We start from the raw sequence: 237,203 nt of genomic DNA on the forward strand, positions 1-237,203 counted from the left end.
AAAAGAAATAAATCCATTACTGAAGATGCTGCAAAAGACATTTCAGTGTTTTCTTTTGGTTAGGTTAAGAAAAGAAGGTGAGAAAGAAGCTTCAGGGATAATGTTCACACAAAGAAGTTTGACTTAAACTATTGAGTTGACTCAAATGTTGACTTTGCCAGGGGTGGCAAGAATTAACTTTTTCAACACTTGAGCATGCAGTCACAGAGTCTGCTGCAGTTTAAGCAGCAGTTTTAAGCAGCCTGTTTAAGCAGCCATTTCAGCAGGTAGTCATCAGGCAATGGGATGGGAAGGATATAAGGAACAACACAAACTGCACATACAGCACATATACACATCCCTGACAGCTCCGAAAAATGGGCCGTGTGTTTGTTCTCTGCTTTTCTTCCTGAACCACTATGTACACAATCCATCACAAAAGCAAAACACTAGCTTGAATTGTCCCAAAGTCAAGCCACAGAAACTAACAGATAGTTTTCCAGGATATTTGCAAATAAGTGTATCAACCCAGCTCCACACACTGAGACATTTAATTAAATTACTTGATTTTTTTTTTTTTTATTTTTCATACCACAGGAAAAAAAATCTCCCTTTGGCAGAGAGTCCTTCCTCCTTAGATCTCAATCGCTGCCTAACAGGACTTTCATGCACACAAACCTTGAATTGTCTTGGCGCACACAAATCATGACAGATTTGGCTGCCTGATGATAGGACCTGCAGTAGCTTATTCCCATAAACCAGACATTTCAATGTGTGCAGAGCAACCCTGCGACTGTGATTGGCATGTGGTTACTTCAACCAGCTTGTTTCTCCCATGGCTGGCACAATGCCAAGAGAAGCATTTTAATATTAAGGTGGTTGTGGAAAAGCAGCAGATGCAGTAGCTGAGAAACAAAAAAAATATTGCTTTATGAAGTGTTTTGGCTCATTTACCTGCAGTAATTAATTATTGATGACTAAGTGCCTGAGTCCGGAAAACAAAGGTTTTTTGTCTTGTACAGTTTCATTTGTCCGGTTTGGTATGGATAGGATCCACTAAACCAACCAACACCCACACGTAAGGTAGGAAACTCACAGAGGTCGTTTTCTTCATATCAGCTAAATCAGGACCAGTATGCTTTAACTCTTTTGCCCTACTACACTTGCGGTTTATTTCTTAAGCCACACTATGTAAGAGGATGAGGAACATCAGCTTCACTCAGGTTGATCAGAGCCCTCCTACTTTCCCCAGATGTTGGTACAGCCAGAGCCAGTATTGTGCACGGCCTCACGATACAGTTTTGGGGTTTCTACCATGGGTGGGGCATTAGTGCTGTGGTTCCCCAGAACTTGCTCATCTATTGCAACAAAAATGCACAAACAATTACTACGGATTATCCACTTTAGCATTTTGTCAGGATCCGTTCAGGTACACAGTGATAGCTTTTAAGTTGGAGTAGTTACATGGCATATATTTTCACTGCAGACGTAGCAGAAGCTTAAAGCCACGGGTGGATGCTTCACCACATATATTCTTCTTGGCTGGCCTCTCATATCCACAAAGTTGGACTTTTCTCAAGCACTCAGACTGCCCTTTCCATAAATCTTGGGTCTTAGACTTAGGATGAAGTTATTGTCATTTAAGAAGTTTGCCCTATCCTCCTGAGTCATTAGGGCTGGCAAGGTGAAGGTTCTTCATCTACCTCTTTTTCTCCACAATGTTTCACCTTTCACTTGTGACAAGTTAAGAATTGAGCTCCCTGCTGCCAGCCCTCACTCAGCTGATGCACTCTGAATTGCTGTAGCAGAGCATTGTACTCAGGATCTCAATGCACTGATTTATCAATTGTGACATGCTACTGATGGCTTCCTCTTGTGCCTGTGAATCTGGGTGTACTTGTGGTATAAAAAACAATAAAGGATTGCTTGTCTTTGTGATGATTTTGGTCATAAGAATAAATTATTACATAGATGAATGAGGAAAGAGTATTTGCTATTTGCACCCTTTATAGCTAAATTAGCTCTGAATTTAAATTAAATAATCATTTTTAAAAGGCATAACATCAACTTACAAGACCATTGGATAATATATATGTAGTGTTTAAAAATATCTGAATATTTTGTAGGAGAAAAAAAAGAAAGAATTCCTTTATCATATGGGATTTATCATACTTTTATCTACAGATGGAATGCTGCTTCCAGGTTTATGACAGTGGAGTTTAAGATGAAAGTCCTGAGTAAAGAAAAGGGAATTGCATCTGATCAGTTACAGCATAAGAGAGAATGAACAGCACATCTTGCACTTCTCTTTCTGAGAGATATTGAAACATCTGCAAGTACGCTTACTGAAATCAACCATCTCCACTTGTCCTGATTAATGCATCAGTTGCAAGAAACTGTCAGATACCTTAAACCAATAGCAAAATTTATAGTAAGGACTCAGGTATTAGCCAAAACTGAAAAATCAAGGCAAAGAGCAGCCTTAAGTTACATCATTTATCTCTTGAAAACATGAAACTCTGATGTAAAAGCCATCTCAAATCTGATCCCAAAGGCTGTCCCAGGAGGGGGGCAGGTGACTCCTGTGACATTGCACCAGGCAGACTCACTTATTAGCATCTCACTAATCAGACTTACAGTGAGATGTCCAGGCCTGGAGCATGATCTTGCTGGGACAATTTGTATTGGTGAGGGGCTTGGCACATGGCCTGGCCTCTGAGGAAGGGACCTGCCAGTGCACTGCTCTGAGCCACCTTTCTCCTGAAAAATGGGAAGTGAGGGAGAAGAGAGTTATTTCATGTGTAGCCAGATTTGTGGATACTGTGTAAATCCTTACTGGAGATTTGGGAGACTTGCTGCACTCTGTGCTGGGACCAAATGGGGCCTGACAAAGGACAGGTGCCACGGCATTACCAGGGCAATAGAGCACTGATAAATTCTGAGTCCCGTGAGCCCAGCTCAACCTGCTCAGTGGGAGCCTTCCTAGAGCAGCACAGGATTTCCCCACCAGGAAACTGCATTACAGAGCAGGACACCATCTCCCCTTTCCCTCTCATTCCTGACCCTTTTCATCTCGTGGTTGCTATGCCACTGAAACAAAATGTTCCTCCTGACAGCCACGCTAAGCAGAGCTCAGTTTCTGCAAGATCATTATTCCAACTCTCATCTTGTCCTCAAACTTCCCGTGGATCTCCCCGTGAGCACACCAGTGCTTGGAGGCAGACAGAAAGCAGAAAGGACGCACTGCTCTCCAAGCGTCCCGCTGGCACCCTCAGATCCTCCTGCTCTTTATCCCGGCCCCAGGCTCCATCCCTGACCCTCAGCACATCCCTCACTCCCCATGCTCCTCAGAGCTGACTTGGGAGCAGGGCTCTATTCTTAGCCGGCCCCGGCGGCAGCTGCGGCCGTGGGCACAAAGCTGCCCGTGGGAAGGAGGCCGAGCGTGGCCATCGCGTCCCACCGAGCAGGCCCAGGCCTGAGGGGAGCTGGGCATGCTCAGGCATGGGCGGATAATTAAAAATAAGCTACCTCAGGCCCGGGGGACTGAAACAGTTAGGAAAAATCCTATCTAGAAGCGTAGAGGAATAGTCAGTGATAAGCAGCCGCAGAGTAAATAGTGAAAGTCATGTGGGAAGCCTTTGCCACCAGAAGCCATGCTGCTGGTTGTAGCTGTAGCTCTGGCTGTGCTCATTTTCCTTCTGTAGCCACAGAAGTGTCAGAAATGAAAAAGTGGAAATTTTATCTTTCTTTGCTTTGTTTCATCTCTGTGAAAAGGGCTGCCACATGCTTGGCTCAATAAATCTAGTTCAACTTCTGCATGCAGCAGTTCATGAAAACACACAATAGAGGGAAAGCGAGGCAAAAGTCACTAAGATTCACCCATGACCCTAAAGAGATCCCAACTCATGACCAAAGCTTTTCCTAGGAAATCTGTCACACAACAAATGAGAAAGACCTCTGGTATAATTGGCTTCAAATCCGGGTAAAATTGGTGCATAAGCTATAGGGCAAAAAAGACACTAAAAAAAGCCAGAGAAAATGCTGAAAAGGTCTCATTTTTTTTTACTGGAATATGTTAACAAATTCTATATTTTTAATTCTTCAGCATCTCTTTTCAATTTCAAACAAAACCTATATATACAAAAACCCACAGACACTGACAGATGTTTTACTTTTACATATTTATGCTTCTGAAAAAAAATTAGTATGGTAAATAGTGATCAAAACAACAATTTTTTGTCAGAAATCACTATTTATTCCACATTGATTTCAAGCCTGTGCTCTCCTGAGTTCAGAGAAGCCCTTCTGTGCCTGAGCAGTGCCACTGGACAGCAAACAGTGCTGGGGATAACACATTTTTCCTGTTCTGGAAATTTTTCCTGCTTAATAGAGGGAAAATCTATTTAAATGAGAATTTCCACCAGAGGATCTAATAACTTAAGGCACTAGCAGAAGTTTTTTTCTGAACTCAGTGCAGAGATCCAACAACTGAGGGCATTGCAGGCTGGAGTCTATGGCTGAATACAAAATAATAATTTTACTGTCCTTTGAGTGGACAAGTAAGGCTGCAGTAGTCAGTCTCAGAGCTACTTCTGCCTCCTGCCATCCCCTCAGGCAGCTTTCTGAGCAGTCTTGTCTATTGTATAGGGTTTCATATGGCTCTTTGCTTGCATGAATTTTGTCTCACCTAGTATCTGCAGAGTCACTGGGTTTACGTGTTGTACATGCAAAACTCAATTCCCAACACATCTGTAAAACCACTGCCTGCATCTAATTCCCACGTAGCACTAGGACTGCAGGGATGCCACCTAGCTCCTGTAGCAGTGTGACCTGCAAGTTACTCTTCAAACTTGTCACCCCAAAACACCTTTTTCTTGTAGGCCATTCCTTGGGGCACTACTGTTTGGTGTTGGGGGGAAGGGGTGGGAGTCAACCCTCTAGCTGCTACCTCCTGTTGGATAACTGTTGGGCTCAGAAAAATTGGAACATCCTCAAGAAAAAGCAGGGGAAAAAGAAATCCATATGGAGCAACTGAATAATAAATAGCTGCACCAGAAATGCCTGATTAGTTGCAACTGCAAGGTCCCCCAGTTCTTGAGCACCTGGCTGTGATTTGAAGGGTCCTAACTACCTCAGAGTCAGTTTTAGCCTTTTTCTTTTTCTTTTTTTTCTTTAATTCTCTAAGAATATTAGGCAAATAAATTTTAGATGTCTTTTTGATGTTATTGCTCATCTGTGACAATTTTTGCCACTTCACTGACTGTTCTTCTGTATTTGCATAGTGTCTGGGGGTTTTAGCATACCAGGTAGACTGCTCTGTGCAGAAGATAGGCTTCCCATGACAGCATGATGCACAGAGGTGCAGAGCAAAGCTGCTGTGCCCCCCATCTCACATCCAAGCTCTTCATTGAGTTCACCCTCTTTAGGTTTACATTCTTTGAGCAGGATGAGAAAATAATTGCTTCTCTTCCTTAATAGTGTTTATCAACACCATTCTCATTCCAAACTCAAAACACAGCTTTTGTAACAGCTACTGAGAAGAAATTAACTCTACCCTAGCTGAAACCAGGACAGGAGCCCAGAAAAAACATCCATAGGAAACAGATATTTGTGATAGCCTGACTCAGCAGCAAAAGCAATAACTCACTGAACATTGGCAGAATACCACTTAAGACAAGCCATAAAAGCAAGAAAAGGTTTGGTTGACTGTACATGCTTCTTTTTGCCGTGTATATGGCTGGTGAATGGAGAATTCAGTCTCTAGTATGGCCGAACCAGCACATTCTACAACTTTAAATTGCTTGGATAAACTTCCTCCTGAAAAGAATTAAAAGTTTGCAATAAATTTCAATGTGGTCATGCATTTCAGTTCTTTTCCTTCTGGTCATTAGGTCAAAAGAGGTTTCAAATATTTTGGTGTGAAATTCTGAGAAATATATTTGCAAATTCTAGGGTCAAAAATTCCTAGGAACTTGCACAGGATGCAACCAATCAATTCCACCAGATAAGCAGAGCATAATTTGTTTACTATATTCACTCGATCTGATTCTGTCAAACTTGCCTAATTTTTAAGCTAAAGATTGCTTACCTTAAGTAATGCTTACTGCTTTTTGACACTGAGAGACTCACAAAAAAATGAGGGGAAATTGCCATTATAAAAAACTCCAATCAAATTCTCAAAATAGTCTGATCAAAAATAGGAATAATTTTCTCTAAGTACCACAAGATTAAATAGTACCACTAGGTTGTCTTCTAATTGCATTATACTTCTTTGAACAATTAGATGCACTTACATTTTCAAGCACTTCTCTGCAAACATGAGGATTAGAAATGAATGCTTTACTTTTTAAATGCAATTAAGACAAGCAAACAAACAATGTCAGCTTCAGTTGGCATAAATCAGCATAGTCATACTGGGAGAATTAGTCTATGCTGAACTGTTTCAGTTAATAATCACAGGTTCTTCCCATACATCTCTTTCCCACTTCATTAATCTCACATGCTGCTTCCCAGTCCTGTAATAAATTCTAAAGAATTAAGGTATGAATTGTTGCAAAGAACAACAGTTACATTTTTCCTCAGCCTGAACCCTTTGCCTTGAACAATAACTGATGCAGCTGCAGGCTAAAGTATTTGTCCCTGCAAGTAGTCCTCTTCTAGTGTCTATAACTACTTGTACCAAATATTCTCAAAACCTTAAGCCCTTAAGAAGTTAACTTAGGGTCTCACTGTGGTCTTGCAACACACCAAACTGATTGCAGTGTAACAGCAGTGCCAAAAGATCTCAGGTTAGGTCAAAATTAGCCCCACAGGCTCCAGTGACCTGATAGGCACCTACATGGGGCAACCAACACAGCTGTAGGAGTCCAAACATACCCATTTCTATCTCTCTGCTAATTCTGCCTTGATTTTGGTTGTCTCGCTCTACTTGCTACTTTTATTTTATGGGTCACTTGGGAGGCCAAGGTTGGGGGGACACTGCTGGATCCCAGCCTGGGAAAGCTGTGACTCCTTTCATGTTTCCCTGTTTGGACCCAACCATTCTCAATAGATTTTGAGGACTCTGTGTGCTCTTTTCTTGCTGGAGTCCAGACCTGTTCCTTCTTCTCTCATCAAACAAACCAGCTTAGACCCAAGAATGGAAGAACTGAAGATAATTTGTGGTCTTGGCACTGTTTTTCCCCCATTTTAGGGAGTTTGTTCTTGTTTTCATTTCTCTATCACATTTATTGGGGCAGGAGCAAGTCTAAGTGATATAAGCAAACTCCTCACAAGGTTTGATTTCTCAGCTTGATAGTCCTATAACATGACTTTATTGCTCATAGCATTTTATAGCCACAAATAATGTAACTGTCTCTTGCTGCCTGGTTGCCAGAATAGCAAAGAAGTGCTAAGTGAAAGGCCTATTTTGCATTAGCCATAATACCTTTTAAACTGAGTGCTTCAATTTGTAATTTCCTGCCCTAAACTACTGGTGTTTCTTTTTGTTTAACTTCTATGTTGAAAATACCTCATTTCAGATATTTTAACACAGTAATGCTCCTACATAAGTTTAAAAATTCCAATTTTAATATAATTTTAGAGTCCAAAACTGCTTTATGGGCTGGCTCATTACATCTTTTCTTCTTCTTTTATTCTTTTATAAAAACCAAATTCCAGTTGTGAGTTCATGAGCTGTAATAGAAAGAACATGAATATCTGGGCTCAATAGAGTACAACTAAAATTTACAGTTTATGAAGGGGAATTCTTTCCATAGATTTTTTTCTTCTAGTTCACCAGACAGAAGCAATTTTCTGGTTTATTCTTCATCCCTTTCCAGAGGTTCTGTTTCAGCAATAGACCAGGTTCCCCTCACTGCCACCCAAGGATCGCAAAATGCTGGCAGCACTTCAGCTCCTGATAATGCTTTTCAAACATGTGCAGCACATTCCAGTATAGAACTGATGTTATTTAGGAGAAGAGCATGGAGGAGAAATAAAAATCTCCTCTAAAAATAAAAGAAATGGGAGAGAAGGTGACTGTCACTTCATGGTACTACCAGCCAGAGTAAACAGTATCTCTTCTACTGTGGCTTTTCATGTGCGGAGCGTGGTCTAGGGAGAAGCTAGAAATTCTCTGTCTCTGAGGGTAGATACAACTCCTTGATGTCACCTTTCCACACAACACTGTGCAGGGGCTACAACAGAGGGGAAGGGAAAGCTAGGACTTTTCTAGAAGACAGCCCTGAGGGAGGACTGAGGTCCTGGAGTGGCCAGTCCCTCCCACACTCCTTCTCCTTTCACCGTCAGTGCTGGTGCATAAAGACCACAACCAGATGGGGTTTGGTGTATGACAAATTGCCAGCACGACACTGAAAGGCCCTGAACAAGACACTGATGATTATGTTTTTCACTCTTTCCCTCCAGAGAACCTCGATCTTTCTCAAATAGCACAGAAAGGAACTTCTTAAAGCAGCAAGGGAATATAATAAATATAACTGTAATACAGCATCTGTAAAGAAATACAAAAGAGTACTGTGAGGAAAAAAAAAAAGACTAAGAGAAAAGGTTAAAGCTTTATGTTTGCACAAATAAAATATAATAATTTATGCTAGATTTAGCCATGACAGTATTAAAATTCATTTCTTTTCCAAAACATAATATTTTGCCTGTGTTTCACAAGTTCAGAAGTGAATTCTCAAGAAATTTGAGAAACATGATTTTTTGTCTTATGTAAAACAGAAGCATTAAAGTACTTATATATGCTTCTATTCCAAATCTTATTACCTTTACAACATATCTGAGTTTCCTCTGCTTTTTTGATTACGTGATGAGAAAGATACAATTTATATGTATTGGCCTGTATTTATATGTATTGCCATTATTATAGTAGCCAGGATTCAAACATTTTAAGATTAAATTCACCAGTGCAGAGGGATTAAGGAAGCAGAAAACATTTGAAGTGGCTTCATGAATTCTGCATCTCTTCCCAATTTTTCCATTAAAATTTCTAATCACAACAAAATGCCAGACTGACTATTCATCCATCTGTTGTCTGGCCAACAGAAGACATGTACAGGTACTTTGGGAAAAAGAATATAAAACAAGCCATATCGGAAGTGAGTGCTGGTATCCCCCTCCTCCCCATACTCTCTGTGCAGTACTCTACATTATATTTAATCTATAATTTTATTCCTCTGTTGTCCCATACTGTGATATCACACTCCAGTTTCTTACTGTCATCTTTCCCCTGAGCATCCCAAATCACCTTCAGGCTTCACCATCTCTGTTGTGCTCACAAATCTTGTATGGATATATTTAACAGTAGAGCCTGCAGTAATGTGTCTGTCATGGGGCTGCATTAGTAACCTCATTCCATTGCTAAAAGTTTTCATTCTCTATCTTTTAGCAGTTATCTCCCCCAAAGGGGCTTCTTTCCTAGTTGCAGGGAGTTTTAAGAGTTTTTAGGGTTTTTAACTTGGCTAATGGTCTTGCTAAAAGCTTGTAGAAAGTCCATATATTCTACATGGATCCACATATATTGCTTATTAAGGACTCTAACTGCTCTGTGAGGCATAACTGCCTTGATAATATGCATACTGCCTGTTCCTGTTTGTAATGTATTATCAAAATCATGTATTTATTATCAAATATCTGTTTGAAGCTTATTTACTAATTTTCCAGAATGAAAAATTAGACCCACTTGTCTACACATTCCAAGACCACTCTTCAGTGACTGAAGTTATCTTTGTCAGCTTTCCTTTCTTTGGTATTGTGGAAGATTTAAACTACACATTATTCCCATGTGCAATAGTTTAGTAATGTTATGTTTGAGATCCTTCAGAATTCATGGCACCATCAGTATCCAGTCCTGGTGATCTGTAAATTCTGTCCTTCTTCACTCAAAAGCCTGAAATGGAAATAACTCCAAGAAATTCTGTTATGTTTTGCATAGTAGCCTGAACTGAAAAAAATGTGGGGTTTTCTGCTTTTACAGTCTGTCTTATTGTTTATGTCTAAGGCATTCTCCAGCCTATGAAAGGAAAAGGCATTATGTCTTTTTCTGGGATCCTCCCTTCCTTCAGGCTGTGCCTCAACGCACAGACAGCATCACCCAGCACGCAGCTGGCTCCAATGGATGCACAGCAGCAGTCCATCCCTGGGCCCTTCACCGTGTCTGGCCAGCCTTCTCTCCATGGCTGTTACCTCATGGCATCAGGAGAAAAATGGTTTAATGACCTTCTCAATTCTAATCTAATTGCTTTTTGTTTGTGGCTACAAGACACCCCAGGCAGAGCCAGCCATTTATCATCACACCCCTAAAAATCTATATATAATCGATACATGCTGCCACTCCAGCCTCAGCATTATCTGTAATGCCCATGAAGTCTGTGCTTATCAAGGTCAGCTACTGGTGCTGGCCCATAGGTGTCCCACACCTGACTGGGTACTGAAGGAGTCATGCAACAGCCTATCCGAAAAAACCATGATCTAGGCATGTTTTATAGAGTATTGGAAAATGAAGACATTTGAGGATCAGGAGGAAAAAAAATTTCATTTTTTAATTACAAAGGAAAAGGGAGTGTTTTGCTGGAGCTGAACTATGCACTCTGTTGCAATAAATTTCCATTTCTTAGCAATTAAGCCTGGATTCCCACTTTCCATGATTATGATTCCTAAATAGCAAGAGGAAGTAATAGCCTCATAGATATGAATTTAAGCATGGCTAGATGAGTCACTAGAAATCTCATCAGAGAGCCGTCCTGGAGTGAAAAGTCTGAATTAGATTGATTAACAGGATCTTTCTAGCTCCAGCTTCCATGCTTTAACTAAGATTTTCTAGGAGTGCTAATTCACAACTTTCCCCCACATGCACATTCTTCTTTAGAAAATCTAATATTGGCTATGTTGGGAGAATGGATTCATGTTTTCCTGAGTCTTTGTCCTCATTCAGGTTCACCCACTCTTTCTTCCTCAGAGGTGTGTGTAGAGTAGTCTGTAGCTTTACTATAAATGACAAAAATGCATAATTTTGAACAACACAGGGGAGCTCCTTCTGGACTTTCCTCAGCTCTTTTCAGTATTTTCCTCAACTTCCTTATCATCCCCAGTGCACAGCAATTTGGCTTTATTTTTTACTGCCTTGAAACCCCCCTTACTTGGGGAGAATAAATAATTCACAGCTGCTATGTTCCTTAGTGCTGTTGCCAATCAAAACATAGAGCTTGCCTTTTACTGGCAACATGGTTATCATGATTCAAGCCACTTGGCTCTCCTGTTAGCTCTCTGGCATGTAAAGGAAAATTCACACCAGTGAAGAAGAGAACCATCGAGTCATTAAATATATTTATTTGAATATTTAAGTCTTTGGCTGCAGAGAAGTGTCTAGGGAGGGCTCTACATTTTACAAGGGAGTTTACTGAAACCGCGCCCACAGACAGGACTTTTGCAAATTTCTGACACCTTTGCTGAATACCCTTCTGTAAAAGAAAGGGGCAATTCTGCATTGCAAGAGATACTAAAGTGTAAAACCAATCTTTTCTAAGGTGGGACTGCAAGGTGTTACTGACAGAACAAGAAATCCAATTCCCAATGATACCACAAGTGGTTATGAGGAAATTATTCTCCTGTTAGTCAAAGAGACTCCAGCTGGAAGTCAAACACAATGATCCAGGGCTTGACTGGAAGTAGTAGAATGTGACCTGTCATGTCTCACACATCAAGTACTTTCAGACTTAGACAATCCATCCACTTTGGGATCTTTAGGCTTGAGCTGATTCTCAAAGAAACTGTTTGGAGCACAGACTCAACAGCTGAAAAACCACTTGCCCAGAGTGTTCTAAGAGTTATAGCACAAACTAGGAGCTCTGCTTGTCACAGGTGCTCCTGTCAGCATGATCCCTCCTCATTCCTTCTCCTTCCTGTAACTGCCATGAGCCAAGGCAGCATCCCTTATGTGCCCCCTTAGGACACTTTCCTGTCATGAAACAGAAGAAACCTTACAGGTCTATAAGTGAGATAAAAATGAGAAAGATGAAAATCAAGATCATTCACTAGACATGCAGAGCAAAGAAAACATTTTTTTTTATTCTTTTTCTTCTTCCCAATGAAATATACTGTACTATAAGAATTATTGCAACATTAAAAAGAGAACATAAACCCAGACAGGAAATACAGTAGAGGAATAATTTTTGATCCTTCCAAAATATTTCCCTTTGAATGAGGTTTTAAACACAAAAGGGTAGGCAAAACCCCAATAATTTTTCAGCTGTAATTTTTTAGCAAATCAAATGGAAAAAAAAATTGTAAAAATAATATTTTCCTAAGGGATGATCAAGTAAATAAGTCAAATACCTGGAAAAGGAGGTAGTTTATTAAGAATTGGGAAAGTCGTCTGAGAAAGATTTCAGAGGATTCTCTAGATGAGAAAGACCAGTATTAGGATGACATAAAATCCTTTCCTTTTTCCTTCTTTACACATGTAAATTCTAAGGGAAAATGTGTTTTTTCTATGACAAGGTCATAAATTCATCTATACAAATCTGAATTGACATGAGTGACAGCTTTCAAGGTTCAAATCCATTTTCTAATGAACCTTACTAATCACAAGGAAACAAGTCTAACAGGAGAGACCTATCCCCTAAAACAATCACTCACAATTGGTTAAAGTGCGGAGTTGTTCCTAGGAAATTATTCCTGATTTTCTAAGAAAATACACAAGACTTTGGTCACTGGCACCACTGAGTTGTGGTGACCACTGGTCTCCAAGCTGACATTGCCCACAGGAACTGTCAATTTTGTGCTAGGCTAACTGGTCAAAAAAACCCTAAAAGCACTATGTTCAAGGACTCGTTACCCACACACTTTTTCATATTTATAAGGCCATCTCTATACTAATGCAAATAATGCCTTTTGAAAACTAAGTTAAAAGTCAAATATCCCTAACTCAACAGAAGAAATATTTTTTTTAATTTGCTTTATCCTCGGCCAAGGTCTAGCCCTTAGCAGTCCAGCAAATAAGTAAGTTTATGTAAGTTAAATAAGCTTTCAGGATCCACCTATTTTCTTCATCATTAAAGGGAAAAACATTAAATTTGGAAATATTCCCCCATGCCCTAAAACATCTCATCAATCACAGACTTGTGTTTGTGTTGACATCTTTTTCTTTTCCCTCCAAAGAAAGGAAGTTGGCTAAGCAGAGCATCTGCCTAGAGCCAGTCTTTTCCCTGAAGGAATTGGTGCTTATTTGAGTGAAATGAAACTACCAGTCTCCAGCAAATATTTTTGAGAGGGGAATAGGAATAAAGGCATTAAAATAATTGCTTGGTCAATTTAAACACTTGCATAAGCAGAGCTTCTCTTTCACCAAAATGGCAATAATAATAATAATAACTTTAGGCCCTTTGATAGTAAATCCTTCTTTTTGATGCCCCGCAGTTCAATCTAGGGCTATTGATACATTTGCTACATGTTCAACATACATAATGAAAAATCCACTCCTGAAAAGAATTTTCAAACACTGAGGGACTCAACTTGAAGAAAATGAGAAAAATAGACTGGAAGGAGATATATTTGTGCTGTTTCTGTTACCCATTGCACATAAAAGAGAAGTAAACTCCATTGGAGAAGGGAAAGGAATGGTTAGGATAGACTGTATAACAGCATTTAGCTGATTTGAAGGACCAAACCCTGCTTTGTGACTTAGAATCCTGAATGTTACTGTATTCTTCTATGGTGTGTTTTTAGAGTTAATAAAAAAATATAAAGTAAAAAATTTAAATAAGAGAAAATCAGGGATACCTCCATTTTTCTGCAGGAAAATGCTAAACAGACCATTAAAAATCTTTTTCAGTTGCCTCTGAGAAAAGAAGGATTTGCAGGTAGCAGTGAGCACAGGTGAGACACATAGAGAAAAAGCAGAGGCTCAGTCTGCCATGTTGCATTTCCTTAGCTTTTGCTAGTTACCACCACAGCCTCTAAATATCTGCCTCTGGGCAATGCAATGCTCCCAAAACCTTGGTCTATTGAGCTTCGCAGCACCCACCCCATCCCCAGGTCTCCTGGGGCCCACAAAATCTAATTCTGTCCATGGGTATCCTGCAGGCAAATTCAGTTTGGCAGTTAAAGCACATGGGAAACATGGGGCCGTGCTTCAAGGTTCTCTTGGGTTAGACAAAGTGAAGACCATTTTTCTTCATCTGAATTCAGCTTCCATGTGAGCTATCTTCCTGTTGGTCAGGGCTGGGAAGTTTGAGGGTCCTGTATCTGATCTTACAGCCACTCCATCCAACCTATCAAAGTGGTTCATGTGTCACTGCCTCTGTCCTTTTTTCTTTTTCTCAGATCTGTTCCCTTGCTCCATTTGCCTTCTCTCAGTCTCTGGCTACTGTCATGAGTTGCAGCTCCACTCATGACCACTGGTTTATTTTCAGCACAGAGAGATGAGGACTGACAGGGAATGAGGAGGGACAGAGGTGTTCTCTGATGCTGCTGTCAGCAGTCTGGTCCATGCTTTCTTCTCACTCTGCCCTACCATTGTCACTTCTATTCCTCTAGGCCTTGTCCTGAAAATCCACTCCAATGGAATGACTGCCAGGGAGCTGAGATAATATTCAGGCTTTCACTTACAAACTGAGGGTCCTGTGAACATCTTTCACACTCTGTGATGGCCACAGAGTCCCAGTGAAGGCTTTACCTCATGCTTGATGTTGGAGCTGAGGTCTCAGCTGCAGTTAGATGCAAGCAAAGGGGCAGGGAGGGAAGGCTGTGTGACAACACTGTAAGGAAAGCATGAAAAGATGTGATGTAATTATTTTGAAGTCTCCAATGCATCAGAATGCAAAGCATATATTGAAGAAGTTTTAAATTTAAAAAACTCAAGGATATTCTGTACTTTAAAAAAATGCTTATTTGTCTTTTCTAGACAAAGTAATGTTTTTCCTACTGCCATCAGTGAAGAACATGTTAATGAAAATAAATTTCCCATGGACCTTTGATGTCATCTGAAAGCAAGATGAGAATTTGCTGTTCCTATTTAGACTTCAGTTTTCGTGATGCAAGACGTCACTAGCAATGATGTCATACCACCACTTCCATGGTCTACATTTATTTAGCACTCATATCCTGACTGGGTTTTAAATTTGATTAATTCCTTCTGCATCCCCCACAAAAATGTAAGCACCACTTGCGTCATGAGAACACAATGACGATTTCTTGCACATTGTTTGTACTTTTAGAAATGAAATAAAATTCCCCACTCACTTCTTAAATTGTCCGCCAAGGCATTGGAGAGTAAATTCATACACTTAGTACAATATTTACAGTATTCCAGAATGTCTTACCTAATGCTTATGTTTCAATGAATTACTTACAATATATACTTAATCACAAGCAGCAATGATCACCATTGCAATGGACAGCAGCAAATGTAATGCCTTATAATGAGGAAAAAAATTGGTAAGCAATGTACTACTGAAGTTAAGTCAGCTTTCAAAATGACATTTTTAAGTAATTCATATAACTTCATGCTCATTGCAGTAGCATGAAAGCTGAGAAAATCTGACAAAATATACTTTGATAAAAAATCACCTTATTTCCCCACATTGCTGCATTTTTTTATTCTTACCTACTATTTTTAATGGCTCTGGAAAAATATTTCCCTTCTATTTATTTGCATCCTTAACCATAAACCAGGATTGCTGATGATATCAGGACAGACTTTGGAACAAAGCTCATTAAATAGTTAGCCTAATTCTGCAGTCCCTAAATGGCTAAAGTTTCTTTTAAAATTAATGTGAGGTTGATCTGTAAGAGAACTTAGCATTATTATTGTACTGCACTATGCTTCATTGTTCCAGACATCATTAAGCATGGTGCACTAACATATGGCAAAAAACTTGCATGAGGAGCAAGTTCCTGGAAAGGAACAAAAATACTTATTGCTAGCAATGCATAACTATGCAACTCTAATAATCATTATAATGATAGGTACTTGTTAGAAATTTTGGGTTATCGTTTTTATTGCTAGGTTTAGCACTCATGTAATGAAGAGTAATTTCTTTCCTTCTTAAAGGAATTACAAAACAAAAATATTGCAAAAACAAAAGTAAGAAATAAATGCTATGATTTTAGCTAAAGAGAGAAACAGTCCTTCACTGCACCATAGCACAAAATGGATAGATGACACTGACACTGCTGTTAGAGGTTGGAAATATGGAAGTATGAAGAGCATGGATATCTCTTGACCTGGAGTGCTCAGAGCCTTCAGCTTGCCTTCTCCAGTGAAGCAGAAACAGAACTTTTGGTAAGTTTACAGAGATAAGATGCAGACATTCACTCAAACAGCCCATGCAATGTCTTAGATAGGATAAGCTTTAAAATCAGATAGTCCTGATGTGCCAAAGTTTAAACTGTTTGGATGCTATTTAGGCCTGTAGAATCTGGACCATTTTAGCCAGCCATAAGTTATATGATAAGTAGTGCATAATAAGAAACCAGAATTATATATGAAAATAACAACTTGAAGTTTGTTTTATTTGCTGATGTTTTATAAAATGGCAGGTTTTCATGATTTAAATAATTAGAAGTATTTCAGGTAAAAAAATTACAAGTCCTACTTATTCAATAAATAGTCCAGGAACATCTGTTCTAAAATGAGGATGGGTTGAAGACATCTCTGATCTAGGGTGGACTTGTCAGTTCCAGGCATTGCACATTGAAAACTAATTCTAAACCAAAGGAATTTGTACCCCCAGTCATAAACTGAATTTCCATTTATGATTGCACAACTCTGGAATTCCTGAATGCCAGACTTTGAGCTATGCAGAAACATTAGTTTCTGAGTCACAATCTTAGTTGACTGTGAAGTGTCACAGCGTCACAAAATGTCATATCATAATTAGACTTGGTTTATCTCAACATAATCTTTTCTATGTAAGAGCCTAAAGAATCAATAGACACAGGAATCCATGCCAGTTTCAATAAGAAAATCATCTATTTTAGAATATTGGCTTTTTAAATTATTAGTTGTCATAAGTACCACCATTAAACAGAGAAATCTTCCAGTGACTTGTGTATTAAATTTTATCTGGCAAACAGTGTTGTTTTGTATGCATTGTCCTTCATAATCTACTGATTAATTAACATTAATTGGATAAAAAAGCAAGGGGCGGGGGTGTTTCTAGAAATTATGTTTGCCACGGAATATGGCTGATTCAATAGATCTAATATGAATCCACACCAAAGTAATCCTTAAAAGTAACCTTCAAACAAGGATAATTTAAAGATAAAATCCTTAAAATTACATAATCCTTAAACTAAAGTCAAGGAAGATGAGTAACTTTCTGGTTAATGCTTTGAGCTTCTGCTTAGTTCAATATAACCATAGGTGCTGCTTTATAGTATAGGCCATGATAGATTTCCAACCCTGTTGGAAAAGTAATAAAGGTTTATTCTGAAATGTCCTACTGACATAAAGGGTCCAAGGTACAAAAGAGAAATTTAGCATTCAATATTTTTCCAAGTAATTTTTTTTGGAAACTGATCCAGAGTTGATGTTCTTCCACTGACTGCATAGGAGATTGGATCAGCTTTAATAGTATCATAGAGGTCCTCAGAGCTAAGACTTCATTCAACTGAAAAATAACAGACTGAGGATTTAAAAGCGTACAATAACTTGGTTCTGCTGGGATTTTTAAAATATTAAAATACGAAAATGCTATTAATAAATATTTGCTTTTGCATCATATTTTCACATCATATTAGATTCCTATGATTCTTTTCACTTGAAAATTTCAAACTACTAGAAATATATTAATCAATATTAAAAGAATAAACAATACAGAATCTCACTGTCTAAACTGGAGTCAAATATCTGATTGCAAAAATTGAGAGAAAGAGTTGTCAGCAATTTTCTACTTCAAGAGCAGATGTCTATCACATTTTGAACATTGACATTACAATTTTGGACAGATTCGGGGTTATGGTTGCATAAGTATGTTAAAAGAAAGGAAAATGCCCACTCTGCTAAAAAGTCTGTAGACAGATAGAAAAATTGGATGTAAAGTTGCCAAATAATAAAATCTTGGACCTTTTCTGGTTTGCAAGATCACTCATAATGTAAATTGATTTTTATCTGTTTGGAATAATTTTAGTTATTATCAGTTTGAATGGTCACTTTACTATGCAGATCAATTTACCAGTACCAAAAGCCACTTGTGTGTTTGTGCACAGAACATTTATTTGACCTCACTTCCAAAGATCTCCTTCTAGGAAGACACTAATGAAAGTCATCATATTATGCAGGTAATGCTCTCCCACAGCTGGACCTGATGGGAAAGCAAAGAGAATTTCCAGGGCCTGTGTCACTAGGATCACCAGCAGTGCCAGGGCCCTCAGGCACTCTGCTATGGAGATAGGTACTTGCAAGGCCACAGAGTTTCCCTAGGTGAAAAAAAAATATACACATTTGGACAAAAAAAAAACCCTCTCCTTTTGGCCAACTACTTAAAATAATAATGAACCACAAGAGAAAGTTTTCTAGAGGAGATTTCATCCTAGAGGAATAAAGTTTTAGCAGAATGAGTGAAAAGGACCAGGCCTAAAGACCCAGAAAAACAAATTTGATCCATCCCCTCAAACTTAGAAAATATGACATTACATGTTTACCTGTCCCTATATTTGGTCTTCTACATCACAATCTGCCATGTGATTCCTGATCTGTGGTTATTTGAGGAAAATTGATTTGATAAATAACTGTGTGATTCAGTGGTTTTGGGGTGGTCTTGGTTTGTTTGGGGTTTTTTGAAGTGATTGCTATCAAGACATCAGAGTCTATTTGGAGGAGATGTTTTGAAAATTCTTTAGTAAATCTAAGACTTCCAAGATGATGGATCCGCATATCTCTCTTTTCTTCTCAGAAATTAGGAGACTGGTAAGGAGTGATATGAAAATTATTTATTAGCCCGCAATAGAACTATCAAATGATGACATAGTCATAGAAGCCACATGGGACACATAAATGTGATAAAATAATATTTAACAACCATGTACCACTGCAATTTCCCTCCAAACAACTTTCTGAGTGAGCTGGCTCAGTGGAAGAGAATGTAAAAAAACTGAGCACAGGTTTCCAAAAAAACACTTGCCACTGCCAATGGAAAACCTGGATGGTGGGAATTTCCGCTGGCTGAACCTCTCTGGGTGTACTCTACCAAAGAGTATCTCCGGATACCAGAGCTTCCTGTCTAACTTCACTGTGTAAAATCCTACTCACTGCAAAGTGCCTCTTCTGATTTCCCTGGAGTTACTGCAGATTTTAAAAAATGTAAATGCTAGGAGAAGCCATCTGAGCCTACTGGCATGGTGCTTCAGAGAGATAATTTTGTGGTTTAAGATGTTTGTTCCAGAAGGGGATTGTGTATGAAAAATTGTTTAGCATTTTAATCTCCTGAGCAATTTCCATGAGATTATTGATTGCTGTGTCTCACTGAGCATTGTAAAAAAAAAAAAAAAAAAACACTAAAGAAAAAACAACACCGAAGGAAGTGGAAATTGCCCTGAGATAACATAATGCAGACCAAGGGATGATTAGAAAATACAGCTGGGTTCTAATATCTGTTAAAAGCAAGTGAAATCTAAGTAACAGGTGATTCTTTGGTCTTCCAGCAGATGTAAATGTGGAGTGTTAAGTCAGAGAAAAGAAAGCAGAAATGCATTTTCTGCTGCCTCATCTGTAATAAGTTAGATGGGCAGCCTAAATCATTAAATTACTCAACATGATGAGAATTTATGCAATGGGCAGTTGATGTGGGTCCTGAGTAACATGTTTTGAGCTGGAACAAATGTGGGTTGGGTGGCACCCAACAAATGTGGGTTGGGTGGCAGTTGATGTGGGTCCTGTGGCACCAAGTAACATGTTTTGAGCTGGAACAAAACAAACTGTTCTCAAGCAATTTCTCATGTTCACCTGCCACACTTTTCTCTTCTCTTTACTCCAGGCAAGCTTCTCAATAAATTCATTGCATAAATGTAGATACTAGTGGTAGAATTCTGTCTATCAAATGCAACCAAAGTTATAACCTTCACTTCAAAGTAATTGTGATTTTTTCCTGGAAGTGATGTTTGGATTACTGCTGAGTTTGCTTTTTTTTGGGTTGATCTGAGTTGGTTGCTCCTTCTTTTTTTATGCTCCTTCTTTTTTTTATGGGAAAATATTTGCATTTAAAAATTCTTTCATTTTTATTGAAAGTGCATCCTACATTATTGCTTGCTAAAGTAGGTTTTTACCATCTTTGCATAGCCAGTTGAAAAAGTGCACTAGCAAACAGAACTGCATAAAACCAAGCTACTAATGCAGAATTTTGACCTGGCCCACAGTAATACACACAGCAGGTCACTGTGCAGATGCTCTGATTTACAGTGCTGAACTGAAAGGGGCCAGAAAATGCCACACATTCACAAGGCAATTATTTGTGCGCAACAGATTCCAGCTGACTGCAAAGTGTCTCTGTAAAGCTCTCTGTCAAGGCTGAGCGCTGATGCTGAAAAATAAAGGACAATATGTGAATAACAACAAGAAGCTTGGTTAAGAATAAACACAGAAAATAAGAGATGAAAACTCCTAATTCCCATTTGGCCTTGGATTTCTGTATCATTTTTGGCAGGTTTCTTCATTCCAGGCCTTGACTTTTCTATTTGCAATGCAGAGGAAACAATTTTCACCTATTCTATACCCCTGCTTGTCCCAAGGAATGCTTGATGTTTGTATCACACTTGGGAGGCATACTTGTTTTCGTCATCCTTTTCTTTTTCTAATAAATCTTGTCCTCAGCCACACTGTGCAGTCTAGAATTTTTGAGCACCTTTTTGCTGTAACACAAAATACATAGAGAAGACCTCAAGTAGACCCCAGAATCTGGCCCAAATTTGGTCCTAACATCAGCTCTCCAGAAGTGACTGCGCTACGCGGGAGGCAGCCTGAAGAGGACTGACCGTGTTGCACTGCAAAGCTGGACAAAGTGAAAGGACCACTTCTACCAGGGTGTCCCAATTTCTGTGGCTAGGAGAATGCCATGGGAACTGCACAAGGAGATTGGTGTCTCTGCCTTGCACAAGCCTTATAAAGACGTGATGATCACAGCACACATCTTACAAATCTTACAAATGCTCTTACCTGGCTGCATGTCTGACTAGGTGTGTGAATGGCAAGAGAGAGGTCCATCAGTCTTTCTGAGACACTGATTTTCTTAGCATGTAGCAGAAATCTACCAGGAAATGTACAGTCTGACATTAAGATTGTGTCTTCATGAGCTTTGCATACACTTTAGCAGAGGGAGAACAATCTTAGGTACTTACTAGGATTCCATTGCAGAGCACATCAATGGGAAAATCCTGTATGAGCTTCTGACAACCTTCTAAAGCAACCATGACATGTCAGATATTGGGGACTTGAACTGAAGCTGAATGGTTCATCTTAGTTCTACCATTTCCTCATTTCCTAAATTTTGCATGCTTGGCATGGAAGTCTTACTGTTCCTAATGAAGTTTTCTCATTTGAAATAAATTATTTTCTTAGATGATTCATAGCAGCAGACCCTTCATCCGAACTAGCACTCAACATGGTGCCACAAGTGCTAGTAACAGGCAACCCTCACTGCCTTAGACACTGAAAGGTCAGAACAGAAGGAAGAGCATTGTAATGGCCTTGCTGGCTGAAGCCAGATTTTATACTTTGCAGCTTCATTAGCTGGAATTACATCACAGGATACAGACAAGCAAAGCCTGAATTGATCCTACTTGACTGAATTCTAAATGAATAGAAAATGACTGCATGGTTTTGCTAAGGAGCAGCAATAATGGCATGAAAAAGTTATGATTTCTACGAAGATTTGTGTCTTTATAGCTCTTCAGTTTATGTGTTTCAGCTGTGGTCATGGGACTTAAAAAATCAAGATGTTTTTTCAAGCAAAGCGAAACAATATATTGATTTTTCAGTGTGTAATTGTAGAGTTCTTTCATTTCACTTAAAGAATCTTGCCTTATCCCCAGCACAGAAACCTCATTATATTTTGGAAGCCTATTTCATTGTACTGATAATTGCCAGTTATCAAAACATCCTCATCCATCTCCCTCCTGAAAGAGATTGGAGCAGAAAAGAAAAAAAAAATGGGCCTATATGTTGTAGGAATGTATCTAGAGATTATGAACCCTTTAATGAGTTGATACTCAGTACAAAGGGTTGGTAATCTGTAATCTTGTTCTGTGGACTTTTCTAATTTTGAGGAATTAATCTCATCTAGCTGATTTTACACTTCCCCAGAAATACTAATAAGAAGGATACACTTATAAAAAAATGTCTGCAGTAAACTAAAAAAACCCAGTTTATTCTAAGGATGTAGAGAAAATATGATATCTCAGTCTCTTCTATTTCCTGCCATTTTTCAGTAGGCAGATTCTGATCACACAAAGTGAAAACAGTGGCCTGAAACCAGTTTTATTAAACACACTAACTGGGATGTTCACTTGCAGAGAGCCATCTAAATACTCAGGTCTGGTCACAGAAGAGCAAAATAACCCCCTTTTTTGACAATACTCATTGTCAGATAAAATCCCACCTTTTTGTCTCAAAGCAAAGAATAATTGGTTTTGGAATTCAGGAAGCAAAACTTCTCAACCACCTGACACAGCAGTGGATGGTTTGGTAAGAACAAAGCATTAAGGAACCCTTCCGTCCACTGCCAAGGTGAATGTGCTGGAATTTGAAATTCTGCATTTTCTTTGCTGGTCTCTCTTAAAATATGTTTTGATTGGAGAGGGTAAAAAGAAGGAACAAAATGGCATTTTGTCATGTCCTGTGGGTGTGTTATGAGTACTGTAGGTTTTGTTAATAGAAAGTTAATGTTATCTTATGTATTAAACTTTCCTCCTTTTTCTATTTGAGGTTTGTCCATCTCAAGAGCATTACTCAATTAGCCAGACAAGTCTAAGTAGATCAAATAAGAATCTGAGTCCACAAATCTGACTCTGACTTACAAAGTTTGTGTCCACGAATATGGAAGAGTAGGAGTAACATACTAGTAGGGGTTCACATGAGGATGAAGGAATAGGCTTTTTGTAGAGTAATTTTGATTAAAAACAGATTACACATTTCAGACTGATTACATTATTTATTTGGCCCTCTTTTTCAGCACTCTTCTGGTATTATAATTCAATTACATGCATTACCAGAGCCTATTTCTGTGGCATTTGGCTGTCTATTTGTCAATATGCATTTGCAGCAAAGAAGTCTTGAAAGGTTTGGGGACTGGATTTCCTTCAAGCAACCATCCAAACAGCTGAAAGATCATCCAATTTTCCTGCATATTTCATTTCTTGAAAAAGGGAAAAAGACATTAGAAATCTTACAAAGACAACCCTATGCTGAGATTTCTACCACTTCTGATTCTACTCTCAAATGAAAAACTGGAGGAAGAAACATTCATGTCAAACACATCAGAAATATATAAAAGTTTGTTTCTTTATTTTTTCTGTAATTAATTTAAGTGAGTGAACTCATTTTCAGTATTGAAGACATGAGCAGATGAAATAGAAAAAATAACTGTAAGAATGAGGTTGGGCTTTTTGCTGTTTCTTCCCCACTGACAGCAAAGAAGCTCTGCCTCACAAAGACAGCTCTGCTAAACCATTTCCTGATAGAGAAGTCTCTGACTAGCCCTTTCCCTCCTTCTCCCTCCATGAGTGATTCTTCTGTGTTCCCTATCTCAACTCAGAATCTCCTTTCTGCTTTCTGAATATATATATTCTGCCTTCTGAATATACCTCAAAACCCTGATTACCTGACATCTCCTTTTACTCCACTGCATAGATACCAGATGGGCCTTTGGACGTCATAATGCTGACATCCAGGTATCCTGCTGCTCATTCTTTCTGTCCAGCCTCTCTATAACCTATCTAGAACAGCCATTTGTTTTTATAAAAAAATCTTTGTGCAATCTTTTTTATGTCTGTGACTGGGATGAAAAAAATCCTTGGCTGTTTATCTATTAGAAACCTTTCTCCTGAGCTGCCCTGTAATGCCCCACAGGGTATTAACCATGTATCCCTCCCGTGAGTTCCTGCAAAGCCCATGGAAACAAAGAATGGGGTGAACAAAGAGTCTGCCCCTCACCCTCTGTCACTCTGCGCTCTGCATCTTCTTATGAAATCATGTGCCCTTTCCTTGTGCAGGATGCACTGCTCTTGTCTCTGAACACAAAGATGCAGGACTACTCAGCACGAGGCAAGAATCCTTATGGAGTACTAAAAATATCTGGCATTACAGTATGAGTCTGTAAGATACTAGTTCTTTAATTATTTCATTTCTGAATCCATGGTGATGTGAAAACTAAGAGTCAGTCTTTCAAGAATTTTCATCTAAAACATCTTTTTTCTTTTGAAGATAGTGTTTCCTTGACAGTGACCAGGATTCCTGCCAGAACAAACATGGACTTTCTTTTTCATTGAACCATCTGTGTATGATTCAGGGAAATGGATGCTGTAGTCCAAAGAGATGTTTAATACTTCAGCTATTGTGCTTTTGATATTTTACTCTTCTTTCAAAAGGACCTAACTGGGACTTAGGAGGCTATGGCCTAATTGCAAATTCTGGACAGCAAATAATGCAGAAATTTCTTGCTAATTGTTGAAAGAATTTTTTAAGCTACAAGTCCTTCAATCTACAGGACATAAGAAATATTAAGTACAATCAAATGTCAGCTTCAAAGACAGATGGCTCAAGGTGCTTCCAGTTCCACCCAAATGAAAAATTTTCTGGTGATTCTGATACACAGAAGATTCACAAAAGATTCGCAGAACTCAGTGTGGTAAAAAACTATCTATATATATAATGTGTAACAACAGCAAAGTCAATATGGTAATAACCAATATTGATTGAGCCAATGATTACTGCATCTTTCCTGTTCAGGAGAGGGAGAAAAAACCATGTATATATATATATATATATATATATATATATATATACATACACTGCAAATTCAAAACCTCTGCTATGTAAGAGAAGTTACCACATTATCTGGTAGGAATATAGGGAATACAGTCAGGGACTATCTCACTGAGCAAAATGCAGTAAATACAGACTGAAAGAATTACAAAGAGAATGCATCTGGAAAATAAAACCAACAGGAGTGCAAGAGGAAGAACTAAGGAAACTGCTTATTGAAACATAACCTGATCTATATAGTTTAAAAAAGTGCTTTACACTTCCCATGCTTTCTGGTGCTTATTGATTTACTGATTCAGGTCAGAAAAGATATTGTTAGCTACAATTTTTCTTCTTCAGTTTGTATCACATTAAAGATCATGTATGTATTTCTTCTAGCTACCATATTTATCTGATTAGAGATTTTTTCTGTGTCACGTTAATTTATGAACAAAGCTCCCATTCAATTTAAAAATAAAGCACTTACATTAATTGGCTTAACTTAACCTTTATGTGACCTTTGAGCTTATAAAATATTTTTTAAAAAATTTACCAGCCTTTCTTTGGATTTGTCAGAGATGATTTATGCATTTTGCACTTTCACACATCTGCTTTTAAAATTTTCCAGACAAATACTGATAATGAAGGTCTCTGTGTGTCCTGGCTTCAGCTGGGTTAGATTTAATTCCTTCTTATAGTAGATAGTACAGTGCCGTGTTTTGCATTTAGAATGAGAATAATGTTGATAACACACTGAAGTTTTGGTTTTGTCTAAGTTGTGTTTTTCCTAAGTCAAGGAATATTTTTTTTATGTCTTATGCTCATGACAGTGAGGAGGTACAAAAAATCAAAAAACTGGGAGAGGCCATAGCCACAACAGGTGACCAAAACTGGCCAAAGGGATATTGCACATCACAGAATGTCATGCCCATTACACAAACCGATGTAATTTGTAAATGTAAAACCCTGAAGAGGGTCTGATCTGGGTTTTGGAATGTGACATGGCATCGGTCAGTGGATGGTGAGCAATTGTATGGTTTTGTCCTTTCCGATACTTTTTGATTTTTTTACTTTGTTTTCAATTGTTAAACTTTTCACATTATTAACTATTAAACTTTTCCTATTGTTAATTGTTATTTCCTATTTAATTATTAAACTTTTCCTAAAAGTAAAACCTACAAGTTTTACTTTTGATTCTACACCCCATTCCACTGGGGGGAAGAGGGGAGCACTGAGGCTGTGTAGCTTTTATTTGACAGCTGGGCTTAAGCCATGACTGTGTGTCTGATATTTCAGTACATCTCATGTAAGATGAGCAAATGAGATTGGGTCCCGTTTATAACGTGCTATAAAAAAGTATGAATATAAACATACACATATAAATGCTAACCTTGCTCAGTTTTAGTTACTAACAATCTGTAAGTCCAGAGAAAGACTTGACAATATATACTTAATGGGTTATGGACTTCAGGGACAATCAATAATGCAATTGAATCGCAAAGGTTAATTTCCTGGGATTTTTCTCATACTAGAAATGACAGCCCATCTTAAAGTGATCATCTGACTGTTGCATACCCAAGTTGTAAGAGGTTGTCCAACTGCTGGACAGAGATGTTTTTCTGAAAATAATTATTTAAAAAACTTTAAAACCTATTTTAAATACTATTATAATAGAAGACGAATTTATCAACTGCCATGCCAAAGCATCCAACGGTTTAATCATCTCCACTGATGGGACACACATCTTATTTCAAGACCAAATACATTTTTGCATGATGATATTTGTATGTCACTAACAGTTTATTGTGACAGTGGTACACAAGGGAAACTCATCCATCTCCCATACTCAAACTTCATTTTCTGTGAATAAAGTTCCAAAACTTCTTTTTCAGTTTCCGTGCAAAGAAGTATGTCACCCGTGGCTCCAACTCCGTGATTAAACTAAACCAAGAACAGGATGGTGACATGCAAACACAGATTCAGAGTCTGAAACTCAGTTACCCTCTTCAGTGTTTCATTTTTCTGCCTGTAAAATAGAGAAAGAATTTTACAATTGATAATGATCTGTAAGGTGAGATCTACTACAGAGCATTAGTTGTTCAGTACCACAGTAGAAGCAGTAATTTAAATTCAGAGAGTAAAAGGAGAAAAGTAGTAGAATAATTATATTTACTGAGGGTGCATTCTTCTGGCACAGAGATATAATCATGCAAACCAAATACTGGACACAAACCAAACATGTTGGGCAGCTCTGCAGTAAGGCAGACCCATATCATCCCTTAGCTAACGCAGCTATGACAGGTTTGCTACTGGATACACAGTGCTAGGTGCTCCCAGGTACATATAGCTCAGAGCTCATTTGAATAGCCATAATTTGTTTGTAGCTTAATATAGTGGAGAGAACAAATGTTTTTTCATTTACCCAAGAAGCTACGTCTACTGAAATAAATCACTTTGTCCTGTTGAACCATTTCACCGTGAATATGCACAAATGGGAGTAGCATCTATTCCAAAGGACTCAGCAGTCAGCCAAAGTGACGTCTCTGGCTGGTGACACATTCCTCCTTGCAGGTTTAGGAAATTTAACACACTGCGTAGAATGTTGTTTGATGGTTATGTAATGCTCACAGGTCCTAAGGGAAAAACTAGAATATCAGACAGAAGGAAAAGTTCTTCTACACATAAAATAAGCCAATATTCAGATTCTGTCAATATAAATGAGTTAATGTCTGTTTCTTATTCTGTTGTAGGAAAGAAACATTATGCACACAGCCTTTTCTCTAGCCCCCTCTTTTCAGCCAGTCGGCACAACAGTACCATACTCAGTGACCTGGACTAATTATTTATTTATGGCAATTGTTCATATATTAAGCAGTCAGAATGTTTAAATGGCAATGTTGCTTCTTTTCACAACATATTTACCATCTGAATTAAATGGGTTGTAAAAGGAAAGGATAAGGAAAAAAAAGAAGTAAGCTTACATAATTTCCCAACAAAGCTCTGATTCTGAAGGGCATTTAAGCATCTAAGTCCCAGTGAACTAACTGTCTCCCACTATCTACAGATATAGACCAAAGTTTTGGTGCCAGAATCCACACACATCTTTTTGTTCCCCCACAATAGCTTGCTTTTTAATGTTTTAGGCAATGGCAAGAGAGTAGAGGAATTCCGAAGAACAGTTTGGATGAATCAAAGAGGGATGTTGGTTAAAATAAGCTCAGCAGTTCCTGCTGGAGAAAAGCAAGTTAAGAATGAATAGATTGAAACATTATGTCCCCAAAAAAATGCTTTCCATATATGATCAAATGTTCTCCTTAAGCTTCAGTTTGGTTCCTATTTCTCACTTCAGCATGGACATTGGATCACTGACTGCTGTCAGGAGGAAGAGATAGAGCTCAGTTTGCTGTTATTGCAGCTAAGGCTACAAGCATATAATCAACATGAATTGGAGTAGAACTGCTCAGAAATGGTGGCTGACCTGCCAAGAATAAGTCACCAAAGTTCAGCTGGCCTCTGATAGCTAGGAAATCAGAGTAGTTACCCTGGAAAGGACAAGAGCCCCTGTCTCCCTTTTCCTAGTTATGTTAGATATTTTCCATATAACCAGGCACCACCACAGATGCTAGATTTCTTAGCATCTCACTGAATGAATCATAGAATCATGAGGGTTGGAAGAGAACCTTAAGATCAAGTCCAAACATCCACCCAGCATTGCCACTGTAGCCCCTAAAACATATCACCCTGTGCCAGATGCAGGCACGTCTTAAACACTTCCAGGGTTGGTGATTCCACCACCTCCCTGGGCAACCTATTCCAGTGCTTGACCATTTCAACAGTGGAAAAAAAATGTCTAATATCTAATCTGAATCCCCCCTGCCTCAGTTTAAGGCCATTTCCTCCTGTCCTCTCACTGTAGGCACAGCAGGAGAGACCAACCCCAATCTGGCTTTCTGGGAGCCTTAGAGAGTGATGAGGTTCCCCTGAGCCTTCTCTTCTAGAGATTAAACAAGCCCACCTCCCTCACACATGTTTTCTAGTCCCTTCACAGAGACCCACAGCCATTCCAGCCCAGCCTGAAGACCACTGACCTGGACAATCGGCCAGTTGGTGGGATCCCAGACCACTGGCCAGTTGGTGGGATCATCCAGGGCTCAAACTGCACAGATTTAAACTGTGACAAATATGCTGAATTTACAAGGAGAGATTCTCCAGGTCAAAATAGTGGGTTCTTAGGCAGAAATAAAGACTGAGATTTTCAGTGATCAAATCAAGTGAATAAATAAGAGAATCGGAGAAAGTGGGTCACTTAGCTCATCCTATTGACAGCCCAGGACATCTGGGGCAAGACTGTTGATGTCAATCTCACAGTACACTGGAATTAGCACAGTACAGGGCAGGCAGATAAGCAGGGAACTAGACTTGGAAGAGTTAAACCTCAGGAACAGCCAGGCACTCAGAAGATTTACTGTAGGTGGAATTTCATTACACAGAGAAGCTCATGGCTAGAATAAGCTGCCAAAGGAAACAATAGAAGCTACTACCTTACTTTAAAGACTTAAGAAAATATTTAAAAGAAATAAATATTTGGTAGTACATCTGCCATCTCAAAGGATACCTAGCTTCCTTTAATCCTTACAGTGTTCTCTGTTCCAGCTGCAGTATATTTTCCTCATTGCACAACTGATTTTCCTTTTTTTTCTTTTGAAGGCTTAAAAGCAGCATCTGCTACATTTTAATCTAGTTCTCTCTGCTCACCCAAGCTACTGCCATCCCTGTCTCAGCAGAATGGACATAAAAGTAGCTTTATTCTGCCTTGTGGCCTCTCTTCATCTTGAGGATGAAAAAATGGCTGTGTCACTCCTCAGGTTATATCCCAGCCAGCTCAAAGCTTCTCTACTGACTGCCTGGAAGCTATGGAATATAGGGCACCCCAGCATCGCTCCAGGCTGGAGTATAACACAGCCATTTCTTTCTGCTTGCAATTTTGACATGTAACACTGGAGTCTGGCTTATTTGTTCTGCTGGCAGGCAGTACATAAGGCAGTTTATGGGACCTTGAAGGAAGACTCTCCAAAACTCTAAACTCAGCTGCAACAGCAAAACAAAAGTTAAAAAAAAAAAGTTCTGAATTTAGAAGTTATGATTAAGTTATGATTAATTCTTAGTGGGGAAGGAGAATTAGATATGTATTAATTTCACCATGTGAGGAACATATTTTTGCCATTACCTAAGTAATGAAGCTCCAAGGACAAGGAAAAGGAACTTGGAAGCCCTATTTTTCCCATTTAAATCCAGCTGCAGCGGGGGTCGGTGCCTCTCATGTCAGTTTGTTATGATGATGAGTTACTAAGACATTTTTCTGCTTGTCAGCTTTCTGACAACTCTTGAATGTGGTAAAGGTGGGCTAAGAGATAGATGATTAGTCACCACCTGCCTCTAACAAACAAGTTCTCTTGAGTAATTCATGTGAAATGTTTAACTATGAATAAACTCACTTAAAGCACCAGCTCCTTCAAAGAGCATCTGATGGCCATCAGGCCCTCTTCGTCTTCCCAGGAGGTGGAGTCAGCACTGCCCCACAATGCAGCTCCACAGCCACATGCTCCAGTCCTGAGTTCCTCTGGGTGCCAATGGGGAGAAAGCTGGGGAAGAGGCACTTAGAGCAGTTTATACTTCATGCATGAAAAGCATTTTGCATTTGGTCCGTGTCTCACTAGGCATATTTAGACAACATAAGAACGTCAGGTGTAAGGTCCCGCACACCATTCCTTGATCCCCAGCTGCTTCCCCTGCAAGGACAGTGTGTGCACCCTGACAGTGATGTGGCAACCACAGCTGGGGCACTGCCTGTGTCTGTCTTTTGGTACATCTTGCTCCTTGAATGGTGCAAGGAGCTTCAAGTGCCCTTTCTGCGTGTTTTTGTTTCACATAGACATACTCTGTGTAGGAACAACAAACACAATAATATATATTGTTCTGTTACTTACTGATTCCATTTTACTCACCCTCACTTGCATCATTTTGAGTTCCCAGCCTTGTGCTTTGAATCCACTATACTTCTTACCTTCTTTCTCTCGTCTCCTTTATTTATGCTTTCCAGCCCCACTGTATGCAGCACATACATTCTTCCCAAACCCTAACATTAAAGACACAGAGCACCTGCTCCTCTACCCTCTCTTTCACTCACACACAAAAACATAATAAAAAGAAATCTTATGTCAGAAGAAGTCAATGCATGTCTTTAGACTTCACACTGTTCTGGCAGAAAATGGTTTCCTAATTTGTTACAATTCTTGTCTAACAGTAGCACACAGTCCAAAAGCCAACCCACACAAAACACCACAGTCTGAGCTGTTGGTACCTGAACTAATCCTTTTGCATTTTGTGCCTTGGGCTGTATACAAAACAAGTTTGGCATAATTCTTTTGTCATTTAATTTGGAGTGTCTCGCTGCTTTTCTCTGCTGGACTTCTAAAACACTTCATAAATACTCTGGACACCAAGGGAAAGTTGGCAACATACACTCAAAAGGGCTGCTTGAAAACAAAGTGGAAGACAATAACTGATACCTATGTAAGACAATGAAGAAAAGGCTTGAAGAAAAAACATGGTGATAAGCAGAGGAGTAAATGGACCTAGGTGAGGATACTGAACAGAAAATTGTCTTTGAGGTGTTTACAGTTCTCAAGGATCGCATGGTTTCATTTAGATAAAAAGGCTAGGTGATTTTAAAAGGACAAGTGAGTACAAAACATGATCATTGCACCAATGCCAATTCCTTTTGAAGCATAAAATCCCACAGCTGCTGTTCTAAGTTTTCACACCTGCTCCAGGCTGGGAGAGTGTTCTCAGATCATAAAGGCAAGTGAAACAGCTAAAGAAGAGCAAGTTACATCCTTTGGCAAAGACTACAGGTGCAGGGTGGGTGGAAGCGGGGGCAAGGAGCAGAAAGTGCCATACAAATTTCACTATCAAGCCTGGGGAGATGCCTTGTTTCTCTGCCAGACCAGTCCCTGGAACACTTGCCCATGAAACAGTTTGTCACCCATTTTTTGAGGAGCAAAATTCTTTGATTCCCATCAAACTATATGTTAAAAACTTGATGATACAATTTTGCCTTTGTGTAAATTGTCATTGCTCCATATACAAAATATTTTCAGTATTTTCTGTATTCTACTATGGAGTGAGGTTCCTGGACTTTGCTGTCCGTGTTTTAATTCTGCAGTATGATTTATTTCAGAATACTCCATGTATCTGTTTTATAACATGTTGGGGCAGTTATTTATTTAAAAGTCTTCAGTTCCAGTTTTTCTCCCAGATAAGCAGATGCAGATGCCATTGAACTGTAAGAGCACATGAAAATCAAATGATCCTGACACCTACTCCTCTGTAATCCATCCCCATCATCAAATACAGGAGAGTCAAATAGGTGTTGAGTCTGCTCTCAGATTATTCCATTCTTGTTCTAATAGGCAGAGTAGCCCAAGTAGCTTTTTCCTGAGACTGGATTTCGTATTTTAAATTTTAAAAAATCCATTCTGTTCATAGGAAGTGGATCAAAGAGACGAAGAAATCTTCTTTACATTGATTAGAAAAGAAAACTTCATTGCAGCAATCAGATCCCTTTAATTTGCTGTTTATCTGCAAGATTCACAGAGATACTGGATAACATCCAGGGTCCTAGTAAGGGAAACACAGAAACATCTCTAAAAAGATTCATTAAACAAAAACATTAGTAAATTTCAGTGCAGGTGAGGGGGAATTATTTTTTGCTATTGAAACCATGAATAGCTTGCAGAGTGCATGAAAAAGGCAGACAGGAAAGAAGAAGCAAATCAAGAAAATCTCAGCTACACTGAATCCAGAAATGCTGTGTAGTTTATGGACATGTGGTGATTGCTGCAGAACTTAAAATTATATTCACTTACCAATGATGCTTTCAACTGCAAAGCTCTCACCTTAGTCCTGGTGTCAGTGAACTCTTTATGACAGAAGGCAAAGAGTTTGTTCAGCACAAATATAAACCGTCACATTTTCCTTTCCTGCCAATAGTTCTAAAGAAAAGAAGATAACCCAACAATCTGCATAATGTCTTCACTCTCCTCTGTCACCAAAAGTGAAAACTTTATGGAAGACATAACAAGTCTCCAGGAAGACTTGAAAAAGAAATAAAATTTAGAATTTGGGAAGAGAAATGCCATCAGTCAAAATTTCCTCCCCTTCTTCCTTCTTCCCCACACTTTGTATACTGAACATGATGTCATATGGTGTGGAATCAGTTGGGGTCAGATGTCCCAGCTGTGTCTGCTTTCAACTTCCCATGCACTTCCAGCCTCCTCACCAGTGTGGCAGTACTAAAAAAAGAAAAGGCCTTGGCACTGTTTAAGCCCTGCTCAGCAGTAACAAAAACAACTCTATATTGTCAACCATGCATTCAGCACAAATCCAAAACACAGCCCCATACCTGCCACTGGGAAGAAAATTAACTCTAACCCAGCCAAAATCAGCACAACATTCCATATATAAATTGAACTACCTGAAGAATAAGAGAAGACTTGGTTTTATTGAAGATGAAGGAAGGAAAATCTCTTGCCCCAAGGTAATTATACTGTATAGATCTGAAGGAATTTTTGGATGACTTTAAGTAATTGTGGTGTTTCTGGCCTAAATTGATATATCTTGTCTGATTAGCTAAAACCAGTACTACCTCAAAGAGACCTAAAATCTATTATTATTGCTGTTGTTAATTGCCAACTGTTTGTTTTAAAAGTATGTAAGGAATTTTCTCTCTTTCTTTACAATTAGACTATCCAAGGGGATTTTTTGTTTCTGGTAGATATTTAATTACCTTCAAATGCTTTTCATGTCTTAAAAAGTATTGCTGGAATGTAGGAGTAGTCACTAGATGAGTCCAGGTGTCACAGCTGATATGTGTGAGCATAACTCAAAGCCACAGTCTTCAGCAATGTTCACATGGGGCCATATAAAAGGATAGATGAGGATACAAGAAATCTGATCTAAACTAAAAGCTGAAGTTCAATGGCATAACTGCACCTACAGGCTTACATGCAGACTTGTGTTGCCATACTGAAAAAAGAAATATAAATACTAGAATTCAAATGTCTCTTTTGTCTTCAGTACACCAAAATTCTGCATGCAGTACACAAAGGTAATGAATCCCTGGTCGTTGATGCTGAATATTTTCCTAGCATATTCTTGTGGTTTAGGAATGGTACTCCCCAGTTTAGTGTTCCCACAGAGTTACTCCAAACCATGTGCTACTCACTTGCAGCCCCCTCTGCCCTCCCTGTACCCCTGAAGCAGGAGAGAAAGGGGAATTGGAGTCACAAAAGGATGTGGAGGATCACAGGTTGAAATAAGAACATTTACTGGAAAGAGCAATGAGATTAAAAAAACACCGAACAGTAACAGCAAAAATACTAATAAAGAGTGTAAAAGAAACAAATTATTCACACATGAATTCTTATCCCTGACAACACCTGACCACTCCCTTCACCATCCTATGTGCCCAGGAAGGGACCCCTTCTCCCAGGAAGAGACTTCCTTTCCCCCATCCCTGAAAAAGGTTGTAAGGAGGTATAGAATACCCTTCACGTGCTAGCCATGACCCTCCTGGCTAGTGCAAAAACTAACCATGTTGAGGATGGGAGACATGACTACATTAAAATGTGCCATTCACCTCAGTACTTCTGAGAACTGCCAGAAAAGTGCCTAAAGTTGGAAATCATGTAAATGAGTTAATTTTGTTTCTTTTCGCAGAAAATCACTGTGAAGATGATTCAAAGTTGATGTTCTCCTCCACAAGGCCAGCTTGGACAATGAGGTGATCCAAATTACATATGGTGCAATTCCTAAAGTAGCCACATTCCAAAAGAAGTTACTTTTGGTCCTTTCCGCTAGTTTGCAGGTATGTTCAGGATGGTGAGGGAAAGATTTCTTTTGCTAGGAGTAAGTAGATCTGAGATACAAGATGATGTGTCTCTCCTATGATAAGACATGTCCATGCTGTTCTTTTCACAGAATAAAAAGGAAGATGGATTATTTTTCATTAAAAATCAAAAGAGTCCAATCCAAGCCAGGTAAGTGGTGATGGACCAAGTGACAAGTTCTTGGTGGATTTAAAATAAGTTCAATTTGTTATTGTGGACACAGCCTATGCAATTGTAGCATGAGGCAGTGTCAGATCAAAAGCCAGTTTAATAACCCACAAGAGAAACTCCTTTTAGAGGTGAGTAGCTGGCTGGAGGGAACTGGGGAAAGGGGATTAGCAGGGACCTCTGTTCTTCCTTCTTCCTTGCTATAACTGTTTTGTGGATCAATGGAAAACCTGTTTCCAGTTTTGTCAGTTTGTAATTTTTCAACCTAAGTAAACAGATCCTTTAAAGAAATGTCATTGCATCGCAGGAGCCCAGGACTCACTCTGTTCTGCTAGCTCTCTCCAATGCCAAGATTAACACCTGCGGTAGGAAAAGTAACATAACCACTAACGCTGCCGGTTGGCATTCTCACCAGACCAGAACAGGCTTTCACTTGGTATAGCCAAGTGCTCTTTCTTTCCCCTCATCTCCTTTCCCCCAGGAAGGAGAGATTTTTGAACATTCAGAGATAGATAAGGACCTTCAGCTAAGTGCAAACTGGTGCAGCTTCTCTGATTCTACATAAAGAGGCTGATGGCAGAAGAAAAGAATAGTTTTATGTAGGGAAGCAGGACAATATAAATGTAATCCTTACACTGTGTTCCACTGAAGCTGGCATGAGCAGCCACTGCTGAGTGACTGCTGTTTATATGTCCCACTTCCAGCTGGTTTTATGAGCATATGTTATACCTACAGGAGATATGTGTACGGAGCGGAAACAAAGACACTATGAAGGAATCTGTCTTCATCAATGGGAGAAATGCTTAAAAAAAAGACTTTTTACTCATGAAATCAGAACTGTGCCAGTGCTGAAGTACGAGTTTTACTGTCAAATTTGAAGACCAAGGGGGCACCACTAGCAGTGAAACTAGAGCAGTTCTGCTCAGGGTGATATAGCAGAGCAGGGATATGCCAGCTCTGGCCTGTCAGGAGCCTAGGTGCCTCCATGGAAATGTCCTCCCCATCACTTCACTGAAGGCAGAAAGGACACTGAAGCATGCAGGAGACCCTGAAAGTGCAGGGTCTGCCAGGGTGGAGACCATTGTGACCCTGCAGGGTGCTGCGGGAGTGTGCTGCCCCCCGCAAGCACCAGAGCTCAGGCAGCGGCTCTAAGCTACCCCCCTGCAGCACTGCAGAGGAGCCTGGAACAAAGAGCAGTTTCACAGTCTCTGGGGTTGTGAGCAGCCAGCAAAGAGGAAGGTATTCTGCCTCTTTCCAAGGTCAAAGCTTGTCTGCAGAAAAATCTTAGTGAGACCAACACTTGCAAATCACAACAATCATTTTTCTTTCCCAAGAATTTTGTTACCCTTGCTAGTAACAAGATCATTTAAGGTTTCAAAATGTTTCATGGAGAAACAAAACCTAAGATTTTTCATCTGGCAATCAGTTACTCCTTACATGAGCATTTGATTTATATTGTGACATCATGAAACACTCGATGGAAAATAAGTGAATCACTCAGGATAGTTAATTTTAGATACAAGGGTTCCAGCATACCTTGATAAACCCGCATCAACAGTTTCCATATTTCTTTGGTTCTCACTCCCATAAATCTGCTTCACAGGGATGCAGAGATAAAGCTTGAAGCAAAAAATTGTATTTATGTTTCATTCAAACAATGGAGGACCACCACTGTGAAGCTTTACTAGAATAAGGGCTAAATCCTGCTATCTGATATCCAGCAGAATTTAGGAAGGAGCTTAACTGAACTAACTGACCCAATGAGCAGCTTTAACATTTTTGAGCAGGCACATAAGCACATTTTCACCTCTTCTTATCCTCCCTGCCCCCACCAGTGCAAATACTTTCAAACTTTTTCTCACACAGAGATAATTCAAGATTTTGGGGAGAGCTAGTGAAATGATTCATTGGACAAAAACCCAAACATAAATGCCTTAGTTCAGGACAGATTTATAAATGTAGCCAGGCAACAGCATCCAAATTCCCAAATCAGTGCAGAAAAAGAGTGCAAGACAAGGAAAAGATGCAGTTTCTTCTTTCTGACCTTGTTTTCCACTTGGAGAAAAAAATCAATGCTTCTAAAAGACACAGAACTCCCACTCTCTAGTCAAACAATTAACATAAGAACAGATCTGACATATGTAGAGAAAACTTGCCAGATTTATCTCCTGTACTTTTCTAGTAACTGCTTCCAGTTATGTAGCATGGCTGCTGTATCTGGTAAATTAAGTCAAAAGTAACTCTCAATTCAACAAAAATCTTCTCTATTTAAAATGGCTTGTTATGTAATCCTCTTGCAGGAAGATTCACATGTCATTTAGTATCAACTCAGATAACTGAAAACCCTGATCCAGGACTTGAAATCCTATAGTCAGACCCTTTCAGTCTGAAATACATTCCCATATTCAGCATATTTTCCTTCTTCATAGGAACAACTCCAATATTTCTGTCTACACCTACAATTAACTGAAATAAAGTTCAACATGGAAAACTCATCTAGAGGGGAAGTATATCTTTAAAATATTTAACTTAGGTCATTTCCAAGTTTATATTCTCTAATATAATTACATAGTCACAAGGGATGAGACTTTTAAGCTACTTTTAGGTATTTACAGATCAAAAGATCTTTTGGAAAACATCATTTGGCATTCAAATGACTCTGAAACTGAATTTTGGAATCTACTTTTCTGTGAGCATGGAGGTGATGGTTTTGCAGGAGGTGGACTAAGCAGTGTCCAAGATCTTGATTTTCTAGTGCACATGACTGACTTTTTCCAATGAAATCCATCTGAGCCAGAGATTTGCAGTGGCAAAAACCAGCTATCAGCCTCTGATACATTAGCATTAGACTGTAGCTCAGAGGAGCTTAACTCTGAAAGACTATACATCTGTTAAACATATTGGCATTTCTGAAAAGCTGGCTGAGATTGCATTCCTTGAATCAGTTTCTAGGGACTTGTCTTGAGGCTCATTTAACCCAATCTGGGCAGTGCTCTGAATATAGCTAATCTTAATATGGTATGCTCAGATATCCAGGAACCTGATGGCAAGATGTGGGCCAAAGGAAAATAACTTAACCTGCATTTCTCAGTAATTTCCAGGAGGGAAAATAAAATACATTGGAACTCTGTAGCATTCATGTACTTCCCTTTTGGTTCTTTTTCACATACAACTTGCATGCAAAAGTGTCAGCTGACATTCTCTAGTGCTTCACAATATGAATCACCTGCTGACTGACTTGGAAAATTTCTCTAACAATTATATGTAAATGATCTCTGTCAGGTTTCTTGTGCTGGGATTCAAATGTTTTTATTAAAAACAGGTGGAGGGAAAACTTCCTGCTGGCAGGACTGGTGCTGGTGCAAGCATAGATAAGGTATTGGCTGGTGATGTATCTTTGCAGACCCCTTATAGATCCACTTATGGTGGTGGTAGGACTCTATTCAATGCATTGTTCATCAAATTTTTAAGCACAAACTTGTGGTTTCTTTTCCTCAAGGGAGAAAATACAAGTTCCCCAGTAGATGGACACACAACTTGTTCAGTTTAACATCCCACGTCTTGCTGCTCAGCTGATAGCCCTCTGGCCCAGCAATGCCCTTCTTTGCACCCCCTTCCACATTATGATGAAAAACTAGTTTTACTCAGTCTTGCAAAGCTATCAATATTGAAACCTTACTCCATTCCAAGTATTTTTCTGGTGCTTAGTTAAAACACATAACTGGGTAAAAACATTCTGGATGAAAAACATGGGAAATTCATTAGGTTATGACCATCAACCCATTCAGTTTTTCAGGTATAAAACACTCTGCTGTTTATTTCTCCAGACCAGAACTTCAGTTGAAAGCTCTTGAACAAGCAACTTGGAGAAAACAGGTGAAATTGTGGTCCTGCAACCTAAGCAGGACCTTCCCTGTCCAGGTAGCCAGAAAATTACCTATTATCTCAGCTTCCATAAAGACATCAGTCAACAAGTCCTTCTTTTTGCTCTGTATTGGAGGTTTTTAGCCTGATTTTCAGTACTGTGCCTTTAAAATTCAGGGCAGAAAATTATATACAGTGAACTAACGAGAAATTTACACCACAATAAAGACTCCACTTCCCAATGTCTCCACTCTCAAACCTGGCTGTGGGAACTCAGCACATCACTCCCGATGTCCAGAGATGCCAGGAGAACCCTTGGGGGTCTCGGAAATCCTGGAATGTTGCCAAGAGTGCTTGGTGGCTTGATTTTGATCCATCCACAGAAGTGACAAGAGTTTGAGGACATGAGAATCACTTTAGAGTGAAGGGTGTAAAAAGGGACACATTTAGAGGGGGAAATATAAACTTTAAGGTTTTTGGTACAGGGGGGTTATGGAGACAAGATGGAAGGATCACGACGTGTCTCGTCCTTCTTCTTTCTTCTTCTTGTCCTCCATCTCCTGTGGTGATGTTGGCACTTGGGGATTGGTTTATGGTGAAGGTGTACTTGCCAACATGGGTGAAAAGTATTGGAAAATAAAGGTAAATATCATGTACGTAGATTTTAGTATAAAAAGACATGACCGCCCCGTGGGTGGTCAGAGTGCCCTTGGCTGCCTTGCAGATCAGACCTCTGTTGGGCAGACAGAAAATTTTGTAGATAAGAAACAATAAACAATCTGAAGACCGAAAAGCTGAAGAGTCCAGACTCGTCCTTTGAAACGCGTGCCACCCAAGAACCACCCTACCCGTGTCGGGGCAGAGACAGACAGCCGAACCCGACACCTGGCCTAGGAATAATTAGATGCCACCTAATCACAAATCTCCAGTCTGTTGAAAAAGCCAAGAACCCCAGAAAGATGTGTCAAAGAAACTGCACAGAGACTACAAAGGGACTTACCTAGGTTCAGTCGGTAGGAAGCACCAGGCAAGCCCGCTGGTGAAATTTAGAATATCTGAACGACATCTAAGCCAGAAGTTGCCCACTTGTCTTTCAAAGAGAGTAAACAAGAGACACCTAGATTCTGATTCACAGATCAGCTTGTTGATTTGAATTTTGTGACAGAAACAGGCCCTCAGTCTTTGAGAGCTGAGATTAGTGAAAGCTCTGTTGCCCACACAGTCACTCTCAACTCCTGTCTGCCACATCTGCTCTGGAACTGATGGTGGGTCCGTCCCCAGTGGGGCTGCTGCTGGTGCACTGCACATGCTTTTCAGAGGCAAACAAAAAGTTCAGATACATTGAGGAGGTGTTAAAGAGACTTTTAAATGCAAATGTATAAATCAAAAATGGAAGAATCATAGTATACTGTTTCAAAGTATCTCAAAACTTTGGAGAAGGCTATCTGCTGAGCATCTCCTGTACACAAAAGGGTAATTTTGGTTGAATCCTTCACACAGAACTAACATCTGAACTCCTGCTGGTTGATTCTGTTGCCACGACCATAGCTCTTTTGCAGACCCAGACACCTGCCTTGCTTCTGCCAGGTTGGAGGGAGAGCACGCTGTGCAGAACCACCTGTACTACCTAGTGACTGCCCTGCCATGCATGGAGATTGGATCAGCAACTGGGGAGCTGAGCTAATAAACTGTAGCTGATGTTCCCCTGTGAGCCCACTAATTTGAGTTAAAAATGCCACTTTGCTTGCATTAAGGGCCTTGTGTGCAGAAGGGATTTACAATGATATCAATGCAGAGGTTATAACAGCAAGAAACTCCCTGACAGGTATTATGACCTTTGAAGTTCTGAGATAAAAATTCTATTAATAAATTATATAAGCCTATAAAATTAGCAAAGGTAAAAGAGATGATGTGTACACTTCTGTGTGTCACTCAGAATCAAGGAGAACAAAGGAGAAAATGTCTTCATGCTCTCGTTAGACCTCTCCAGATAAGATGTCTGGTTGGGAAAGAAAGGGGACTTTATAACCTCTGTCAGTGAAGCAGCAGCCCACCTGTACCAGCCTTTCTGTCCCAAACACTGCAGAGCCATGGTGACAGCCACCACTTCCTTCTCGTATGCCTCGGTCATGAGAAGCCTGAAGATGAGATCCACAGGATTAACCTTCTGGTATTTTCCTGCCCTGGAAATTCCACACTTGTACACAAGCACAAAGAGGCTTTTTCAAAAGCCTGTCTCAATGTCTAAGTATCTTTGTATGCAGAAAAGCCAATTTTTAAAACTGTTCTCTTTAACTGAGGCCAGAAATACTTCTGTCTTCCAGGACCAGAAGTGGATGCCAGAAGACACTAAAAGTTGCACTTCTGGGATACATTCACAATTCAAATTTTGCTTTAAATTAAACCAGCAGACATGGCCCTATAGGACTGTTCAAGTCTACACAGCCCAATAATACACAGTGTATAAAGGCCTGCATTGATGCCAGCTGAGTCCACAACAGAGGCAAGCAGGGTACCACCTGTGGAGACCAGCCCAGCTCCCCTCTGGTAGCACAGTGCTACACTTGCACTGAGGCCTCTAGACCCAACCTGGCAGCAACTCACCACTTTGGGCCAGCATCAGGATGCAAAGATGCAGAAGGTGCAAAGGATGCAGGATCAAACCCACTGTTTAGGCCACTTTTGGATCACTTATACCTGAAATATTCCTAAACATTTCTGAAAAGGTTGATACTATATCTTGCTACACCTGGGATTGATACTGCATCTGTTTGCGATTAGACAATATTGTGCAAAACTACAGTTTTTATAGAATTAGGCCATGGAGGGAAGGTGTTTATGATCTTGAGTGAGGCCTATGCTGTTTCTAGGTTGTGATTAAAGCACAGAACTGTCAAAGAACAGGAAAAAGTCCAGATATCTTGGTAGGTCTATCTTTCTTTTACTGAATTTCTCTTACTCTTTCTTGCTTTTCATCATTTCCCTCACCTCATATTTTGTCCATAAATAAGCCAAGGTCACTCCTAAGATTATTTATGCTTCTTGCTTCAGTTTCCTTTCTTGTCAATTTATTCCAAATGTCAGTTGAAATTTTTGAAGTTTCTTGGATTTTTGGGACAATTTATAAGATTTTGGTGTTGCCACAGTAGTGGAAGTCTCACCTGAAAAGGGAAAGCAGGATTTGACAGAACCCCAAATTATTATTTCCAATTTTACCTGCCTCCTTTTTGTTCTCCAAGATATGAAACTTTTTGCATGAGCTATTGTCTATGATGGGCCAATGGCTTTTTCTGAAGCCACATGACTGGTCAGACAGAAAAATACCAATTTGGTAATGAGAGATGCTATGTGGAGACCAGGCTCACATTTTTCATTGCAGACAGTCTTGGGATACCATTCCTGCTTCCTAGAATAAAGTGTAACACTGCTAACACCTTCTCATGAAAGTATTTATTGTCCAATCAATGTTATTTAGAGGCAGATTCCTCCAAAGGGAACGTAAGATTAGGATTTGAAGGTCTTTTAACTTTCTATTCCTCCGGGTCTGATTTCTTAAAGTTGGCTCTTGGGCTCTCAATACAGCTAATCCAAGTACTTGCAGTGATATTTTTATTTCCAGAACTGACATTCTGACAAACACAGAATGTTTTGTGAATCAGAAAGATTTCCTAGAGGCTATCAGAGAAGAATGCAGAATAGCTGAAAGTGTAATTTATAAGGTCTTCACCTTAACAGGAGATGTACCAGCTGTTGTTTTCCCATATGTCAGATAAATGCCAGATTCATCTTTTTGCTGTTTTCTCTCTCCTGATTCTTCTCTTAGCAATTTGTTATTCCCAAAAAACTCTGAAATTACAATTTTTATTCCACCACTTGTGGACCATAATCAAATTTCAAAACCTCAGAAGTACTTACCAAAAGAAGAAGCTGTTTTCTTGCTGGGGTAATCAACAGTCTTAACTACAAACACTCTTAGCACAATAACCCAGTAGGAAAAAAGGGGAAAGCTCACATGGAGTGTAAACAATCTGATGCTTTCAAAACAGTCCCAAATGTATTTTCAAATATATTCCTTCGTCATTGCTCAGGATGCTGCCTAATGAGTTGACAGCAAGCCAGTGACAGTCTCACACAGCAAAAGTTTAGTGCTTCCTTTTTTGTACATTCGAGTATTCCCTATTGTTTTGAAACTGTTAGTAATGCTGCTACTTTGCCTTTGCCATCAAACAAGCCCTTCTCCAGCAGTGACTCATTCAAGTTCTGGCACTGCGTAGGATAAAGGAGAAGTGTTAATAGGAAACGCTTGGTGACATAGATAGGAGGAGAAGGGGAGGAAATATGCAAAGCAGAGTTCTGGCTCTGTCAGGTTTTCTCTAATTTGCAGAGTTTTCCACTCTTTTTGGAAACTAGATGCTGGGGGTCACCACATTGCATTCCCTGGATATGCAGAATGATGAAATCCCAAGGAGCATAACAGTGAACACCACATGCTTCCATGCTGTTCCTATTAAAAAGATCATTTATTTCAATGCTCTGTGTTACTTTTGTTCTCCACAATGCATGTTGGGTTACTTCACTCTCTCCTGAAGCTTCGCAGCCATGGAACACTATGGCTGCTAAGTAACCTAAGTAACACTGCTCATCCAGGGATCTATCGGTTACCAGACTGTGATGGCTTCACCTGATGGGGATGGGCAAGAACAAGAACGTTGGTCTTCAAATGAAACATGACCATTGCACCCTACAGCATCTACATTTTGCTTAAATCCTCTCACACAAGAAGCAAGAAATAACTCCCACTGCATTCATCCGTGCCAGTGTTTCACTCTAAAAATGTTATTTCTTTAGAGCTTCATAGAGGCATCTGTCCCCTGCAACTTCAGAGCCTTCAGCAAGATAAAGGGGTGTGACTAGGAACACGAACTGACCTCATGAGTTTACCTTCTTTTCTTCTCATATATTCTCCATGTAGTTTCAAAACTCAGCCCATCACCTTCTGTTCCCATTTCTATTTCTGCAGGACTAACATTTCTGTGTTAAAGAGATACATCTAACCTGCACATTGAAGGGGTTCCTAAAATACCAGTAGGGCAGAATTCTTCAGGAAACATGGACATGGTTCTCCTCTTGATGTAGTGCTGACATTTTAATGGAGCTCTGTAGGTAATGGAGTACAATAACCCTGACATTGCCAATCTAAAATTGATGCAAGAGCAGAGTCAGGTTCTGTATTTTTTATTAGCTCTTAAAAGTAAAACAGTAAAAGTAGTTTTGAAAACAGACAGAGAGGTGAAGAGTCAAGCTCCTCCTGAGAGGAAACTAAGTTCAGTTTATGAACTTCAATGTATTTCTTGACTGTATGTCACCTTGAACTCCTATGAAAAGCATGCTTTTCTGTGCCACTGTAGTTTTTCTCATTTCTGCTTTACAGTCTCTTGAGACACCCACTAAAAGCATGCCAAAGGGGTGGTGGGAGGGTGGGGACTTGAATATTTTAAATCTATTAAATAAAATAACACTTTTGAAATACCCAAAAACATATGAAAATATGTTTCCCCTCATGTGGGAATTCAGCTGTTCCCAGGAACAGCCTGGGTGTCAGGAGACCAGAGTAGCATATGAGGAATGTATTAAACAAATGATGGAAGAAGGATTGAATAGCTCGGGGAGCTGGAAAAATAATACATAACTTTTCATCTTGAGTCTACCCTGGACTGACAGAGCAAATGAAAATCATTAGACTCTGAAGACAGTTTGGTGGTCCATGTGGAATCACTTGGTGGTTTCTCTGGAGTTACTAATAGACAGCTTTCTACATCACAGAAACTTCCATGCATTTATCACCCTTTTCAGCAGTCCTAGTGGAAGCCAAGAATAAGGGTTTAAGAGAGAAAAGCATTTAAGCATATGCTTAAAATTAAGCACCTGCTCAAGTACTTTTTCTGGATGAAAACCTTAAAAACTGCACAGTTAATACATGTGGTAAAAATATGAAGAGCAGAAAGGAAAAGGGGCCGCTCATATGGTACCTGTTCTCTAAAGGTTTTATTTTCATTAAATAGCTTTTAGCAACATTGCATTGTATTAAAAAAAAAAAAAAAAAGGAAAAAAATTACGAAGGCCAATGGTCAATCAGAAAGGAGCAAGTGTATCAGTATCCTGTACTCTCTCACCAGAGGCTGAGAATGTTAAGTCCTCTCATATGCTTGCATTTCAGTGTGGAATTAATTAACAGAAGCCATCAGATTTTCCATTTCTCTGCACTAGACAATGTTAGAAATACTGAAGTAGCTTCCAGGTAACTTGCAGTAGAAGTACCCAGCAAAGTACAATATCAAAAATCTTGCTGGAGTCCTGCCAGCACACAGTTGTATTAGTGCAGTGCAGGCACATCTGTGTGGCTTCCAGTTTTGAAGGCAGCTGAAGGATCCGAGATTAGAGTGGCATTGCATGGGACCAACAACCTTCCTTTGCTCCTAGTGCAGACAGTGAAATGTAGGGGATGACAGTGCAAGGCGTCACTGCAACTGATGGAAGCAGAGTCTCATTGTACAGAGATTCCTTTTTTCATTTGTTTATCATATAAATGTAAGGGAGGCTGAATCCATCCTCAGCAGGCTGATCATACTTGCTTCCAGTGCAGAACCTACACTAACACCAAGCTAAGGGAAAAACCTAACAATAAATCAAAATGAAGTTTTGTCCTTATCTCGCCCAAAGACTGCACTTAATTACACTCCTTAAATAAAACTGAAGAAAAATAATTACTTGGCTCTTGATTATTTTTGACTGCACTGAAGCTTCATCAGGAATATTTGAAAAATGTAAAAACTGTTCTGTAGTAAAATGGTTTTCATTTTGAAATTAGATGCAAACTTTTTACTAGCAATGTTAATTGTGGCACCGTATTCCTCTGCCTGAACTCTCTCTGTCTACAAATTAACTAGACACTGAGGAGGTATATTTGCTTCCACAGGACCAAGTTGATGCACTACATTACTTATCACACTTGTGGTAAGACAACTTTAGATCATGCTTATTTTCATTACCTGACAAAAGGATTTAAAAATCACAGGGACTACCACATTTTATCATTGTGGAATGCATGGAAATATTGAAGCATGTCTCAATCGACTGTTTTTATCTGTGCCAGCTCCTAAAAATTTCATTAAGGAAAAAAAATCTGCTACAATTTTTAAATTATTTAAGAATAGTAAAAATTGATAAGATAAAGCAAGACAACACATTTAAGCTTATTTAATAATGTGCTATTTCTATATTATATCTTTCTAAAATTAATCTACTCAAATGTTTGCTGAAATGTATAGACTAATGGATTAATTACATGGCAAATTAAGGAACTGATGACAAATATTTTGGCCATAAAATGGGATTTTTACTTAAAAATGCATCAGCAGGAAAAAAAACCACAAATTCGTTTGAATATATCATGGCTCACCTTCCTGACTTCACTTTTCTCCCTACCTAGCAAAGTTATTTTACACCATTTCAGCCAAATTCTCAAAAAGTTCACAAAAGAAGCTGACAGCATGCTCTTGAATCTTGTCTCAAATAATTGGTCTGAAAGGTATTTGCAGGCAGTGGTGGGATCTGCACACAGTCGTCTTGGGTCCCATTCCAGCTCTGGAAGCTAGAGCACACTTGGGTGGGTGCAGAGTTTTGTCTCTGTTCTGTCCCAGTACAACACCCTTCAGCTTTTTCCTCCTACTCTGTTTCCTGACCCCTTTCCTGACCAGTGACATGATCCATTTGCCAGAATTCTGGATCCTTGTCCTCTTCCCAAACCTGAGACAAGCCCAGCCCCAGAATAAGACTTTCTCTCTGGTCCCCATCTAATCTCAGCCTCTCCACACCCTCTCTTCCTGGCTTCCCCTCCCAGTTTCTTTGCCAAGTCCACATGTCCCCACCCTCCGTCCCCAATGACATTCCTCAGTCCTTAGGTCAGCTTCCCACTTCCCCTGACTCCAGCTACTCATTTCGTTACACGGTGTCCTTATCTGCTCCCTTCCTCTCAACTTAAATCACACGGCTCCCTCCTATCCTGCTGCCCGGGCTGACCGCAGCAGGGGAATACAGGGGCAAAGGGCCAATGCTCAGGGTTACTCTGTGCAGCCTCCTTGGCAGGGAGCCGTGGGAAGCTGCCTTCCAGAGGAAAGCCCAGTTTCTCTGCTCAGCTGCAGGCAAGGCCTTTCCCTGCTGCAGCCAGGATGTGAGTAGCCACAGGCACGGAGACGCTCACACCTGCTTCCTGCAGCTGCGGTTTTCAAAGCGCTTGCTTGGATTGTGGAGGTCTGTAATGATCAGGCGTACAGAACATTTCTTGCCCCAAACCTGTATCTCCATTGGTTTCCACAGGGGTTTTACTTGGCATCAGGAAGGAGCACATGGTGACAGGTTACCCACCACAGACATGAGTCATGTCATCATGCAGGTGATGCTGCTGCTAACCCATGGCTGTTCCAGGCTGGCTGGTTATACTTCCTGCTTGAGAAATATTTCCTGAGTCTAAGGGAATTCTGTCAATCTGTCTCCTGCTACATGGTTTCATGTGTCCCAGCGTTCACACAGGTACACAGCCACCAGTCCTCGTCATTCTGCAGTTTGACAAAGAGATTCCACAAACACTGCAACAGAGGCTTTATAGATTCAATTATAAAGCCTGGAACAAAACAAATAAAGCTAAGCCACTGCAGAACATTGTGGAGGGGCAAGCTGAAAATGGGAAGTTGCAAAGTTAGGGTAGCATGAGAAAAAGTATAAGAAACTAAAAAACACCTTAGAATTATCAACCCTCAGTTCTCTTGCTTCACTGAAATTAGTCCCCATTTACTCATGGCAGGAACGGGAGCACACAACTGTGCTATTGACCTGGCAAGAGACCCAGGAATTTCCAGCACTGCCCTCTGTGCTACAGGTCCTCTATGCATGAGGCTAATACACCTTCCATCTCCAAGGGTTAATAGATACCACTCACCAGCTGATAACATGCTCATTTCTGTTGGAATTTTGTTCAGTACAGGAGGGTATATATCCCAATTCTTGCCTTCTCTATTCTCTATTTAATTTTTTTAATATTAATTATATCCTCTATTTAATATTAATCTTTGCTGACCCGAACCTGCAGTCCTCCCTTAAAGTAGACTACAGTTCTCAGGAGGAAGGTGTTGAAAACAACAGGGAAAGGATTTTTATTTACAGGTAGATGTTTACAGAACTTTAGCTGACAATCATACCAGTTTGCCTACCCTTTCTTTCCTTGCTCCAGGTTTTACCTGAGGGAACAAAGAGCAGGGCAAGCCTCAGGTGCATCAGTTATGAAATACCTTCCAGCAATCCAGCATTTGCCTCAAGGACAGCAGTCCTGGCAGGGATCAGCAGCTTCTGCAGGGAGCTAATGAGGATGCTGAGAACTTGGTCTCCAAGCCCCCTCCCCCTCCCTCACCTCCCCGAGCAAAGCCCTTGTCAACCCCAGAGCTCCAGCAGCAAAAAGACACACTCTGAGAAAGAGAGAAATGCAGCCCTGGCCTCAAACAAATACAGGATGGTAATCACAGGCCATTCAGGAAAGAGTTAAGCACCAAATACACAAGTGCCCCTGGACACTGTGATTTTATTACACTCGTTTCTGAAAGTTGGCAGGCTGCATGTCAAGCACTTTTTGATTTGATTTTATCTTTGTTTTACTTTCTCACACGCAGAAACTGTCCTCAAAACCTCTTACTTTTAAGCTAAGTGCCAAAAAATGCTCAAGTGCCAGCCAATGACTCATCTTTTAAAAGCCTGGCTTTTGGAAGGTGGTTTTCATTTCAGGAACTTAGGATTGCTTCCTGGATACTAAACATTGTGGGATCAATAATTAGACTAGAAAAATGTTGGAAAAGAAAGATTTTAAATATTTAAACATCACTCATGTTTGAGGGTTCTGTTAACTAGAGATATGTGGGAGTTCCAAGCAAAGGAAAAAACAGAAAGGCCAAAAATTTGGCTGATTACTCAAAATGGCCAATATCCACCTCTTTTTTTTTTTTAACCCTAAAACATATTTCAAATCATTTTAATCTTTTTTTAATAATGGAACCAGACACATACATCACATTGTCTTGGAAAGAGTAGAAACACTATCCCTTTTTTTATGCTGGTGCAAATGGAAAGCACATGATGACATTCCATGTCTTCCTCCCCTGTGCTGTGTTTCACCCATTTCTCCACACACAACAGACATGCAGCCCTTATCAATGCTGTGGCTACATGCCATCATTTTGCCGTCATGCAAGCCGAACTTCTGAAGTGCTCTTTTGCTTCTAGGGATTTCCTTGTTTACACACCACATAAAACCTTACTTGCACCACAGTAAAGGCATGTGGGAGCACAGAAGCCTGTACAGAGGTGAGGGCATCTAGCAGGAGTCAGGGTGGAAGAAGGGCACAGATCTCCACCTACACCTGGATTGTTTCTGTTTGGAGGCAGTAGTGTTTATCAACTCCAGCAAGGTAGTGACTGGATGAGTCAAACAGCTATTTTTCTAGAAGGAATAGACAAAGTGATAAAATAAAAACTAGAAATCAGAGAAAAAAAAAATTATATATTTATTAGGTCCAAAACTAAACATGAACTACCTGTTTCTATGTTTGATGCAGGCTCCAGCACAGTTATTCAAGGTAACTGTCTTTTTTTAAATCCTGGTGAGATCATTGATTCTTTATATATCAAGGCTAGCAACTATGTCTCTCAAAACTTGCTTATAAACACACTTCACATCTTACGTGTAGGACAATCTGCCAGCACGCAGGTGCCCTTGTCCATGGGTGTTGGATGAAATATATATATTTATATATAGCTATCTGGTTATTCTGGGATTGGTACCATCCTGGACTGACACTGCAATCTGTTAAGAAGCAGTTTTGAACAAGTCTAATGAGATGGTATAGATTTTCTGGGAGCATCAAAGGCTATCAAAATTTTCTCCCACATAATCTGCTCTTCTGTGTCAAAGAAAAACCGGCACTGAATGTTTCAAAGTAAGGTCAAGAGTCCTTGGTTTAGCCCTTAGTCTTTTAGTTACACCAGTAACTGGCACTAGAAAAATTATTCCTAACCACTCAGCTGAAGCATATCTATGTTTAGAAATTAGACGGCTCACCACAATTTTGGACACTTTTTTATCCATTGGCATGTTTTGGAGCAACTATTAATGTAAACAAAATGGCTTTTCTCCTTACACAAATCAGCCAAAACCCAGAAATTTCTCTATCCTGTTGAAAACAAACAAACATAACAAAACAAATCAAAAAACAAAACCAAACATACAACTTTACCTAATATCCACTTACCCAATGTACAGTTTTAGTCACAGAAATGAAGAATCGAACCAGCTTACTAAGAGTCAGAATGAAAACATCCCATGCTATCTTTTTCTTCTTAGTGTGTCAAGAGCTGCAAGTTGGGCAACCTTACTCTTTTGTGAAAACACAAGCAAAGCCATTCTCTCTAAAACCTTTGAGTGTACCACAACACAAACACAGCCAAGCAACCAGCATCGCTCAGTGCCATGGTACACTGGGAGCAGGTTTTTACCCGTGTTGGTGGCATGGTTTATACAGAGGCAGACTTCTGATCCTCACTTAATTTCCTGCTAATCGCCGTGGCTTGCGGAGCCCAGCCTGGCTGGATGCACAGGTCCTGCCTGGAGCTGCTGCCAAGAGCAGGGAGCTGCTCAGCTTCCTACACTAGGTGGCATGGAAGGACCAAGTTTCTCCACCCCCCGCACTGCCCGATGGCGAATGGCGCTGTAATGCGTCTTGCAACATCTTTTCCTTGGGCTCTGCAGAAATATCTATTTATTTATTTAATCTCCTGGCAGAATTTTATCCGGATAAATGCTGAAATTGTTCCTGGAGGGGTTCGCTTGTGACTTTTCCATTCCAACAGAGGGGGAGCTCTTCAATGTCCTTGGTGACCTTTCCCTCTCAACTTTCCCTTATTGACTTTCAGCACTTTTATAGACCCTAACTTTGTAGCTTACCCAGTTAAGTCTCGGGTTTCCCATTAGTTCTCCTCATTTCCCCATTGCTCTAGATGGAGAAAAAACAGCACTTTGAAATTTTGCAATTCACAGGGCAGGAACTTGGCACCCTTAGTCTGAACACATTTTTAGCTCTGCAGAATCAGATGACTTTTGATGTCTGAAATAATCAAGATTCTTGAAGAGGTCAGTTTGATTCTTACCTTGCTCAACTACTGAGCTGATTACTGCAAATTACTGACCCTATAAAGCAACCAAGCTGGATCCATCAGTGCTGTCACTGGGAAGGGCAGCATTGCTCAACACTGTGATTGCACTAACAGCACAGCATGTGCAGCTTCAGTCCTGCTGCAGCCCTCCTAATCCTTACTCCTATCCCACCACGGATACAGATGTGCAATGAAGAATGTTCCTGTCAGTTCAGGATGCCTACATGGCCCTAAATCATGTGGAGGAGAGCACTTAGAGCACAGTCATTAACCTGTATTGTTGCCTCTCCGCTGTCACTACAAAGTACCTCATTTCTCCCTGGCAGTTTCCAATACCACCTGGACGCAACGCCATTCCCATTACCTCACCATTCTCCCAGCATGTTTCTTCACAGCTTTCCAGCAAATAAACCCTGCCCATGCACCCATCTCCCCACGCCCCAGCCCATACATGTAATTTGCCTTCCATTGCCTGGGGCAACAACAGGGGGTAGATTATCTCTTGAGGTGTTTTCCATCTGTGTTTTCTATCATTCCCTGGGGACAGCTTATCTCTAAAGTAACATCTTGCAGGATTCCAGGGTAACACCGCTGAACATGTTAAGGCCAGAAACGGGGAGGGAGATGCCTGGTATTAATGGCAGAGGCATGGCTTTTCAAAGTGGAAGATTTTCCCATTATGTGAATGAGGCTGAGTAACTCAGGGGTTTTTTTTCAGCTTGGGATTCAGAATTTAGGTCTCAAGACTATTTGCTGTATATTTTTAATCTGATTCTGCAGTCCCAGCTATTTAACTCTGTCCTGCCCTACTTTTTGCTTTCATGTCCATACTGAGGTGATTTTTCTACCCTCTTCCTCCCTGATGTACTGAGCTGACACCCTCCTCCTTCCTCTCTGCCTGTCCTGACCTTCCATGACCCTTGCCAGGACACCAGAGAGGTATTGCCAGGAGAACCAGAGAGGCCACCTGTATCAGGAGTAGAAAAAGAAAATTAAAAAAAAAACAAAAAAACAACCAAACCAAACAAAACAAACAAAAACCCAAAACAAACAAACAAACAAACAAAAACCACACACACACAAAAAAACCCACCACAAACCAACCCTGGAAGCATGTTGAAACCAAGGAAGGTTAGGGTCAGGCACAAAGCTCAAAAGTATGTTTAAACCTAGTTTTGGTTCAAGGAGATGTCCAACAAATACACCCTCTGGCCATTACAAACATCTGTATTTTATCTCTTGTTATACAGTGTTAAGTACCACTGATATATTTCAGTTTCCATGGCATCTACAAAGTATACTTCCTGGAGGATAAGAGTTCCTATGAGGAGCTATAGACTACAGCACTGTCAGTACTTGGCACAGAACAGCTCACTGTGCAGCACAGAAGGAAGAAGGCAATACCACCACACAGTTCCTTCCCAGCTGCATACCTCCCTGTGTTTCAAAATAACACATAAAATCTCCAAGTAGCTTCAAGGAAGACCCATGAACAAACTAAATGAAACCATGCCTTTTGGGTGACTGTACAGCAACATGTACTATCCTCAGTTTCACCAGTGCTGGTGTAAACAAGAGATAAAAATTATACACAGGGCACAGACACATGACAATGTGAAACACTATAAAGTTTTAATTGCCACTTATTTGGTTAAGTCTTTCATAGCTCTCTGCTGGTGAGTCTTGAGCAATGTGGTCATTCCATTCTCAGGCTCATAAAAATTTACAGCACGCCTTCACGTGTTCTCCCTATATAGCTCCACTTTATTTCACTGGCAAAATAAGGCCAGCTGGAGCTGCAGCTCTGATTAGCTGAATGCTTGGGATGCAGAATGCAGTCCCCAGAATACATCATATTCATGGCAATATTCTGACTGTAAAAAAGGCTTGACTTTTTAAGCTTCTCCAGAGATGCAGATAAATGTAATGTGTCAGAAATAGGGACCACCTACACATCAGATCACACTTACAAGGATAATGTATGCAGGCATATAAAATTGCCAAGGAACACGAAGCCACACAGAAAGGGGTACTTCCCCAGGCTACTGACTGGTTTATTCCACATTTCACTGACAGCTGAGTGACCTTTGGTATCATCAGAACCACCTGAAGGGATGAAATTGCACTGGCTTTGGGACACCAGTCAGCACCAGGGACATTATGATTTTAAAATATGCCAGAAGGCAAGTCACAAGCAAACAGCATCGCACATTCATACCTGCTTATTTCCAAATCATAATCAAAACCAGTGAATATAAGTTTCCTAGTAGAGACACTGAAACAGCTCCATTAATTGTTAAGATTCCAGTTATTATTATTGCCAAAGCACTTTTACAGGGAGGGATTTGAAACATTTTACTAAAGGGAAAGAAAAGAAGGAAGAAAATCAGCTCTGTGACTCAGAGGTGCAATTGAAATAAAAATCTAAACATTGTCACAAGTGGCACCACTGAAGCCCAAAGCAAAACACTACATCTTGGAAATTTCCAGAGGATCTTGGAAAAATTCTGTGCTTTTAAACAAAGAGCAACAAAATGAAAAGAATGTCAAAAAAAGAACTTGAGAAAAAATTGAATAGTTAAAGCTAAATCATTACTATTTCCACAGCCCAGAGAGCAGCAAAAAATGATTAATGCGCAGCTTGGTATTGCAACCTTGTATTTCATCCACACTGCAATTATTCTACACTGCTAAAGAGCAGAATAAAGGAAGAGTGTGGGGCTTCCTATCATCAGCGTTCCTGGCAATTTCTCACTTTCCTCAATAAACCTGAACAAGATTCTTGTTTGGGTTCCTAGAGTTCATCTGAAGACCCCTCAAACAAAAGTAGCCATCTTTGCTTAGTGGTGCTATGATCCTGTTTTATAAGCCCTGGGAAGAAAGAGCCTTGGGAGTGGAAAAGGTGTAGTTGCAACCCAGCTCCACCTCAGACACATCTGTCCACAAGCATGGACTGTTCTGTTCAGATGCAAACCTTGGGCAGTGCAAGATGTCAAGCTTCAGCCCTGCATGCTCTGCAGTGTGGCTGCACTTTCCCAGGTGAGTGTTCCAGTCCCCTGGGTATTATTCTCTCTCTTGTCTCAGCACCCGGAGGTGCTCCCAACGTGCTACTTGGGGCACAGCATTTCCTAATGGCTTGGACACTGTGCTGGGGAGCACTCAAAGCTCTGGTGCATCCTTTAGAGGCAGATCAGCCTTGCATATGAATGTCCTACAAATCCCTATCCAGTTGCTGAATCTCCTTAGGTATTCCATTTAAAGCCATTCTGCTTGGAATAAAGTACTTTTAACAGGAGCTGAAGCAGAAAACAAATGTGAAAATGATTCATGCTTCTGGGAAGTGGCTGTCTGGCTTCTAGAGCATGTGGCAGTGAATGTAAAATGCTGCACACACACAGAGCGGCTGTCTCATCAGGAGAGACCAAGGAGCAATGCTTCAAGCCTTGCACATGCACAATCAGCTTGCAGGCTGCTAGTGAAAACACTGTCCTATTGCTCTCAGATTGCTTCAGAGATGGAAACTGCACTAGTTCTCCTAAAGCTTGATGCATGCTGGAGGCTACCATCCTCCCATAGCAGCTTTTGAGAACCTAGCATTTCTTTTTTTTTTTGGTCTGCAAGGACCTCAATCAAAATCTTTTGAACACTTTAGATGTTCTGATATTTTGCTTCACCAAGAAATGAGGTTTTTAGCATTTTTTAAAAGTTTTTTTTGTCTTAGAATGAGGGTGTGAGTTGGCATCTGAGCCAAAAAAATCAGTGAAATGCACAGCTCTTCTGGTGGCAGATTGTTCCCTGTAGGAGGTCTCTGGTTGTTCTTCACATCTCATGGGTGTTACAGAAGTAGTTCTCAGGGAACTATAAAAAAGCAGAAAGGAAGGTTGTTTGGCATATTCAGAATAGCGTGCTAATGTAATCAGAAGAAAATATTGCATAGAGTTCTGTGAATGGTACACAGATACTATGGGCAATTGGAGCTTTATACATTTATGTAACTTGTAATTAATTAATTCAATTATTCAAAGAAAATTACTTCACACCCCCACAAAATACCCTGTATCTTACTAAGGAGACAGATATGCCTGGTTTTACACTCAAGTAATGTCACTTCCAGCAGAAGCTCATTTATTAGAACACCAGAATACTGCTGTATGATGCCTATCGTAACACCCACCTCCCACACAGGCAGGGCAGCATTCGCCTTGTAACAAAGGAGGCATTCACAGCTATTATCTTGAAAGGTACTAGGGGGGATGAATGCATTAAAGGGACCGGAGAAATGCTCACTTCACCAAAGAAAAGCTGAAATAGCTTAGGGGTGCTTGCATTGGAAGTTGTGGTGCCTCCACATTTGCTATCCCAGGACCAAGTTTCCCTCCCGTTGCCAAGAACTTCACTGAGCTTTGAACTTCTTCAGATTTTCAGCTACCAAGAGCTCCAAATCTAAACATTTCACTCTGTGCTTTCAAAAAGTCCAGACCTGAATTTGGATCTCAGCTCTTTGGCTATAGTGTTGTGGCTAAATTTCTTTGCAGCTTCAGCTGGACTGGTTACCCTTGGGGCATCTGCTGTGGATTTGAGCTCTGTTGCAGGCAGGAGCAGGGAGCAGGAGAGGGCTCCTGAGAGCCCCTTTGGTTTGGTTAGATAGGTGTGGTGACTGGATTCATCGCTCCTCTGCAGCAGGGTGCCAGCTGCACTGCATTTTTGTTTTATTATCACTATAGCAGCCCTGAATCTATTAATACGTATTTTGTGCAGAAAAGAGTCTGGCACTTTCAAAAAGGGAAAGGTGGTAATGAAGAGACTCAAGCTTCTAAACACACTCCAAACTATTACAAAAATTACACTAAGAGCTGCAAAGTCTTGAGACAGAATTAAATTTAAAAAAAATGAAAAAGCAAAACACAACCTGAGTCCCCTCAGGTCACTCTAGGCAAAGTGAAATCTCCAATCTTACCCTCCTCTATTGCTGTTGTTGAATACTTAAAAAAGATTTTCAGTGAAGCAGCCTGACAAATGATGCTTTGGTTTGGGGCTCAGCCCTCCACAGTGGCCACCTGAAGTTGGCCACAACCTGTTTGCCCAGCTGGTAGTTGAGGGTGCTCAACAGGTTTAGCTGCCGAGTGGACAGCTCTGCTTTCTTAGCTCTGACAGCGTTACTCGGAGCAGCCAGCCCTGCCGCTGGTGTTGAAACTCACCAAGTCCCCAGGGACCCGGCCTGGGCGCAAGTGGCTTCCAAGCCGGAACAGCCAGACTGGGGGTTTTTCCATTAGTCACAGGACAGAGATCAGCAGTCATGGGGTTTGTGTAGGTTACACCTTCACCTTTCCTTCGGTGAGTTTAACTCCTCAAGCACAGCCGACGCTTGCTTCATCTCATCGCCTTGTCCCGGCCAGCGCCTGCAGGAAGCAGGAAAACTTAACGCAGGCTATATAAAGCAGCAGAAAGACACACATTGTGTAACAGATGTCTGTTGAAAGGAGATAAAGAGACAGCCTGATTTCTTTCCCTTTTTTTTTGTTTGCCTGTGTCCTCATTCCCCTCCGCCTGCCCGCCTCGCTGTCTGGGGGAGGTTTCAGATTGCATTAGCGTTACCTCCCGTGCCTTGGCCGCCCGGCGCTGCCAAGCCAGCGCCTCTGGCCGCCTGGCAGTGCTGCAGGGCCAGCCTCCCACAGGCACGACAGGGACAGACCCTCTCAGGGACAGACCCTCACCCTGAGGGGTGCCACAGGGTTTAGAGGCAGATCTGCTGGGCAGCAGAACAGCTATGCAGCAATGCAGCTCTTCCCATCTCTAGCTGCCACTTCCAGTAGCCATAGGTAGGGTAGCTTTAGTAGCTCCCAAAGCCTAGTGTTTTAACACTGATTACCCCCAGTTAGACCTCAGCTCTCAGCAGGGAAAAGGTATCTTTCTATTTTTTCCCCCTCGGGGAACTTCACAGTACTGCGCAATGCCTCTGGTATCTAACCTCATTAAAGGAGCTCATCTAATTCCACCATACTGAGGAAACTCTCACCTCCCTCAAAGGCAATGACTCAAGATACTAATCAGTGCAACGAGGATGTCTGAGGGTTTTTCTATCCACTGCTTCAGTCTGGGCTATATTTTTCCTTCCCCCTTTACTGTAGCCACAAACACTGTTCTCGCCTTGCTGAGTGAGGCATCCAGTCTCTTCTTGCATACAATGCCTCGGGTATATTTAAATTTAAGCCAAGTGCCAAATAATTAAAAGAGGCCCTGAGCACACCCAGAAGAGACTGTTTTCTGCTTTTCCATACTCTTCCCTCTTTACTGCTCTCTGTTATTGCTTTCTCTGTTTTCTGTCATCATTTTCCTTTGCAGCCTTTTGGGGTCTGAGCAGAGGAAGACACCTCTCCTGAAGAAGAACCTCAAAAGAGATACGTTTGGCCCTGAAACCTAGTTACAGCTGCTGACCATCACATCTTTTCCCCTGGCTGTTAAAGGGATGAGATAGGATCACCATCAGGATTCAGGGTATGCCTTAATAAGGTCTGACCTAACAATACGACACTGGCTAAAGTCGCTCTGTTCACATGTCTGGAGATAAAATTGGGAAGCTCTGACCTTGAAATTATGAGTCATGAAAGGACTGACAGCAACCATGCACAGAATATGGAGATTTTCTGAAAAACTGAGGGCACGCCCACTCCCACTTACTTTCCCCGATGGTACCTGTTCCCATCCTTCAGGCTGGCACAGCAAACCCTTGTCAGGATCAGTGAAAGATCTAGAGAGTCAGTCCTATGAGAAGTGGCTGAGGGAGCTGGGGTTGTTTAGCCTGGGCAAAAGGAAGCTCAGGGCAGACCTTATCAGGTGGGGATTGGTCACTTCTCCCAGGCAACCAGAGACAGGACAAGATGTAATGGCCTCAAGATGCTCTAGAGGAGGCTCAGGTTGGACATCAGGAAGATCCTTCACTGAAAGGGTGGTGAGGTATTGGAATGGGCTGCCCAGGAAGGTCATGGAGTCACCGTCCCTGGAGGTTTCAAGAGGCAATTGGACATGGCACTGAGTGCTATGGTTTAGTTGACATGGTGGTGTTTGGTCAAATGTTAGACTTGATGATCTCGAAGGTCTTTTCCAACCTTAATGACTCTGTGATTCTATGAGTTATTGCTAACAACACTGAACCACCTCCAAAAGGTTATTATTAAAAGTCATTCATTACATTAATTTGCAACCCTCATTTAACGTCAGCAGACCTTTATCTTTCAGCCTAGGGGGTTATGCTAGCTCCTGCAAGACAAAGCCCAATCACAACAAGTGTTTCAGGTTGTAATTACAGGGTGATTTCCAATGATACCAACTGCCTATTTTGCCTCCACACATTTTCAAGTCCAAAGGTTACTTCACTATTTCAATTCCTGTATGTCTGCACAGGGGAAAAAATCTAATAAACAGATAAATTAATGGAAAGAAAATAATACATTTTGAATAATAAATAAACTGGATGGCCTGTATATGTACTCAACACAGAGGAAGAAATGGGGGCTAAGATGGGCCCAGAGAGTGCTCTTGACAGGCAAGGAGATCTCTTGAGCAGTGGGATGCTCTCTCTTTCCTTAGGAGGGAAAGGGAGCAGCGCAATTTCAGACTTCATTCCTCATTTCTTTGGGGCTGATAAGTTGAAATCAGTTCATATTCCTCCCACATTTCTCCTCCTCCACAGTGTGTTAAAATTTCTTGACTCAAAAAATTATGCCTGCTACTCCCCCAGCTCCGTCCAGCACCCTTCAGGGGAGGGGGAAGATAGCTCAGTGAGCCACTTAGGCAGAGGCTTAAAGCTAAATAAGCAGCTAAGTGCTTGGCTTGGGTCAGGAACCTCTTCATTTGGATAAACATGCTTTTGCAGGAGGTGTTTTAAGACATTTAGGATTATGTCCTCACCAAGTTCCTTCACAATTCCTGAGCACAGAGCTAGAATCTCTGAAAATGAAATTACATTCTTTTTTAATTACTATTTCTCAAAACAAATTGAGGTGAAATTATATTTCAAGAAGCAAGCACAGGAACTGAGATATTCTTATTTACACAACGGTTAATGAGAAGAAACATAATGAAATGCTAGGTTAATGGAGAAGGACACCATTATGAATATAAGAACTGCTGAAACATTTTTAATGTATGTTTTCTGATCAGTATGAACAGTTACATTTAACCCAAGCCAAGTTTCAAGAATACAATAATTTCCATTGAAAATAACATAGTGTTTCACATTACTTTTTTTTATGGTTATGATATTTTTTGATAAACACACTGTCAAAGGACTACCAGAAAGAAAATTTTTTACCTAGAGAAGGAGTGTTGACCCTAAGCCACAAAAGAGACAATGAATTATTATGTCAGAGAATAATTACTTTCCTTGGTTGTAAATTAAGAATTATCATTTTTTCTAAAACCTGTCCCATATACACCTGCGCTTACATCAACTACAAGCTAAATAACCTTTTTTTTTAACCCAAGCTCTAAGGAAAAAAATTAAATTGCCTAGAAAGTGGAAATAATTGCAAGAAATTTTTGTTAACTATAGGCATAAGGAATGTGGTCAGATGTAGGAAACACATCTGACAAGACGGTCCCAGCCTATTTAAAGGTTGTGGAATGCATCTCTCCCTTAGAGAAACTGTTGACAAGCAGCCAAAACTCTGAATTGCAAATCCTCCAGCCATGAATAAATCAAAGGAAATTCCAAGAAATAACTTAAGGCAGCTTAAGTGACTTATTTTGCTATAGTAACTGCAAATTCTCTATGAAGATATATGGGATCTGCCACAAGTCAAAGGCATTCAAGCCACCCTCAGCGAGTATTATGGCTCTGCTGGTAAAAACAGGTTATATTGAAACTAAGCATGTCTGCATGGGTCTGATGAGGTACCTGCTGGAGACTGAATTTTGCTGGAAATTCAATCAGCTAATTAGAGTGAAATGGCCAGTAGGCTGCACTGTTGGTTTGGGAACACCAGGTAATTGTGTTTCAGGGGTATTTATGTGGCTGGGGAAAATCTTTTCCTCCTAGGGAAGGGACCTTGGGAGTGCATTCAAGGAAATGCATTCCTTGGAGTAGCACACTTATTAAGCAGGCTTTAGCAAGCCAACCTAACCACTACCACACTGTAGGGTCTCTGCTTTGCCCTGAGCAGTTAGTGCCTGGAGCCATGCAGGGAGCTCCAGCTAGGATGACTGGCTGGCAAAAACCAGGTGTTTCCTGGGCATTGGCTGTTTCCCTCACAAAGAAGGTGCAAAGATCTGTTTCACTGAATGGGGAGGGAACAATCCAGAAAGCCTTGTAACTTATGAGAAGAAGTGGGATGTGCCCAGTCCCAAAACCGCAGTGGTTCACCCTGAAGACAGATAAGCCTCAATGAACTCTTCCCCCATCTGGTGAGATGCTGCAGTGGGTAGGTTGCCAATTCCTTGTAAGCTCATGGAATAACTGTAGGTTCAAAACCATCTCTGCAAATGCCTTTATCAGATCTGGTCAAAAATTTTATTACTCTCAGAGTCTCTTGTCTCCTTCGTGGAAAAACTTCCAACCACTTTGTAAGTAGTTGGCTGCTGACAGCATATATTGATTGCCTACTTCTGCCTCAAGCAAAGGTTTACACACATCAAAACCAAAACAAAACAAAGCAAAACCATGATCCATTGATGATCCTATGAGATACAGCTGCACGAGGGCCACTCTTGTCTTACATGTATCCTTTTCTGTAACACAAACATCACCTCTGCTGTGCCAATGCTCTTTACCCTGCCTGCATTTTACACAGTTCTTTATGTGAAGAAATCATTAAGTGACTGCATCGAGGTCGTGGTCACTGGGGACTTTTTAACCAGAATGCTGGGAGGGAAGCTGCGGGACAGGGTGAAGTTAAGCCACTTCCTATTTTGGCTGTCTTATAAATGGTGATCTATCAAATCTACTGACTCACTTTTTCTTTTGGGTTTGTCATAGTTTTCTTTTATACAGCACATAAAATGTTTGTGTGTATCCAAGATATTGCAGAAAAAAGTAGGAATCCATAACCAGTGAGAACCTCTGATAGTTAAAATTTAAAATTCATCCTAACCTAGACTTCAAAATCAGATTCAGTTGACAACTGCTTTTTTTCTTTTTCCACTCTTTGCTAGAATCCTATTTACAATAAACAATTAATCATATCTTCTGCTTTCTGAGGCAACCCATTTTACCACAGCAGACCATTTGCCTACAAACTATTTGCTTGATGTTTTCACATAGAAGTCCTCTTTTCTGTCATTTAGGACATGAATCAACAGCAAAGGAATGTGCTGTCCAAGTTATTTAGACATTATTTTTCTAACTTAAAAACTTCACTTTCTAAATTTCCCCAGATCTGACCAGCTGCACAACTCCATGTGACATTCTGCACCTAAGACTAATATGAGGCCTATTCTGGGTCTCTTATCTTCCAGTATTGCTCTGCATGACACTTGTCACTGTAGGTATGTCGTAAGTGAGCCAATACTCATATTCCTGTGCAATTCTCAGGTGTTACTACTGCATTTCAGTCCTCAAATTCTCATTCTCAGAGTATCTCACATCTTCCTTCTTTGCCCATTGCATTGCCCATTCCCTCAAGTAGTCTTCACTAAACTTTTGGGATGTTCTGTTGCAAACATCCTCAACCTAATGGAAGTCCTTTTATTTACTTTTTTTCCTCATTGCACCCAATTGATCCACTTGCTTCAAGTTTCTGAAGTATTGCCAGTTTCCATGGGTTTATTGAGCAAATATAGATACAAAAATAAAGTCTTCACAATATGACATCCTAATTTTTGATCCTTCTTTCCCCCATGTTTATTTGATTGAAAGTTGCCCTTGCCAAGTTTGCAATGATGAGCTGCTGTCTGAGCAGGGGCTCCTTCCCCTTCCACTGGGTCACTGCAGGGATCCACTGGTGCATTGCACATATGCATGGCAAGTCCACTCATCCCATTCTCTCTGCCTTTGCTCCGAAAGGCAAAATCTAGCTCCATACCTAATAGCTGTCCAGAGTCTGTTTATCCTGCAAACCCACACTAAAATGGATAATATTCCACCCAGCACTGTTTCATGAGAAGTGAGACCCACAGGAAAACTATGTCTTCCTGGGGTCCAGACAGACCTCACAGAGTTTCACTTTCACAGAGTTTTAGGGGAGAAACAAACATTCTGGTTTATGTATTAACTCTTTATGAACACAGGTATGGTGTGTAACCAAACATGCAAAATTTAGCAGATACATACACATAATTTTCCATGGCTTTTGTTTACCTTTTCTTTTAAGCTTCAATTAAATTCCAAGGACAAACATCTTCACTAAACAGCTTTTGTCTCTAGCCTCTTGTCTCATTCACTCTCTTGGGTGTCCTTGTTAATTCACATGCATTTAACAGTGCTGGGATTTCCCTGTCTTAAGGATTTCCTCCTGCAGGCTGTTCCTCAGCTGTATGAGCTGATTGAGCCTTAACATGATCCAGGAGGGTAAATTCTCCCTCCTTTGTCAGATTGGTTTCTGATTCAGCTTGTTTGATGACAACAGTCCCTTGCCAGGTGACAGCATTGCCAAACTGAGTTATGCAGCCATGAACCAGTCTGACTTGCCATTGCTCAGCATGTGTGCATTGCAAGGCATCACTAATTATCCGTGCCAGCCCTGTGCCAGCTCCTCCTAGGAACTCTGGCTAGTCCGAGTCAGAGGGTGAGAGGTAGAAGCGACACAAGGATCAGCCTCCTGATGCAACAGAGATTCCATATCACACAAATTTGCAAAATCCATAACCTGTAAACTTTTCTTAGACAAAACCCCCAAGTCATCACATCTGCCACGAGACGCCAGCTGCCTCCAGCATAACAAAATATTACAGAACTTAATTTCTTGTATGTCCTGACTAATATACCTGACTTGGTTCATTAGAGTGTACTGCATATTAATGTGCCACAAGTACAATGCAGAGAAGAATCCAACAAAATAAATATTCTGTGGAAGCAACCTATCCTCCCACGATATTAAGAATTCCATGGGAGAGCAAAGATTTACACCTGTTACCCATGACATGGATACTTTAGGATATTCTTTTAAAGTAATTAATCTTCTCACCCAGAATACATAAAACTAAAGGCTGAATTTTCTAGTTTGCTCCTGTTGCACATATTTTATCCTTGAAATTTTAATTCTTCCACTAGTGAGTAAGAGTCTTAAATTAAACATTCTAAACAAAGGCTTGGATATTTTCTTGCTTTTGAGCAGTTGAGTTCCTTCAGGAACATTCAATATGCCCAAAGATTCCAAAAAGCAATTCATTACAAGTTAGAAGTTGCTTTCAAATGTTCTACCTGGCCTCATTCTCAGCAGCAGCCAGGTGCTCACATACAGCTTTTTATTAAAATACCTCATTGAAAGTTTGGCTATTTGAACTTGGTGTCACATAGACCTGCTGTAATTTCATTGTTTCTGGGAGGGACAGATATCTGAATGCGAACATCACAAATTGATCATGTAATGGGAAGTATAACCTGCTATAAGAAAAGATACTTCTGGCCTTTTTAGGGCTGTTTGCTGTTTCCTTTACTATTGTCTCTCCTCTTTTGGTCATTAATTTACAATTTAAAAAAACAAGGACCTACCCCTGAGTCTTGGGAAAATGTGAACTTCATCCTTTTTTCAAGCCTTCCTCTGGCCTGGGAGTTTGTTGCCTGGGGCTTCGTCCCCCCAGGCCACCTGGAACAGCTTCCAGATTTCAGTGCTGATGGGAACAAGCAGGCCAAAGCTGGTGGATTTTCCTTCCATGTTGTTGTCAGCTATCAGTAAGCTGTCACTAGACCTGTGATGAAGGGCAACTGTGAAAAATTGCACCGCTAAGATGATAGGAAACTCTTTAAAAAGCTTAAGCTTGCTGTGGCACTGTGAGTGTGCAGCACTGAGGGTTATGAGAGCAACTCGTCATCATGAGTGTATATTCAGTGAGGTGGAACAAATAGATTTCTAAATACAACTGTCTACAGTTTATTGTAGCCACATACAGTCTAAGGACATATATATTTGGTCTGCAGAAGTACAGTCTGGTTTTGATTGCTGTTAATATATTTTGTACTCACCTGGAAACCTCAGAAAGTCAAAGCAAAACTCAGCTCCAGGCATTTCTTTTTCCATCCAGCTGCTCATGAAAATCATGCAAAATTAAAAGAATTAAATCAGGGTATCTCTGTTATTGGATCCACACCAGCAGAGATGAGGCACTCTAGGGAGCTGCCTGTGTACCAGGGAAAGGCTCAGTCTCCCCAGGGGCCAGAACACATGCTCCATGAGGAAATTTGGACTCCAGTGCATGCTAAAGGGTTATCTAACCCTCGAGCATGGAAAAACTGCTGGGTTTCCTGTGCTTAAGAAATAGGGTTACCCATTACACTGCCACAAGTGTTGTGCTTGGAAGGATGCTCTGTCTGAAACAAAATCTTGGCCAAAGAGGCAGACAAAATCTCTGACTAAAAGAGCTTACAAGTTAAGGCAGAGACCATATGATGATTTAAAATATATTTAATCAATGGGGCCTCTCTGGGTGTGTTAAGCACATATTTCTCTCTTGGTAGGACCAACCCCCTTGAAATATCTCTCTGTGGGAGTTTTCTATAGACACAGACTTTTTTCCATTCCCTTGGTCTTTTCTTCTTATGGAGCATCTGCACACAAAACCTCCCACAGTTCCTCCTGAGGTAGGAAGCCTTTGGAGGGTATGATGGAGAGCTCAGTTTTTCCTTCACAATGAGCAGGACTAATACAATTGATGCACAGAAAGTAAAGCCTTTTCCCCCAGGAGCTGGAAGCTCCTTTGCTGGCACTCCCAGCTCTTCTTAGCAAGCACCAAGAATTAGTCATGAACATGAACTCCCAAACCTCCAACAAACTGGGGTGCATTTAATGCTACATAGCACAGCTCTTGTTCATGTTTAATAAACACCCGTTCACTTAAGTAATCCCATTGAGGTCATCAGCATGATAGAGTTGCAAAATCTATCTGCTTTTAAGTAGTATTGTGTGTCATGAGGTTGGTTTTAGCACGGGTTTAAATTTTTGTCCATTCATCTTACACAGCCTGTTTCATTAGGTCCCCAGCAAAGGTGACAGGTTCTTGTTCTTTCCAGAAGCCAATGTAGTCTTCGGAAATTCCCTCTACCTTCCCAGAGGATTTCTTTGAATACAAAGCAACAGCCTTACAAGTAATTTCCTCCTCAGTTCCACTCCCTGATATCACTTTAAAAATTATTGACACCCAATTTTTCTCTGTCATGATCCCAGACATCAGCAGAAACAAGGTACAAAAGAAGGAAATAATATTTCCAACTCAAATATGCAATCTGAATTCCTAAAGTGCAAAGGGTTGCACATATGCTGCAATGCACACTCTGGGAGGTAATGTTTGCCTGTAGTTTGACTTGTTACTAAGATAAGAGGGAGCCAAGCACACACCTGGTTATGAGTTGAGCCAGTTCCCCCTCTTTAGCTCAGCCAGCCTGCTCATATATGAGATTATGCTGTAGCTGGGCAGTAGCTTGAGCTGCAGTGAGAGAGGCTGGAGCTGGCATGACTGTGACTGACATTTTGGGCAGGCTATAGCCACTGACACCAAACACATTTCCACCCAGAGAAGCAGGTGACTCACCAACCTTGCAGATCAAATAAGGTGAGATGCTGTGGTATCAGATAGCCACTGAGTCAATACAACAGTCTTTTTTCTAAGGACAAAGAATGCCTGCCAAGAAAAGGGCAGTGGTTCAAGCTGTGGTTTAAGCACTGACTTTCCAGGTGGGGGACATGAACAAGGCTCTGGATAGCTCTTGCAAATCCTTCTGGAAGAGGCCACAGCACAAAGCAGGTGCCTAGGGCCTTGTCCACTATTGCACAGGACTACACCTCTGAAGAGATACATCAGGGCTGAGCCACAGGACATCCCTATGTTGCCCTGTTGTTGCAGGAGCTATGCAAACAGGCCCACACTGGAGGAGCATTGGCAGTGGGATGCAGGAAGAGCTGGGGCTGGGAGAACACATGCAACAGGACAACATGTTCCAGTGGGGTGTTCACTGTTTAGTCATCATCTGGTGTCCACCACTTGAGTGAAGGAGATTGATTTACAGCCTACCTTACCCTCTGGTGTTTGCACCTGCACTGCCTGCACCGTGTGAATTGTGCCACTGTTAAAGGGTGCGTGGCCATCTTCTTCTACAGGGCTTGAGCATGTGAGACATTACTTCCTTTTAGACCAGGGCTAGTTAGACTTTGCCCAGCAGAGAGACACGGAGAATCTGTTTCACCTGTAGTATGAGAGGATTTTATGTGGGAAGGAAGGGGATCTTGATGAGTTAAATTTGGACAAAGTTCTTGACATACTTCAAGAGAAATGGGGAGTGAAGGGCTGGAGAAACTAGGAGAAAAACAGCAGGAATACGTGCAACATGAATGGCAAAAAGAAAATGGTATTTAGGGCTCAAGAGTCAAACTCTTAGAAACTTATGGGCCCCTGTGCTAGAGGCACACCTTCACTCCGGGTACTCAACACAGCAATGGGTGTACAGGCAGGGAGTTCTTTTTGAGGTTTCAGAAAGTCCTTGACAGCAGTCCTACAGCAGCAGCCACCAGGCAAAGCTGGGAGGTCAACTAATGGTGCCAAAATGCACCCAGGCTGCTCACCCCCCGTCTCTGCTCTGGTTGTCCCCATGTTTACCTGCTGCCTCGCTGCTGGCAGTCGAAGCTCTTGGCAGAAGGCAGCCCCTGATGGCTCCCCTCCCCTGCTGGTTGTCATTTTCTTGGCACTTGGCTTGGCTGTGTGTGTACAGGCATATGCACACACGCCCTCCCCGCAGATATGCACAGGGTGTGGTTACAAAGCATCCGTAGGGTTTCTTCCTAGGCAAGGACATACTTCTATTAGCCTATATTTACACAGGACTTGGAGAGCAAACTAAAGGCCAACCCTGCATATGTTAAGAAACACCCTGAAACCAGGAGAAGAAACAAACAGTACTGGGAACTGTGTTTTAATAACTCGCAAGAAGAAAACAGCTTGTGTAAGGTATGAAGTAGCTGCATGAGCAGAATGAGTGGACCTGTGCCACTGAAGAGCTTTGAAACAGGCAGCAATGCATAGTGAAAAAAAAAATTGCTCACCAATATACATGTGAACATTTTTCACAGTGAGGTGGAAACATCAGAAATAACAATAGTAGCATCTGTCTGAGGACAGTTCCTACCTTCTTATAACTTTTTTTTTTTTTGCATCTGGTTCCATTTATGAGTCATACTTCCCAAACAAGCCATATGTTGCTGCAGAAGGCCTTTAAATTTGCTTGATTCGTATTGAGCTGTATTCCTGGCTGCCAGCCAAGTAAATGTAACAAAACCACTTTTTCCATCAAAAAACTAAAAATGAAATCCTATTTGCAGTGAGATTTAATTAGCAGCCAGTAAGTCATTTTGGTGTTGAAAGCATGCACACTCATGTTTTGTTATAGCCTGATTTGCACCTTCAAACTCCATGGTAGCATTTTATTTGTTATAATGCAAAAAGATTTCCTCTTCCCCTGCCTCAGCCTTCATTCCAACTGCAGATGCTATAGTATTTGAATTATGGCAAGTTTTTGGAAAATGTGGCACCCTCTGAGCTCTGCCCTTCAGATGTCGCATTGTGCATCATCTATTTAGAACACTGGGACAGGTATTGGATCTGCAAGGCAAGATTTTGGTAGCAGGAGGGGCAGCAGGGCTGCCTTCTCTAAAAGCTGCCAGAAGCTTCCCCTGTGTCTGATGGAGCCAATGCCAGTGGGCTCCAAGACAGAGGTGCTGTTGGTCAGGGCTGAACCCATCAGCAACAGTGGTAGTGCCCCTGGGATAACAGATTTAAGAAGAGGGAAAAAACCTGCCCAGCTGAAGCTGGAGAAGGGCAGAGTTAGAATATGTGAGAGAAAGAGCTCTGCAGACACCAAGGCCAGTGAGGAAGGAGGGGCAGGAGGTGCTCCAGGTGCCTGAGCTCAGATTCCCCTGCAGCCCGTGGTGCAGACCATGGGGAAACAGCTGTGCCTCTGCAGCCCATGGGGTCCATGGTGGAGCAGAGATCCACCTGCAGCCCATGGAGATCCATGGTGGAGCAGAGATCCACCTGCAGCCCCTGGGGTCCATGGTGGAGCAGAGATCCACCTGCAGCCCATGGAGATCCATGGTGGAGCAGAGATCCACCTGCAGCCCCTGGGGTCCATGGTGGAGCAGAGATCCACCTGCAGCCCATGGAGGACCCCATGCCGGAGCAGGGGAATTCCTGAAGGTGGCTGTTGCTCTCTGGGAGGCACACTGTGGAGCAAGCTCCTGGAAGGACCCATGGAGAGAGGAGCCCATCCTGGAGCAGATTCGCTGGCCAGACCTGTGACCCCACAGAGCATGAGCACTGGAGCTGCCTATTCCTGAGGGATGTAACCCTGTGGACCCACACTGGAGATGGGGAAGAGTGTGAGGAGTAGTCCCCATGAGGAGCAAGGAGCTGCAGAGATAGTGTGTGATGAACTGATCACAGCCCCCATTTCCCACCCCCCTGCACCACTGGGGGAGAGTAAATGAGGAGTAGATGGGGAGTAAATTAAGCCTGGTGAAAAGGGAGGGATGGGGAGAGGTGTTTTTAGGATCCAATTTTATTTCTCAGTATCTTACTCTGATTTTATTGGTAATAAAAACTTTTTCCCCGAGTTGAGTCTGTTTTGCTCGTAAATGGTGAGTGATCTCTCTCTGTCCTTATCTCAACCCACAACCTTCCATCATAACTTCTCTTCCCTGCCCAGCTAAGGAGGGGAGTGACAGACTGGCATTGGTGGGCACCTGGTGTCCAGCCAGGGTCAGCCCACCTCAGACACTGATAATTTTAGCACCCTGAGCACCAAGCTGAAAACAGTAATTTCTGCTGAAATAGACAGTATATCACAAAACTTGTGTGTAAAATCAGGAGCTGGCATCCCATTAAACATGCAAAATACAGATGACTAAATTGTCGTCACAGTCGAAGTTTCTGGAGCAAACAGACTAAAGTTAGAGAAGGAAAGAGATTCTATCCTGACTATTTAAACCAGTCAGGGAATTTCTTATTCACTGCTCTTTTTCATTTGATGAAATTCTCAGGTAGTGTGTGGTGTGACAACGTATTTTTGGTTCCTGTCTCATATTCCCCCAGGGAGGAGCAATGTTTGACACCATCAGCATTTTTTTGAATATCTTAAATTTGAAAAAAAAAAAGAAACCAAACCATCAGAGGGTTTAGCTTGTCCCCTTTCCTGGAAAATAAAGACTGCAGGAGCCAGGAAACTTTGCAAGCTCCAGGATACAGAATTTCCATGCGCTTTTTGGGAGCTCCTGGGACACTGACCAGCCAGAGCAGCCTCAGGCAGAGCATTGGCCTCAAAGGCCAGCATCTCTGGAGCCTTCACCAGCTCCCTGACCTGCCCCTCTCAGCTGAAGCCCCCAGCCAGCACTGCCCCAGCAGTGGCTTTCATAGCAGGGGCCAAGGCAGCCCACAGCTGAGCAGCTAGAGAGCAAACCCAGCCAAAGTTTAGGCTGCCCAACCCAGCATTAACTCTCACTTGGATTTCTGCACGGAAATGCAGCAGGTTAGTGCAAGGCAACGCTCTAGACAGTGGCTGATCCTTTGCTCCCGCGGTCTGGCAGGAATCCAGCTCTGCAGAGAGCCAGCAAAAACGTTTCACAGGATCCTGCAGAGCAGGGGCAACACCACAGGGGCGTTATCCCCCTCAGCTTCTTCCTGCTGCCTGTGTTAATTGATGGACTAGGCAGCAGGACTTGGCTTATAATATCACCCAGTTCCCTCCACCCCCTACCCTGACAGATCAGCTGGATCTGAATTCCTTTTGCTCACAGTAGGGCCAGAGGAAATGCAGATGGAAAAAACTATTAGACTATTTAGCTCATCTTCTGCCAGAGAAGGATTGCTCCCTGCAGTACTCCATCCCTTTGACTTTCTGATTTTTACCTTTTTTCCTCAGAGTTAAAAGACCCTCTCTCTTCTGTATGTCCAAGGAAAATTTCTGAAAGATTAAAAATTATTCCAAGATGTTGAGCTGTGCCAGACCCATGTGTTAAAATGTCATCAAGAAATATGAAATGGAGGGGAAAAGCTTTGTCACAAAACTGGTCTGCTTTATCATTTACATTTTTCTTGGCAGTAAAAAGGAACAGGGTATTTCAGCCATGAATATTGGCTCATTGTTTCATTAATTTGGTTTTTTCCTCCTTTTTTTTCTGGCTAAATAAAGATGTTGTGGTGGAAAGAAAGATTGTGGAAAATAACAAATGAAGGTGAAGTGCCAGGCATCATTAAGTTAGTCATTAAGTTTTTAAGGGCCGGATTTTCACGTGTGGCCAGAAACCAGCAGTTTCTGCTGATAACAAATGCTCAGCACTTCTGAAAACTCTGACCACTTCATCTAAGTGCCTCAGTCAAAGTCCAGTTCTTCAGAAAACCTGGCTTTTCTAAGAGTAGCTCTTCCAAAGTAACCCCTTAGAGATTGTAAGTGTATATCTGTTTAGGAAGAATAAGCACACAGGTTCTTCCCAAGCCTTCCTTTGCCTTGCAGACTGCTGCTAATGGGCTAACGTGCTCAGAAGATTCAGGGTGTTTCTACCAGAAACAAAGGCATTCAGGGACCACCTCCTGCCATGGCCCAGAGCTGCCCCCCAAAGCCCTGGCAGAGCACAGCTGAACTAGGCGAAGACCTTCGCTTCTCTAGGAACAGATGGGAATGAAAGAGGTTGGAACGGCAAAATGCCAAGTACTCTGACATTCCTCTGCAACTTTAGCAGCAAGATTTCTCATCACCTCATGGAAACAAGCCTTCAGAGACTACACCTCCTGCTGTTAAAATGAATGTGGAAACTCCATTAGTTTCTATAGCAGGGTGTCAGCCTCTTCTTATATTCTGGCAGGAGATGGGGGAAAAAGAAATGCTGTTCTTCAGTACAGAGCTGGATCTAGCTTTCTCCAGCTCACTGGGTGCTCATGGGGCTGTGTGCTGCCATGCATATTTATCCCGCTGTTTCACTTTGCAGCGCTCCTGTCAGTTCAGAGATGTCACTCATCATGAAGGTATCTGAAAAGGCAGTTTATAAAGTAATATTGTTTGGCTTTTTTTTTTTTATTAAGCCTCCTGCTGACCAAGCTCCCCTCGACATGTCAGCTTCAGAATGAATATTCATACAATGCAGAAAAGCAAGAAAACTCACTAGAGCAGAAAATTTTTCAGGTTTTCAGAAAGCTGCTGTTTTCTTCTATCACTGTTCCCACCAGCCTGCAGTCCAGCCTGCAATCAGATCTTGTAGGCTATTTGCATTCTGGAACAGACCTTGGAGGTGTTAGGCTCCCAGAATCCCTTGGCTGCCCTACAGCAGAGGTGCACTGGTGCTTGATGTGCCATGGGTGAGAGCCTTGCCTGTAGGACGTGATTTTGCAACATATACAGCAATGTGCAGTGCAATAGAAGACCATCCATATTTCTTAAAGCTCAGGGAAAATGACACCAAGGCAGCTTGTGCAGACACTCACCAACATGGACAGACAACAGTCCTGAATGCCAGTTCGTTCTTTATGGGGATTCTTGTGGTTCATGGTCTTTGCTCCCAAGGATGGGTTTCATTCAGTTCTGCCTCCACTTAAGATTATCTTGTATGAAAAGATAGAGATATTTCCTTAACTTCTATCATATGCCTACTAAAGCCCTACACATATGTACAGGCCACCTCTATACCCACAAATTAAAGAAACTCTTAGAAAGAGTTTTTGTCACCAAGCACAATCACTTGGAAAAGACTTATGTACACACAACAAATCAGCTTATTATATCTCATGTAGGCATCATCACAGGGGCAAAAGCCAAACATTTCGCAATGAAAGCTGTCTAGCCATGTTCCTGGTGCTATCAGTGGTTCCAAAGCCAATTAAAAGCAGGCATATTAAAGATAGTTGCAAACACACGTGACAGATGAAGCATATGTAAAGACCCCAAGAATAATTGCAGAACAAGTCAAGCTATCCAACACTTTCATCTTAAATTGACCTTACAGTAAGCATATGTTCTGGGTCTGTGTTTAGTGTGTGTAGTCTGTGTTTGAGAAAAGGGCACAGGAACATTGTCACTGTAATAAACTCAATTAGTAGAGAGACTCCTGATTTTTTCATGCAGGCATCTTAACTGAAAAAAGCCCCACCAAAATAGTGATTAGACTAAAATATATGATGTACTGTGCAGGTTTTGCATTGAATATCCTGGATTTACTTTAAGGACATCCTTTGGAGAATATTGATTGAGATTTTCAGGGGTGGCTGAATGACTTAAAAGGATAACTTCCATTGACTTGTTCCACTGGACAATGAAATAAATCAATAAGGCTTGATCTCCCTGAGCTATTTAGGGGAAAACCCAATAAAGGATTCAGGCACTGTAACACCTAACTTTTGGGATTTGTTCCTCTCTGAAGCCCAGAATTTTAAGTTTTGGCCCACCTCCACTGGACATAGGAGAGTCAGCCACCTCAGACAGGGGCTGGATGCTAAGTAGAAAGCATGTTTGGAAACTGTGCTCTCCAAGCTGTCTAGAAGACTTCAAGCAGGGAGCTGCTTGAACTCAGTCCTTGTCCTTCTAAGTCTCTGTCACACCACTCTAGTCACCAGCTTTCCAGGCAGCTCCCTTCCTACTGAGCAGGGCACATCCAACAGTTCCTCATCTTGGGGAGAGTAGCCTACAGTAATGATGATCCAGTGAATCTTGAATATTTTGTTTCACAGTAGGAGAACTTCAGCAGAAAACAAAAAACTTCTTGTGGGGCATTTTAGGGCACTCTCCTAGGAGACTGGAGGTGTTGATCTAGATGGTTTTAGCACAGATTTGGGATGGTTTGGGCTTTTTTTAGATATCCATAAATGGGGACCAAATCATTAAACTAATCTGTGAGAGGTAATGACAGCACTTGCCAAAAGTATAATTCAAGAGGGAAGCATATTTCATCATATTTTCAAAGACCCACTCAGTAGGGCAGGTCCCTTGGAGGCTCTAGGCAAGAAATACATACCTTCTGGGGTCCAGGTCAAAGTGGGAGGGGAAGAGGCGTGAAGCAGTTCCAAGAAGAGAAGTTCACCTCATGCCCAAAAGCAGGAAACAGCTTTAAACAAGGCAGGGCACCTTGTAAATTGAGGTGCCTCTAGGGTTAAATGGGAGTTGACTGCAGCATTCTTGAATTGAAATTTTTGTACCTAAGTCCCTTGACTCCATTGGGGTCTGCTATAGTTAATGATGCCCTTTATTGGTGCTAATTATTACCGACTGCTGGCAGTGTGTCCTGCAGTGGGGAAGTCCACACAGAAGTATTTAACATGCGATAGAGTTACTGCCCTGAGTCAGAGTCTAAAGCTTTGTGAGAGGATTGTGCAGGCAGTTTTGATACACCCTCTGTCTTGCTGACGCAAGTCCTGAAATGACTCTAGTGACAGTATTCTGAGAGAAGAAAATAAAGAGAGCTTGCCAGAGCATCTGTATTTCCCTTGTGCTTTACAGAAAAGACATATGGATCTTCATAGAAAATTATAACCTCCTTGAACAATATAATAGGTAATTATATTTATGACATGGAATTTTTTTGGCACATTGCATGTAAGGATCCTTGTTGGGCTCTGCAGTTTCTTCTAGAGTGCCCTGTTAAATCTCTTCTTTTTACCCCTTTTAAAAACACAGCGTTTACATCAGAGAGCTCAGGGTTACACTTTTTTTGGTCCAAAGAGCCCTCCCTGCATCCACTGCACCGAGTGTTGTGGAGCAGCCCCCTCCCCATCACCCTCAGAGGGGCTGCCTCTCATAGGAACTCCAATCCTGCCTGGAGACCGGCATTCCCGGCAGGGAGCCATGCAGCTGCATTCTCCCAGCATGGAGGCTGAAGCCGTAGGCTCATCACAGCGGGGCACAAACAGCCCCACACCATCATCTCCGCAGGCAGTGTGAGGGGGCTGCACTGGGAGGTGCAGGCAGAGAGCTTACAGAATTATTTGCCCCCCAGTCCTCACTGCTGTGCTTGCACAGTTGATTCTGAAAATTGCTCATGCCTGGGAAAATTTTGTCAGACATGTTTGCCATTTCTCCTCCACACCCTTTACAAAGCATGAAAAGTCATCATTGATGTCTATGCCTTGCATGAGGATATGGTTTTTTTCAAAGCACTGTATACACATTATCTCATTAAGAAAATACAATTAAGACTGTAAGTACCTGAAACCTCTTCAGCGTTGCTCCATTGTAACCCAAAAATATCACATGTAATTTCAGTGATACTTGCTCACCGATTATAAAAAAAAAATGCCCCAAGGCTGAGAAGGTGGATGGCAAATTGCAGCTGCAAATTAATTAAAATAATCAAACAAGTCAGAGGTAACTCCCACAGTAAGAGGGTTGCTTACAAAGGCAATGTTAATAGAGCATTTACCATCAGGAGTTGCTTGGTTCCCTTTTAATAAAATATCTATGATTACCTGATTAGCTGATCATTGTGCAGAGCATTTTGTTCTCAATACAGCCATGAAGCCCAGGAGGAGAGAGGCTTTTATCAGATGGAGCTTGTTTACTTAAAATGTATAATTGAGTTCTCCTTTTTTTTATGGAAGCATGATCCAACAGGCTGCTCATCTCCAACTACATATACTGTTTCTCCTCTCTCCAATCTGAGATGAGCCAGTTTTCTGGCACATGCTTTTCTTGGCAAGGTTACCACAATGATCTGGAATAAAGGCAGAACATTGCAATGGGTATGAGAAGCTAAGCTTTAATGTTTAGAAATGGTCACTGTCCATTATGGTATTACACTAATCATATGCCATCATGCTAGAATTATGACACATGCCACCTGTGGCTCTGCGCCCACACAGTATTAGCAGAGAAATAAACTGGTTTAGTTTGGTAATATGTGAGAAAGCCAATATATGGTCCACATTTTCCACTGCCACTCACATTTTTAAGGGTGCTTCTTGTGCAGAATGCTGGAACATCAATAAACTTGGAAAATTCAAAGAACACATGAAAACTAGACACCTCATGCATGTAACTGTATATTTATTTCTTTTTAAAGAACACTCCTTAGATGTATTTTCAATATACAAACTTGTTTTCACAGATTTATAATCCACTAAATAGCACAAAATATAATCCAGGTCGTTGGTTTCTTTCATCTGTGCGTGTGCATGCGTGTGTTTGAGTGTGTGTGTGTGTGCGTGCGTGCAGGCACGCATGCTGCTGGTGGTAGTGGTAACCCACCACACGTGTTCAAACACAAGCCCGGGCTCCTCCTCCCTTCCCTCTGTAGCAAACCTTGCCCAGGTGAAGACCCTGCACTGGAAGACTGTGACTTTCTTGCCCATGAAACCCATTTCAGAAGAGGCCGGGGTGGCAGTGCTCTCTGCCTTGCCAGCAGGGCCACACACCTCCATCCACAGGACAGGACGGAACAGGACAGAACGGGAGCCTCCCCCAAAGCTGGCACAGGTATTGCAGTAGGGAGTGGCCAGCTGTGGAGTTCAAGTGCAAGGAAACACCTTTTTCTCCTCTCCAAACCCTTCTCTGACACTCCAGGGCACTTCTCCATGACACCTATGGCCCTTGGTGAGCCCTCAGGAGCAGGGGACTGCCAGGCTCGGCAGGGCGCCGTGTGTCCAGCCAGCAGGCCAGCTCCTCGCCCAGCCCCAAGCGGCCGTAGGGGCCTTGCCACCCTGCTGCTGGAGGCCAGGGAGTGGGTCAGGACGCTGCTGGATTCTGCCCTCTGGCAGTCAGCAGTGCCCCAGCCCGCTCCTGGAAGCACCAGCACAGCAAACCCTGCCGGTCCCGGTGAGCTACACAGATGGCACCAGTGATGCACATATTTACATGGGGTGGAATGTTTTCCCATAGCTTTTTAAGGAGTATATAGATCAACATGTTCACATAAGACCAAATACTTTTAATATATTTATAACTGTTTTATAAAGCTTTGAAAAAACTCACAATAGCACATTGTTTTACTTTAATGCTTTACGGTACTATCAGTTTAAAATCACAATCAGCACTTAAGTTATAGTCAATCCGGCAAACAAGAGACAAAAAAAATTACAAGAGTTAAGAACTGACTGATACATCTTTTATCTTTTTCTTTTTTTAACTAATGCATAAGTGCAGAATAATATAAGATACTCTAGTTTAAATATCTTGTTTTACAATATACATTTTGTTCTAATTACGCAACAGTAAATCCCATGCTTCACATAGAAAAGCAATCCACAACATTAAGAAAAAAATTTACAATTTATGAAACAAAGTAAATAAATATTAGTATTACAGAATCAGAGCTGTACATAAAAGCTGTTCAGTTTTAATCATATAAAAATATGTTTTAGTGCAACCTCACATATATTGATGCTGTTCTGTTTTACATCATTTAGATCCAAGTGTCCAAAAAAGGAAAGAAATTACATTTATTACAAAGCAGATACACAAATTCTAAAATATGTACAAATTACTGCTAAAAAAATGCTTATAAGAATATAAGCAAAGTAAAGAAAAGGCACAAACATCTGTACAATTTAAAAGTACCAGACCCAATAAGAATTTCAAATTTAGTTTTGGTCAGGCTCATGATGACTTGTTACTTTATCTAATTCTTTTGATATAACAAAAGTATATATAATAGCAAACTACTGTAACTTAGAACAGGCATGCTGTAAATTTGAATACTTTTTCTATCTCTAGAAAAAAAAAAAGGTGGGGTAAATGTATGGGGTGAAAGTCTCCATGCATCTCAGATCAATGCAGCTTGCTCTTCTCAGATGACGGATCTTTCCTCTCCTGTGTGCTTGACGGGGGCTCGCTCCTGCTGTGAAAGCCCAGCTGCTGGACATCCACAAAGCTCTTGCTGTAAAAGGTGGGATGGGTTGGCGCAGTCTGTGATGTACCAAAACTGTCCTGTTCACCACCATGCAAGTCAGGATGGGTGGCTGAGGCACAGGGCTGGCCCGGCTCAGATCCACTAAAGTGTTTAATGCTAAAATGTGCACTTTCTAAGGGTTTCTGGTGAGGCTCAGAAGGCCTCTGCAGCTGCTCCGCCCCGTGCAGAACGGCTTCTTCTGTGGCGATTCGCAGAGAGGCTATGGCTTTTGTACAAGTCTGTATGTTCTCCTCCTGCTCCCTCTCGGTAGCCACCACACTGTCCTCGGATGTGCTCTGGGCCAGCAACAGCAGCGGCGAGGAGGGGGCGCTGGGGGGAGCAGCGGGGTGCAAGCTGTGCGGAGAGGTACGCTTCTCGTGGGGCTTCGAAATGCTGAACGGCTCTTTTGCCAGGGCTTCCGCAGTTCCTCTCTGCTTCTCCTCAGAGACCTCCCTCTGCAGGGCCAGAGTGGACGGAGAATGTAAACCTGAAAGGGCCACGGGGACTGAATGGACCATCTGGATCCCCCCGATAGGCATCATGGGGATAGGTGCTCGGATCTGCTGCTGGGAGTGTAGTGGAAGATGACTGAAGACGTAGTCGCTCGGACCTTCAGGGAACAGACTAGACCTGCGGTGCTCCATGCCTCCTTTTTCTCCATATATGTTGAAATAAGGTGCCTGAGACAACCCCCTCCTCTGTAACCAGAAGAAAAAAAAAGGAGATGTCAGCACTGTAACTATCAGAATTCTTGTCTGGCTGCCAAACCACCTATCTGCTTTCCTGTCTAACACAACCTCCCATTCATGAAGCACCTTTCATCCAGACGGATCCCAAAGCATTTGGAAAACTCCGCTAATTGCATATCCAAACAACAGAGGAGGTTTTGCTTAGCTCAGCCCTACAGGGCTCATGACTCTGAGGTGAAAGGCAGTGGCTAGTTAAGAGAGTTCAGCAACACAATGCAGCAATTTAGGTCAGGAAGTGGAGGGTATTATATTCAACTGAAACTTTGAACAGAATTTGGGGTAGATAGATTTTCATTCCCCAGGAGAAATTTGGCCAGGAGATCCATCTTACCCTCTCTTTTGGAAAAATATGCTGGTATTTAAACTTTATTGCAGAGAAGTACACGTCTGAACATCCCCTGCTCAGCACCACTGCTTGGCGCAACAGGGAATATCTGATAGCATGTATGAATTTACTGCCTTCTGAAAAATCTGCTCTTGAGCCCCACAGAAGGCACTTGCTCCCTGGGAGCTTTATCCAGTCCTTGGTGAAAGCAGATGGGTATTTCCATGCAAGTTCAAGTGTCTTTGTGTGATGAAGACACAAATTTTTTTAGTCATTGAGACAATGGAATACCCCTCTGGCTTATCTGCAGTGTAAACAATAAATAATAACAAAAGCACAGGCATCAGCTGTGAGCAGAAGTGATGATTGTGTCCCAGGGAGACTCACCCAATCATAATGGGATTGAGAAGAATGGGGGATTTTGTGATGGCTAATAAAAGCCAATCTCGCAATATTGACATTTTCACTGCCTTCCCATTAGTTCCTGCCTTGAAAGAATAAATAGCTCCATCTCCACGCAGTATTAAATATGCCCTGGGCTTTTGGGTTCCTTTTTATTTTCATTCCTAAGTTTTAAAATTTGTTTGCTATCTCATGATTAAGTATCATTTCTTGCTGACCAGAGGAGTAATGATGACAGAAGTGCAGGATGACATTTTCATAATTATATGTGGGATTTGGCCACACATCTCTCAGGGACTCTCATATGAAATTAAATGAATGAAAATGCTCATCTCTGCTCTGTAAATTGACCAAACATGGATCAATTGCCCCACAGCTGTAATGCTACCACAGCCTTGGTGTGGCAGCCCGAGGACTGTGCTGCTAAATGCCAATGCATTGAAGTGGCAGCACTTCACTGCTGGGAAATCCTAGCTCTCAAGGCATTAAGCAACCTCTTGATCCCATCCTAGGGAGCTGGTTTAGGGGGCAATTAAAGATTCAGTTTCTGTGCTACCCAAGGGCTCAATCTCACTGTGCTCAGATGCTTTGTCCTGTTTAATATAAATCAATGTCAAGACAGGAAAGGGTGACCCATAATCATCAGAGTCAAACTTCAGAGATATTATTCAGAGACTAATCTATGTTGGGAATTTTCCTATTCAGAAAGTGAGACACTTGAGTCTCATAAAAGAGAAACTGCCATAAGAAAGCATGGTGACAGCACATTATATTGCTGAATGGGGAAAACTATACAAAATAAACTGCAACTGCCAAGCCACAAGACAGTTCACCTACTCTGTCGTCTTTCCTATCACTAACTTCACCTCTGCACAGCTGCTTGCCCCTTTTTTTTTTTCCATCTTTGGACTGTCAACCAGTTCCTCAGTCATATTGTCCTTTTGGACATTTCCTACACCATGACATTTATTACTATTACATCTGATGTGAACTTGGGCTAAGGGAAATTGAGCAAAAAAAAAAAGAGTAAAACTCATCAAAGAATAAACCTAGTCACACACAAATCTCTAACTGAGAAAGACATTGGCTTCATGTTTTACCCTGCCAGAGTTTCATAAGGGAATAGAGCAAGAGTCTGTCCTTGCTGGATAGAGGTGGCTAACATGACAGAAACTGCTGTGTGCTTCAAGATCCGCCACATCATCCAATATATGTCTCATATGCCCAACTTTAACACAGACAGTGACAGTGTGTGCATGTCACTGGATACCTTCCAAGCCTGGCTGGGCACATACTGGATTATTTTTCTCTAGCCCAGGCAGGTAAGCTTGGAAACAATTAGAAATCACTAGTAACTGTTCCTACCTCTTTCCCTGCTTTTATTTCTTTTACCAATATCTAGCATTTCATTCCTACAAGCAGGCACACATATTCACAGAGAAAGACTGCCTCTTTTCAACAAGCATCCTGAAAATGTAAAGACTTTCTGCAGTTGACAGGGCAAGTATTAGATCACAGAGCACAGAGCAGGAAGTCCTGGCATCTTTTTGCAGTCAGAATGGGCTGCTGCCAGTGCTGCGAGCTGAGCTCTTCTCTTTGTCAGGTGATGGGAATCCAGTTTGTTTCCTATTAATTCTCATTTGTTACAGTCTAGCATATTTCCCTTCAACTCCAGGTAACATATAATTTCTCAAGCAACAGTATTTGTAGCAGCTCCTCACTAAATGCTCTGACCTGGTCACAAAGCCAGACTGCCACATCAGACCCCTGAGCAAAGCCAAATGCAGATTCACAAGTCCCTCAGAATGCCTCAGGGATGAGATAGGGTTTACCCTGTATCTGGTACATCACCCAAATCAGGCTGTGCAAGATTAAGAGGAAGATCACATTTCAAAGACAAGCACCCTTCACAGACATCTTCTGGGCAGCCTCAGACCACAGCTTGCAAAAACATGTTGGGTGGAAAACAGTCTCTTTGATTAGCATGTCATAATGTACTTGAGGTTTTTAAAGTTAAAAACCAGACAACACTGAACTCTACAGTGAAAATCAGTAACAGAGCACATTACCAATGTGTCTCCTGAAAGACATGATGCCCAATAAAGTGACTACAATTCTGTATGGCCCTCACTTTCAGGATCAGCTCAATTTGCAGCCCTGTCGGGTTCAGCTGTCTGTCTCTGCCCCGACACGGGTAGAGTGGCTCCCGGGTGGCACGCGTTTCAAAGGACGAGTCTGGACTCTTCAGCTTTTTGGTCTTCAGATTGTTTCTTATCTACAAAATTTTCTGTCTGCCCAACAGAGGTCTGATCTGCAAGGCAGCCAAGGGCGCTCTGACCACCCACGGGGCGGTCATGTCTTTTTATACTAAAATCTACGTACATGATATTTACCTTTATTTTCCAATACTTTTCACCCATGTTAGCAAGTACACCTTCACCATAAACCAATCCCCAAGTGCCAACATCACCACAGGAGATGGAGGACAAGAAGAAGAAAGAAGAAGGACGAGACACGCCCTGATCCCTCCATCTTGTCTCCATAACCCCCCTGTACCCAAAAACCTTAAAGTTTATATTTCCCCCTCTAAATGTGTCCCTTTTACACCCTTCACTCTAAAGTGATTCTCATGTCCTCAAACTCTTGTCACTTCTGTGGATGGATCAAAATCAAGCCACCAAACACTCTTGGCAACATTCCAGGATTTCCGAGACCCCCAAGGGTTCTCCTGGCATCTCTGGACATCGGGAACGATGTGCTGAGATCCCACACAGCCCGACACAGAATGCACCACAGTAGCCCAGATGCACCAGTGAACCTATTTACAGTTTACCTGGAATTTTCTGGCTCTCTGTACAAGAATGCACTTCACTCAAGATGATAAAGTAGTGAGTGTTTGGGAAGTGATTTAATATCCATGTTCGGGATGATCAAAGGACCATAAGTCCTATAAATGTTCAAGTGGTCATAGAGGTGCCTAATTCCCTTCAGTCCTTCTGAATATATCAAGACAGGCTTCAGACTTCAAAATGAATGAGATGAGCAACAAGATGGCAGCAGAAGCAAAATCCACTACTGCCTAGAAGCTAAAATAGTTGTGAGAGACCAGTCTGTGCCACTCACAGCAAGGCACCTCTTTGATCTCTTTGTGTCTATCCTGGGACTGGAAGAAAAGGCAAAGGTTCTGGTCTGCACTAGGAAGTAGCAAGGTGTACTAAGGTTTGGGACAAGCTGGAATGGAGTGAAACTGTTTGTGCTGGATCCCATATTGACGATACAAGTGTTATGGATTTGGAAGGAAAGGTTGCTTCAGACTAGCCCTATGTGGCCTCTTTGCAGTCACTTGGATGGCCACTCACAGTTCAAGGGCACCTGCTGCCCTCCTGGTGCACATTTTCAGTTTAATTCCATCTGACAACAATCCAGGTCACTTACTCCTGAAAAATTGAGTCAAAACACAAAAAATGTGACAACAGAGACATATACCTCATCCAAACGAAAATGATAAAAGAGATTCACTCAGGGCGAACAAATGAAGCCTTCCTATTCCTTCTCTTTCTCTCAGGACTGGCAGAAGATGACTTGGAAGAAGAATCTGAGCCCTTTGATAATGGCATTAGCCTCCTCAGTAAGGAAAGAAACCTCTGCCATTGACAGAAGATCCTGAATGTATTTAGAGAACAGAAGATATCTAGCATTAATTTTAAAGACACCAACTTAACTAGTCAAAGTCAAGTGTGACCTTGCATACACTAGAGACTTAGGCTACTTTAGAGAGAGTATTCTGTTGCAAGAGTCTATCCTGCTATTGCCTGCTGAAGGAGAAAATAAGTGTGTATTTTTCTGTATTTTTATACAATCTAAAAAAATATTTACTTTCACCATGCTCTTTTCCACTTCCTAAACAAATAATTTTAATTGCTTTCTATGTGGTGCTTTTCATGCATGAGCACTTTACAAGCCTTTTGCATGAGACCACCAAAGTACATGGACATTCAACAGGAAGCAAGATGAAGAGCAACTAGAGCAGCACTGGCCAAAGAGACTGAGCAAAGACATCAATTTCAGCTGAGAAGAAAGAAAACTGGCCTCTTCTGAGAGCTGCAGGCACCAGAAGCACAAAACTGCCCTTACTCCTGCAAGGGCTGGGAACCCAATGCAGCTCTGAAAGCACTTTAAGGATTGTAAGCCAGCATGAGCATCACCAATGCAGCTGCTAATGATGTTCTGGTTTGCTGGATTTCACTACTCTAAAAAGTGAAAAACAACCTTTATTCCTTTTTCTTCTCTGACAGCTTTCTCTTATAGCTAGCTCAGGTGCTATCTGTCTTCCCACATGCTGAGTATAAAAACTTGTGTTTCACTTAAGCTTGTCTAATGTTTGGCTAAAATACATTTTCCAGAGAGGCATCAAGAGACCAGGAATGCATCTTTCCTTCCTTGCAGTCATTTGTTGCAATAGGCAATCATCCTCACTTGTCCTTTTTTTCATTTACGTTTGCCTGGGCTCCACTTCCAGTGATGCCTCCTGTATTCAGGTTGTAGTGACTCTACTGAGGTCTGGCTTTCTCTCTCAAACACTCAACATGCCATCAAGTTACTGATCCTTTCTGTAAGACAACTGAACTGATTTTTCATTGTGTTTTTCACTACCACATGTCTGACTCTACCTCAAAAACATTAGAAGTCCATCTGGCATGGTGGACTTTTTTAAAAGAAGGAATGAGAAGTGCTAAGAGAGTCCTTACAATGCGCTAAATGCCTTGCTGGAAGGTGTGCATAATGCATAAGAAAAATATTACAGCAAGAACTGTCAGACGGTCAAGGATTACTGGTTTTGCTAGCATAATTAACATCTAAAATCTTTACTACAGGATGCCAGTGTGTATCATATAGGACATGAGGGACTGGGGCACCCTGCACAATGTCAGCTGTAGAATCCCATATGATCCCATTCATTTGATACTAAGACATCATGACTAGTTAAACTGGTGACTCTTCACCCACTTGTGCTTCCTCACATAGTCAGGAATGCAGAACTGCTGGTGGGATTTGTACCCTCTCTCAGCTGTGCAGCAATCGCTCCTGTCAGAGTGCGGCAGGGTTTCAGCATGCCCTTTCTCAAGGACCATTTAATCAATCAGTCACCCTCTCCAGTGCTCTCCTGAACAATTTACTAGGTCATGGGGCAACATCTAAGATGTGGGAGAAGCATCTGTGTTGCTCTCTCCTATAAATACGGCCACTCAAGTTGCAGCTTTCCCTTATACCCCTGAAATACTGGGAAATCACTTTTGGATCTGCCAGGCTGGTAGCATCTCAGCTCTTTTTGGTCCACACCTGCTCCAAACATCCTTGCCCAGGTGCATCCTTCACTCCCTTCCTGGGAGCAGATAACACATCAGCCTGACTCTACAGAGAAAAACACACCAGAGCTGAGAAATGCTGACTGTATGAACTCAGGGTTCAATTCTTCTCCTCCACAGAGGGACACTGCAAAGACTACATGGAGAGCCAAGAAGATTGGGAATGGGGAAGCAGGTAGAAGAGGCCAGCCAGGAGAAGAGCAAGGAGTTCTGAGGTAGCTTGCCCAGGTTGAACCCACATATAGGCAGGCAGTGAGAGGGCAGCCACAACAGCAATATGGCGAGGAAAGCATAGTTAATAAATAAGTAAATTCACACCTAGGAAGGCCATTCCTTACCTCTGAAGATGTAATCTATTTGTGGAGGGAGTGCTTTGTGAATGCTAGAGCTGGTAAAAAGTGTCAATCAGGCACTTTCTGAGAGCTGATTTACCAAAAGGGAAGAGCACAGATAGCAGCTGCGCAAATTTTGCATATTTCCACCCAAACAGTTGTGGCACTTCCTGCGGGGCATACAGCTGCCTGCTCCTCTCACACAATAATATCCTTTAAATTCCAGCCACAGATCATGATTTCAGTGTGCACTCTGCTTTTCTAAGAGGTTTCATTATCTTAGCATTTTTATTCCATTAAGCAATACTCATTGATGGGTACCATACCACAAGAACAGGGCTTTAAGCCTTGATTTTGGCCGGATCTCACCTGAGACTCCAGGAAGCACAAGATTTCTTACAGTGCAGAAGAAAGCCTCACAAACCATGTAAGCTTTCTGAACCATTTAAAAATTATACATACATATATATATATGTAATGAATATGGAGGCAGAAAATGCAAACCAGCCTAATGTTCATGGAGCTACTCAGAGTTCTACCAAGTGAACACTTGCCCCTTAGGCTGACTCTAGTGTATCTAAACGTATTAGCATCCTGACTTGGTCTTTGTCTATTCCAAACTTCTTGCATTTGTTCCAAGACTTCCCACCAAGACTCAAAGTTTATGTCTTCTTCTTCTACAAAGCTGCAAAGATTTTTGAAATGCTCAAATTCAGTAAGAGCACAGTTTTTGACAGGAGGAATGAAAATATTCTTTCATACTTACTGAATGTCCCACTGGAATAGATTCAGACTGTAAATATTGACCCATGGACAATGCTGGGTTGTGGTACAAGCCCCTCCGGGGAGACGCCGCTCTAACGGAGGCCATGTATCGCCTCTCTCGCCTGGGAGACAAATCTCTTCGAACAGACACATCTTTCCCTGGTGACATTGGTCTCCTTGGCGATAGGTGACGTCTTGGGGACACGTCCCGTCTTGGTGATAACTCTCTCCTCAGCACAGCCTCCTTCCGCGGGGAAAGGTGCCTCATGGGTGAAATATCTCGTCGGGGTGACAGATGTCTTCTGGGTGACAAATCCCCTTTTGGCATCAAATACCTCTTTGGTGAGTTATCTCTGTAGGGTGAAGAATCGTAGCCAGGTGACGACTGTTGACTGGAAGGTGAGAGGTCCCTCGGAGAAGAACTGGGATCTAACGAAAGCGTGCAATCCTCGTCCATGCTGCTGGGTATGTCCAATCTGTCTTTATCGGGCTCTGAATCCGTACTCTTGCTCTGGAAAAACCTCTGATATTCTGTCATTTGTGTGTCGTCACAGGAGTCGCTTGGTGTTATAAGCTGAGTAACCTGAATGCTAGGTAAGGTGACCAAGTAACTGATGAGGGAAGAGTGTCCCACGGAAAGGGAGCCCTCTGGGGAAGCCCCCTGCGATGCTCCAGCTGAGTTCACTGACAGGGAGGAGAACCGAGGGGGCTGCGGGCTGGTGCTTCTTGATCTGGTTTTTGGTGTCGAGTCTCCCTGAGTATCATCAAAATCATCCTCATCTTCATCATCATCATCATTGTCATCGCCGTCCTCGCCATCCGATTCCTCTGCGTCAGAAAACTGGTGCTCTGCTGACAGCCCTGCCAGGCTGCTGCTCTTCTCTGCTTCCTGCTGCATGTCCTCCATATTTTCTGTAACAACCACAGCAAGTCCAAATGATTAGCACATATCCCACCCCTCATGCCACAACCATTCCCCACCCAGCACACTCAATGCCATCACTGGATGCTCTTCATCTGGGATGGCTGCATAAAGCCATTCCTCATCGATTAAAACCACATTTTTTTTCAAAATAATGCCTAAAATTCTATACTTGAAGTATGGAAGCAAATTCATCCAATACTACCTTGCAACTTCACTGTTGGGAACCTCATATGAGACAGATGACAACAGGCCATACTTTTATTTCTAGTGCTTTTTCATGTAAAAAAGTATAATCCAGATAACTAGATAGAATTTTTTTTTTTACTTCCTGTTTATTAAAATGTTAACTCTCAATTAAAAAATGCCCCAAATATGCGTAATATATTTTCCCATGCCCATCACTGTGCTAAAGTGCAGTGAGTCATTTACAGACTCCATACTTTCCATACTTTTGTTGGAATGAGGCCATTCCAACTAAATTAAATCATTTTGACATACCTGCTTCTTCAGTTTCAGCATCATCTACAGATGTCATTGATACTCCAAGCTCCAAGCATTTTTTCATGTGTGCTTTAGACTTCATATGTTTTGTCAGATTTCCTGTGGATCAGAGATTAATGTAATTAATGGACAACAACAAAGATCATTCTTCAAGTAAGCTTTTGGTGTATCTTAACTCCATTATGCTGCAGGTAATGGGGTTTAGCTTTAGAAAACACCACAACAGACAGGGCTGACTCATCAAGACCACTGGCCTCAGAGCCTGTTTTAATGAGACTCATTTTTTATATAGAAAATAAAAAAATTAAATACACTCAGGGCCTGAGACGTACGTAGGCATCTCTCCAATTTTCCACATGATATTTAGGCACCCCTACAAAACCCACTTTTAGATGTTATCTGTTCCTGGACTCATTGTTCATACTACGTACAGATTGCCTAGACATTGAAGTAAGTCCACAGCACAGCAGCCATTCAGGGCTCATGCTCCCATTTACACAGTGGCACTTTCCAGGTAAGGGCTCTCCCATTTACTTAGCACATGGTTTCCAAATGCTCCATGTATTTGAAGCATTTGGAGGCAAAAGTACCCGACCAAAAAAAAAAAAAAGACACTTATAGGAGACTTTTCTATGCAAATTTACCATCTAGCTGCAGTCTCTGAACTGAGAGGAGCTGTGCTTACAGCACCCACCTGGGATGGGGGAAATTCAGGTTCAGCCCCCAGATTTAGAGTATGGATCTAAACCAGACACAGCAGAGATTTGAAAGCAAATCTCCCATTCCCCTGAAGGAGCAATCTAACACTAGACTATTGATTTTCTGGAGCACCTGCCTTGGTCTGTTTTTTCATAGATTAAAAAACTGGGTTGAGATTGGCCCCAAGAGACATTTCATGACAAAGAATCTTGAGCACAAAGCACAAGCTGGAGAATATAGCTCTAATCCATTTGCCACTTCAGCCTCATTTGCAACACCCAAAAGGGAAAGCATGGCACAAGCAAAACCAACCCACTACCAAGTCATGGTGTTTCTTAGCTCAAGGAAAGCCCTCTGGAAATACATTTATGCTGCTTCTAGGACCCCAACCAGCATCTCCAGATGGTGTTGTGGTACATGCCATCTGGGGTCAGGAACACTGCACTCCTCTGCTGAATAGCGCAGGTGTGCTTAGAAACTCACAATGCTCTTCTTCTCTGCCTTTCAGCTCCAGCTAGTTTGAATAATATCCTTCTCACTAGGAGTTTCTTGAGTCTGTGCACTGCATGAAAAATTTGACATGGCCATTGATGCTTCTGGATGGCTAAATTCTCGGAAAAACTAAAAACCTAAGTACTTCTGAAAGTTTATCCTCTACTGCTCTCAGCAAAGTAGCAACAGTAGTTATGAGGCTGACAACTGCTTATAATCAGTAATGCACCAGTTAAACACTTCTTGTACTTCAAAGGCTAACCTAGTCTCTTGCTACTCATGCCCCTTCTGTGCAATAGCATGACACCTCTTCTTCCTGGAATGTCCTCTCTGAACACAGCTATAAAACCACAACCCTGTCATGTACTTCAAGTCCCTACTCAAGACCCATTCCTCCAGCAATGTCAAATGTAAGCAATGATATGAGAGCAGCTCACCAGATGGTCTACTGGGACTACAAACAAGCAGCTCCTTGTCTTTGTCTCTACATGCCCATGAATGTGCCCATCTTAAATTAGGCTGATGGGTCTACTACCATCAGTAGTTCCCATCTGCTGTTCCCATCTTTGGCACAGAAAGAACTGCTGGAGTAATGGAAACTATTACAATTCTCAATCCTCAAAACAGCCATGAAACTGCACGGGGATCTTGGGAGAAATTTCCTTCAGCATCCTTTCTCCCCCTTTGAGTTAAGTTTCACTGCACTGGGACTAGAATCCATTCTTTTGTCTGCCAAAGGGAAGCTAAGAAACTGAGAATGTAAGGCTCATTTAGACTGTGCTACAAAGAAATCATACCAAGGAAAGGATTTTTTTTTTTTCAAGGAGATGGTTGCATCACAAATCTGAATTCCAAATAATACCATTATCTGTGGCCACAGGGTGACAAATGGAAGCTTTTTTTCTGTGCTGATAAATACATGTGAACAGAAGCTATCAGATCTCTATTCATAATTAATGCCACAGTGGATGGACTGGCCCATCTAGGAGACATATATTATTTATAAACTTGAAACTGACCCACTGTAAAGCCTGTGAAGGCATGTATTCCTCAGCAGCTGATGCTCTGCTTCTACATTATGTCATAAGAAATATGGTCTCCTGGTAGCATTTAAGTGTTGCTGCAATTAAAATTTGCACCATGCAACAATATTGGCAAAGTATTATTTTTCAGGGTGGTTCTTATGCTACTACATTTTCCCTGAAGACAGAAGGACCATCCAAGAGCCTCTAGGTTCTTAATGAAGCTATCCAAGGAGTCTCAGAGTCTTACAAAATCCCTGGATTAATTGAACAGAAGAGAACAAACTTTCTTATACAGTCCTGTATATATAAACACAACAATTTTATTCTGAAGGAAATATTCTTCTTGATTGCAATGGGTGATTGGATCCCAGAGGGCAAAATAGCTCCAGAAGTGGCAAGAGCTCAACTAAAAAGGTCAAGTACCTTTAGTTTTGAAGGCAAAATTGCACAGCTTGCATACATAAGGCCGGACATCAGTGTGAGTGCGGATATGTTTTTTGAGCATGCTTGGCTTTTTACAGCGAATGCCACATTCTTCACAAATGTACTTTCCTCGGCCACGACCTCTGACATAGACATAATCCTCATTTGATTTATACCTGTTGGAAGAGAGCAAGTATTTAAGTCATTCAGATTTTAGGTCTGATACATGTACAAACATCACTTCTATGCATCTGATCCTCATAATCAATGCAAACTCACAGAAGTCCAAAGGAACTACTGAATTTTCAGTATGGAACTCATAAAGTATTTGGCTTTCAGAGAATGTACTGGTCCCAATGTATTTAAACAAAATGAAACCAACAGGTTGCAGTATGAGAACAGTATAAACACCTTGTCAGGAAACCAATGAAGAACCATTCCTATAGACACAACTGCAAATATAAGCCTATAGGTTGGATTTCAGCTCACTGTAGTCTTGTACAGCACAGACATTTACCACCACTGAAAACAGCATTATTTTGCAGCACGGTTCATTTAACTATTTTAGTGTATTTATCCCTTGGGATCAGATAAATCACATCCTGGAAATGCCTGTTTCTTCCCATTAAGCATAAAGGGAACACAGATGACGAGCAAGGATATATTCATTCACATTACACATGCCTTACATTCCCTAAGACAAATTGCTCCCCAAAGAGACATGGAGTTGATTTCACTCAGGTATGTGATGCTTCAGAAATAAAATGGTCAAACACAGATACTTTGAAGAAAGCTATTACTGAAATTTTTCTTATCACGGCATAGAACCAACACACAGACATAAGGTTTCTATTCTGTTTTTTTATTGATCACATAGTGTGCAGTTAGAAAATAAATAAGATATGAAAATCTATGTAAAGCTGTACATTGCCTTTATTATCATGTAAAATGTTGTTAATAGTGAAATCTAAAGGAGTCTAGGGAATCTACTCAGGCTGTTCCGAGGTTTGAAGACTGCATTCCTTTGGGGAAGAATTCCATCCTCATTCACTCAAAGTAAAATCCAGGAAGTGCAAGAACTGAGAAATAATATTTCTTCTGCTCTCTATCCTCCATTGCCCTCATCCTAAGCAGCACAAAGTACTTTCAGTGATTCTGTGGATGCACAACCCACAAAATATCGTTGATACTGACATTCAGTACTTCAAATAAAAAAGGGACTATGTGAAAGATTCTGTTAATGTGATGATAACTCTACAAGAAAAAAAGTGACTATTTTTGGGTTACAGAGCTGGAACATTTTTCAAGTGTGCTGTTCTTAGATGAACACTTTCCCATATGTTTAGCTATATCATAGACAATATAAATTCTGAAGTTAATATTCTAGAAAAACAGTGTCCTGTTTTGAAGTCAATCTTCTTATCTTTTAAACTCATTAGCTCCTCTTTCAAATGCAGATGCCTAAATTCAGGTTTTTTTCATCTCATTTCCAACAAAGCTGTACTCTCCCATATCCTTCATTGTCCCTGGCAGCATGGACAAAACTGAAATAGTCTGAAATAATGTAGTATTTAATCATCTCTCTAGCAGGTTTTCTGTACAATATTTTTGGGATCTTGGCTTCCCCATTTCCCAGGTTCTCCTTCATATGCACATGCCAAGGACTGCTAGTTATCTCTCTATCCACTGCTTCATCAACTTCCTCCAAGCTTTCTCCCACAGACAAAAAAAAAAAAAAAGTCCATTATTATTTGAAATACTGCTATTTTATCTTCTCTTCATCTCTCCTTAAAATCTGATTTTTCTGGGATGGAGTCTACCGTACCACCCCTGATTGATACTGGTAAGATAAATGCTGTGCTATTACATGTGCTTTTCTGTTGCTCCATCTCTGCTCTTCTTCTGCTTGACCTCATTCCACTGGCTTCTGTCACCTGTCAGATCCCATTGGACACAAAGATAATGATAAAACATGTGTCTCTTCATCATTCATATAGATGGTTTTTGGCCACAACTGACCTTGACTCTTTAAGTATGTTTCATCATAACAATGACTGTAAGAGAAATGACACACACAAACTTGACATTTAAAGAAGGGCTGGTGCAAAAACTAAAAGACCAGAAGTCAGAGTCATGGTGATTACCTTTTAGACCTCAGGAATATTTGATCTTAGTGCTAGTTTGTGCCTCTCTCAAAGCTTTGAATAATTTCCCCCTTCCTACTATGTAATGTCCATGTAAGGACTTTGGCCACTGCTGCTCAGAGTTTGACTAGGATGGGACTCTTGAGTTAAAAAGCATTAACAAGCCTCAGAGTCCTGCAATTTCTATTAAAAATGTTATTTTATTTGGGTTTTTCAATTAGAGTCTATTACTGGTAGATATGAAAGCACAAACATAAGCAAACGGTGAATTCTTGCTGTCAGCTAATGTCATTAAACTAGGTGTCAGATGAGCAGGCATGCTTGTCCTGTCCCTTCTTTCTGTGCACACCACTAGTAACTAACTGTACTGCAGCAAGGATTGAACCGGAAATTACTGCTTTTTTTTGAGAAATACTGCTTCATATCCCATCAGTCACATCTGCAGTCAGATGATGGAAGGCAGATTTTGTGATTCAGATAATTTCACCTGAATCAAGCCACCTGCCAGTGGTAACAATGCAGTGTTTAGTTTCTTCCTTCCAAACTCCCTCTGCTATGATGCTTACAAAATGCTCTTGATGGGCTTTCTGCGGTGAGGTGGTGATGTGCTGTGACATCTGGTGGAACTGGCCGACATTTGGACTCGATCTCAGAGGTCTCTTCCAACTGTAACAACTCTATGATTAAATGATCTACTTTTTGCCTCAATTCTGATTCTGCTCCTTCAGCTTCTTACTCATCCCCAGCCCCAGCTATCTGCTTTTTGCCCAGCCATATGCATGCTCCACCCGCCTGGCACAAGGCAGATGCAAGAGCTCCACTTGCCTGCCAGGTGGACAGGCTTTCACACAAATCAAAAGCAGACAACCACAGATCTTTCTCAGCTAATTACCTTCTTCACACCTATGAAACAAAACCAATCACAAAGCCTAAGGAAACCCATTCCCCATGAAAACCGAAAACCAAAACGAAAATATCCTGCTGAAACAAGGTACAACCATCCATGCTTGTGTATCCAGGGGAGAAAATGTGACATGAAGACAACAGACATTTGCTATATAGTTCATTGCACTATGTGCTGAGAGGACATGAAGGTGTGCTTGAAGAGAGAAGAACAAAATAGCTCAACAAACAGCCAAGAAGAAGCAAGCATAGAAACCCACCCACATCAAAAACTAGCTTTAAGAAGTGATAGACAATAGATAGCTTTAAGTGCGATAGACAATAACTTGAAGAGAAGGAAAAATTCAATAACCCTGACAGAAAGCAGTGCTAGACATGACAATAATATCTAAGGTATATTACATCAATTTAAAAAATAGCCAAATGAATGTCAAGAATGGAAAGAATTAATCTGTTCTTCCACAAATAATTCTTGTAAAATGTACCATGAAGTTATGATGCATGAGGAAAGAGTGCATCACTGCATCACCTCATTTGCTGCAGTTTTGCAGTTTATATGTTTCTATTGAGGAAGTCCCAGTCTATTGCACAGACTATTTGTTCTCTCCAGAAATTGATGTGCACATCAAGGTTTCATATGTTTTGTTTTACTCAAAGTGTATCTAAACATAGCCAAGTATTACTAGGAGACATTTCTAAGTGAAGTGTGAATTCCATGATTTTACTCAAATAGTTTCATAAACCTTATTGATGTACAGGAAAACTTAAGGTAGTGCAATTAACACACAAAATTTATTGACGTAAGTATTAGATAGTAGAAGTTTTTTATAGAGTGATCTGCTACAGCTCACACTCATCTGAATCCTCCTTTAAGTTGCTTTCCTTAACACACTTTTACTCTTCTGACCTCTCATCATGTAGCTTACATCAGGGCAGACTATCTTCAGCTGGGTCATCTGAATTCAGAAATGGTACAAAGTGGGAAGCAATTTTATACTTCAAAGTGGGAGTGAGTTGAAGCACCAGCTCTTTTACATTTCTTGCAAACTTAGGCTTACAACTGAATTTGGCTTACTCTTGTAAAGCCAGTCTACTGGCTTAGGTACTAGGACAAGGTACAACTACAGAGAACAGGATAAGGGTGTCTGGGCCAGCACACCTATAAAAACCTTCAAAAGAACTTTTTCAGTCTTTCAGGCAAGATGTAGGCTATACTCCTTCAGTGTTGCGGACTACAGAGAAATGGCAATGGTAATTTCATGGAGATTATTCAATCATAGAAAAAACCACAACATCGATGAAGGACAATTGAGATTTTAAAGGGTACAAACTGACAGGAGAAGGAAATGGATGTATGAATTTCTCACACCTCCCTCCTGACCTATTTAGTTACCCCAATAAAACAGTGCTTTGGGACCATCTGAGTTTGGTAAGACTAAAAATCACATCTTGTTTAGCCACCTGCCTATGCAAAACTAAAAACTAGCAAACTAACTGCACAGTGTCAGAATTCTGTAAAAGAAACTCAACAATATCTTCCATTTTAGAGAATACTGCAGAGACAAACAAGTGTCTATTTAATTTTCCTTTCTTAACAAGTTTCTTAAGCCTCAAAACAATGTTAATTGGCTTTCCCCTCTTTGTTATTTGCTTCTGTTATCACTGGAGTGATAAATTGCCATAGTAAAATGAAACAGTATTTTATCAACCATACATGAGAGATCTATGGATTAGCCTTAGATACCATAGATTTCATTGGCATTTTACATTTTATCTCCAAAAGCCAACCTCAGTAAATAATACAATATTGCAAGAATAATACTAAGAACACCTTGTCAACCCGTTCAACTGAGTGGAAGTACACAGTGCCTAAAAATGGAAAGACATCCTCATGAAAGTCATTAAATACAAAGAAATGGCACAGAAAATATCAAAATGTTAACAGTTCATCCACTTCCTTATGACTTAAGAAATTAAAGTAACAATTTCAAGTGAGTGCTCTCTCACACAGATGGAAAACAATTGTCTTAATAGCAAAGTAGCAAAGTGAGCATACAAGTACCCTGTGGTGCATTTTAAGACTGACAAATACACAAAAAAGAAGAGACTTGGGAGCTACAGGACATGCCAAGAATACAGAAGACTGTTCACATTCTAATTCATTCATATTCATTTTCAAATGTCTTTAAAATAACAGGCTGAGCTTTAAATTTCCAGTTATATTTTCTTACCCTCCTTCAAAGATTTTAATTCGTATCGGCTCAGTTTGTTTGGATGTAATGTCTTTATCTCCATGAATGTCTCCTTTTACTCTTTCTTTTATAATATTCCCCACTACTTTCTTTTCAAGCTTGCTGCCAAACAAGAAGAATGGCTCATGTTTCATCTGTAGAATAAAGTCAAGCAAGGGTGTTACTTCTGGAGCATACAATAAACGCACACTTCATTTCAAATACTTTTAACATACCAGGTCAAAGCCAAACTCTCATTCTGGTCCAACTCTATACGATGAATTAATCTGTCCCATTTAATTTGACAGAGAATAAAAGAGGAGGCAACATGGACAAATTTTTACGAGTCTTGAGAGAAAATACAATAGTGTATCTTTCCTCAGGAAAAAAAAAATGGAAAATAGATATGAAAAAGCCTCAGAAGGTAATTTATTGCCATTACAGAGTTTTCCCTGGCACTATTAGCAAACACTTAATCCGTGAGGGAGAGTCAGTATGTAAAAGACATTAAATGGATCTGAAGATCCTTACTGAATTTTATCTTATCTTTTCTTACAAATGCATGTGGATGTTTGTGTCTGACACACAGTTTATCAGGAAAAACAAAGGGCAAAATAAAAGGAGATAATGTGTCAGACTCTGGCACACATAAATGGAAGGCTTTAAAAGCCTCACTTTTTACATCTGATTTTGAAAATAGAAACAGAGACAGAGACAGTAGCAGTAGCAGAGCTTGCAGAAGGATAAACTGAGGCTCCAAAGTTGTCTTAGGAACATGTCACTGGCTGATTTCCCAATCAGTAAAAAAAAAAAAATTACCTCACGTTTTATAGTTTACTAGAAATTTCTCACATAAACATATATGAATTTAATTTTATTAAAATTTCTTATTTACCTGAGCAAAATGCTTCCATGCACTTGATGATGTCAGTTTACCAGCTCCAGGTCTGTGCATAGCAGCCAGGGTGTAGATTTCCGTGGTGTTTTTTTGCTTGGACCTTAAAAGTGCTAAAGTGGTCTTTGTACTTAGCCCAGATGGGTTTGGGTTACATGAACTTATACACCATGAGGCATAAACAGAAGCTTTGAGGGTTGGTTGCTGAGTGTAATTGGGTTTCGTATAGTTTAAGAAACACCAGCTCACAGTAGTTGTAGTACGCAGACTTGGGAACTGAAGGATCTGTTGAAAATCTGCTACGTCTGTCAGGAGAATGGTTGAGGCTGTGACTTTCCCAACAGTATTAGATGACATCTGGACTAACATCCCAAGAGGTAATTTTTGATGTTTCAGTTGGTCTTCTGCCTGAGTTTCTCCTGGTGGCAATGAAGACCTCTGTGGACTCATGCTCATATCTGAGGCTGTTTCATCCACATCCAACTCTTCTGGTGAGTCTCTTCCTTCAGATGGGCCGCTGGACTTCTGTCCCGGGGATGCAGAATCAAAACTGGAAAGTTTCTCTCTGCTCAGTGGGAATGCATCAGCTCCCGCCATGCTGACAGGTGGGTAATCTTGAGATGTTGAGGATGACAGCGATGAAGAGGATGACATGGATGGCAGACTATCTTTTGGCTCAGTAGCACAGCTCTGCCTTACTAGTTGAGGCTTCTGCATTCTTGGATAATCTTTCTTTATATCTGAGTTAGTCAACTCAACTGCACTTAGCTCCTCAACTATCTGTCCATACATTTTTTCTTCTTTGACTCGTTTCTGCTGCTTGGTCTCCATGAAGAGGTCCAAGCTGCTGGCAGGGGAAAGCATTCGTTTGCTTCCTCCCAAGGTAGAAGCCATGTCAGAAGTGGAAGGCAGACACAAGGGAATTGGTGCCTCCAGTCCAAGTGGAAGTGTCTGCGGCACTTTCCACAAGGGATATTTTTCTATTCCTCCATGATGACCCAACATCTGAGCTATGTTAAATCCAATTCCTTGCATGGTTGCATTAGTTGCCAATGTTCTTTGAGAAACTGTCTCATCAACTTTACATATTACAATTGCAGGACTGTTGCTCTGTCCAAGGATCTGGGAAATGCTTGTGTACATGACACTACCATAAGATGGCACGTGGGTTTGTATCCTGACGGGAACAACTGTTCCTGGCAAAGACTGTACAGATCCATCACTTGGGGAGTCAAAATCTGTCTGAAGATGCTGCTCAGAGGAGGTATCTGTTGGTTTAATGCTATGGTCTGACTGGTACTTAGCAAGAGTATTTTTTGAATACGACCCAGATGTTCCTGAGTAATGCTGGTATGCTTGCTCTTTAGCGTGCACATAATCAGCTGCTTTCTTTCCAATAAGCTCAGATGCATGTTCCAGGTGATAACTTGGAGGTACATCTATTTGGAAAGCCTGTTTGACATAAGATTTCTGCAGCTGTTGTACAAATGGATGCTGGAAGTGCAGAGGTTCTGTGCAGGACTGCCACAAGATAGGCTGCTGAGATGGTGGTAAGTGAACCATGCAGACAGCTGGATAGGGGAACTGAAACAAGGTGCTATGAATAGGGGGAAACGGGACTTTTTCCTGATGTGCAAATAGCTGCTGCTGCCCTGATGGATGTTTGTTAGGAATATAAGGTGCTTGTTGGACTAAGGGAGTCCTTAGCATTTCCGGGCTGTCTGCAACAAGAGCCTGTTGATGGGCAAGGTGGGATGAGCTATTACTAAGCTGAGCACAAGAGCCAATAGCCTGTTTTCCAGAGTCATCCACCTGAATGGGCTGGAGTACAGAGGAAGGGGAGTGATGCCAGACAAGCTGGGAAGAGCGAAGACCAACCTGTGAATGTTCCATCTGCTCCTGCTTTATACTTTGTTCTGTGTTCTGATCAGTCTGAGAAATCTCTGGAAAACCACTGAAGGAAGCTTGGCGAACCAAGAAGCATTTCTTCCTTTCTCGGGATGGAGACAATGCCACAGTAGGTGTTCCAGCTGAAGAGGCATGAGACAGGTTCCCATAATCAAAGGATTTACTTCGGATCTCTGGGATTTCAGCAGCATGAGGACAGGGCATCTGTTCAGATGAACAGCGTCTCATTTCCCTCTGATGGTGATGCCCAGGGACGGAAAGTGAGTAAGCACCTGCTGGAACTGTTAAAAACTCGGACTGTTTTCCAAATTCATCTTGTTTGGAAGGTGTGATGAACTTCATATTCTCTTCTCTTTCAAAGGACATTGAAAAACTTGAACTGTGGGACAAATTACTTTCTTGGCTAGGGCTGCGAGAGAGACTTGTACCTGTCGACTCAAAGCTGGATTCCCCAGAGGAGTGCTCCATGTCAGCCAGTCTTAAACGCTTCTTTTTGGGTGGTAGCTTTTCAGCTGGAAGCTGAGAAAGGGTTTCACTTCTCTGGGGCCACTGGAATTCTTCAGTGGGTCTCTCCTGCTCTTTACTCTGCACCTCTTTATCTTTTTCAGGCTTATCTGGCTCCTCTGTGACACGAATTTCAGGTACCTGTATGTTGTGCTGGCGAACCAACCTGGGCTGGATATGACAAGGCTGAGGCTGCTGGGACGGGGATGGCTTACTGCTGTCAGCATTTTCCATTTGTGGAGCTCGGTCTGGGCTCATTGGAGACTCACAAATCTCACTCTCACATGTTTCAGATGGTGAATACATCTTTTCCTGCTGGCATGCAATATGTTCTGTAGATTCAGACCTTTCGAATGAGTTTGGCCGACTCAATGAATTTGTGTGCTGAATGACAGAGATGACATTTCCGGGGGGCTTTCTAACCAGTGATTCCACAGCCTTTTCTTGCTCTGCAGTAAGGGATGAGTCTTCCAAAGAAGCTGCTGGACTTCCAGACTGCAAGTAAGGCCTGCACATTTCAAAACGTTCCGCATGGCAATGGGGAGCATTTTCCAGGCCTTGAAGGGCAAATCCACTTCTTGGCACTTCCTGAATTTGGGATTTGGGATCAAAGTCCAAAGGTTGAATTCCCCCAGGGGTGCCAGTTGTACTGCTGCAAATCATAGGACTGTCTTCCTCATCTCCAACACTTTCCTCTTTCCTGCGCTTTCTGTTTTCAAAAGTTGTTCCAAGCATGGATGGCACTGACTGGGATTGTCCAAGTGCATCAATAAAAAACTCTCCCCCTTTGTTCATCCCACTTAAGGATGGTGAGTCCCTGTAGTTCTGCTTCTGAGCTTCAAATTCTTCCCACTTTCTGTAGTGCTTTCCACTGGCATCATAGTCATAAAAGGTCTTGTCTCCTTTCTTATCCTTTAAGGATGGTCCTTTGTCACCTGCTGTCTGTCTGCTCGAAGCAATAATAATATTTTTCCCTTGTCTTCCATGATAATCTGAATCCGAGTGTCCCTCCTGTACAGATGGCAGTTCAAAGGCAGCCTGCCTTCTCAACATTCTTTGGTGGGATATTCCCACTGTCCCGGGATAAAATACATCATCAGAGCCAGTCATCTTCTCATCAAATGAATGGCTTCCTCTCAGAGATGGGGGAATACTTAGGCTGTTTGCAGAAGAGGTTGGCATGGAGTTACTTCTAATAAGGGGAGATGAATCTACTGGGGGCTCTAGAAGGACAGGCACATCACCCTGCTGACTCACTTGGTACAAGCTGGATTCACTTTTGATGGATGATGTGGTCTGGGATTGTCTACATTCTGTATTGCTGCCTGGATAAACTTGTGTAGATTTAATAGTGCTCAAATTATTGGAGTCAATGAGTTCCTCTTTATTTGGAGTCAGGTGAGAAATATGTTCCTCAAGCATCTTGATATCTAATCTGTTATTTAAAAGAGGTGATGGGTCTGTTTTGCCCTTTCTACCCATTAAACTGTGTTCCTGATTTGTTGTGGCTACAGTTAGTGCTGTTCTTTGATTAATCCTATAGAACTTCCCAAAAATTATTTCCTCGTAAGACTTTGCATTGGTATTTGGTGGGCTAATTTGCTGCTCAGCGCTTTCTGAGCGGGAAAAATAGCCAGAGTCAGTGCTTCCCTTACTGTGTGGGCTCAGGAGGTTTAATGACTGCTCAGAATCTTGTCCTTTTTTCTCTGACAGTCTTAGTGCAAGTCGCTGTTTAACTGTATGAGAGTCATCAGACTTGGTACTTAAGGATGGGGTTTGCAACATATCAGAGCTAATATATGGTGAACTCTCACTGGGTAACTGAATCCCACTTTTAGGGATAATCAAAATGGGGACTTTCATTGGCCCCACCAAGGACTCCTCCATGGAGGAGTGAAAGCCACTCCTGCTAGCAATGTCCAGTGGGAGCTGTGAGACGGGGCTCAGTTTTTCAGACCCCTCCACCAGGAGTGAGGTCTCCTCATCCGTGTCTGTGCTCTGCTCTCCATCTGAATGAATTTCAGCTTCCACATCGATATAACTGGCATCAAGGTCCAATTTAGAGACTGCTGACTCTGTGAAAGGTACCAACCCTGCCTTAATTGCATGGGCATGTGACTTCCTGTGTTTGTAAAGGTTGCTTTTCGTCTTGAAGGAGAAACCACAAGGGACACAAGGGTACGGTCGCTCACCAGTATGAGACCTAATATGCTTTTTAAGTACACTAGGTTTGGCACAGGCCCGATTACAGTAAGGACAAATGTACTTGCCAGGCTTTTTGGGTTTGTGCTCTTTTTTGTGAGCATCTTCTGATTGTTCTAAAGATTTCTGTGAATATTGGCTGTATGCAGGGTTTAAACTTGAAATCTTCTTCCTGGAGAAACCTCCACTATGGCTATGCATATGAAAAGGAAACAAGTCCTCTGAGGCAACTGATTGCAAGTGGCTAGGAAACTGCCATGGAGGGCCTTCCAAGCTCTGATGTGGCTTTATGTTGTGCAAGAAGCCTTGTGGCAACGAATGCTGTGGAAAGGAAAGTGAATGTTGACATGAATAAGGGCTTGGACGATGCTGTGGATATTGCTTCTCTGTGACTTGCTGGGCAGCTTCATTTGATGATACCAGTTTCCCAGAACTAAAAAGTTGTGCTGATGCCGTGTTTCCTACTTGCTCGTGATCTATTTGTGGTTGCCGCTGTACTTCTTGACTGCCGAAAGTGCTCATCTTAATAACAGCTGAATGTTCTTGCCTCCATCTACTTGGTAATTTAGCAGGTTCTCCAGACCTTGAGGTAGCTTTTTGCCCTATAGCTGTGTCCCCAGAGTCCATTTTGTTACACAAGGTCTTAAGTGCTAGTTCACTTGAAAGCTGTGCAGACACATGGAGTGTGCCCAAAGCTGTGCTTTTCAAAGTCTTGCTGCTCCCATTTTTCCAGGGCTGTTGCAAGTTCACAGACTTTTCTTTCTCTTTGGAACTTTCCACACAGTAGTCTATAGGCATTAGATTTGTGTCTGTACACTAATGAGAGTATTACACAGTTCTGTTCATGGCATGAACTTTCCTAAACAGTTTATTGTACATTTGCAAAGACTTGTTATAGCATTTGGACATGTTTCATTATTATGAAATTCTCAGATGCAGAATGATCCAGAGATTGTGATCTCCTAGAGCAAAGTTGTCTTCATCTCTTCCATGGTGACACAGCCATCTGTACAGAAATATAAAATAAAAAAGAAAACAAACCCGCACACACCAGTTAGTACAGCTATACTAAACAACTCGGTGCAGTCAGTTGCACTTCTATTTAGCCTTACATGGAAATTACTGAGGGACTTCAGCAAAAGTAACTACATTTCACTAAACTCCCTTTTGTGAGCAGACACAGTAAAGACTGGCTCCGGAGACTGCACACAAGCATAATCACTACTCAATAGCAGCTCTAGGACTGGAAAATAAAGACCTACACTTTCCAAATTAAACAGTAGTTTTGGAAGGCTTTCAGGGGACAGTTTAAAGGCCTGATCTCAAAAAGTCCACCACATACTTTCAAAGCTCTTTCAGCAAATCACTGCTGAAAATAGAAGCCTAACACTGTGAGTTGGAATTACCTTATCCAGTATTACTCACTTAGGGTTCAGACATGCACTTTAGTCACCTGGCCTTCCTCTCAAGTCAAAGTAGGTTGATCAAAGAAGAAATATTCCCATATCATGACAGATGCTTCTGACATAGAGGCTGTCCATGCACAAGGCCCTCCACTATGGAGATGCTTGTTTCTAACTAGTCAGCTTGGGGTATATGCTGAATATTGCTAAAAAACTGCTGAAGTGAGGCACTTCTTACCTTAGATCATCTAACTGGTTTTATAAGAAGGTGTTGTTTGCCATTCTAAACTACTTTTAAACAGTCAAAAAAGAGACATCAAAGAAGCATTTCAAACCCAGCACTACTGGTACCTTTCCCCAACTCCATCTTCAAATCACTATGTTAAATTCTAGTGAGAATGTCTTGCCAGATGTAAAGGATGTATTAGAGACTTTTCTTTATGTGACTTTAGCATTTTAGATTTCACTGTTGAAACAATTCCATGCAGGTATACATGCATTTTTAATGCTTAAACACATAAAGGTTTCCACAGTTCCATTAAAAAGACTAAAAGCTCAGAGGTATGATTTTCATAGAAAAGTATGGCATTTGAATTTGAAGTAAAATTTTCCTCTCTGTTTTCATGTTATCCAAACACAAAACATTTTCTGGATAAAACAGTGAGAATTATACAGACAGCCATGATTTAACTATATCAAGGAAAAGAGTAAAAAATCAGTATTACAGATACTGGAATACTTTTCATTCCTACAGTGGACAAAATGAATTTGGCTTAAAGAAACAATAGCAAAGTGCAGGAAAACACACAGGTAATAGGCACTTCAGAATTTTATTTCAGTATAAAGTAATTACCTGCATCTTCTAAACATCTAATAGGCATGACTATCTTCAAATTCCCTGTGGGGAAAAAAATACAATTATAAGAAATTTTTGATATTAGGTATAGATGATGATGAAAATCTTCTATTCTTTACAGTAGAGGTCAGAAAATTTCATTTACCCATCCACTAGAAAATTTTATGTTGTGTCTTAGAGGTCTGAGTAATTACATTTGAAGACTCTAAGCATGAATAGTTTTAAAGGACTTAGGTTTCTAATGTGTAGATGAATAACAGCAAGTCTAAACTAATAAAGTCTCACCTTCCTGAATCAGTGAAAAGAGAGCTGCCAATGTACCTCTTCATTCCTATGCCTTTGTTAAGCCTGGATTATCCCTGAATCCCCTTGGCAAATCCCCTTTCAATGCCTCTCTCCAGCTAATACTTTTAGACTCCAGGCCTCTCATTAAATGTTTCAGGGACCAGCACAAACTCCTGGTCAGGGTGTCACCACTGAGGGACAAGAAAATGTAGTGAAACAGAGTAGGTGTCCAAATTAACACCTGTGTGATAGTACTACAGAATGTATGGCTGCTTTCTCAGAGAAGAAATTTACAGAAGAAAATTACAGAATAAATGGTTAAAAGACCTCTTTGACTGCCATGATTTGCCACCTCTCTGACTGCCACCACACTGCAGGCTACTCTGTATTGTTGAAAAGACCAGCTCAGAGAAGAGGGAGCATGAGCATCATCTCATTGCCTTAAGACCATTTCTCCCACAAAAGGATGACTCTCCCTTTCAGTTTTCAACAAATCTTTCTTCAAAAAGATTTCTGCTTTTGTTTCAATAAAAAGGATATATGTTCAATTGTGACAACAAAAGCAACAATGACAGTGTTTATTGGTTTTATTTATGCCAAAAGCCAGAGCATCGCTAAAGAACAGATCTTTAGAAACAGCTGGAACATTAGCTTCAGAGTAGGGGATACAGACTATTGTAATGACCCTCAATTATCAACTATCACAAAGAAGCTAGAGTACTCATGTTTATTTTCCATTGAATGACACCAAAAAATTATCAAAAACTAACAACTATAAAGAAAAAAAAAAAATTGAAAAATATTTTTTAGTTCTTTGTAATTAATATCACTTTCCAAGAACAAATGGACATTAGCAAAGCCTAATAACTTGACACAAATAGAATCAGTATCATGCCACCTGTTATGAATTAATCATTAGTAGTACAAATAATATATCAGTAGTTAGGCCAGCAATAACTGATGGAATGTTGGTGTAGTCAACTATTTTTTTAACTATAGAGAAATCCCCTGTAGTACAAAATAACAGCAAGTTATCAAATGCAAACCAGAATGTTTTAGATCATAATGTCATTTAGCTTTGATGTGCTAATAGCTTCTTTAAATAAGTCTATTGTCTTATTCTCTAAATTAAAAAAGAAAAATACAATGCAAGTAAATATATTTTTTTTAATTTCCTTATCCACTTCCTCAAAGAAAAAGTATCAGTCCAAATGGAAAAAGAAATCCTTGTGCACGAGTTACATTATACCAGAAGTGGTTACTGCAGAGCAGCTCAGCAGGGGCTCATGAGGAAATGGCAGGTAAGTGGCCCAGCAGTTCCAGCAGCTCAGCTATGCTGAATCCCAGGTGGCTAATGATGCCAATATATGAGCACAGATGTAAAGGAAAATATGTGGCTTGAGAAAGCAGAAACAGGGACAGGAGTGAATGGTCCTCACTGAGAGAGTAAAAAGGTATTTTCCATCTTCAAAGAAAAATATTCCTTATTAGGCAATTTTGCAAATGGCGAAGAAGAAATTTCAAGAAGATGGCAGTATCCTTTCTTTCCATATTCCTTTTTCTGAGAGCACCTTTATAGAAGAAATCTGCCAGTCACAGCAATGGCTTTATTTCAGCAAAAGATGATGCTAATATACATCCAAAACTTTTCTGTTCTGTGCTGAGAACATTGTTACAGTGTGAAAGCCCTTCTTCAGTCCTGCAACTTCAGAACATTCTATACAATTTTTCAACGTCCACTATGAAACAGGTAGAGACTAATTACAGGGATTATTGATGGCTTAAGTACGGCAAGAGCCACTCTCCTGGGAAAAATAAATCCCTTTCCAGAACGAACATAGTAATTTCTGGTTTGGTTTGAGCTGCCATCCATCCTGTGTCAAAGATGGCTTTAATATTACTTCTCTTGTTCTTTTTCTCCTCCCTAATGGGAGACTGGCCTAACTGGAGAAATGTAAGACACTGCAAAGCTAGTTGACATTGTGTCCGTTTTATCCAGTCAAAACTCTATCTCATCTGGCTGCATCCACAGCCTAGATTAAACCAACAAAATACTTCAATTTTTCCAAGTGACCAATGTTTCTCCTTTAGAAAAAATTGTAAATACACTTTTAAATATTGCTTTTCATCAAATACATACTACTCAATAGGCAGAAACCCATTATATTTCAAGTACTGCCTATTCAAGGAACTAAGGATGATAAAAGGGCACAATTTTTTTAATACCTTTGGGACGGCTCAGCTCTGCTGGAGTGAGTAAGAGCAGCCCACCTACCCAGATCAGAAGCTGTATGGGAGTTGCACGGAGCACATTGTTTGACAGGAGCTGCAAAGTCCTTCCTGGCTGGTGGCCAAGCCAGGTTTCCTGGCAGGAATGGGGCCCGAGAGCCAGCTCCCCTAGTCACATTAGCTGTGCTATCTGCCTGCTTCAAAACAGGACATTTCACTTCTATGAAAATTTTGAACATGAGAAGATTACTTGGAAACCAGGAGCTGTATTTATGTCAGATGCACCTACTAAATCAAGACTTTGAAAACTTTCTAGAAAGGAACATTATCCTTTTGCTCCTTTTTTAACGAGAGTGCCTTTGTGAGCTGTATGCAGGGGATGTATATCTGATTGACTGCAGAGCTCCAAGATTATTCCTTCTTTTCTTTTTTTTTTTCAGACCATTAAAATGGTTACACTCAACAGCTTTAAAATAAAATTCGGCAAAACATTACTTTTACTGCTTCTCAATTTGTAGCTCATATTACAGTTCTTGCAAGTGAACAAATTGGAAGCTTATGTCTTCCAGGCTAAATCCTGAGTGCACCATACAGAATAAATATTGACTCTAGCATAAGGACTAAGGGTCAGATCCAGCCTTGTTTTAAATCTTTTCTGTCCAGCTCTGCCAGCACAAAGCTGGCCTAAAAACACAATAACTGGCCCCTGAAGAATTTGTATTCTATAGGGCAAGTGTTAGGACTGACAAGCTGCAGTGGCTCCTATGAAATCCTCACACTCATGCACAGACTTCTGCCAAGACCCTTATTAGGCAAGTCTAGTTTATGTCTGGGATAAGCCCAGCAGCCTTACTAGAGAGGCCACCTCTGAACTCTTCCCCACCTGCAACTGAGAAGAAAATTGCCTTGGCTTCCAGGAAGAAAGGCAGCACACTTTCAGCTTGCTGTCCTACATGTTTCCCTCTGTCTTACTAATGAGATTCCCCAAAGAACTGCTTGGTGTTGATATCCCAGTGAAAAATTTAAAAAGATTGAGAACCCTAGTAAAACATGGATTTATAGTTTCTCGTGCATAGGCAAAGTAATAGGTGGGCTAAGCCTGAAGAAGACTTCCCAACCAGCATCCAGTGTGCACCTCTGAATTGAAGGATTTAACTGGTATGAAGATAGATAAAGCATTTGTCCCTCCTTCTTTCCAAGGTTATATATTCATTCATGGGCTGAGAATGTTATGTAGCAACATAACAAAAAGAATGCAGTCCTTGTGGTGTACAGTTTTGGCATTTTACACAAATGAAAAAAAAGATGACCAACTGACACTTGGCAAAGTCTGAATTACTGAATTACTCTCGTACACAATGATCTAACAAACTGTACTGAGTTTACCTGAGGTCAAGCTCCAGGGCAGGATCTGTTCTCCATTGCTACACTGTGCTCACACGGATTCCCCAAGAAGCCAGGAACTGAGGGCACTTATTGAGAGGATTCAGTTACAGATACATCAAGGGCAGACTGCAACCTCACTGTGACCAAACAACCACTTCAGGCTTTTGGGCACATTTGTGTCCCTGGTAGTTGCTGGCTTCAAGGGACAGATTCTGCGCATGTAAAACTAGAAGTGGTGTAAAACCTGGCATTTTGATTTGTGCAATTATTATTTCAGTGCTTGAGCTGTATTTGGCTTATACTTTGAGAACTGTTCTAGAATCTCAGCCATTGAGAATTAGCATCTAACACATTTTAGACAACTGTAGCAGAATTGAGTATTTAATTAGTTTTATGTTTTTACCAACTTGCCCTCGATCCTAATTATTTCGTATCATTCAAAATATTACCTGAGACCAATATGAGAGTATGTTGAAGAACATACTTTAAAAGCACAACTAACATCACAATCAACACCAACTAAGAAAACAATCAAGTAATCAAATCTGTTGTACCCTAACACCTGATAACCTGAACTGTAGGATCTTAGACCTGTTCAGACATTTCATATAAATGTCTATGTGTACTTGCTGTGATGAAGACCTAAACTCTGAATGTGACCCTACTGAGTCAGAGGTCAGGCACACACTAAGAGAAAAATCAGTTTTGAAACAAGAGCCGCTCATTACAAGATTTGACTCAGAGAGACTGAAAGGACACAAATTATTCCAACAAGAAGGAGAGCCAAATTCTGCTCTACATTAACCTGGTATGAATCTGAAGCAATGAGCTGTAAATCCAAGGGCATCATTCCAGATTTATTCCTCATAAAAACAAACAGAATCAGACCACTTAGGTTTAGGCTGTTACATCTGACATACAAGATACCTGAAGTTATTTGCCAGAAGGTGAAAACAAACTAATCCAACACCTCTAAGATGTCTACAGAGAGAATTGTAACATATATTGCAAGAAATGCTCTATTACACAGTAGTAAGAAAACATGGGTGATTTTCATTAAGAGATTGTTGGTTTGTATCATAAATGCTTTGAGTACAGCTGCAGCAAAATACTCAGTTTTTGCTATGTTAAGTATCTCAAATATAATTTTAAACTGCTGCTCTCTGTAGCACCAACGAAAAACCTTAACTTCAAATTGAGTGTATTTTAAGAAGCGATATAGGAAGTCTAGAGTAGAAATGCTTTAACACTGACTTTTTAACTAGAATGACCAGGATTTCTCGCTTAAAAGTATATCACTATTTCCTTTTTCAGCATCATACACAATGTACACATTACTATCAGATGGAAAAAAATGTATAAAAAAAGCTTTAATGCTGCCAAAGACCAGCTGAACAGTTATTTCCACAGGATGAGTATTAAAGTAAAAAAAAAGAAAAGAGAAAAAACTATGCATGAGCCAAATTAATCTTAAATGCTTCCTTTATAGGTAGGAATTTGAAAACAAATCTCAATTCTTCTCCTTGAACTGAACAAAACCCTGCTATCAAAGAAGTGCCAAAACAGCCAACAAGTCAAACAATCTTGTCAACCAATTAGCAGTTAATTGATCCCTCTGATCCCACTGCTTTTAATGGATCAGGTAAATATTTTGTTTCTGGTTGCCTCATCTTGCTGTGAACCTCAAGAGTCTGACAGAGCATGTCGGATAACACAAAATCTACCTGTTCTGTCTGACTGCCTTCTGACATGGACATCCTGAATCTGTCTCTATACAAAAGCAAAGGATTGGGATTATTCAGATATGAAACTAAACAAAAGAACTATATAAATTGCTAATCATTTCACACTGGTACTTATTTCCTTGGGGAGCAAGTAAAAAATTGAAAACAGTTTAATAAAATACCAATCATTTCCCATGTGGACCTTAAAATGTAATGGCAGAGCAACAGCAGATCTGACAGGCAGTACTTCCAGGATTATTAAAATTTCAGAAGGCAATGAAAATACCACCATTGTTTTGCCCTGCCCATCACCCCACCCCCACTCCCCATTTTCTTTTGAACAGTAGTACACAGTGATTTATAAGAGTGAGAACAGCTCCCATGCAGAGAACAGTTAGAAACCAATGCCCACCAAGGTCCTCTTTAAACACCATTTTGATGGCTGAAACAAGATTTATATGATGCCTAATCCCATTGGTGCTATCTGCAGAACAATGAGTGTCTCTCAAGGGTGAATTAAGCAGTAAGCAACAGTATTTACTAAATACCCATTAACAATGTACAGGAATATCCAAAACAGTGCTGAGATACAAATGAGCTCTTAATTCTTGGACTACTCTCTGTCAGCAGAAACTCAACTTTATCTCACTTTCTTCTGAGCCACAGCAGTCAAACATAAGGACACTATGCCAAACCATAGAAGTGTCAAATAGTTTCTAATCTAAGAATTACTTCTCACCATGTAGAAAAGAAATGGAGCTTTGGCCCTGACCAAGAAGGGCTAAAAACCTCTGCAGAGCAAAAGCTCGGACACTAACCAATGATGCTGTGTGATGCCACTGGGACTGCAATGGAAGTCTTGCATTTGGAAGAACTGGTGAAAATTACTGAGATTAAAGAATTTTTTCCTCAATTCAACACAAAGGAAAGTGTTAATGGGAAAGGGAAATTTCACACCAAATAAAGGACAGATTAAGTCCTGACTATGAATTTAGCAGCACTTCATAAGTATAAAGTGTATGCAAAAAGCAAGATTCCCATGCAGATGTGGTTTGTAGTCATTTGCAGACTTATAAAACATCATCTACAGTAGGAAGGGTAAGAACAGTTTCACTGGAGAGTTCAAACTGTTAAAGTTGTCAGATATAAGAATTTTCCCAACTGAAAGACAGGCAAAGGCTGAAATGCCTCATCATTTTCACACAAGGACTGCAAAAGGGCAGCCACTGGGGAGAACGCAGCTGTACTGGTAAACCTCTGTTAAGATATTATACAGCTATCCCCCAGGTTTTCCCAGGGGGAAAAAAAAAATCAAAATTTGAGTAAATATTGCAACATTTTTTTGGTACAAAGTAATTATTCTTCTCATGCCAAAAGGGAATTCTAGGCAAATACCAGGCCTTAGCCTAGCATTTTCACCTCAGAAGGAAAATATAACTGAATTTTCTGGGAAGTGAGGTTTTTTAAGTTAAAAAGTTACACAATCCTAATTATGCAACCACGGCAGATTTTGTGAACAGTCATGCCTCCTTTCACACCATGTCAAAAGAAACCACTTTCATTTCACATGAAAATATCAGTGTCTTTCAAACACCTTTTTGAATGAGCAAATGCACTGCCTCAGACTGAAACTCTCGCCCTGGCAAGAACTACATATGAAGACATTTATAGTATCTGAGCTTGCATTTGTTTTTCACTCACACCAATTATTATACAAGCTTATTTTAAAACCTGTCTTTGTTTACTAAGCTCTGTGGGCATCACATGTCAAAACAAAAAGAGACACATGCTAAACATCAACAGTATGTTCTTACTATTTTTTTTCCACTTTTTGCCCCCAAAGTAGAATGGGTCTTCACAGCAGTTTTATTTCAATCCATCCTGAATACTTCTTAAGAGTTCACCTGAGATCAGCTATTAAGCCTCAAATCCTAAATATTGCGTAGATGTCACAACAGCCACTACTCAGCAGCCAAAATGTTTTATTTTGACAAATGACTCAATACAGGCATTTTGGTGCAGCAAATCCAGCCATTGAGCATTGCCTAAAGATTCTGATCACTAGAGAGGTAATGTAGGATATATTAATTAGACTGCATATTTAAGAATGCTGCTTTCTTTACAACCCTCAGGATGGCCAGCAGAGGAAAAGAATAATAAAAAAACTCTTTAAAATTATTTGGATCATATTTTACAGTACTTTGTTCTTTTTTACTGTATGAAGCATTGAAAGTCAGTACGTATAACATTCAATTGCATCAGAACACCTCTTAAAAATTCAGCAAAATATGCATATGCTTTTTGCTGCATTTTGTAGTTATATATGAAATTTCACTCTTTGCACTTAAGTTTCTTTTTGCAAAACCCAAATCAACTGTGTTTATTAACATTACCATCACTCTCACAAGCAAACACTTCTAAAGAGATGAATCTCTACCAAAATGCCTGAAACTGCATTTAAAACCTATGTTATTATAGAGCTGTTGCTATTTAAGGCACAGACCAAGCTGACAGCTAAGTTACAGATTTCAACAAGAACAACATAATAAAACCCAAAACATTCTTCCTAGGAAAGACACTGGTCAGATTTTCATGATGACTTTTTACCAGGCAAGGATAGATTGGAGGGCATCACCACAGCACCTTTAAGTTTTATCTATGTGTCCCACATACCACTAACTTTTGTAACTACTCCAAGGAAACCTGCAATATGAAACCATTGAACACCAAATTACTCCTGTCCATGAGAAACTGAAGTAAGGGCAGCAAAGAATCCTAATTTCAGCCACCAGGCAAGAGCTCAACAGGCTCTGAGAGGACATTCTCTCTTGAAGATCCATCAAAAGGGAAAGCAACTGTAGCTCAGCTTTAAAAAACTCCAGACAACTTCATACAGGGTTCTCTTTCTCCTGCATCCTGCCTGGCTCATTCCATCAAGTTTAGCTTTTATTTCCATTGTCAGAAGTGGAAGAGAAATCACCTAACAGTCTGGCCCAAAAGTACCTTAGGTGCTTGCCATACACCAATGACACTTGCACACAACAAACAAAAGAAAGCATCACCAACACGCAACCCAATATTTTGAGTTGGAAGAGACTTTTAAAGATCAAGTTCAACGCCCAAACATCCCCATGTCTAGCCCTCAACATTCACTTTATAGACAGGGAAATTATCACATAGAGTATATGTACAGGCATGCACATTTGCAAAGCTAGACTTGAACTAATTATTACTGAATGCTCCTTGGATAGCTCCTAACAATCTGAAATGTTGCACTGCCAGCCAAAAACATATAGGGCTATTTTCCTTTAGACCACATTGCAATGTTTTATCACTCAGACCACCTAAGATAAATAATCCACTTAATTGACTTGCTCATTCAATTGAACTCTTCCCCCTCCTTTTCCCTTCCTCCCCCACCGTCAGGGTTTGAGGACAGCCTGTTCGCCTGGAGATGGTGAATCACTACAAGCCAGCAGGCCCACTCGGTTCCTCAAAAGTCACAAAAGGTGTAAAAATAGCTCGTACTAATGAAGCAAGCACAGCGTCAGCAGCCAGATGAGCGTGGGTGATCCGATAAGGGTCTGCTGTTGCAAAGGGCAAATTATTAAGAGAATGCTTCTGCCTCTCTCTCTTTTTATTAAGCTTTGTTCTTCTTTTGCTGAAACCAGCCCTCTGCAACGCCTGATAAATGACACCTGACAAGGCTGGCTGTAATTGCCAGTTTCATACCAGTGCAGGAAGTGGTGCCTCTCTACGAGCCGAAGGTACAGTGGAGATGTCACTAAAAAAAAAAAAACCCAACAAATAAAGAGAGGCACAAATAAAGCCTAAAAATAGCCAGGACTACCCACTGAGTATGACTGTGTGGGTATATTTAGTCTGTCTAACACCAACTTTCCTTATTAAAAACACAATTTTACCTTTATGCAAAACAGCTTCCTGTTTCTAACTTGAGAAACTTGAGAACACAAAGGGGGTAAAAGTCAGATTTCAAAATCATCCCCTTTTCATTGACATTATAACAAGAGTAAAGGTGAGAAGACCAGGCAAATCTTCCATGTGGCTTTTGCACCCTGACGTCCCATAACAAATAATCGGAAGCTTTCTATTAAGACATCCCAATAGACAACCCATCGAACTATGGGAATAGATTAAGAGGCAAAACCAGAGCTGCACCAGCAAACTGGGGAGCAGCAGGAGGTGAAGGCAGGGGCAGGTCCCACACCCTGGAGCGTGGCCGTGCCCGGCCTCCAGCTGCGGGACACAGCGGCTCTCTCACAGCCTGGTCCTGCATGCCACACCTGCCCTGGGCTGGTGCACAGCCCCTCCCTGGCACCAAGGACCTGCCAGGAAGGGAGACATCAGATGCTGCCATTTCAGGTGCAGCCAAAGGGTGACCCCTTGGCCGAGAACAGGAGGGCTTGGCCCACTGCCAGTGCCGGCCAGCCTTGCTTGGGCTGCCACAGGAACCATCCCACTGCTCCTCCTGGCAGCAGCCTCGAGCCTCCCGTGGGTTTGACTGCAACAGGACGAGCCACAGCTACACTCAGCTGAGGTGTTCAGAGGTGTTCAGCCAAGTCTCCTTCCAGGGAAACTCCGTGCTCCTGCAGGCCATGCGCTTCGCTCCCTGCTCCCCAAGAGGAAGGCAGGGACAATCCCCCCAGTCCCCCTCAGAACATCTGCAACTATTTAAAGCCTGTGACTGGAATACCACTACTGGAGCAACACTCATGCCAAATTCCTAGTGCTGACTAGTGCTCTTCATGAGCTGTGCAAAGAAATGGTCTCTCCCACAATTTTGCTTTTTCTACTTGATATCATGACTCGTTTGGCTGACGCGCACAAGAGGGGTTTGTTTCATTATTATGCAGCCTTCCTGTGTGCCTCAAAATACCGCCCATCACTTCTACTAGGCTAAACAAAAACACACACGTTTTACCAGACTTTTTCTCTCATTTACAACAGAAAAAAAAAAGCCCACTGTAACATATTGCCAACTTCACATGCAAGATCCAATCCAAATGATTATTCTGAAATTAGAATTTTTATTTTCCTCTGATTTAAACATTAAACAAAATGTAATTGAAGTTAATAAGATTAAATTTTTAACATTAACTACAGTGGGAAATTGAGACTGTGTTCTTTTCTTGATATGCTGTGATTAATTCCCACTGATGCAAGAGCACTCTTTGTGCAGCATCATAGTTTTGTCTTTTCATTCTTTGCCTTAGCAGTAAATTTAATAATCACCGATTTTTTCACTAGAATAGATAAACATGATGATGTAAGACAAATCAGTTGATGATACTATTCTTCAGACAATTTAATTTTCATCTGAAATGAAGAATAGATGATATTATATTAGAGGAAATATAGATGCAAAAATAATTATTAGTAGGCTTAAATACTGAAGACCATGTTCTGGATGTATATTTCCATAAAGTTAATAGGAAACAGGACCACATATTCTCAATCACTTTGGGGATCTTAAGTTATAAAGTACAAAACCTTCAGCATAGCTCCCCACTCACATTTGGAACAGAAATTCTGTCTAAGCAACAGTAATATATTACCTGTCCTTTTAAGATTGCACCTAATTAAAGAAACATATGAAGGAGAAGATTATACTAGGAAAACCACAGAAAAGTGTATTAAGGAAACATAACATTTACTATTACATTGTATTTTCTAAAATTCTGTAGAATAGACTGAAATTCCAAAATCAGGGAAAGAAATCTTCTTTTTTGGTAAGTTCCTGCCATAGGCTTTCTCCTTTGGCCAGTGTTTAAACTATGGGTGCTGGAACCTTCTTGTCCCAAATGTAGAATCATGGAATCATTTAGATTAGAAAAGACTGTTAATATCATTAAGCCCAACCATTAACTTAACACTGTTAAGTCCACCACTAAACCATGTCCCTAAGTGCCACATCCACAAGACTTTAAATACTTCCAGGAATGGTGACTCCACCACTGCCCTATTAAAGCAGCCTGTTCCAGTGCTATGAAGGAAGTTTTCCTAATACCCAAACTAAACCTCCCCTGGTGCAACTTAAGGCCATTTTACCTTGCTCTAAAGTAAGTCCCTAACTCACACCTTCACAAACAGATGGCACAGGTGGGGTGGGAGACTGGATATAGTGGTGTCCTGCACTTCAGATGGGACAGTAGTTCCTCAATGACATTTCCCACAAAATAAAAGCCTACAGGAGGTTAAAGCACACCATGGGCAAATGGAGGCACTGGGCACCAGCAAGGACAGCAGGGGAGGCTGCAATAGGAGCTATGGGAGGCAGTAAGGAAATACAGCATTAAGTAGAGCCTGCACTATCTCACATCATCCTACATCCTGCTGCAGGTTGCTTTTCCTGCCACAGCCTTCTCCCTCCCGCCCCTGCACGGTGTCATTTTCCCCAGTGTGCACTCCCCTCCCACTCACCAACACATAAGGCACACCATGATTTATGTCACCTCTCAGATCTGGCCCAGCATCTCAGAGGTGCAAGCCTAGATGCAGTCTACAAAGGCTTAGGATTAATTGGCTTTATTGTCAATTGCAGCAGGCAAGTGGCTCGGCTCATAATGCAATTTTGTCCTCAGGAAGACCTGTAGGAGGTGGGAGCAGGTTGCCATGAGCCTGGTGCCTTCTGTGCACTGACATATGTCCTTGTTGCTGGGCAAAAGGGCACATCCAATTAGGTGTCTTTTATTATTAACGTTCTACTGTTTCATCTATTGATCATGTATCCTCCTCTTGGCCCTTCTGCACCCCAGCTTGTGTAACGCACCAACATCTGCAGACACATTGCTCTACCTGGGAAAGCTCAAGTGAAATCTGGTGGTGGAGACCAGGTATCTTCCTCCTGTAGACCCAAGCAATATCACAGTAATTAGGATCCTCAAGCTAAAACGATGAGAAATATGAGGTATCTACCTTGCTGGGAGTAATAATTACAATGTATTATTAACAAAACTCAGGTTTCATCATTAACTCGACTCAGGTTTCAAGAGCTGATCTCACCCTAATGATCCTCCAAATTACATCCAGTCTTTCCTTCTGAGTGGATCCAGTACCAGCAAGGAAGTCTGCTGGTAACTGTTACACTGAAAAGAAAGCACCAGTAAAAATGAGCTATAAATACCACAATCAAACAGGTGCAAAGAATTACAGACATTTTAAGTTGCCCGGACTCAGGGCCATCTCACCACTTGGATCTGATCCTGCCAAAAAGATAGAGACTGTAACTTCAAAGCAGCTGAGAGGAAAGAGCTCACTGTCAGTGTGTGCTGCATATGGCACAGCTGACCTGACCCTCCTTCTGCAAAGGATTGACTCCACTCCCCTCAAAGATGTCAGTCAAGACAGAGCTCCCCTCTTGCATCTCAAAGCATGAGAAAGGCCACCTACGTGTTTGCTATAATGAAGTAGCCAACTGTCTCAGTCACGACCCAACTCCTGCCACAAAAAAACCTTGTTTGATTTTGTTCCTCTCCCAAGCTCATCAGAGGAACAAAGACCTTCAAAAGCGTTTTCTCAACCCCTAAGTGAGAGATGAAAATGCGACTTTAATTGTGGATTGGTGAGGTCTCCTTGAGTAAAATAAACCAAATTGCTCAGATGCAACTGCATAACAGGGAGCCTAATTGCTTGGCTAGAATCAACAAAGAGCTGCTGGTTCATTAGAGCAAGCTGGAGGAGCTGCTCTTTGCATCTTCACAAGCTGGGAGTTTTTGATTGCAAAATCGCTACAGCTGTTTGATCCAAAACTCAGCCTCTGAGTTCTGATCAGGAAAACTTAAAAGCAAAAAGCCAACACTCTGATATTTTTCTTCACAACTTTCTTCAGGGTAACAATTTATTTTTCTCCTTGATCTGTTCAAGGATGTCAAATCTAATAATAAGATAGGATATGAACTTTTATATTCCATATATGCTGCTTACAGAAAGAAAAGAACTGACGTGAGCCAAGTTGCAGTTTCACATGACAGCTGGAAGATGCTGGCACTTAGGCTGCTATCCTGAGGTCTAACTGCAACAGGACCTTGCCAGAAAGAGCAAAGGGCAGAGGAAGGCCAGGAAAAAGGCCAGTGGAGGTCAAAGGCACTCACATTTTCTGCTTACTGGTCAAAGCAGATTTGGACAGCAGGCAATCGGGCAGACGGCAAAGGAAGCTTACTTCCATCTTATCCAACAGGGAAATAATTTGCTAAATCACACTAAAGGGGAAACAGCTAGTGGCAACTAGTGCCATCAAAATGTTCAGGATCATTCTCTGCCTTTTGGGAGACCACACTGCTCTGCTTAAATTTGCCTGTCTACCCCTCCTCACCAAGAAACTCAGATAAACCACGGCCTTGCGTTATGCTTTTTCCATCACAACCATCTTTAGACTTAAAACCTGCTGGATGAAAAACACAAACATAATCTCAGGCAGATAACTGCCTCAGCAAGTCTTTTAAGAGCATCTCATTTTCTCCAACTCAAACTCCACATGTGAATAGGTCCACATACAGGCTCAGACACATCTGCATAGAGGTCCATTTCCCTGAATGGTTACTAATGAATGCTTGGCAGTCAGAAGGACACCAGAAGTGCATCCAGTTGTTTTCATTTTTTAAAGAAAAGGTAGTTTACATCTCTAGGAACAAAGCATCAATGAACTTGCTTATAAAATGCACCACCCATGGATTCAAATCTTTGGATGTGCATTTTTTCCCCCTTTTATGCAGTCTGAATCAGCTTGTGGGAAAGTTATTAGAAATATTCCACCAATGAATTGAGAAGTGGATCAAACCAGGACAACACAAACCTCCAATAAAGGAGAAGACTCCACATGGGGTGCTCTCAGGAAAATCACTCAAATGCAGAACTACCCATTGTGCTGAGGGCTTAGGTAGGTCAGCTCTTTGCATGCTCTGCTTTTCACTCAAGTTGCTCATCAGGAGTGGAAACTAAAACCTTCTTTTCTGACAGGTTATGAATTAAATAGCTACAGCTGTTTTCCAGGATCTCTTACCTGCTGCTAGCAATTTCACATAGAAATAATAAAAAAGTCCTCATAGAGTAAATTATTTCTAGAGGTATCTTTTTAATCACAGACTGCTGTAAGATACTTCTTCTCCAGTAGCAGTGAGTCCAGGAAGCACAGAGAATCTGCCAGCATTGAAAGAAGAGCACATCTAAAACGACAGCTTCAAGTTGTCAAAATACTGCTTGTTGCAGGAATTTCATCTATGCTAACACTCTGCTAGAGCAGTCCAGGTAATAACAGCAATAACAAACAAAGAAAAAGTTATAGGCCTGCTAATATAAATGGGGCAGCATTGCTCACAGATATTTTTAAGTCCCAGTGGTGTTGATCCACCCATAAGCAGGTCTGGATTTATAGAAAAGGAAAGAGTAAGCGGATGACTACCCCACAGGAAGTTTCTATTTAAAAAAGTGTCTGCTTTGACTGAAAATCAAGATAACACCTCTGAAATTCCCACCTGTCAAATGCATTCTGTTTCCTCCTTGGTTTTCTTTTTCTTTCTACAGTGAACTGAACTACTCTAAAATTTTCTTCCTGTGATTTTCAGCTAAAGTAGATATGGAAGGAACTGCGGACAAGCACTGAGGGCATTAAGCCTACAAGAGACTTAGCCTTTGTCCCCCTTGAGAAATCGATACAATGCTAGCTTGAGTGGACTCCGAATCCAGGTTTTAATTAGACAGAAGGTGAAATCACTGAAACCTACCTCTTGCTCAAATATTATTCTTTCCTCAGTATCCCAGTGCTCTCCAGAAAAAATGCTCTTCTGACCTGTTGGTCGCCTGTTGGTCACCACTTATGCAGGCACAGAATCCAAACTCTGTCCCCAGTGTGTCCTCACCATCTGCATGTTGTCTACCTCTCCATCGAGAGCCTCCAATAAAAACTTCCTATAATAGAATTGTCCTGACTCACAGGTAGGGGGGGAGGGAAGCTGACCTCGCTGCAGCATCTGACGCATTTTGGGAGGCTGTGGTTTCAGGTCTGAAAGAATTCAGCCTTGTTTTCAATGAGGTTTCATACAATTAACTTCCAAAATATCACCCTATAGCTCCATGTCCATTTGAAACTTGATATTGTTTAGTGGTTCAACTGAGAACTATTCAGGGCTTTAGGCGTGCGCTTGGCGAATTAGCAGTACTCACCAGCAGAAGAGAGTTTCTCAGAAACGCAGCCACCCAGGCTCCTGACTGGCTCCACCTCTTGTCCGCCCACTCCCAGTTTCAGACATTTCACATTCCAAAACTGGAAGTGTCTATGCAACGTAAGGTCAGATTATTGCACAACATGCTCTTTTCCTTCTAAGAGCCACTGCATCTTCAAAAGTACATCCACTCTAACAGCAAGAGAGCTGTTTACAATCAATTTCTATCTGAGTGGGAGTATTTTCTCCATGAATCTTATAACAAGGACATGACGTGTAAGACTCTTCCCTACATTTGGTAAAATTGTTACTGAGATGGCATTTATTCAATACTTCCACATCAGCATGCCTTCCCCTTTAAGCTGCCTTTTGAGAAATTGAGAATTCATTTTTACACTTCCTTAAAGTATTTCTGTGCTGGATAATTTTAGGACACACTAAACAGAACAATTTCTGCCTATCTTATATTTAGAACTAAGGCCTTTGCAATGCAACCATTGTCACAAATGTAGATTTTGCCAATTGTTTTTCTTTCTTGCCAAACAGTGTGAATAATTGCTGTGATCATTCCTTCAGTTAATCTTCAAATTCTAACCGGTGAATGAAAACTCCAGTTTCAATTATACTTGAGGAAAACCTTCCTTTTTAGTACAGGGGACTACAAGTGAAGTGGGCTTTATTGTTTTTCCCAAAGAACAACACACAGGTAGAAATGATGGTGATATATTTGTGTTCTTTGAAACTGTGTTCAGCTTGCGGTACAATTAAGTCTTTGCTGTTAGCACAGAAGTCCTATTTGGTGTTTCCTTGAATGCCAGCAACTTATGTTGGTATCACCTAAAGGCAACTGTTGACATATTTAAACAAATAATTAATGACCAGTCCTTATGTGTCCCTTCTTCCTTCTATTCAGATTGGTCTCCTTTGTCTTCAGCACCACTGGGGAAGCTAAGCAATGGGGAAGCAGAAGGGTTTGGGACTGAGAGGGTTCCCAGCACCATCTGGCAAGAATGGGGATGCTGGCAGAATAAATGACTAAGGCAGCTCTCAAAAACCTTTCCTGATTTCACAGTCAAACAAGATCTCCATAAGCTGTCAGTCCTATCCTCCCAGAAGGAAGAAGGTTTAGATCCAACAGTCAGCATTTAGAAATCTAATTCAGGCTACCCAGCAAAATTATGAGGGTCTAAACAAACCAGTGACAGAGTAAGGAACTCAAGAGAATCCTATGAAAGGGGCAGAAAAAGGGACAGAGAAGGATGCTTTAGATGTGTGCTTGCACCATGCTTTCCTGCAGGTAAAGACAGCCCAGGATTTCACTCCAAGTCGTTCATTTGGAAGATATGATTGAGAGTCAACTGCCCTTCATCCAGTGGAAGAGATACCTAAAATGGAGCTGATAGCATAAAGTTACTTAGCTCCTGTTCAGTCTGTGAGCAAGTAAAAGGTTAGACTATAATATTTAACCACAACTCCCTTGTGTTTCTGAGAAGCCCAGGGGAGGCTGCCTAAAGGAAAGTCAGACATCAGCCATGCTGTTTCCTGTGTGCACCAGGTGAAAAAATCTGCACCTGCCTTCAGGCTCATGTAGATAGCGAGCTTCCTCTGGTGCAATGGCTGTCACACGGAGCACTTTCTGGTACAGCCCATTTCCTCCTGGGGGACTTTTCCCTTGGGGACAACAGGGGCTAGTGCTCTGTGCGTGCCACTGGTCACGATCACAAAACTGCCAGCCGGCTGCCATGCAATATAACCAAAGTTTTAGTGCTGTGACTAGAACTTGCTCCATGTGTCACGAGAACAGAATGAAGAATGGATGAGAGACAGCAAGACAGAAAAAAGATTCACAGAAATCTGGGGACACAGTACCATAAGAGAACCCAGCACCTACTACAAATATTGGTACAAATATTCAAACCATTAGTTTAAAAAGTAAAAGTGGTATTCATTCTTTTTTAATATTCATCCATAAGAGGTCACTGTGTGTTATGATGAACACCTTGGTGTCAGCAGCATTCTTCTCCTTTCCCATATGCTCAGCACCAGGCATCCAGTCACCTCCAGTAATGTCTCGGCCATTACCCAGATGCCCTCAGTAGGGGCTACCAGGTAAGGAATTAAAACAAGACAAGTGGAAGTCCTTAATCTTGATTGTGTGATCTTAGTCAATTTTACTATCACTTAAACATACTTTTTATTCCCCAGTAATCTCAAATGGAGTCCAAGAGTTTTACAACCCCCAGAGACATATTAAATAACCAGTATAATATACTCAAAATTTTGGGAAACTGATGATGATATAGGCAAAGATATAGGCTCATAAATGAATGAGGCTCCTCTGGTTTCCCAGGGTTTGGGGCCTCTATTTTAGAATTTGTTTCACTTTGACATTGTTTTTTCAGTAGTGAGTAGACTTTTTCACACAAGTGACTACAACCCAGTGTGGGACATGAAGACTGTCAAGGTGATCTGCCCACAGGAACTTCTTAAGCATAAAATTTTTGTACTGCCATTCATAATGAGATGAGAAACATAACAGGCAACTTAACGGCAACTGAAACCATTTTAGCTCAGATCAGCTAAACAAAGGTCTTCTTCATGGAGTAAAGTGACTTAAAGGGAAGTATTTAATTCGGAGATTTCCATGGGAAAACAAAAAAATAAAAATAGCAATATGGAAATTTTCCAGTGGAAAACTTGTTCTTCTGGAAATTCCGCTTTCAATTGACAAATTGTTTTTATGGGAAATTCCTAAGCAGCTGCAGGCACAGCCCTCATGCTGAGAAGTTTAAAAGCAGCTCATGTTTGACCCAGCACCCTCAGATTTCCCACATCAGATAAACTGCAAAAGCAAAGCCCTCATTTTTCCCTTACTCCTGAGCACACCCTGCAGCACACAAGCAGTCTCACTGCAGGCATGAGAGTATACTGAGTGCAGTGGCAGCAGGCACATAGTTACTGACGGGATGCTTGCAGGACTAACCTTTTAACGTCCCAAATCAAGACTAACTAGAGGCTCTTATAGGAGCTGTCTTTAATGCTCTGATAACTCTGATACTGGTAAACCTGTCACTGACTCCAGCCACAGGTTTACCTGCACTAGGGATTGCAGGCTTGGGAGAATCTAAAATGAAGCTTCTCACAGTGGACTGCATCAGCAAGAGAGAACTTGGTGCTGACTTTTATGTGCTTATGTGAACGGTCACAAATCATGGATACAAGTCTGTCATTATTAACTGTTTTACACTGGCTTAAACCTGTCAATAAGAGCTATACACCCTACAGCTAACATTACAGAGAGCAAGACAAACATTTTTAGCAAGCTTGCTAAGGGTCTTCTAAATTTGCAGTGGAGCATTGAATAAGTGTCACCTTTACAGAATGATATTAGGAAAGCATAAACCATTCATTATAATGCATCTTCTATCCACCACTTTAGCATGAATCATCATACCGTGTAAACAGGCTAGAAATCATATTTATGGCAGGGCTCAAAGTATCTCAGAAAGTCAGAGGAAGAAAAAAGCTATTACAGGAGGCAGGCATGTACAAAACCTCACAGTCCAGAAAGGTACTAGAAAGGTACTGAGCACCTCAATCATTCACCTAAACGTTTGCAGTGATTTACAGTGTTTCTGTACCAGACCTGGACATTTCACACTAATGCATTTTTCACACAAAATAAAATTTAGAACCCCTTGAGTAAAAAAGTTTACTCTACTGGCTGTACGGGACCAGTCTTCGTAATTTATGCTCATGAATGAAACTGTCTCTTTCCCAATCACCTTCTGCCCCATACAGCCTATTCAAGCGCAGAGAGGATCCAGCATACCCCAAACTGAGTTGGGCTGGAGGAGCTCAAGCACAGTTGAGCTTTGGCAGGAGCAGGAACCCCAAGGTGCCATTGGAGTAGGATTTTGGCAGCTGGCTGCCTGCCAGGTGCTGCAGGCCACAAGGTGAAGGAGTGGACAAAGGCCACTGCCCAGCTGCTACAGTGACTTTCAGCTATGCTGATCTGCAACAGGAATGCACCCTCTGGCCATGCTCGTGTTTCCACATGCTTTCTTGGCTATCTGCAGCACCACATACACACGCATGACACCGAGCTGGCACACACAGCCCAAGTCCGTACTGCACACAAGCCAGCAGGTTCCCCTCCAGCTGCACTGCTGCTCCTCACCCATGCAGCACAGCACCCAGATGTGCTCACCAAGGCCCGCTGGTGAGCGGCATGCATGGTGAGCATGCAAGGCCTGCTGCACGGCTATGACAACCAGACACCCCGAGGTCGAATGGCAAGTAACGTGAATTTCAGAGATGGGCAAAAAAATCCTGTGTCTCTCCACCTGAAGGAATTAGTCTTTTCTGATGTCACAGTAATAAAATTGTAATGAAAGCCTTATTAATGCAAGCTTTGTTACTGAAGTGACAAGAAGGGCATTTATTTTCAGAGCCAGACACTCAAAGGAATACCCCACATGGTAGATAGCGTAAGTATCCTGTATTTCCAGTATGTAACAGAGCTACTTCTACTACACTGAAGCACATGTGATAAGAGAAGAGGGCCCGGGCCCTTCTCCATATTCTCTGCATACCTGCTACTATCACACAGCTGCTCTCAAGTCTACAGTTTCCTGTGCAGTACAAACTGCATACCACTTCCCCTACGGAAAAAAAAAGGGCCTTGCTTGTTCTTAATTGACGATGGAAATACTGTCATATTTTCCACTAGCCAAGCTCGAAACCATTACTGAACAAACCTTCATTAATTTTTCCACAACATTTTGCAGAAATGTCAGGAAACAGCTGCACTAGAATGATTAACTGTCCTTATCACTAATGCTTCATTGGCCAACTTCAAATTATATAGGTTTTCTTCTTTCAAAACTCTACATTTAGTGATATTTTTTGCTATTCTTCAGTTGACTGTTTCATTACAATACTTTCTCTTCAAAAGTATCTGATTGCACAGGTTCAGTGGCAGACAGACATTTTACGACCAGTGGAAGAATTTGTACAGTTTGGAGCGGCATACTTCTAGGAAAAGATTGCTTCCTGCAGATTGCTCAGCTGTGTCTTTCTTGGATCAAATTCAATGAAATTCACAATTTGCAGTCAGATTGTATTTGCCAGTCAGGCTGAATTCATTACACTGACATAAACTTCTCTTGCTGCATTTTCTTATTCCTTTCTTTTCCTGTCCTTCTCTTTTCCTTGTCCCTTCTCTCTCACCTCCTTTTTGAGCTATACCATGTGTCAAAACTTATCATACAATGCCCTGTACATTTTCTGGCAAAAACAAGTGGAACAGTACACATCACCATCCCAAACATGCAAACTCTGAGATGATAGAAGGCTTAGTACCAGATGAAAGTGCAGCCATCTGGAGGTAACTGCTAGGGTGGATCTGAGCTTCCCAACTGTCTGAAACTTTGCAGTCTCAGAACTTTTTAGCAAAGTGTCAGTGAGCAAGAGACTCCACTCACATGGATTTGCACAGGGCATTGGACTTTTCAAAAATCTAAAATTCTTCAAATTTTGTTTAGAACACAGCCAGGTTCATAGGATTACTTTTAAAGATTGACATTGTAGTACAGAATCCTGCTTGTACTTTGAAATTATTTAGGGTTACTATAGCATGGTATGTAACAATAATTCTGCATATATGTCACTGGCAGATTTAACATTGCAGTTGTTCACACCATGTCTTAATTGAAGCTGCAAGCCTCAAATCTATAACCTTACGGTATTTTTAGACAGAGGGAAATATAGATGCAAATAGGTATATACACATCTTGGAAGTTAAATAAAATTAATGCCATCAAGTGGGGAGGTTCAGTGATTCGAGTGTTCATGCTGTTATGATCCCCTAGCAAAAAGCAGGATACTTGCAGGATTATAAAGAAATGAAACATATAGAGGTTTATCTAGGTCTTATAAAGAATCCATTTGCACGTCTTGCTTTTTAAAAGTATCTCTTGCACAGCAGTGTGCATTGCAGCACACCATCCCCACACAGCTCTGCTCAGGCAGAGCAGCCACTGATGTGACCCACCCTGTGCTGGGTCAACTCCTGAGCTCCTGCATTGCCTTCAGCAGGTATATGTACACCTGGGAGCCCCTGGGCCAGGATGCCTGCCTAACACAGAATGCTGGCCTTGCTATTTAATTGGTGCAGTGCTAGCTACGAAAAAAAAAAACAAAAAAAAACAAAAAAAAAACCACCCCAGCTATGTTTTTAAATTACTCTACCAAGATATCTGCTTAGATGGCAGAAATTGCAGTACACTATATTCTGCTTAAAATACGCATGAATATATATGGGTTCTATTTACGAGATACGAAATACTGCCAAAAGTACGCAGGTTCTTTAAGGATTCAGTTTCAATAACAGGCAACGCCAAACTTCTCCTTCACAATATCCTTATCTGTCTCTGCTCTAGTTCGAAAGCAGCAGCTCTCGGTGCCAGAGCATTTCAAGGACCGTGTCCTTCCTTCCAATGGGCGGGATGTCAGCGCACTGCCGGCTGCGGCTGCACGGGCCACCCGTTGTTGGGCGGGGGGGAATGAAGCTGTTCGATTTCATTAGGCAAGCGCTGATTTTTATGGCTCTGGAGGTTGGTTCCGGTTTTTTGGCGGTGGTGACGCTGTGCAATGAAGGGAAGCCAAACGCGGCCCGGCCGCCGGCAGCAGGGTGATGAGCAGGGTGCCGCAGCTGCCCGAGGCCCGGGGCTGGCAGCGGCAGCTGCGCCGGGCGCGGCCTCTCCTCGCACAGCCCGCCCGCCCCCGCCCGCCAGGGCCGCTGCCTCGGCAGCGTGGCCTTCCGTGCCCCGCAGCTGTGAGCCTGCAGAGCGCAGTGCCCGTTCCTGCCGCCTCTGGGCCTTCCCGTGTCTCATCCCCCCCAGCCCGGCACAGGCTGTCAGGGAACTGCCGCAAGGATTTGCTGTCCAGCCGCGCTGCTCGGCTGCCTCCGGGACGGGAAAGAAGAAACGTGTTTTGCGTCTCTGGATACTAGCGGGACCAGAAGTGGGTGCTCTCACTTACCCGAGTTTGCACATCTTGAGCTCAAACCTACAGGAAAATTCAGCCTCGCTCTATTCACGCTGTCAGCAATGAGCAGCAGGATCTAGGGGCAATGTCACAACAAAAAGAGAGACCTTGAACTTGCTTCACCCTTTGCATAGTCATTTATATTTGGGCAAAGTGGATAACAGCTCCTTTAGCACCAGCGTAGTGGTATTCTATGCTCGCTTGGCATTCACTTTACCCAGGTATAAATAGCAAAAGGTTTCAGGCAGTAGAGAATCAGGCAGGACCAGTATCTTCAAAGGATTCCTAGCCAAAATAAAGCAGCTAGTCCTCCACACCACAGCTTGCAATCTTGCTCAGCTGCAGGAAACATTCCCTGAAGGATGCCTGAGACTGCTGGTTTGGCAGCCTTGCATGCTCTGGTCCCTGGAGAAAATGTGCCTTTCCTACCACCCTGTGCCTAGAGGTGGAATCAGACTGCAAGCTTTCACCTGTAAAATAGGCAGTAATAGGGTTCCATTTCTTCATGGGAGCCTTTTATTAGCTCACACAGCGTATTTACTACCCTACCAGTATTAAGTGCTTGCCTTAATATCCTTAGCACACGAGGTAGTGGTACATATCATCATAGTTACAATAATGCTAGTTTGAACTACATTAATTGAGAGCATCTATTCTAAAATTTAATTGTTCCAATCAAAAAGTGAAGTGTGCTATTATTTGGCTGACACATTACCAGGGAGAGTTCTCATGTACAAGAGCCACAGCAAAAAGGGCCCAATGCACACAAGTGCCTTTAAGTTACACGCTTACAAAACCTGAAAGCTGTATGCTAAAACCCCATTTCAGAGCATGGCCGCCATACTCTTGTGTGCCAAAGTTCTCCGTTTTCCACTTAAATCCTGCCTGGTGAGTCAGGACATGGCCAGGTTTCCATACTCCAGCAGTGTTCCATTACTCCTCCTTATAAATTTCACACGCTGTTAATGCTTTCCAAACTGGCAACACAGCTCAGGGGTGCATGAGGACAGTTTATTTTCCTGCTGAACTTTAAACAGAAATTCCACAGGACCTCTGGCGGGGGTAACAGCCCTGCTGACAGCCATCAGTTCACACCCTCTCGCCCACCCAACTCTGATCCCAGGCTGCACACAAACATCTCGGCTGCTCTCAGAGGCTGCAGGGAGGAGAGAGAACAACGCAGATACCCACGACTCCCATTGCAGGGACCCTGAGAGGGAGCCATAAGAAGAGATGTCCCATATAGCACCATTCTGGACTGCAGAATATTTGGGATCAGTTCCAGGGTTGAGCAAAAGTTCAAGGGATTGCCCTTCTCAATTTAACCCCTTCTTTCACTGAATTCATATATAGAATGAAACATAGGTCCAACACTGTAACACTATTTACATAATCCTGAAAAATCTGGTGGGGTTATCTCAAAAGATGTTCTGTATTTTCTTTGAACACCTTCTTCAGTGCTCATGATATCACATGAGAATCTTCAGGGTCTTCTTTATACACCTAGCTTCTATGGCTGAAGATAAATATTGGATAAAAAAAAAAAAAGAAACTCCATGAGATCAAACTTTCCTTAACCTTTCACTCTTTCAAGCTTGTCTTATTAAATTCTAAGGGCTAACAATTCTTTGACCATCAAGGATGTGCCTGTGCAGAGAAGATGAGAGAAGAGGAGCTTCTCAGTGCTTCAGGTTTCCTATAGCAAGAAAAGTAACTTTGTGTACTGCACACAGGCACAGTTTTTGACCCTGTGAATATGAAAACTGACCATCTTGGGACTACCAACTCTAATAAACATGGTGCTGCAATCAGTAGCTGAAAATTGACTTTTTCTTGACAAGATAAATTGTTTTCTGAACTATCTGATGCCACAGTAAGATCTCTGTTGGGGATCCACTAACTTTAAGTTTGGGTGTTATTGCATACAACATTAGCACTTTTATAACTGCAGTTTCTACATGCCCAAGTGTTCAAGACCCAGAGGAAAAATGAAACCTTGGACAGTACTGTCCATGGTGCACTTAAAATTGCAAGATTGTCAAGCATAAATCACCTTATATTTTAGGACAAAGTAAATAAACACCCCCAGACATTTCATGTATAAAAACCTCACCCACCATATCTTCTTGTATTTTTACAAGCACACTTTTCTGTTTAGTTCAAGAAGTGGAGTCCCTGGATATTTGATACAAAAATTGCATTGGAGAAGGGAAAGTGGAAAACCAAATATGTGGACAAAGCAAAGACATCACTTCCAAGTTAACAAAAACCTGCCCCAAAACAGAAATGTGTCTAATTTCGGCAAAAGCTGGCTTCGTTTGTAACAAAAGGACACATAATGAGGAGTTAAATGTGGGTGACTTCCACATAAAGCCTTTTCAGAATTAAAAACTGTGTTCTCAGACCTGCTCCCTCAGCTCATGCAAAACCACCCTTCCTTCACTCTCCTACCTGGCTGCTGCCATCAAAGGTGCACGTGAGTAATGGTTCCAGTCAAAGCAATTTGGTTCACTACTCCAGCAAATATGGCCGTTGACTCTCTCTTCACCTGTTTGGAAAATAAATATTAAAGATTTTTAAAGACTGTGCTCAATTCAGCCTGCTGTTTGATTTTATAACCTGACTTTATGGTGTTGGCTACATCAATACATGTAAGAACTTGAGATTGTCACAGTCCTTCTTGCTGCCTTCAGAGCAATGTGGCACCAGCAATCAGTAGCTCTCCTGTGGTTTCCAACTTGCTGTGGGCTAGAATACACATCAACTAATGCATGTCAAAGTGAAAACAATAGACAAACAAGGCCAGTAGGTGCATACAATGACATATTTTCAAACATGATATATACAAAAAGCAGGGTAAGCACAAACCATGAGTTGTCTTTGTAGTATCTTTACATTTAGGCCTTGTCATTCCAAGTTTTCTGTCTAATTTCTGTCCAATTTTGAAAACATCATGCCCAAATCCCAACTTAGGAGCACATAATTTTTAATTAAATGCAAATACATTCCTGTTATTGAACCAGAGCAATGTGATTATCTTTCATCCTGCTTCTTTCCTATTTAGCACTTAAAAAGTGAGACCACCTGTAGGAATTCCCTTTTCCATATGATGCTAGTTTGTTTTAGAAAGTAAGTTATTAGCATACAGTGTGAAAAACAGTCATAATCCTTACATTTCTCCTTACATGTGATGGCACTCTGGGAAAGATCACAAAGAAAGCACTTTCTGCCTACAAAAGACCTGCTGTAGGCATGTGTGCAGGAGTGTATGTGCATCCAAGGCACAGAGCACCAGGAGATATGTTCATTAATGTGTCAGACACGTTAGCCACAGGCTGCTTTGCTTGCACCTTGCAGGGAGTGGGTTATTGAATACCCCTAACTGGGGCATACAGACAAGGCACCAGGAACTGGAGACTCAGATCTAAATTGTACACAGCAGATCTGACTGAAATGCCCACCTTATTAATACTCAGGCAACAAACCTTCGGTGATCTTGTATTCAGTGAACTACATACTCCAACAGGCCTGGCTGTTCTGATTTTGCAAAGACTGGTGTGAACAGACAACTACAGCATGTATTTTGCTCAGGGCACTTTCTTTCAGGCTTCCCTGCATCCCTGAATACCCACATGTGAGATCCCAGGCAATGTGACAGGTAGGCAACAAGTGTGAGCATCCCAGGGGGATGTGCTCCTGCACAGGGCAGCACCCCAGGGGGGCACAGGGTCCCAGCAAGAAGTGCAGCTCATGTCACCCCTTCTCCTGCTCTTTTGCCCTGCCTGTGGCACTGTCTGGCTGGCTACTGTCTCAGGTGATCGGGCCACCACAACAGAAGGTACATGCTCCTCAAGGCCTTACACGTCATGGTAGAGGAGCATGTCAGAGGACTTGGACAGGAAAATCTCAAACTTAGCCCACCTAACTTGCAGATTTGTGCCCGTGGCCTGACCACACCATACCCTGAAGCCAAAGCAAACTTCCCTCTGCTTCAGCAGGGAACCTGTCCTCTGGGGGGTGGGCAACACATGGTGCTTCTACTGCTAGCAGAGCACAGATGTGAGCCAGTGCAAACAGGGTGCCAAAAGCTGAAAGGTAAAACAGGGCTGGAACTGGCTGGCAATAAAATGGACATGCTTATGCTGTTTTTCCCTGCAATGTTTGCTACCAGCAACAAAAACAAATAGTAAATGATAATGTGTTATTGACCAGCAATATCAACAGCAGTCTATACAGGCATCTGCATATATAAAATAACACATGCTCTGGCTGCAGCCCCTGGCACTTTATCACACCAATCTACAGCTTTCTAGGAAATTATCTGGGTGTGAAGCCAGGAACCACTTTTGAACCTTTGAACAGACAGGGCCTAATATGGTTTTAATCGGTTGGTGAAACCTTGGCACAGCTCTACTCTGGGAAAGACCACAAAGAAGGGCAAAACTCTGTACTTAGCAGGGCCAGCATTTCAATCACTACTTTTACAATTGACCTGAAAAATGTCCCAGGCAAAAAAGCAAAGTAAAGCAATAAAGAAGTCATGAGTCCTTCTCCTATCCTTTAGTAGGATCAAGGAGTGGTCTGGATTGTAGCCTCTTCCCCCTGGTGTGGCATGGATACCTTCCAGCCCAAAGCAGATCTCCTTGTACTTTCACAGGCTGAAGTGGTTTTAGTTCTGCTGGTTACACTTGCACAGTTATTTCTAATTAATATGCATTATGAACTTGTTTATCCTATCTGCAACCTAAAGACAAGGGTTTTTATACTCATTTATACTCAATCCTCTCTATGGCATACTGGCAGAAGCAGAGGAGACTTTCAAGAAAAGAGAATAAAGCCATAAGTGAAAGATGTCATTTATAGAACAAAATCACACTTCTGCTGCTCCAGCTTCATGGAGAGGGTTTAAATTGAAATCCATGAGGAAGACTATATTCCATTTTGCCCTAACTTATTTTAGCTCAAAACTGAGCTAAAATAAGTTAGGGCAAAATGGAATAAATCCAATGTCTTCCCTCTTGCTGTGGTAACCTCACTGTCTTCAACATGATTCCTCAAAGAACACTCTAGCATCTGATCTGTTAAATTCAGGCTGGATCAGTTTCTGAGTATTTAAGAAACTTAATCATTGCTTACAAAGAGGCAAAATATTCTTCAAACCAAGACCTATTAAAGGACAGCAGGGTTTTGCCCTGGCAGTACTAGTGCATCTCCTTACTACCTTAGCACCACATAGCAGCACTGGTTCTAGCAAAGGGGAGGTAGTCTGAAGGAACAGCCAATCTGCAGAGTGTCTAATAAGCCCAGATAACTCATGTGTACTCAAACAGGATTTTGCTGCCTAATTAAAGCTCAAGAGTTATTGTTTGGATAGTAAAACTAGGAACTTTTCTTTTTATCACTGCATTAGTAAAAATTTGAGCGATCCTTTTTTCCTTTGCTGCAGAAGAAAACAAGCATGCCTCCAATGCCTGCCCACCAAAGACAGACAGCAATGCAGCCACCACTGCTGAGCATTTTCTAGTGTTTATAAGTTGCTAGGTCTCTTCTTACAACTAACGAATTGTTGGGCAAAAGGAAATTACTTCAAGTTGCATCAGAGGAGGTTTAGATTGGATATTAGGAAAAAACCTCTTTGCAGAAAGAGTTGTCAAGCCTTGGAACAGGCTGCCCAGGGCAGTGGTTGAGTCACCATCCCTGGAGGTATTTAAAAGACATGCAGATGTGGCATTCGGGGATGAGGCTTAGTCATGGAGTTGGCAGTGCTGGGTTAACAGCTGGACTTCCAACCTAAACAATTCTGTGATTCTATTTGGTCACACCTGGTCATGACTCTCCTAATCTCTTCTACAGTTGTTTGACAGCTATTGGGACTATGAATAGACAAGCTCATCAAAAGGGAAATGAGAGTATGAAAATCACAGCATGTCTCACTGTTTGGAAGAGCTTTTTCAGTTTGAACTTTGCCTCTCAAACGCTCTGGGAATAGCCTTTTACACAAGACCTGGAAACACAGGCAGAGGTGCTCTGATAATGACTTACACCATCTGCTTTTGAAAGACTCCTAGCAGCCTTGGCAACCCCTGTAACTATTTTCTAGTCATAAAACTACACCTTCAGTGGTGACACAAAAATGTAACAGAGACATCAGCATCATCTGACCATAATAATTAAGTAATGTCATGGATCAACAGCAAGATCTTTGCTTTATATCACTTTTTATATATTTGTTAAACTGCCACTGTAGGGTCAGTTGAGGGTAGGAGGTTGACTGGGACATTCCTGTGCACCTTCCAAAGCAAAAAAAAGTCAGGAATCTCGTGTATTTTAATCAGAAACTAAAATTTTTGGAAAGCAACTGGATAATATTTTACTGCTAATTATTCAAAGATTCTGAAATACTACAGTAAACAAGTGAAATTGCTTCAAGATTACAAAGGGCAAATAAAGCCATGTCCATATTACTCCTTAACTGGCTTGCAGCAGATAGCATTCCAGCACAGTCTGTAACTTACCATGGTTTAGGAATTTACCTAAAGCCTCACTTTGACCAGGTCTGTAAGGTACCATTAAGTTGCAGCCAGGTTCTAGGATTATACAGAATAATTTGTACTAAAAAGAGCTAGACAATATGGGTAGAAAAATGCGCACACTTCTGCAGTGCATCAACCATCAACTTGAATTCATGGTGAGTAACTCAAAACAGTGCGGCTACATGCAAATCTCCCACTCCAAGCCATCTTGCATGAGTTCTCTATAGATGTTTTCTTACTTAATGCAATGAATTTACCACAAAAACTTCTGTAATATGTATAGAGTGTGAAGCCAGTCAGAGTGGATTTTCTAATATTTTAATTTTTTAATTTTCTCATTTTTCTCTTTTTGCTCCTTTTTTCCTTTTCAAACACAGAAGGTCCATAGAACTCTGTGAATTATCATCTGTTATGGGAGAAATAAGAAGTTTAAAATTTGCTTGATTGCAGCTATGATACATTAAGTTCCAGGCATCAATCTCAATCGCAGCACTTTTTCTCCAAATGGGCAATATTTTACAGTTATCGCTCTCTAAACAAAACACAATTTATTATACACACAATTTGATAGCTATGGCAGCTAGAAGCAGAAAACTCTTCTGAGGAAAAGAAGGAAGGTAAAAGCAATGTCATACTTTAAATTGACTTCATATGTTCAATGCCAGAAGACAATCATCTGTGAAATTATGTTCATACCTTGATCAAATGCAATCATACCATGTGCAGTTGAATTTGGAAGTGGAAGAAAATTATTCCCATTAGTTTACTGGTGTTCTTAATATGTTCACACAAATCCTCTTTGAATAGATGAATTAAAATAGTTAAAGCAACCCTACCTTTGCCCTTTTAATTCCAGGTCATTCTGGTAGCTTCCAATACTGCACAAATACATTTGCCTACAACCAGTTAGATAAAATTAACGGATCAAATCTTAAACTACTTCCAAAGTAAAAGGTATAAAATTAATTTTTTAAATCAAATGTTGCTATGCTGTAAACATTTTTGTCTTCATTATTAAAACAGCAAGAGATTTGAAACCTGCTTTATATTTCAGTATATACGCTTCTTTTGTTTTCCACAATTTTCTCAATAGGAGTGTGATAGCCCGTTAAAATTTTTTTTAATAGACAGCTTTTCTTCATTTTTTGTATCCTGCTAACACCATGTTGCAGATCTCAATACAAAGAGCACCAAGAAATCTTTGTAAAATTTCAGTTTGTTCAAATTTGTACATGCATAAATTTATGTGTATATATATGTGTTTATCTAAATAAATATATGTATATATCCATATGTGCATATTTGTATATATTATATAAATAAAAATAGACATATTTACTAATGCATGTGTGTTAGTGGAGCTGGTTTTATTGTCTCTCGGGTTCTGCAAACAAAATGTAAAAGGAACATCTATACTCTTTGTTTACTTTATGTATACGTAATTCACTTTATTAAAACCAAGAACCTAATTATTTCTTGGGAGCCTCCCTATGTTATCTCCTTTATCTTCAGACCCCAGTCTGCACAGGAGCTTATTTAGCTGCTGCCACTGAAACTATGATTTTGGGTTACTTTTTTTCACTTCAGCCAGGAGCTAAATTAGCAAGAGCACATCCCCCTAAGTACAGGTCCATAACCTCACTGCAAATAATGGTTTGGACACTGCCAGCTGAGACCAGCACCCTCACTAACCAGGCCTGAGGCTTTTAGACAATGGTCAAGCTGACAATTGACACAGTGTCCTCAAACACACATTGCTCAACCCATTTGCCTAGCCTGCTGCTGCCAAGAGGGCTGTTTGTGCAGGCAGCTGGCAGGAAGATGGGAGTACATCTGGCGATCCTCCGAGAGTAGGCAGGGAAAATGAAAACATCAGATCTCAGCCAAGCTCAAGATAGGATTCTAGGTAAAGCTCATGCTCTATGGGATCCAAACATGCTCTTTGGCACAATAGACTTTGGCAAAATCATCGTGAGGAACCTCCCACACTGAGTGGCCTTGGCTTCCATTCTCTCTTTGAGTGCCTACCCTACCCTGCTACGACATCCATGCATCGGGGAAAACCAATGCAGCAAGGTGCACAGTGAAGAAACTGAGGCAGAGGTACTAAGCAGACATTAAGGCCACTAAGCAGGTAGGCTACAATATGGCAAGTATCCCACTAGACCATGGCAATCACCTGAGCTGTCAAAACTATCTCCATCTCCATGGAAAGACCATGGCAGCATCAAGCCCATGGCAGAGTAACAGCCATAGTGTTGGACAGTCTCAGCAGTAGGTGAAAGCTAACTTGTCCCTGAGAAGCTGGCAACTGGGTCAGTCATGCAGGATAACAGGAGGGAAGTGGGATTTCTGTAAGCAAGAGAGTTTTGCCAGCAAGGAAAATAATCTAAGGACTCAGGGTCTGTTTACAGAGTTTTGGTTGTTACCTGCAAAATCTAAGCTAAGGCTCCCTATAAAATAAAACTAAGAGCTCAATGAGTCTGGTGTTAATAAAAAGTAGAGACTTCACTCAAGGCACTCTGAATTTAGCCCAGATAAGCTTACCAGTCTCGGACAGTTGCAGAGACAGCTTGTAAAGCACAGGATTACACAACTGTTGTTTCAGGTTGGCAGCCCCAGTGTAACACCATCACTGGCAGCTGACCATTTGTCTTGAAAAACTGAACGGGCCACCAAACCATCTCTGAGCACACACTTTCATAGCACTTCTGCTGGACATCCTGTGACCTCTCTACAAGGAAACTACCTCACTATCCCTTGTTATTGCCACATCTAGAGAGGGACTGTTTCAAGTGTCCTCTCTTCCAGTCCCTCCACTCTGGTTCTCCAGGTCTTCAGACTACCAAGAGAAAGGCAGCAGTGAAGACTTTGGTTCTCCTCAGTGAGGCAAGATCCCTCTGCACTGATGTCACTCTGCTCAGTAATTTGTCATGAGCGTGGGCTCTCTCCATACATGGCAGGCTGGAGGAGGAATGACCTCAAACTCCGCTTCTAATCCAGGGGGTGTTGCCAAAGCACAGTGTTTGAGTTTGATGCATGAAGCGCAGAGATATTTTCAGCTACTGAATCACACTTTTGGCTCCACAGCTAACTTGAACTTCTCAGTTTTGTTTGCAATTTTTCACATTTTGCGATCACCATTGACTCTCAGAAAAAGAAAAATAGGTGGTGCTTTAAAGAAAAAAAACCTGCATAATCATAAAGGTGAAGATTTTTTAAAAATATCCATTTTATTTGAGTAACTTCTATTTTATTCTCTTGCATGTGTGGAGGAGTGGAGTTAAACAGATTACTAATAGATTATGGTGCATCACTAATGTCTGGCTTCTTTATTTCACGTTCTAAATATATGCTATTAAATGCTGGCAGTGAATGTTTTCTAATGATTTTTGTGTCAACAAAAGAATGAAGGAGTCTGAAAAACAAGGCAGTGCAACAGCAGTTAGCTTGGACACAGCTACACAAGAACTTTTAGCTGTATTCCTATAGCTGCTCAAAAATATTTTGCTATACTTGCCCCATGAAACCATATTCACTTGATTACAATTCACAACCACAATTAGAAACTGGCAGTAATGAAAAAATAAAATATCATTTTACAATACAAAGGGCACAATTCTTAATTGACTTATCCTGCCCGTTATAACTGCATCCCTCTCTGTCACTGTGGCCTGAGCCTACTCTCACTGATTTGGGAGGAGAGCTCCAGCAGAAAAATTATGCAACCTCATTCACAGCTAAGCAAGTCATTTAAGCAAGTCACTTAATTCCATCTCTAATCAGTAAAGTCAATTCAGCAAAGCAAAGCATGTGCTCAAGTTAAAAGTGAATAGGTAGTGTGCATCTTTTTGAATATTGGTTTTTCACAGAGTGAGGATGTTGCACAAAACTTCCCTTGATTTACCTTTGGAGCTCATTAGGCTGGAAGAAGGTAGAATTCAGCTGTTAATCAAACTGTCACTCATGCATGTAAAGTACTAGTCTTTTTAACTCATCCATAAATCAGTTAAGCAAAACCAAATTTTAAAAAGGCCATGGGACATATCCTTGGAGTGGACATAGATATATACACGTATACATATGGATTACAGGGACCACAGAGGCAGGAGTCAACACAAAAAGTGATGTAAGAAGCTACCATAGGAAATTCTGTACATACATTGCTGATGAGCCTCACCGAGCCTTTACACAGAGTGAATTGGGAAATTATCTGCTAGAAAAAGACTGAAAAATAATGGGCATTTCGACTCTTCATTTACATTTTCCTCACGTGGCAACAAGGAAAGAGTGGGGATAATAAGCACACTACTTTGATAAGGAATGTGGGTCTTCCCTTGATGGACTGAAGTAACAGGGCAGACTCTAACACCATCTGAAACCTATTATTTTCCTTTAAATTTCTTCAGTCTTCGCAAGCATCATTAATCTAACAGAGATGACTTCCAGTAAAGCACAGATCCCCAGGAGCATTCCTTGACTGCAGACAAGTGGGAAAGGAAAAGCCTGTTGCAAAGAGCAGGGCTGGAACCAGTCATGGGGAATTTATGCCCAGCAGCAGGCTGCACCATTTGCCTGCCTCTGCCCTTCTCCCCAGATGAAGGAGCCTTATCTGCCTTTGCAGATATCAGAATCAATTACAAATACCATGGGGCTGCCCTAAACTATGCTCTGCTGCCTGAGGCTGCTTTCTGCCAAGCTCCCAAGCAAGTCCCCATAGAAAAAGGCTGTGGGGAATGTGGGGAAGGGAGCACTGAGAGCCAGGCTCTACCTGTTCTTCCACTCCTCCAGTTGCTGTCAACACACTGACTTGTTCTGTGTTTGAGATTGCAATCTGTCCCTGCCCCAAAGGTGCTGCCAACTGTACAAATGTTTTCAGAAATTAACTCCAGAAAAATACAAATTATTTGTATTTTTCATCTCTCTTTCCAGATGACACAACATGGAGCACCAAGCACAAACAAAAATGGACCAAAGAAAGCACAGAGGCATTGTGGAAAAAAACTCATTTAGTGAAGGGCTTCTCTGCCCTCTTTACAGCCATTGGGACAGTGATAATGCTGAACTGGCTGGTTGGCCACAAAAATTGGATAAATTGAGACACAGAAGAAACAAATGAAAGCAAGGAGACAAACAGCAAAAATAAGTGAGCCAAGAGATGGAAAGCAGAAATGCAAAGTCTAAACTGCAGCTGTAATTCTGCTGGTAACAGTCATATTTAAGAGTAGTTCAGTTTTGGAGAGGAAAAGAGCTTTCTTATAAAAAACCCCAGCTTGTCAGCTGAACTGCTGTGGGTTTTCCCCACGTATTTTGTGGGACAGGAAAATTATTTTTCTCCAAGCCTAGGAATGCAGAAACACTTCTAAGAAAGGGCAAAATTCTGACAACCCTCTGGTGTTCTGCTAGGACTGTTGGGAGGGGAGAGGAAGGTCACATCAATAAAATCTATAGCCACAAGTGAAAGAGCTGTGTTTTGGTTGCTGCTGGCCAGGGGTCAGTCCCTGGCACTGTTCAGAGCTCTCCCATGGTAGCACTGCTTCCTTAGTCTTTCTCCTTTACTAGCATGACCCTTACAATTAGGCAGGAAAAGGGTAGTTATTGTTGTAGCAATGTTTTTGTAGGTTTATTTGGCAGCTTTTCTAGCAGGATTTTAGTACAGTTTTGATAACATGCAAGTATGGGAAAGAAGGATTTCCACATTGGCCAAAGAAACACTTGTGGCAAGACTACCTATTTTTAACATGGTTTATTCCTAGCACTATTTCAGACACAGTATTTTCTCTCCCATCTGTTGACACAGTTGTTTTGTTCCTCTAAAGACATAGTTGTCTGTCTCTTGGAGAAAAAAACGAACACCAACACCATGAATAGTTGCAGAGAAAAACATGAGACCAAAACCCAGTCAAAGAGTGATCTGGTCAAAAGGCAACACTGGCAAAGCTTTATGACTGCAATGTACAACAATTTTTCCAATGCCTCTTAAAATTTACATCAGGTATTTCAAGTGTGACTGCAAATCTTTAAAATTCAGATCTGGTATACTCAACAACAATGATGGTTTATTGATCTAAGGGGTCTGACTGCAGAGCTGCTGTTGGAGCAATGTACCAGTCTGTTCATGAGGAGTGCAGACACAGAGTAAGGTGCAAACACTTTCTTTAATAAGGAAAGGAAAATGTAATGAGAGCACCCAGGGGAAAAACATAAACCCTGATAAAAATTAATCTGGCAAAACAGGATGAAGCATTAAGCAATCCTTCTAACACTTGGGTTGCCAGGCTGTTTTCTCTGATTTTTAGTGATTATTTTTTTGCCTCGCTGGAGTTCATGGTCATGATCTAGTAGGCAATCTGAAAACCTTATCTCCTCTCAAAGGCATTTCAGGCAGCTTGAGAGCTGGTAGGTGAGAGCAAATAAAACTGAAGCATGGCTAAGGTAGGACCTCTGCAGATCACTAAAGCACCTCTGTTCTTGTAGAACAGCCTATTTGCTGGAAAAGCTGCAATATGAAAACCTGATACATTAAAGGTCAAGACTCCAATACAGAGGAGACTCATCTGTATTGTGTTTTAATTTCTTTTTATGCTGAGAGGTGCCTAGGGTTCTGAAGAGGTGACAGAAAGATAAATCATGCATGACAAACTGGAACAGAAGACAAGGCTGTGTCCAGAATAGGATAGCTCTGCTGGTGCAGCTGTCCAAGCACACTGTACTGACAGTGTTCCCAGCACAGCCTTCCTTCGTACCAGCAAAGTTATGTTATTTGCTGGCACAGCTTTTTCTGAGGTCCATCTTCCCTCATCCAACCCACTAAAAGTGTTTCAGTAAAAGTAAAGGTTTGTTCTAAGTGTATCCACAGTGAGAAGAGCTTTTGTGTGTGTTAGAGATCAAGTCGAGGATCATGCCTCTTTATACCTTTGGCCAAGACAGCAGAGACAGCAAAAATTTGTAAAACAGGCATGTTCTTCATTTGACTGGAGTAAGAAGTCCTTTGTAAAGGCTTCAATACTGGCTTCTGCCCCCATTGGGAATCTTACCTTCTCATGCACTTCTGCAGAAATGCAGAGATAAAATGTCTCACCACATGTGCCCTTATCAGAAAGGTTATGGTATTTCCACAAGCAAAAGAAGTTTCCAGCACTCCCATGACTGACTCCAGCTCCTGCTCCACCCCCATTCTGTAGAAGGCTCACCCACCTGGCCCTGTCCCCATCAGTGAGGCTGAACCTGGGCTAAGTACTCTTCCCCAGAGCCACAGGAAGGGGGAAGCAGACAGTGGGCCTGGTGCTGCTGCCTGCTGCAGGCAAAGCCTTCTCCCAGGATGGAGAAGAGAGGACCATGATGTGCAGACACATGGGGGAAAATTATGCCAAACTAAGTGCCTGGTACTATGTGGGCAGTTTAAGAAAACAACTGATTTAAGATGCATTTTAAAAATAATTTTATTAGAAAGCTTTCAGAGCCATGTGAAAAGTTGTTTTCCAGGTGTGCTATATGGTATGACCGACTGGTCACAATCATTTAAGTGATTTAAGATTTTAAGACTGTTGTCTGTGATTTTCATAAGTGATTTTAACAGAAAGCAGAAATTAGGACCAGCAAAGGATCTGGCAGCATACTCATACACGGTTTTCAGTCTGTTAAAAGGGCTTACCTGCTTACCTGCCTTTGGTTTGATGATGTCTACAGCTGCAGCCATTGGCCACCCAGTATAATCTAATTTTTTTCTAAAACATACAAAACTCCTATTTCTGGAAGGTTGGACTTACTCCAGGCTACTATGGTTTCCATAGACAGGAAGCTTGAAAGTCTGGGATTAAAACAGCAGGAGGTTGAAAAGAAAATTGAGGACCTGGAAATAACAACTGATAGTCCTGACGCAATCATCACTGAGAACACTGCAGCTCTGAAAAATGTAATCAACAGCCTGGAGAATAATCTCAGATAAAAGTCTAGGTTTTGGAGGCCAGTGGAAAGCTCCTGCAAGGACAGTTACAAGGCAAGTTCTGGTATACTTTTCCATAAGGGTTTCAAGACTTTTTCCTCAGCGTCATGTAGGAAAACATGATACAAAAGCTCATAGCTATCCAAGCTATCCCGGCACATCTCATTTAAAGGAAAATGTTGTTGGCTAAGAGCTATGACAGCACGTCTTGCTCTAGCTATGGAAGCTGAAGGTCCTTCTGTCCCTACTTGTTCCATGCTGGCTGAAGGCTCACATTTCTACCTCATTCACTGTGAGCCCTCACTGACCTTCAACCAAAGGCAACCCAGATGGCTTTGCCTGGAGTAAGAAGCAGAGCGCTTCCACAGCTCTTCTGAGAAGTAATCTCCAGCCTGTAAGCAATGATGACCCATGGGCAGAGGGTCATCTTTAACCTGTGCAGTCCTTTGCAATTCCTGTCCACTGTCTGAGATCTGAAGCATAGATGAAAAGTTATGGAAAAGGCAAGATGGAAAGTTTAACTTGCTGCATCACTAAAGTAACAGCTGAAGAAATAAGCTTACCAGACACGCTACTGACCTTAAAGCCCCAAATAAAAATTATCTATGATGTGGTACTTGACAGAAGACTCATTTCTTCAGGGCAGACACACAGGTTTTAGCCTGAATTTTCAAAGCTCATACATGTTGTTGTAGACAAAGTACCGCTCTTGAATATCATTTTGTGATAGTCAAGACAAGAAAGAATAAAATGCAGACTCCAAATAGTGTACTAAACTCATCCCTCTCTAAATTGCTTATTTTTACTATGCCCAGAAAACTCATTAAAAAGCAATATATTTTAAGAAAAAAATTACTTTCCTCTGGAACACAAATGATAATGCAGGTGAGCAGAGCCTCCACTAAATTTGATGCCTGTGTTCCCAAAGCTAGGTGCCAGCTCAAACAGATACCATAACACTAAATGGCAGAAAGAGACTGGCTGACTTAAAGAGACTGGCAGGGATTAGGTAAACCTGGTTTCTGAGGATGTTTCATATTAACATATGGTATCTTCAAGGCCTGGTTGCCCCAGGAAACAGAGAAATGGAAAAACAGGTTTTCAGGCTACCTTTGCTTTCTCTGTGCATCCAGCTGAGCTTTGGGGCAGCTGCAAGCAAAGACTAAGGAGTATAAGGTGGCAATTTCACCAAGACTCATACCCTTAAACCCTCAAGGTTTGATTTTATGTAAGGGCTCCAGCTCAAAAATTAGTAAAACCAAAAAAATGGTGAGAGGCCACTCTGACTGTAGAAGCTCCAACCAAGGAAAAACTGCCCCAGGAAAGGAGACAAGAAAAATACACGGGACTCAAAAAATGCTTTTGGATAACAGAATCAACACATAAGGCCCAAAAAATTGTTTCTACCAGGAAAATATAATGCCACTACTAAGAAACATAAGAAATCAAGCTGAAGGCTTCTCACAAAGAATAAAAGACACAACAAACCATAGTGATCACTCAGAAATTCAGATACAATGAATGGTTAAGAGAAATGATAAGGTAGGGAAAAAAAGGACAAAACAGATCCCTACTGAATTTTACATCTCCAAAGAATTATTCGAATTCCCAGTCAAGCATTTCTAAAAATTAATATCATCATTTTTGATTCAGGCAGTTATAACAGATATATTAAAATTTAGTCAATTATGTCTCAAACCATTATTTCACTGTTCTAGAACATTTGTGACCACCATAAACTCCTTACACTACTAACTGCTTCTTGATAGAAGAGCAAGCACTCGAAGAAAAGAAGCTATTTTTTTCTGTCAGGACTACTTCATGGGAGACAAGCAGAATAACGAGATCCCAGGAAGAGGCTCCAGGCAGAGCCTGATGAACCTTGCATGACCTTAGGACACTGCTCACCACTTCTCTAAGGATTGCTTACTAATACACCAATCCTACAGCAGTTTCAAATGTGATTAAAAGAGGATAAGTAAATGGAGTCAGAATTAACTTTGCTGGGGCTACTTCATTTCTTTCATTCTGACAAGTCAAAGAAATTCTTAACTTGAACAGCAGATGTAGGTTTTGGCACTTATGTTCCAATGCTTTTCATACCATTTCATAACAGCTAGTCCTGGCAATGAGCAATGAAGTCCTCAGTGGGTTTGCAGATCATCACAGCAACATGATTGGAAAACTTGATCCAAATATCATAAAAGTCAGTGGAACCTGGATTGAGACCAAAGAGAAATGCTCTTCCGTGCCAGGTGTGATTAACTATACATCATGTTGCTCCTGTGGATGAAAGTCAATCTTTACCCTTGCACTAATTTTAATTAACAGCAGAGCCTGCTTTTGAACAATGAAATGTCATGAAAGAAAACATAACCTGGCATAGAGGAACTGTGTCTTCAATTAAAAATTCCACTGACTACAGTCACTGCTGGGTAAGACTATCACACCATTACTTAAGGGTGTGCACATACATAAGAACACACACAGCTTACTGATCTGTAAGTCCTCTAAACCCTTCCCTGGAAACTTGCACCACGACAGACATTTGTAGCAGGACAGATGTAGCTCATGTGGTCATGGGGACACAGATTGCATCTCACCTCCCATGTGAGATTATTCTCTAAAATGCTAGACATTTCCTATCTTTAAAATATGGAGAAATTCCTGTGAAAAAAAAAGTGTAATTCTGAGGAAAAACCCAAATGTTTTAAGTATAGCCTAAATATTTATAAGATTTTATTTTTAATACCAATTTCCAGAGATTATCCACAACACAAACACACTGTATTATGTATTGTAATACATAATTTATGTAATAATTATTTGGCATTTTACATCTGCAATAAATGCAAAGTAATATTGGTCATATTTTTATCTTACATGCAGAGGGCTTTTTTGCCAATAGGGCTGTAATAATTCACATACCAACCGGAAGAACAAGTCAGTCTGACAAGAGTTGAATCAGAAGAGAACAAAAATCACAGAAACATTTAGGATGGAAGCCGCCTCTAAAGCCACCTAGGGTCATCCTAGGCCACCTATAATAGTCACTAACCTAGTCTAGCTGTGACTGACCCCACACCCTCCCGTGGCAGTTTGCTCCAATGACCTAAATGTTGTATAGTAGTAACCCCTTTCCAGTATTGAACAGTCTAGAGCAAAGTACTCCATGCTGTAGTTTAACCACAGTATTTCACCCCAATTTCTCTTCAGCAACATATGAAAAGATCTTGCCTTTTCATTCCAGCCCTTGCAGATACATATGTGCACCCAAAGCTCTCACTTAGTCTTTCTCCAGGCCCAATGTACCTAGATTTGTTCTCTCAAACACGCTTTCAGCTTGACTTTAGGTTTTCCATCTTCCTGAAGAGTCCTGTGAACTCAAGTTGCCCTTTAGCTCTTTGATTTTGTGGACTGAAGAGGATTTTAAATATTTGCACCAAGTCTAGCTAGGAATTTAATTTATGAGGCTTGAAGTTAAAAATATATCATTGCACAACTCCCTGCTTTCTAGTGGCATTTGTTCTTTCAAATTTAATATTGTTGTCCCAAGAGATACCTCAAGAAAATCCCACATACAAGATCAATACTCATATTAATTAAATAGCTGGAATTTAATACTGCTCTTCTTCAGCATGTGCCCTGTAATTCCAGAGAACTTCCACCCAAACACCAGCCAGGAGTGTTACCTCCCTCCATAAACTTATGTCACCCCCATTAGGGATTGCTCAGAATGAAGCCACATCAGCACCAAGATTACCTGAACATTTGCACAGAACATCTGGAGGCTATTGAGGCCATACTAAATTCCAGTAGCAGGAACTTAAAAGCTACTTCTGCTATTCCTGGTCTGCAATCATGGCCCATATGCTTTGATTTTTAAGTAACACCCCTCACCTCTTACATGTGACACACCTGTGCTCCCAACACAGTGGAGGTCCAGGAGCAGAGGAGAAGCTGGTGACCTCCTCATGCTTCCAGAGAGTCTTCAGCTGAGCTGCCTGGAGTCACACGCTGTGTGTGCAAGGCACGTGCCACCAAACATCCACCTGTCCCACCTCTGCCAGTGCCCAACACAGATCCCTCTGAGTGATGTCTGAGCATCCCATAAAGACAGACTGGGGTGGTCAAGCTCTCCATCTGTGGCAGAACACCTGTGCTGCTTTTGATACCTGAGAAAATGCAATTTCCACAACTGTGGATTTAAAAATCAGCATTCATTTTGCATATCATTGTATCATATATCTGGGACTTTAAATCAATTATCTGCCTGTAGCATAAAACAAGTCTATTTTCCCATAGAAAATACATGCCTAAAGTGCTGAAGACACATGAAGAGGGGACTTATTTTCTCTGTTTAGACACAAAAATTGGCAGAGTGCATCTGAACGACTCTGCTCCACTATTACTTCAAAGGGCTGCAATAAAGACTCATCCAACTTGTTTTCAGAATCAACACGTGGAAGGTTTGGGTTTCCTAGTTTTTCACTGTTTCAACAAAGAGAGGACACCAGTGGTGGGACTGCCTTTGCCTAGTGCCAGCATGAGAAGCTGAAAACAGATTACAATATCATGGCATGAGCAATTTCTATATTAAAGAGAGAGTTGTAAACTGATACAAACAGACAAGCATTAAGTTTTCCAACATGCAGCTCAAAAGACAGGCTTATTGACCATAAAATGAATTATATAACCCAACTTGTATTATGTCATCTGAGACCTTGGTTAGGCCACTAACTTTGATATATATATATATGATATATATCATATATATAATTATTTCCCCCAGAAAACTGTCAAGTTACTTTCCTTATATAACACTGCTGCAGTGCTAACCTGAAGCATAATGACTGTGCTCATTATAGGGTTATTATGAGTTCTGAGATGAAGAGCTGTCAATAATTTAATTTTCTCCATATAAGGTAAAACGCTGCCTGTTGAAAAGGGAATCCCAATTATATCTGTTTTAAACATTAATTCCAGTAATAAACAGATTAACAGCAGTAACCACAGGTCCCCCTCTAGCAAGACATGCAAGCCTGTAACTCAGGGGGTGTGTGGGACAAGGAAAAGGGATGCTGCAACCTCAGCTGCTGGACCTGGCCTTAGTGTGCAATCCTCTTCATCCTTGTACTGAAGAAGATGGTACACAATCCTGCAGTGCTTATGGCCAAACAGACTCAATGTTTTTTTTGTATAAAACATATAATACCTATACAAAGTAAATCTTCTGATAATTCAGTCTGGCCCTTTTTTGGTCATTTTTGCTGTCAATTCAGTTCAGCCTATTAAAGACTGAAGTGAAAAGAAATGGTCTTCAGTGAGGATTTATATTCCAATCACATAATCTCAATTTCTTTCAGAAAAAGAGCTATTGGCCTGGTTCTTCAGTTTTCAGGTAAGTGAGGTCCATCTTTCAGATGCTGCCCTTATGTTGTGATTAGGTTTGGCCAATGACTTCCTGTTTAATATACTGCAAGATAAACTGATACTGTGCACTCAGGTTCCAAATGTGTTAAATCAATTTGATAATGACAGACCAAGTAAGTAAGTCTCTACCTGTCCATTTATACAGTAGTGGGTGTTTTGGTCATCTTTTCTTTTAAAGACCTGTGATTTAAAGGTCTTTTAAAGGCCCCATCTCTAGTGAACCACCTTTTGTTGCTACAAGTTCTTGCAGTAAAAAAGCATAGGTGTTCCTTTCCAAGGATTCCATTGTATCCCTCACTATCAATATCCAATTGAGTTGCAAAGCATACTCTGGACTCTGTCAAACTCCTTGCTGGGGCTTGCCCTGGTTTGTTACTGATGTTTGCCTGCACTGGTATTCCCAAGAACCAGCTGGGCTGCGTTCAGTGCAGGCCGATGGATCAGCCGGAGATCATGGACTGCTGCAGTGCTTGCAGCAGCTGCCTCTGCCTGCTCAGTCTCTCTCTCCCCTAAGGCCTGCAGTCTGCTTCAGTGCAGCCAGGGCTCAGGGCTGATGGACTAGACCCCCCTGCTATCTAAAAGAGAGGTTTCAATGACCGATGTTCAGGTGTAAAGGTCACTGAGGATGAAATTAAAATCTTGGGAACAACATGGAATGCAGGCAAGTTTATTTCGGTGTACGTGTGTTACCAGAGTTTTAAATTTTTAACAAACTAGCAAAAGAGAAGAAATCCTGACTTTAGGGCTTCTGTTCCATCTAGTTCATCTGCCTGCTCCAGGCAGTTCACCTAATGCAGCAAAGTACAAACCAGCCATAGTGAGACAGCCCTGTTTCACAAGCTCACTGAAATGCAGTTCCATTTCTAGGGCTCAGCCCACAGTCTGCCACCTTACAGAGCCTCCTCCTGACCCCAGCCCTGCAGGGTGAGCCAGCATTCCATCCCCTCCACTGTCAGACAAGTGACACAGATTTGCAGCTGGAGGTGAGAGAACAGCTGCAAAGAAAGTGCAAACCTTGTCACGTCCACACTGTCCCTACATATCCCTGCCCTCTCCTAGTGGCACTCACAGCCTGCCTGCCCTTTTGGGCTCAGCCCCGACTTCCAGTGGCCCCCAAGCCACTGGGACCGGCACAGGCTCCACTCCCTGCCTGAGATGCTGAGAAGCGACGACCAAGAGTCTGCTCCTGCACAATCCACCCCAAACCATAATTCTAAATGTATCTTCAATTCTACTCATGTATTTATAGGCCCTTGCATGGGGACAAATTATGCTTTCAAAAATATTACAGGAAAATGCTGCAAGTGGTTGTCATAAAAAACCCCCATCATAATTTCATTAAAAATTAACAAAAAGAAAGCATTAGTGTTTTCCTGCCAACTGGGGGTTGGGGGGTATCTCACATTATTAAATTGAGAAGGCCAGCAATGGAAAGCCTTTTTAGATTGGTGTTTCCATTCCTTCCTCTTTTGCTTGGTTCAAAAGTCCTGCATAATTAATACTGTAGTACTTAATAAATGCTTATGAACCTACTACCTCTCTGCTTTTTCCATTTAATTAGGTGATTGACTTCAGGCATACTATAAATTATAATGACAATTTAATTACTTTTTTAATGTGCACACTTAAAAGATTTATAAACAGAAATAGGGTAATACAGTGCACTCAAAATTAGAAATACCATGAACTGGAGAACAGCACAAAGTAATGACATCTAAAGTATCTCCTCAGTGGCTGAGCAGCTGCAGTGACTGGGAGGTAGGGTATTTAAAGTGTCTGGTACAAGCACAGAAAACTGTATATTTCTGTCCAAATGCCCACATACACAGCTTTTAACTTTTCCTTCCAGCATTTGCACATCCCACTTGACTTCATCGCAGAAACACAAAGGAGTTCCAAGGACAAGTCAGGCTGTGTACTGCAGTGTCTCTTAGGTCAAGCATTCACAAGAAGTGGAAGACCCTTTCTCTTCTTTTAAACAAATCATAAAACTTCTGCATCACTTCATCGTAATACAGTCATTGTTAAAATTTGCAGGGGGCCAAAAATCTCTTACAATATTCCAGCTGATGCAGGCAAACTGCCAAAGAGCATGGATTCCATCATCTCATGAACAGACCCTTCCTAGTCAGGAGGCAGAAATGTCTGAGAATATTTCCCACCACATCCTACAACTATCCAAGTTAACTCTTCTGATATTGTTGTTATGCCATCTAGGACTCATTCTCCTGTCACTTACAGGAATTAAAAGCTAAGAGGATTGCATATATAACAAATCAAGTAAGAATCAGATCCTTCAAACTAGTGCTCAAAAAAAAAATTGCTAAACTAAAAATTATCTTTTTAAATTTAAATAGTTTAAGATAATAAAAGATCTGTTAACCTACTTAGTTAATCTACCTAAATGTCCAGACATTCCCAAGCCCTGGTTGGTCATTACAAAGAAAGCTATATTTTTTTACAAGTTACCTATCACCAACAGAGAGAGATGATAGCATTTGTTTTAAATCACACAGTATGCTACAGTGGTGAAAATTTCTCATGTAAAAAAGTCATTAAAATTTGGTCTAGAGGAGACGCTTTCCCATCTGGGAGCTGAATCTGGTTTGGTGTGACTATTCCTGTCTGTTAATTTAGCAGTACAAAGTATAACTCTACATTCTTAGCATACTTACTGGGAATGCTGGCATCTCTGTAACCAGAAATGCTTACAGAGAGGAAAAAAAAAAAAGACTGGGCAATTCACAGTGTGCTAGAAAAATTATGGGCAATTCCACGTTTTAAGCATCATCTATCAACAGTGTTGAATAGTCAAAAGGGGAATAAATTTGAATGCATTGCCAAGGCAAATGCTGTGATAATTGTATCTGCTTCTCCTTTTCAGAAAAAAAATCCCAGACGCTCATCTCATTTGCACCCAGTAGAAGCTGAGTGGAAAGCATATTAATCCCACAGCTTCATCGTGGCTGCCTGTCCACCTTGGCCAGCACAGAGCAGGACCAGAAAAGGTACAGGTAAAATAAAAAACACCAGGAGGCTGAGCAGCGTGGTGAATCACAGGGAGCTGCTTTGTCTGCAGCTTCCGCTCTCTGAGGAACTGTGCAGGGCTGAAACAATGGCTCTCCCATGGAGCTGCATCTCATCTACCTCATCTGCAGCCAGTGATGAATGATGGGTCAAGAGGGCAGCAGACTTTGGGTGCACAACCCTGAAATACTTTATCAAAGATGGCAAAAGGCCATGTGCTTCAATAACACAGCAAATACTTCCTTTTGCTGTATAGCAGACAAATTCCTTCCTCTCTGCTGGCTCAATCTGAAGCTTTTTGGTTCACAGCTCAGAGTGTGTGCAAGTTTTACATTCACAAAACATACACGTAAAAAAGCTTCAGTTTTATTCCTGAGACCATTCAACTGTAAACATTCTCACAGAAATGGAAAGTCCCTCCTATCCGTGCTGAAATCCTATGCTTTCAAAAATACGTAATTCTAGGGATTGTGCAGCTTATAGACAATAAAAGAAGGCCTGTTTTACTTATTTTTAAAAGAGAAACTGAACAGTAAGAATTGAAAAAATTTTAAAACTGTAGCCCATCCAAACTTTTCATACTTGGGTTTCCTGAAAGAAAAACATACTGATTTGATAGAAATTAAAAGTTCAATAAAATAAAAAAAAATTGTCCCTGGTTTAAATGAAGATAAATGAAAATAATAGGCCTTGTGATATAACAAGATACTTCAATACTGAAGTTTGACAGTATTTTGCTAGTCGATGAGTTGGAATACCTTCATGACATAAAAAATATGCAAAATAAAGCGGAAGCAACATTTTAAATGTTCTGAAGTAAGATGTCTTACTGCTTAAGAGTTGTCAAGGTTTTGTCCCAGTTAGAGGAGAGGTGAAGTATTTCAGAACCTTCTGCCATCTAAATTTTCTTTCAACCACTTTTGTCTTCTGTTCCTCCTTAGCCGTTTCTTTGTATTTTTATTCCTCTAGTTATCTTTAAAATTTCATCTAACTGCTCTGAATTTGACAACAAAACTCAATGTTCCAACAGGACAGAAAGCTGTGGGCTCATGTTTGGTTTCTAAAGGAAGTGGCAGAAAGCAATCTTGGAAAAAAACTCCAAATCAGCTGTGATCATTTCAGCTCCCTTACGAAAAACATCAGCAACAGAAGAAGCCCACTTGGGTTCCTGCCCACCCAGCACCAGAAGCTGAGGTAACTTTGGGATCATTGTTTAATGGCAACAACACTTAGTCCTGGATCATAACTTTCCTATTTTGGAGGCTTTGAGGAGTTGGTTGACACCAAAACACCGATGTGAGCAGTGCCACGTGGGCAGTGAGGCAGTGAGCTGTGCCATCCCACCACCCATCCTGCAGTGTCATGGGAATCCTGAGCCTTTCACCTCCAGACGCATTAGGGCAGAAGAAATGGGTGCTTTCCCTCCCAAAGATCTTACATCATTTTACACTACTGCAATGGATTTGCATAATTTCAATCAAACAATGTGTTAAAAATCTTACCAAAGGTTTTGAATTTAAACACTTCAGAACTGAACAAAGTAAATGGTGCTTATGGTCAGAAAATGGAAGGTCTTGCAGTGGCGGTATTTCAACTTCCCTGTAGCCCTGCTGAACCAATTACAAGCAGGCCTGACATCTCTACTTCAGTCAAATGAAAATTTCAGATTAAAAAATGAATTATTTTAATTGATAGCCATACTGAAAAGTTTCTAAAACAATAATACCTTTTACACAACCACTGCTGCCCAAAAAGCAAATCAGCACAGAAGTAACTCACCCTCTGAGTATTTTCATTCCTTTTCAGAGTGTGAAACTAAGATTGGCACCAAACTGCATCACCTTTTTAATGCATTTTCCATCCAAACTGAGAGGCACTTGAGGAACCACAGTGATGTCCCAGAGAAAACACATTCAATATAGCTTTTCTGCTACACCCACCTTCAGTTCATGGCCCAGCACTCTGCTCCCATTAGTCATCCAGGTGAGGAGAAGCTGACAGCTGGGGGAGGGAAGAGATTGGGAGCCATATGGAGCTACAGTCAATTTTTGGTATGTATTTGTGAATAGATACAAAAGAGATAAATTCTGGCATGCATAAATTCATATTTTATCAATACATATTTTGGTACTTATTGTCAAAGCAATTTATTCCAAAATCAGTTTTTAAAAATGTACAGCAGTTTAAAGAAAATTCCAATCCTGACTTATTTCTTGCCACAAATCCAGGATCCCAATGGCATGAAGCAGGAGGCAGAATCCCACTCAACAGGGTTTACCTCATGATGCCAAAAGGGAAAGTGGTGCAAATAACCAAGAACCCAAGAGAGAGATTCTCCATGTCCCTGCTCCTTGGGAATGGGGATGCTCGAGCAGGGGTGGGCAATCAGCTTTGGCACAAGGAAGCATTGAGGCTCCACATCTGAGCTGCTCACACAGAGGGCAAGGAGAGCTGATGGTTTTGCATGCAGCATCTTGTAATAACAAAGGTTATCAAAATTACAAGATTCACTAGATTGGGTGCCTGTAATTGCTTGCTGCACCTACAAATGTTTAGTTTCACTTCTCAGACTTATTCAAATAATCCAGCCCCCATGGGCCTGCAAACCTGAGCTGCAAGTCTGAATACGGAAGGGGATTTATTAAAAGACTGCTGGTTCATCTGACCATGACAGAATGCTAAAAAATGAAAAAGTAATGAAACACACAGAACATTTCTGAGCCCCTGATTATGTTTGGCTTGGATCCAGTGGACACGTTTGATATCCACTGGCTCCCCTATTACAGACTGTTATCTCCCCAAACTTTGATCTAAGGCCACTGCAAGAGCAGAGGAGAGAAAGTATCTGTGAGAGTCACTTATTCCATTAGTCAGAAATCAAAAATCAAAAGAGCCACTTGAAACACTAACAGAATGCAAAAATTCATCACTTCCTTCAGAGAAGGACAAAAGACCTTATTTGTAATTGTTGATTGGAACATGTACCATGGCAGAAAATTTCTGGACTCTATTACCAGCTCTTAAATAGTTCTGTGGCTGGACTCCAGCAAATGGTTTGAATTTTTTATGCATTTTCAAAATCGTAATAAAAAACACATACCCACCTCACAGAATAGAGGCTTCATCAATGTTCCTAACTCACTCTCAGCTTCTTAAGTAGACAGTCCTGCAAAAGTGCAGAGCACCATTATTTAGATTTGATTTAATGTTGTTTTTTTTTTAATAATCCTGTCTATTACTTTGTTGGGTTTTTATTAAGTATTTTTCAGGTAGGAACAATTTTGGATGCAAAATCAGCATCTCTGCCTGGAGACTAGCCTCAGGCCTCTGCCTCATGCATATGTGTACATCATATTCCTACATCTTCCACAAAACAGAAAGTGAGTCTGTGAACAGGTCAGTAGGATAAGACAAGCAATGTACAGATCTAAATCTGAATGCAGAACAAACAAAAAAAAAGGGGGTGTTTTCAAGAACAAAACTCTTTCCTAAGAACTTCATTTCTTCATGGTCACACAGTCTGGGTGCAATGTGTAAAAAATGGTTTCTGAGGCACTGTGGTGTCTTCTGAATCACTGCCATTACCCGAGAAAACCCCAGGAAGTGGTTTGGATGAGAAGCTGGACCCAGCTTGCGTAGGTATCAGCTGATGTCAGAATACACACAGCACAAAGCCCTAACAATATGGACATTGTGAAACTGGGAATAACCTTCTCTTATCTCCTGCAGTTGGGGAAATCATTTCTAACCCAGTGACTACAGAGCTTAGCAATAAGTCAAACAGTTAATTATTCACTATCCTTCCTAATTAATCTTCATTTCAGGCTAAATCTTTGTATGCCCATAAAAACACGAAGATCTCCAGTGAGGGAAACAACAGCATGAGCTTTTGGACCTCCTTCTGCAAAGCAATTCGTTTTTCCATAAACAGTTACTATTAAGCAAGGACAAAGCAACAAACCAGACAGCCATCTGTGTAAACCAATTTAAAAGGATGGTGACCTCATAACATTTTTCAAACTAACGCTCTCCATTTAACTTCTGCCACCCCGTCCTGCCCCAGCAGATGCTGGGTTCGAGCAGGTCCTCGGGTGAGCACGGTGCTCTCGCTTCAGGGAAAGCTGGTGCTTTAAAGCCGCAGTGATTTCAAACCCGTGAAAAGAGCATGTCAATGAAAATACCTCGGCATATATGGAAGCAGGGTAACCTTAGTGGCTGCCCACGCTCCCAGAGGGTGTTGCCACAAAGGTCTGTGCTATGTTTGCCAGCTGAGCTTCCTAGAGGTATGAGGTCAAGCGAGCACAAAGGTTCAGGCCACCGATGGTAACACAATCCCTGCTGAACTGTGTTCTTTCTTACGACCCAGAGAGAAGCCAGAACAAGCACAGATGGCAACCACATTAGAAAAGAAGGCAAACTTGATAGCCTTAGATCCACACTTATGGATCCAGATACAGCACGGATATGCTGTGTGTGCCCAGGATGGCCACAGCACCCCTGGCTCATTCTGCCTATTTAGATTTGAATCCAATGAAGCTTCAGGCAAAATATGCAAAATAAAATCCCAAGTAGAACACCTACAAAGAAACACCCAAGGATATATCTTGCACAAGGTCACTTGCAGAACTGTCCTTTATTCCATTTACTAAAGTCAGTTACAGCCACACAAGAGCTGAGAGCAGAGTGCATCAGATGATGGTGACATCAGACCATTGGTAGCACAACAGAAGGAAGTGCACAAACTCATTTACAAGGGCATGTGGACTACAAACATTTCAGTATCAAAGAAGGTAAATGAAAAAATGTATATTCTGTATAGTCTCTTTATATTTCCAAACATCAGAACAACATAACAGCATATAAACTGTATTTCAAGTGGTGGAAGAAGTGTGCGCTTCTCCATTATATAAAGATGGTGTTTCTAATCTACATTATGCAGACACGGTAAAAATTACCTTCCACAATGCCAAGGATTGTTACATGGCCTCTTTTTTCTTTAACTTGCATTTTCAAAGAGTCGTTACTTTACTGCCACAGCGCCTGATGTTTGTGTGCCTGGTATTTGTGTTTGCTTTAAAATAATGGCTGTGAGGTGAAGGTAACTTGCCCTTCTGACCCAGTGCGTAATTGTACAACTGTTTGTGCAGTAATAACCCACAGTACACATAAAGTGACAGTTCTCTAATTGGCATTTGCTGAACACAAGGGCACCCTCTGCAAACACAGTGGCTTTTTTTATTGGCAACCTCTTTAATTATTTCACTCTTCTAACACAGAATCTCCTTTCTGTCATTAGAGAAGAACAAAACGTTCCTCACCACAGCCACAGTAATACTATATATTTCTTAATACGTATCACTGAATACTATTAAAGATTAGCTTTAAAAGACAGAGTAGTATTAACAGCTGTCCTGGGAATTTGTTCCAGAAAACGGAACACTTCTGACCTTTGAGTCCTATGTTTCAGTGCCTTTTTGAGATGCTTCAGAACAAAAGTTCAAGTGGCATCTCCTTTCAGTTTGTCTCATCTTGTTGCATGTTAAAAGTGAGGACAGAAATCCAAGAGAAGCCTGGCTGGTGCTGCTTTCCCTTGCCTTCAGTTCTGCTGTGTCAGCTGATGCTGGCACATGCAGCATATTTCTCTGCTTCCTTTGGTTTTGTCTTTCCTTGGTCACTGCTTTGAGTCCCCACCCAGCCATCTCCACAGCTCTCCTGTCACTGCCATGTTATGTAAAAACTCAGAAATGGCTTAGGAAACATTTAAATCTGTGCTATCTTGGCAAGCAGCTAATCCTTGAAGCAAATGCTACTTACACAACAGAGTGCCTGCATTTCCTACCCTGGCGTGGAGATGTCATGCCTCATCTCCTAAGGCTGGAAGAAATGCACAGCGCTTCATAAAATAGCTCTGACTTTCCATTTCTACTATATAAGCATCTTGTTATCTGTTTTTATAGGGAGGGAAAATGGGAAAGGGAATTCCTGGAAGAGATTACAATTGTCAAACTGGCTTTTGATATCTGTTAAACAGCTGAAGCATTAATTTTTTGGCGGCACTGTTAAAAGCCTATGAGAGCTTCCTGACTGAAGTGGAGGAAATAGTACATTTAGTTCAACTACAAGCTGTACTTTTTAAAAAATCCATATGAAAACAGACTCATTATTCATTTTTCTGTTAATATGTGGTTTTGCCCTGCAGTTTCAGTAATATTTTTTGTAAGACCTGGCAGTCTCAAAAAAGAACTGTAACTTAGAGCTAATGTTTTAATAAATTCTTGTTTATACTATAGTCAAACCAGAACAAACAAAATACAGCTACAAATGACATTTTTATAGGAAGTCAAGAAAAAGATTCATGTGTCTGAATATTTTAGTTACAGTGTGGTAGGCATGACTATTATTTCCTGTAAAGCCAAATTGTATTTTTAAGGAACTGGAAGAAGGCTACCCTGGGAATAGAACATGGATATGACTTGGGCCTCTAAAGAGCAGCTGGATAAAAATACCTTACAGTTTAATGCAAAACTCCCATCAAGTATTCCGAGAATTTTACAATGGACCAATGGCAAGATATGGCCATGAGAAATGTCTGGAGTCTTCAAAATACCACCATGCTGGATTACTGCAAATGCCTCCCTCTGTGGTTAAACTGATGAAAAATTTCACAAAGAAGGTTTGCAGTGAGATAGGCAAGAAAATGACCATTTTTAAAAGGTGATCTTAGAATCCCAGAAATTAGATCAAAACGGAAATTACCGAAGTCTATTAGATCATATTGTATCTAAGTAAGAAAAATCTATGTAGTATATTTTTCAGCATTTTGTCCAGTTCACTTTTTAGTTGCTCCAACTAATCAGGTCCTCTAGTTTCCATCAAGAGAACAGACTTCCACCATAATGTTTTTTTTTCCTAGTAGTTAAACTAATGCTCCTTTTGCTCATTTGCATCATTCTACTACTTCAGACCTCTTTGAGACATTCCCTTCCAGGTGATCTTGTCTCTGATACCACTATGATATCTAATTTAATAGAAATCAAGGTATAAAATGCTAAACTAAAAACAGCAACTGACCTTCTGATATGCAGCCTTGCCCCTCTGTAACCAGCAACAAGCTCCTGCTTGCATGAGACTGAGCTCCTATACAAGAGCCAAGAGGGTGGAAAAGTCTTGCTTGCTTCTAAAGACAGGCTGTATTTCATCAGTGCATGGCTCTGAGCTTTATGGAGAATGGAGAGCTAACAGCAAAGTAGCCTCAAAAGGCTCCTATTTTCTTTAGTCAATGTGATGCTCCATGATTTGGTTAGACTGAGAAAATTTGGTTACTATCACTTTTCCCTGCATGTTAGTGAAAGGGGGTTTAATAAGTTTTCTGTTTCTTAGTTGTAATAACCCCTTTTTATTCCCAAATTGCAGACTTCCAGATTAGGATGTCTGGCTGGCCTGTGTCTAAAGAAATAAAATTCCTTGAAGGAGAGAAAGGAGTTTCACACTGCAGATTGTTATCCTACCTCCCAAGCAAGGGACAGAAGATGTCATGACCTCATGGACTGATTTTGTATCTCCTCTGTCCCTGAACAAAGATGGTTCCAAGCAGCACACAGAGAAATCCCCAAACATTCATTCATATCACAACCCAAAAGAATAAATAAGTGTGCAAGAAGAAAAGAGAGTCCATCCTTGAGGATGCTGGAATAAGTTTGTGAAAAAAAATGAATAACTGGTAAGGAACTTAATTTTTTAACTTAGTTGTTACTATTTTTAGCTAGCAGGGTAGCAACTGGCAATTATACTTGAGAAAGACTGGTTGAGTTTTTGGAAAACTCCTCAAATGCTAAAGGCCTGTCTACAGAGGGACAAAGTCATGTCATGAAACTAGAGACACTTGGCAAACTCCTCAGCAATTTTGAATAAGTACCTTGTACTGCCCTTGTGTTATTAGCTATTGCAGTATCATGTAAATCCTTCATGACAGTGCCATTTTTGAAGTGCCGCTGTACCATCAGGTGTCCTGACATTATCAAGGCTCCTGGGGATGTCAGTGTGTGGTGTCTATCTCTTTCTTCCCTCCTTTACAGTAAGTTTCCAAGCCAAGATATGCAAAAGGCCAGGATGTGACTCAGAAAAAATGTAATTTGGCTTAGAAAGAAGCTTCTTCCCTCACTGTCTCCTTGGAGTCCAGGACCTCTTTATCCAGGATAACCCTGTCCATTAGCCACTCCTGTCTCAGGATGCACACCTGGCTTTTCATCTGAGAACGGTGGCTGGTAGGGAGTGCTGGTGCCTGCAAGCAGATGGACAGGGAGCCTGGGCTGAGTCACTGGAAGCTCACCACTTGTTGAGCTGTTTGAGGTCCTGCAGGAAAAATGCTCACTTTATGACACTAAAGAGAAATACTTCCAAGAGCAAAAATTGCTAGAAGAACTACTGCTCCGTGTAGATATAGGAAACGAGACCAGGAAAAGACTTTGCCACAGTTTACAGGAGTTGGTGCCAAACTACTGACATAAAGGAGGTACCTTCCTGTCTGCCACAGTACACAGCCTTCACCTGCAGTATATTCCTTCTCTCTTCTGCCCACGTGCCGACAAACAGGTGGATTTAATGGATTTAATCTAAATTAACTGTTTGATGCCAGGGTAACATTTATAAATCTATGAAATTACTGACAACCTAGTCCTGGATCTCCAACAATCTTATTAAAGACACTAACCACTTGCAGGGAGGACTGAGCTGATGACTAGAGGTCTCAGGACCAGGTTATCAGGCACAGAACACACAGGAAGAGCTGAAGTGTATCTCACTCCATTCACTCACATTACTGTATACACTTACATCAAAAAGATGGAAAACTCTTCATTCACTGGACCAAGTGGATTTAAAAAATTATATTCACAAAAATGAAGTAACATTTTTCACTGTTCCGACTTTTCTTTACACTGTATTTTTCTTGTATTATTTCTTCCTCTTCACTTTTGTTACTCTATCACTACAAATATGAGCAATGTTTATGAGTAAGTCCTTATTTTCCCTACAGAAAAGCAATGCCTAAATGAAGTGATGGCTAACCTTTATTTCTTCCACGATACCCAAAGGAGCAAAACCCAAAACAAACCAATGAAACTATATAAGCTATTGCTCACACAAACTGACCAAAACTGCAGTTTCCAAGCATCTGAGAATTGGTTCACTCATTTCAACTGTACTTTAAGGAAACACAAAGATCACTTTGAGAGATAAAGTATTTATGACTATAATAGATGATTTTGAATGAAAACAAGCAAAATATACCATGTCCCCTGAAAATGTCAAATCACACTTTGCCTCATATTTCAGAGTATTTTTACAACCTATAGCCAGCTCACACTAATAATGTATATTCACTTGTGTTTAAGATTTCACTAATGAATGAGCAGCACTGCCTGCTCCATACAGTCACTCTTCAAACAAAATAGTGCCATCAAAACGGTGGGCCATGGCAAGGTTTTTTCTTTTTCTCTTCTTTCTATCCCAGAGCACCTCTTTACACTCAAGAGTATTTAAGCTCTGAGAGTACTTTGTGTAAAAATGATCCAAGACTATGAAATACCAACTCATGACCCTCAACAAATACCCAACATACATCAGCTGTACAGAGTGAATAGTCATAGATTTAACAGGTGGGAGAGAAAAGAATAGCATTTAATCTTAAAACAGATTTCAGAATGAAGCCCCAGTATTCCTGTGTCAGATTCAGTCTCCGTTTTTGCCTCCCAGGTATAGTAATTACAGTCCTGTGCCCACTGGGAACTAGTTGCACATTGAAACACCAACACACTTTGCTGGAGGAGGGAGAGCTTTGCCGATGGAGATATTACAAGATGCAGCAGGGAATACTCTGACTTTCGGTCAATGTGCAGTATCCCTTGCTCACAACACCCAATTATTTTAACTAAACAGATGAATATCTGGTTAGCCACTCTGCAGGGAAAGTTTCAAGATTTTCAAGACGGACACTGAATAAATGAAGGCTCTTCTGCAAAACAGGGCTTTAGCTACTGCGGTCATCATTCCTCAATTCAAGCTGTGCCAGCAGAACTTGGTGCCTGCTCTTAGTTGCTGAAGGCAACAGGGTGTAGGCATACAGACCCAGACATCCATGGGGCGTGACTTCACTGTAGGGTCAGCACCTAAATTAAGTTTGTCCCCAGTGCGACATCTCTGTCACAGCACACAGGGAGGTACCCACACACCCTGCCACATGCCAGTTTGGAATTCATCCCTCTGCCTTGGCCTCAGTGCCAAGCATCAGGAAACGGCAGGCAACTTGCCAACACTTTTTCTTAGAAAACGGCAACCCTTTCTGGAAATGTTCTAAAGGTTTGGAGAGTCTTTCTGGAAAGGTGGTAATGCTGAGCTTTTGCACAAATACTGTAAATGAAAGCTACCCCAAAATACTATCACTATCCTAAAACATGATACCCCTAAAAATGGGGGCAAATGAGGTCAATATTAGCCAAAAGATATTACTGTGGAGCCAGGCATTTTGATTCCTAGAAAGCTAAGGTAAATGACACATTATAGTAGCATCAACCAGTTAGCAAGCTTTACATTTGCAAAGCACACCCTAGGAAAATCCACTGATTTTTAATGCAAATGACTCAAGATTCATCAAAACATTTTGTGCTCAACCTTTTACAGATTTTGCATTATATAACCAGTTTGTCATGAATCCCAAAATGTTACTGAAGCAACTGAAAAAAACAAACCCAAAAATAAAAGAGTATACTTGTAAATCACAGTTCAATGAAGACTTTTCCGTTCCCTCCTCTCCCGCTCTTGATTTTCCGAGCTTCTTTTTAATTGCTGCTTCTCTTCCTACTGTTTCTGCCGAATGCAATTCTTGACCAGCACTCAACTAGCCAGAGCAGATGAGGAAATTTACTTCAGCCCCAGTGCATGTGCTGGACCAGGCACCTGTCTGAAAGGAGCAGAGAGGCACACACAGCCCATATTGCCCAGAGCGAGGGCACACCTGCACGCACTGTGCCAGCAAAGGCACAGACAGGGGTTAACTGCCTTCTGCAGGAAGCCTGGTTCCATTCATTAACTACGACCTCTGGGCTAGTACATGCGGAGGAGGGAGCACACAGGCGAGTTCAAACAAAGCTGCTGTTTTCCCTCTGAAACTCTTCAAGTCTCAGAATCTCGCACAAACCCGCTCCGCTGTCACCTGAATGGAAAACAATAGCAGGCGCTCAAACAAGCGAGACCCGTGTGAGAGTTTGCAAGCTCAGCCTGTGCGGAAGGCCACCTGCCAACAGGAAGAAGTGGTGAGCAGGAATTTGGATCCAGCTGCTATCCTCCCTCAGCCAAACAATGCCACACGATAAACAGCATTAAGGATTTTTTTTTTAATCCTCAATCACACTGGGAGCATCTATATCTGTAATTTTTACTCCCTGGTTACCAGGAGAAGGGCTTGAGAGATTTCTGTGCACAAGTTTGCAGACAGCCAATCTCTTGTTTCCTATCATAGCTTTATCAAAGGGATTGAGACAAGAGGAACAGGAGGGGAAAAAGAAGAAATGACAAAGTGCCTCGCTGTAGGGCTGACTCAAGCTGCTAAATTCATCACAGGTAACACAGAAAATCTTGTAGCTGTCTTGCAGCCCCATTTCGCATGTCAGACAGAAAGGCAGAGTGGACACAGAAAGAGGAGATAACTCAGTATCTGCAGTCCTGACTTCCTTAAAATGAAGTACTGAACACCAGGAAATGAACTACGACTGTGTGCTCAGTGGGTCACTGTGGCAGGTGCAACTTAACCTTAAGACCACGTAGCCTACTGCACCTCCAGATTTAGCCCAGGCAGCACCTGGGTGAAGCATGCCAATAAATCCACTCGCCGCCGATGGTAATAAAAAGGGTTAAAAACCAACCAGACTGCAGCTGAAAATTCCACAGCGTTTCCCTCCACAGCGCTGCGAACTGCGCGTCTCCCTGGTTTCAAACGCACGGGAAAACTGTCCTTAAGATTGGCCAGCCGAACACATGGCAAGGCCAGTGCCACCGGCGGGCAGGGATGGCTGGGGAGCCGGGAGAGCTGGAGCATCACGGCCGGGAAGCGGCGATCCTCCGGCGCGGCCGCTTCCCGGCGTGCGGGGACGCGCCACTGGCGGCGGCGCCGGATTCACCGCCTGGCAGCCGAGGAACCCCCCTCTCCTTCCTCCCCGCCCCAGCCCCCGGTGAACACCCAGGATCTGGGCACTACCTGCATTTATCAGCAGAGCCATCCCGTGTCTTCAGTCATTCAAGGAATTTAACAGCCTGGAAATTCCCGTTGTCCATTATTTGAGGTCACAGATAAAAGCTAAACAGCAGCCGTGACTCCCATCAATCATAAGTCACTCACTGATAGAGCGTATGGTAGGAGACCTACTGATGTAAGCTAGTCACCAGAGAAAATACCCACTGATGACGCATATCCAGGCACAAAAATAGTTACAGGGCCCCCAAAGGGATTATTCAACAGCCTACATTTAGATATTCCTTCAAGAGACCCGCAGTCAATTTGCTGCTATTAGATGGCTGGGGAACATTGAAGTTTAAGTTTCCTCAGCAGACATAACCACAAAGAGCTGGTTTAAATAAGCTACTGCAATTACAAGCTGTTTTGTAAATTTTAACACTGCATTATAGCGATTAAGTCTAAACAGAACTGGCTAAAAAATGCTGTATAGCCTTTGCTCTCAATATTTACCAATCCCTCCAGCATATTAGCCAGGAATGAAAAGAACAATTTAAAATTCATTCACAGATTTTTAAACTAAGCCCCTCGTGCTAGCCTAGAGCAATGTTTCCTTATCATAAAAAACCAAAACAATGTATGCAAAATGGTATGGGATACTTCGGTGCTGCTTAAATGCTATCTGGATCAACTTTTGCCTTAATTTTTATCCTTCTTTGGCATTTGGCTCTGTACTACACAAAAAGAAAAATACCCAAATAGTTAATTTTCTTGCACAAATCAAAACCATGTAAGTTACTGCAACATGCAAAACCACGTACCGTGCACCTGCTTTGAGCAGGGGCTAGAAAGAGGATCCCCAGAAATCCCTTTGAGCCTAAATTATTCTGCAATTCTGTGCAGCTGGATTTTTTGGCATTAAAAACATAATCCTCTAAATTAACCAATCAACTGATAATCCTACAATACTCCTGACCCCTTCAACAGTTTCAGGATCCTTCTCATGCCCAGACAGCAACAAAACTTACGAGGCTGCAGCTGAGCCTACTAACACCGCTGAGCATGAAACACTGACTGTGCATTTTTGGCAATATTAAAATATTTATTTTTTTAAATATTTGATTTTAATATCCAACCCCCCTTTTTGAAAGCAATTTTGGTGCTTAGTTGTCTAAAGTTTACTGACTTTTTATTGCACATTTAGACTCTAAATATAGGAAAATATTTTATGGTTCTGATGCCTATTTTATTGACATACTTTTGGAAAGCATTACCTAGCCAAACAAACACTCAAGGATTTATAGTGTTTATGCTGTAAAGCAGGAGAAGGAATTGTCTCAGGCTATGAACTTCTACCTCACTTTCTTCATCTGTGATAACATTATTAAAAATAACACCAAAAATTATTTTTAGCACAACTGTTTCGTAAAGCCCTCATGTTTCTCTCATGCATCCATATGCTGCCAGTCCACATGGCCTAATTTAACGGCCCTAAGAAAAAATATTGGTGCCCTCTAGCTGATTTTCCTCACCAATTTCCTGCAGACACTGAGCAGCAGTCTCTCTTTTCTCCTGACATTCCTGGGTCTTTCACTGGTGCCTCCAAAATGCAGTGCCCTGGAATAAAATAAGGCACTTCCTACAGAAGGTACAGGAATCAAAACACTCAAATCCCTTAGTGCTCTCAACTGTAGGAGCTCTTTAAATAGCATAAATGCTGTGAAAAACAAAGGACGTATAACCGTGTTCAATACCACCTTACCAAGAACAGGTGAAGCACCTAAATATACTTTGTAGCAAGTCTGCACATTCCATGGGGAAATACAACCTGCAATTTTGCATGGAACACAGGAAGCCCCTCACCCAGTCAGAAGTTATTCAGCAATTCCCCTCTATCAGGAGCCTTCAAAAAGCTTGTAAGTCTTTCACTGTGTTCTGCCACACATTCTGAGGTTAGTTGCCGATGGATCAGACAATTTCACAGCTCAGAGCCCAGGGCCTCCCTTTTGCCATCACACAAGCCTTGGCAAACAGGGAGAGCTTTCCTCTCCTCTCACTGATGTCAGTCAAAGGGACAGACTCCCTGTTGCACCCTCCCTGCTCCCATCCCCTCTGCCTCCAGCCCCTCTCCTGGAGGCTGCATCAGGTACCACTGAGGTACAGGACCACATCCCCTTTTAGCTGCATGTCCCTGTCCAGCAGGGACCCAGCTGGAGCACAGCTCCAAAGCTGGGAAAGCCACGAGGCAGGGATGCTAACACATACTTTGAACACCATCTCCAGTGTGACAGGTGACGTCAACAAAACAGTGTCCAAATCCCAAAGAGGAGATCTCTCCTGGCTGGAGGAAAAGCCCTGCTGAGGAAGAGCTGTCTCAGGAAATGCTGAGCCTGTGGTGGCAGGCAGCTGCCTGGCAGCTGCTGGAACAGCTCTTTGGCACCTCTGAGTGAGTGCATCTGCTCTAAGCCACACCAGTGGCTGCCCAAAGGATGCAAGAGAACAGAGTCTGTGTGGAAAGCAGGGTTAAAGCTCTGTTCTCTTCCTCCTTGTCCAGCTGAAAGAGGCAGAGGTTGGCCGGAGCTGGCTGTCTCTGTGCATTTAATTAAAGCCATAAACCTCTGTGGAGAACTCTGGATGGCCCTATTAACCATTAATCAAATTAAACACAGAAGGGAGATCAGGATCTGAAGCTCAAAATAAATACTGTGAGACAGACTAACTTTTAGGGTTGCATTCATAATCCTCAGAAGGTCTCTTTAAACCTTGATTGGGAAAAAGGAAGCTGCAGCATATATCGTGTACTTTTGTGTTTGAACAGCAGTTGTAAAGCAGAAACTGCTCAAATGAGTGGGAAGCATCAGGCTAATCCTGCAACTTCCAGCTATCTTTGGAAACTTAACTTCCCATGTGTCATCTGCCTTTGGAAGACAGAATGGGTTAATCACAGTGGCCAGTCATTTTGGAAGGGTCCTAGGGCTCCATTTCTTTAGCGCCTTACTACAACATTCCAGCTAATGTTCCTTTCACATACACCTCTAGGAAAAGGATGCTACAGACTCAGTCAATACTCATTACGTGGTTTTAATCCAAATCTCTACATCAATTAAAAGATGAAGGGCTTATTTGGACATGGAACAAACCCTTTGTTCACATAAAAGCGGCATTTTATGCCATTTTGAAAGTGAAAATTTTGGCACAGTTCATTTTTCGGCTTGCTTGGGGTTTTTTAGTTGGTTTGTTGTTTGGGGGTTTTTTGGGGTTTTTTTTGGGCTGTTCTTTTTTTTCAACCAGCTGTGACATGGGAGACCTAGAACAAGGCTGGTTTGTGCTATTTCTTTTCTGGAAGGCAACAGACTTTTCAAAAGCCTGATGTCTTGAAACATAAAAGAACACATCAAACCCTTGAAGAGAATAGGTACAGATGTGGTAATGTGACAGATGGGCAGTGAAGGTGGTATCTCTGGGATAGAAGGAGATATGGTGGAAAAATTAGGATCTGGCAGGAGTAGCTTTTGCTTTTTCCAGTAGTAAAAATGTGTCACTTTTCAATGCAGAGAAAATATAATGAAAACAGGTGAAGGACAGAACAGGAATCATGGTTACAGTGGTAACTAAGTATTCCCATTTAATTAAGTCTTAAAGAGTGTAGAGATGTCCTATTATCACAAAACTTCATTATAGTTTTAAAAATGCTGTGTTTGAAGTAGGAAGCTGATGAATTATCCCTTACTGGCCCAGGAGCGTCCAGTTCTGAATATACATTAATGTAGTGTAGGAATATTGTTTATGAAAAGTAAAGAGATTATGATTTTTCCAAAGACAGTAAGGGAACATCACATTAGCAATTTTTTATTTGAAATTTCTATGATTTTTGAAACAAGGGGCAGTATTAGAAAATATTGGCTCACTGAGGATGGGATAGTATGGTGCATTTCATCACTATATCGTACAACATTAGATAAACCAGGACAATGATGTCAGGAACATAAATATAGTTCATGCTATTCTCAGTCTGTCTGCCCATCAATGTCTTATGGCCTTTCTCTCACTACTAGCGTTGGTAAAACAGGTAATATTGGTTATAATTGAAAAAAATAATAAAATATTATAGAAGCACAGGCTTCTGAGACCACATATTGATTTTTCTTTATTTGGAAGCTCTCATTGCATTCAAGCACCCCTGAAGAAATCTAAGATGAATAAAAAAACCCCAGTATTTTTATCTGTGGAAATAAGTCCACTTGAAGTTAAATTTCAAATTAACACTACCTTTGATATAATCTAAGCTAGATACATTGGTAGCATATTTAACAGTAAATTACAGAGTTTATACCGAAGTTCTAAAGTAAATCAAACCACAAAACTAAAGAAAGCTATTGCCTGAGCACCTGAAACTGGGTTTTCTTGAAATAAGAAACTAGCATTTGATAGCAATAGCCTTGTCTGTGTACGACCCTATTCCAAGATAATAACTAAAAATATTTTAAGATCTATTCTTTACCAAAATTCCTTTAAAGTATTTCTAGAATATGGTGATGAAAAACTACACTAGTCTCTGGTTTGTTCACATGGTATGTATGCCACTTGAGTTGAAGGGACCAAATAACATCAATCATCAAAACATGACAAATTTATTCTATATATTATTCTACACTGACTGCACTGGTGGATAAGGAAAGAGAAACTGATGTCATTGTCTGGCCTGCTTTAAGGTCTCTGATACAGTCTCACTAAACATCTCTGTCTCTCTGCATTGAGGAGATAAGGATTTGATGGCTGGACCATTCAATAGAAAGGGAACTGTCTGGATGGCCATACCCAGAGAATTGCAGTCAACCTTTCAATGTCCAAATGGATCTGCATCAAGTAGTGCTCCTCGTGGAACCTTACTGGGACTAATTCTGTTCAATGTCTTAATTAATGACATAGTGGAATTGAGTACACCCTTAGCAAGTTGGCAGGGGACACCAAGCTCAGTGGTGCAATTAATACACTTGGTGGAAGGGATGCCATCTCTAGGGACCTTAATAGGCTTGAGAAGTGGGCCAGTGTGAACCTCATTAAATTCAACATGGCCAAGGCCAAGGACCTGCACATGGGTTGGGGCAACCCCCAGTATCGGGACAGACAGGGAATGAATGGTTTGAGAGCAGCCTTGTGGAGGACTTGCAGGCACTGTGTGGTGGGTTGACTTGACAGGACACTAGGAGCTCACTACAGCTGCTCTGTCACTCCCTTCCTCAAATGGACAGAGGAGAAAAACCACAACAAAAGAGATAAGGATGGAGGAGATCACTCACCACTTACCATTACAGACAAAACAGACTCGACGTGGGCAAAGAAGTCTAATTTCTCACAAAAAAAACAAAAGGGTAGAATAATGAGAAATAAACCTTAAAAAAAATTCCCCTCACCCTTCCCTTCTTGTCAAGCTTAACTTCACTCCAGACTTCTTCTACCTCCTCTCTGCCAGTAGTGCAGGGGAATGGAGAATGAGGTTGTGTTCACTGCCTCTCCTTCCTCCTCAGGGGGAGGACTCCTCACACTCATTTCCCTGCTCCAATGTGGGGTCCCTCCCATGAGAAGGAGCACAAGCTTCCCATGGGGTTGCAGCCTCTTTCAGGCATCCCCATGCTCCAGTGTGGGACCCTCCATGTGCTGTAGTTGGGTATCTGATCCACAGTGGAACTTCATGGGATGCAGGGACACAGCTGCCTCACCAGGGTCTGCACCCCAAGAATCTGTGCTCTGGAGCCTGGAGCACCTCCTGCCCCTCCTTCCTCACAGGCCTTGGTGTCTGCAGGGCTGTTGCTTTCACATGTTCTCACCCTGCTCTTCTCGGGATGCAATTGTTGTTGTGCAGCAACTTTGTTTTTCCTTCTTAAATCTATTATTCCAGAGGTGCCACCTCTTTTGCTGATGGGCCCAGCCTTGGTCAGAGGCACGTCCATCTAGGAGCCAGCTGACATTGGCTCCATTAAACACAGGGGAAGCTTCTGGCAGCTTCTCACAGAAGCCACAGCTGTAGTTCCCTGCTACCAAAACCTTGCTACACAAACCCAATACATTCTTAGATGAAAAATTAGATAGGACCCAGCAATGTGCACTTGCAGCACAAAAAGGTAACTGCACCCTGAGCTGCATCAAAAGCAGTGTGGCCAGCAGGTCAAAGGACATAATTCTGTCCCTTTACTGGGCTCCTGTGAGACCCCACCTGGACAGCATATGCAGCTCTGGTGACAACGACAAGTCAAACACAGACCTGTTGGAGTGGATCCAGAAAAGGCCCCAAAGATGATTAGAGAGCTGGAGCGCCTCTCCTGTGAAGCCAGGCTGTAAGACTTGGGGTTATTCAGCCTGATGAACAAGCTCTGGGGAAACCTTACAGCACCCTTCCAGTACCTACAGGGGACCTATAAGAGAGGGACTTCTTACCAGGGCCTGAGACGATAGGACAAGGGGCAATACTTTTGAACTGAAAGAGGGTAGGTTTAGATTAGATATAAAGAAGAAATTCTTTATTGTGAGGATGGTGAAGCACAGGAATAGGTTTCCCAGAGGAGATGTGGATGCCCCATCCCTGGAAGGGTTCAAGCCCATGGCAGGGGGGTTGGGACTAGATAATCTTTGAAGGTCCCTTTCAACCCAAACCATTCTGTGGCTCTGTAATTCCAGTGCACAGAATTAGGAGTCCCTCAGAGATACTGTAAAGCAAAAATAAAGACAGTGACTGCAAAGAGACTATTCTGAAATTACATTTATTTCAGTTTGATGTTTGATTGCAAATCAGTAAAACAATCTTCATCCACAGGTACTGCCAATAAAAAATTAATTCAGAATGTATACCCATTTCTAACCCCATCTGAAAGGGAAACACAGAGAGAGTGACTAGGGATATCACCAAAACTGGGGAGTGGGAAAGGGCAGCATACAGACACTCCACCGTCTTCACTTTCTCCATCCCTGAGCACTGTGATAACCTAAGATCGTATTTAAGTGTTAATGACCTCACATGCACAGGATCTGACCTGCCCTTGAGGATGAAGTTTCATGCTTCAGTGAGGTCAGTGCAGTGGTAAGCTGCCACCCAAGAGGGGAGGATGCCACTTTGCTTCTTCCTCTCAATGCCAGCTGTGTGCTCCTGCCAGATCTAGAGCTTGCCTGTGCCCATGGGCAGCCAATCCAAGGCTTACCCATCAGAAATCCCTGGCTATCCAACAGTTCAGTGCCTGCCCAGCTGGCCAAACCAGCCCAGTGTGGGCTGCAGAGGGCAGCTAGCAGGAGCAGCCCCTCTGGGACATGAAACCACAGCCACGACAGTGGGAAACCATTCCTCAATCTCCAGCCACCTGCCCACTCACTTCCAGCTTTGGCAGCACTGGAGAATCCAGGCCAAGGTAAAGAAAAGCTGACCTCTCAAAGTTGAGAGGCACTTCAAACACTGATGCAGACAATTCCAGCAGGGACCACCAGAGAGCCAGCAGGGCCTTGAAGGAACAGCAGGGGGAAGAAAGGAGAATGTCCAAACCACTCTATGCAAAGGAGAGAGACGCAGCTTGGCTGCAGCCCCCTGGCTGGTCCCTGCCACCAGTGCCTGCCAAAAGGGAGCTCACCCCAGAGGTGTATTGAGCTCTGCATTGATTTGCTTACTGGGCCCTTTGAAACCCAAGTATGCCTGATGTTTCAGAAATGCCCATTTGTGCTATTTTTCAAAACCTTTGTCCATTTTTTTCCCTTTGTGGCAAATTGCACAGATTAAATCCGTGAGTAGTTTCCTCTAAAAGAGATGGTTTCTTCTTGTGAGGTTTTTTCATATTGCTCATCAAGGAAAGAACGCAAGGATCAAACTCATAAAGCATTCTTAAAAATCTGATTTATTAAAAAAAGTACAATTACCAAATTACATTGGTTCATCTTTTATATTTCCTAAACAACACAGAAAAAAAGTATGACATCTCATAGAGACTCTTCAGGGATTTCTCCTCAAAAGAGAGTTTCGCTTGTTAGTTATACCCAAATTCCCCTCTTCCTGGACTCCCTCAAGCCACCAGCTCTTATCTCTCATCTCTGGAATATGTTAAACTATGAAAAAAGCATTATCTTGCCAACTTGGCATAAGAAGAGGGGAGGTATCTCTCCTTGCTCTTATGGGAATGCCTACTGAAATGAAAGTTTTTGGGTTACTCCAGCTTACGCACTGATTAATATGACTCTTCTCTCACTGACATCTCCTTTTCCTGTGAAAAGTTCAAAAGTTCAGCTAAGCAACAATCTGATGTCTTAGCTTGCTATACAAGCCTCTGGGTTATTTAATCAAGAAATCAGATTTCTACAACACATAGAAGTCACTCACCACAGTCAGACTAGGAACTGTTGCTAATTAACAAAAATGTCAACATGCAATTATTTATTATATTAATTAATGAAAGCATATATAAGCAGCCTATCTGTAAGAAGTGAAGTTAGATGCAATCTCTAACAGACTTCCTGCTGCTGTGCTGCCAGTTTCTCAGTGCAACTGTGGCCATTCCTAATTAAATAAATAATTTACCCTGGAAGATTTCATTGAGTGCCAGACACAAGCACCAGGGCTGGGTGAAAATAAATCACTGTCGGCAGCATGCCAGTACTCATTCCTAGAATCTATGGAAAACGGCTACTTCCCTACAGCAAACATTTTGCATAACTATTCTGCACAGCTTAATTGATCTCTGCAATAGCATGATAGTAAAACCTCCTCCATTTCCATGTATTTTAAGATAGTATTTCATTTTCTTTTTATTTCATTCTCTTCACATTTGCTGGCTTTTTGCATCAGTTGTGCAGCTCCTGGTACAGAATCATATTTTTTAAAATTTATTTATTTAGGGTGAAAGTCTTCCTCAATACCAACTCTTGGTATGATGCTGACCCAAATCCATCCCTTTAAGTCAACATGTTAATGCTCTATCACCATCCCCTGCTTTGATTTCTACCATACTCCTATCAAACTCAAGTTACTGCCTTCTCTACCAATGTCCTCTAATCATAAACTCATAAACCCTGCTTTTAATGTTTAACATTTACTGTGCTACACTGCTATTTAGGCATTTTCATAACCACAGAAAAAATTAGGAAAATTCTCACTTTGTGCTGTGATGTCAATCTATTTTAAAACCTATTTCAAGATACCACAACAAATATTATGGTGTGACTTCAATACCTGACAGCAGTGTAAACATCAGCAAGTTTTCCTGGGTAATGACAGGCATCTCAATTATCCAGATACTGTCTCAGCAAAAGGGCAGCCTGACTTACCGCATGGTCAATGACTTTCTATGCATTAGTAATTTTAGAAAACCTAGACAGGAAAAAGAGTCCTTGGTTGCTCCTTCACAGAAAATTTCTCCATTCATTTTTGTGGTGAATTTATTGTTCCTATTCAGAAGAGTTCAGGCATTCTGGGGGGGGGGGGGGGGTGGTGGTGGTCTGTGCTCACCACTGCCTGCCCCACGCACCAGATCCAAAAGGTGAGCTCCTGGTCTCTCTGCCAGGTCAGGTTTCAGTTGCTATTCCCCAGTCTTTCAGAGAATTTGGGTTTTTTCTTGCAAATTTTGGCAGTCAGCATGTGACACTTCTAATATAAAAAACCCACTGGCATTTCAAGAAAAAGCCAACCACCTTGATGGGGCTGCTCCCCTGAGGAAACAATGAAGGGAACACATTCCTCTCTGCATACACTTTACCCCAAGGCACATAACTTCCCAAGTGCCTCCAGTGTTTCACAGCTCCCAAAACTCTGCTCGACCACCTACCCACTTTTTGGCCAGCTGGCTGACCCAGAAAAGCAGCAGAGAAGCAGCAGCCACTGCAGGGAGGAAGAAGCAAGCACAGCTTGCAGAGCAGCACCGCGTGGGAAGGAGCTGCTGGCTGGGCACAAAGAGGGTCAGCTACAGCTTGCCCTGGAATGAGCAGTCCAAGGGGAGTCGGACACAGAGGTCATGAGAAGAAAGGACAGGGAAGAAAGAGCACACCAAGGGAAAGAGCTTTCTTCTTCTACCGCAGTTAACTCCCCTAAATTTCCTCCCTCCTCCTGGTTCCCCAGTTTCCAAAAATAACCTATACAAAAGCAAAAACTGCAGAGGCAGGGAGCCTTAAAAGAGCTGCAGTTGGAAAATACAAAAAGGTGGCAAGGGAATTTATTTAAAAGAAAAAAGCCGAAGAAAAAAGAGACACGCTCTTTTTGGAAAAGAACAGTGACATCTTTTAGCATGAAGCCATTTCAGCAGGGATGTAGGTCAGTAGCTGAAACCAGCACCTGTGGGGTCTCAGGACCTGGGGCTGATGTGGGCAGCCAGAGGGGCCCAGGGGTTGTTTGGCTTCTCCCCAGGAAGATGGAGAAGTCTTGGGCTGGTCTTGGTCCCTCCTTCCCTCATATGATGCAGCTCAACAAATTGTTCCTCTTTAGGCAGCCACATATTTCATGTTTCTGGTATCAGAAGATGCTTGACATTTGCCCTTAAAAGTAAAGGCACCTTAATATGGAAAACATCTTTTAATGACTAAGAGAGACAAGAGCAGATATTTGCACCCAAAGAATTCAGTTCCTCCCACATCAAAGCAACCTCCTAGAAAACTGATTATAAACAAATTAAAAAACAACTAGCGTGCCTATAAAAAATAATTGTTTTGCTGCTGGCAAAGAATTAAAGACTCAGAGGGCCTGAAACAAACACTGAGGTTAAATTTGATTCCTAATTTGCTAGACTGGACAACAAGGTGAGAGAGGGGGAAAAAACTCCTCCTGTTGTGTGGAAATGGTTGTCCTGTTCACATGACATCTGTGGGATGGATGGTGTTCCTCTAACAATTGAGAAGTTAATTCAGGTACAGGTTGAGAGATTTGGGGTTACACAAACACCAGCCATCATAATTTCCACATCACACCGGCTTTGATTTCAGGTGTATTACAGCACTCCAAAGACACATGCAATTCTTTTGTCTCTGCTTTTCAGCCCTGATCAAAATAAGCAAGTATTAGCACATCTCTGCATCACTACAGTGAGATACAGGAACATCCCTACTCACTCCACCAGAAGCAGCAAGACAGCACTCACTGTCAAAAGGTCTGTTTTCACCAACATCTCCTTCTTGTGCCTTTCACCACTTGATTTCTCTATAATAGGAAAAATTATTAGGGTCTCCAGGTCTCCCCATACTTTTAACATGAAATACTACCACATACTGCAGAGTCTCTCAGAGATGAGTGCCCAGAGAACCATTCCACTTCCTGTACAACAAACCCACTGTTTTGAAGGAACATTTCCCCACCTCTGCAGACATTTGTTATCTTCTTGCATTTCAGTAGTGACATTCCAAAAAGTCTGGAGAAAATTGGTAGCTGGCTCTGAGGAGGAATTCCAGACTGATGCCCCAAGCTCAGTCCTCGGGTGCTGCATGGCCACTGTGGTGCTCAGCCAGGGTTTGAGCCTCAGCCTGGCACACACTGCTACCACTGCCCACAAAACAATCTATTTCAGAGAGAGGATGTTTCTCACCTTAGTGGTTGTCAAGAAAAGTTTAAAAATATAAAGCAAGTATCACCTAAGTCTTTAGAAAAGAAGAAGCAGAAATGGCAGAAATTATTTGGAGGTTTGGAGCTTTGGATAGGGTTTAAACCTCCTAATTTCTGATCTCTCTCTTCCCTTTTATTCTTAAGTAACCATTTTCAAATGACACAACTAGCGATGCCAATGAGTTTTTCCACAGCAATCTTCTTCAGCCTCCTATCAAGATGGAAGTCACCACAATCTCAGAAAACATCCCCTGGCAAGCGATGGCACTAAGTAGGCCAAGCCACTCAGAGAAGCAGCAAAGCTGTTGAGAGAGCAGCATTTTTAGGAGCAAAGTTTAGGAGAGTGGGAAGAAGACAGCTTCACACAGCCTTAGCTGTTTTTCCCAGCAGAGCAGAGCTTGAGAAGGAAAAACACCACAAGCCTCTCATCTTCTCTGGCTTGCCACAAAACAGGGGTGTATTTTTCAGCAGGATCCTCTGAGTCTGACACCGAACTTAGCTCAACTGACATGAAATGTTAATGTTTAGGAACAAGGTAGGTGGAGAGGAGGAGGAAAGAAGACATTCATTATTTGATGCAGAATTCATTCAGAAGCTTCTTTGGAACAGCCAGAACTAAAATTTCCATTCAGCTCTTTATTTCTGGTAGCCTAGATAGCTTGAACAACTGGAAGAGGGATCTAGAGGGAGCCCTTACCCCTGCCTGCATGGCAACAGCCCATCCTCAGATACCTTCAGAGAGAAGCAGGCACATTTTTATGACTGTGAGTCTTCAGATGCAGGATGAGAAATTTTCCTTGGGGATATTCATACTGGCTTTAGGCTTCCAGACATGGTGCACAGAAAAGATCTGCCTCCAACCACCCATTCTGTTGCCTGCAACAGCCTCCCAATATGGCCCTACTGCTCCTCACCAGCCCCCAAAACCTCCATAAGAAGAAGGTCACAAGCTCTTGGTGCTACAAACTTAGCAACTATCATTTAAAATAGGCTGGACCATGCTATGAAATTCATCTATGTATTTTATGTATTTTCTCCCCTTCATGTCAATCTGAATTCTCCTCCCTCTGGTACCTTCTTCCACTTTGTGTATTTTAATTTTCTTGCTCTGTTTTTTGTTTGGTTTGGTTTTGTCTACAAATCACCTGAAAAACAGTGTTTCCCTCAGAGGCACCAGAGGAGCATCTCTTTCCTTTGCTGTGCTCTTCCCAGCCCCATTTCTTCTCTGATCACCCTTCTGCCTTTGCTCTGTTTCCTTTCTCTTCCCATCCTTGATTTCTCTCCTCCTTTTCTTCTTTCTTTGATGCTCCTCTTGGTGCTTTCTCCTCATCCTTCCTGCCAAGCTGACTGAGGCACTCCCCTGGGAAGGTGCTGACAAACAGCAGCTGGGCTGTTTGCAGGGTTGTATCAGGTAGGGACACCTACAAAGGAATCCTTGGGCTCTCTTGCTACATTGTTGACTGGAGTGATTCCTCCTCTTCATTGCTTACACAGTTCCTTTGTCAAAACTCAGGAAAATGAAGGTGCAACACCATTTGGGAAGCATATGCCAGTATTTAATGAGCTACATCTGCTTCCTTGTTTTGGGGGGCTGTGCAGAAATCAGAAGCCACAACAACAGTAAAATTGTGAGGATGTCAAGTGCAGCATTAGCAAGGGACCCGGTCTTACCAGCGCTGCTCTCCCTAAGAAAGAGAACATTTTAAAATGACACCTTCTTACTTTGCAGCTCTACTGCCTGGAGGGTGAAATCCACCCCTTTGTGGAATGCTGAGACAGGATCACTTCAGTGCTATTTATTCCCTTAGAAAAGATTTACCCACATTGCACTGGTCTCCTGAAGAGGGTGGAATTTCCTACAAGCAGAATCTCAAACTCAAGGTTCCCCCTGCAATGGAAGCAAGACTTGTTTTTAAGAAAAAATATATTCCTGCTGCTATTTAACAACAAACAAAAAAGCCAAACCAAATTTTTAAAAAGGAAGAATACAAATTAAAAGAGAGATTAATTTTATCCCTCCTCTCCTCTTGCACAGTATAACCACAGTTGGAAGTTGATCAACTGCTTTCTTCTTGCACAGCAACTTCCAGCTGCAGAGCTATATCCATCCCCCAGTTAGACAGAGAAACCTTGCTGAAATCTCTAGGCTAGATGCACTGGTATGTTCGGGCTGCTTTGCCTGTTTTAGCAATACAGAGCAGCTGTAAATCCAGTTTAACTTGCCACTTCTGTCAGCTTTACCATGCCAGATTAGCACTGCTGTTAGCCTCACAAATATCAACATCTGGAGGTTCTCCTACTGCCCAGTCTGACTTTAAACCTTGCAAATCTGCTATTCATCCACCCATCAGCACAGCTGGCAGGATCAGCCTGAGGTAGTTCTTCACTCTGAGAAAAATCAATTTATCACAATCTCCCATCCCACATTCCTGCAGTCAACCAAGCAGATCAAACAAAATTCACGTAATGATCAGCTCTCAGTTATTCCCTGGACAATTGCCCAGTTGTTCTGGAGGGTGACTCCTGACCCTCTCTGGGATCAGGTGCCTTTCTAGTGCAGGTCTGTGAATCCAAGTCAGCTGGGAAAACAAAATACACCATTTCTTTGTACTTTTATATTTCTTTGGATGTCAGGAAACAGAGCTAAGTCTGGTTTCCTGCTCCTCAGCCAGGGGAGGTAGGGGAAACTGGAAGTAGATGCAGAGAAAGGCAGAAAGAGGGCAGATCAAAAGGATCAAGGAAAATAATATTAATAATAAAAAAAATCACCAAACAAACAAAAACCAACCAACCACCCACTGCTTCACTCTGCTCTGTAAAGCAGTATATCTTGGAAACAATATGTCCCTCCACCCCCAGTCCAAGTCTTTTTCTCTAGGGATATACAACCATCTCAGGGATTAATATCACTTTCTTTCAACATTCAAGTGCTGCTGCACTTACAGTCTTATAAAAAACCCTCAGAAAACCCAGCTTCTTCATTTGCTTTTTGCCTGAGAAAAATGTATGCAAAGAAGAATCAGAGATAATTGGGGGGAGTGCGGGGAGCAGGTGTATTCATGTAATTTTGATTTTCTAAGAACAAAGGCTTTACTTAATATATAAATAAGTTAAGGGGAAAAATTTAGGTGCATTTTATTTTTGCCCAGCTGAATCCCAGCCCCTCACTCTGAATACATTAATACATCCACCTTCAGCACAGTCGGGCCCTCCGTGTTGCCATGGAACTGAAACCTTTGCAGTTTGGATGGCGATGTACTTATGCTGTATTTATGCTTTGGAAGCATACTGTTCTTACGCTTCCTATAACAGAAGCAAAATCACTGCATAGCATTAACTCCCTTCGTATTTAAGGCATTCCATTCTCTCTTGCCTGCTCGTCTTCACACAGAGTTTGCTTTTTCCATCTTGCCACATGCAAATGAAACACATTTGACACAGCTATTCTCGTCTTCATGAACTCAACAGCTCACACGCTGAGCACATTATAGAAGGGCCACAAGACTGTGGTCTTTCCCTCTTTAATAGGAGGCTGCTGTCGGGCCTGCAGCCGCTGAGTCAGGGGCTGCAGAAAGCATAAATCTATGAAATATACGTGGATACAGAAAAGTATTATCTTTCAAGGTGGGATTTAAGCAGACTTTTTAAACCTAATAAACCTATGTGTTGCTAATGCTCTTGATGCTCCTGAATATTCTTTTGTCTGAATAAACAGATTATAAAGATGCTGCAGTAGGGATGAATTCTTTCAATACCTTTCTTTAACAACCTAGGCTGGTGGGATATCAGTGGTGAGCAAAGCTTTGGGCACTTCAGTTAGAAAAAAAACAAAGTCAGTACAATTCTGTGTCATCCTAAAGATTTAGCCTACATTGATTATCTTCAGCAGATCTGAGCCTTTTGCCAATGCTTCTGAAAATGCCTGTACACAAATTGCAAATATATAGATTTTTATGCTGAAAGCAAAAGCAGAGTACAAAAATATCCAAGTTCATTATAAAAAAGATTACCATAGTAAATAAATAAACAAACAAACAAATAGCCATTCATGTATGTAAACACTGGATCTGTACCTGCAGAAACAACTGGAAGCCAGTCCATGGTCTGAAGCCAGCTTGAGGCTTTTTTTGTCCCAGGTTAAATATTTGCACAGTATTAAGCTTAAAATTAAAGCATTTGCTGAAGAAACTTGCTGACTTGTGTATATGGAAAAACAAGAGGGAATTTACTGTCCCTGCACACTGGGGCAGATTCTTGGGATTCCTTCTCCTTCCCATGAATTCCTGGACAGCAGAGAGACAGACAGACTACCGACCGGGGAATTCCCCTCTTGGTTTCCGCAGGATTTTGTGCGCAGGCTGGACAGAGAGGCAATAACCCAGGTAGTGACTTTATGAAGGCACCATTTGTTGCTTTGGTGCCTGCCCCTCGACCACCTGGTAACACTCCTTCCTTTTAGCATTGTCCCCAGCTCAGAAAAGCCCCATTCACGCAGCACCTCCACCCGTGCAGGTTTGACCTGGTCCCTGTGCCGCTCCCTGCTCCCCCATTCCTGGTGGCTGGGCCAGCGTGCTGGGCTGCTGGCAGGCACTGGCCACTCACGGCCCCAGGGACACGGGCTGGGGGCTGCTCACAGAGGGGCTTTCTGAGGCAGGGTTGGCTCCTGGCGCCCACTTGCCAAAATAAGGCACAAAAGCACTGCTGTGTCTGTGTGTCTGTCTGTCAAGGCAGCTGATTCCCCATCCCCAGGTGCTAGCGGTGCACACGAGACCCTGTGAGGGCCTGTGTTTTTGGGTACCCCCTTCTGCCCCCCTCAAAGGCAGAGCTGTGCTGGCAGCATGAGCTCCCTCTCCTCCTTCCATCGTCAGCACAGTCTGACAGTCACACGTCCCCATCGCTGCGCCCATTACTGTGAGTCTACGTAAGGCTCTCGCCATCACTTTCCTAGCGACAGGAAAATGTATATTGAGCTGTGATGAAAGGCCAGCGCAATGTCAAGAGAATTAAAAGGACTCCAGAGACTGATTAGAGTCAAAAAGGAAAGGATTTATGATGGTTAATAAAGTTAAACCTGCCAGAGTTCTCTGCTTGTTCTTTCCAACTGAAGGTAATCAGATCTTAAAGAAAAAATATTAAAGTGTAAAATTATTAAGGGTATTACCATCCCCTCTGAAAGAAAACCTGTGTGTTGCTGTGAAGCACCTGGCCAGGAGAGAGTCAGGCTCACGGCGGCACCTACACCGACCCCAAGGAAGAGAGGAAAAGGAGATACAGCATCTGCCCTGTGCCTTGGTTTAGCAGCAAGGACCTCAGTACCCATCATGAATGTCACCTGAACAGCTCCAGTGGCACCTGCTACTCCACAGGTAGTAGCTGGGACAGAGCTAGGCCTTCCACAGACCATGGAGCACCATGGCACAATCCAGCAACAAGCATGGGCAGGCAGGGAAGAAAAGCTTCCCTCTCTGCTGGCACTTCACATCCACAAAGGAAAAGGACAAAGCAAAGAAGGAAGCTCTTGCCTCTCCCAGTCTAGTGTCACATATGCACCTTCTGCTGAAGAATACAATCTACCTGGATGCCATGGGATTGCTCTGAAACGTGATTTAAATGTTTTATAATCTAATGTGCCTAAAAGTTAACATAATTTTACAAGACACTGGAGCTAGTTACCCAAAGCAGCTGTGAGTGTTCCACCCCTGGAAATGTGCCAGGCCAGACTGGATGGTGGTCTGAGCAACCTGGTCTAGTGGAAAGTGTCCCTGCCCATGGCAGGGTGCTGGAACTAGATGGTCTTTAAAACTCCTTTCCAACTGAAGTTGTTCTATGATTCTAAGAAGTTAATGATTTTCCACATTGAATAACAAAGCTGAGAGAAGGCAAATCAAAGTGGAGGGCCAAAGTTTAAAAAAACTATTGGGAATTTTCTATCCATATCTAAATTACATGCACTTTATTGGATCTCAAGTTTTCATTTTTCTACTGCTTAATAATCACAAATATGTTATATATACCCTTTCCATTTTGTCATTCTTTCACTATATTACATCAAATTTAATTTCCTGTGGAAGTGTGTAATCTTTTCAGCTGTCACTGTCTCAGAAGGTTTTCTGTAATAAGCAGAGCCTCGTCCTCTGGCAGGTCAATCTTTTATGAGCTGTGCTCCTGCAGATTAGCTTCCTGAAAGGTTTGCAATGCTATATGAGAACTGGCAAAAGAGGAGAACCAAAATAACAGCCAAAAGGAAAAACAAACTTGAAAACCTTCACTTCCTTCTGACTCCTGTGTTCACCGGTCAAAGGAAATTTCATTTTGATGTGTGTAGATGGCAAATCCGTGAAGGTTATTGCCATGTACCAGAAGCTTCACGAGGTGCGAGACACAGTCTCCCCTGCCCTACAGCTCATTAAAAGTACAGCTGTGAGATGGCTGCTCGCCCTTTGTGCTGGGGAACACAGAGATCTGCAAGCAGCCACCACTCTGACAGCTGCCTCTCCCCACCGCCTGCCCTTGGCACTCCGAGAGGGGCCCAAAAAAGCCACATTCCACCAGAAAAGTGAAAATGTCAACCGAGATGCATTCATGCTTTTCATGATGAGATACCTCTGATGGCAGGAAAGCAACCAGCTGGTCTGCTGGGTCCTTTCCAGACCTCTGCCCCTGTAGGACATATGAAACTCATTTTTGTCAAACAAGCTTTCCATTACTAATTCTTACACACACACCAAAACAACTTATTTACGAAAACACATACCAATAAATTCTTCTGAATGTTTGAAAATGAATCAACTCACAAGAAACATATGCAATAGAAATTCTTATTCCTGAAAAGGTGCTTAGGTATGGACAACAGAAGAGACATCTGAACAAATACAGTGTCAGCAAAGGGTCATGTTAATGGTGTTTGGCCAGCAGAGACCAACTGAGCGTGGCTAAAGAGCCATGCTAGAAGCCCTGCCAGCAGAAGAGGTGCAATGCTCTCCCACTTCAGTGGTAGATGTCGCCTCTGAGAGCTTCTCTTTGAACTGTCCAGTCAGATGTGGAAACCTTCACCAACCAACACACAGGCTGCCAAAGGTGGGAACTGCTTTCCCAAAACACACTGCATTGATCAATGAAGAATGATCTTTCTCTTCCTGCTCCCTGTAAGACTTCTGTCTTGCTTTCCTGCTCTCACATCACTGCTGTAGCAGTGGATCATCCATATTTCTGACAGTGTCTTCAAAATTGCACATGAAAATACAGTGCATTAAACCCAGATATGTACTTTTAGAGCAAACAGTCATCTCTCCTTATCACACATAACAAGCATTTCACTAATTGAGTTCTCATTATTTGTCTATCCATTTCCTTGTAATTCTGTTTTATGTTTGTATCTTTAATACTTAATCTCTAAGAAATGGCTAAGAAGTAAAAAAAAAAATCCAAGCAGGGAACATTACTTTAACAGAAGGTGTTAAATGAAGTGCTATTCCACTCCCATCAGCATGAAGAAATTTTTTTCATCCAGCTTTGATGGAAGTTGCATTTGGGCTATAAGTCAGATGCTCCATGCCAGCTATGTGGTGTGCTCTGAACTGCTTTAGAACCTAAAACAACAGTGTAATCATTCTCATAAAACCATTTTGCCATAGTCTTACAGGATCTGAGTGTGTGTTTAAAATATCAAGTCAGAATCGTCAAGTCAGAAAAGAAAAACATCATCAAGTCAGAATCATCAAGTCAGAAAAGAAAAACATGCCAGCTATCAGCGACCTCAGAATTTTTGCCTTGTAGGCCATAAATTGAATAGCCTCCCTTCACCAGATGTGGATCTCAGTCTCCATTTTTTTATATAGGCTGAGGAAAATGGGCTAAAATATGAATTTACTTCCTATTGAAGTCTTGGTCAAAGATGGTGGGTGATGTAAAGACGAACATCAAGGGAATAACTGCCATCATCTGGTTGAGTTTGGTAAAATGGAGTTAATTTACACTTCTTTAGGGACTCACTGGTGTGTGAAATTAATCTAATTTAGACTGACCAGAAATTGAAAGTGGAATGAAGAAAGAAAGCAATTAAAGACCTTTCCTAAATGCAAAAAAAAATACTGCTGTAAGTGCAGCAATACAGTTAAGTACAGAACAATACAGTTAAAGTACAGAATCCTTCACACTACTGCTACCACTGCCTCCTTCTTGAGAGAGAGACTAATCATCTGTATATCTATGTATCATCACTGTACCAGTATAATCTCATCCAAAGGAAACATTGGTAGAATGCTTCTACCAATATCTGTGAATAAATACATGTTCAAGTTGAAACTGTTCACTATTCTGCACACAGGCCAGGCCTAGCAGATAAACATCTGCTGGAACAGCTCCATGTAACTGGTTGTACATGTGGCTTAACATTCACTTCAATGACTTTTAGCACCTTCTTGTTATTGTTTCTGTGCTGTTCCAACAAGCAATGGTTAATGTAAGATGCAGACGTTCACATACCGTGTACTTGTGAATAACTGGTTCCCAGAGATGTGGCAGTGATAACATTGTCATCGTAGGAGTCAAAGTAGCTCAGGGTAGATCACATGTCAGAAGAGGGTCCCACCTGAAAGTATAACAAATCCAGATACTAAGTTCATCATATTCACGGGTTTACAGCAAGCTGTGCCAATGCATTTGTGCATTTCACACATTTATCCTGTGCATTAACAGGGTCTGTGCTTTTTCCAGGCTCACAGAAAACATTTTGCCATTCACAGTGGCAAGCGAAAGTGCCCTGCTGTAGCCAAACTGTTTTGGCCCACTGCTCCGGACCATATTTTAGGCATACTATCAAAGCATTGAAATAGTTTTCATCATTAAAGCAGAAGCTGTTACTGTCTGGTGGACAGATACAGACTTCAAATTTCCCATTTGTCAGGTCCTTGAAAAGCATGTAATTCCTTTCACCAGTACACCAGTGCATTGCCAGTTTGGCTTTATCTTCCCTTTTTTTTTCCCCTAACATTGTAAACTGATGGTTTGGAAGTAGACACAACCCTGGAACTCTCTCGCAACCTGTTTTTTTGAGATTAAGGGATCTTAAGAAAGCATTTACTTTCCACAGGTCACTACAATCACCTTATTTATAATCATTTGATAATTTAAAACCACCCAATGGTTGAGTTTGTTTTTAAATATTTTGGCAGGTAACCAATGCAGAGATGGAAAATGAGCTTGTGTTAGCAGTGCTATCTGCAATGACAAGACACACTGCAACAAACAAACAAACTACCCAATTTCTTAATCAAGCCTCCCCAAACAGAAGCTGATCTTTCTCCTCCTCTACAAGCCGCATCTCATCCTAGAGTAAGTGGTTTTCAGGAAGAAAGCCTGGCAAATAACAAAGAATTTTCAAAAATTTAGAATTTAGGCATAGTTTATATTTTATAAATTACTCTAATGCTTCTTTGAGTTTTCATGCCCCCAAAGTGGCTTGGCTCTTGCCTTTATTACACTTCAGTGAGCAGCCTCAACACCTCACAGTTCACTAGAATCATGTACACCTTCATTTGCTGCCACTTAAGCAAGTCAGTGTCTCCTATATTCTGCATTTGGTATTCAATAACAAGTGTAAAACCATGTAAAGACTAAGTTGCAAAGAACATAATCCATGGGACAACAAAAAATTATAGGTGAAGGGCGGTATACTGCCCATGGGTATGATGCTACAATGCAATATCTAAAGTTTGCCTGCTCTGAAACACTACTAACACCAACAGAATTGTGCACCTATTTGTGGGCACAGGCACACTTAAATGCCAGACACTGAGGTGAGCTGCAGAGCCACAGCATGGACCCAGCAGCAGCGAGGAAAATGGGGCAGCAGTGACTGCCCTGAGGCAGTGCTGGCTGGCAGACGGTGCAGAGATCTATCTGAGTCTCAGACAGAGATTTTCTTTCCCAATAACTCTCCTTCACCTACAAAAGCAAAATTTCTCAACCTGTTGAAGCCTTAAAAACAATCTTCCTTCCCAGAGGAATTATTCGTGACATACCCCCCACGGAAGGATAAACACAGCCAACTGCCTTCAACAGAAAAACACAGTAAGACATGCAACACATTCTTCTTCTGCTTGCAGATTTATTTGGAGTCATTTAATAATCTGTGCCTAATGACTGCACCTAATCATTTACCTTGCAAACTACAAGGACTTTTCAGGTGAATAATTTAAACATTTTTCTTTCTTTTTCTTTATGTCTGTTAACAGCAGTGTTAGAAAATGAAAACTCTCACGAATACTTTCATTTTAAAGTTCTAAATCACCACAAGAATTGAAAAGAATGATCACCAGATAGCTACATCATGAACAGAAATATACAGCACACATGGAACCAAGTGAAATGCAGTCTGTCATCTCCAGTGAATCAGTTCAAACCTAACTCAAGATGGTAGCTGTCACCAGCTACCTTTGGCTTTCTGCTCTCCAGTTTCCTGTGGGAAATCAGTTTGTAATTCTCCATTTGACTCCCTTTTGCTCAGATTTCTTCACTGAGTCTTTATCCTCTTCCTTGGCCAGGCCCAGATTTTCAAGGCCATCAGTTATGCCTCATTTCAGAGACTGCTGTCTCTCTGCTCATAGTTGAGCTGGGAGGGGTCTCAGAGATCATGTAGAAGAAAGCCAAAACTGCTGAAAACAAACCACTTTTAGTGGAGCCAGAGGCACCAATGAGCAACAGCTAGGAACTGATGCAATTACTCATGATCCTGACAACTTTCAAGATCTTTTACAAAGATCTTTCTGTCAGAGGCCTCCTAATTCCTTACCTGTGGTGAGAAACAAATACCAAAGTCCCAAAAATTCACCTAAAAATTGCAAGTCCTAGAAGAGCTTCTTTAAGGCAAAAGCAAAGTCTTTCTAGGTAAAGCAGAAGAATGGAACCCATTGTGAAATGAAATGGAAATGGAAATTATATGGGAGGTATTTAAGTACGTGGTTCTAGCAATTATGGAAATAGTGTTGACAGAAATCCACTGGGGACCCAGTGCTTAAAATCTCAGTGGGAGAAAGACTGGGAACTAAACATACAAATCAATATGGTTTCTCTTTCTCTACAGAAAGAGAAACTGGTAAGAAAATGAATACAGTTCTTATCCAAACTGTTTATTTTCTATATCCAGACAGTGATAATCTCTAGTGCTATCAATTAAAACCTTCATTTTGCACAAGCAATGTTTTAAGGAAATGCAATATAAGGTACAGTTAGAAAAACTAATGGAAGCTGTAATTAAATTTTTGCTTCCAACTTAATTCCAGACGCGTGCTATCACTTCTTAAAGTTGAGTCTACATGTCTTAGGACTATCCTAAAACTGCATTTATACATACTAAACTACAGATAAGTTACTCCATTGCCCCAAAGTTACCCCTTTCTTACAACAAAGTACATCACTGAAGAAGCAAATATGCAATCTTTTGTATTATAAATATTTATATCAATGCACACAGCAAAGTCACACCAACAGAGCTACAGAGGCCTAACCACCACAGGTATTTAGAAAGGCCCTATAAAACCACTGTTGTGCTCTAGGACTTATCAGGCTTTTAGCAATTCTTTCTCCCCATGCTAATTTGAAGAATGAATGAGGACTTAAGAAATAGACAAAGCAGCTAAACCAAATGCTTAGATTGATTATATACAAGCATCAAACTCTTTATTAAACCCAGGTCAGGAGGTATAAAGCCTCAAAAACTTTCCAGATACATAAAATAAAATATATTTTATTATTAATTTAATTAAAAACTAAAGCTTCTAATTTCAAAAAAATATACCTCTTAATAGCCTTCCAGAAAAATAGGGTTTAAAGTTAAATGAAAATATGCAATTAATGATCTAAAACCAAAATTTCTGTCCTTTCCTCTCAGTAAATCTAAGGCTCAAGTATTACTTTCCTGGCATCTGTTTTCTGTTTTACAACTTCAGTATTATTTCAGTAAAGGTGAGAAAGTTGGTATTTTGTTCTCTCTGCCATCAGAAGCCACATTACAGACACAACAGCACTTGTATGCTTTAGTTTGAAAAGCAAAAAATGGATGGATGGATGGATGGATGGATGGATGGATGGATGGATGGATGGATGGATGGATGGATGGATGGAGTGAAAGTGAAATATATCAGACTGACATCCATGCAGACTGAAGCCCTCTTCTCCATCCAGAAGAGTGCTTGACAATGGCACAGGCTTTTCCCCAGTCCACGTCTCCACACGCACTGCAGCTGCACTCTGGGAGGAAAACAGGAGCAATGGTTTCTCCATAGCCGGGAATTACACTGCTGATATTCAGCTCTGCCAGTGTAACATCTGTCTGAACACAAACAGGTCACATCAACAAGTGGGAGGGCAAGCAGGAAGAGAGTGAGAGAGAGGAGATGCAGCTGCAGACGGGGGTAAACTGCACAAGGGGGTTCCACAGTGATGCACAGCAATCTGCTGCCCAACAGCACTGGGGAATTCAGAAACCGGAAATTGGAAGCAGTCCCTGGCATAAAGCTGCAAAAAAGAAGTGAGGGGCATGCCAGAGCTGTACAGAAAATAAAGCATGAAAATCTCCAGATAAATTACTTTGTCTTTTTTGATAACCTGCAGAGAAAGCTCTAAAATTAAAAAATACTTGTTAGACTGACATGATATATTCCACAGCACTACTTAATTAATCAAGTACATTATTCTTTGTCACTTTGTCACTCTATGACTTGCTTTGACCTTTCTCTCTTTTAGACTAATCTTTTTTTAATTTTTTTAAATTCTGCCCCTTATTTTCATGAATGTTTGTGATCACAAAATATATTGAGAGTGACAGACAGTAAACATTACTGGAGGCTGTTGCACTTGGACTGTGACTTGGACTGTGATGTGAATGATCATCCAGAGGCGGGTATATGAGCTCAGAGTTAGAAGGTCACTCCAATGCCCATCCCTGCAAAGATCAACACTTTTGAAAAACAACCTCTAAAATCAAGATCTAACACCAGGAGAACGTCACAGAAATTCCTATTTCTATTCCAGCCACAGTAATGAAACTCATTTCAGAGATCAAAAGTCATTAAACAGAGAATGTTGACAAATGAGACAGAAGATGCTGGGGATATGAAAACACCCCATTCCACCCCATATCCCACTGAGATATAACATCCCAAGCACTGGTGAGAGACATGCAGAAAAAGACAGACAGTCAGTCTAGAAAAGCACAAAGAGATTTGAACACTAATCAGAGACAGAAACCCATCTGAAAGTCACAACTGTCTCTGCAGGCTCTGAAAGACAGAATTAAATTGGCTTAGTACTATATTCAAAAATGAATTTAATTAGCTGACATTAAGCAGGATAAGTTTGCAGTACCATGTTGCTCTGACAAGCTGTCTCCAGAAGGGTAAGTAGAAGGTAAAATCTTATTTTTCAGGATGAGATTACGGCCGTGCACTGAGACAGAAGGTAATGGCATGTCTGCTGAGGGCAGCTGAAACTTGGTGCTGGACATTTCATCTCACACTATAAAAGGATGGTATGTGATAGACGAGCCAGAAGTGCAAGTTTCAGATTCTGCATGTTTATTCATATGGCTATGCAGCCTCATCCTCCTTCTGCTGTTGCCACTTACATAAAGAAGAGAACCTTGGTGTATAACCTCTGCCAGGAGCTTTTTCTCCAGTTTCTCTCAGTCAGAGCTGCTCCCTGGAAAGACTATGATACCCTAGGAGCAATTTATTTATTTTTGTTTATAGGAGAGCAGGTTGGTCCCTGGTTGGAAGAACGAGGTCTGTGCAGGGGGCAGTGTCTGTGCTCACTAGGCAGGCTGACACATCTGTCAGCTGCTGGTATGTGTTTTATGTGTTTTTCACCCACAGCACCCCTGCTCTGCTCTACCAGGACTTCTCCACATGTACTGGAACCTGCACATCACAGTGCAGCCTGCAAGCAGGGTGGTGGTGTTTGACAGCAAATAAAAGTAAACACAAACTATGGCAAAAATGTAGCTGCACATAGTGACAAATGAAGAATCAATGGTAAAATGCATACTAAATCCAAAGAGTTTCCCCAAGGAACACTTGGAGGAAATAGAACAACACATTTCAAAGGAAAAGTCCCATGAATACAGGACGTAACAAGCCTTGCCTTCTCATGCCTCCTTGTATTGATAAATTTAGTTCTGGAGATAGGCATCTCACTGTCAGTGCTAGAAATTCTGCTTATTGTCAAAGCAGGGACATGCATCCCAGGGTGTGACCAGGAAAGCTATTGCTCACATCACTTATATCTCAGCTCTGTCACACCAGAGCCAAGCCAAATTTACCAAGCAAGCTTCATCCATCCCATTAGCAAGTCATTAAGGATGTGTTCTTCCATCCCCTGACAAAAGTGCACAGCAATATGAGATCTTAATTTAGGCTGGCAGTGCCTTTCTTCCTCCCGTGACTCCTCTCACCAGGAGTGTATTTAGGCTGTGTGACCTTGTGTGGCAGCTCGCAGATTTTGAGTGCAAGTACAACACACTGCATGCCCTTCTCTGGCACCACATTAATCACCCTACTTTAATGACTTCAGCTGATAAACCACCCAGTGTACCCAGCCATCCTCCCCAGTGCCTGCATCCACAGCAATAAATTAAACACGCCCTTTCCCATACCCTGCCACCGTGTCATCCAGCAGGAGAGAAAAAGCCACTCAGAGTCTCAGCTGGCAGACATGGGTGAAAACCCCGTTTTACCAGTAAAGAGACCCCAGTTTTACTAGCCATTTGACAGGTGGCCCTGAATTTCTCTTTTTTTCACATGGAAGAATCCTATTTCTTTTCAGCTACAATGAGAACCACAGATACAAGATACCACTTATTACTGGGAAGTATCTACACCACCTATTACTCTACATAGCTACACATCAGAACTCCTCCCTTCAACTAAACAAACATAGCTACAGAGAACATATGATTTTGTAGTATTATTTCTTAATTATTTCACTCTCTTCCAGGAAACTCAAATCCACAGCTGAGCACAAATAAAGACACAAGATCTTTATGATAAGAAAAGCAAAACAATGGCCTGACATGACCTAACGAAAGCACAGGATACTACTCCCTCAGGGTAGAAATCTCCTTATTCCAAAACTTCCTTTCAAGTGTTTTGAATATGTTACTAAACAAAGAAAACATGACATTCACTTTTGCAAGGCAGTAACATTTTTTTTAAATAGTGGCATCTGACATTATTCCATAAATCATCCACAAAATCAATGTACTTTATGTCAGATGGGACCTTTAAACTTACGAATAAAACAAGTTTAGGACTGAATTGCAATGCAAAGATACATGTAATAAACTAGATATGTCAAAAGCTTCAGGGGAAAAAGGGTTGCTGAAGGTTTAACATGGTTTAACACAGTGCACAAAGGCACAAAGATTTACCTCTGTGATGCTAAGTGATGTATGGTGCTCGGAGTGCCACCAAATCACAGGACTTGAGAAACAGACTGAGTTCTTAGCCACCAGTGATTTCTTATCTGACCATGGAGAGCATCTCACAATCTGTCTCCATCTTTGATCCCTGTGATAACATTTCTTTCCTCTCCTCTTCTGTCAGGTATTTATGCTGTAAATTCAGTGAGTTTGAAGATGTAAAGACAAGGAAGGCTATATCTTCATAGAAGACTTGAGATATTACCACACAGACAAGAAAAGTCATGGTAATAAAAAAATCACTTACATGACACAATTTTAACATTTTACCATTTTTACACAGCTTCCTATCTGGAAAGTATTCTCAAAGGAATTAATTCAACCTTCCTCCCAACATCTCTTTTGTAACCTTGTTTCCTATGTGAAAAAACCCTGCAATCACAAACTGTGTGTGATGTCACGCCTCTGTCTATCTGCCTCCTCTTAATAATTTCTCTAAAGGCATTCAACAAAGAGGTAGCAGTCTCAAAATTACCCAGTTGCCAGGAGGTCCTTCCAATTACAACTTAAGCTTAGACAGGAGAGAGATGGTCAGCATTCATGTAAAGGGAAAAATCTTCCATGTTGAGTCAGAGAGTGCAGAACTTGCAGATAAAACAGACGTACTGAGACTCTAAACGGTGTCAAAAGCTGAAGCTCACAACTACAGGTGCACCCATATGGCTAAAATCAAAGTGGGAAAGGAAGCAAACTCACCCACTGGAGTACACTGGCCCAGCTACCCAACCATGGTGAGATGGATGGTTTCTATCTGTGGTCTGTATCTCACTAGGAAAAGCCTACAAACCTCCCACCACCCAAGTGTCTCCCATGGAGTTTTCTAGGGAGGACACAGTGCCAGCATTTGAAAAATCCTGAAGCCCTCAGTGAGAAGATACTGCTTTAAAATGGTGAGAGGAAAGCCTGGTAGTTGTTACAGAAGAAAATACGCATACACACACCCCTGAGTACTCATTACAGTTGCAAAGACAAAATTCCAAACCTGCACTAATACAATATTGTCTCTCTTCTTCTATCACAATTGGCTGTTTCAGCAAAATGTAACAACAAAATCAAAATAAACACCCCTCATGAACTTCATGCTGTCCTCTCAAAAAGCAGTGCCTGCCAATAATTACATTCATGCTACTGCTACTGCAACACAGGAAAGAAGGATCAGCAGCAGGTAAATTATAAAATTATAACCAGCAGCACTGAAATGATAATCTTATTTTGCTGTAAAAACTAAAAAAAAAAAATTAAAAGGCTATATTCTGTTATACATATTTGTGTCATTAATTATATCAAAACACATCTAGATGTTGATGATACTTCAAATATACTGTGTAATGAAAAATACAATGAAACAACTTTTGAAGTAATTTATTACTCATTCCCACACTTGATAAGAAAACAAATATTTTATTTATTTATTTATTTTAGGCTAACAAAAGCATCATATTCTGAAAGCGGTCATTTCCTTCCACTACCAGTTTGTAGCATCCTGCTTCCATCTCTGCAGTTTAGTAACTCAGAGTTTCATCTGCTGGTGTGAGGGAAAAGATTTAAATGCAACTACAAGAAATGGCTTGTAGTTGAAAGACAAATGACAGCAGGATGGAACACATAACTGAATATTTTAGAAGTCCAAAATTTTTCTTCATATTGATATAATATGGACAACAGATGGGTTTTTAAATGCAGCTCTCGATAAAACTTTGCATGTGAGAAGGAAAATAATTTGGAGTTCACGGGAACAGGAGCAGATTGTTCTGTGAATCCAGTTGGTGTCATTCTGCACCCTTAAATTCTCCTGCAAAATACTGTAAGCAGAACAGCAGGAGTCCCAAAATTCCCCATGCTGGCTCCAGCTCAATAAGCCATTCCTATTCACAAAGTATATAACCATATACTTAACTTCAAGAGAATGGACCAGTGATTTCACTACAGATTAGGAATCTGTCTGAAATTGAAGTTTCTCTTAGGGGCTTTGCTAATGAAACACCAGATTCATCTGGCAGATATTTGTGCTGCATTTCTCTCATGCCTTGGCTGCTGACTGCACCTTGGTTAGGTTATTTTTCCTCTTAAGTAAAGGAGATGGAACTGGACTCCAAAGCCACATGTAGCCTGACTTTTGCAATGACTTCTATGTTTAATACCATAAATAGTATGAGCAGAGGTGCCCATAGTAAATGGCACAACTATTGGTCACTCTGAGAATGGTCACTTAAAAACAGACACAAACAAAAACAAAAATTAAGGTTCAACCCCGCAGTCAGTTTTAGCACAAAACCCCTTACTGGCTCCCTAGGGATCAATGGCATCTGTCTACAGGACATCTCTGTAAGATAAGGAATGGAACTGACATGAAGAGAACACTGCACAACAGTGACACTGCTGTGCCTCACTCATATTGATGAATATAACTCACATGAAAATCAGTGCAAGGTGGTGTGAATCTGGCCCCAAACTCATGAGCTGTGTAGCAGAACCAGCTGTGGGTGCTGAGTCCCCACCCAGCCTGCTAGTCACTAGACCATGCTTCCTTGGGTAGAGGACTACAGCACATACACCAAGTACAGCTGTGTACTGCTGAGCTCCTGTGGTCACACGTCATAGACAGTAATACATGCCACCAACATAAACTCAAAGGTCTACTCCATGCATATGACGTTGTCATTTCTAGTTTTGATGCAAAGCATTCAAATTCCAAGTGCAAACACATGCATTTAAAGCAGTTTTTCAGATGGGATAAAGTATACATTGAAGCAGCGAGTGTTATTCTAGTTTTCAGAGTTTCTTTGCAAAATGGTTATAAAAAAACTATCATTACCATTTTGAATCTGCAAGAATGACATGTCAGCAGAAACAAAAAGATTTCTTTCTCACTATTGCCATCAGGCACCTTACTGCATGCAGTATGCCAGGAAAACAGACTTGCTGCAGGAGGAATTGAACTGGCACAAGCACAACAGAAAGGACTTTAAGCTACAAGCACTGCACTGTGGAAAGCAACTGCACAAGGAAGCATGCTCCATGCAGATAAGCCAAATCTTGCATGATGCACTCAAAAAAACAATTCCACTCTCGAAGTAAACCTTGCGACAGACATCTCCAAAGTTTGGGAGGGTTCAAAACCAGGGCCTGCCAAGGTAAAGAAAGACAGCACATATTTTTTGCAGGGTGAAACCTGTTCTCTACAATAGAGAAGGGTGTTGTATTGGTGCTTCCAAAGAAACATGCACCATGGCAACAGCACTAGGGTGTTGAACTCACCTTGGTAAGACTGATGGTGTAATCAACACAAGGTACACAGTACAGAGTTAAAAGAAAGTAAGTCTGCAATAATGAGAAAATTTGTTTAAAACTCTCCCATCTTAATCTATTCTTCATTTGTATCAGACTTACCGTAAATTTGTTCAAGTTTTTTTTTTTAATGCTTCAATCTGCTAAGAAAAGTCTTCCTGCAGATGGACTGGTAATGAAATACAAATAGAATGCTTAATATGAAAAATGTAATGCACAGCATATTTTTTTCCTTTACTTATTTCATCTTAATTTGCACTTGGTCATTTTCAAGCTGAGCATCTCATTTGGTTAAATAATTAGTGTAAATTAAATTTCACCTTTTTTAACAGCCAAAAATTGTGAAACTGGGTTGGTAATTGTTTCAAATTTTGCCACAACACGGAAACAACTTGATAACCTGACAACACTTAAGTGTTTGAAAGAACAAGGTACACAAAAGCAAGGGAAGTGAAACTGTGTACAGTAACTTGAAGGACAAGAAATCCCTCTGTGCAGAGCCTTATGACCTGGAGGGTCTTTGAATAGATCTGAGGATCTATTCAAAGACCCCAGGATGTGAGAGTTTACTCCTGAGCAAGCCCCTGCCTGCTCATGCACAGAGATACACCCCCTCCTCATCCATGCATCAGTGCCACTCGTGGCAATTTACTTTCTTCCATCAGCAGCCACATGCTTACCATACTCTGCTCACTCACAGATTTCAACAGAAATTGCACCAGAATCAAGGCCAGCCCACAACTCCCACAGCACATGGTGAACAGCCCTCACACCTCACAGGCACTGATCCCAGCTATGCAGGACAGTGCCATGGCACTGTCCTGTGCCCGCACAGCCCAGCTCACGCGCCAGCTCATCCCCCAGCTCACCTCCCCATCAGCCCTCAGCCCACCCCTGGCTGCCCCCCAGCAAAATCCAGCAGGCACAGGCGAGGCATCACCTGACAAGATAAGGCAGCAGAGAGTCACAACAACCCCCTCTGCAGCCATGCTCATCTCATGGATCCTACCAAAACACAGGGTGGAAACTCCCATGGGTCCTGTAATGCTCCCTCTGACTCTCCTGTCTTTACAAGTCATGGCTCTTAACAAAGCCACAAGGACTTCTCATCCAAAAGAGTAAGGGAAACTCAAGCAAAGTACACCCAAGTAAAGGACACTCAAACCCTCCTAAGCAGCCATAACAGCAAAGTGTGCCAACAAAAATTTCAACAATTTTATATGATGTTCCCACACAATATTCAACTGTATCAAGTAAATCATGGAGTTGGAGAAAGGACATGACCATTAGTCAGACAAAGTAATAAATATTGGAGTTGACAGAAAGAGAAAGCATTTGATTAATTTTGGTTTTCACCATGCAGGTTCAGAAAAATGTCTTCCTCCACCCACAAACCCGCGGTGCCCTCATGTGCTACTTTTAGATTCCTAGCTCTAAGCTTCTGCTGCTCTAGCAGTAACGTTACTATACAAAACTAAGTCAATTCAGTACAATAAAGGAAAATTCTCCAGAAGACTGATTTTTTTCTAAGTTTTCATAAAAAAGCAAGTTTCTTCTGAAGGATGTACTGACAGTCCAAGAGAAATCCTTCGTTTGGAAAAAAAGGACATACCAAGAGCAACATGGTTCACTTCCTTATAAGCGCCTTTTCGGCATCCCTTGGCCATTACCTGGATGGCCTCCAGTGTGAGAAAATACTCATTTCCGTCTGTGCTTGATCATCCCCTGTCTCTGGGCTGAGGTTATCAGCACTCACGCTGGCTACAGCAGCGGCTTACAGAGGCTGCTTGTCACTGTAACATCTCAGCTGCCACCTGTGCTGAGGCGCCACCAGCCACTGTGTTCATGCACACATGGCAGTGCAGGAGACCATCCATATCAGCACTCATTTTTGGTCATCTGTTGTTAATAACAATAAAGTTTAAAAGTACAGGAGTTTATACCCCTATGCCACACTTTACAGCTCTTTCATTTATAGATAAGACAAAGGAAAAATACATCATTATTTGGTCAAAATGAGAGGGAGAAGGACGGGTTGAAAGGGAATTCAGGAGCACTAAACCATTCCTTTCCAAAATATCACTATTCCTAATCCTTACCTAAATACCTGATATTCTTGTACCTTTATCTCCTGACACTATTATTTAACATCTGTATACATGCCACTAAAGCAAGAAGTCATCCCAGGCTTAACAACTCAGCATGACTTTGAAGATCAAGCCTAAGTTACAGCAGAGAAAATTGTCAAGGAAATATTATTAAAGGAAAAATTAGCTTAAAATCAATTGCTTTTATTCTAATGCATTCATATAATCACTTGCCTCTCCCTTCTATAAACTGGTTGTAAAATCTCTTGAGACAGAGGACTGTTGTTTTGCACACATGCCTAATGATACTATAAGGGCATATTAAAAAAAGGAAGGAGAAAGATTCATATAACACTTTACAGGGGCAATCACAGCTCATCAAGATATTTTCTTTTACGTGTGAAATCAGGCCCACTCAAGGGAATTTTCCCATTTTTTATCCCAGAGGGAAAAGAAGGTGGGGGGTGGGGAGAATTTGGTGTGCACATATACAAAACCTTTCAAGAACTGCGCATGCTTGAGCAATTCACTCTTCTGTCTGTTAAACATTCCCATCCCAAGACTTTGTTTCAAGACACATCCTCCTAACGAATAGCTGGACCTTGTCTGTAAAGCTGGGAGTACCAACACACAGCATGTCATCTCAAAACCCAGTCATATCCTATTCTGCAAAAGGTTGAGTGCCATTATTTCTTTGCCTATCTTGGTTCTTCCTGCTAGCAAGCATCTCACCGGGCATGATTCATGTTACATAACTCCAGCTTGTTAAAAACAACAGTTATGCAGCTAGGTAGTACGGAAGGTTAATGAGGTAAATCTAGAAGTTGCTTATTAGAGAACCCAGACAAAAGCTGCTTCTTAAATAATATGCCTATGCAACTTTAAACAAATGAATAAGCCACTGCACCAGCACTGTTTACATTCAAAGTAAATTAAATCTTTCAAATTCAGGATCCTGTACACTAGACTACTCGGTGCCACTTCTCACACCATGATATGCAAACTCCCTAGTGCATGTGTGTTTTAGTTTTCAAAAGTGACCCACTCCCCTCCCCAGTCATTAGAGAATAACAGCTGAATACTGACTCAGTCAATTTCACTCACAAAAACACTGTATTGCTTTAATGTTCTGGATGACTATGCTGAGATAAAATCTTCCTCCCTGAGTTAGCAGCAAAATGCTTGTGTTTTGCAAATAACCATTTTCACTCATATCCCGCTTTTGGTTATGATGTGTAAAAGCAGCAGCCAGAGAGGGTTAAACAGGCTTCCTGTCAATGCTCTGCAAGAAGCCAGCCTCTGTACTGCAGCAAGGCAAAGAAATCTGTTCAGGCCCAGTATATTCAGCATTATTCAGCACTATTGAGACCATATTCCAGGATCCCTCGATGCCCACCTGACAGTGTGTCCTCTGCAGTAATGCAGTGCTATGGTCTCCCCAAGGCAAATCATCACCTGACCATCCTGGTCTTTGCAGCTCAGCTGTGTCCAGTGACACACTCCATGGAGCAAGCAATTGCCACATAACTGTATTCTCTTCTCAGTCACTTCTCCAGGAGGTAAAAAAAAGGAAAAATAAAAAGAAAATTACAAAGCTCATATTTCTGGCATCACCACCCCAGCAGAGCAATAGGGAGGTGAGTGGCTGCCCTGGGGAGCAGGCAGCAGCAGTGGGGGCCTGTGCGAGCACCAGCTGGCTGCCAAGCCCAGACCTGAAACTAGGTCTCAGCCCATTCGACTGCAGGGGAAGGGAGGGGGGGAAAAAAAAAAAGAAGAAAAAAAAAAAAAGGCAGCAGCACTTTCTCAGAGCAGGAAGAAGGGGAGGCCACGAGCGTTTCCTGTTGTGCAGCTGAAACAAGCAAAGACGTCATTACACTTACGCTCCCTCAGGGTGTCAGCAGATTGAGGGCCAAAGTTCAGTCATTTCCAATGCACCGCAAGGAGGGAGGTTTGGGAGGAGAAACCAGCAGTGGCTTTATTGCTAACAGTGTTCTCTGCACTTGCATAGCAAAACAGCTAAGCAGTCAGCTGCAAAGTATCGTATGTGACTAGAAACAATATTTGCTCAGGAGCCGTGCTGCTCTTGTTTTTCTTGTACAGCTTGTTAGATTGAATATTACTGCAATATAGAAGTAGAATGAAATATTACTACAATATCAAAATGTACTAAGCTTTTTTCTGCAGCCCATACTTTTACAAGCATCTGGAAATCAAGCCTTACATTGCTTTGGATCCCATGAAGTAAAACATGTTTTGTAAATGCATCAGAGGCACAACTAGTGGGTAAAACTCCAGGATTCCCTTGTCAGATATGGCCAACATCCTGGCAGAGTGAATACAGAGGTTTCTTTTCAAATATGCCTCTGTCTTTCTGAAGCAGGTAAGATCCCACCTTAGGGAAAACAGTGAAGATGCAGGAGTTGGATAGTGGCATGTGGATGTCCAACATTTGGTAACTGATTGTCAGCCAGGCTGTCCATCTAAATGTAAGAGAATCAGTATAGCTGGCAAGCACAGGGGGAATCTGGATTGCAGTCCTACCCACCATTACTACCTTCTTAAGCTAAATATTGGAAAGACTTTTTAAATGGAAAGCATTGACAAGAATCCAAACGAGATTCCTGTCAGAATTTCAGGAGGTTTCAGAGTCTCCACCAATCACTGGAAGCTTTAAAGTGCAGTCTGAACAACTACCTGTAGGAAATGCTTTGGTTATAGCTGATCCTCTCTTGGGGCTGAGGGATGCACAGGCTTACAGTACATTCTCACTCATGAGACACATTCTAGATCCATTTTTGATAGTCTCTGAACAATGACTTAAAACACAGTGATAAATGCAGTCATTCCACAATAAGCATGTCCCAGCATACATAGAATGTGACAGATTGGGCAGCAGTGCTACACTTGATAGAAGTTGTTTTTCAAATAGAGGTACTTAACAAACCTCAGTGAAAAAGCTAACAAGGAGTTTGGAAAATGCTCTTCTAAATTCTCATACCATCATCACTACCTGAAGAGAGTATTTTTGCCTTATTTCTGCAATAACCACCCTGTGGTCACACTGGGAACTGAAGCCAGTTTTCAGCCCTAGTAATTCAGCTGAAACTAGAGAATCACCAGTATATCTTGGATATACTGTATCTTTCATGGGACATAAGCAGTGTCACTAGCTAACCAAAACTGATCAACTAAAATAAGGTCAGATATAGTATTTTAATTATTTATAAATGAAACATTTTGGATATATTTTCAAACACATTATTCTACAAGGATATGAGCTGGTTTGGTTGTTTTCTACCCTATCCTTTAAAGGTAAATTTTTCAAAGGTAACTTATCTCTAGAATTCATTGCCAGGTAGCATGAAAAAACCCCTATTGCTTCTTTTTCTGACATTAGCTTGAAAACCTAATCCTGAAGGTTGTCAATCTGGCACTAAAAATCAGGACTCTTTTCAATATAAAAAAAAAAAAAAGCAGAGAAATTAGTCTTTGGTGTTGACAATGATTTGTAGTACACAGTCATCCACTGCAGCGAAGACAGTTTGGATTAGCCCAGTCAAAGTAATCAGAATCTCACCCTTAAAACTGTGGTTGCTGGAACAAAGTCCTGCCCATATTATACACAGCAGTGGCTGTAAGTAGTGAATAATCTCCTGAGAGAAGGAAAAAGGGGATGAATCTTCAAAAGTACTGTAAGAAAGTTTCCACTGGGCACTGCATCCTAAACAACACATACAAAAGCCGTTCGACTTTCTGAAATCCAACCACCTGGTACCGCGCTCACTCAGAACAAACTTGGCCAACTATTTTTAGACCCATATCCAAGAATGAAGGAAATGCACCAACAATTTGTACTTCTGACCATACTGAGACAGCTGGCACACGGCACAGCAGCAGCACGGGGCCAGGCTGCATAACCACCAGGCACTGCCACGCCGTATCACAACAGGCTTTTGCCACACACCTATGGCTGCCTGTTGCAATAGAGTGTCTGCTAAAGAACACAGAATATAACAAGGAGTAGCAGTGGATTCACACACCCATCCATGTCCTGAGAGTTAATTTTCATGTAATTACATCTTACTGTCCCATTAGTTGACAAAGTATTAAGCCATCTCTGCCATGGTTTGAGGTCAGAAAGTGGAATATGCTCTCTGCAATATCCAAATATGACCCTAATATTTTTAAAGAGCTGTATGTATTGTATTGGGTTTTATTAATGAAATGGCTGAAACTTATTGCAAAGAGACAGATGCAAACTGTGACCCGAACTCACTAGCAGTGCCCTGGCTACACTGATGAAAACACTTGCCTTTTCACTCCAGAACAGGTAGTGGTTGTGGTAGGTACAAATACATGTGGAAAACAACTCTTAAAGTTGGCTACTTACAAAGTATCTAACACCTTTAGTGATCCCTACGAACTCAGTTACACTTTTACCCTTTACAACACATCCGCACAATGACTTTTAACAAAGCCACTATAGTGTATTACTTGGGAATCAAATTATGTACAAGGTTTTTATAACTCTTTCACTTCCATTTGAAGAGAAGTGCAAGTAGAAAAGCCATTATCCTGCAATTTTTTGTTGTTGAATTGTCATGTCACTAAGTGAATTCTCTCAAACGATCCTACAAGCAGATAATTCAAATATCCTGCACCAATTTTATAACGAAAATGAGGCAAACAAAGATGACAAAGTCCAAGCTGCCAAAACACCTGATAGCAGGTCATTATTTAGCTTCAAAATATATGTGGCAAAAAACAGAAGTGGGAGCAGGGAGGGCTTTTTTTTTTTCACTGTGAACCTGGTGTTCAGCCTAAGTAAGCAGTACAGAATGGAGGAGAGTCTGCCCATTGCTGAAGGGCACAATCCAACCACCAATGAAATTCCCAAAGTATTCCCCAGCATTTTGTCTCCTCATTTACTGCACTCAGCTGCCCCATGCCATGCTCTCCTGCCCCAGCAGGACACTGCCACCAGCACTGGTCTCTCAGGCCACGTATGTGAGGGGATCTTCAGGCATAAGGACGAGCAGCCTCCCTCCCATTCAGAAGCTACTGGGAAAATGTTACATTGCCAAGAGGAGCATTTTAATTCTATGGTAAGGATTTGGTTTAGGATGAAAACATTAAACTTGAAATGGGATGATCCCATATAGTGCAGATGTGTGTGAGCGTCCGTAGAGACAAAGTGTAGGAGTGTATTTGTGTCTGTGGTGTGTCTATACACATTTACATACACACTTGTGCACATGGGAGTGTATAGATACAAAACAATATGTAGACATCTAAATATATAATTATGTCTATATTCACATTAGAAGTTTATATATAAAGTGCTTTGGCTAAGTGGTACCAAAACCCTGTGATTGTAACTACCTTTTATAAGCAATGGCTAATGGAGATTCTTTGGGCAAAACACATTAAGTCCTGGAAGCTAAGTGGGAGAAAAGCCAAGCTCTTATTTTGTTGCACCGAGTATTTATATTTTATTTCATATGTCTAATCAAGACAAACCAGATCTGAAACACATATTTAGGAACCTGAAGTTTTCAACAATAAGTAACCTAATTTCCAGAAACCAAAAGCAATTGCTAAAATACTTATTTAAACTGCCTTCATGGAAACAAAGAGAAAACACTTTAAAAATCTTAAAAATATCAAATCAACTTGACTGCTTCTGTATCCCATTAATTCAACAAGATCCTAGGCAACAATAATATTTAGAATAAATATTTTTCTTATGGGAATAGCATTTTCACTCAAATTGACCAGATGATATCAATTAAAAAAACAAAGATTAGATACAGAAAATACATCTACTGACTTACTTAAAAACTAAACTGTACTTCAGTCAGCACAAAGCTTGTTTAAGAAGATATTGACTTTTTCTTTTAAAAGTCTTCTTAATTCTAAGGGGAAAATGTTTTTTTTTCCCCTTGCAGTATTTTGAACTAATTTCCATCCAAATGATGAAAATCTGTCTCCTAAAACTTCAGAGAGCACACCCTACTCAGTGTAAAACACTGCACTCCTACACAAATATAAAGCTGAATATACCGAAGGCAAACCTAGTACTGATTCCAAGTTCTGCACTTGGCCTATATGCACACCTTAAAAAAAAGAGAGGAAGACGAAGAGCAATATAAATAAATACAATCCAGTGATATAAAAATACAGTAACTTTCTACGCAATATACCATCTGTTCCTCCAGAAAAGCATGCTGCATCAAGCCACAGGGGCTACAGCTAAGAAAAGCCCTTGTAGAAGAGCCAAGTTCAGTAATGAGCAGTTTCAGAAGCTGTGGAAAACTGCACCAGCCACCACAGTAAGGAGGCAGCCTGCGATACGCTCAGTGGGAATCGCCATCCCCCCGTGCTGTGGGCTGGGGTTACCCGACCTGCCACAAGGCCCTCAGAGAGCGCCCCAAATGTTGCAAACCCAGGGTCAGAGGTTCACAGTGTACCAGGAAAGCTGGGCTGGGCCATGCTGCGGAGCAAGCGCTAGCTGTTTGAGGATGTGGTGTTTTGCTATGGGTTTTTACGGGAAAGTTTTGTCTCCAGAGTTACAGACACAGTAAACTGGATTTCCCCATCTACTCCACAGACCACACCTCCACTGCTGCTGCTCCCTTCTCTTGTACCGTGGATCTAGGATCAGCAAACAGAAATAGCTTCCAGAACATGGGAACAAGCTCCCTAGTACGCCTGCTGCCCTTGAGGCACATGAAAAACAGGAGCTGCTGCTGCATGCCAGGTGCTTGCTCACTGTTGTGCGCCTTACAGCAAATAAAGCGAGCGCCTTCCAGCCACTTGGGCAAAGAGGCAGGCAGGAGAGACCCAGATCAAAGAACTGCTAAGGGGTGCTCTGTTATGGTTTAGAAGGCCAAGTTAGGTGTGCAGGCCTCTCCTTCCAGCTGGCAAAGTCTCAGGTACTCAGGATTATGTAGTAAGAATTTCCTTCTGCCGCTTCTATTGTTATTCATAATGTGTGTGTTAAAAAACGTATCCGGCCTTTCCAGACTTTGGTTGCATTATCACACCAAACACAGGCTTTAGAGCAAGGTCTAAGTTTTGTAAACCATGCTTACAGAGAATCTGCTTGTGTTCCCTGTCACCAACCCCAGAACAAAGGACAGAATCACAGAACCTTGGGCAATTAGGAGACTGTACCCAGACTGGAGGGGATTTGTGAGCCAACACTTTATCACAGCTCTCATTAATAAAATAATAAACTGTGCAATTACAGTGGGTTGTACACATACCTTAGGGTATGCAATAAGGCACAAATTTAGAAATGGAATATTTCCAACAATCAACAACAACTTAAACAGGCAAGGATCCTTATCAAACAATTAGGTTACTCAAGAACTACTCCAATAACTGGCCCTTTTTGCCCAGGGTTATGCATTCTAGAACCATGTCATAAGCTTTCGTTGAACTAGGCTTTTTCCTCTTCCTTTTTTATTTTGTTTGTACTGTTAAAAAAAAAAAAAAAGCTCATCTCCCCTCTAATCCACCCATCAGATAAGGTGCAAAATTTTATTTTAAACTATATCCAAAAATGGGGAACTGCAAAGAAAAACTCCATTATCAAGGATAACCTAATTCAGTTTGGTGCTACTGGGCTACAGATGGAGAAGCAGATACATAGGGCAGGTGAAATACACCAATAGGAAACATGACACTAGAACCATGCAAACCCTTTGTATAGATTGCTTCATCTTTCTTTTTATTCTGAACCATAATGGAAACAGACAAAAAAAACCCAAAAAACCTTTCAAATTATGTCACTTGAAATAAGCAGGCATCAGACCTCATTAAAAAAATAAAAATAAAACAGGTCATCATACACAAACTGAAATTAAATGCAAGTTTCTCAAACCTTAATCATTCCAAAACCAAATAATGGCATTTCACTGGGGAGAGAAGCACACAGGACAAGATACAGCCCTGGCTCCAAGCAAGTTTCTTTTTCAGCTGGGTTATAACTACAAATAATAACCAAAAAAAGCTAAAACCACAGCTCTAAGCCAGTCAGTTGCAACACTTTCACCTCCAACTTCATGTACTTTATATTCAAATCACATGAAAGCACCTTGGGGTACATAATGTATAATTTTTTTTTCTAAAATACCTTATACCATCTGGCAATGTAAAGATCATTTCTGTTGAGAGTGCCTTTCCTTGTAGGTCTTCTCTGCCTGAAGTATCCAGAGGCTGATTCCATGTAGACAGTTTTTCCAACAGTTTCACCTAGTGTTACTATATTCAATGAAACGCAAACCTTGCATGCTGAAGGTTTCCATTTATAGGCTGAGACAGTCACGAGAAGCACTATTTCAGCAGTACAAGTCCTACCTACAGCTGATGGCAAAATCCTGGCCTCATGAAAAAAAAAAAGTCAAAATCAATAACTTCCCATTCTGCACTTTTATTAGTCAGGACACAATCCCAAATGACAGACTTTTCATTATATTCACAAGAGACAAGGCAGTTCACATGGTTTCACAAGCTGTGCCAGGCACAGTTTGGTGTCATCTTCTCCGATATGGGGCACTGATTAGAAAACTGTGAGATGAGGGCAAGACAGTTTTGTGTTGGCTCCAGAGAAAGCGAAGCTCCAGCAACAAGATCCGTGTTGGCACGATGCTTTTTAGGATAGCTTTGATTTCCACCGCCTATTTGCGTGGTTAGTCTGCTCATGGATTGACTTTCTGGTCACTTTCCTAGAACCAAGAAAGCCGCAGCACCAGCTCAGCCGCAGTGTGGAGGTGCGTGTCCCAGCAGAGCAGCAAGGCTCAGAGAGCACCCTGCTCAAGGTGACACTAAAAGTGTCAGGCACCACCCATGACAGGGCCTGGGGAATGACCCTTCCACCTTCTGAGCAGACAGAGTGATGTGACTACGTCCTTCAGAAATATGAGGATGTAAAAGGAATTCAAAGTGCTTCAGCTTAAAGGCAAACATCCTTATGGGGTCCAACAAGACCTTGGTGAGTCAGTCAAAGGCAGCTAAATGGGGCCATGCTCACTTACTAATCCTGCTGCACCCTCCTGACAGCAGAGCACCAGAAGCAGTGGATAACATTTTAGAAATGCATCTGCATAGACACTTGTGAAACAAATGCTAACAGTCATACATAAATAATTCAAATAAATTTATTTATTTAAAATATTTCCTTTGATAGTTAACCAGCAGCAGAAGTTGAACCTACATGGAATCCAGGACAAATCTTCCTCCCAGTGACAAACAAGCCAGACCTCCAACCATGAGCTCTCATGAAATTATTCCAGGTATATTGTTCTATGAAGGAGACAGGACATGACTAGAGGTAAAAGCTATGATCACATATATGTACATGAGTCTAGATGTATACAATTAGACATGCATTCTTAAATATTTCTTCATACAATGTGGCAAACCCTCTACATTTTCTGCTGTAATATGTTCATTTTTATGGGAAAGCATCAAAGCAGGAACCAAAAAAATGCATTTTTGGTTGAGATGAAAAGACAAGTATAATCCCATCACCTACATGTGACACTGAATTAGGCAAGGAAACTGAAACACGGTTGTTTTCTAGCATGTGAATCTGTAAACAGCCATCAAATGTACTTATTACACTTTTGGCTCACCAGACAACCCACTTGACTGAAAAAAAGAAAATCAAAATTAGTTTCATTTACTCCCCTGCTTGGGAGTTAAGTGGGTTGAACTATGGAGATTAAATGATACTGCAAAGAAATTAAATCAAAACCATGCATAAGCAAATGTAAAAATAACTACCTTCAAGCACTGAGCAAGGTAAGAAGCATCATATTCTGTGCGCAAGCTACCTGTGGAGATGTCAAAGTGGGAAGTTAGAGGATGTTACCACTGTATCCCTGAATGGGCCTTCCATAGGATCTTAGTTACTCAGTGATGCATGCTTGTATGACTTGAGAAGGGACAGGGATTCTAAAGACTGTTTTACTAAAATTCTGTAGGTTAGAGGGACACTTGATCTGATAAAAATAACTTCCAGTAGGCAATTATAATCCACTGTCAATCACATTCAAACCTCCCATCCCCATCTTATTATCTTCCCCTCAAAGCCTCATCCTCAACCAGCATACATCCAAAACTGTGTATTTAACATCCCTGTTTTCTTCCTTAATTAATAAGGTTGTGAGTGAGAAAGAGAAAGAAAATTAAAAGGTTTCTCTCATATTCACTCAATTTGTGGAAAATGAGCTACACTGAAGTTTTGAAGATGTGTGCATAAAGGAACTCCATCGTCCCATGTGTCTTTCTCTTTCCTGCCATGCACAGGGTGATCTGGGGAGCAGGGGAAGGGAAGTCAGGGTGCATCTGCTGCAAGCTACTTCACTGTTCCTACAGAAGAATTAGCCAAGACCCCAGACACACCACTATAAAGCATCACACAGAGGACATACACCAAAACTAAAGCAAAGGTTCTTCCTGTACACTCATCTTTCACAAGTGAATGTGTCCAGTCCAGCCTCCCATCATGGAGCATTTGGGTCTATCAGCCTCGCATGAGGTGATCTGTACAACCCAGAAGCAAAACAAGCATTTCCAAGGTGACATGTAAACACATCCTGTCCTTGCTCCAAAACAAAAATTTGGAAGACCTGGTATGTTTCTACTCTCTTCTGTATTACTTTCTCACCTCTCCTTCAAGCCTGTCATAGCTAATAAACAGTGGTTGAATTTTTCCCATGAAGAGATCACTAATTTAATAGAATCACTGAACAACTATATGAGCTGAGCTAAAAAACAAAGCAGAGCAAATGAACGTATTGTATGTCATCCTTTTGCCTCCCCACATTTCACAGACCAAAGTCCTGTCAGACCAAATAAAAGTGCTGTCCTACTACTATATATCAGCTCCAATTTACCACCTTACTTGTTTAGAAAAAAAATAGCTGACTCAGAGTTGCCCTACTAATTACTCCAAATCATGCAGTAGTTTTACTAATGCGTGGCTGACTATAAAGTTCTTCACCAATAATTAACATTACTCACTACAATAAATTAGGTCAAAGATGAGTACAATTTGTGCACTTAATTCGTAATCAGGTAAATCAGAGATTAAAAATATATTACATATCAAACATGACTGGACCAATTTCAGTGTCCTCTTGATCCCAACATTTTCCACCATAAAAACCAACTGCAGAGATAGCAACACTGTGTTTGGTATCACTCTAAAACAAATACCTTTCTGTCAGTTTGTATTTCACTAACATCATTTCCTCCTAAGCGCATTATACAAACTACTCCTACCCTTACACTTTCCACAAATTTCTTCAGATGTATCAGTAACATCTTGCTAAGCCTGTATCAAAATTCAACTGTACCTCACAAATTAAATACATGTAGCTTATCCATTATTTAAACCTTAAGAAATCAAATATTCTAGCCAAGCAGTTCTGTGAAAATATTCACTAACTTTTAAAGGGATTTTGCAACTATTGCAGGACCAAGCATAAAATAATGGAACAGACTGCAAGTTTTGTTTGACATGAATTTACTAAGAATGTTGGAAGAAATTAAATTCACATAGCTTTGAAGAGATTTTAAAGCAAAATCTCTTACTCAAAGAGCCTAGTATTACAGCCTCACCTGGTGATCAAAACAGATTATCATATCAAGACAGCAGGAAGATGTCCAACTTTATAGTCTCATAGTTGATATTTAATCCTACAGTTTCTACCAAACTGTAGAAACCTTTTTGACTTATACAGGACGGGGAATTTGGCTGTAGGAGTCTATGAATGTCCTGCCAAAGATAAGTGCCTTTTTCACTAAAGAACTATTTTACTTCAGACAAATGCACTTAAAAGGCTTTTCATAAACAGTTTCAGAAATTGCATTCATAAACATAACTGATTTTAAATGGAAAAAAGTCAAAAATTGTCCATTTCTATTGTTACAGAAGACCATGAAGTGTATTCGATTTTCTTTTCTAAAACATTAACACAGCAGTTTTAGAAATTCAACTCTCAAGATGAATCAGTGTTTCACAGGTGTCACACAGGACTCAGTCGAACACTGTCAGCATGCAGAGGTGTCAGTGAACCATGGGCCTGCACGATGCTCTAGGGCGTCTCTTTCATTGCTAAGGCTTGTGCAGAAAGAAGGGAAATCACATCCAGTCCTCAGAAAAATTGACAACAGTTAAAAGCAAATAAGGACATTATTTTTCAGCTAACTGAACTATTTATTTTAGCTGTCTTTGAGAGACAAACAACATAAAACTCCACATACTTCTAGAACTTTTGTAAGCACACTACACACAAAATGAACTACACTGACCTGTGAGACTGGTAATAGATGCCAGCAACTTAGGTCTCTGTTGAATACTGACTTTGGTCTAAACTGAATAGTTTTTGCTCTAACTAACTAGTGTCACATCTTGTTGTCAAGGAAGGGTAACCTCGGTTATTATTTCATACTATTCTTTCTTGATGCACTACACATGTTTTGTTTTAATGGAAGCCACAAACACAAATACATAAATACAGAGAACTGGGACTTTTATCTTATTAAAATAAACAAAAACAACAAAAAAACCACACCAACATGTAACAAAACCCCACTGTCTAATAAGACTAATTTTGATAACCCTGATCCTATGCCATTAGATTTTTTTAAACTTAGAGCTCCTTTCTACCTAAGCACAGATGTTGGTCTATGAAAAACCTGCTCAATAAATAATATTATTTCAACAACATTCTCTAATGTTTTATATCTTACACTGTGCAGTTAGAACTTTCTTTCAGCTTTTTACATTTCTTTAGCAATACTACTCTCTGTAGCCACAAAAGTCTAAACTTCATAAATTACAGAAAACAACTTGGAACTTTTCTGCTTCATTTTTTTTTGAGTATTTTCTTATGAAGAGGGTCAAACTCTACTCTATTGCATTACTTTTAAAATGTCACCTGACACTGTAATTTCAATTCCTGTTCCCTCCTCTAGTTTTTACTGTTCTATTAAACTGAACTATACATGCAAATTACCTAACTGCTTTTCTTTGTATGAAATTTCCAACAAACTACTACCTGAAAGAGAAACTCTCTGTAGCAGTCAAACCTTGAGTTTCTCCTGTATGACACAACAGCAATTAAGCTAAGCCTTTCAAAAAATACTGTACATTCTTCTCCCCACCTTTTTTGCAACTTACATAAATCCAAGATTTTAGCCAGAGCTGCAGCAGTTCATTAGGAGTTACTTTAGTTGCAATTAAGTGAACTTCCACATTTGAGAACAGATGTATTCTTTACTATTCTTTTTTTGGGTGTGCAGGATCAAATTTCTTGTACATGAATTGCATTTTTCAAGCTCGGTAATGTATTAGGGCAGAACTATCAACTAACAGGAAAAAAAAAAACAAAACAGAAAACCAAGAAAATAATTCTATGTAAAACACAAACTGAGGCGCAACGAAACAAACCCATGTGTATATCAAGTGGCCATAAACTCATTACCTACTACATTATTATACGACTTGTGGTTACCATGTCATACTTAGAAGGAACTTTTCTGCTGAGACCAAGTTTACACTGACAGCGATAGAATGTGCATAAACAAACTCAGAAAAAGGGGATATTATCACTATACAAACTGGTCATATCAGTATCACCATGTACCAGGGGAATTTACATCAGATAATTAAATCCATGTTTATACACTGCAATACTTTCAGAAAAGCACCCAAGTCGTACGCTCTTGGGTAGGCTTGCCCTGAGACTCCCATCCAGAGAAAGTGAAGGCAGGGAAAAAGCAGGCACAGGTTTTTTCTTATTCAAGTTAAAGGCAATATCCAGGTTCAAAAAACAGTAAAAGAGACACATCCAGAGCAGAACAAGGAAATACGGAAACATAAGCAATGCTGTAACCAAAACCAGAGTGGTCCACACCCCACTGCTGTTACCCTGGCATACAGAGAACAGAGTGACCATTTTGCAGATACACATAATGTGCCTGAAAGACAAATGAAAACAAGCACCCAAAATTCCAATACCTCCTCAGAGCAAGAAGAAGCTTTTATGTTTAGACCATATCAACGATGGCAAGAATTTAATCACAAGACAATAGAAAAAGGCAAGCGATTCCTGACTAAATTGCATATGGTACTTTAATGTCTTATTCTACACTGGGGCTTTTGAAACACTGTATAAGATTGTTCCCCCTACCTATATCCTCCCGCACGTTTTCCAGGCTCATAGCTTTGGGAAAGAGAGTTCTCAGGGACAAAGCTTACTGGGGACAACCTACTACGAATGAGTAAGGAGGGTAAAGCCAATTGTTTAATCTATGAACAAAGCAGAATGGTGAAATAAGATGTCCATGGTACCTCCCACTTGCTATTTTAGTAAAAAGAAAAAATATTTAAAACCCCCAGATATTTCCAGACATTAATATAGTCTTTAATTTCACTAATGATTTCTTGAAGTCTAAACAGGGGCTTGCTACTTGGTTATCATGGAAAAACTTCTAATATTTCTATTTACAGTGGATTTTTTCTCTCAGGCTGTCAGACCAGCATTTTCACAAGTCCTAATTTCACCTGAGAATTAAAATTATGGCTGCAATGAACTGCTTTTTAATATTTCCTGCTGAAATAGGGGACTCGTTGCAAAGTCTTACGAAAATTTTTAAGCACCCAGAAGAGAAAAAAGGCTGTGCAAAGTTGCTATTTCGCATCAGAATGGTACAACCAGCTTGAAACTTTCATTGTTCTATCATAATTCTGTGCTGCTTTATTTAAATGTAGCATCCCAAATTACTGACTGAATGTGTGAAAAATACCATTCTGTATTTTCCATCTAGCTTACACTTCCCCTTGCTGTTTCTTTACTTGTTCAGCAACTGCTAGATATTTTATTGAAGGGGGAAAAAAAAGAAAAGAAAAAACAAAAAACCAAAACACCCAACCAAACAAAAAAAATCTTCAACAAACAAATGGTTAAACTACAGAAGAAAGCCAAATAACTAAAAAAATATTTAATCTGTAGCTTGCTACTTCAGAGATGCTGTTTAAGAAATCCTGAGAAAATTAACCTGCCTCTTTAAAAAAAGAGAATTTTTAAAGCAGTTTCCTTGTAACTTATCGGACCTTTTTCAAATAACAAAGGTATGCAGCCTCTGCACTCAACACTGCTGTTCAACTCCCAAAAGTATTAACAATTAACTCTTCCTGAAGCCTTTAACCCATAAGAATAATAATAATTATGCATTCCTCTGCTTGGAGGACCAATAATTTAAAGCCACATACTGACAGTCTGAGGTAAAACGGATAAAACATTTTCTCTTTACCCTGTGTGAAGAACATTGACATGAAGAACCAACTTTTCATGGGCCTGATTCATGATGGGGCAGAGGAAGCCAGTACTCAGCTCTGGCAATTTACCTGCAATCTTAGGCAGAATCAACTATAAGCAGGTAGTACTTGCTGAGCTGTACAGATAACTATCAATATAACCAACCACAGCTTATTATAAACCCCACCACACTCAAATTTGAAGGATGGCAAGCCATATTTCATAACCCAAGTCATATTACTGTGACTTATACATTACTATGACTTGTACACAGGAACACTCTTAAATAGCAAGCATTTTTCTCTTTGATGGGTAAGTATTGCAGTGTTTCACTAAGTAAACCACTTCAGCCAGGCACACAGCTCCTATATTCGCACTACCTTACCCAATATGGTTAAACTACAAAAGCAGTAACAGTAACTACCCTTTGCTGTTGACCAAAAATGATGAGCAGAGGGACATACAAAATGGTACTCATTACTTTCACTTCTGTTTAAATCCAATTCACCTTTATTCTTTTTTTTTAAGCACCTAAATAAATGAATAAGCAAAGAAGTTTGGCAAAATGCTCAACAATAAATGTCCTGCTTTAAAAACGTCCAGCTTAGTTACAAACATGCAGACCAGGGTCATAAATTTGCTCACATAACTAAGTACAGCCAATGGTATGAGAAATAGTTAAAAGTCAAAAAAGAATAGCCTTGTAGGGTGCCACCACATAAACTAAACATGATATACTGCCAAACACTCAAGTAGACACATGTACCATTATTCAGCAAGGACCACATGAATGCATATGGCTCTCTGTTTTGTCTTCATAGTAACAAGAAGGTTTGTAAACAGATCTCACATATGAGGCAATCTAGTCACTTGAGAATCTAATAATCTGCCTTTATAAAGAAGCATTCTGCACTGTTGCCACACAATTCGACTTAGATACACAGTTAAAAGTCCTCTACATTTGTGCTTTGGGACAAGTGCTGCTCGATTCTATCCTAATCCATAGCAGTGAGGTTTTAAGAAGTCACCTCAGTCAGGACGTAGAAAACTGCTATGCCCAACAGCCATTGGAAAAAAACATCAACACAACAGATACAAAACATTAAAAATGCGGATTGTTCGATCAACAAAAGTAATGGCACACTGATTTTGTACCGTATTACTGCTGCCTTTGCATAGCTGAAAACCACAGCAATCTTCAACACATTTGCAGATGACAGTGGTACTTCTTAAAACTCACGTGAAAAAACCCTCTCAGCCTATTCTACAACACTTGACTTTTTGAGAAGTGAGACCAAGCAAAAAAAATACTGAAGAAAGTTTCAGCTAATCCATACCTGAAGTTTCAGAAATATCTCCTGAGTGGAACGATCAGTAAAGATTTAACATCTAAGTGTAAATAAATATAAACGCCAGGATATACTGCATCTATCTAAATACGTCCATGTGTTGCAAATCCAACAGGCAGAGACTGTCCTATCTTTGAAAAACAGATGCACTTTTTCAGCATGTCTGTATATCATCTTCACTATCAAAAATATTGAGGATTCCACACTGCGTCCTGATAACCTGGGGATCAAATTCCTCTGGTAGTCCGTGGTAATCCACAACAACAGAACTTAAAACTGGGCCCAATGAATTTGTACCTCGTTAGACCAGTAGTTCCTTTAATCTATTAATTACTCCAATTACCCGGTGTCCCCAGAACTCCTGACGATGATGACCGGAGCCCCCTTGCGCTGGGAGCTGCACGAACACTCGCCCGCACACGCAGCTCCGGGAAGCAGAGAAATACAGACCTAGCCAGCAATGCTTCTCCTCTGCCACCCTGACCACTTTGTTTACTTCTTTCGTAATAGCTCTCAGTATAAATTCATTAGAAAAAGAAAAATAAAGAAAAAGTGACACCCTTGAGTAAGTCAGCATAAAACGTTTAGTGTCCCCTCTATTATTTAATAATGTACAAACCCAGACAGATTTAATATTAAAGTAGGCTTCACTTTAAAATGAGACGAGAGAAACTATTTAGCTAAACATTTCTGCTGAACCTCATTAGTATTTCGATTACTTTAGTTTAAAAGCTTTTTAAGAACTATTGCCTAAAAAACCCCAACTCTTTAGTGTTTCAGCAGAAGTTTCATTTCTGCAACTATCATATAAAAAAAAAAAAAACTCAAAAAAAAAAAGTTTGACCATTAGTGCCAACTAATAAGAAAAACAGAACCCTTTTCCGGGAAATTAAGCTCTGAGGAGGTTTATCGTTGTCCCGGGGCGAGCCGCGGCCGCCTGCCCACGGAGACAAGATGTGCTGGCCGGCGGCCGGCCGGGACCCCGGGCCAGTCGCGCTGGGGCGGCGGGGCCTCCCCCCGGCTTCCCCCCCGCGGGCCGGAGTTCTTGGGGACACCCAGCACCGGGAGCCCGGACACCACCACCACCACCCACCCTCCGTCCCCTCCGCCTCGGGCTCCCTCTCACGAGGGGAAGGCCGTGCGCCGGGCCAGCCCCCGGCAGGAAGGTCGGGGCGGGCTGCGGGGCATGACCCGGGATAACCCGGGGCTTTCCCCCGCCTCCCCCCCCACCCCGCCGCTTGACCCCGGCGGCGGGGACACGGCGGGGACGCGGCGGGGCAGCTCGCCGTCCCTGCCCGCCTCCCGGCGCGGAGCCGGCGTGCGGTGGTGTATCCTATGCGACAGGCGCGGATGTGCCGCTTACATAATCCCCGCCGGCCGCACACGTACCCCGCATTACATAAGGGATCGTGCCCCCGCCGGCCCCCGCGGCAGCCCCGCCGGCGGGCGGGGGGACAGAGGGAGGGAGAAAGGGAGGGACCCGGCGGCGGCCCCGGCCGAGCCCCTCGTTAACCCCCTTCCTGTGGCGTTTACACGTCATGGAACATTCCCGGAACGGGCCAACGTCCCACCCACTTCAGGGAACAGTCACCGCGGCGCAGCGCGCACACGCACTCTCGCACACGCACCCCGGCGCGGTGCCGGGTGTCCCCGCACACACACGCACTTCCCCCGTGTCCGGCACCCCCGCGGGGACGCGCTAGCAGCCGGGGCACGTCCCCTCCCTCCGCTCCCTCGGGCGCCCTGTCCTCCGCCGCGCCGGGTGGCCCCGGGCGCCCCCCCTGCCTCGGTGCCCCCCCATCCGCTCCCGGGGCGCCGGAGGCCGCGCTGAGTGCCCCGTCGGGTCGGCCCCCCCGCGGGCGCCTCTCCCCGGCGGTGACCATGCCCATTCCCCGCCGCAGGAGGGGATTACGCAAGGCAGCCTTCTCCTCATCTGCATACACTTACAAGCCGGGTATTCCCCACATTTCCTAACGGCGTGTCACCGACAAAGGCCTGTCCCCGCCGTGTCCCCCTCCTGCGCCGGCTCAGCGGGAAGGGCCGCCGGCCGTGGTGCCCCGGGGACGGTGCCGGTGCCTGCCAGCGCCCGGAGCCGCCGCCACAGAGGTGACTTACCGGTCCGGCGGTTTTACAGCCCCGCCGGCTTCCCCCGCCGGCGCCCTCCCGCCGCCTTGCCCTCCATTTACCCCCGTAGCCCCGGGCGGCACTCGGAGCGCCGGCCACGGACCCCCCCCGCTCCTGCCTGCCGCGGCCCGACCCCAGCCCCGCGGCGCCCCGCACCCGAGCCCCGCCGCCCCGGCGCGGCTGTCAGCTGGTGCCGGTGACAGGGAATGAGCGGCGGGCAGGGAGGAGGGGGCTGCCCGCAGCAGCCGGTGCTGCTCACCTGGGAAATCACCGAGGAGGAAGGAGGGAAGCCCTCCCGGTGCCCTTGTTGTTGTTGCTGCTGCTGCTGATCCCGCCGGGCGCTCGTGTTGCTCCTTTGCTAAGGGCTCGCCCGGAGTGAGGCGGCTCGCGGTGCTTCTTTATATATAAAGACAGACAGAGATATTCCAGCGGCCAAGGGGCGCCCGCTTCACGCGTTTATCTTAAGGCAGGTCATTCCTCTCCCTCTTTTTGGAAAGGCTCATCACCATCTCCCTGACAGTGGCGGAGGGGCTGGTGTTGCACGGGGGAGAGGCGGAGGCCCGGGAGCCGCAGCCCGCCCTGGCCGCGGCGGGAGGGAGCGCTCCGCGCTGCAGGCGGCTCCGCCGGGCTATTCCTGGCACCACTTCCCAGAACAGAAGTTACAGGGCGGCGAGCGCGGAGCGAGCGCGGGGAGCGCGCCGCCCGTGACGTCACCGGGTCCCCCCGCGCGGCGGCGGGAGCGCTCCCGGGCGCGGTGCTGGGCGCTGCCCGCCCTGGGAGCTGCGCGGGGCGGGAGCCGCGGGAGCTCCGCGCCGGGGAGGGCGCGCACCGAGGAGGCAGGGCCTCGCAGGGCGAAGCCGCGGCCTCTCCCCGCCGGCGGAGATCGCCGCTCCCCTCCCCCTCCCCGCCGAGGGAACTCCCAGGAGAGCCAGTCCCGACTTGCCGTGCGCAAGCCGTGCGTCCTCCCGGCCTGAGAATTTCCTCCGAGGACGCGGGATCCTCCTGCCCCCTCCCCTCCCTCCGCTTCCTTTCTCTCCCTCCCCCGGCCCCTCCACCCCCTCGCTCTCGCCCGGCCGAGATCGCGTTATCTGTCAAGGAGAACAATACACCGCCGGGGCTCCCCGTGCCGGCCGCCGGCCCCGGCTGCGCAGCGGAGCCCGGGTCTCCCCAGGGCGGGGACCACCCCGACCCTCGCTCACCCTCAGCACGTGGGCCCGGAGGAGGGGCGCGCATCGGGCCGGCCCGGCGGGGCTCGCCGCCGCCCCGGAGGGCAGGCAGCCCGCCGCGCCGCCCCGGGCTGTGCCGCAGCCATACGCATTTATTGCAACACCCGCCCGCCGCCAGCGCCGCGGCCGAGCGGAGCGAAGCGCCGGCCCCGGGAGCGACCCGCGCCGCTGGGAGGGAGGGCGGGCGGGGGACGCGGGCGGCCGCGGCGCCGCGCCGGGTAACGGGGCTCGCAGCCCCCGCCGCCGCCGCTCACGGGGCTGCCCGCGGCCAATGGGGGCGCGCAGCGCCCGGGGCGGCGGGAGGGGCTCGGCCGGGCCGGGGCCGGCGGCGGGGTCGCTCTCCCGCAGCAGCCCCCGGCCCCGGGGCAGAGAGGCGCTGCAGGGGAAATTCCCTCCCGGCCCGGCGAGGCGGTACCCGTGCTTCCTTGAGACATCCCTCTGCCCTTCCGCGGTGGTCGGGAACCCAACACGGGTTTTCGGAGTCTTCGCCGAAGCAGAACCCGGCCCTGGTCCCGCACCGACACACGCCCCGGGTCCTGCCGCTCACACTATCTTCGAGTTAGTTAAGCCTGAGCGCGATTCCGGGGAACAGCGTTTGTATTCCTGAGATTTGCCACGGCTGCTTGGAGAGTGAAGCTCAACCGGCTGGTTCCCTCTCCCGGCCGCTCCGGCAGTGCGGGGGTCCCTTGCCTGGCCTCGCCTGCTTTGGCTTTGCCGTGGCACCGGCGCCCGCTGGGTTTTTGACAGCAGGTCTTCACTTACTTTTCAGAGTAAATTTTCTTTTGGGGAATCCATTCAGCCGCGTTTACAAGTTACTGGAAGTTGATTTGAAGTGATGCCAACTCGCAGCACCATTACAGTGACATCAAAAGTCATACTTGGCATCTGAGATTATTCTTTTGACTGAAATCAAGAAAAAAATCTGTCTCGTGGATGAAAAGGAAAAAGTTTATACATAAATCCTGAAAACAATGGTTCTTATGGTAGATGCCAGAGTAAATAAAACCATTATTTCATAATTTTAGTAGCTAATAATTTTAAGTTGTTCATGTATCTTTTAGGGACTAATAACAACTCAGTGCTCAGAGCTGGCAATACAGGGACATAAAAGGGCATAGAATCCATTAATAAAAATCTCATGCTACTGTGGTCTTTGGCTCCTGTTTATTTTGGTGACCTCTGAGTCAGGTTCATAGTGCTTCATTTTGCTCAATCCAGGAGATGCAGGATACTCTTAGGATTTCTTGGGGTTTCCCTCAAGTTATATAGGCACAGGATAATGTGACCATAATTTCATGATAAATTATGACTTCTTTTACAAATAAGGCTTGCTCCTACAAGCATGTTCAATACTGAGAGGGCTGAACAAAGAGGGTTTTGCTCCTTGTTACATCCATGAGCATGTCTGTCTTTGTTTTCCTGATTTTGGTGTAAGTGATACTGTCATTCCTGACACTGAGTATTGTTTGACTGGAATTATTCTGTCTGAGCAAACATATTGACTTTGGGCTTGTGATCTTTATTTGATGTCATGTTAGAATAAGTCAATAGGAAATGGGAGTGCTTAGGATTTGTTTCAAATTGAGGTTTTCCCATCCTGCTACAAGAGCAGCATTTATCTCTGCCCCCAAACGATGGCTGCCAGTATCTTCCCCTCTGGGAGGCTGCAGACTCCTGACCAGCACCTTTGACTTCTTTGTGTATGCCCTGCGTTGTCATCCTCTCTCCTCCTTCTCACAAGACTCCAGAAGTTCATTTTTACTGTTACAGAAGGTACAGCAACAAGGTTCAGTGTTCAAAATAGGAGTTTGTTTACGATCAGTCTCAAAGCAAAGTAAAAAAATGCTTCTCCATAATGCCTTTCAAAATAAGGGTCTTTTTCCAATTACATTGTTTACCTCAAGAAGCCATACTGTGTGCGCTTTCCCACATTCTCTTGGTATTGCACCATCTGAGCCAAAGCCATTTCCTTCACTGTGGCTCTACAAGGTATGTGCTGGAGCTACAACTCTTCAGCACATTGGTGTTTCCAGGGGAGAGAGTGAAGCTATACCTGTGCTCACAGAGAGACCCTCACTGTTCCACAAAATATGTTTGGCTCAAGCCCCAGAGCAGGTTTTGACAGGCTGCACAACTTGCAGCTGCAAGGGTCCTTAGCTTGGAGGAGACCTCCCCAGCCAAAGAGGCTCGGAGTCCTCACAGGGTTCCTTCAGCCCTCTCCCTCTTTGTGCACGGTTATAGGGGAGTGGGTGTAACTGAGCACAGACTGACCTTCATCCCTGACCGCTGCCCCTTTCCCCTCCCACGGGGAGCAGGAGGCAGGAGCACTGTCCCACAGGGGACTGCAGCTGGGATGCCAGGGTAGTTTTCCTCCCAGACTCCTGCCACTGACTCCGCAGAGAGGCATCAGACATCTGAATCACTTTCTCTCGCCTACTCATGGCAACAACGTAACTTAATGATGATGTCCTTGCTTCATACCATCCTGTCATTTCCCTCTAGATTTTTTTTCTATGTTTACACCCAGCATTTAATAAAACTATCACTCTAACAAAGAAGATAACTAAAGGAGGTCTCAGATGTAAGATTTACAGCTGTCATTTAAATATAGATTTTGCAGATTCATCAAAAAATAAGTCATTCTTAATGCTTGGAAAGCACCTTGGCCGTGACAGCTTCAGCTCACAGCAAACACAGCATACAATGATAATATTCAGCAATGATGTTCACAGATTATTAAATGCTATAAATTATTCTGAAAATTTGGTTTGATCTCAGAGCACACAGAATCCATCAGTTTTGTAAACTGTGCTGCTCTCAAAGTAGATAATAGAAAGCATTACATAATTTTTCTATTATAATGCAGTTGAATTGAAATGTTAAACAACCATTCATTCCTAAAATAGCTAATGATTTTAAAAGAATTCATCCTTTCTTAAGAAAAAATTACCCACAAGCTCGTTACTATTCTTCACAAAGTTGCTACAGATAGAACTGCAGCAAAAGGGACAATTCCTTTATATAAGGCATTGATACCTCTTAACTGATTTCACTGTGAGCAGTGTAAAACAAAATTGACCAAATGTATCCAATTTTCTGAAAGTCTCTGAGGGTAGGAGTGCAAAACAAAATTAGTGGTGTTATTTTGCTGTTTAGATCCTCTTTCTTAAGGTTTGATTAAATTAGAAAATCTATGGGAAATCTATGGGAATCTATGTGAATGGCTTTCCTCATCAATAAATATGAGGAGTTTTCTACCAGTAATGTTTAAAACACATTGTCCTTGTTTATACAGGAGTTTCCTCCCATATTCCTTCTCCCATTTTTCTGACCTGCTGTTTCTCTGCTCATCAGAGAGAGAAGGGCCCTGAGCTGGGTGCTGGGCGATGAACAGCCTGCAAGAGTGAGGGTCCCAGCCACCAGTCCCTCCCAGGGACACATGGAGAGCCTGAGAGGGCATACCCAGCGGCTCTGGGGCCAGCAAGGAGGGTGACAAGGGAGACCCAGATGGATCAGAAGAGTTGGCAAGAGTACTAAAAGGGCTGCATTTGCCTCTGACTTTACTTGGGGTGTCAAATACATCACAAAATCCATTTTAAGAGCAGTACTAATTCAGGTAACTGATTTTTTACTTTAAGAGATACCTACCTTCTACTGACCATCTCAAGCTCTTCTCAGAGATAACTAGAAGCTATAAGTTTCACATATCATTTAATATGATAAAATGCATTTCCTGCCACAGCATTCCACTTTCTCATTTGTACATATCGCTTTCCTTTTGCTCAAGTGCCATCTTATCTTATATGAGAAAAGAGGAAAAGACACTGCCATTTCACCCTCTCAACACCTCTTCCTATGTGTTCCTTGAATCCAGGCTGCTGTATCTTGTTTGTCTACTCTCCTACGTAAACAAGGGTAATCTTTCCTCATAGGGGAGTGTGCCCATGACTCCTCCACAGAACACAAAGGAGTCACAGTGAAGCACTCCTTTATGCGCCACAGCTGCAATCTCATACAGTATCAAATGGTGTGAAGGAGCAGAAGCCAAGGTGGTTAGCTTGAACAAGCCTGTGTGTAAATAACTCTGGCAGAGGGCCCAAAGGAAGGGGAGTCCTGTTTGCCTGCTAATGAACAAATGGCTGTATTTCCTGAAGGAAAAATATTTTTCTGCTATCTTGAGATTTCCTTAAAAAAAAAAAAAAGTGATTTTCTCCACATAAAGTATTTCCAGATGCAGAACTAACATGCTGTGTGCATCAACTACTTGATAATAACATGTCATCACTTGACCTTGGAAGAGGGTGAAAAAATGAAAAAGGCAGAATTTTCTGAAATTATGCCCTTTCATGGGAACATTTTTTAAGCCAGTGAATCCTGGGAAACTGTTTTTTAAATAAAATTTGATTACTTTTACTCATTTTAATTTTTTTCATAGCTAATTGACTAGCTGAATAGGAAAATCTACTCTGCTGACTCGAAACTCAGGCAAGGGATTATGTGCACTTCTCATGTGAGATAAATAAAGCTTGTAAGTTCTATAGCCAGGTTCTATTTGCTTGTCCTTTTTAACACAATCCAATTAAGTTTTTGAAAGACTTTTAGGCATTTAAAAAAAATATTTTGCCTTGCTGACAAGTGGAACATGTTACCAAGCATTGGTTATTTATCTTTAAATATAAAGTATTAGCTCCTGCAATTTTCTATACTGGACTCAGTTCTCCCCCTCACCCTGCCCCATTTTTTATAGGAACAACTGAAGTAAGAGCCTGCCAAAAGCATGACATGATTTAGCAACTTCTGAGTTATATATAACCTGACTATTAAGTGACTTAATTTTCTAATAGCTTACCTATTTTTATTCCCATTAGCCCTGATAGCCTTTCATTTAGCATTCTTCTCAAACAGGCAACTCTTTTGCATCATCTTCCAATTCAAAGAAACCTCCAGTGCTTCATGCATAGAGAATTTAATGTATGGGCTGGAGAGAGCAGAGGGGCAGGCCACTCTTAATAGTGAGTAGTGACAACTTGAAAACAGAGTAAAGAAGAGATCTCAAAATGGCAGGGGGAACTTTGGATAAGAAAAATTGTATTAACTAATTTGCAGCTATCTAGAATTTCACCACATTATCCTATCTCCATAACTCCTCTGGCACATGTCATGGGAACCTTCCTAACCACATTGGTTACCTTCCTGGTTTTGCATCCCTGGAATCTTCCCACAGGCAAGCGCCCCAAGCATCCTGCAAATACTTTCCTTCTCAACTGATTGAGAGGGAAGTGTGCCACCTACTGAAGGACCTCAGCCACTTTCTATATGTCTTTGACTCTCTTAAGTTTTTTCCCATTTCTGAACTTTCCAGGCCTTCACACTACTGATTTGAATTAGAAAGTAGTCTTTGGTTTATGAAAGTTTGTAAACTCAGCAACTGGAAGGTCATGAATATGGACATGAGCAAATGTAATCCAGGCTGATTCCATCTAATTCATGTGTAAGCAGCATAATTTGATAAATCATCTGAAAGCAGTTACTCCTACACTGCCACTTTTTGCCAGAAATGAGATAAATATCAAGAATTATCTCTACAAATGTAAGAAAATACTCGATTTGTAGATAATTAGTAAAACACACAGATGAGGTGGCAGTACTGACATACATGTTATTTGCAGTTTAGGTGTTAGTTAGGCATTTTTAACAAATGAGTGAACAGCTTCACTGCCAGGCATTAGCTGCCTCTGATGGTGGATGCACTTTGTTCAAGTTATCATTTGGTTGAACAAGCTCAAAGCAAACTTTACACAGCTGCTGTCATAACTTGCTGTTTGACACACCTAGAGAGTGTCCTTTGGTTACCTGAGCCTTACACCACTGAGTTATTCATGCACAGTAATGCATTATTTTGGCTACCAAAAAAGTTGGAACAGATGTCAGTGTTGTTTCAAGTGTTGTAATAGTGGATCATCATAAATAAATAATTTAAGACCAATTTATTTTATTAATATCTATGAAACCGCTCAACTGAAAAATGCACAGTGTTGAGGTTCATCAGAGCCTTTCACTTTTGAGTCAGCAATATAAATTCTATTATATGCACTACAATAGATGATCAAAACTTCTAAAATTGTGATTCACTGAAATTAACAGATAATATATGCTTTTAAAGTTTCTCACACTTCTGTAATGAACTGATTTATTCGTAAGAAAGATTGTTCTCAATAATTCTCAATAAGAATGTCATCAAAACTTCTGCTGCAATGTAAGAAATAAAATAATGCAGTTTAGAGTAAATATCTTAATGGATTAACAGTTTGAGGATGTGTAAAATAAAATTTGAAGTGTTTCTACCAGTTTTGGTAGTCTTAACCAACTTGTCATATGGTACATTAAAATCTCTGTAATACTTGAAACTGGACCATTCAAGGTTTCACATATGTAAGACATAGAAGAAAAATAAAATTCATTGTCAGCAAGAACAAAACAGGGAGAAATCTAACTCTAGACTCACCATCATGTCTATACCTACTATCAGTTAAAAAAGTTCTGCAAGTCATTGCAGACAGTCCAGCAAAACTATCAGCCCAGTGACCAATGCAAGCACCGTTATCAGAGTAATTCAGAAACAAAAGGGATAAAAAAGTGTTACACCTGTATAGATGCAGGTGGCACACACCAAATACTCTTCTGCTCAGGCACAATCTGAAAAATAACACGGTGCCATCTTTCCCATCTTTCTTCTTTCCCATCAAGAAAATGATGAGATTCAGCAGATTTAACAGGCAAAAAAACCCCACTTAACACAGCACATGGCAGAAGTGTAGACCTGAGGCAGAAGAATGCTGTGGGGTGCCTGACTATGAATGTCTGAAAACAAGATTGGCCTCATTAGCTGTGAGACAATCCCTTACTGGCTATTAAAAAAAGCTCATATATGTGCAGATGCTTAGGGGTCAGTCCCTAAACCACTCACTGACTGGCAGAAGTGGTTGTATCATGGAAAAACTATAGGAGATTAAAAGAGGAAATTCTTTCCCTAGGTAGTGTAACTGGCCACACTTTGAGGACAACAAATTATATGGAGTTCTCATCTGCCTGAAATCGGGGCAGCTCTTATCTTCCTACTAATTTATGGTGGGTTGTTTCAGGGGGCTTTTTCCAGTCACAACTGGCCTTTCTTTCTGCAAATGTCTGACAACTTTTGGGCGTTTAAAATTATTTTCAGTTTCAAAGACTGTATGGAGAAGCATTCAACGAAAATTTCAGTTCATCCTTGAATTATTTTTCTTCTTCATAATGGAAGAGACATTGCAGAGCATGTTGTATTTTCTGGTTTAAAATCCAAAATGCATTAAAGATCTCCAACAAATTACTGATTTGTCATAATGTAACCAATTCTAATAGCCAAAATATCAATATTAACTCTATTTCCTGAATACCACAGATTTGTAAATGGAAAATACCCAGGCAGCAAACTTTGTATTACCTGAGTTTTTAAACTTATAATATTTTTGAGCCATTGGCAGCCCAATTAGGTGTTCAGCATATGTCTTGCATTTCAGAATCCATACACCATTCATCTGGAGTAAAGAAATATGAAGGAGATGTGAGTCATTAATCATATTCAGGAAACAGGTTTCTGAAAATTAATACATGACCAGTTGCCAGTAAGTAACCATCTGCTACATATATGAAAAAAAGTATGTTCTAAAGCTACATATTTTAATGATAGTTTTAAAATGTTCAAATTGTAAATGGTAATGGAAACAATGTTTCTCTAAAGGAATGTCTAAGATCGCTCAAGACCCACCAAGGGCTGCACAATAATTCTGATCAATGGGAGCTAGGTAAAATTGCACAGACAGTACAGTACAGACAAGTCTGAAGTCAAGCTGGTGTGTAAAGGCATAATTACTGTTAAGTGCAGGAATAACCTTAGTGATTTCAGTGATGTTCTCTTGGGCTTAAAGTTAAACAAATGCTTAAGTGTCCTAGACTTCACAGTTCTGTGCCCTCCATCCTTTCTCACAGACATTGACATTTCTTGCACACCTCTAGGAGCAGACATACAGTTTGGCCCCATCTCTAGTTGACTATAAGTATACAAGTACATGGTTTTCTTACGTTTTGAAAATTTTTGGATTTTTCAAGCGGGTGGACACTATTAATTCAAAGAGGCTACATTCATTGGAGGTTGTCTGTTAACAATTTGAGTTGTAATCTCAGTATGTGTCACCACTGCATCACTGCTGGGGGCAGGGGAGGAAGGGGGGGCAAAGAGTCGAATTGTGCTCTTGGTCAATAAGGACATTGTCAGACTGTTTAAGAAGCATATTTACCCAAAAACTAAGAATGGAAATTGCCAGCACAATTACAATGTTTTGGCAAGGAACTAGCATGAAGCCTGGGAAAAGTATGTTTGTGGATACCAACATGTATAAAAAGAGATTCATTCCTGGGCTTACAGCAGTGCTCCTTGCTCAAGGTCTGTGGACTGTAGAAATTAATAAAACAGCAAATTCAAAGTTCTGTCCTAATCTTCACTTAAACTGTAATTATATTTCAACAATCCAGAACTTTTAAACTGCAGAAAGGTTGGCAGCAGATAACCCTATGTGCTATGAGCAATAGGCACTCACAGCCATATAATAAATTAAAAACAAACCTCTCTGCTGCAGGTAGGTATAAAGGTCTGTTAAATATTTTAGGTGAAATTCTTTTCTTTCAAAAGATCAAAATTGCATCTTCAGCTTCTGTGTACAAACCAAAATATGACTAAAGATAGTTGATGATTGTAGGCAACAGATATTCTAAAATGTAATTTAACTCTGATTTTGGTCAAAAGATACAATGTAAAAAATATTCTAGCAGCCAGATACAACGAGAGTAGGATATCTTATGGTGGGGGAAAAAAATCTCTGAAACCAACAGAACAGATTGGCCAGTCCTCTTCAGTACCAGTCATCTATTATCATCCCAGCAGAACTTCAGAGATTGGTAGGTATTAGCCATTTACATCAATATAACAAGATATTGCCTACATACTCTGTACTGTTCAAGATCCCACAACTGAAGAAGAAGGTTTGTGGAATGCCTGACAAACTTGTAAGTACTGAGAAAACAAAGAGTTTCAAGTTTTGCTTCAGTGAAATGCTGTTAGTGAAATTATGAGTAAAATCTTCTGGTTAAAGAAATATTTGGGGCCAACAAATCAGGTATCTGGTGAACTCAATTTGTCTACAGTTTGGGATCTTCACTTACACTGTCTCGGAACTACTAGCTGACTTACAGTGCAGTACTCACAAGCTTTTTTATATCCCTTATCCACCTCTCCAAGGCCACAGGAGACAGGACAGCAATGAGAAATGGTGCAGAACTAGATTTTTCCTCCATACCCTAGGTTCTGCTAACAAAAGAGGTTGGTGAGGTTGGTATGGAAATCTGAATCCAAACTTATTATTAAAGATATTTAGGCTTTTTAATTAGGTTCTCTTTAATTTTCTGCAGGACTCGTACAACACAGAAGACAACAAAGCTATTGCTATAGTAGTCAATGAGCCAGGGCCCATCCCTGAGGATTTGTATCTTTATTGCCCTGTATCTTTAATGCTTTCCCAAAATAGTGTGGCACCACACACACACTCCACCTAAGAGAATGAAAAGATGCCAACCAGCAAGTTGAGGGCTGGCTGGCAATGTGCAGAGGGAAATGAAGTACATATTGGCAGGAAGTGAAAAAATAAAGTTATGCTGGATGGGAAGAGAAATACTGAGAAGGAAATTATCTCAATTCAGGAAGCTCTTAATAATATGTTTAAAAATAAAGCATATGCTTCAGTATCTTCTTATCAATAGCCTGTGTGCCTCAAGTTAGGCACATATTTGAGCATCTTGCTGAGCTGGGGCTCTGCAGTGAAGTTTCACGAGCTGCTTAAAGTGACATAAGTCTGTGGTGTCACTGAGAGATGTGAACCTCCCCTTCCTGATGTCCCTAGCCCTGTTGTTCCACCACCTCTCCTCTCCTGGCACTAGAACTTGTGGGAGCTGCGCTGCCAGCAGCATCAGCAATGCACTTGCAATGGGGGTGGAGGAAAAGAGCAGGTAGGGAGAGGGCAAGACTGGCTTCTTCTGCACATGCAGCTGAACTGGACACAACTGAAGACCATGCCCTGTGTGTGCTCAGCCACTCCACTCCTCTTTTAGCAAAGCTAACAGAGAATTCAAAGTCATCTTGGATGGCCTGCCTGGGCCTTCACAATCTTTTTCTGAAGTGGTTAAATAGGCATCATATCTCCATGCAGACATGTTTTAAGATACATATTCTTCTACACGATTTGAAAGAAATTTAAAAGTATTAATTTGCATTTGCAGAACAAACATTTCTAAAAATTGTGTTTGTTTTTTTTTTTTACTGGAGAAGTGCCTGACAGATGGTTTGAGTGAGGAGTGGCGAGGCACTTAAACCAATTTCCCAATGTTCTGTCAGCTATTTACAGTTTCTGTTGCACACATTCATCGTTCATAATCTTTCAAAAAATTCAACTTTACCTTTCAATGTATAAGGAAGAAAACATTCTGATGTCCCATACTGATACCACTGTATGATACTGTTCAAATTATTGGTCTCCATCATTCAATGTACAGTGCAGATATAGATTGGTTCATTAGTCAGGATGAGACAATAAAACAGCTCTAACTATTTAAAACCTATTAATCTGGATAGCACCATTAGCATAAGTAATGATTTATTATTACCAAATTAAATCCATTATAAGTATCTTGAGTCTCCAATCAGGTTAGTAATAAACTGACTAAAGCTATCTACCCAAACGACTGTACTCCTTGATGGAATGCTTTTGGGATTGCTATGCATTAATCTGACTTTTAGTGGGCTGTACTGTTATTTATGACTCTGATAAACTGACTTTCATAACATGTAGGACAGCTAAACATTTTAGAATAGTTAGAATGGTTTCATAGACTCTGTGATCAATATTTTTTTCTCTATTTAGAGGGTAAAAGGCATTTTCTACCATATCACAGTTCCATCAGTTAGATAATCCTTGATCAATACTAAATCAATACTAACTATGTATTTTTTCCTTCAGATTTTACAGGACTTATGTTAAAGGAAACAGCAATGAAGACAGAACTTAAAATACTTGAAAAAAACCAGAATGTTAAACGGATATTCCAGATGACAAGACTAACGTGTTCTCATTGTTCCCACGGAGCTGGAGCCCTGCTAGCACTGGCTGAGCACAGCACACTGGGTGTAGTAGTCTGTTGGGACAGACTGGGATTGAGATTGCCCCTCAAAAAATACTTTAGCTATTTAGAAGTGACATAATAAGGTCACAGATTTACTAAAAAGAATTTTAAGAAGAGAGGTAGGGAGTTTTAACTATTTTTTAACTATTTCATAGAAACATGTAACTTCTCTTGCTAAGGACATGGGTATGTGGTTTTGTCCATTAATTTTGAATTATTTGTCCAACTATTTTAAAAACCTGCTATTTCTTGTAAATGCTAAATATTGTGTATATGTATATGTAATGCATGGTAAAATGTAGGGGTCAATTAAAAGGAACTCTAGGCTTCCCCAAAGGCTTTGCCAATGGAGGCTGTCTCTTTATTGCAGTCACTCCTGCTGTAGCATGTGACTGCTTCTAAAACTTTTATTCTCCCAGTCTCCTGTATAAGCAAGAAAATAGACCTCTTTTATAGATGGGAAGCTGAAGGTAAAAAATTACTTCACTTTGCACTGGTAGGCAAGAAAATCAGCAAAAGCAGACCTCCCTGGTGCTTTCTGTGACCTTTTTTATAGAGTGGATACAATGTCTTTTCTTTTGGTGCCTTTCCACCAAACAGTTTGATGGGGTTGGGATATAGGACAGCAAGTAGAATCATGAACTTGATTCTATTTATCAGAAGTCAGATGTTAAGCAATTGCTGTCATTGTCAGCGATTGCATCCCATATATATTTTGAGATATACAGATTAAAAAAAATTATTTCCCAGTGCTCTTCCTCATGCAGTAGAGCTATGCTTTCACAGGGACAAATGTGGGATAAGCTGTTTGAATCCCACTGACAGGAGATTTTTGTCACTGCTTTGAACTTTTTTAATGCCATTGGAAATGAATGTGGTAGGATCAGCATCAAGTTTAACTGGTCCTCAGTCTCAGTCCAGTAACTTACTCCATTGGTGGGATTAGGGGCAAGGAACCAGAACAAATACCCAGGTTCACAGGATATCAGGAGTCAACTGGGGTAAACTAGGTTGCAGCACTGATGGGCTGGCACAGAAAGAAGGGGACTGTGTTGCTCTCATTTTCCTGTTGCTTCCATTTTTCTGTTATCTGACACATCTCGGTACTCAGCACAAGATATTTCTTGAGGCTGTTGTGATTTTCCCCTGAAGTAAGAAAATATATGACTGGGTCTCTTGTGGCAAACTGACAGGGCAATAACTTATATACACGAATCAGATTAGTTGACAGTAAAGATACATGGGATGTGTTATTTGAAGGACATGAATAGTTGTTGTTATTTTTCAGCCTGAAACAACTTTGCTCTCCTGAATGCAAAAAACCTGCCAAGTAGAGTGAACGCAGCTCAGTGTCATAAAGCTGACAATAAGATACACCTAGTATTTTAAACTGGCCTCTTACTCCTTTTTCCAAGGTTCAGCCATAATAATCATTCTTCTGAAAGTCAGATTGTTTTGTGGGATTTTCCAGTGTAGCATAATTCAGTTGCTTAAAAGTCTTTGAAATTCAAGAAGGAAATAACGTAATGGAATCAGAAGCAAAATCTACTGAATTTTAAATCACAGGGCATCTCTCAGGCTCACTGTTTCTCCCTTATGCATGGGTAAATAAATTTAATTTGAGGATAAGAGATGTAGCTCTCTCCCACAAAATTAATAGATTACACAGAAATGAAACCTTTTCTGACAGTCCTTCGAAGAAAGTTTTTGTTGGTTAAACTGAAGAGGCTTGCACTCTGATCTTTGTTGGCTGTTTTCACTACAGTCAAAGCAGTTTATGCATCTATAAATACAGAGACATGACTACTTCATTTACTGTTCCTCTTTTAGTCTTCTTTTAAAGCAAAAGCATATTCAGTGAGCAAGTGAATTACATTATTTAAATATGCTTTATGATCTATGCAGCAAAGCTAACTATGCTCCCTGGTTTCCTTCAGTGAGGTTTCTGTGAGGCTAAGCAGGAATCCTGTAAGCTGTGACTCACAGTGTGGTCCTGCACCTCTTCCCTCCTGAAAGGGAGAAAGCTGAGGGGACAGTGGGACCACTGGCTTTCCCCTGATTTACTGCAGGCAGGATCTTGGCCCCTGTGACTTACTCTGAGGCTCACTTCAAGGCCAGACTCCCATGGAAGAGGAGCTGCTCTGGGGGAAGCCAGGCTTTCAGCCAGGCATGCAGGACCACAGTTGAGGGAGAAGCAATCCAGGCTGGGGCAGACACAGTGAGGGAGCAAATCTCATTCTGGACAGCTGGACACAGGCATGACCTGATGGTGAGGAAACATCTTTTGCAGAACTTTGCTGCAACCAGACCAGGGACCTTCTGGCTCATCTGAACAGACAGAAATTTTGCTTTTGGTGCTGTCAACAGCCTTGATGTGGCATATTTTCCAGTTTATCCAGTCTATATTTTCATGAGAAGAGAAAGTTTCCCTGGACAAAGAGGTTTTTGTTACTGAGGGAGGAGATAATGTCACCTATCAATTTCCCTGGCCATGTCTGGGGACTCCTCTTAACCAAGGAAGAAAATTATTATTAATGGGAACCTAAATCTTTGCTCCCTGGCTTAATGCAAGTGATGAGCATGACTAACTTGACATGTGGCAGAGAGTAGAGTCAGACTTGCTCCCTCACTATCATCACATGAGCACCTTAAAGGCCAAGTTATAGAACAGTCAAATTTTCTACAGATGACCCTTTTTCCTTTGCACAAAACAAGCTGTCAGCAGCTAAGGTCACAAGAAATCCTCAGTCCTGCTTCAGAGATGAAACCTGAACATTAATCTCCAAAATAAAGTATTTTTTGTTTATGCAAAATATATAGTCATCAAAAATAATTAGAATCCTTCTCCACCCAAGTATATCCTCTAAAAAGTAAGAGAGAACAAGAAGTGGAAGTTGCAGATTATAGTCTGTTCTGCTACGTGGTAGAACTAAAACAAACTTTCTCACATACTTCATGATTTCTTTAACTCCTGGATTATTTGGGGAAAAATGTTACCCTTTCAGTTTCTTGTATCTGTTCCTTCTCTGCTCTCTCTCACCCATCTTTCATTTCAGGTCACATAAAAAAGGTTTTCCACATTTAAGTTATTTGCATATGCCCTTACAGACTAACAGCTTGATGGCAATTTGCTACCCACTTGCAGCCACAGACCTCTCACTTTGAACACCAGGAACTGAGGGAACCATGCAAAACAGGAAAGCAGCACTTGAATATTGTATTACCCATATAAAGATTAAATGCAATGGGCTATCAAAAGTAAGAAGGCTCTCAGGAGTATCAAAGTAAAAACAAAGGCATTATGTAAGGACAAATAAATTAAGTAGATTGATAGAACCTACAATGGAAGAATTTTATTTCACTGAACTATAGACTTATATTTGTAACAAATCTAAATGTAAACTATAGACACATATTTGAAAACAAATCTATATGTAAACTGTTGATCAGTACATAATCTTCCTTATGTACTGATGAATTACAATCACAAATTTCTACCTGTAAGTGGAAGTTTCACTGGCAGTCTGGCATAGTGGCTGTTTCTATAGATTTGTGAGACAACTTGGCCAGCAGTTCTGCAATTTCACATTTGAGTTCCTTCAAAATCTTGGTTGAATGCCAACCTGCCCTGGTGACTTACGGATATCTGTCTATTTGATTTAACTCCATTTGGATCCATGCTTCTATAGCTGAAGGAGATGGGAGCAGGGACTTGAAGCAAACTGTCTTTGTCTCAGCCACACTGCCAAAGCAGTAGTGATATGTTAAAATGGAAATCTGTGGAAAGAAAACAGGCCTAGTGATTCTATCCAGTCACCCTCATGCAATCTGCATTGTGCTAAAAACACTGGGCGGGGTAATGACAACGATCACATAGGCAGCAGTGAGGCACCTTGTGATTTGCACATCTGTCAGAGCAATGCCAGCCTACTTATGAGATGATAAAATGAGCTAAATTAAGAATGATCAGGGAACCCCATTCACATTATTGAAGCATCATACAGTAAGTGCAAGAGACAGGTGGCATAAGTGCTAAAACAAGGATGGAGAGTGTGTGCTGCAGGGAATCAATCTACTGCATTAAGGGCTAATGGCACACTCAGTATTTATCCATTATTTATCACATAAATGAGTATGTACTGTCTAGACTGCAGAGGTGCTTTCATAACTAGAATGACACTGATTACTGAAAATTAAAAAATGAGAGATGATCTTAATAAGTGAATTGAAAATTAGCAAATGGTAACAAACTCCACGTGATATATCTGCTCAAACTAATAACAGTGGGTTTTGTTTTGGTTTTATGAAAATTACTTGATCCATTACTATAATTTTAGAGTTTGAAGAATAATGCAAAATCTGGAAAAAAGGTAGAGGACTTAGGATGCAATCACTTCCTGCCACTATCACATACTTTCATTTGCATGCATACTTTTCATTCTGAGACGCTTTTTATTTGCTTTAATATTATGCTAATTTATTTTCCCTTTAAACTTACTGGTACATTAGTGAAAACTAAGAATATCTCACACTGAGAAAAGAATTCTGTTACTCACCATGTACTGTGTTCCAGTTGTGGCATAGAAACCACACTCTCTGCATTATTTTTAATGTTTTAATGATACCAGAACACCAGCCTTGAGTAAGTCAGTTACATGAGCTCAGGCTTGATCATGTATCATTATCAGTGCAAGCTGCATCATTACATTCAGAAGAAGAAGCGTCAAATTTTCACCTGAGACCCACTGATAGTGTTAAAATTGGACAAAATTTTTAGATGGTTGGTTGAATTAGGAACCTTTAGAGATTAATTCTAATAAAAGTAGCACAAGGTTTTTTAGGCATGCTAATTTGTTAATGAGGGATAGAAGAATGATACCAAATAAGTGAAAAAGAAGCCCTTAAGTGTTCCCACTATATTAAATATCTTAAAAAGATGACTTCTACATGAAGAGAATTTTGTTCCTAGAGACATAGGTAACCATTTAAAATTTATACTAATGCTAAGTGTTAGCTATTTGCATTCATCCACATTACACTATATCCTCACCACAGACCAGGAATTCCCAAGAGACAAATCATTATATCTTGCAGTTGATAAGGTTTTTAACTAGGTATGCTGGCCCTGAAAGAAACCTGTGTACTTCTTCCACGTGAATCCATCATAGCTGGTCAGTTTTTTCATAAGCACCAAACTGTTGTCCTGCAGTGAATCCATTACGAGGAAAATGGATATGTTTTCCATGACAAAGTGAAAAGCATAAAATTTCCTCAGCTGCCATCGGAAATGTCTGAAAATTTAAAAATCCCTATCTCCAATCATTTCTGGAACTATCCATGATATAATTTGCTCTGATAAGAAGGATAGTGTTATATTAAGATGCCAACAAACAAACAAACAAACAAACAAAACCAAAATAAAAAACCCTCTCAAACCTTGAATTGCCTAGGTTAAGAAAACATAGAGGACAGTTTTGTGATTAATCTAAATCAGCCAAAATTAAATGGAGTCTTACAAAGATTCAGATTGTGTTCTGAATCATAGTGTGCCATCTGGGCTGCTCATAAATTATAAAGCTGCTAGGTCAGTGGCTGCATAAGTTCATGCAAGGCTTGAAGATGCTTGAGAATAGATTATATTTTTTGCAAAGTGTTTATAAACAGGATTTCTTCCACTCTCATTCACACAAATATTTTGGTAAAAAATTTTTAGTCCTGTGCATTTTCAATTATCTCTGGCAGTTGTATATTACTAGCATAACTAGTCAGATTTACCAGTTAATATACTCCAAATCAGCACCTAAAGGCTTTCAAAGGTATCTTAATTATCATATTTACAGTCTCCAGGGTTACTTCCAGCAAAGACATCCTAATTCAACCTCTTCTGGTTCATTCAATTGCACTTTAATAGCTACCAACTATACTGCTAAGACTTATAGTAATGCTGCTCCACATCTGCTTAAACTGTTGTCTCTTCATGATGTGTATGTGAAATGGACACAATTGTGTTCCTTCTGTAAACAGAAAAAAAAGGCAAAGTGACTTGTGGCAAGTCCGTCCAGTTAGTAAATCTGAGATTCATGGGTGAGAGCTCTGGCAGCCAAACTTTCTCCATGGATATTAAGTACTAGGTTTTCTTTGCAAACACCCATTTTTCCAGTGTGTCCTCTGCAGTGGTTATGAACATTGTGCAACACTACTGTCATCCAGGAAAACAAGGATTATGATTATCTCATTCACTTATAGAGAAATTCCCATGATTTAGCTTGAATAGTTTTAAACTGTTCTAATTTTTATTTTTGTTTTAGCAAGTGAGTAGCAATGAAAAAAGGTATTGTAAGAAAGTCTGAAGTAATTTCAGTGTGTTCATTTATTCCCATTTGCATTTGTGGTGATTTACCTAAGAGCTCAAATATGCAATTACTGGTTTCTTTATGCAGGTTGGTCTCAACCTCCTGCTTTTCCCTTCATTTTCTCCTTTAACACACATTATCTTTCCATCCTCTGCAATTAATCTCAAATGACCATCAGACTATAAAAACATACAAAGCTGAACAAACAGTGGAGAAAGTTATTCATGGTTGTTTCCCTAAACCCAGTACTTTTTGTGTCACATCAATATGTGTGTTTCCTTCCCTTTTTCCTTCCATTTTGAGGTTTCTACTGTTTCTATTTTTTTTCAAGCTCATTTTAAGAGAGGCTTTTAGTTATGGAGATGCAGACACATGGCAGATTAATAAGTAAGGAAATTACAGGAATAGTTTTCTGTCTACCATTTCCACAGTGGCATTGTGTGTCTAAGAGCAAGATGTGAAAGAAGGCTGGAAGAGTGTAAATTAGTGAATGGGGAAGGAGTTTAATCCATCAGCATAGCCATGGACTGAACTAAAAAGGCAGGAAAGGATGCTCCAGAGGCATGAAGATATCTTACCCAAAAATTTCTTGATCATGTTCTTATTTTCCAGAATCTGAAACATTTTTGATACACAGACAAGAAAAACAAAACAAAACAAACAAAACAAAACAAAAAAGCATCAGTATCCAGGAAAACCATCCTACAGAACCATCTGTGGTGCAATATCATCACAGTAAGATGGAGACCCCCTGCCATTGTTAGCCCAGAGAAATGTGAGCCTTCAGCAGCAGATTGTATCAATGGGAAGGACACACACTGAAAAATGACAGAGTTTCCACAAGTTGTGTGAAAGACATTTTGAGGATGAGCACTAGAATAAAAAATTAGATCGAAAAAGAGCTTCCAGCTGGTGACAGAAAGAGCTTCGTTGCTGCAGTATTGTCTGGCAGATAGCAAAAAGCCAGAAGTGTGGCATTCTGCTGAGAGTCATTCCTACCAAGAGAGGAGGAATTGGCAACGATCAGCATTCCCTGCAGGGGGGCTAGCAGATGATGGGAGGCACCTCCAGGTTTGCTTGGCAGCCCAAACACAATACAAGCTTCTGCAAAAGCATCAAAGCAAAACTAGTTGAAAAAACTGGCCATGCCAAATCTTTGAGATGGGTGTTCAGGCACTCCTGTCCTTGCTAGCCACTGCTGTCTCTCTGCTACTGAATGAAACATGCTCTCTCTGTCCTGGCTGTTGTGTTAGATGTGTATTACCGCTCTCCCTTGATCAGCTAAATCTTACTGCAGCTGAACCAGACAATTTTGTCATTCATAATAGAAGATATTTTATATTTACTCTATTTCCCAGTACAGCCTATGAGTTGGTTAGCACAGAAAAAATAACATTGTTTGTTTAAGAAAATTCTGTATTTTTTAGTATTTAATGCTTCCTCATAAGTCCAGGATGTAACTGAGTGAAGTACGGTTACATATTTATAATTTCAAAATAAATTAAGAAATAGCTCTTGCTGAGATGAACTTTCAGTCAGGACAAAGACATAAAGTTTTACTAGTCCAGAATTATGAACAAGAATTTGGGGTACAGACACAGTGCAAACAAATAAGTCTACAACTTCTGATGGGCAATTTCAGGGTAGACATTTGTTGCAATTCAATTAATAAAATACACATGTGAAGTCTCCAGCACAACAATTATATAACTTTTTTTATGCAAGCACTGCTACAAAAGTGGTGTGGAGCACCACTCCCATTCCTTCTTATCCTACTAACTCCTTTGCCCAGGTGCTCAGAGGAGGTAGCATGGTGATGAACTTAGGGGATTTAAGCCATCAGAGAAATTATTTTAACAATCAACAATTTAATCTATTGTTAAATCTAAGAATTTAAATTAATAATTAAAGTTAGCAATTTAAATTAGCTGTTAAAATTACAAATTAACAACTTTTAATCTAGAAAGTTCAGGCAGACTTGGTGAACTATGCATTAGTCACTAAGTATAAATGCAAATGTATCTTCATTTACACTAACACATCACATCAACCTGTTGAGGTTGGAAGGGAACATATTGTTGAATCCCCCTGCTCAGGTGGGGTCAAGTACACCAGTTTACCCAGGACTATGTCTAGACAGGTTTTGAATACCGCCACAGATGTAGAGAGTCCACAGTCTTTCCACACAACCTGTTCCCATGTGCAACCAATCTGAGAGTAGACAGCATTTTCTTACATTCAGATGGGATTTCATGTGTTTCAATAGTAAAAATTCTTTTGCCAGGATTGTCTTCTACAAAAAGAAGAGAAGGCAGATCCTTAGTGTGCAGTTCCACACAGGGTTAATTTTTCTGGCTTTACAATTATTTGTGGAAAATTGGTGTGTCTTCATTTGTACATTTTTAATGAATAAGAAGCTGACTCATATTTCCCCATGGCAAACAGTTCTGCTTTTTTACTGTTCACTGATATTCCTAAACAACAATGCATATCCACCAAAGTTAATTAACACCAAGGTTGTGGGTTCAACCCCTGTATGGGCCATTTACTTAAGAGCTGGACTTGATGATCCTTGTGGGTCCCCTCCAACTCAGAATATTCTGTGAATCTTTTGACTCCAAGATCAACTCAGTTGATTAGAGCATGGTGCTAATATCCATCTCATTCCAAGAACTTGACAATAGCTAGATGCAGTGTAAGGGATAAGCTCTTAAACCATGACAGCAGATAATTTATAACTGTGCACTGCATGTTCCTAAGCCGTTTCCCAAAAGCCATATCCTTCTGTGAGACTGCAGCTAAAGCAGAGGAATATTTGCTCTGGTTTACAGAGGGCCATATGATCTGTGGGCAGGTGGAATACTCCCAGTCAGCAGCACACTTCTGTGCCTCAGGGCCTGGTACCTGCCTTCCCTTTCTGCCCTAACACTGTCTGATGTACTCAACAGAAAGTATATGAAACTGAGATATTAAGTCCTGACCAAGAAACACACAAACTATTACACACAAACTATTATTACACACAAACTATCTGATCCAAATGTGAAGAGAAGCTAATCTGCTTACAGAGTCCCTGCATCACTTACACATTCAAAATTCCTGATCTGTACAATAAGGCTTTTTCTTTATAAAAATCATCCCTTTGGGGAATATAATTTAAGAGGGAAGATGAACATAGCGAGTTTTTTCACTCATTTCATCTTTATAGCAAGAAAGTTCATGTTTTTTTAGGATAGAGCCAAGTTTAACTTGCAGAGAGGATAACTCAATTTCCATCTTCCCCAAACTTTGTTCCACTAATCTCCTGGTCATCTCCGCTCCAGCTTTTTTCTTCATTTTTAAATACATATAGATAGATATACAATATGCAGTACAAAATATGCCAAATGAGTAACTTCACTGTAATTCTTAAACCTAAATGTGAAGGTAAATTGGCAATAATCAGTCATTGGAAAATGAAGTAGTTCCATAAATCTAGACACTTTGCTCTTTATACCAGGTATGAATGCAGTTTTATAATTTTTATTACCTTTTTTCCTCCATCCTTCAATCTTATTATATAGGAAATATATACTTATTCAAAGTAAATGAAGAAATAAAAAATTGCCTAAACTTTATTAGTACTTTTAATAACAGGCCTAGTTACAGCATCTATCTTTACCAAACATTTTGAGTTGAATCCTCCCCTGATACTAGAGGCCATTTCCAAGTGGTACTTTATTTAACTGAAGAGCTACATATTAAACACATACATATTAACTGAGAACATTTCTAAAAACTCTTCTCTTAGACACCGAGAAGGTCTTTCAACAATTTCCTGTTGATTTATAACTTGCATTGTTCCAGTAATTTCACTTATGTTCCTCACAAGAAATTTAATTTTTGCATGTCTCCTTATGTGAGAGTCACACTGCCACACATCCAAGTACTTACCTACTTACCTTGGCACAGTTTGTACTCTATGCCTCCGATATTAGAAATTGCAGTATCAGGTGCATTGTCATGAGCACATTGTGTTGAGGCAGTATTACCAACTTCCTACAAGTACTACTACTATTATTATTATTATTATTATTATTATTATTATTATTATTATTATTATTATTATTGCTTTGGAGGGAAGTGATTGTGGCATAATTCCTTGTAGATGACTAATCTGCATTTAAAGCAATTAAAGAAAGGCCAATTGTGAGTCTCAAAATCTCTCACACAGATAATTCACCAATATCTTTTGATATTCACAAAATAAAATGCTGTTCAGAAATTCAAATGTCATTTGTTTAAAAAAATGGAAAACAAACAAACCCAAAGACATTAAAAAAAATCCAAGCAAAACAAAAAACAGAACAAAACAAACTCCCCCCCCAAAAAAAAAGAAAATAAAAATCCACCAAATATTTCTTCAACATTCTAATTTGCTAGCCTGCCTAGAAAAGATCAAACTTGGACTCCAAGATGTTATGCTTTATTCTGTCAAGGTGCCAAGTAGAAAGAACACCATGCTACTCATTTTATATAATTGGATGGGAACCCCCTGCCTCCACCTTTTTTTCTTTTCACTCAGTTCTCTGACAGTTTTTTAGGCACCTTGCTTCCTCCCCTGTAGTAGACAGCCCTTACTAACATCTCCCATCCCAGACACACCAGAGCTTTGAACTTTCTCCTTTCTAATGCCATCTCTCATCTCAACTGAATGACAACTATGACCTGTGTCAAAATCCCACTTTCAAGTAAATTTACAGTATGTGGCTTATGAAAATTGAGTCTTTTCACAATTTACATACAAACAAGTACTTAATCATTGGAATCTGAAAAATGACAGGGTAGCCCTGGATATCTGACTTTACATGGTTAAAATCTACCTAACAATGATTAAGCATTTAATCCAAAACCTGAAATGTAAACATTTTACCGAAGTACAAAAAAAGTTTCATTCATACAGCAATGTAAAGGTCAAAGCAGTAAACTTCTAAGTTTTACTTTGCTGGGAAATATTTAAGACCAAATGTAAAGGAAAATAAAATCCTTTGCAGACCAACTTCAACAACAGTCACAAAAGACTTTTCTGCTTGTCTCTCAATAAACAGTATGAAATCCACAGCAGTACATACAGACTAATGGCAGCCTCCAGTCTAATCTAGTCCGTATAAGAACACTGTACAGAGAGTCAACAGATACTCCTTTAGAAAGGACACAGGCTCAAAGAACCCACCCACAATGTACTTATGCTTCCTATCAAAAGTAGAAACTAGAAATGCATAAAAAAGAAGAGTTTTTGACTAAAGACTAATAAAGAAGAGTTTTTGGCTGAGGCTAGCATGATAGTTAGCCTGCCTTGAGATTTTCTTCACTGAAGGAAAAAAAAAAGGGGAATAAGAGTGTTATAATGTACAACATTCTGCTTCATTTAGACTTTCACCGTGACTTACAAGGTTTAGTGAAAGTTTTTCCAATGAGGTTAAGATTTTCTGTGAGCCTTGCTGAGATGTCTGTTGAAGAGTGGAGAGTAAAACTAAAGAATGTTCAAACAGGGCTCCAAAATGCCTGGGTAGTTTTTCAGTTTTGAGGGTGCTGTAACCTTGGAGATTGTTTAATCTACACACCACTAAAATGTAAACTGCTAAAGGTGGCTATCATGTAATGTTCAGTGAGTGTTAGTGCCTTACTATTGACAGAGAGATGACCAAAGGAGTGAGTTCCTGTATATTGTAGGAGGTGGTGCAGGAGAAAACTAGGGGATAGGCTGCCTAAGGCTCATACAGCTCCAAACTCTTGCTGTCAAGCAGCTGATCACAACACTGTATAGAGTTCTGCACAGAGTAACTTTCCTTTGAGAGCTTTTGCAACTTGACACAGTTTCAGAAAGCAAGCTGGACTCCTTTTGAATAAAACCAAAACAGAAGATGTGCTCCAGGATTTCACTTAATGCACTTCAACCACTAATGAATATTCACAGGTCCAGAGAAGTGAAACTTCCTGCATAAATACAGAACAGACATCAGGTCCCCAGCAGCAACTATGCTGCTTTACAGACTCCCTTCTGTTGGGTCACACTGATAATGTCACTAGTCCGGTCTCCTGTTGCACTCCAGACCACTACTTTACACTCAGGTGACTCTTACACTGCACCTTGAGGTGTCAGGGAGACTGCAAGACTTTCAGCCTGCAAGACTAAAACACATGCCACAAACAAGGGCATGATTGCCCAATGTGCTTGCTGGGTCTGTGAACTGATGGATAAGATTATCTAAAGCATCTGGTGCTAAATTCATGCTTCATGCTTCTAGAGGATTCTTTATACATTCATACATACGACATACGTATGTATGAATGTATAAAGAATCCTCTAGAATACTCTGCATAAGCAGAATACAATGCTCTGTATAAGCAGAATCCTCATACAATACTCTGCATAAGCAGAGACCTTGAACAGTGCTAAATTCATTGAGGATAGCTGCTAGCATGTGTTCTCCTAAAAGCCCTTCATTTTTGCAGAACTTGAGCACAGTTGATATCAGATGAAAAGGCTTTGACTTTACTTAATGGAATAGAAGCAGGGAATGCATTGCACAATCACTGATTCTTTTTGCCTTCCAGCAGCTTAACTATGATAAAGCACCTTATTGTTCAAATATTTACTTCATAAGACAGTGGAGATGGTATTTTATAGAAGTGATTTGTCTATCCAAGCCCGGACATAACTGCTCATGGGTTTTTTCCCCTTTAAAATAACTTTTCTAGATAGTGAAGCAATTTAATATTTACTCTGCAATCAAGCATCTTAAGAGCTTTCTTTCTTAAGGTGTAGGAGTCCAAAACATGAGCCCCCCTTGATTTCTCCTAGTATCAAGGATCCCTGTGGTGATCAAACCTCTGCTGACAGGACAGAATCACAGAATGCGTCAGGTTAGAA

At 41.3% G+C, this 237,203-nt stretch overlaps 1 protein-coding gene across 6 annotated transcripts; it reads right to left on the reverse strand.

Moving 5' to 3' along the window:
* Positions 1 to 75,308: 75,308 nt before the first annotated feature.
* Positions 75,309 to 212,076, reverse strand: HIVEP2 (HIVEP zinc finger 2). Of its 6 annotated transcripts, XM_054514414.1 has the most exons (12): positions 211,706 to 212,076; positions 180,270 to 180,375; positions 151,110 to 151,171; positions 149,946 to 150,006; positions 127,519 to 127,615; positions 102,213 to 102,257; positions 95,343 to 100,962; positions 94,448 to 94,602; positions 89,170 to 89,345; positions 86,528 to 86,629; positions 85,106 to 86,016; positions 75,309 to 77,863 (listed from the first exon to the last, which is right to left on the reverse strand). In XM_054514414.1, the coding sequence occupies exons 7-12, from the start codon at positions 100,752 to 100,754 to the stop codon at positions 77,045 to 77,047; spliced, it is 7,575 nt and encodes a 2,524-aa protein (XP_054370389.1). In that variant the 5' UTR covers positions 100,755 to 100,962; positions 102,213 to 102,257; positions 127,519 to 127,615; positions 149,946 to 150,006; positions 151,110 to 151,171; positions 180,270 to 180,375; positions 211,706 to 212,076; the 3' UTR covers positions 75,309 to 77,044. The 6 variants fall into 6 exon arrangements, with proteins under 6 accessions (XP_054370389.1, XP_036236868.1, XP_036236870.1 ...); XM_036380975.2 differs by lacking the exon at positions 149,946 to 150,006; XM_036380977.2 differs by lacking the exons at positions 180,270 to 180,375; positions 211,706 to 212,076 and adding an exon at positions 160,256 to 160,389.
* Positions 212,077 to 237,203: the final 25,127 nt, after the last annotated feature.

Source organism: Molothrus ater, chromosome 3, assembly GCF_012460135.2.
Source record: "Molothrus ater isolate BHLD 08-10-18 breed brown headed cowbird chromosome 3, BPBGC_Mater_1.1, whole genome shotgun sequence".
Classification (NCBI taxonomy): Eukaryota; Metazoa; Chordata; class Aves; order Passeriformes; family Icteridae; genus Molothrus; species Molothrus ater.

Coding starts and splice junctions, on each gene's coding strand:
- HIVEP2 (XM_036380979.2), bottom strand. CDS start 100,754: ATGCCTATAGACTACTGTGTGGAAAGTTCCAAAGAGAAAGAAAAGTCT. Junction 94,603..95,342: donor CATGGAAGCATTTTGCTCAG/GTAAATAAGAAA, acceptor TTTATTCTACAG/ATGAAACATGAGCCATTCTT. Junction 86,017..86,527: donor TGCTGAAACTGAAGAAGCAG/GTATGTCAAAAT, acceptor TGGTTGTTACAG/AAAATATGGAGGACATGCAG.